Genomic DNA, 288,358 nt, shown 5'->3' with positions numbered 1-288,358 from the left:
ACATATAAATAACATCCAGACACTGAAAAACATTCATGTTCATCACACAAACATTTTCCAGTTGTGGGAATCGAACCTACGACGCAGAAAGCAGGGTCGCTGCCAACTGCGCCACTCGGCCGTCAAAATAAAAATAATAAAACAATACAAAAGTTTTACAACGCTTCCGGATCATGTTCGCCTGGTTCCTGTTGTTACGGCAACCGGTTACGATATATTGTGAAGACTGTCTGTGACTGTCTAGATATCCCAGCAAGTATTTGCTGCCGTAAGGAACAGCAGCAGTTTCGTTGCTGGAATAAATATATCATCTTCTGGTTGTATTATATACTACCCCAAAAGGTTGCCTCGTTTAACAGCGGCGTCGCCGCAGCCTCTTTGCAAAGACTGCATAGATCTGTGCCCAACAGCTTCACGTTGAACAGCCTGTTAAGACCACCGTCCCCCGTAAGCTTAAATATGCTTAGCCTCAGATGCGGTGCTTCTGTAGAATCGTTTTATTATCATTGGAGAATGGTTTCTTGCTTTGAGCTGTCTCCAACAAATGAGTGTGTGGTAGTTGCAATATGTTTTGTAATACTGGATAGAAGCAGACGTTACTTTGCGAAATTTCATGATATATTATAAAATTTAAGCTTAATTTTCTATACTACGCGAACAGTAAGCTCGTTTATTCCTCCTGAGGAGATGTTGACTTTACAATAAAAAACTTTTAAGTGGAAAATTCGCAGAATGTGTCACCTTAAATACCTTTCCTACCCCGGCTTATCTAAGCCTACGCAAGTTTTGCTCCGAAACCGGAGAATCCTCAGATGTTGACTTTACAACTAATACTTTTCATTTTCAGTTTTCGGATGGACACTTGCTGATAACCACCTAAAGGGTGCTGCGGCTTCACCGGGGGAGTAGGGCGAGCGGGAAAAAGCCCCAGAGAAGAGAAAGAGAAATGAGAAGAGCCCCAGGGCTCGACGGCATAAGGAGGGAAGTGGGAGACGTCGACCCGAGGGTGCCTCCTGCGAGGACTCGGACCTAGGCTTGGTTCGACGTTAATCTGAATGTTGGGTGAAATATTTGCCAAATGTGTCGCCTTTTATACCTTTCTTACCCCCATCTCATCTATCTAAGCTTAGTTAAGCTTAATTTTCAAAATTTTTGAAATACTGCAAATATTAAAATCTATCTCGGCTGTTACTTCTAATATACCGGAAAAACTAACATCAATATCATCTCAACCACAGGGCGACCACTGATGGCTATAGGTATTTTGAAGTGATTTCCAATGACTAAGATGTTTGCCCCTTGTATCTAAAAACACCGGATACATACATAACTACATCAACAAAACCATCTCCTTATTACTTGGAGTAAAAAGTAGTTAATATTTTTTCCATTCAATACAAAAAGTAAATATAAATGACTTGTTTACAATCAGTTTGTATACCATCTGTTTACCTTTCTCACATTTGCATGAACATAAATTGTACAATAATGATTGTATAATCTGTCTGTCTCTTTCTGGCCACCTAACAAAATATTTCCTCTCCCGTCTTTGAAATTCACACACTCCAAAGTTTTCGATTTGAATTAAAAAACACTTTACAGTAGGATCATTATCAAATTGTGGTTGCTTGTCAAATTGACCATGAGAATTATTCAAACAAGGACTTTTTTGTGGTGACGCATCGTTTGAAACTTTTTTTTTAAATAGTTAGGTACCTTATTATGAACCCTTATATATTGCATATTTTAAATTAGCAATAATTATTAATGCGAGTTTTATTAAAAATTTACTCTTTGGTAACGTTTCATTGACTTTTTTTTTCGCTTTCAAAACGCTGATAGATCAATATACGCTTTAGGTTTCGTTAAATAGTTTAAATCTCTTAAAATGAAGTCTTTTCAGAGGCTTCGGTCGAGGTTAGTTACAAGCCTACCGATAAATCGATTAAGCTTTCAGGTATGATTCCGGCCAAAGATAGTATGAAAACTTAATTTCAACCTTTCCAAATGGCCCTTGCCCGGAAGCGAACTCGGGGCCTCTGAGCAATACCACCACAAGGCGGTAACCCTACAAGTTATTGTTATATAGACCCAAACTTTTTATGGTTTACGTATTTTTTTATTATTAACTTACAAAAATGAATAACTTATACTGAATATTATGAAGAAAAGGGTTTATTTGAGCGTGCTTATTTCAGTATCTAACTACAAATCAGATTTGAATACAATGTTTGGATTTTATGAAACACCATATTACCACCCCTAGATAATCCAAGCAAAACCACATGGCATGACTAGATGATAAATATATGACTTTTTTTTTTAAATAATGGTACTATGTAAGGACTCAGAAGTAACTCCCATAGTCAATGAGGCAAGCCGAGGTAAATCACATTTAAATGCACGAACGTTTTGTCACAAGTAAATTATTTAAATTGTCACCGATACAGCGGTAAGGTAGTATGCAAATCTCATCCGCCAATCTCACTTGATGAGTGTCTAAATGAGAAATTTATTCAAAAATGCAAGTGCAGGGATTCCTCGCTTTGTCCTTTGTGGCAATTTCCGTGGGAATACTTCCAGAATACTCAAATAAAATATATTAGGAAGCATAAAAATAAATAGTTGAATATTGCAGCGCACACGCAAACTTTTAAAAGTTTTCTCACACCAAAGATTGGCCAACGAACTTAGAATACTATCCATGTCAAAATAATATTTGAAATGCGAAAGTTTGTCTGTTTATTTGTTACCTACGCACGCCACTGATATACAGTACATATACAGTGCACTTAAAATTAAAAAAAATAACATAAAAAGAAGCACACATCAAATTAAAAATAATAAAATAAACACGAAACAAGTATTAAAATAAAGAGACAGATATATCTATGAAACCTTAATGTACACAACAGTAACAAGGTAACCGAATAATGCATTTATAAACTTTTCTGTTATGTTTTTTTAATGTCGAATGAATCTAGTATAGTTATATAATATAATATTATATTATATAACAATACTAGCCGTTTTTTGTCCACTCGTGGTCGCTGCTCAATGCGCCAATCGGCCGTCTGTAGTATATTTAAAACATCTACTTTTGACAAATGTTTGTTCATCTAATTATATTTTGTCTATGCTCACCTAATGAGTGTGATAGTAACTTAATTCAAGTTATTAGTGTAATAGTAATGTAATTCCCTCCATCCGTATTTGTTTATTGTCATATCTATCCACGATCGTGCTGGCAAGGTGTTCATTCCGCGATGCGTATGTAAATTCAGTTGCATTGGATGTTATTGATGTATTCAAATTGGCAGATTATCATAAACAATCGATGATCGGAGACGTTCGGAGGCAAGACAAGTGTGTGAATGCTATTTCTAATATTTTCCCAAAGGATTTGTGTTTTATTCTAATACAATTTAGCAAATGCAATTGCAGGTGCATAGTTTTCTACAAAGGGGTTCTCATCCACACATGACAAATAACACAATAAATGAAACATAAATAATAAGTTACAATAATAATAAAAACCAAATGACCAAACTAATAAGAAAATACTATGACAAAACATATACATATAACTGCGACAATATAAAGATACTAAGTATACAAAAAAAAAAAAGTACATATATATATTGACATGAAAACATGAAACTTATGCTGAGTAAATAAAAAAAAAGCACGGTAATAAAAATTAACTCTGGTCAAGAAGACTTATCTGTAAAATTTTGTATAAAATAGAATTTAAAAATCAATGTAAATTTTATATATTTGTGACGAGAAATAAATGGCTTTTTTTATTTATTTATTTATTTATTAGTTTTCTACAGCTGCTGTATTCTACAACTGTGAATTTTCTACATTTGTTCCTGGTAACTGAAGGACTTCTCGAAATTCAAAATTTATTTATTTCAAGTAGGCCTAGTTAATAAGCACTTTTGATGCGTCAAGTCAGTCTGTTTGTAGTGACTCTACCACAGGTTCGGAAGGCATTTTCTACCGAGAAGAGCCGTCAGGAAACTTAGCAGATTGCTCTTTTTCAACTAGTCAAAAGTTTTACAGTTTACAATCTATAGAATTTTTCAATATAATGTGGTATGAAAGCGGAGTGGCCGGCTTCCAAGCAGCCTTGTCAAGAAAAGAAATTCATGAATCGTATAGTAGCCACGATGTTTTAAATGTGTTTTAATACATTGTTTAAACTCATGCAAAATTACCTAATTAAAAGACCTTTCCCAGATGATATATACCGCTAACTTATGTACATTTCGAGTAAGTCGGTCGTTTATATCTACTTTTACTTTTTTACCAAGCAATGTTTTGTCTAACAAATACTAATGAACTGAATCTGTGAGATAATCAAGTCGATTGGTTGCTTAGTAAAGGCGTAAAGTAAGTACAAACAAACACACACGACACACACACACACACACACTTTCACATCCTACTAATATTATAAATGCGAAAGTTTATGATGGATGGATGGATGGATGTATGTTAACTCTTTCACGAAAAAAATTACAGAACCAAATTGACTGAATTTTGGAATGGAGATAGATTATTCCCTGGATTTACACATAGTCTTCTCTTTATCCCGGGAAAATACACAGCTTCTGCAAGATTCGTGAAAAACCAAAAAAACCGCGTACAAACCCGCGGGCGACAGCTGTTTTATAGTATTAGTTCGTATAGTGAAATATTGTCAGACGCAGGAGAGATAAATAAACAAAAACTTTAATATTATGACCAGTATCAACAACAAAGTAATCAGAAATCAGAACACAACAACCGAAAGGCGGACCCGTGGCTGTGACGTATCAATTTAATTAAACTACACAGTTTTCAGTTTTTCGCTGTGAAACCCGGTGAAATTACCGACTTCATAGATGCAATTAATCATTGGCTACACGGACAGGCCTGAACAAAGGCGGTTACTGCAATCGCATAGGGTTGTTAACTTTGACTATAAAGGTATAAATTATTTATTTATTTACATAAATATTGAGCATTTATGTAAATAAATAAATACATAATAAATTACCTAACGACATTTAAATAGAACAAAATTTCAATATTTTAAAGAAAAAACTTAAAACCTTTGTAGTTCTGCCAACTGCGATATTTGCGGTACGATGGATGATGTCCAGCATGTACTGGTGGAATGTAGCAGATACAATTTGGAGCGACTAGATGTTATGCGGCGGTACAACATCAACAGATTTGACGTGGGTGCTCTAACGAGCCTTTTCTCTCAACAGACCACAGAAGGTTTCAGGTCTGCTGTTGAGATATTTTTGCGTAGGCAACAATAACAGATTGTATCTGTTACATTTCCGTATTCAAGTAGGTATTAATATAATAATTAAGTTTTATGTTTCCTAGTTACCTTAGGGATGATGGGGATGGCATATCCGTGCTGGATAAAAGTCCCAAATAAATAAAGATTTAAAAAAAAAAACCTTTGTAATTGACAAAATCTGAGAAATTTACCCTCAAGTTTTTGAATAATTTCTGATTGTTTTGTACGTGCCGTTGTTTGTAGTTTCAATATTACTTACATTTAAAATAAGTTGTAAATATTCTCATTGGAGTGTGGAGATTCGTAGAAGAACCAAAGTTACCGACATAGCTCAACGAGTCGCGAAGCTTAAGTGGCAATGGGCCGGGCACTAATTCGGAGAAAGGATGGACGTTGGGGTCCCAAGGTGCTGGAATGGCAGCCCCGTACTGGTAAGCGCAGCGTTGGTCGACCCCCAACGAGTTGGACAGACGACATTAAGCGCGTCGCAGGTAGCCGTTGGATCCAAGCGGCTCAGAATCGTGGAACTTGGAACTCCCTACAAAAGACCTATATCCAGCAGTGGACGTCTATCGGTTGATCTGATGATGTTGATGATGATTCTCATTGAGTGAAATTGTAATTTCTTTTGAGAAAATAATCGTCTTTAACCACATCGTCATTATCATCATATCAACCGATAGACGTTCACTGCTGGACATAAGTCTTTTGGAGGGAGTTCCAAATTCTACGGCTTTGTGCAGCTTGCGTCCATCAACTCCTTGCGACGCTCTTGAGGTCTGTAGTCTGCCCAACTCGTTGGGTTCGCCATTGGGACCACGGTCTTTGGACAATGACCATCCGTTCTCCGAGCTATGATTTGATCACATAGAGACCTACACATAAACAAATATAACTAATCTTGACCATAAGATGCAAGTTTTTAACGGAATGTTAAGTATATTCAAAAAGTCGTGAAAAAATTATCATAAAATGTTAAATGTGAGTTTAAAAGTCGTGTAACAAGGCACTATTTGTCACTACACTTATAATTTTATTTTATTATTTATATCTGTAAATTTGTATAAATATCCATACCAATATTTTAAAAGTAGCAGTGTGCCTGTTTAGTTGTTACTTATATTCGGCTCAACTGTTGCACTGATCTTAATGAATTTTGGTACTCTTATAGCTTGCGTTCTGGAGATGGATATATAAAATATATAAATATAATATATTTATCCTGGAAAGGCTGCTGGTACAAATTACCAGCAGCTTGACCACGAAGAAGTTTGCATCCTACGATATACAAAGTGTAAATTAAAACCGAAATAATACAGGCTTTAGAAGAACATTACTGTTTCTAAAACTTATCTGTGAAACCGAAAACCGAAAAGTCTCTGAGTAAAACATTGCCATAGTTTTTACTCAAAGTAGTTTTTACAGATTTATCTTGCTTTATAAAGCCGTAACATCACATGCAAAATTAAAATAATTTAACTCCTGTCACTTTATTAGGTACGCGTGACGATACGTAGGTACTATGCGCGTGTCGGTCTTTTATATACAATAGGGTTGTCATAAGTAAACACTTAGAATGTTTGAATTTGTTTGTATGGAAAAATGAATATGCTTCTATTGATTTAATATTTTTGCATGGTGATTCCTTATGAAATATACTTATGGATCCTTTAACATTATTTCGTAATTCGGTTACACAAACTGATAGTTTCAGAGATGAGCCCGTTTAATCGATATAGCTTACTCTTCAGTTTTATTATTATTCTCTATAGGTAAAAGTAAAGTAAGAAAACCGTAAACGCTTGTAAAGGTGTACAAGTCTATATTTTCTTTATTATAATATTGCAATAGAACAACAATGGTGTAATATAAAATCGTATCATTTTGGCATTCCTTGAGATGTTTCACATTTGACTAATGTATTCGATATTCAAACACAAAGCTCACCTTGACACTAACGTAGCGAATATAGTATTCATACAATATCACCAGAATATCACAATATCACGGTCACCTGTGATCTGAATCGCTTTCTCTTCTTAGTCATATAACGAGCGAAATCTCGTTTACATAGTAAGTGTATACTAACATTTTGAACGCATTGTTACATTAAAATATAAACATTAAAGATTATATATATAAAAACACAATAATTTTTTTTCAATTCTGCCGTGCTTTTTTTATCATCGCGTATTTGTCAGGTTTATCTAAAATATTTTATTCACAATACTTTTATTCTTATGCAGAATACTCGTTTTCATATGTTTATGTAGCCATTGTAGTTTGTTCTAATAAATAAAAATAAAAAAAAGTTATGGCCATAAATAATTAGATTTACCATTACTTAACCCTCAAGAATGTATAAAAACACTTTGAATGCATCAAGGTTACTATACTATTGATGAAATTCTTAATGTTATAATAATGTTTGCCTGGAAGCAAGCCGCTCCGCTTTTATCTCACACAAGATAGAACAATGATGGTTAAATTGTAAAATTATGTTGGAAAAGAGCAACTGCTGAGTTTCTAGCCGGCTTCTTCTCGGTAGAATCTGCCTTCCGAACCAGTGGTTGAGTCACTACAAACAGACATACTTGACGTTTCAAAAGTGCTTATAGAAGGCCTACTTGAAAAAACTGAATTTTGAACTTTGAATTTCTTAAATTAACATGACGTTCCTATTTGAGTATCACTCTTCAAACTACAGTCCCAGTGTACGTATACCGTGTTAACGCGTCACCCAAGCGCGTCATATTAGCGTCATATTCGATGCGTTAAATGATGTCAAGATCATACAGAATGAATCATAAGCAATTAAAATGTTTGCGTTTTAATTTTACTTAAAACAAGAATGGAGTGAAATCTTTAACCTGTTTTTTGTTTTTATTGTGACGCAAATACATTATTATCTTGTTTTCTAATGAGTGATGACAACTAAATACACGTGGTGGTAAAACAATTAATTCTTGCACGCAAATGCTCTATCATATTATCTCTGAGGTAGATTTTTTTACAGTTATAGTTGGCGGTGACCCGCCTGATGGTAACTGTAAACGATCGCTAATAATCAGAGAAAAATTTCAGTCTGTCAATTTTTACAAAAGAAAAAACCAGTGAGAAGAATCTTTTTTCTCCAAAAATAGGATTAAAATATTTCTGACAGCCCTATGATGCAAAACATTAAACAAACCTTAGCACAATAGCTTGCATCAACTTGCATCAGGGTTGGCGCGAATTAATAGCACCGAGTCAACCCTAATGAATATTGCAGCCAAATGCTAGGTGACTGATAGTTAGCTGTGGAGTATTACATTGTTATACTCTGTGGTATAATATTAGCTACTATGTTAATATCAAGCTGTGCTTTTAAGCTGATTGCATTTAACTAAGCTTACTTACTAGCTGGACTATGCTTTGTCACATTTTTATGTTCGTTGATACCAAAGGGGGGTCTCAACCCCCAAGGTTTTCCAAGTCTTTGCCTTGTGGCTAGAAGGGCTGCGTCAAGGGAAAGCTTTTATAGAAAAATGTATTACACTAGTCCGCGGTAGAATATGTGATATTCTAAATACAGTTATAACTAGTTAGGAGTCAGATACTAATTAGGGCTTTTTATCTGAATCTATTCAAATATTTGTGAGTCATAGTATACCTTGTTTTTATAAATATATATCCCTATCCCTACTTCTCTACTAATATTATAAATGCAAATGTAAGTTGGTTTGTTACGCTTTCACGCAAAAACTACTTCACCGATCCTCATGAAACTTTTTACACATATTCTTGGAAGTGTTAGAAGTAATTTAGAATACTTATCATCCCGACATTAAGCTCGGTTCCTTTGGGAGAGGGGATGAAGGTGTTTTACGATTTTACACCATAACTCCGACAAATTATAACCGATTTAAATAATTATTTTGTACTATAGAGGTTATAATATGTGTTAAATTTTGCCCAAAATTTGTTTAGATCTGAATGTGGTTGGAGATAGAGGACAGAACTCCTCAGCGTACAGCAGCAAACCCCACAATTAAGTCTTAGCGATACTGAATACTTTAATTTTTTTTACAAGTACAACTAAATTGAATGCCACATCAAAAAACAAAATCAAACGCTGACGAAGTCGCGGGCAACAGCTAGTATGTATATATAAATTAAAAAAAAAAAAAAATACTTATAAGGTTTTTTTGTACCGACAAACAGTATATGGGTATACTGCTTGATAACAAAGGGGTCATCCGGTGGTTTTGCACTTCTAACTCTGAAACCCCACGGTTTTCCAAGTCTTCGCCAAGTGGCTAGTAGGGCTGCGTCACGAGCTTTTTTTTGATGTACCGATATGCTTTTTTGCACCGAAAAGTTGCATGTGTTTACAAGGTTGCCTGTTAGCAAGCTCCGCTTTCATCTCACACAATATAGAACAATGATTGTTAAAATGATGTTGGAAAAGAGCAACTGCTGAGTTTCACTACAAACATACTTGACGTTTCAAAAAGGCCTACCTGAAATAAATGAATTTAGTTTTTTTTTTTCAAACAAGCATGAATTTACAGATAAGTGAGGTTTAAAACCAACGCCTCATGTTGATGACAGCTGATTACTGGATGTGTATTTTGTATTTTGATTTATCTGTGAATAGGTATCAAGGACGATTTCAAGTTAGCTCCTACTGAATAAGATGAGTTAAGTAATATTTGTATCCTTTTATTTCAAACAATAACCTAATAGTGATTTACTACATAGTTTATTACATAATACAAGCAAATGCCCTGCATTTATTTCAATGCATTGCTCTTGCTTAATGACTGGCTATTGTTTAATTTCACCTCCTCCACCATCCATAATATTGTTCTCGGCTTTGCGAGTTGGCTTCTAGAGCAATATTAATTATGAAGCTTTTAGCCAGCTGAAACTGTGCTACGAAAGTAAATACCCGTCATTGTATATTCATAACTAGCTTCTGTCCGCGGCTTTGCCTGCGTGGACTTTAGGGTCTAAAGCTTCGCTCGTTAACAATTTTTAATCTTACCACGGGAAGTATTTGAGAGATCGGTATTGATGTACATGTCTGACATGCATATCAAATTTCAAAGCGGTCTGCCCGCTTAGCTCGCAAACAATTTTCAATGTTCCCTCGGGAAATTTTTAAGGATTCAGGATAAATTTTTAAGGTAGCCTATATTCTTTTCCATGTCACATGTATGCTAAATTTCATCCAAATCCGTTCAGTCGTTTTTGTGTGATTGAGTAAAAAACATCTACACTTTCACAATTATAATATTAGTGGGATAATAATTCTGTACTTAAAAACTTACTACTTCATTAAGCGTTGATAGCCTAGTTTTCCCTTGGCTTCCTTTTTGGATTGACCGAGTTCGAAACCCGGTGCGCAAGTTTAACCTTTTTTAGATATAAGCGTTTTTAATTTCAGTAATTAAAATAGAACTTGTGCAGGAAAACTTCGTGATGAAACCTGCATGCCACTACAAAATATTACGACAGTAGACTATAGTAATATCATGTCTTGTATAATGTTTGATTCATTTGTGTTGTAGTTAGTATTAAATTATGTAAATCAATCTAGTTAGTGTAAGTGGCTCTGCTACTCTCTCTGCATACTCTCTCTTCTCTTCTTAGTCGCGCACTCTTGGCAGAGTAATCGTGGCTGCTGAGATGAATTCCATGGCGTTAGGCATCATTGGAACGCACGGCTTCATGCACTTTTGGCGGTTGGTAGCATAGCATAGTCGTATAGCAACCACGACTTATTAATTGGAATAGGTTTCACCGATAAAGAATATCTTAATTACTTAAAACGCACTTAACTTAGAAAAAGTTAGAGGTGCGTGCTGGGATTCGAACTCGGCCCCCGGAAAGTGAAGTCCAGCTCCTACCCACTAAGCTATCACCACTTTTTAAATACTCTATTTAATTTAAAACTTCGTGCAATAAATTTTAAAAGCACATTTCATCATGAACCTCCCTCTACAAATACGTTGGGATGTGACAAAAGTACTTTCATACAATGTATCGAAGCTCGTACAGATTTGTGTACAAAAAAAAGCAAAAAATAGCCCAATCACCCGAACACCTGCGATTGATTTCAATACACCCTTTATTGATCGATTACTGACGAACTCAATCTGATTTTAAAGTTACACTAATTTGTACTTTATCTCAATTATAGCAGAGTTCAAAATCGTTAAGTGGTTTGCTATTTGAATATAGTAGGATTTAGCCTGTGGCGAAAGGATTATAATGCAAAAACTGACTGGCATGATTAACTCGGTGCATTATTCAATTTGTGGTCGTCACGTTTGGATTTAGTGTAGACGCTTTTATTTGAAATGGCTTACAAAGGTTTTTCATTTTAGCGATAGACGAGAATTTAAACCACTTAACTACTGTTTATAGTGATTAGCTATGTCGATTTAGGATCATGATGACCACGACTTTATCAAGGGTTTGCCAAGTGCAGGCAAAAATTTAAGTATTAGAAATTAAGCTTAATTTAACAGCCGAGTGGCGCAGTGGGTTGAACGTGGGTTCGATTCCCACAACTGAAAAATGTGTGTGTGATGAACATGAATGTTTTTCAGTGTCTCGGTGTTTATCTGTGTTTATCTGTATAAGTATAACAAATTAAGTTTAATATTCATAAAATATCATGGAATCCCGCAAAGTAACGCCTGCGCCTATCCAAAAATTTTTTTTCTTTACTTTCGCTTTCGCTTGGTTGTTGGATCAAGGGTCGGATACAGAAGGCGAAAGTCCTTGAAACGGCGCGTATTGTGAGGAGGTTCCTCACTCTGGAGCCCTGACCGCTGGTTGCTTGGGCATTCTAAAGCCCCGCAAGCGGAGGATGGATGTTTTTTTTATAAATTTTTAATAGTTTTTTTTTTACAAGCATTTTTCAGGATTCGAAAAAAAATTAACATCAATAAATGATAAAGATAACAATCTGAATGAAGCGGGGATAGCGCATTGGGTAGGAGCTCGAATATCACAGGCAAGAAACTCAGTAGTTGCTCTTTTCCAACATCAACATTTGCAATCATTTTTCTATCTTGCGGGAGATGAGAGTGAGGCTGGCTGCTTCCAATCTACCTCGTCATTAAGGAATTCATCAAATGTATAGTAACCTCGCTGTACTAGATGTGTTTTTACACATTTTTAAATGTATGTATTGGTAGGTCAAGGAACCTTAGGAATCATGTTGTAAAAGCGTATACTCAACCCCACAAAGGAGTTCTGCACCTTTCGCAGACGATATGCAGATATCAATAATTTATGTCTGTTTCTGGTGAGTCGATATCAGTATTTTGATTATAAAGAGTAATATTTTGTATTGTATGGTACTTGACAGCTACTTTTATTGAAATAGACAATAGCTCTATCTACAAGCATTATTTTCCTTATTTTCCACATTTCCTCGAACAAAAGAGTACCCGCATAATGCTCGACTCGCGTGAGTGTATGACCTTCATTGCGTGCGACTTATGCACCGACAGACACATTATATCCAAGGATGCGGACCTTGCAACTGAATGCAGTATTCATCGAATATATTTTTACATTAAACATTGCATAAATGAACTAGTAACCTGAATTTTACGCATTCTCAAAGGTTAAACTACAGGTCTAGTTTACAGGTTTGTTTTAAATGAACGAAGTTTTACTCTTCTTTTTTTTAATTCCTCTACAAGTGAGCCCGTGACTGCAATCTCAACTGCAGTCTAAGACGGTAGCGGGCTAACCTGTTAGGGTGTATGGTAGTTATAACCCTAATCGGTTTCTACCTGACATCGCAACAGAACACTAAATCGCTTAGCGGCACGTCTTTGTCAAATGTGAAAATAAAGAATATAAATAAATAAATAAAAAGATACTTTCATGATATCCATCACGTTGGTATTCAACCATCCTACGCGATATCTTATATCTTTAAACGAGCAACTCTTGTATATATATAATTGGAATCTCGGAATCGGCTCCAACCATTTTCATGAAATTAAATATACAGGGATTTATGTACAGATTTCGGGGGCGATAAATCGATCTAGCTAGGATTCATTTTTCGAAAATGTAATTTTATTCGTGTTTTCCGTTAATAACCGATTTTGTGCAGACGAAGTTGCACGGCTCAGCTAGTATATATTTATAGATATACACGATACGATATATAAGATCACCTAACGTGAGAACTTGCCCTCCATTGTATGTCCTAGGATAGCGACCTCGAAGAACTACTCGCATAAAACATGTATCAGGTATGTGGTAATATGAATTTTAATATTTGTGCCTTAACGAGTACTCTACGCACGTGTTACTTTAATACGAGTACAATTGACAATATAAACTTAAACTAAAAGTTGCTGCGTCTTTGACTATGACTGCTTCGGTTTTTTTTAATACAGAGTATACTCAATATTGTTGCCACTTTTCGCTAAACCTAGGCATTGCCTAAATCGAATGCCATTTCATCAAACTTCTTTTATTTTCTTGTTCGGTGATAACTATTGGTGAACAGTTGATACATGCCTGGGAATCACCTTAGGTTAGGCGTAACCTTTTTAAGCATTGCCTTCTTAGTCGTTAGTGAAAAAGGTTACGGTCCCTATCCCTACTAATATTATAAATGTGAATGTAAGTTTGTAACGCTTTCATGCAAAAACTACTAAGCCGATCATCACGAAACTTTGTACACATATTCCTGAAGGTATTAGAAGTAATATAGGAGGCTTTTTATCCCGAAATTAAGCTCAGTTCTCACGGCAGAGGGCACGAAAGGGTTTGACGATTTTACACCAGGCTTAGCTATCCTAAATACATAAAGTGCTGCCACATTTAATAGGCACGACTCTTTCGAAAAACAAAAACAAAAGCGGACGAAGTCGCGGGCAACAGCTAGTAATAAATAAATATACTACGACAATACACACATCGCCATCTAGCCCTAAAGTAAGCGCAGCTTGTGGCTTAGATGACTGATGAATATTTTTATGAATAATATACATAGAAACTTATAATATACATATAAACACCCTGCACTGAAAAACATTCATGCTCATCACACAAACGCTTTATTTTTTACGTTTCTTCTGTATTTGTGTTTAATTTATATAAAATTTGTGTGTGCAATAATGACTTTAACAAACAAACAAACATTTTCCATTTGTAGGAATCGAACCCACGGCTTTGGACTCACAAAGCAGGGTCGCTGCAAACTGCGCCAATCGACCGTCAAATATTAGTATTGAATACCACTTTAAGCCTCGTTGGCGTGGTGGTAAAGCATGTTTGAGGATTCACAACATAAGACCTATGTCCAGTATTGGATATCCTTCGATTATTACGTTAACATATAAAATATAACAGCTGTCCATTGAGTATATCTATCATTGATTATGTCCGATCGTTATGGAAAACTGCTTCTACAACTAAAGTTACAACAATAACATTATAACTACCTAACTTAAACATAATGGTTATAGTGAGTCCCCTTTAGAGTAGATTACTTATGATTCATACCAGCTTTGTCTTTGGTTTTCGAGCAATTAGCATATATTATTGCGCCATTAGCCGAATGAGTTCACAATGAGATAATAGTTGAAGGTGTGTCAGTAAATTATGGACGTAAGTGACGTTTATGGTAATAAAATATAAGTGCGGTAGTATTTTTTTAGTTAAACGAAGTGGCTGAAAATACTTCAAAAATACCTCGTAATAAACGGCCGTTTACAGTGTGAGGTCGCCATCTTGAGACCCCAAAGTCCATCGGTTCTCCAAGCATAGTTTATTTTTATATTTATTTATTAATTATACTATGTTCTTTTGATCGATTTGTGTACACTAGTTTATGTATTAGTATGTAGTTATTGGCATGCATGTATTTTAAAATATGTACCACCAGCAATCTATTCTCCTCTTCTTTTTTTCCTAATTCAAAGGTTGCCCGGCAGAGATCGCTATTAAGCGATAAGGCCGCCTGTTGTATTACTACCTACTTCTTTCTTTATGTGTTTCTGTTTTTATTATATTTTGTATATGTTAATGTTGTGGTATACAAATATATAGTTTAATAATAAAAAGCATAATACAAGAAGATCATTGAAGAATATTATATTAGGCGAAAAATAATTACCTGCTAACTAATAAGACTACTGCAACTGTCTAAAAAACTATAAAAACACACATTTATTTCGTTACATATAAATAAATAATAGGGACGATTAACAGTAATAATAATTTATTTGCTAGAATTGTGGGTCACAATAAGTTGTTTTACAATAATTAAAATACACTCCTCCACAATCTACTGTCAACATCAGTGTGCAAATCTTTTGTGATTGTACTGAATAATATTAAAACTCATTCGAATAAAAAACGAAATGAAATTTATTAAGGAAATAATAATTATAGTCAAAGATTTCAAGTCAAAAATTAAATAAAATTTTCAATTAAATGTTCGTAAACACTGTAGTAAGTTTTATTGTTAAATATTTAAACAATAACTCTCCTAAAAGTTGTAAGCGGAATTTTTTTATGGCAGTCTGGCAGTTTATTATATAAATTATAGCCATACAATATTTTTTTTTGAAAAAGTGCTAGCCTCCTCGGCGGCACCCACAGTATATTTTGTGGTCTACCTCTCCTATTTGGGTACAGATTACTTAATGTGGGTAATATTTGGAATATATTTTTACAAATAGTAATATTTCATAAATAATAAAATACATTTTCAAAAAATCTATCTATTTGAGCTTGTGCGCTAGCTTTCCCAACCTATAGAAAAACTACTTCCTTACAAAAGCTAAGTGTAATATTTGACCCTAGAAAAATATGCGTTGATAGGTAGGGCTACTTATAAAACCAAAAATGTTCAGGTTCAAAACCAAATCAAAATTTTAAAATATCAATTTTTAATTTGCTTTTGTTTTGTGAATTTGCTTTGTCCGTTTGAGGTTTATGGATAGGTAGTTGTGAGAAGCAAAACAAAACTCATAGAAACCTAAACATCGATTAAGATAAAAGGAATATTGTAACTTTGCAAACATTATTAATCTACAGGCAATGTCATTAGCACAGATTAAAGAAGCTTTATCACATTGTTATTAACAGAGTAATGACTTAGTTACAAAGCTCCGTTTCATAATGGGGGATATTGACCGATACAGCATTTGTAATTCGAGCGCGAACTTTTAGGTACTATGTAGTTGTTTTCCGCAGCTTCGTACACTCTTCGGACTTCGGCGTCACTTTCGGGCGCTGAGTTCTAACTTTTGCCGAATGAATGAATGAATGAATGAATGAATTATTTAATGCGTATATTTGTATTGCACACCACAAAAAGTAAATAGAAAAAAAAAGAAAAGTATAACAAAACAACGTAAACAATTTGGCTGCCTTACCGCTTCATAGCGATTTCTTCCAGGCAACCAATGGCGAAGATAAAAAACAGGTACAGAAAATAGTTAGGTGGTGCATATATACATATACCCACTTTCGGTAAATCGCACATAACTTTTCTAAGTTATGTGCAATTTAGTATACTAGATAATAGATACGACTCTCCAATTTACAAGCTATATATTAAACTCCATCTAGGGCTGCCTGGAGGCAGAAATTATAATTTGTTATTATTTTGTATATTTAATATTAATATCTTACGCAAGATTTCTTAAATATAGTTCAACGGGTACATACCACGATAATATTTTGGATTTGTCGATATTTCGACCCAGTTGCATGGATCGTGGTCACGACGGGACTGCGTAGGAACGAGATGTCAGGTTTCTGGGCAGAAGCAGGCGTTGAACTATATTTCAGAAATGTTGATTAACCACAAAAATCTTAGTTTAAAATATTTAATCTCATGCAAGTTTATTGATTTAGTTTTATTATTACTGTTTTTAATTATTCTATTATGTAATAGTGTAGATGGTTCATAGTTATGAAATAAAGATCATAACTATGAAAAATGATCAAGATATTGGCGAAGTTGCTCCGAAAATAGCTAACAAACAAACCGACAATCATTTATAATGTTAATATGGAAACTGAACGCTTTGCTACGTAATATAAACAAAAGATCGAGCTTATCTCTAATGAAGGATGACGAAAGACGTGAAGTGTTCACAAATGATTTGAAATATACCAACTGTTTGCTGATGATAAAACTTTTGGGTGTGGCTTAATACAGAAGAGATAGCGGGTTACGTGGAGGCCAAAGTGACTTATCACGAGACGCGCCATTCTGAGACAACCACCTGTTATTCGGAAACTAGCAAGCACGTATACAGGTTTGACGCATTGGTTTGAGCTTCGCTTTTACCGTCAAAGTTTATAAGGTACGTAAAAAGTGTTGACAAAGCCAAGTAAAGTCTAAATGTAGGTCGTGGCATTTTCATGAAGTTATCTGCCCGAAAAGATAGCACTTATTAATAAGTTTTCACGTACAACGGACGGTCCAGGCCAAACAAGTACGGAGACAGACCCAGGCAAAGAAAAGAAAGAAAAAAGTTTTACCATTATTTGTATACAATCAAATAAGTCTCCGCAAATATCTTTAATATCTAAACTTTTTTTTATAAAAATTAACAGACCAATCAGATAGTTCAAGTGTTGATTAGTATAAAACCATGGCTTATAAACAGGATATGTAAGAAATATGTCCTACAAAGTGCCGCCATTCACCCTCCATGTGGCTTTAGACCTACGCCTCAGAGTGATGGACACATCAACCCGTACAAATAAGGTGTAACTCCCCCGGACATGTCACGAAAAGCTTTAATAAACTAAACTAGATTTGAAGTAGCCAATTCTTAACGTCTAGCGCAGTGGTTAGCGACCCTGCTTTCTGAGTCCAAGGCTTGGACGAGTAGGTGGGTTCGATTTCCGCGACTGGAAAATATTTAAGTGATGAACATTAATGTTTTTCAGTGTCTACGTGTTTATCTGTATACAATAAGAATTTATGTGTATTATTAATTTAAAAATATTTATCAGTCATCTAAGTACCCATAATACAAGCTACGCTTAAACAAGTTACGGTGTCCTAGTATATTTATTATTTTTTTATTTATATCGAAGACCCGACTTAATGATAATAATTCGATTCGACTGCCCTACACTGTGCCACTGTGTGAGAGTAGCAATCAGGCGAGTGTAGTATTGTTTATTTTTAATTATTTTTATTGTTTAAAATAATCAAAACTAACTTAGAGGTTAAAGAAAAATTGTTACTACTAATAATCTATGAATGGAAACGTCTGATATAAATGATTATTATTATTATAATCTCTCTTACAACTTGGACCAAAACCTGGTCATAGATAAGGAGTGCGGGCCGTCAAATTTTATTAAAAACTTCTTTGTATTGGTCCGTTATTACTTTATGGCGACAGGCAGCCAGTTAATATACATACGTTATGTAGAACATGTAGAAATACTTCGATAAGCAACCGCCAGTCTTTGTTCCATGAGTTTGTTGACATGTACTCGGACCTACCTGGAATTGCTTTGAATCACTTAAGTGGCATTGATAGGATGGTTTTAAGGAATCTGGATCAATATCGAATTATATGGTGTCTACGGTCGAACTACGAGAATTTGCTGTCTGTAAACCCAAAAGCATTCACTTCATACATGATTACTTAATCATCACCGTCAGTCTATCCCAAAAGTATTTGCTTTTACTATATTAGTCAATGAGCCAGCGTTTTTTTAAGGTGTAATAGCGCAGTGGGTAGGAGCTCGAATTCACTTTCGGGGAGCCGAGTTCGAATCCCAGCACCTCTAACTTTTCTATGTTATGTGCGTTTTAAGTAATTAAAAATATCACTTGCTACGACGGTGAGGGAAAACATCGTAAGGAAATCTGCATGCTTTGAGAGTTCTACATGATCTTCTCAAAGGTATGTGGAGTCCACCAATCCGCACTGGGCCAGCGTGGTGGACTACGTCCTAAACCTTCTGATTGTGGGAGGAGACCCGTTCCCGTTCCTCTACTACCACAAATACGTCTTAAATAAATACACTTAAATATACTACGACAATACACACATCGCCATCTAGCCCCAAAGTAAGCTTAGCTTGTGTTATGGGTACTAAGATAGCTGATGAATATTTTTATGAATATGATACTCATAAATACTTATAATATACAGATTAACACCCAGACACTGAGAAACATTCATGTTCACCACGCAAGCCCACCACCAGTTGTGGGAATCGAACTCACGGCCTTGGACTCAGAAAGCAGGGTCGCTGCCCATTGCGCCAGTCAGCCGTCGTCTGGTTGATTCTTTGTAATCTTGGTAGGGAATCCTTAAAATAATTATTGTACTTCTTAACAGCTGTATCTAACAACAAGTTACAGTTAAAAATTAAAGGTATATAACATTTTTATGTCCTCAACTCAGGTTTATGCTACAATATAATAAAATGAAGAGTGTATAAGTGCATACGTCAGATAGATTTACGATACAATCGATCATTACTCGTTCCAAAATAACGGTTAGTGAAACGTGACGTTCAAATTATTGCCCTATTTAACAATTTAAAGTGTCAACGCATAATAGTGTTGCCAGTTTATGGATTCGTAAATCAAAACACTCATAAATTTCCGTTAGACTCTCCTTTATTCTTGTTTGATGGGAACACGTCAGTTGCTTACAAAGTATTTTAATGTTGATTTTATTAAGATTTTTTTGTTAATAGGCCTATGTAGTCGAAAATATATACTAAAAATTACTATTGTTAACACATTTTATGCAAGTTTATTTTATTATACTCCATTTTCATTCGATATCTGGTAAATTTTAACGGAGTAGGTATATATATTAAAACTGTTTACTAAACTATTGAATACTTACCAGTGAGTGATTCTGTTACTGATATCTGGATAGGATGGTGTTTTATCTATCGCCATAAATACTTTCAGATCTTCAGTAAGTTTTGGCCGCGCATGGTTAGTTAATTGGCCCCATACGAGCTTTCATTCTAAGACCCATCACGCCGCTATTGAATGCATTTTTTTTTAAATCCGACAGGTAGTTCTAGCTATCGTTATATCGTTAGCGTTCTAGGTTTCATCCTTTTACTTTAATCCTGAAACAGGTTGTTTTACTATGGTATGGCTATGGATCTCCAATGTAAGAGCTTCCACAGCTGCAGTCGTTCTTGTACACACGCGGACACTGGTATTGTAAACGATCCTTCGGAGAGCGCATCAAGCGGGCAATCTTTTGAAAGGGTGTGAAGACAGTTTATATCATACCGTTGTTTAAGGACACTTCCAATCTTATCAGTCACTTCCCTTACAAAAGGAAGATAGGCCATACTCCTTTCAGCCTCCGAAGGGTGCCCTGGACTACGGATCCATAGACACATGGGTCACTAAATATATAAAAGCCGTTAGAGACAATGACACACAGAAGTCAGCGATATGCGGAGCATATTCTACAAGGCACCCAGCACTGAATAGAGCTACATGACTCTAAAGTTCTCTCCACCGACCATCACTATATTCCAAGACTAGTTCGTGGAGCGATTGAAATTTGGAAGCACAAAAACCTCAATCGTGAGGTTTTAAATAAGCAAGTGTGTGGAATCTAGTGGTAGAATTATGCAAATCAAGAAAGCATCGTATTGCTTCTCAATTTAAAAGCAACGTTGTCAGTGTGGTATGCCAACAGTACGTGAAATACCAACAAAAATATCACGACAGCGGTTAGTCAGATTCTGCCCGTGGCATCCAACTTGACATCTCGTACCTCCCAGTTCCACGATGAAACTGCTTTCGTCGTGGAACTGGGTCGAATTATCGACAATTTCCATGATATTTTCGTTGTTTGTACCCGTTGAACTATACATAATGATACTGCGAGCATAGCTCTCCTCAATGCCCGCTGATTCTAAACTTACATAGATAGCGAAAGAACTGTCAACATGCTAGAATCTTCCGTCCGTGAATATACACAGTTAAACAATGCATACCATTTCGAACAGAACTTGAAAATATATGAAAAAAGACTCGACTATATTGCAAAACAAAAGTTTAATATAAAATTATTAATTAATCAAAGGGGTGAAATTTAAACAATATAGAAATGAAATAGCTACTCGTGTATGATGTAACAAAATTAATTATTTTCTCTTTGTGGATCGAGTCCCAAATTAGGTGGACACGGGACACGAAGTTTTCAACGTTTTCATGAAACCATATAATTTGGCCAATTGTTTGAAATATTCAGAACTAATTGGACGATATTACATGACTGTGTGAAGTCAAATTGGTAAGGTTTTTTGGAACGCGATATTTCGTTGAAATGTATTATTAGCCTGTTTGAACTTTTCATAGAGTTAGCATATGTTTGAACGTTTGTCTTATTCAATTTAAAAATTCAAAGTTCTTAAGATTAATTAAAAAAGATAGAGTTAACTTAATATAAATATCTGAAGCCGAAAATATAAAGACAGCTTGAATCCTAGCGATGTATATAAGTTTTAAATCCGGCAATGCTTAAGAAATATCACTTGTTGTGAAGGAAAAAATCGTGAGGAAACCTGCATGCCTGCAGCTGTCCATGATTTTCTCAACGGCGCGGCGTGTGAAGTCTACCAATCCGCACTTGGCCAGCGTGTTAGACTAAGTATTAAACCCTTCCCACTCTGTGAGGAGACCCGTGCCCAGAGGTGGGCCAATAATGGGTTGATCGTGACGATGACAAAATGAAATCAAATATTCGTTTTTTTAAAATAAGAACCTCCTTTTATTGGTTCATAATAAAGGGAAACTGCAGTACAATCTAACTAATCAGCATAGATAGGTGATCTAAAGTTTCGAATGTCCGAATTAAATTTGTACTCCAGCCATCAGTACTAATGGAAGTGGCTGAATTCGATATTCTAACGAGTAAGTTCAGTATAGTGCTCCAACTTTGGCAGTTTTGGACGAACCAATTAGGGTTTATACGTTTCCTCACAATGTCTAGCTTTCCGTTATCATCAAATAACATTTGCAACTAATCGTATTTATTAGGTCTTTTAGTGCCACATATTATTACATAATATCAATTATATCACATATTTACAATCTCCGTAGCGCAGTGGTGAGCGCTGTGGTCTAATAAGCGGAGGTACAGGGTTTGATTCCCGGTGGGTAAAATTTGATAATATTGATATATTAATTTTCTCTAAACTGGAATAAAATAAAAAAGGCGGCCTTATCGCTTAGGAGCGATATAAATAAATATATATTTGTATGAAAGTCTTTCATTTTTGGAGGTAATAAGGTCTATACAGGCAAAAGGATGAATTTATTTTTATTTAAAGTCTTTATTTGTACACACAGTTAGGAAAGTAAAGGACGGATAGAGACAAACACAAAGACTGGAGTAGAATACAAAAGGCGGCCTTATCGCTTAGAAGCGATATAAATATCGATCGTTTGTATGAAAGTCTTTAATTTTTGAAATTAATAAGGTTATACATACAGGTATATTCAGTTCTTTTTTACTGCTTTTAGCTGTGCAGTTAGATTGTTTACTGGAGACGGGCGTAGGCACCGCGGAAAAAATTCTCACGGGACATCAGAAATTCCACGCAGAAGTTGTTCTCATAATAAGACTGTACACCTTCAAAATAAATCACAGGTTTGTTTACAAAAGCCACAATGATAAATATTGCTCATTTGAAAGATATTAACATCGCACCGGCCGACAGTTTCATATACTAAAATAATAAAAAGTATACCTCTTACCACTTCGTAATAAGGTTTACATTCGTGTTAAATAAAATATGTCACATGAATTTCTTGACAAGCCCATCTCTACTTTTAAATGGTCCTAATTATAATTTGAATCGTTTAGGAGTTAAATATTTTCGGCATCGAATGGGAAAAAAAAAATAGAATATTGTTTGAACTTTTGAAGACATCGTCTTGTGTTTGGTCAACGGAGCGGAAGAACAAAAATGGCGTGGAGTCGAAATATCTTTTAATTAAATACTTTTAACTTTAGACGGCCGATTGGCGCAGTGGGCCGCGCCTAATGTTAATAATCGCCGTGGGCAGTTGTTAATGTATAATATTCATAAAAATATTTATCAGTCATCTTAGTACTCATAACACAAGCTACGTTAGGTTGCGATGTGTGTATTGTCGGAGGATATTTATTTACTATATAACTTGTGTTAAACCATTTAAGTAATGTATCATGTTAAGTATTTTTGAATTCCATAAAAATTTGATCAATCGCTAGAAAACTGGTGCATTCCATTCGTCCTGCGTTCAATTCCTTGCTAGGAATGGCTAGGAGTTGGGGTTTTCTGTAAAAAAAATCAGTACCACACCATAGTTAGGAAGTAGGCATTGTTTAGCTCAGTGCTACACGTTAAGCTGTCTGTTCCGGTTGTAGTCTTAGAAGCCCGCCATCCCGTTACGAGATAGGTCTATGGTGTAGGAAATTACCCTTACTATGAAAGAGGAGGCGTGTGATCAGCAGGAGGTTAATTGGGTGAAGATAATAATGATGCTAAAAAAGGAAAGTTACCAGACCAGAATTTTAAAGTTGGCGTTGCGATTTCTATAACTAACAGATAAAAATTGTTGAAACCCAATATAACGAATTAAGGTTATATTTTAAAGTTGAAAACTTAACTACGTACAATAATTACGAATAAAAATCGCGTTCCATAAAATACTAAATGAATTTTACAAGTTAAAATGAAAATACTTATGATGTAAATACGAATACATGTAGCAGTTTGCAACATAATACTACTGTATATCGCCTAAATTTTTAATTTTTAATAACTTTAAAATAAATAAGCGATAATAGCAATATAACTTCTATAACTTTACCAATCAATCCTTTATTGGTTACTAAGCACAGTGTTCTATTTTTAAAACCAAGTCGACTAAGCAGACCTCCCCCAGTCGGATGACATCATACAAATAAAAAGTGAAAATTCTAAATTTAAAATTCTAACGCCGTCTCCACACCATCCGGCGACGAGATGAGTCACTGAGAACGGTACACGGCACGAGTAGACACCGTTCGTGAAAAAATTGTGTGTACGCACCTTATCTCTTGCATCAGATTATATACAGCGTGATCCTAGTCTAGCTTATACGAGTTATGAGTCATAGGTTTTGTTGCTAGGGGCTTATTCAGAGAGGTTTCCTAATGAAAAATAAACATTCACGTCTCGACTTTTAATTTAAAAATGCGTGGCGTTAAAGAGCCTATTTGGAAATGAAAAATACAGTATTTTTTTAAAGATAAATGATTCACAGAATGTTTGTTTTTGAATTGTAAAGGTGGATATTCTTTTATGTTTACATACCTATTAAAAGCTTTGCTAGTTTTTAACTTAGGTATAAGTTGTGACTATCATATTTATATTAAGTAATAAAACTTTTTACAGATTATATTATTAACACAAAGTAAAGGTTACTTTTTCTGTCTAATATTAAAATGATTTTTCTCCTCTTTCTCTACTTTCATTCCTACAATACTGAATACCGTGGTACTGATGAAATCTCAGCTTCTAAGAGGTTGATTGTCTCAATCAGCTTTTCTCTTGCTCTGGCTCTCTTTCTCTATTGTTATTCCTTGAATACTAAAGACCTGGTGAGATCACAGCTTCGAATAGGTAAATTATGTCTATCAGCTTCTTCCGGAGGCCATTTTGGGCATGTTATAGAATCAGCATGAGTGGAACTCGTTCAACTGGCCAACCCATCTCGTTGGTGACTGTCTCGTCTTTGGCCTTAGGTGTTGCCGTCAACTGTAATTTTTTAGACCATCATGTCTGCCATATTATGTGTCCGAAATATGAAAAGAGTGTTCACAACAACAACACAGAGAGAAAAGACGAATAGTAACGCTCAGCTGCGGCAGGAAAGATATATGTGTAAATGAAAACCGAAATAATACTTCAGAGGCTTTAGAGGTACATTATTTAATGTATCTGAGACTTATCTGTGAAACCGGAACGCTAATAGTTTTTGCTGAAAGAAATCAGATGCAGCCCTAACGCCACATGCAAAAGTAAAATCAAGTGACTCCTGTCACTATATAAGTTACATAGGATATGCGCGTGTCTGTCTTTTATCTTCAATAGGGTTGTCATAAGTAAACACAAAGATGTTTTTAAGTAGTTTGTATGGAAAAATATATATGCTTCTTTTGATTTAAAATTTTTACAGGGTTATTCCTTATGAAATACTTTATTTACCCTTCAACATTATTTTCAACATTCCGTTACACGTTGTAAATGTACTCTTGGCTGTCCAGGGTATTCTCAACATACACCACCACATCTCGAACAAGTTTATCCTTTGTCTTTCTTTCCGCCTTTGAACTCCGTCAGTACTCGAGTGTTACTCGATAGGAAAAATCAAGGCATGGGACACTTGGTGTTAATTGTTACGCCTCGATTTCTCGATATACTTACTGCCTAGCCGTGTCAAAGCACTTTTCACCATTGCTATCAGCGAACGAATGTATTTTTCATGGTAAACATCTCTTTATCTCAGGCACAAAAACCATTGTAGCATATTGGTTTTTAGTAATAAAATAAACAAAATCACCGTACATTTTTAATCACTGTAGGTTACAGGATAAAATCGAATACAAAACAGGCCATACTACAGAAGATATACTGATTACAATCTTCATCAGGATACATTGTACACATTGTCTAGACACGTCAGTATGTCTGTGCCAACTTGTAGAGGACACATCGTAAAGTGCAAGTTTATGTGACACTACAAAAACAGCCTTGATTAAAAAATCTGTGTTGATAAAATAGGAACTTCAATCGAAGAACCACATTTCATACAATATATTAGTGTGTCTCGTGTCTCGCAGTGTACCTACCTACTCACCAGTAGTTTTTTTTAAATCTAAAACTAATAATAAGGAAACTTTATCGCCAAAGTTAATTCCGTTAACTAAATACAAAATAACATTTAAATCATGTTTTCAATTTAACCAAACTTTGGATAGAAGCAGGCGTTACTTTGCGGAAATCCATAATAATATATTATGAAAATAAAGCTTAATTTGCTATACTCCACGAGCAGCAGGAGAATCTGTATGGTGTAATTTATAATTTCTTCAATCCAAAAATCTATCAAATTAAGCTTCATTTTTTTATAAGCATATTTTGACAATCAATTTCATATCGATCAGATCTTAGATATTTAGGTAGATTAAGCAGTTCATACGAAAATTTATAGTAAAGGTTAAGTCAATCGATGTATTTAAAGAAAAACTGCCCAACTTCAAAAATAAGCTACTATGCTATTTCAGTCAGATTTCGTTTGTTTAGTGCAGTAGAAAATAGGTTAATATTGTTCTCAGGTTAATATAATATATAAATATACTACGCCAATACACACATCGCCATCTAGCCCAAAAGTAAGCGTAGCTTGTGTTAGTGGTACTAAGATGACTGATGAATATTTTGTTATGAATAATATACACGAATAGTTATAACATTCAAATAAACACCCAGATTCTAAAAAACATTTATGTTCATCACACAAACATTTAGTGTGGTGGGAACCAGTAGTGGGAATCAAACCCACGGCCTTTGACTCGGCTTTTGACTCTGAAAAGCATGGTCACTGCCCACTACGCCAGTCGGCCGTCAAATAATAATCTGTTATAAAAAATAATTATCTTGTTTTTTTTCCTTTTGTATTCTTCTTTTCTTTATTACATTTTCATTTTGTGTTATTACTTCTTTTTCATTAAGCATCGACTTGAATAGTTAGATATTAAGCGTGTTGTAGCTACCTATAGATCATATTTTCATATGTCAATGTATTACATGATATTCTATTGGTGGCGCTTTGAATTGATAAATAAGTAGACAAAATAAAATCATCCCTGTTATCTTATTTAAGGTATGTAACGAAATTTCATCAGCCTATAGACATGCGCCGGCGCATGAGTCATCGATCGTCTCTCGCTACAGAGCGCTACTAAAAATATCAGTTTTGACCGACTTCTATAATTCAGTATAGAGTAAGAGTAATGAGATTCTTGCAAGATAGAAAAAATGATAGTTAAATCGCTAGAAATTTGGTGATTATGGAACAAATGCTAATGCTTTGAAAGGCATATTCTATCTATATTATATACACTATAGTAGAATCATCATCATCATCACATCAACCTTTTACCGGCCTCCTCCCACAATGAGAAGGCGTTAAGGCCGTAGACCACCTTGGCCCAGTGCGGATTGTTGGACTCCACATACCTTTGAGAACATTATGAAAAACTCTAAGGCATGCAGGTTTTCTCACGATGTTTCCCGATATTTGAATTACTCAAAACGCACATAACTTAGTAAAGTTCACAGCATCACGTCTTACAGCTTATAAGTACTCTCATATCTCTCTTAATCGTTTTTTCTCCTTCTAACTGACAATATAGTTTTGTATTCGCAAGTTGTGGCAGTCTTTAAGTGGGTCTACAATATTACATTTATATGTTTTTTCATTTTTTGTTTAGTTTTTAAGAGTTGTTGTTGTAACCTGTTGATTGTCCCTTAAATAAATAAATAAAATAAATAAATAAAATAAATAAATAAAGTTAGATGTACATGCTGTGATTCGACCTCGGCCCCCTGGAAGTTAAGTCAAGCTCCTGCCCAATGCGCTATCACCGCTTTTCATTGGTAGACTATGTCCTTCAAATTGGTGGTAGAATCACTACAAACGACCACACTTTCCGTTCCAAAATTGGTAATCTTCTCCATAGAGATCTCTAAAGAATTGAGGATAAAGAAATTTGCCTAAGTTTTTCGCTGTGCAGGTTTCACTATCATGCCGCGTAGAAACCGATTAGAGGTAGGTTTACGCCTAGTAGTTGTATAACAGGCTTGAGTACTTTTTTCATCATCATAGACAAACTTGTCATCAAATCAAAATGAAAAGTCAAAGTCAAAGTCAAAAATATCTTTATTCAAGTAGGCCCACAGGTGGCACTTTTGATGCGTACATAAGAATTACACGGTAGTGAGATGATGGCGATAACCACATTCGTAAACTTAAAACTAAAGCTACGAGGGTTCCAAACGCGTCCCGGTCTAAGAAGAAGCCCACAACAAACTTAGCCGGGTGTTTTTTTTTTTTTTTTTGTTATCGCCATCTCACAATGTAATTTTAAATTATTAGAAGAGCAACCTGGTTAGAGCAATAATTTACACCCAAGCTTTTTTATCGTTTACGTAGTCCTTTATACTATAATAGGACTTTTCTATAAGCTTACGTTTAATACAAACTTTGAACTTTTTAAGAGACATCTCCAAGATGTCAATTGGTAGTTTATTGTAGAATTGTATGCAATTTCCTTTAAACGAATTATGAATTTTATGTAACCTAGTATATTGCACTGTAAGTTTATTCTTACTTCTAATGTTTAAATTATTGCAGTCACATTTTTTCTTAAATTTAGAAATGTTTTTATGGACGTACATTAAATTTTCAAATATGTACTGACTATACACTGTCATTATTTTAAAATCTTTAAATTTATCTCTCAATGACTCTCTCGGACCCATTTTGTAGATAGAACGAACAGCCCTCTTCTGCAGCACGAAAATAGTGCTAATATCAGCAGCATTACCCCAAAGTAAAATTCCATATGACATAATGCTGTGAAAGTAACTAAAATATACCAGTCTAGCAGTTTCTACGTCGGTCATATGGCGTATCTTCTTTACCGCATAGGCAGCAGAACTAAGCCTGTTCGATAAATTATTTACATGAGGGCCCCATTGAAGTTTAGAATCTAACGTTATTCCTAGAAAAACTGTCGTATCCTCCAGTTTCAGTTCCTCATTATTAAGTAGTACAGTGGTTATCACGTGTTTAACATTAGGTAAAGTGAATTTTATACACTTGTTTTTTTTTCCGTTAAGAACCAAATTATTAGCTTCAAACCACTGTACCACTTTAGCGAGAGAGTTACGTCGTCAAAAGCTAGTTCACGTCGATTTATTTTAAAAGTCAGTGATGTATCATCGGCAAACAGAACTATCCCGTGTTTATCCTTGGCAAGGTAAGGAAGGTCATTAATGTAAATAAGGAACAGAAATGGTCCTAATATAGACCCCTGTGGGACACCTATTTTCATAACTGATCCATTAGACCGTTTTCCATTCACGTCGACTTTCTGAATTCTATCGCGTAGATAGTTACTCATTAAGTCTAGAGCTACACCCTGAATTCCATAGTGGTGTAGTTTCCTAACTAACGTTTCGTGTTGAACACAATCAAACGCCTTAGATAAGTCACAGAACACACCAAGTGCATCACGTGACTCCTCCCAGGCTTCAAATATGTTTTGTATTAGCTCAACACCTGCGTCGATTGTTGAGCGACCCCGTGTGAAACCAAATTGCTTAATATGAAGTAAATTATACTTATGAAAATGGTAAAGTAATTGATTTAAAATGAGTTTTTCAAAGATTTTACTGAAAGTGGGTAGTACGGATACTGGTCTAAAGTTAGTGGGGTCAGAAGTACTACCCGATTTAAACAATGGAACTATTTTACTAAGTTTCATTAAGTCAGGAAACACACCACAATCTATACAATTATTAAATATTAAGGCTAAATCGGGTGCAACAATATCAATTAATGATTTGACAACGTTTACGGAAATGCCCCACAGATCATTTGTTTTTTTATTAATTAATAATTTAAAGGCTTTAATAACGTCAGAGCCACTAACATGCGTGAATTTAAAAGAATGGTTACACTCAGGCACATTTTCCTTTAATAGAGAGAGAGCCATATCTGGTGAAGAGTTTAATGATTCTGTTGTGGAGACGGGAATACGGGAAAGAAAAGAGTGCAAGATGGGATGCAAAATAATTAAAGAAATCATACTCATTTTACTTATTTAAGTATTAAGTACCTATTTAGATTTGTAAAATCGCGATGTACCGGAGAAAATATTTATTTTGATAAACTTATAAAGTAAAAAGTTAACTAAATATGAAATACCATCCAAATTTTTCGTGAGGTGGCGACATTTTTTTTTCGTAAAGATTAATCTCGAAGACAAACCTTACGTTAAATCGTTCGTATCGTATATGTAGAAATATAATCGTATCTACAAGACTCGCTCACTATGGGCCTCATAAGAAGGATCAGAGTCACTCGGCGGGCAATGCTGGGGCAAAAAAAAAATATACCCAGCTAAGTCTATTGTAGATCTTAGATCAGGGCGCGTTTGGAACCCTCGTAGCTTTAGGTTTAAGTTGGCGAACGAAGTTATCACCATCCCCTTACAATTATATAAACATATATTATATATGAACGCTTCATAAGTGCCTGTGATACGGCTATATGAATAAAGAGAATTTGAATTTGAATTTTGAATTTGAGTCGCGTAGCTTAACTGGCAATGGGTGGGGTACATAGCTCAGAAAACCGATGCACGTCGGGGCCCTGAGGTGCTGGGATGACAACGTCTGTCCTGTCCAAGCGGCCCAGAACCGTGGATTTTGCAACTCTATACAAAGGACCTATGACCAGCAGTGGGCATCCTCGGAGGGTTGATATTGATACACAAGAATTGTATACCCCTAACAAATAGATTGATAGATTTTCCTTCCACCATACTTTGCATTTCATTAAACTTAAACAATGAGTAATTTCAAACTCTATTTGTTGAGCATGGGTCATAGAATCGCTTTTGACATCTAAAATCAAAGTAGAACTTCCCATATCCAATTTACTTAACTTTTGTTTATATAACAATAAGCCTGGCCGCATATTGATTTATTGTCACGTGAGCATCTAGTTGCTTTTCTTGGTTTTTAATATGCGCCGCACATTACGCCAAAATTATGTTCACTTCCACTTTAGTCACTTGTGGCCTTCTTGTTTGAACGTTTGCATTAACTTCATCTGCAAAGACGCTTTCATCGCTATTTTAGATCTTTTGGAAGAGATATCGAGAACGAGAAGAAGAATAGATATAAATGACGAGAAAAGCTGTAAATGACGGGAAGATCGAATTATGCGTGTATCAATATGTTATACACTATAACATATTGACGCACGCATAATTCGATCTTCGGGCATGATCTTCCCGTCATTTACAGCCGACTTTTGGATTCACATAAGGCTTTGTAAACAAGTATCATCTAAATTAATTTAAATGTAAAATAATATTAGTTTTTTAAAACTGTGATTTTAAATGGGAATTCTAACGCCATGATTTGACGATATAACTGTAGCGATATAGCTTAAATCTTGCGTGAAGTTTGTATTTAATACTTACATTACTAAAACAACTGTTAACCAAAACACCATGCAGTTCAAAAAAAGTAAATTGATAATAGATGCTTGCACTTTGCACCTGATACAAGTATCATCAGTGGATATTGACATACTCGTATTTATCAACTACGTGACTTAGAAGCAAATTGTAACGTTAAACAAGCTTCAGTAGCTCAAGAGATTGTCGCTGAAGTGTTGTGCGCCCAACCTAACTGCTAAGTACTAATCGTACACGACATGTGTCGCCGGCACTTGTTCAAATATTTACGGGCACTGGAGAACGTTTGTAACGTCACGATTGTGTTTGCTGTGGAAACTGAACTGTCAATTGTCGTAGAGCTATTTAATTTTAGTATCGATGTACATACTGTGTATCTTCATATAGTTAGTTGGTTGTTCGTAACGTTCCTTCTCAAAAGCGTGTGAAGTGTACCTATCCTTATTTGGCCAGCGTGATGGACTACAGCCTGAGCGCGTTTGATTCTGGTAGGAGACCCGTACCCTGGAGTAGACCGATAAAGGGTTTTGACATCATCAAATTGTGATTTAATTGCGTTAGGATGTTTAACTACGAATTATGAGTCCTCGGTTCGAATTCCAGATCAGGCCAATTTTTTAGTTATTGGGTTTTATTTATTTATTTAGAAGCTTTTCCATGGAAACAAACAGTGCTTTTACGCATAAGTATGTTTTTTTTATGACGTAACCAAGTTTTCACAACTAAGTTATACATTAACCACAAAATGCTTAGATATCAACTACCAAGTGAATATTAATAATAGATATAATTAAAAAAAAATAAGGAATTAAATAAAGAGACCTTTAGTTTTTTTTGGTCCACCAATCCGCACTGGGCCAGCGTGGTGGACTATGGCCTTAACCCCTTCTCGTTGTGGGAGGAGACCAATGCTAAATTGGTTGATATGATGATTATGATGACGAAAAAAATCTTGTGTTAAAGAATTCTTAGTACCAGAACGAAGTTAGAAAATTGCCCATCAACCCCGTGCATTGGAGAGTCCGTTTCAGTTATTAACATGAACTCACCAGAACTACAATTACGTTTGGTTTCAGAACTACAATTACGTTTCAGTTATTAACTGAATTGTAATTGTAATAACATTCGTTAGAATCCACTAACCCACAGAGGACAAGCATGGGTATATGCTCCAAAACCTTCTCTCCTGAGATAAGGTATATAGAAGTGGGAGCTTCCAGGCTGAGGGTAATGATGATAATTGTTGTGATACGACTTAATTTACTAAAGATCGCGTAAGAGACAACGCCTCTTTTTCTAGACACTGAATCATCGTACTTACACAATCACATCAACGAATTCAGTGAGTCATTTCACTAGCAAAGCGGTTACTCAATTATCAGCATATCACATTTATATCGACGTGGTAATTGATGCTTTACAAAAAAAGTAAATTATGTAATGAACATTTGTAAATCAATCACAAGTGATATTAATGATAGGTACACCTTTTTATTCAAATTGGTTCCCGTATCTCGTACTGATTACTGTGAGATAATAACGTTTGACTTGTATAGCAAAAGGCAGAGGAATGTCGAGTTAAAATTAAAATTCCTATAATTGAAATTAAAAAGAAAATAAATAAGCCTCAATTTCCAACTGTAAAACATTCATATTTGTGCTTATACATAAAAATTTTCAATCGTATATTTTAATACTTACTTAATATTAATATTATAAATGAGAAAGTAAGTTTGTTTGTACCGCTTTCACGCAAAAACTACTAAACCGATCATCATGAAAATTTGTACACATATTTCTGAAGGTATTAGAATTAATATAGTATGCTTTTTATCCCGAAATTAAGCTCAGTTCTTGTGGAAGGTGTTTGACGATTTTACACCATACCGCCGTCAAATGATAACCGATTTAAATAATTACTTTTGTACCTTAGAGGTTATAATGTCTGTTTAATTTGCCCAAATTTCGTGTTGATCTGATGAGTGTGGTTGGAGATAGAGGACAGAACCCCTCAGCGGACAGCAGCAAACCCCTCATTTAAGGCCTAGCGATACTTATATACTATAAATTTTTAGAACTACAACTAAATTGAATGCCACATCAAAAAACAAAATCAAACGCAGACGAAGTCGCGGACAACAGCTAGTACTTAATAACTTTATTCTTTATTATCTCAGTCAGTGTGTGTATGTCAAAATACTTATCTACTCGTTTTTTTTTTTTTTTTCATTTGTCAATGTTAGGTCATCGCCATTATCATACGAACCCATTATCGGCCCACTACAGGGCATGAGTCTGAGTCTCCTCCTACACTGAGGAGGGGTTAAGGCCGTAGTCCACCACGCTGGCCCAGTGCGGATTGGTGGACTTCATTGGAATTTGAGAACGTTATGGAGAACTCTCAGGCATGCTGGTTTTCTTTCACCACGCCCACGACGTTTTCTTTCACCGCTGAAGCAACGTATATTCTAATTCCTTAAAGCGCACATACTCGTAACTTAGAAAATTTAGAGGTGCGTGCTGGGATTCGAACTCGGCCCCACGAAAGTGAAGTCGAAGTCCTACTCATTGGGCTATCACCACTTCCAATGTTAGGTAAGAGACAATTGGAATGCCCATTTTTGGGCATAGGCCTCCTCCTTTAACGACTATCTCTATAGAGAGATGGTAAAGGATGAGAGGCAGAGATAGAGAGACAAATCCTCGTAATAGACTATTCAAAATCCATTTCTTTCAAGTAGACCAACTTATAAAGTTTTGAAATGCAAAGTTTGTCTGTTTGGGTGGTATACCCATTCGGAAAGCAGATTCTATTGAGAAAAAGCCGGCAAGAAACTCAGTTATTATTCTTTTCGAACATAAATATATACAATCCATTTTCTATCTTTCGAGAGATGAAAGCGGCTGACTACTTCCAAGCTAATTTATCGAGAAGAAATTCTTTAATTAATGTATATTGACAAAATTTTCTAAACTATATTCGACCTCATTTTGAAAACTATATTCAGGGAGCAATTTTATAGAACATCGAGATGAATATAGCTTCGGGACACCAGCCGCTGCCCAAGCCTTTTACCAGAACAGACCAGAGAACATTCAGAATTTATAAATTCCTAAACTGTATTCCTCATCGTTTTTATCATAAAAGTATGAGATATTTTTTGTATTGTATGAGTTCCCAAAATCACCTTCAAACAATATGTTTAATAATTTCTAAGTTCGGCTTCGTACATCCAGATTTCGCTAGTTTTGAATGGACAGCAACAACTAAAAAATTTACCAGTGTATTTATTTATTGTTTTGAAAAGTTTGTGATTTCCGTCAATTCACCTAATCTTAAGAAGGCTTTTGAGCACAAAACATCACTATTGCTATTCAAAATATTCCAGGCGTTATCTTTTATACAAAGTTATCGAATAACATGCCCTAAAAATATGTTGAAATTCTTTGTAAAACTTGTATTTAAACGTAACGTAAAAGTATTTAAATGGCACGGCTTTTCTGCATTGGTGTTATTTTTGTGTCTAACCGGGTTAAAGGGTCCGGAGTTACAGTGTAGCACAACATTGATTTGAAACGAGTTTTACAACCCCTCTGGCACAGCAGTGAGTGCTGTAGCTTTAAGTAGGAGTTCCCGGGATTGCTCCCCGGCATGAAAAATATGGGAATTTATAATTCCATAATTTTATCTGGTATAGTGGATGCCTTCGGATCTTAGACAGCATGATGCAGCCTTACATGGTAACTTACCACCAGGTGAGATTGCAGTTAACGGCTAACTCTTAGCAGAATATAGAAAAATCATCAGTTATTCATTTATCTCAACTAGTGGTTGACCCACAACAACAGTCAAATGTGATATTTCAAAGTATTATATCTCTTATGGTCTGTGGTGTGCAATAATGTGTTCGCATATGTGCATACATATACACACATAGTGGCAGTGTATAACCAGTGTTATCAAAAGACCTTGAAAATATATCGCACTGATAAACATAATAGCAACCGGATTGTAGTTCGCATCCATTTGAATGCATTAAACCAAACGTTACGATGGTATACCTAACTGCAATTATATATATACGTGTTGCTTTGTTTACAGAGTACGTAGTGTAAGGGTTTGTACCTATTCGAATGCGTCAAAAGTTAATAAAAAGTGAAAAGTTTATAACTACGATAAGTACCAAAAGAGTGTCATCTTGTGAGAATACCCAGTATTTTATATCTATACAGATAATAGGTAGGTGGTGCATATATACATATACCCGTAGAAAAATATTTAATTGCTTAAATATCATTTTATATTATATACATATAATTTTTGCTATGTCTTGTTTTCACTTTTAATTTTAAATAAAGACTTTATCTATCTATCTTTATTAAAATTCTACTGTACGTGTGTATGACACTGAACTCCTCCGAAAAGGCTTGAACGATTTGAATGATTTTTTTTGTCACCCTAGATGACCCACCCATCTAGGGTGGCACCCTAGATGGTTTAAATCATAAATCAGTTCGACAGATGGCGCTGGGGTCCGCTTGTATGCATATATATATATATATATCTTAATATATATAAATCTCTTGTCACGATGTTTGTCCGCGATGGACTCTTAAACTACTTAACCGATTTTAAATTAAATTGGCACACCGTGAGCAGTCTGGTCCAACTTAAGTGATAGGTTAGCTTAGATCTTTAATTATAGTCGCAATTTTATTTTATTGCAAATTATTTGTCTATAATGAATTGACAGTCACGTGTTATATATATATATACTTACTACTATAGTCATTTAAGTCTTAGCGATACTGAATACTTTAAAAACAAAATCAAACGCAGACGAAGTCGCGGGCAACAGCTAGTATAATATATAACAATACTTTGAAATAAATACAAATAAATAAATATGTTCTATCAATATAAATATAATTATATTTGTTTGTACGACTTGTTGTGGGTTGAAATGATGATGACGATCATCATTGATGATGGTGTATAAGACAAAAACCTCGTTATCAGATTCATACAAATGTTTGTATACCTACATGATGTAGTCGTATCGATATTAAATGTAAGACAGATTATGACATCCGTTCGTATAATCACGAAGAACCTGTGCGGTCAGTGCAATTAGCATTTAAAGACAAGCACAATCACGGTAATTGCACACCTTGAATGATTGCCTGTAAATGATACTGTGTGATGTGAATCCTAGTTATATTAAATTCTATATTTCCATCTTAGGGAATCTACACACCAAAACCCAGAGAACCTGCCAAGCCTGCTGCTTTCAGAGTCTAAGGCCGTGGGTTCCATTCCCACAGCTGGAAAATGTTTGTTTGATGAACATAATAGAACTATATATATACAACGACAATACATACATCGCAATGTAGCCCCAAAGTAAGCGTAGTTTGTGTTATGGGTGCTAAGATGACTGATGAATGTTTATATGAATAATATACGTAAATACTTATAACATGCATATAAACACCCAGACACTGAAAAACATTCTTGTTCATCACAAAAAATTTTCCAGTTGTAGGAATCGAACCCACGGCCTCGGACTCAGAAAGCAGGGTCGCTGCCCACTGCTTCAATCGGCAATTTGACGGCCGACTGGCGCGACCCTGCTTTCTGAGTCCAAGGCCGTGGGTTCGATTCCCACAACTGGAAAATGTTTGTGTGATGAGCATAAGTGTTTTTCAGTGTCTGGGTGTTTATATGTATTTTCTAAGTATTTATGTATATATAATTCATTAAAATATTCATCAGTCATCTTTAGTACCCATAACACAAGCTACGCTTACTTTGGGGCTAGGTGGCGATGTGTGTATTGTCGTAGTATATTAAAAATCGGCCGTCGAAATGAATGATTTACAGTGTTATATTCATAAAAATATTCATTAAAACATAATTGCCGTATATACCTATATATACGCACAGTGGCGTGCATAGAGGGTATGCACAGGGTATGCAGATGATATAATATGAAAAAAATCTCCAGGCAAAGTTATAAAAAAAAAAAAATAGCCTTTGTAAGAGTTATAAAAAGCCTACCCTTAAGTTTTTATAACTAGTACTGGACATTTTCTTCATTTTTTATCTTCTGCATACCCTGTGCATACCCTCTATGCACGCCACTGTATACGCAGTAAGTGCGTATAAGGAAAAAAGTAACAAAATCTGATGTGAGAGTACTTTGGATAGCAATTATTAAATATCAACGACAAGGTTTGGAATTTAACTTATGTAAACGTTTTATTTTCGGTATAAGTTAGTTTGATCATGAGTCTCAGTATCTTGCTCAATTTAAATGGCTACCAATTCGTTCCTGTCGTTCGATATTATTCTCAAACTCCGGCATACTTAACAGAGTTCACCTTTCTTGCTAGCAATGCTCACGTAAATCTTAGAGCTAATAATGACAACAACAGGTTCCTGCTAGTCGTTCATTGGCGTATAGCAATTCTTTTGATGTTGAGATGATTTTTGAATGAGCTGCCGACTGTCCTTTTTCCCATTAGATGTCATTAAACATCTTTAAATCGCGATGAAAATACTATGTCCTATCTAATATGTCGAGAAATATCTATTTCATAAGTTATATATTTGTACATATACAGACACGCTATCATATATATGATTTATCTATATATTATGTAGTATTCGTATGTAATGTATATTAATAATTGATTTTTAATAGAATGTTGCACTATCCCTTTTTGCGTACCTAATATTTCTTCATCGACCATCTGAAGTTGATCACTTCCATCGATCCCCCCCCCCCTCCGCCTTTGCGCATCTAATATATTTATTTACCTTTTGTTTTGTTTTATTTGCTTTTTTTTCTGTATGTGGAATAAAGACTTTCTATCTCTCTATCTATCTATTTTGTAATGAAAAAATATCGTTTTTGATATCATGAAAATGTTCATTGCTTGTGAGCTTTTATGTACTATCTAGAATTAAAATATGGCAAAAATATTAAAGAAAAGTTTTCCATTTATTTTAAGATACCTACCTCTAATAAAGGTAAAGAGTTTGACCGAGCATTAATAAATTTCCAGGAATATACTAACAGAACAATATCCATTTGAATAACGTAAGATCCTTTTAAAAGGTCTGATAACGACACTTATTCACGCTCATGGTCCGTAACGTGTAAATTACGAATGTCAAAACCGCACTAATAATTACAATGATTGTATACCAAAACAAAATTACATTTTCGTTTGTTATGCTCCCAATGAGTTTAAACATAGAGGTCATTTTCAGAAAATTATCATCAAACTTTGTGTACAAGTGACACGGTTTGTGGACCAAGGGAATGGAGACTGTTAATCGCATATCGCAAATGATGATCTCTTCTCGGAATTCATGTTTTCTCTGCTTGTTTTTTTGGTTTTGCTTACTTATTCTGAGTGAGGTTAAGTGAGATTCTATTTAATGTATTTAATTGAGAAAATTTAAATTCTTAGTCAAAAAAACTAATAGTTGAACTTGGTAAGGAATAGCTAGCTGGTCGTATTAAATAAAAGTAATGAAAAAAGGATGATGGAGACCTTGAAATCTTAATTGCAATTTAAACAACCTACCGGTTACCAACTTATTTCGGTGTGGGTGGAACCAGCAAAATAATTATTTATACCAACCATCTGAATGCGTGGTGCATTCAGATGGTTGGTATAAATATATACATAGCTTTTTCTCCTTAAGTAACATACAGAATAACGCCTTTATGATTCATTTACTACCGATATTATATCCAAATTAAAATGTTGACCCACTTCTGTGAGGTGACTTTAGAAAGAGAAAGTCATTATTGTTTTGTCTGATTTTATTGTTTCTTTGATTTATATTCAGATAAATAAATCACGGGCGCTTTTTTTTATCACCAAACAAACGTTCTTTTTAATTTCGAAATTTTGTGTTTAGTTTTAATAGTAGTCCAAACAACACGGCTTCTTACAAGGCTTGTAGCTGCCTTCAGAGCAAATGTAAGCTCTGACTTTCTTTGCTAACGGGCAATCTAGTCTTCCACATGGTCCATGAACATCTCTCTTGTTGACGAACTGTCCATGTTGATACTTGCCTTTAATAGTCTCCCCGTGGATAAACTGATGTTGGCTATCTCTATAGTCCATTCTATTAGGACAGTTAGTACCTCCACACGGACCCTTTGGAAAGCCCATAGCCAGTATGGCTAGCTCACTCTTAGTAAATGGCGCGACAAAGTCTTCATATACTTTATATTCTTCAACAGGCTTAATAGGTTCACGTGAAATATCAGGAGCACCAAAGAAAAAAGCTACAGGTACAACCGAATCTATTGTCGTACCCTCCCAATGCCTCACTACCTCAACGTCTTTTAATTTTAAATCATCACATAAATATTTACGTCCAGGCAATCTCTCCATTTCTGGTAAGGCAACAAAAAAACTTAAGATTTTATTACCTAAACACGATAGTCGGATGAAAAATTCAATTTCACCTGATGCTTTCAGGTCTTCCTCGCATTGCAAAGGTCTTATAAGTTGAACTGTATTCGTTATTATTTCTGATTTTGATGTATCTCTGTATTCGGCTTGGTCCATATTGACAGGATTTAAATCACCTGATCTTTGAAGACATTCGAAAAATGATTGATGCCACTCAACAATACAGAAACCTATGCAGTTCATATCCTGGTCTCTGTTCCATACAGTGACGTAAATAGGAGTTTTCTTTAGCATTTCTTCTAATTTGGAAGGTCTAGATAAGAAAATAACAGAGTTACCAACGCCGAAGTAAGGAGGTTGCGGTAACGGTTCGGATGGCAGCACAATTTTTCTTGGAGGTATACCTTTACCTTTTTTACCTTTAGGTTTAGGTGGTTTCTTTCCCTTCTTACCCGGTGGTGGAGGAGGTTCCGGTGCAACAAAGTTATCATGGGCAACGTAAAAATCAAATAACGGTAAACATAGCATTTGCAATGTGCATGTTTGCATGAACTTCAATTCTTCTTCGGATGGTGCTGGTGGTTCTTTGCCCTTTTTGCCTTTTTTTGGTTTAGGTGGCTTTTTTGCCCCTTTTTTGCCTTTTTTGGCTGCTTCTGCAGCTGCCAGAGCCTCTGCTTCCCTTTTTCTCTCTTCTGCTTCTAGCATGAGTTCATATTCATCTTTCTCTGGTGGCTCTATTTTAAGCACGATTTTTTTTACAAACACCTCAATCATAAATATTTGCTCCATGGTTTACACTGTACTAGGAATTTCAACTGTAAAAGAAAATACTCTTTGTATTTTTTGCTACATTGATGATATCAAGGCATCAAAAAAATTAATTCGCAAAGTTTAGAAACAATTGGGTATGCTCATTCAAACGTTGTATTGTGAATAAGCGATAAAAATGCGAGCTACTTTATCATCAGTCTTTTAATATCCCCGTTCTGGACACAAACTAGATGGTAGAGGGCTAACCTGTTAGGGAGGCAGATATAAGCCATACTCTTTATCGGGTTCTACGCGGTATCATACCGGAACACTGAATCGCTTGGCGTCTCTTTCGGTAGGGTTTTAGTTTAGGCCTCAGAGCCTCCCATCGGACAAAATAGACGTTAAGAAAGTCTGCAGTAAATAGATGTAACCATAATGTAATAGTGCAATAACTTGGTACATTTTATTATTTTTTGAGGCCAGCAACTTTATCTGCGTAGAATTTCTCAGATTATGAAATTTCCTCATCCCTTTTTGATACTTTAAAAGTGAAGAACTTACATTTTTTACTTTACCCAACGCTTGCATTTTCAAACACCAGGAAGTACAGTTCTACTTCTTGAATATAACTTAATAATGGCAGATCTAACCAATCTTTCTTATTATATATTACCCCCTCAGGGAAAGAATTTTAAAAAGCTTTTTCTAGAGGTATTTTGTGGTCAAAGAAGATTCTCTCAAAACTTCTACGATTAGCCATTTGGAGCGTAGGTCAGTTAGGAAAAAAGCCTTTTATAGTGATATTTTAATAAGTTCAAAGCTTATACTTACGGTGAAATATATACGTTATTTATATTCTCTTCATAAAATTCTAATCCAAATTTTTCCAGTTTAAATGGCAACATATTTCGCCTGATACTTGGCGCGTCATTGTACTTTTAATTAGACAATCAGATCATATTTTTGGAGCTCATAGCTTTAATATTAATCATATTGTAACTGAACATTTTTAAGTCAGATTGAAGTTGAAAGCTAGAGAAACAAGTAAATGTCAGAATATTTTCTTTATGGTCAAACAATTTGCGATTTTAAGGTTTACTCACTGACCACTATTCATACATGGGCTGCTACCACTTTGTTTTTGTCTCCAATTGATTGACGCAATTTTGGCAATGTAAGTTAAGTAATATAAGTGTTCAAGAAACTAAAACTTGGCCCTTAAAAGTAAAACATGAATTGCTAATACTTATAAATTCAAAATTAAAAATTCATTTATTTCAAGTAGGGCTTATATAAGCACTTTTGAAACGTCAAGTCTGTCTGTGTGTAGTGACTCTACCACCGGTTCGGAAGGCAGATTCTACCGAGAAGAAGCCGGCAAGAAACTCAGCATCTAATAGTATGTAGCATATAATAAGGAATAGCAATACAAGTTTTAGTTTTTAGGATCTTCGCGAGGCAATGACCCGGGTAATATCTATAATTTTTTCTTCTTTTTGTATAATGCGACGGCCGACTGTCACAGTGGGCAGCAACCCTACTTTCCAAGTCAAAGGCTATGGGATTGATGATCATGAATGTTTTTCAGTGTCTGGGTGTTTATTTATATATATAGTACCTATTTATGTACATATTATTCATAAAAAATACTCATCAGTCATCTTAGTACCCATAACGCAAGATATGCTTAATTTGGGGCTAGATGGCGATGTGTATTGTCGTAGTATATCTATATTTTATATTTTTTTTATAATGTATTGTTTATATATGTATGTGTAATAAAGATATTCTTAATAAATATGTTCTGAATTGAATTCATTTTATTATACCAGATGATGCCAGCGTTCTTCGAAGTTCTTCGAAGTCCGAGTTTATCACGGTTTCATACAAATATCGGTTGTTATCTTGAAATAAAAAGTAGCCTATGTTAAAATTCGTCCTTTAATTTAACTTGATGCCAAAATTGTTTTGTTTTGCCAAAGTTCCTTAGTAAAGGTAGGAGAATTTTTAGAAAATTAACAAACAAACACGCTTTTTATTTGAAATATTCATAAGAATTCTGATGCTAAAATCGGTTAGAAACCGGAATGTACCTGATAGAAACGTACGTTGTAAGTGAAATAAAAGAAAAAACTATGTAAATAAAAAAAGCTGCATTGACATGCGAAAGGTTTTTTTATAATGCACAGACCAATCACGTACAGAATCACAATAAGACGGGCGCTAAATAAAATAAAAAGACCCACTGCGTAGTTGAGTTCAAACTCGGGGTCGCGTTTACGCACGCGGGTAGCGTAGAGGGGAGGCGGGGGGAAGACAAGTCTGTTTGTCATGGATACTAGAAAACTGGATGAGAAAATCTCTCGTTTATTGTATCTCATTGAAATATCGACATGCGAAAGTTTATTGCATTGTTTCCTACTAGATGGCGTTAACAGTAACTTCAAGACATACACTATAAGATTTTTTTTTTTTAATAAATACGACAATATACACATTTAGCCCCAAAGTAAGCGTAGCTTGTGTAATGGGTGTGAAAAAAAAATATTCATCAGTCACCTTAGACTGATGAATATTTATTTTTGGAATAATATACATAAATACTTATAAAATACATATAAACACGCAGAAACTGAAAAACCATCCTCATCATGTTCATGTTCATCACACAAACATTGGACTCAGAAAGCAGGGTCGCTTCCCACTGCGCCATAGGGCCGTCAAATATCGGTATTTAGTCGGAATTCAATTTGGTCTCGTTTAGGCAAGTGGTTAGCATAGATAGAAATACGGAGAGGGGGTTTTTATAACAAATTTAGAAGAACTGGATGAAACAGAATTAATAAAAATTAATTCTTCAATAAAAAATAGTAAATGTATTAATGAATATACTTTTATTGCACACCACAAAAAGTACATACAAAGAAAATAAAAGTCTAATGGCGAAGATAAAAAACAGTAACAATTGCTCTAACCAGGTTGCTTCTTAAATATTTTCTATCGACAATTTGAGATGGTGATAACAAAAAGAACACCCGGCTAAGTTTGTTGTGGGCTTCCTCTTAGACCAGGGCGCGATTGGAACCCTCGTAGCTTTAGTTTTAAGTTTACGATTGTAGTTATCGCTATCACTACTCACTGCTATGTACACATTTTGTATATAATAACGCAACAAAAGTGCCATCTATACTTGAATGCCTATTTGAATAAAGAAATATTTGACTTTGACTTTGACTTTAAAGAAAAAAGTTAGGTGGTGCATATATACATATACCCATAAAATACATATTTCATTTCTTAAATATATACATATAGTGTATAAAAAACAATATTTGCAAACAAATAAATAAATACAATTATATATATAATATATAAAAAAAATATTATATATTGGCACTTCCAGTGAAAATTTAACCCACAGTCGCAGCGCACGAGCACAGTTTCCATCTCTTTCGCACGTTGATATTTAAATTTAGAATCGCGTGGTTCGTTATTATACGTTTTGCACAGTAGATACCCAACTAGGTGTAGCTGTGTACGTAAGCACCTACCTATCACTAAGTACCTTGCTATATTTACTTAAGCCACTTTGATATGGGTCATGAATAATTCAATAGCAAAATCTAGATTAATTTATTGATCCAGTTTTATTTATTTACTTAATTAAGTTTTTTACGATTCCATAATATTAAACGACCTGTAATGATAGCAGGTAAATTTTAATAATGTGAAGGCTTTTTTATTGATAGCAGGCATTTTTCTTTGCCATTCTTATTGACAATAGTACGGAAAACTTCTTGCGCGAGTCCGATTCGCATTTGTCTAGTCCAGTTTTTAATAATAATATCACTTGCTTTAACGGTGAGAGAAAACATCGCGAGGAAACCTGCGTGCCTGATAGTTCTCCACAACGTTTTCAAAGGACTGCGAAATCTGCCAATCCGCACTTGGTCAGTGAAAAGTAAGATGTCGGGGATTGTCCTCGGGCCGAAGCTGTAACCATAGGCTTTCTAGGCACTACATTAGCAGGTATTCCATGTTTGCCGTAGCGTCCTCTATGTTACTACTACCATCTTCGTTTGTGATCCGCACCGCTAGGATCTGGAATGCCCTTCCAGCTTCCACTTTCCCCAGTACTTACAACTTGAGTAGCTTCAAACAAAGAGTGAATAGGCATTTTCTAGGCAAGCGCGCTCCACCTTAGGCTGCATCATCGCTTGCCATCAGGTGTGATTGCAGACAAGCGGTCGTCTATAATCATAAAAAAATATATATATATATCCGCCAATCCGCCTGCATAAATGACAAATCCTCCAGTTAGGAGCGGCCTTTATAGGCTGTTGATGTTGATGATCAACAGCCCAACACCAAAAACTCCCTCTCCTGTTGTTTGATGGAAAGCTTTGGCCGTGGCTAGTTACCACCCTACCAACAAAGGCGTGCCGCTAAGCGGTTTAGTGTTCCGTCGCGATGTCTCTTGGAAACCGATTATGGGTATGGCTACCATACTCCCTGACAGGTTAGCCCGCTACCATCTTAGACTGCATCATCACCTACCAGGTGAGATTGCAGTCTAGGGCTAACTTGTAGTGGAATAAAAAAAAACTCTCGCGAAGACCGAAGTCTTCAAACATACTGTACTGACTACAACAGACTTGCCAGTAAAGTCTTACGACACTGAAACGTATTCGCTTATTATTATGAACATCATAAGAAGGCAAATGTCCGTTTTCACTAAACCTAGGCATTGCCTAAATCGAATGCCTAATGATTTAGATGTCTATAGAAAAAAGCAGTTCACCAACTTTTTGAGTGATAACTATTGGTAAAAGGTTGATATATGCCTGGAAATCTCCTTGGATTAGGCAATACTTATTAAGGCGTTGCCTTGTTCTTCGTTAATAAAAACGGGCATAAGAGTCTAAATTAAAAAAAAATATTCAAAAAAAAAAAAAAAACGATTAAAATTTAAAAGCATAATTATGAACCCTAAATTAAATTAAATTAATAATAAATTCTAGATTGATAATAATAAAACAATACGTTCTAAGCTGTGAAATGAATAACACTGAAAATCGTTGAAGATAGACAAGACAGACATCGAAACTTCTCAACGAACATCCAATATATTTTTTTTTTTCAATCGTATACATTACTAGCTTTTGCCCGCGGCTTCGCTCACGTTAAGTTCGATTTTTGATTTGGTAAATTTTAACGAGAAGGGTTTAAAAAAAAGTCTTGCTGCTAATAGAAAATATGAAAAATGTTGACCTTTTGTTTCATATAATACCTTCATACAGGACATGAAATTAAATGAAATTAAATGAAATGAAATTTATATTTGCCCGCAATCGCTTACAATTGTATACAAAAATATATCTAACATCAAGCTATGTTACATGAACAACAGTTTTTATACAATACTTACTGCTATACAGGTAAGCCTCTTGGTCCTATACCTAAAGCAAATAAGATAACACAACGTAATATAACATAATAGAATTGAACCCGAAATCATTACGTCGATCGTAATAAGAAAATGTTAGCCGATCGATGCGCGGGAGTTGTTAGCCAGAACCGGTAGCCGTGCAGCTGCGTTATAAGGCTGCGTTCATAATAACGGTAATACAGTTTGTTGATTTATTTATTTAATAGGAAGCTAAAATTGTTGTTGCCTTTATAATATCTTGCTACCAAATGCTAAAGCGACATCCTTCCACCTATTCGAAATGCCAATATGGAGCGTTGAACGAAATGTGAAGACAATAAAATTATAAAATTGTGATGGAGGTAGTTAGCAAAAGCGTATCACAGTCCACTCCTGCACTCAAGGCGTGTCCCAACGAGAAGGTTTGCCTATAACCTACTCTGGGCAGACGGGTTGATGATCGCAGCGGATGGTAGTAGTCAGTGGCGTGCATATTGGGTATGCACAGGGTATGCAGATGAAATAAAATGAAGAATAACAGTAAGAGTTATAAAGAACTTAAGGATAGGCTTTGTAAGAGTTATAAAAGGCCTAAACTTAAGTTTTTATTACTCGTACTGGAGATTTTCTTCATTTTCTATATACCCCCTATGCACGCCACTGGTAGTAGTAGCACAGAGGATGCTGCTGCCCATTCTCCGTTATATATTCCATTAGTCGTCTCGTACGACACCCGCGGTAAGTTGAGGGGTCGTGACAACTGTATTCTAGATCAGCATTTTAAACATGGTATTTTAGTAACTATTGTTACCTTATATAAAACCCAAAAAACTGTTGTTTGAAATAAACTTCTTTCACGCAGCGAGGTTCCTCTAAGGAAACTTAGAGGAACCTCTTTACAAAAGAGCTCCTTACGCAACGGACGTTTCATTCTGCAGAGAAGATAACAAGTCGAACCTCTATAAAAGTAACTCTTTGTTGTGAAACAGGCCAATAATCATAACACCAGATCCGAAACCACTAAATAAAAACCTTACACAGGTAATAAAATTAAAACCACTTACAGTTAAGTTTTATAAAAATATTGATCGTAGACAAGCCGCGCGAAATGAAAGTATAACATGCAATCATTTAAAATTTATAAACTCAGCCACTTAAAGCCAGTATGACACACTTGTAGCAGTCACTTGGAATATTTATCGCTCTGATTCACGACAAATCGAAACTGAGACCTAAATAATGAGCAAACATACCCTATTTCAACTTAATTGTGCCTTAGCGAACTTGCATACCTGAGAGTTCGCCATAATATTCTGAAGAGCGTGTGAAGGGTACCCATTCGCACTTACCCAGCTTAGTGGACTACAGCCTAAATCCTTTTGAGTGCCTTGTACTGGGCTGATAACGGTTACTGGCTCACAATAAATGTTGCTGGTGAATATGAGTGTCTTAGAACCCAACTGACATCGCTGTTTACCGACCCACTACAAGGTATGGGACTTCTCTCACAATGGTAAAGTCCACCACGCTGGCCCAGTGCGGATTCTTGGACTCCAAACACCTTTGAGAACTTCTTAGACCAGGACGCGTTTGGAACCCTCGTAGCTTTAGTTTTAAGTTTACGGATGTGGTTATTGTTATTAATGTAATTCTTATATCAAAAGTGCCACCTATGGGCCTACTTGAATAAAGATATTTTTGACTTTGACTTTGACATAAGCGCACATATTCGTAACAACGAAAAACGGTGGTGCGTGCCAGAGGTCGAACTCGGTCTCCGAGAAAGGAAAGCCGATGCTTTACCGACTTGGCTATCAGAAACAATATTTAGTAGGTTTATATTTGTATTATATTGTCTGAATGCTATTTGTGTTGTTTATATTATATTTTCATTATGAACGCTCCCTTACAAAACCATCACAAATGTATAGTTATTAGGTCCCGGTATACATTTACAACGCTCTTATAACATGGAATTACACTCTCCGCTACTTTAAGGTGTTGATTTTAAACTTTTTTTTTTATTCAGATCTATTAAATCGCTATGTTTTAATGGATTACTACCCACCAATCTGCATTAGAGTAACATGGTGGAAATAAGGTCTTAATCCCGTTCTCGTAAGATAGCCTATTAATGTTTAACTGCTGTGCCTAACAGTTAAACATTAAAAGGCTAATTGTGATGAGTATATAACAAATGGTCAAGTACAACCATATTAAAATAATACTTTTTTAACCGATGGTAATATGACTTGTATAGTGGTTAAGAAAGAAAGAAAAATATATTGCTATTTTCTATAGGAACTACAAAAAAAATATTAAAGAGAATAGAAGAAAATTATTATAATGAAAACGTGTGGATAAAACAATTATTATTTAAGAATCATCATTATCTTACCCATTATCGGCCCACTACAGAGCACGAGATACGTATTGATATTATATTTACTCATATATATATATATATATATATATATCTATTTTATATTTATGTGTATGTATGTCTATTTATTTTTGAATATAATTGCACTATCCCGCTCTCTTGCAGCTTTTCCTTCGGCCAGAGGTTGCCTGTAAGAGATAGCTAGCATCAATAAGGCCGCCTTTGCATGCCTACAATTCTTGTTCTTTTGCTTATTCTATATTTTATGTATATTTTGATGTTTGTGTGCAATAAAGTATTTCACGAGTCTCCTCTCAGAATAGGAAGAGTTTAGGTCCACCACGTTAGCCCAGTGCAGATTGGTAGACTTCAAACTCCTTTGGAGAAGTAATGAAAACTCTCAGACATGCAGGTTTTCTCGCGATGTCTTCCTTCAGCGTTAAAGCAAGAGATATTTTAATATGTTTGATATTGCTTTGAAAGTGTAGTATGTAAATGAAAAATATCAGTAAACCGTTGTTATTACCTATTTCTCGCTATATTTAATGTTTTATAAGCTTTTCATAAAGTGAAACTCAAATAAAGCAACTTTGTTTCCATACAACTATGCAATATCGCACGATATTACGTAGTTATATGAAAATGATGTTGTTGAAAATATGCTTTTCATTACTAGTTTAAATTTCCAATTTATACTAACATTACAAACTAAACTTTTGGTTTCAGCTTGAAATCGAAATGCTATCACCGCTCCTTTAAATTAGTTTAGAAAAGTTGTAAATTTCCATATTTAAATTCAAAATTCAAAATTGTTTATTCATGTAGGCCTATCGCAGGACTTATGATGCTTTTATACATATCTATATGTTTACATAATTGTAAGGGGATGGTGATTACTTCGTTCGCCAACTAAAACCTAAAGCTACGAGGGTTCCAAACGCGCCCTGGTCTAAGAAGATCCCACAAGAGACTTAGCCGGGTATTTTTTTTTGCTATCACCATCTTACAGTAACTTAATATTAAGGTAAGCAATTAGGCAATTTACACCCAAGCTTTTTTATCGTTTAAGTAATCTTTAACATTTAATAAGATTTTTCTGTATGTTTACGTTTTATATAAACTTTGAACTTGTTGAAAGACATCTCAAAGGTTTCATTCGGTAATTTATTTCCACTATTAGAGAAATCTGGGACCTCTGATACACAAGATACCTCATTGTCACCACCATGCCAATAGGGTCATATTATTATCCAAGCCACCTTCTAACGTGACTTTAATTGAAATTGATGACCCACCGTTGAAGTATAAAGCAAACTTGTTAAAAATAAACTTTTAAAAGAATGAGCGATCGCCTATTAACTCTGTATTAAGTCAAGTTTTGAAGATATAACTTTTTTTAAATATTCCCGAACGTATCATTTAATGTTATGAAACCTGTAATTTTTGTTTCCTTTATAAAAATCAACGGATTCAATAGGTGGTTTACGCAGTTTTAAAAGTTTTGATTGTTGTAAAATTTTATAAATGGGACACTTATTTTTGGGTAAGTAATTCTTTTATAAAACTTAGCCACTTATATATTTGGCTCTTGTTTATTAATTAAAGATGTACCTATTGTTTGTAGCACAAAATATGAATTACAAAAATATATATTTCACTTTCTCAAGCTGATTGTATGTACATTCAATATTTTTTTATTATTAATATACATTTAATTCCGTTATAAGTAATAATAATTACAAACTAAAATGAATATTTACAATAAATATAAGCCGTCTAACTGTTAACTTATGGGCATGGTACCCAAAATGCTGGCGCTATTGCCCCTTCGAATTGCTAGACTTAGCCGTTGGACTAAGCGCCAGCTCTTGGGTCACCAGACGTCAAGACCAATTTTTGGGACACTATGTTAATAAAATTTTTCGTGTCCGAAGACCATGGGCCCAGATTCTCAAACGCAAGCGCCGCAAAAACGTAGTCATTACAAATAACGGAGTATTTACGGCGCTTAGGCATTTGAGCAGATTTGGCAGCTGCTGCCGCTTTTTGGGACGTAAGCGGTAAGTGAAGAAACTGCTAACATATCGACGCAGGTCGCAGGTCACACGATTGTATGTTGTTTTTAAATGTTAAAAATTCAAAATTCATTTATTTCAAGTAGGCTAGTTTATAAGCACTTTTGAAAAGTCAAGTCAGTCTGTTTGTAGTGACTCTACCACCGGTTCGCAAGGCAGATTCCACCGAGAAGAAATTTGATTGATTGTTTAGATGACTCAGTTATTTCATTCAGTAAAGAAGTTCTGAAATATATTATAGATAGATTTTATTTTAATATCGGTATGGATAATTATTAGTAATATAAAAAATAATAATTATTTATTAGGTCAAAAAGGTTGCACAGAATGACAATACAACCATATTTAAAAGAACGTTTTACCTTTTTTGATAATAACAGGCTACGTTCCTGCACCGACAGCAAACTACAGGTTCCGTACAGTCGCACGAAATATTATAGTAATTCTTTTACAGCTAATTGTGTCAGACTCTGGAATTCCCTACCTGATGACATACGTCAGGCAAAATCCTTGCCTCTTTTTAAAAGTCGTTTGAAAAACTATTTTTTATGTATGTAGCGTTATAGTATGTAGTTTATTATATTTATATGTATGAACACTATATATTTTATATAATAATTATATGTTTAGTATTAGAATTTATACCATGTATGTAGTTTAGTTTGCAATATTTTTATGTAGGTAGAAATTTTTATTGCCGCACCAACCCGTTCCTTTCAATAACTACTATCGCCAAAGGTTGTCTGGGAGAGATCGCTTTAGCGATAAGACCGCCTTTGCACACCTAAACTAGTTTTTTTTTTTTTTTTTTAATTATTTCTGTAAATGTGTTTATTTGTATTTTGTTTTTGTGTGTGCAATAAAGAATTTATTATTATTATTATTATTATTACAACAGTAAAAAGAAAAAAGAATAGGATACAACATAAGAACTAAACAAATTTCACATAAATGGGTAAACACATTTGTAATGCTGAATGCACATTATATTGATATTTGCCTCATATTATTGATATCCTGTAAACCTGTTAGTTACCCCACACATTGTATCTTTTAATTACTTTTAATTATTTAAAAATAAAATGAATAACTTTGAGCTCCAATGAGAGATGGCTTCTAAAAACACCAAAGTGAAATTTAGTTTTTTCGCAAACGGCTTCACGAACCGGCTGGGGAGAATTGGGAATTTATTAATTCTGAATGTTGCTCTGGTCTAGTCTGGTGGGAGGCTTCGACCGTGGCTAGATACAACCCTACCGACAAATAACTGCCGCTAAGCAATTCAATTGAAACCGATTAGGGGTTATAAATAACCGCCATTCTCCCTAACAGGTTAGCCTGTGAGATTGCGGTCAAGGGCAAAAAAAAACCCGCTCCTTGGTTGTGTTGCTAACTTTAGGTGAACCTATTCTTACAAACGCTTAAGCTCTTAAAATAAGCCCTCAAGCAAAGACTTTTCGCCAAATTGATCTGATATGATTGAAAATATGGTACCAAATACGTTTTATGTGTTTTCTCGCATCCCATTAACGTTACGCTGATGGTAAAGTATGTTTACAATAAATCTTGGAGACGACTTAAGACATGAGTTTATTGGTTATAGCAGCTACAATTTCCTAAATTGAATCTTGAATTTATCGGTTGTACATGTATGTATTTTGACTTCTGTATAGTATTGCCGGCCGAGTGTTGCAGTGGGCAGCGACCCTGCTTTAGGAGTCCAAGGACATGGATTCGATTTCCTGAACTGGAAAATGTTTGTGTGATGAACGTAAATGTTTTTCAGTGGCTGGGTGTTTATCTGTATATAATAGGCTTTTTATTACCTACCTATAACAGAAGCTACGGTTACTTTGGAAGTTTGGGTCTAAATTGAAATTCAAATTCAAAATTCATTTATTTCAAGTAGGCCTAATATAAGCACTTTTGAAACGTCAAGTCTGTCTGTTTGTAGTGACTCTACCACCGGTTCGGAAGGCAGATTCTACCGAGAAGAAGCCGGCAAGAAACTCAGCAGTTGCTCTTTTCCAACATCAACAATTTACATTTTACATTTTAACATTCATTTTTCTATCTTGTGAGAGATGAAAGCTATAAGCGAAAGCGAACGCCAGATGGCGAAGTGTGTATTGCCTTAGTAAATTTATTTATTTTGAATTATTTATTGCCAGTTATGAATTACGGTTCAGAAACGAGGTCGCTTACTATGGGCCTCATAAGAAAGCTCAGAGTCGCTCGCCAGGCTAAGAGACTCATTGGTGACAAGGCAATAGTTAATAGACTACAAAGTTTGGAACACCATCGTAAAGTTGCCTGTCTCTTGTATTCTACAAGATATATGTCGGAGAGCTCAGGAACTATTTAATTTGGGTCCTTCTTCACTTTCCACCATCGAACTGCAAGGCGTCGTAAGGATCTGCACCGTTACGTAGTTGATGTTCCTTGGACTCGTAAAAAAAAAGCCATTTGCTTTCTCGTTCCTTATTTGCACAGTAAAGATCTGGAATGCCCGATACCTATAATATACCTTCAAATCATGAGTCTCAAGAGTCTCCTAGGCAAGCGCGCTGCATCTTAGTCCGCATCATCCCTAATTTTCGGGTGTGATTGCTATAGATTAAAACAAGGTGCTAGTATAATAAAGAGTAAACATGTTTTTGTTTGTTTGTACCAAATAGGCTCCGGATAACTGCATTTATGTAACCCCACTGTAAAAGCAGTAGACTTTTGCCTGCACGATTCATTATTTGGCGTGCTCTGAAAAAAAAATGATGACACCTACAAATTATGTAGGTACATGATTCAAGCACTCATTATAAACTAAAAAATAATATATATCATAGTTGCGTCACAATATCTTTTGTCAAAGCTTTATTAATAAACCGATTTCGATGAAAATTGATAGGTTACATACATAGCTGTCACTTTTTTCCAGATATCCCCACGAAATCGAAACTTATGGTTTAATAGATACTTTTATAGATTTTATAGGAATATAAATGGCTATACAGGTACATAAAGTTATTTTACAAGCCAATGTATGGAAATGTATTTTACTAATTGTAGTTCCATTCCATGCAGTATTTAGTATGAAAACAGTTCCGATCGCGTATAAACTATAACGTTTGGATAGGACAGCAACACGCCCCTCGGTAAAGTTGGTTAATTGACAAACGAAAGCTTATTGTCCGATAGTTTCGGCGATTTGTATAAACAGAGGTGGACGGTTTGAATAAACCAGGCTTTGTGGACTGTTACGTCGAGAAGTGATAAAGGCATGTTTATTCATTTGAGGAGTCGCTTCGTGGTTGAAATTTGTACGATGATAATAATAATAAGTTATAAATGTGAAAGTGTCTTTGTTTTCGGCTTATCCGTCCTTCGCGCCCTATAAAAGCAACCAATCAACATGATTTTTGGCACCGAGTTAATTAAAAGGACAAGAGTAACATAGGCTACTTTTCATCCCTGTTTACAATTCATTCACAATCTTCTTATCAGGAAAATACTATAATAAACGCGATCTAGTAACAACTCGAACTAACGACCTGTTTTACGTACGCACACTAAACTTTAACTGATTTTTTCTTTGAAAATACGATAAAAATGAACAACAAGCATTAAAGCTTGTCAATAGCTCCTAAATAAAAATAAAAATAAGAAAATCAGGGACTATAAACTCATTTAAAAAACAAGATAGATTTGGATAAACAAAATTGAAATAAATATGAATATTATTTTACAATAACAGTCGAATGGATGCCTTAAATTCTTATTTTTACTTGTTTTCGCTATTTTATTTTATGTATATTTTTAAATTTGTGTGCAAATTACCATTTATATATCATCATCTTATTCATCTTATTTTTCTACAAAATATAGCGTCAAAATAGTCAAACCAGTTTGTTAAAGCCTAAGAGGCAATACTAAAGCTAAAATAACGTAGAAGCTACAAATTAATTCTTCTCAAGCACTTCCGCTGGAGACTGTACCATCGCTCCAGCGCTTAATCAATAGGAAAAACACTCAGGTCCCTTTTGCATATGCAAACATTATGCCACTTGCATTATCTTCCATCTTTCAACGTTTAATTAAAAATAATCCTTAATACTATTAGTGATAAAGTTTAAATTTGTACAAATGATTTGAAGGGTTGTTCCTGGCAGTTCTAATATGTAAATATAGAAGGCATTGTCATAATTAGAAAATTAAGGAAGCTTGTCGAGTTTCCATAAAATATTGCGTTATATATATACATAGTATACAGTCATCATCAATTATTTCGATTCAGATTCATTTATCCCAAGTAGTTCTAATCTAAATAGCCGTTTGAAACGACAGATTTGCCTGATTTAGTGACTACCACCAGTTTGGTAGGCATATTTTATGTGAATTATCTTCTCAATTCTGGGTACATGACATGTACAGTGCAATTTGACCATAGCGCTGTGGTCTCTTAGTCACGAAATCGGTTCCCAGCGGGAGAAATTTTAAAATATAGAACTTCAAAATTACATGTAAACATTAGTAGGGTATATGATAATAAATGATACACAGGTCTTTCTAATAGGAGCGTGATTTAGAGCTTAAATTCCAATGAATAGTAGTAATAACAAAGGAGACTGAGGTCAAATTTTAAATTTCATAATATTATTGTTCGAAACGTGAAATGTATTTTTAGATACATTGTACAATCTTTGTTTTTAAATTGCAGCGTTTCTATTGTTTTCCCTAGCCATTATCCAAAAGATGCCTGTTCTAGTTTGCTCGGAACTAATTGGTTATGCAAAATTTGAGAACCATCCAAGTCTCCCGCAGAAAGGATGAAGATCAACGCAAACATGGCGGGAAATAATTGGGTTGAGTTGTACTTTCGTCTGGGCGACTTTTTTACACTTTTTTTTTATATTTTAGTTTGATAAATTTATTTTAAAGTTTAATTATTTAAGAATACTCTAGAACAGGTGGCGCTTTTGATTTTCGTTGGAGTTTTATACGTGAATAAGTAAGGTATAAATGAAAATAAAAGATGAATACATATCTATAGGTTTTTTTTTAGTCTTTTGTGTCCTAATGTCACATTATTCGTAAAGAAAATATTTTCGACAAGTACAACTTCTATAATATGCATACAGATTTTAATTTTTTAATTAGTAAAACAATCCACCAATCCGCACTGGGCTAGCATGGTGGACCACGGTCTTAACTCCTTATAATTGGGGGAGACGCGTGCCCGGAAGTGGGCCATTAATGGGTTGATATTATCATGATCATCATGATTACTGAAATAATAATTTTTACTGTAATTAATGTTCATCATCACATCAACCGATAGACATAGGTCTTTTGTAGGGAGTTCCAAATTCCACGGTTCTGTGCCGCTTGGATCCAGCGGCTACCTGCGACGCGCTTAATGTCGTCTGTCCATCTCGTTGGGGGTCGACCAACGCTGTACTTACCAGTTCGGGGCTGCCATTCCAGCACCACAGTAATTAATCTTAGTATAAAATAATTATAAAAGTAACCCACCCAAGCTTCCAAAACAAAAGAACAGAAATGGGTCACATTTGCCCCATGCGAAAAATAAAATCACAGCAATATTTTAAAACGTCACAATTCACGAGACATCAATTCCGCCCATCGTCGCCGATGTCCGTCGTTTCAATTTTTTTTCTCTTTTTTTCCGTTAAAAACCCATAGAGTTATAAAAATAAATGAGGCTTCGCGAACGTTGGGGCGAACACAATAGTTGGGTCATTATACTCGGTCATTTGGACCGCTAGGGGACGGGGGATAAACAACCTGAGCATTTGAGTGTTGGACTGTAAAAGCTTTGTGATTTATATTTTTTTATCTGTTGCGACTGGGACTATGTGTATCGGTAACTTTGTGTTGTGACTGTTTAATTTCACGAAGAATAAGAAACTGAACTACGAATGAATATACTTTTATCGTACACCACAAAAAGTATATAAAAAAAAGAAAAGTATAACAAAACAACGTGTACAATTTGGCGGCCTTATAGACTTAAGTCTATGTACTGGGGGTTTCTAACCTAACCTAGCTGTAATTACATCGTCATCTCATCAACCCGTTTCTACGCCAGATTGTATACGTAGTTTTGTTATACTTTTCTTTTTTAATGTAGTTTTTGTGTTATACAATAAAAGTTTATTCATTCATTTATATAGTACTAGCTGTTGCCCGCGACTTCGTCTGCGTTTGATTTTGTTTTTTGATGTGGCATTAAATTTAGTTGCAGTTCTAAAAAAGATTTAGTATCGCTAAGCCTTAAATGAGGGGTTTGCTGCCGTCCTCTGAGGAGTTCTGTCCTCTATCACCAACCACAGTCTGGGCAAAATTAAACACATATTATATACCTCTGTAGTACAAAAATAATTATTTAAATCGGTTATAATTTGTCGGAGTTATGGTGTAAAATCGTCAAACACTTTCATCCCCTCTCCCAAAGGAACCGAGCTTAATGTCGGGATAAAATGTATTCTTTATTACTTCTGATACTTCCAAAAATATGTATACAAAGTTTCATGAGGATCGGTTCAGTTGTTTTTGCGTGAAAGCGTAACAAACAAACTTACATTGACATTTATAATATTAGTAGGGATAGGGATATGGATAGGGATTGTGAAGAATTAAGTAAGGAATACACAAGTGTAACTTTACGTTGCTTGTAATCGTTTTATCTGTTGCACTTGTCCTTTATTTTTTATATTGAAGTAAAACTTCTTTAGAATCTTTGTGATTTCAAAATCGATGAAGCGAAAAAATTAGTCCATATAGACATAAACACATAAATGTATAGGACAGAGTGAGATAGAAAACATTATACATTTTTTTTACCTATTCTAGTTACCATGGCAACTAAATAATAAACCTTACATTTATCCTAATAGTTCTGATACTCAACATCCACCCCAATCTCTCGCAGGTTACTTTTCAGAAGTTAAACTTTTTAAAAATAGCACAGGTTTTTTTAACAGTTGACTTTTTCATTACTTTAATAGTTTTTCATTATATGTCCATGTGCGTAACTAAAATAGTTTCATTTAATACAATACACAACTTTTTTTTTTATTCTATAAAGCTGTATGAAGGTTAAATTGTTATTATTTGGCAAAAACAATGCGATATTGTTGGTGTTTTTAAATAAACATTCGCAACTTTGTACCCACAATCGTCTGACAAATGCTCGAATAAAAATATTCAAAATTACAGCGTGTATCGTTACATTAATTTTAACGATAAAGCCTTAAGCATTTGCACTTTTACAGGAAGGGGGGTTCTAAAAAGGCCTATTCGAGTGTGGTCGCCATAAAAATGTACAAAAATTTCTCATTCGGCTATAAAGGGAAACAGTAATTGTAATTCTTTCGGTGGAATTGTAATTTTGCGAACAATTTGACGTTAAGATGGCTTTCGGAAAATTATTCGACGCAATATGCCCGGCAGTGTTGAACTGGGTCTGAAATATGGCATTTTTGTTATAATATCTATTTATTAAAGGATTTAGAGGTAATTCTTGCACTGCTTATCTAAGATTTATATTTCTATACAAATATTGTAAATGCGTAGTTTAATAATTTGAGTAATAGTAGAACTTTTTATATATTATGAAAATTAAGCTTAATTTGCTATAAGTACTCCGCGAAAAGCAGGAGAATCTGTATGGTGTAATTTATAATTTCTTCAATCCTTATACTCCACAATAAACAGATCCTCGGCAATGTACCCTCGCAAGTTTTGCTCCGAAATCGGAGCATCCTCAGGAGATGTTAACCATAAGGCTTAGATAGATAAGGATCGGAATGGTATAAAAAACACATTTGGCGAATTTTTCACTTAACAATTATTCATTGTACCTGATCTGTAACTGATCTTACATCAAAAATTAATAAAATAGAATTTAAGGTATTAAGTTTACATGCCATTTTATGGTAGCACTAAACTGGCAACACCAACTATATAAAACTAAATCTGCAAATAAATGAATTGAATTGAATTGAATTATCTTCAATACTTTGATTTAACAGGTGCTTAGGCTACATTTATACAGTAAGCTAATTTGTTAAAGTCCAGTTAATCTTCCACCTTAAAATAAAATTAGATCCAATTAACACCGAGCGCCGTGTTCCATACATCTAACGTTAGATTATCATCGAGCAAAAAAACTAAAATAAAACGACACGGATGTAGCGCGTGTCATGTAATTAATTCATATTGCATCAATTAACAACATTACAACATTATCAAAGGTAATAGGGTAAATAAATGATGCATCTTAATACAATTGTTGCAAAGCAGAAAATACAATAAAATGACATTTTAATAATCTTCAAGTTAAAATTGTAGGTGTAAGAAACGGTGTGCGCGTAAAAGCGGTTATTATTGAAAACAATGATCGTGGGAATATTCTTGGGTAACTGTATTAGGGAAAGCAAGAAATAGAGTGTATGTATAGTGAATCATATAGTCCGTTGGCAAATATGTATGTAATGTCCCGCTTTCTTGGTAGAGTTAATTAGATAGATAAATAGGTATCTTTGTGTGTGACAGGAACCGTCTCCAAACACTTTCAAGTCAATGTACATAAACATTTCATAAAACTTCAAAATGTGTCCGTATAATGTTTATATTTAGTGTATTAAGATTATCTGTTGCTTTTTTTTTCTACGACAAGTTAGCCCTTGACTGCAATCTCACCTGGTAGGCTGGTGGTAAGTGTTGATGCACTCTAAGATGGTAGCGGGCTAAACTGTTAACGTACTCCACGTTAGTCATATCCCAGTTTCTACGCGACATCGCACCTGAACACTTAATCGCTTAGTGGCACGTCTTTGTTGGTAGGTTGGTAACTAGCTTCGGCGAAAGCCTCCGACCAGACCAGACTGCCAGAATCGAACCGAACCACCTACTTAAATTCACAGCACTTACCTTCAAAATTAAAATATCTGAATTGTACTACCACGCACACACTATATACATTTCCACAAATAATGTAAACTTGATGAAAATGCGTGATGGCATTGTATTCGCCTTTGTACCTTATTTTATAAGACCCATCCATGGAATAAGGTAATATGGGCTTCAAAAGAAGGCTCAGAGTCACTCAGCGGTCGATGGAGAGAGCTATGTTGGGAGTATCTCTACGTGATCAAAATCTAGTGGCAGGGCACATAGCTCGGAGAACAGATGGACGCTGGTGAAGAGGGTGGAATGGTGACCCCACACAGGTTAACGCAGCTTTGGTCGGTCCCTAACGAGGAGGACAGATGACATCCAACGAGTTTCCTGGAGCCGCTGGAAAAAAGTGGCACAGGACCGTGGAATTAGGAACTCCCTACAAAAGACCTATGTCAAGTAATGGACTTTAATCGGTTGAAGTGATGTTAATGACCGTATTCAATAATGTTCAATATATAATCAAAACAAACAAACTGTCTAATATGAGCTAGATCCACGCGGCATTAGACTGGAGCAAGAACACCTCTGCAAAAAACCTTGGTTCAACAGTAGCTTTTTAGCAGATGGAATGAACTTTTTATTAAGTTCAACAGTGTAAAAAAAATACGTCTAATAAATATCCACACAATCAGCAGTAATAATGCAAAATACGAGGAGAAACGATCGAATCTAAAGACAAATCAAATTACAGAAACTTTAAAAATTGTAATAAAATCAAATATTGATTATGTTTCAGTTATAAACAGTACTAAGTATCGGATAGAAGCAGGCGTTACTTTGCGGAAATCCATAATATATTATGAAAATTAAGCTTAATTTGCTATACTCCGCAAAAATAAGGAAAACCTGAATGGTGTAATTTATAATTTCTTCAATCCTTATACTGCACACCAAACAGATCTTCGGCAATGTTCCCTCTACGCACACCATACTTATTTTCCTGCTTTTCGCGGACCATAGCAAATTAAGCTTAATTTTCATAAGTTCTAAGTATTCATAGACCACCTATCAACATCCTGGGTGTAACCTCTCAAAATAATGAGATAGTTATTGATTTTTTATCTAATCTTTTATATGCGGAAGTTCGTTCATTTATCGAGAAACAATTTCCTTTACAAACATAGCTTAAGATTATCTTCATATGCAGCCTATAACTTTATTGTATAACGGAAGTCCAATGCTTAACTGTATAACATTGACCTATTGTTTTTTATCATTGAACCGTGCATTTACTGCTAATATTTTTTGTTTAGATAGCTATTAACTGTGCAGATTTGCAGTGGTTATTTCTTTTTACCTATGTGCGACTTCTTCCGTTCTATTCACTTAGATGTTTAGATTTTAACACACATTTTCACAAACATTATTATTATGTAATCTCTTATCATTACTGTAGGTTCCACCAATCAAATGTAACCCAGTATGTGTAACCCAGTGTGATACTGGGATAACTCTGTAGTCTATGATTATAAACTGAGCGTCAAAATAAGAATCCCTTTCTTTTTAAAAAATATTAAAAGACTTTTATAAACGTCAAGCCAGTCTGTTTATAATGACTCTACCACCGGTGCGGAAAGCAGATTGTACCTAGAAAAGCCGGAAGAAACTTATTTACTTAACTTACTTAAAATTGCTCGTATCAACATCATTATGCAGTTTAACAATCTTTGTTAAATGTTAAATAAAAAATAATAAAACAATATTTTTTTTTATATAAATCGTAATCGCTAAATTTATAGTATGTAATATATATGAAGCGGTGATAGTGCATTGGTTAGAAGCTCGATTTCACTTTAGGGGGGCAGAGTTCGAAACCCAGAACGGACCTCTAACTTTTTTAAGTTATGCGCGTTTTAAGTAATTGAAATATCACTTGCTTCAACGGTGAAGGAACACAGTGAGAAAACCTGAATGCCTGAGAGCTGTACATAATGTTAGCAAAGGTGTGGGGAATCCTCCAACGTGCATTGGGCAGAGTGGTGGACTTGGGCCTTAACCTCTTATACAGTTTAACAATCTTTTTTAAACTGTATTATTGTGTTACACTGTATAATGTGTACAGTTTAAGCATTTTTTTCACCCTGTGAGAGATGAGAGTGGAGCGGCCTGCTTCCAAGCAGTCTTGTCGTTAAGAAATTCATCAAACGTGTCGTAACCACGATTGATTGAACGTGTTTTAATATATGGTTTAAACTTAGGTAAAGGTAGATCTATTATTCGGGATCATAATGATATATATCATGATGCATGTTATTATATTCTTGACCATACTGCGCAGTGAAAATAGACATCTGCTAACTGAAAAATATAATTAAATAATTGCAAATTTATAATGAGATATTAACATTTAATCACCGTTTACGCAAATGACCGTCTTGAACTTCACGCTTGAATTGACTGCACGTTTGAACTTGACCCAGCTACCGATAAAAAATACGTGAATACAACAGCATCTATTGTATCCAATTGTGAACAATTATAATAATGCATTTGAATATTTCTTATTCAAATACAAATAGATCATATTTTTGCTTGATCGATTGTAGTTTGATAATTGCAAATTCATGCTTCAGATACATTATGACTTTGCGCACGCGATTCTTTAACGAAGTCGAATCGTTTTGCTTTTTTTAACTAATTCCAGTGTTAAAATATTCTGTTTTGATGAACCAACTATAAAGTATATGATTTGACGTAAATATTGCTTTATTCAAGCTCTGAATCTGCTATATGATTTCAAAATTGTTTGTTCTAACAAAAATAACGATGAGCATTTGTTTACATAAAATAATTTTCATACAGTTGTGTATTAATTTGTTAATTATGGTTTATATATTAAATATAAATAATAATTAACAAATTAGTAAAATAATATGTATTATTTATAAACAAAACAATGATCACAAATTAAGGCAAGAAAGTTAACGCCATCAGCAAATAATTTTCATAAAGTTATTATATTGGAAGCAAATAACTACAGCAGACAAGTTTCCGTGTATTCAGGACATTTTATCCATTAAAATGTTTTTTTTTTTAATCTTAAATATATATATATAAAAATGGCAAAAACATTAACGGCACGACTATGCAAAAAAATACTAAAAAAACACATCTTCGATGATCAATACAATGATTAATGTTAGGTGTACCTAAGTCAGATGTTCGTTTATGTATACCTAATTAATAATAATACACTTGTGATATCATCTCCCTCTCATTTCGTGATTCAAACCTAGTAATTGTAACACTTAATAACATTGCCAAGGTTCAGCACTTGAGGTCTTTGTCTTGGCTCTAATAAGTCTAGATTTATCCATTCTATCATTCAATTGTCTTGAAGCATTGATGAAATTATTGCTATTGGCAAACAGCTTGCAAATTGTACGCCCAGCTTCTTAGACATAGCTTATACTCGGTATTGAACCAGGTCCTGTTTAGTATTCATCTTTGTCCTAACATATTTCCAGTCCTACAACTAGAATCTGCTTGTTATTCAAAATACATAATATTTTAAGACCAATGACCATAGGTAGTAAGTACCAAGGCATTTGGATGCCGTATATATTACTAGCGGACCCCAGCGCCATCTGTCGGGCTGTTTTGTGCATCTAAACCATCCAGGGTGCCACCCAAATGCATACCAAAAAGTTCATTCAAATCGGTCCAGCCGTTTAGGAGTAGTTCAGTGAGATACACACGCACACAAGTAGTGGTATACATAATATAAGTTTCTAGAGTTTCGCTTGTTGTTGTTCGCTTTAGTTGTACATAAATCGTAATCCCTGTATTTATAGTGGGTATGTAATATATATGAAGCGGTGATAGCGCATTGGTTAGAAGCTCGACTTCACTTTCGGGGGGCTGAGTTCGAATCCCAGTACGCCTGTACGTACCGTACCGTACCTCTAACTTTTCTAAGTTATGTGCGTTTAGTTAAAATATCACTCGGTTCACTGCATGCCTGAGAGCTCTACATAATGTTAGCAAAGGTGTGTGGTATCCTCCTATCCGCACTGGGCCAGCGTGGTGGACTTCTGCCTTAATCCCTTCTGAATTATGCAGAAGACCCGTGCTCTGTTCCGGTAATGTGTTAATCTGATGATGATGATGAATATATATCCCAAAGTTTCTATTAAAATAGACCTTATAATTTATCGATTATATGTAATATTTCATGGACAGTTTGTTAAACTTAGTAATATAGTAACTCAGTTAAGTATAGGATATCTAATCATGGTAAACATTAAACAGTTTAAAATTTGAGTGGTTTGAAAAAAGTCCTAAATATAATTAATAATAATAATAAAGATACTACGACAATACACACACCGCTATCTAGTCCCAAAGTAAGCGAACCTTGTGTTATGGGTAGTAAGATAACTCATTTTTTATGAATAATATAAATAAATACTTATGATATACATATAAACACCTAGACACTGAAAAACATTCATGTTCATCACAGAAACATTTTCCAGTTGTGGGAATCGAACCCACGGCCTTGAATTCAGTAAGCAGGGTCGCTGCCCACTGCGCCAGTCGGCCGTCAATTAATTGACAGTACTTCTAAAATTTTTCTTAAACTACTATACTAAACATTCTATTCGTATCCTAAAATTGGGTTTTTCTTACTTACCTAAGCTATTTTAACCATTGAATCTGAAATAATGTTTATATAATAATTTTGAAATGAAGCTAATATCTCGCATTCTAACGGCCAGTTAATAGAACTACCAAATAAACACGCATAAAACTCCAAAAGGCTGGAAACCGCATTGAGGTTCTATAGCTTCTAAATCACCAGCACTGTAAATAGCTAAAATTAGAATTTCTTTGTTTAAAACCGAATCTCCTGCATAGTAAATCGAGTGAGCTTTAAAATCAATCACTCGAGTCAAGCGTGAATACCAACATTTTAATGTCTTATTACGACCACATTAAATCTTATGGGAACTCCCATGACATTTGAACTATTCAAATGAAGTTGACAATGATTTGAAAATTGGTTTTGGTCTTTAAGGGAATATCGGAATAGTTCAGAAGATTATCTTGCAAAAGCCCAAATGTGTAACAATGGCAAAGATTAAGTATTTTCACAGGCAAACCATTGTTTTCAAACGCTTAACAAGGCATCGCAATGTTTAGCACGGTTTTACCAGAAGCGGTGAGTTGCGGTGGGTATTATTTTATCTCCATTAGGCAATCAACGTCTAGTCATCAAAATACATTTATTGTGTCAACTGTGTGCATATAACATATAAAATAGTTCGTGCAATATTTTAAACAAACAAAATAAAGTTAAAAACCTGTCTCATAGATATCAAATGTCAAAGTTTAGAAATTAATGTGTTAGATGCGAATGTGGCATTCTCTTTAAAGCTAAACCCAAATCTAAAGATTGTTAAACCGAAAAATTATGTTGAAAAAAGCTATGTTTCTGGTTCTTCTCGGTATAATCTGCCTTTGGAACTTAGACTGACTTGCCGTTTTAAAAGTGCTTATTGGCTTACTTTAAATTTTTTTTTTTTTGAACTTTAAATAGTAATATTATAATAGTAATAACATTTACTTGGAGAGAAAAAGTTAAAATTTATCAAGATTCAAGTACTTTAAATTCAATAGAAGGTAACTTGCAACCATTCCTGAAAAGGCACGAAATATGAAAGTTTTGACGACCTCCACCTAATTCCACTACAAGTTAGCCCTTGACCGTAATCTTACTCATGGCGGTGGTAGGTGATAATGCAGTCAGAGACGTTAGCGGGCTATCATATTAAATGGCTTTATATTATGGCTTTCATATTAAACCTATACCCCGAATCGGTTTATATGTGCTATGCCGGTTGTCTAATAATCACGCCTGTTTCTAATAGCCTAACTGAACGAAAGAGATCTGTTACTTTCGTTTAATAAATCTGTTATAGAAATTTGACATTTGTTGCAATCAAATCTTACTATCTCACTATTATTATAAATGTGAATGTTTGTTACTCAATCATGCAAAATCGGCCCAAAGGATTTGGATGAAATTTGACATGCATGTAGCCTTTGACATGGAAAAGAACATAGGCTACTTTTTATCCCGATTACTCCCGACTTAAGTAGTTCCCGAGGAAAGATGAAAATTTTTTTATGAGCTAAGCCTCGGGCAGACATCTTTGAAATTAGGTATGCATGTCACCTATACTATGGAAAAGAATATGTTCTTTCTTTACCCATCTCTCAAATAGTTCCCGTGGTAGGATTAAAAATTGTTAACGAGCGAAGCCTAAGACCCAATTCAGAAGTCCATGCGGGTAGTCCATATATCAGCCCATTACCGGTCCACTACAGGGCACGGGTCTCCTCCCACAATGAGAAGGGGTTAAGACCGTAGTCCACCACGCTGGCCTAGTGCGGATTGGTGTCAGAAGCTAGTAATGATATAAAACTTACCGACTGTTGGTTTGCAACTATCAGAAAGTCACACAGTGAAAACGTAGCCTACACAGAGAAAATATAATATTTTCGCTTACTCATACTTTTTGAAAACAATAGCAGTCAAAACTTAGCCCAAAACATAAATCAGCATAAAACCATTTTTTGTAGTAGTTATATTTTGAAAAACAACACCTGTTTCGATCCAAGAACACCCTGAAACTCCTTGCCTTAAAACAAAAAACTTTAAACCAAACACCGTCCATATTGTGAAAGCAGCGTAAAATATAACAGATCCCTGTCACCCTAATGATTCTGCCTATTATCCTAAACTCGGAGTCGAACAATAAACTGGCTTTAACTGCCAATAAAATATTTAATACCGTCACGTTCCTGAAGTAGCTAGATCAATGATACCCTGTGTTTTTTGATACCTCATCTACCATTATAACTTGACCTGCCGCCTAACGTCACGGCTTGAACTGGTTTTCAATTTATGTGAAAACGCACACTCTAGACTTATTAACCCAAGCTTCATCCCGGCTGATATTATAAATTTTCAAGACCTTTTGAGCATAGTTAGTTAAAAGGACATAACTATAGGCTACTTTTTATCCCAGGCAAACAATGGGTTCCCAGGGGATTTATAAAAAAAAGGAATAAAACGCGTATGAAACCACAGCTAGCAAACCCAAGCTCTTCTTATCATAGAAGCAACTGGTCAAAGTTTGAATTGAATTAGTTCAGTTTTGTTACTCAGCTTTCTATAAAATTATCATAAGATACTTTAATACTGCGCAAAAAAAGGACTACAATTTTGTATGGATGGATGGGTGTTTGTTACTATTTCACGCAAAAACTACTTATCCAGTTTGACTAAAATTTGGGATGGAGATAGATTATACCTCCGATTATCACATAGGCTTTTTATCCTAGAACGGTTACCTTTAAACAAATAAACGCGTATGAAGACGCAGGTAACAGCTAGTTATACTAGTATGTAAACAAAATAACATAATACTGCTTTGCTTATCAAATAAAATATAAGCTGAGTTAGTTTTTGGTATAGAATAGAATAGAATAGAATAGAAAAACTTTATTGCAACACAACAAAAAAAGGAAAATACAAGGAAAACAGTAATAGTACTTAGTGCTAGGGTGCAAAGGCGGCCTTATCACTAAAAGTGATCTTTTAAAGGCAACCTGAGCGTACGAAGCCGATAAAAGAGTGGAAAATGGATGGTGCATAAAGTAAGTTACAAAAAAAACAAAAAAAAAAAGAAATGTAATATAAACTTACATGAACATACCTACTACATTTACATATTAACTACACAAATACCAACATAAATTTATATATACTATGATAGATATATGTGATATATATTTATGCTATTATAAACTTACATACTACTCAATTACATAGATAAGTAATAATTCTTTAAGCGATGTTTAAACAGGTGAATGGTTTCGGAATGACGTATTTCCCAGGGGAGCGAGTTCCACAGTGTTACAGCTTTAACAGTGAATGACTCGTTATAGCGCTGAGAGCGAGATAAGGGAATCTCAAGCTTGTTGTCATTCGCTGACCGGAGACTGACAAGATGCTGAGAGAAGGAAAAACGCATATCGGTATCTACTTTTTTTCCAGTATCGTATTGCACTCTTATTGAAGCAATTAAGAATGGAATAATTTGAGAAACTTATAAGCTTATTTTATTCCGTTCCATTTCACATTTTATGCAATGGAATAAGGAAGTTTGTTTTATATTTTTTCTAGTGAAAATAACTTTTGCTAGAATCAGCTTACCTGATATATCACCTGTCAAATTAGTCTTTATTATATTGAAAGATATTAAGGTGTGCGGAATATCTAAACCCCGTGACAGGTCAACGCTCGTGGTGTAAAAACATTGGATGTTTTTATGATACTATTTTAAATATGGCGTCTTAAACGACGCCTCGGCTTTACAATTTATGGTGACCGTAATTCTCGTTGGCTTAAGTTAAGACAATGGTTTAATTATCTTGGGTGATAACTGTATTTGCTATAAAATATCTTTAATGCTTATTTTTCATGGCATTAGATATTTTATAGATAGTATAATAATTTTAATTAGTTTTTTTTAAACCCTTTTCTATCTGCTGTTACATTTAAAAAAATGTACAGGTATTATTGTTTTCTTTTTTGATCAGTTTATGGTGAAATTAATATAATTGCAACAACTTTATCCTTCTGTTTTTGTGGCTATGTAATTATATAAAAATTCCAAAGCTTGTAAAATTATCTTATTAAAAATATTTGGAAAAGTTATTTTTAAGTAGAATGTTGAAGTCTGGCAGACATTAAAGGATGGATTTAATCAAGATTTTAGAATCTTATGGCGATCTTATTAAAATTTTACTAATTTACCTCAAGTCTATTTGGTTAGTCATAACAAGGCACCTACTTACTTAAAAGAAACCTACACAAATTTCCGCCATTTCCGTCTGTCCATCTGTCTATCCAAAAAATCTAAAAAGCTACATTTCAGAATTATTAGGCATTTTAATGACGCCAACAAAATGTAATGTGTGGAAAATTTTACTTTTTCGTCTCACCTATGGTTTGAAACACTTCAAACCATAAGTGAGACGATGATGATAGATCCACCAATATGAGTAACTAAAAATATATGACTTACTCAAAAACGAAGGTTTCTTATCCGTTGGACATCAAATGTTGTCTAGCCGACACAATGATGAACTTTTTTTTACTCCACTACATGTTAACCCTTGATTTGATGAAGTCTAAAAAGGTAACGGGCTAACCTGTTGGGCGGTATGGCAGCCGAAGCCCTCTTCAGTTTCTACGCGACATCCTACCGGAACGCTAAATCGATCAGCGGCACGTCATTGTTAAAGGTGGTAACTCGCAACGGCCAGAGCCTTCCGCCGGATCAGACTAGAGAAAAGGGAAATTATAAATTGCTAAGCTGCCCTGTCGGGAATCGAATCGGACCCAGCGCACACTTTTAATCACAGCGATCACCGCTGTGCCAAGGAGGTCGTCAAATACCCTGGAACTGTGTCTATTTTAAGACCACGGACCTTTACTCATCACGGTCAATCCATCTCGAAGTGTAACGACCTAAAAGAAAGCACAATAATTCAGAATAAGCGCCGTTAAGTGGTCTTAGCTTGACAATAACTCCTAGTTCTTTACACTTTGTTTATTGCTATAGCTTGACGTATGTGCAGTATTTTTAGCTTGATGTGTTTGAACAGCAGTTAAGGTTTAAGTGGCTTAGCCCGTGTGTCACGGAGCGTTTTGTTGGTAATATCGAGATTGGCGTTTTGAGATTCTGCAATTGTTGGTGTTTTAACCACATTAGAAATTCGTATTTTAAGTATGCCCAAAATAAAAGAACTTTTGAATCGTGTAGTCTGTCGGTTTGTTTTGACTCTACCACCGGTTTGCAGGAAAGATACAAGCCGGCAAGAAACTCACGAGTTGCTCTTCTTCAACATCAGTTTTCAATTTTTTCTATCTTCAGTAGTGGGAAAACTTTTTGTGACAGAGCTCGTCGAGATTAGTACTACTACCATGCTTATGCAAGCAGCAGCGACAAGCAGCATCGAATATTATATGTATTGATTAAAAATTCACAAATTATGAATTGACATATTAAAAAAAAATATAGGTATATATATTTTTATGTTCCATTCAAGCATGTACTACGAAGTATACAAGGATCTTACTTCTCGATTAGGCGGCCATTAAGTCGATGAATGATTGAATAGGTGCATTATTTTTGCACACTAAACAAAAGTAGAGAAAAAAAAATAAGATAACACTTTTGGGATTCGAATTGAAAGGCTTAGATGTTTCAATTAGTTTTATTTTTACGTACTCGTAACACAAGAACCCCGTAACCCATTGACATTACTTTTTAATAGACAAACTTTTAAGAGCATGGATCTGGCACTAGCTGCCTTAGATCATACACCCTTGTAATGTGTGCATTGACTTTACAAACATAAAAATAACGTATACAATTTGACGGCCTTGTCGCTACGTAGTAATCTCGTCCAAGCAACCAATGGAAAACGGGAAAAACACAAGTATAGACCTAGATGTGGGTTAAAGTCATTTATTGCAATTTCTAATGAATAAAAAACCTTAATAACCAATAGGGCGGTATCCTAATGATACCGGCATGGGAAAATCCTAAATGATTCCATAACCAAAGCTCGTTAGATTAACGATGTCACTGTAATTGAATGTACCATGCGATCAAATTATTAACAATGTCCCGTAATGGTCAAGGAACAAATGCAGTTTTTATTTATTCTCGGGAAGTATTTATAGCATAGTGGTGAGGACTTCAATCTTACGGAAGGACCGAGTTCGATCTTCGGCATGCACATTTAACTTTACGGTGTTCTTGTTCTTTTTTCTTCTTTCCCTGGGCTTGTCTCCGTACTTGGTCGGCTGGAACCTTCCGTTGTACGTAGTGCCACTGGTACGGCTCCCCGCTGGGTGACTCCAGCCAGGCCGAGCTCACACCAGAAGCTTAGCAGGCCGCCCAGGTCGCCAAGTGCTTCAGGGAGTAATGCTGGGGAGCCAAGGTATGCTGCGCCTTGCTTTACTCCTTTACATCGGAGCATTACGTGTTTCGGTGTTTCATTTGTCTTCATGCACGCTCTGCACAGAGGGCAGTCGGGTTTACCTAAAATGAAGAGATGTTTGTTTTACTGGCCATGGCACACACACACAAATACACACACACACACAAACACACACAGATCACAAATCACATACACCCACACACAAAATTAAATGCAACTTACATCTTTTACGCATATAAATAGCGTTATGGAACAGCGGTGTCTTCTGATACAGGTGTAATAGTGCTACCTCTAAAAGAAGGTTCCAAACTTACAATCTTGTTAAAACTGAAATTAATTTGTAGAAATAAACTATTACTAAGTAACTAACTAATTTTGATTAGATTTAATTTGGCAATGCCCTGTTATAATGCTTACTACCGTCCGTAGTTTATTCTTTAAGATGTTATGAGCATTTTAATAAAATATATGGCGGCCGATTGACGCGGTGGGCTTCCCCTACTTTCTGAGTCAAGGGTGTGGGTTCGATTTCCACAACTGGTAAATTATTTTGTGATGAATGAATTTTTTTCAGTGTCTGGGGGTTCTTCATAAATATATTACGCATACGCTTAGTAACTACGCATAACATAAGCTACGTTTACCTTGGGGCTGGATGGCGATGTGTGTATTGTCGTAGAATATTTAATTATTTATATATATTAAAAAAGGACTTCCTCAGATGATCTCTGTCTCTGCTTTGTTTAACAGTGTAATTACAGGCAAGTGAAGTGTAGGCGATGGTATTCCCCAACCTGGTGTAAAAAAAACTTTCTGCGACTTTTCGGTACAGTGTGGACCAAGTGTAAAAAAAACCTCATCCTTATATGAACTCTAAAAACCGGTAAAGCCGGTAACTCGACAATAACATTTGAAACAATAAAGACCGGATATAATTATTAGTTTATCGATAAATGGATTTTAGTTTTCATTGTTGCGGCTGATGAGTCATTAGCTAAATGCGAGCTCATATCCTGTCGAGAAAGCTAAGTGAGTTTCACTGTACGATCGATTGTGTTAGTTAATTTTAGTTAGTTACAGGTGTATATAAACTGTGTGATAAAGATACTGAATGTGAGATGGTGATAACAAAAAAAACAACCGGCTAAGTTTGTTGTGGGCTTCTTCTTAGGCCAGGGCGCGTTTAGAACCCTCGTAGCTTTTTTTTAAGTTGACGAATTATCGCCATCAACTCACTTCATATTTTACATGTAATGTGCGCATCAAAAGTGCCATCTATATGGCTATTTGAATAAAGAAATATTTGACTTTGACTTTGACATTGAACTAATGATTTTTTTTTCATTCTAATTCAAATTCATAATTCAATATTCATTTTATTTTATTTTAAATGTTTGTGCTGTTTATTTGTTAACATTTTTTAAGCGCTGAGCTGATCTGTAACAAAATCTCTGGAAGGAACTACCTTCTGCAACACAGTTTTTCCTACCGCAAGGGGTAGGGCATTCAAATCTTTGTAAGCAAAAATTCTCAAGCTTGAATAGATAATTATTTTTATTATTATTATTTATTTAAGCCAAATATAATACTGTTGGAACGTCAAGTCTATCTGTTTGCCTACTGTTTGTTTACTCTAGCAAGGGTTCGGAAGGCAGATTCTAACGAGAAAAAGCTGGTAAGATACTCTCAAATTCTGGTCTGTACGAAAATATTGAGATTTTTTATCAAGAAATTCTTAGTACTAGTTCGGAGGTGACTCCGAAATTGATTGTGTGACATTATTTGCTGGGATTGAAGTTGTCGTTCTATGTATATCGGAGAGCTTGTTAATCCGTCGGCGCGGTTGTACAATAATCTTTAAAGCCCACAAAATTGAATTGGAGAAGCGTGGTGGGTTTAAGCTCTACGAACGTTTAAAATCATGCTGACGATAAAGTTTTAGATTATCATCATTGTATAGACAAATACCAAAGCACCCAAAATGACATGTTGGCTTTTGGGTCTTTTGAAGGAAAAACCTTTTTCGCATTAGCCGAGAAAAGCTACCGAAAAGTGAAAACCGAATCACTTTGTAAGATATTATCGTGTGTTATTTTAGCGTACCGCTTTGTCTGTCGATCGGCACGCAAAATAAAGATTAGTGTTTATAACTCAGACTAAAGAATACAAAAAAGCACCATGCCGCTACATTACGAGCGACGTTGTATGCCCAGTGGGCATGAACTGCCATCAGTATTTTTGAATTAGATTAGCGTGCTAGTATAGTTAGCCAAATTAAAATTTATTTAAAGCTTAAAGACGTCCATACTTTCACAAGATACGCTTCAAGCGCAATTATTTTAATATATAATAATAATTTAAATTATTTGTTTATATGTGGAACTTTTTTAAAATTTCTATTAACATTAAATTGTAATGAAGTAGAATCGTTATCAAAACGTATAATTATAGAGGTTAATAACCCAGGCAGGCACTCACTCACCAAACAAACACACACACCCACACACACACACATACGTATACACGCGCGCAAACTACTATGCATACGATTATAATGTCCTTTTTTTAGTTAACTTATCTTCTTATACGTAACATGTCTATTATTTCTAATATCATAACAATTTTTTTTTGTTTGTTTACCTACCCTCGTTTTTATGTTTATTTCTTGTTATAGCAGAGCGGTGTCTTCTGACACAGGGGTAGAGGTAATATGGTAATTTTATTTACCCAAATAAACTACTTCTATTTTATTCATTCATACATCATAAGCTAGTTACATTGAGGCTTTTGTAAGTCGCCTAGTAAAAGTCTTAGTAATAAATACGTATTGAAGTAGTTGGTAAGTCTAAGCACTCTTTTATGGAAATAGCGGTATAGATCATCAATAGAATTTAATGATTCATAAAATTAAACGCAAAAACCCTTGAATTACGACGAAATCATTTTTGTAGTATCATTGATATCGGTTCGCGAACAAATAAATAACCGTTTCTATTTTTTTTCTGTATTCTTTGACCTAAAAACAAATTTTAGGATAGGTATATTATAGATAGCATTATTCGAATATGATTTTTCGACACCACCTAAATTGATATTCGCTTTCGGCTTGTTTACTTTATGGTAATAAAAGATAATGATCTGTTATCTGACGCGAACTAATGATTTCATGTATCCCGGAATTCAACCAATGTAAACTTGGCTGGTTTATTTAAAACAACTTTACAAGCGGCTCATTTGTCTACTGGTCAACATGCCTGTTTACATAAAACCAATTTTTTCTTCTTAATACTTTTCTTATTACGCACATAATCTTTTCATTACAAATATTTATTGAAAAAGAGTGTTTATGCGTGCATGGTAGTGTGTATTGTTTTCAGATTTTTCCGTAGGTAGAGTAAGTTAAGCTGCACCGCCCCGCTCTGAGATGAAAGGCTCGATCGGGTAAACTCGGGACCGCCGACAGTGTGTGTGTGGGCGAGAAAGATACAGTCAGCTGCTCTTCGCGATTGTGTCGCTCAGTTAATAATTGTCTTTGTTAATTTAATCGTTTTTATTGTTATATAATAAATTTTATCAATTATTGTGTGGTGTGTGTAGTTAGCGGTTTATCGTACTAATGTTATAAACTTATTGAAAAAACATGATAAACATACACATATAAAAATAAACAGTTATAGTTTTCACTTCTGCGGTGCACAAACTCTTCTTTTATTGATTAAATGTATGTATTATGCGTATTAAAAAAATATAAATCATTCTGAAATCCATGCTCAATATAAACCGGCGACGGCCGATTGGCGCAGTTTGCAGCCACCCGGCTTTCTGAGCCCAAGGCCGTGGGTTCGATTCCCACGACTGGAAAATGTTTGTGTGATGAGCATGAATGTTATTCAGTGTCTGGGTCTTCATACGTATATTCTAAGTATTCATATATATTATTCATAAAAAAAAATATTCATCAGTCATCTTAGTAACCATAACACAAGCTACGCTTACTTTGGGGCTAGGTGGCGATGTGTGAATTGTCTTAGTATGTATTATTTATTTATTTATTAAACTATAAATGTGGGAAATTTCATACACCTCCGTCCACGCATTTTTTGTAAAAGGGATACGAAGTTTTTGCTGCATGAATGAACTGTCATTATTTTAACTTCTTTTAATTTATCCAGACTTACCACTTACCTATTTATGATATGCTGTTACTGACTCATTTACACTTATTCTCTTACAATAGACACATCCAAAAAGATTGGTTCCAATATCACGACCTTCTAATGTTTACACAGCTGCTACTGGGTGGATTAGATTTCTTTTTTTTTTCTATTTTTTGTTCCGACACTCGGGAGTGAGACTTTTGACACCGATTTCATTATTTCCCAAGTTATTGCTGAACCCTTATGTGACTTAGTACTATATTTATAAGGTATCTTATGTAAGAAAAGCAATGTTTTGTATCGTATTGTTTCACCCAGGTTTTGGTCATTCGGTTGCGCTTAACCTTCACAAATAATACAATAAAGGTTAAAAGCTCTGTATTTTAGGAAATAAAATGTTATTTGGGCATATTTGTAAGAAATAACTACTACAATTACAAATTGATACTGAAATTTCACACAATTTTGACGTTTTATAATTTTTGACGAATTCCCTGACGCCATAGTTGGCGCGGTTTTCCCAGTCGGAAGTCATCGTGTAGAACCCTGATTGGAAATGGACCAATTTGGAAATGGTTGTTTGGAAGACATCACACGCCTTTGAGAACATTATAAAGAACTCTCAGGCTTTGGTTTAAATTCAAAGTGCAGATTTCTCCGAAAAACAAGACGTTCTTTCCAGTGATAGAACTCGGTTCCCCTAAAAGGGAGGCCATATTGCGTTGGTTACCAAAAGTTATAACTTTAACCCCACAGGCCTGTGTCCAGCTGTAGGACATTAATTAGACTTATTGTGAACGGCCTTGTAGCGTATATAAATATTATTAAAAAAACTTAAAACTTGACAAGTTTAAGTCATACTTACGTGTTGAGGGTTCTGAAAGAAGATAAAATTATATTTGCTTAAATTTATTTGAACCATCTCAAATACCTAGAATGTAAGAAGGTTAGGTTTTAGTAGCCACAGTTTACAATAATTACATGCTTTAAAAAACAACTGGCTAATGATAGTAATAAAATGCTTTACTAACACAACTATAAACATACAAATACTTAATAAAAAGGCACATAGCTCAGAAAAGTAAAAGATGGGCACCGAATATCGCCTCGGTCTCCCTGAAAAGAAGTCCACAGCTCGAACCACTGGGTATCAACTATTCATCGTGTAAGGAACCCTAAAAAGCGCCATTTGTGAAAAAAAAAACGAAAGTGCCGAACAAACGAATTCAACTTTTCGTGCTTACACAGGAATCAATACAAATGCACTTGCCAAAGCCAAAACACGTGTACACACAAAGGAGTTTAGCAAAAAAAACCTGCTAGGTAGGTCAGGAAAAAATGGAGCAATCGATCATGCCATTAAAATTTAGACTTTATTATAATGGCTTCAGGTACATTATCAGATGAAGTTTGTAAAGGATAGTTTTAAACCTACCTGATGTGCAAAGGTGGATTGGGTCTAGCGTAACTTTAAAATAGCTTGTACTAAAAGTTTGTATACGTTCCTAAACACTTCATGTTTGTTTTCCAATAAAGGTAACAGATGCGTTTGATTTGACGACCGACTGGCGCTGTGGGTAGCGACCCTGCTTTCTGAGTCCAAGGCCTTGGGTTCGAATTCCCCAACTGGAAAATATTTGTGTCATCACAGCATGAATGTTTTACAGTGTCTGGGTGTTTATCAGTATTTTATAAGTATTTACGTGTATTATATTCATACAGATATCCATCAGCTATCTTAGTACCAATCACACAAGCTATGCTTACGTTTTTGGGTTTATCCATTACATGCGTACACACGAACATACAAAGCCCGACTTACCCGAAGTTGAATCCTTTAATAAGTGTAGCTATACCGGTTCAACAAAATGGTCTCATAACAAATCAATACAAATCGAACGATTGTATCTATTACATTACAACACGAATGTCCTTCAAAAAGATTTATGTACGTACTAAGTACCAATTCGGTCGTAAAATAAACCGGTTAAGGCTAGACAAAACAAAGGAATCTCAAAGGGCCAGATCTAGGTTGATTGGACAGTCTCTTCGATCTAGATTCTGGATATTTTGTTTATGTCTATGAAGGCGTTGTTTAGGCTATAAAGTAGTTTTAGGGCTCAAATTGAAGTTTAAGTCGTAAATAGTGTTTATGGCCTACTTGATGTTTATTACAGTTATTTACATATCCTGTGGGAACCATTTTTTTTTGGGATAAAAAGTAGTTATCCTATGTTACTCTCCGTCTTTTTAACTAATTCTAAGTCATAAATCAAATCGGTTGGTTGCTTAGTTGGTAAAGTAAGGGCAAAAAAACAAACAAACCTTCGCGTATGATTTTGTCCGTCTAGGTTAACAAACCTAGGGATAAAGAGTAACTTATTTGTTAGTTAAATATGCCGATTTATTACACACATCATCATCACATCAACCGACCTACTACAGGATATTTCTTCTCACACAATGAGAAAAGTTTAGGCCGTAGTCCACCACGCTGTCCCAGTAAGGATTGGTGGACTTCACACACCTTTTATTATCACACCTCATGAAGAAAATAATAGAAATACAAGAAAAAAAGCAACATAAAAATAAAAGCAGAATACTAAAGGCGGCCTTATCGCTTAGTAGTGATCTCTGCCAGGCAACCTTTTATGAAAACATTGTGGAGAACTCTCAGGCGTACAGGTTTCCTCACGATGTTTTCCTTCACCGTTGAAGCAAGTGAAATTTTAATTACTCAAAACGAACTAACTTAGAAAAGTTAGAGGTGCGTGCTGGGATTTGAACTCGGCATTTCGAAAATAAAGTCGACTTCCTAACCATTGGACTACCACCGGTTATCACATACAAAATCGCCTAATTAGGAAATACGTATGCCCCTTTTCAACAATTATCTCTGTTTTAATGGATAACGCTTATCTGCTAATGGCTTTACCAACTAACTTATATTTTTTCATCACCTTTTTCACGAATAATCCTTATTTGTTGTAAACCTATTGCGTTGTGGAGGTTTGAGTAGGGTAAATGTTCTGTTTTAAACCGTTTAGTTAAATATGCTACTTAAAAAAAATATAATATTACAAGCTAATAAATTTACCCGCAGTGACTAAGTTGTTTTGTTGCGTTATTAGGACTTGAAGAAAGGTGTAAAAATACAAATTTGCGTTTAACCACCCTTGTTCATGTCTAGTCTTTTGGTAACTTATTGATGGTAAAAAGGAACAAACAAACACAATCTCGCATTTAAAATAATATTAGATTGGATTAATTTACAGTGAATAACAAACATAATTATTACCTGGCGTAAACATAAACGAATTAGTTAGCTATAGCTAGTACATTTGTTATACACCGAATCAACAGGTCCACTAAAAAAAAGCTAAATGTCTGACTTATTGGTGCGACAAAGTGCACCAGGCGGGCGTATAAGATAACTTTGCATTGCCGACTTGCCGTTACGATTTAACTGACTACGTCAAACTATCCATATAAAGTTATTTCATATAACCGTTCTAACAAAGTTATGATGTATTTTGTTAATAGCAAAAAAACGACGTGGAACATTAGCGTTCCGTAGGAATACAAGCCCATTTGAAGAGAGGTGCTGATTTACTTGTGCGTCGAATAATGTTAGATAATTCGTAGGCAGACCATATCTATTCATTTGTGTGAATGAATAATGATAATTGTAAATTAACAAATTTATTATTTTTAACTTCTATTTTCTTAATCTTAGGATTAAATAAAGTTTTTTCTGTTTCGTAAAGTGACTACTTTAAATCGTGCAATAACAAATAATGATTACTACATACGCCTTTAAGCAAGTTTATATATTTTTTTTTATTACAGTGTTACCAATTTATAATTTTTTGATGTTCTATCATTGGGACCTTTACCCTATTACTATAGCATCCAAGCATATGAAAAACAAACGTTTTTTTTGATACTCAGCTGTGTAGTATTTTTTCTACAACGTAAAAGGTAGAAGAAAAGATTTACTATCGGTTTTGTTTATATTTTTTCTATGCTACCCTAAAGTAACCCAAAGAGGGTATATACTGTTGCATCTACTTTCAAACTCAAAGCTGTCAGTTTTTCCCGCCTTCCGTAAATCCCGTTTTAGTTAAGTTATATTTATATTGATGTACCATTTTAATATTTTCATATATTGTATACCAAGTATTTTATTGTTTTTATATGGGCCTATTAGTTAAATGAAATAAAATAATAAATAAATAAATAAAATTTATGACGTGAAAATTTATTGAGCAGCATTGAGAGAACCTCCTCGTTATTATAGTTTGCGTATGAAAGAAATGATTTGGTTTGACTGTTTCTTCAAGATATATTGTGTTTCATTTACAATAAATATATTATACATGAAGTGCTTAATGAAAACCTAGCGGTTAAAGCTACGGCCAACGTTAGCTTTCGAGGGCACCGAGTTTTAATCCCAGCACGCACCTTTTCGGAGTCTTACGTTTTTAGTTAAAGCTAGGTTTAAGCATCTGTGCGAAATGTCCATAGTACCTAATCAAGTATACATTTAGCAGCGTCTGGAATGGTCCAGCGATGGTGGAGGAGATCAGCATTCCACTACGCCCAAAAAAGCCCGCCATTGCTTGTCTTTTTTTCGATGACACGTCTCTTTGATTTTCACACAAGACCAGCAAAGTGGCCAGCATCGCTCGTCGCACACGGAATGCGGTGTTGGTAACAATAAAAATAGCACTTGCTTTGGTCGACGAATACATCGTGAGGGATCCTGCATGCCTGAAAGCACTTCACAAAACTTTACACGCCGCAAAGTCTTCCAATCCACACTTTTGTACACACATCGCTAGCCACAAAGTAAGCTTAGCTTGTGTTATGAGTACTACGGTGACTGATGAATATTTTACGAATAATATACATAAATACTTATAATATACAGATAAACACCCTGACCTTGAAAACATTCTCGTTCATCACACAAACATTTTCCAGTTGTGGGAATCGAACCCACAGCCTAGGAGTCAAAAAGAAGTCGCTGCCCACTGCGCCAGTCGGTCGTCACACTTGCCCAGCGTGTTGGAATCCGTTCTCATACTAAGAGAAGACTTGTCATCCTCTGGCTAGTGTGCCGGTAATCGGTTGATGATTACGTTATGGCGTCCCATTCCGACTAAGTTTACGCGGCGTAATCCCAAGCCATAAGAAGCTGACTATTTACGTACTATTTTTGGTCTGGTGGGACGTTTTGGCCATTGGTAGGTACACTAAGCGATTTCGCGTTTTACGATGTCGCGTGGAAACCGATTATGGATTTAAGGATTAACAGTTAGCCCGTTACCATCTTAGGTTATCAGCAGGTGAGAATGTAATTGTGGGCTAACTCGTAGTGGAATAAAAAAATATTTTTTTTGTAATTGTAGATGCTTTATAAATAATTGTTAGTTTTCTCTTTCCATTTCCCACAGTTTTCACCACCAAGCCCAACCTAGTGTGACTCAATTTTGACGAAAGCGCATAAAAAGCTAAATGATATGCATTCGCAATAACAGGTGCCGTATGAAACTGGCAATCTCGCTTCATAACTAACACGTAGTGGATTAAGTTTGGATTCACTTGAGCTGTTAATACCGACGAAAGTGTATATTTCCATGGCAAGTTATCGCTTTATATAGAATAGAAGCAGGCGTTACTTTGCGGAAATCTATGATATATTATGAAAATTAAGCTTAATTTGCTATACTTCGCGAACAGCAGGAGAATCTGTACAGTGTAATTTATAATCACTTCAATCTTTATACTCCACATCAAACCGATGTCCACTCTCCACATAAAGTGAACACATAGGACAACGAGCATGCATATGCATTCAAACATGCGTACCATCCTACTAATATTACAAATGAGAAAGTTTTTGAGGATGAATTTATGTTGGTAAGGATAAATGTTTGTTACGCTTTAACGCCATAACGAATGAACCGATTTGCCTTAAATTTGGCAGAGACATACAATTCAGTCTAGAATAGCTCATAGGCTTCTTTTTATCCCGGAAAAGAAAACAGCTCCTACAATTTTTTCCCCATTTGTCTTTCAAAATCCGCACAACGGCGTTTTAGATTGACGTGGAAAGCCGTAGTTGAGGTTGAGGTTGAGTATGTGGCGCTGCAATTAGGTTTTTGGTTTTTTAAGATATTAAAACCGATAATAACCGATGTGATGCAGACGAAGTTGCGCGGGTCAGCTAGTTTACAATAAAAAAGCGTCATAAAAATGACAAACACCGCTCTATGTATTTCTCAATTCGTGCAATGAACTCGTGCTAGTCGCTAATCTTCCACCAGATTGCAATTTATTAACTTCATGCGCTTTGGACATGTGTCCGTGCACGCGACTACTTGTCTATTTTTGACAATACTTTAAACAAATTTGCTTTTCCTACTCGCTCATATAATTCTTGTTTATGCTCTGTGTGAACGGACAAAACTTCTTTAAATGCTCTTGTGCAAAAAACGGTTTAAAGGTTAACCAAAATCTTATGGAGGTGGAATGCGGAATAGTTTCTGTAACATTTTCCATTAGAAATCACAAATATGTTTTCACCGCCATACGCCTAAAATAATGGTTTATCTTATTTGTAAGCAGGCTATAATTACTTTATATGCTCTTAAGCAAACAACGGTTTGCTAGAATCATGTGGGATATTGCAAATTTTTGATGTTGGAAAAGAGCAAATGCTGAGTTTCTTGACGGCTTCTTTTTGGTATATCCGCCTTCCAAGTCAAAAGACTTTGAGAGACTCTCAATTCAAACAGACACACGACTTTTCAAAATTGCTTATAGAGTAGTTAAATGAAATAAATGATTAATGAGCACTTTTTAATAAGCGATTTAAAATATGCAAGATGTCGACTAGTGTTCGAAATTCGACCATAATTAATTTAAATTATTGGATTGAACTTTATAAATTTTCAGTTGTCAAAAGTTATACCTCTACGAGTATAATCACAGATTTTGCCAAAGCTACTCATTCAAGGTTAACTTAACTTTAAATACATTATAATCAAAATAATTATTAAATTAGATCGATTTATTATTACACAACTGAAACAGAGTATAAACCTATGCGTGTGTGTCAAATACATGGTAGTATGTGAAATGTTTTGTTTTATTGATCATGTTTCTAAGCATAGTAAAAAAAAATTGCATTATGCACTCAACTATTTTCGACGGCCGATTGTCTTAGTGGGCAGCGACCCTGTTTTCTGAGCACAAAGCCGTGGGTTCGATTCCCACAACTGAAAAATGTTTGTATGATGAACATGAATGTTTTCCAGTGTCTGGGTGTTTATCTGTATATTATAAGTATTTATGTACATTATTCATAAAAATATTCATCAGTCATCTTTTCCTATGGGGCTAGATGGCTATGTGTGTATTGTCGTAGTATATTTATTTTATTTTATACTCCTGCATCCGCGCAATTTTATTTAAAAAATATGTACAAATTTTTTGCTTCGAGTATTAATATATAGAAAAATTTAATAGCACCATGTTTTTAGGTTAACTATTTTTTTTATATTTTGAGAAGATAGTATAATTACTATTAGGCAAAACTATTGTAAAGTTGATTTAATTGTTGTAATTATGTTTTTGTTTCTGTTTTTATTTTTGTATTTTCTTTTTTTTTTTGTTCTTGTTTTAATCTGCTATGAATTTAATTAGTGTAATTGTTGTTAACCGGACTAATTGAATTAATATATTAATAATTAATAATAAAATTAATAAATAAATAGATTCCATTTACAATATACTAACCGTTTACAAAGTAGTTAGTAGGGACCATGTGGCATCAGGTGAGTGAATTAAAGCCTGTCAGATACACTGTAAAACGAACATTGAATGCAAATACACAAGCTGTTGATTGATTTAGATTTAATTTGGTCGAATGGTGCGGACGCGTTCTTTGTGTCTAGTGAGAGATTTTCCACCTACGTTTACTTATTCGCATGAGTAAACATAGGTGGAAATAATTTATATGGTATCAAAAGTAACATGAGCAAAGTAACATTAGCTGTACTCAAGGAAGAATTTAGAGATGGTAATTTTCGGAAACTGCCTCGTTATAAAAAAGTTCTTTCTACCGAAAACACATAATGTGTATGGAAAAAGGAATTATAAATACATATTACCCAAAATATTTGAAGATCTCCCACCCGCTTTGCAATGTTTAAATGAAAAAAAAAAAAACATATATTTTTAAGGAAATGTAAAAGACATTTTTTAGCTAACAGTGCAAAAAAATGCCACTGTTCGATTAAGATTGTCTTAATGATTTACATTAAGATTAAGTTCATACAGATATATACTTGCGAACCCGCCATTCTCCCCATAAACGCATAGTTTCTAAGGGTATGGATAATTATGTTGAAAAATATTTGTTACAATTTATTTTGAACAATAAATTAAAAAAAAAAAAAAAAAAAAGCGCGATCTAGTGATAATACCGTTTTCCAGTCTTGTAACTAGATGATACTCTTTCGATATCATATAAATCGTAGATAGCTTACACACGATGAATAAGTTACGTAGGTGGAAAATCACACTTAGTTGGCTTAGTTGTCCATAGCTCATCAAGCTCAGTTACATATACGAACCAAATTTCTAAATAATGAATCGAGCATTATCAGCGATTTATTGTAACCGATTAAAATGAACTTCACGTTTTTTTATGTTTTTGCTGATGAATTGCTGAAATTTATCATATTATGTTTTATTATAATATTGTTTATATTATAACTACTTAGCTGTCCCGGCGAACTACGTACCGCGGATATATATTTTATTTTTGATGAATGTTATATATGTATTTTAATACTTATTATCCTATTCCGGTCTAAGAGGAATCCAAAAAATCAAATATCATAAAAATTGGTCCAGCCGTTATTGAGTTATAAATGGTGTAACTAACACAACTTTCTTTTATACATATAGATTTTACTGTTAAAATAAATTTTACCCACAACTTTGTCGGTAGCTATTACACTACGTCGGAGAGGCTCTATATATATAACTATCTCTCATAGGAGATAGGGTTTAAGAGCATAGACGTGTTGTATTAATAAATAAATATACTACGACAATACACACCTCACCATCTAGATTCTAGCCCCAAAGAAAGCGTAGCTTGTGTTATTGATACAAAGCTGACTTATACATATCTGTATGAAAAATAGTTAGGTATAAATAATTACTTATAATATACATATAAACACCCAGACACTGAAAACTTTCATGTTCATGACAAAAACGTTATTCGGTTGTGGGAATCGAACCTACAGCCTTGGACTCAGAAAGCAGGGTCGCTACCCACTGCGTCAATCGGCCGTCAAACATTAGTTATGCTTAAATGTATCCACCTACTAATTAAATACTCTTAGTTTTGAACAATGCAGATACCTACTGTTCAGTTGTTCAGTTTAGTAATATGAAAAAAAAGAAAAACGTAAAGTCCTCTTTTTTCCCACAACGCGGTTGAGGATTAAAAACTATTAAAAACAGCTGAGGACCGAACAATATGTAAAACCGGGGGGAGGCAATCATTCGAAAGCTTTCCAATATCGCCGGTGAAATGGACAAGTTTTTCATTAGTTTACGTATTAACTTCATGTAAATATACGAGTAGTTACCTAGAATAATTTATGGCCAATTTATGGGAATGTTTTTCAAAAGTTTTTAATATAAATCTTAGGGTAGGTACAAAACATTTGTCAGCAATCAATCTTGATGGTAGGCACTGGAAGATGGATATTTATTCTTCTAACGGTAAAGGAAAATATCGTGAGGAAACCTGCATGCCTGAGAGTTCACCATAATGTTCACCATAATCCACAATAGAGCAATGTGGTTGACGGCCTCGCTCTTCTCATAATGGGAGGTAACCTGTCGGCGTGTTGGAAAAGCTTTATTGCTACATTCGACATTTGGGCAGGACGGAGGTTATGTGGGACTCCTCCGTCTAAAAGGGGTAAACCCAAACTAAAAACCACCACGGCCTGTGAAACTTTTTAGCTTTGTTAGACGCCCGGGGAACCCATGTTCCCTCATAACAATTGTCAGCAATCACACCTAATGGCTGTCTAAGGATTAGAAGATGGCTGTTTATTATTCTAAGGGTGAAGGAAAACATCGTGGGTGAGGGAACCTATAATGTTCTCAAAAGTGTGTGAAGTCCACTAATCCACAATTGAGCAGCGTGGTGAACTACGGCTTCTTCTTTTTATGGGAACCCCGTGTTATCTAGCGGGCAGGCAAGGGGTTGATATGTTTATGATTATTGTATTAATAATGTGTTAATGTGCAAGCAGCACTATAAAATGCACTCACTCTATTAATCCGAGCCCGTCACGCGGAAAATCGACGATACGACGAATTTATGATTATAAAAGCATTTCGAGTTTACGCACTTATAAATATTGAAAATGTTGAGTGCGCTGTAAAAACATGAGTTATGGGATTTTAAGGCTGAAGTACCTAGTTACTGAATACCTCACTTTTCGTGATAACATTAATTGGTTAAATGAAAGTTGTTAATTCGGCTAAACTTTAAAACGTATTTTTTCATTTTGTTTTATAGTTATAATTGACGGGCCAAGTGAAAAGCCCACGGGATGGTTATTGGAAAATTATCAACAGAGCAGGGCATAATGGAACGTGCAACGTGCCGTCCTGTGTCTACCTGAGGCGTGGGAGTAAAGTCTAGTCTGCCTATAATTACATCGAGAACAACGCCCTTCAGACCTGAACGCCTAAAGGTGTTTTTTAAGGCTCGCGGATGAATACCGAGGAGTTTCGGGTACTTAACTTGGTTATTAGAAAAATCTCATACCATACAATTATTTCTAAAACCTTGCAGTCGACTTCGTATTCCATGGAATTAACACAATATCTACTACCTACGAAGCAAGGAAAGTAAAGGTACGCCTGCAAATATGATATTGTATCCGCCATTTTTGTTCGCTGAAAACTGATTTAAAAATCCCATTAAAAATATCTTTTTTGGCGTTGTCAATGTTTACTCGCGTTAATGAATTTATGGCCTCCCATTATCATATAATACTCATGTTGGATTTCGGCGCACATTACAAAATGCAAACTCGACTGAATGCAAATGACGACACTCGCCGAATAATTAAAACTAGCGGACACGCGCGAGTTCGTCCGCGAATGGGTCGACTCAAAAAAATAATCGTATGTCCAATATTTTTTCTAGGTTGTGCCACACATAACATGTGTGGCGTTGTGAATATTGTAATGTGTGGCGCAATGTTAAAAAATAAATTTTTCTTTCTTTCTTTTCTTTCTTTCTTTCTTTTCTTTCTTTCTTTCTTTTCTTTCTTTCTTTCTTTTCTTTCTTTCTTTCTTTTCTTTCTTTCTTTCTTTCAATATAAATTTCATGAAAATTGTTGGAGCCGATTTCTATTTATCGATAAAACACGAATAAAATGACATTTTCTAAAAATGAATCTTAACTAGATCGATTTTTCGCTTCCGAATCCTCCTGTATACTAAATTTCATGAAAATCGTTGGAGCCAATTCCGAGATTCTAATTATATATACTCGTATATACAAGAATTGCTCGTTTAAAGATATAAGATTATATCTGACGGATTTTTTTTTTATTTAAGCAATTTAAATGTCACGTGCTTTTTACGGTGAAGGAAAACATCGTGAGGTAACCTGCATGCCTGAGAGTTCTCTATCTTCACCACGGCATATGAAGTCTACGAATCCACACTTTGTCAGCGTGGTAGACTACGGCCTGAACCTTTCTCACGCTGAAAGGAGATCCGTGCACAGTAGTGGGCCGGTAATGGGTTTGGATAATGATATTGAATAACGATTTTAAACTAAGGTTTTCCTAGTTAATTAACATTGCTTAAATAAAGTTCAACGGGTACATACCACGATAATATTTTGGGATTTGTCGATATTTCCACCCAGTTGTATGGATCGTGGTTACAACGGGACTGCGGAGGTAAGAGTTGTCAAGTTGGATGACACGGGCAGAATCTGACTTCCCTCTTTCGTGTTCTTTTTGTTTGAGTTTCTCGTGACCACAATGCATGTAACTGGGTATAATTCCCAAAATATTATCGTGGTATTTACCCATTTTTAAGAGATATTGAAAAAGTTAAAAAGTCGTAGGTATACGAAGTCCTTACTCCTTATTTATATTACAGATAGAGCGGTACGATCAATTTATAATCCCAGATCACGTTAATCATTACGTGATAACTTTAAAGAAACAGGATTACTTAATGTCGTATTTGTAAGATAGAACATTAGTTATTATAGACAAAAAGTAGATATGCAATTGACTTAGGTACTAGAAACGGTCTTAAACTATAAATAACGACTTTATATTATTGTCTCCGAAAGGTACAGAGGTCATTTATGGGGTTGAGTTTACGTTTTTTTAACTTGATTCCCAAGTTCATTTTGGACCCACCAATTCATACATTTAAACAATGGGTCAATACACATTTATTTGTAATTATTTAATAGATGATTTTTTTAGTGACAAGTTTGCTTAAAAGCACACCGCTCCGCGTCCATCCATCACATCATCATCATCATCAAATCAACCGATTGACGTCCACTGCTGGACATAGGTCTTTTGTAGGGAGTTCCAAACTCCACGATTCTGGGCCGCTTGTATCCAGCGGCTCTCCACGACTCGCTTGGTGTCGTCTGTCCACCTGGTCGACCAAAGCTGCGTTTTTTTTTTTAATTTTTTTTTATGGAGGGTTTGTTCAATTCTGAATATGCCTCCCTCATCGGAGCTACTTAAAGGATATTCATTACTGCCTACGCTACTCGTTGAACTATGTTGGTAACTAACAGTAACTAACTTTAGTTCTTTTACAGATCTCCTCATTTCTGACTTGATGACGTAGAGATTCATCTATCTCTCTCAAGACTCAATAATCATTGTAAAAATGATTATTTTGATAAAGAGTTACTGCTGAGTTTCTTGCCGACTTCTTCTCGGTAGAATCTGCTTTCGAACGCGTGGTAGAGTAACAACAAACAGACCCTACTTGATATAAATGAATTTCTTATCGATAAAATAATCAATTCAAATATTATAATAGCTATGCTGCGTTCGTCACTATCCCTCCTTTTCCCGCGGATGTGGTGGAGAACGTGGTTACCAACGACGTGATTATGGGCAAACCCCGCCGTTGCGAGAGGTGTGAGGTCTAGCAATGTACTGTTATAGGCTTTTGAGGAAATAATAATTAAACCAAAATAAAACAATGTACAAAATATTTTTTTAAGTGGTCAACATAACCTTACTTACGCTACGCAATGTCAGTGACGCGACGTCTAAGAGACAGTCGCGAAATTACAATGTATTAGTGAATACAAATGCGTTAACATGTACACAGGCTGCTTTATAACGCGTCACGAGTCTGGCGCAATACGTGACGAGCAGGAATAGGTCGTCGGTGACGCAAAACCAAAACTTTTTTCAGTTCATAATTCGCTCATCAGTTTTCACCTCAAAAATCATACCTAACCGATAGAAATGACCAGACATTGCTTTTGACATAATCCAGGACCATAATTAGACCTAAACTATTTTTGGTTTCCGTAGAAATCCGTGGCCTGAATCCGTGACGTGATTTGAATTGAAACATTAAAGGTCAAAATATCATTATTTTGACATTCAATGTAAATTAAAATTCAAGTTCAAATTAATTTATTTCAAGTAGGCTTAAAATAAGCACTTTTGAAACGTCAAGTATGTCTGTTTGTAGTGACTCTACCACCGGTTCGGAAGGCAGATACTACCGAGAAGAAGCAAGAAACTCAGCAGTTGCTCTTTACCAACATCATTTTACAATTTAACAATCATTGTTCTATATACAGCTGTTGTGGTCGTCACTTGGTTATTTTTTTTTTAAGTATCCTAGGAAAAGGTAATTACTTTGCTCTATTGCTGCTCGAAATAAAAACAAATCAACAAAATCACTGCATTTAAATTAAGATTAGGATAAGGTTTTGTCTCCCCATCCGGGGTGTAAGTGGGAGGCTAGTACCAGTCAGCCTCCCAAATTGCCATTGTCACCTGCCCGTGGTGCACCCTGCCATCTTATTGACGAGGCTCTGGTGACCGACAAGTGGCGGTATAACCACTTCGAATTGACTAGGCTGAACAAATAGCACAGACCGGTGTCGGGCAGCAGCGACGCCGGTGCGATCAGTCTAGCCCTGCGATGACCATCCCGCCTGCCCAGCGTGGTCTTTAATGGGAAGGAGAATAAAACCACAGCTCTTAGTTCCCGGCGGCCCCGCTATTCCTAGCTCTGGCAGCGGTTTTGGTAACGGTTATGGCAAGGGGTGTTAAGAATCTCCGGCAGAGAAGTAGTTGGCCTACATGATGCTACGATGTGACCAACTAACAAAAAAAAGACGAATTGATATCTCCTCCTCTTTTTGAAAGAAGTCGGTTAAAAATAAAATTTAACGTAAATACGTACTTAACGTCTACTTTAAAAGAGGCCAAACCGATTTTATTTAAGCTGCCGTGACCGCTACCGGGTTCAGTTCGATTTCATGCTCATGGATTGTACTTGATTGCCCTTTGTAAACCCATCACGGATGGTGAGATATGGGTTTTGAAGACATTTTTTGGGTTCCGTAACCAAAGGGTAAAACGGGACCCTATTACTAACTCGACTATCCGTCTGTCCAGGCTGTATTTCACAAAACGTGATAGTTAAACAATTGCAATTATCACAATTTCAAGATGTATTTCTGTTGACGCTGTAACAACAAATACTAAAATACAGAATAAAAATAATATTTAAGGGACTCCCATGCAAAAGACATGATTTTTTGGCCGTTTTTATAGGCCGTGCTTGAGTCTGACTCGCACTTGGCGGGGTTTTTTTGAAGTCACAGTCAGTCAAAATTTTATTTTGGTTTTATAGTTAATTTGAAGGTAATGTAGCCCAGTGATATTTTCTCGTTGGCTAATTTTCTTGTTGGACTACGTGTCAAAAGGTTTTGAGTTCGATTACCGGGATGGGAAATTTGGGAATTTATAATTTCTGAATTTTCTCTGGTTTGGTGGGAGGGTTCGGTAATGGCTATTTAACAAAAAAGACGTCCGCCAAGTGTTTTAGCGTACCGGTATGCGGCAAAGAAACTGACTGCCGCATGATCCGTTTCTTTAAATTGTCGTGTTAGAAATAAGCATGTTTTCCAAAAAATTGCACCTATTTGATATTTCTTTGTTTTTTACACAGGTCGTAAATAAATTAAAAATAAACACATACTCTTTGATACTTTAGGAATATTAAGTCATAACAACGTGATAACCAAAAGTCACCTCGTATAACATAACAGAAACTCGTAGCGCCATCTATCGAAGAATTTCGCTAACAACAATTACGAAGCGTACGTAGGCCCGTACTCGTAAAGCTATCTGGAGAAGAACACAATGATATCTTGCCTTATAAATTAACTAACATTTCAAAACGAATAAAATCTTAATTCTGTAACTGATTAATTTTATTATTGTAAACCTAAATTTTTTTTTAAGTTGACATATTCTAATTTTTCTTTTGCTTTAATTTGATATATTTTAAATGTTTAAATCTATTGCAATATCTAATAATAATTTCGAAAAATTTATTGCAATGCGGCGGGGCGTCATGTAAGTACATGAAGGAAATAATAAAAAATAAACTTTTTAAAGTTAAAGTCAAAATCAAAAATGTTTTGATACGATACATATGCTGTGTTTACTTTTAAGAAAACATTACACTTAAATAGAATAGTTAAAATTTTAAAAACGGTTGTATTAGTGTAAGTGTTTGTAAGTAAACCTAATAAATAAAATAAAAATAAAAAAAACATAAGACGTATTTCTTGCATGAGCTGCAGGGGCGCTTTTTAAGATTCAGCGTCATAGGCCGAACCTATAACTAAATGAAAAAAGAAAAAAAAATCAATAAAACTAGGCTTATAGAACAGACCATTTGCTACATCCACCATTTCGATACACAGCATGTCCAAACTCTTTTTTAAGCAATTAAAACATCATTTGCTTCAACGGTGAAGGAAAACATTGCGAGAAACCTGCACGTCTGAGAGTTCTCCATAATGTTCCTAAAGGTGCGTGGAGTCCACCAATCCGCACTGGGCTAGCATGGTGGACTACGACCTTAACCCTTTTTTATTGTGGGAGGAGACCCGTGCCCTGTATTGGACCGTGAATTGGTTTGATATGATATATATATATATATAAACGTGAGATTTAACTTACTTAAAACGCACATAACTTAGAAAATTTAGCAGTGCGTGTTGGGATTCGAACTCGGCCTCCCGAAAGGGAAGTCGAACTCCTGCTCAATGCGTTATCACCGTTTCTTTCTACCTTTCTTTTAAATATGTGCAGACAAGTGCTGTTTTACAACTTGCATCATATAAACGGGACGCGAAGGCTTCGCTACTGCGGTAACTGCGATCAAGTACAAACTTGCTTTGTTTCGAGGAAAGTGGAACGATGAGTAATAACAACCCAACGGTCAATAATGCACCCATGCGTTGGAATTAACACGTAAGAAATATACACGTTTACTTTTTATCTAATGTACTGTAATTTTATAAAGTGGGTAGATAATTAAACTTTTGATAACTACAAATTCATATTTGCCAGATATTTTATTAAATTGATTAGGATTTTACAAATACCCTGATAAATAAGGTATGTTTTGGGAAATATGGGATGTTTTCTGGTGTTTCTAGTGCAGTAACCTCACTAAGTGGACTTAGGGACTTTACGAATACGAACATACAATTTGTGTAAAGTCCCTGGTCTAAAGACGAGCCGACAGACAATTTGGTGTTCCGGTATAATGTCGCATAGTAATCGATGAGAAGAGCCCACTTATTTTAGACTAGGTACATCATTACTATGCGAGATTGTGGTCAAGGTCTAATTGTGTAAAATGTAGTGTAGTGTCGTACTATGACGTAGTGTAAAATGTAGTGAAAAAAAAAAAGGCTTTTTGATGCTATGGTGACATACATTTTTACATAAATAAATAAATATAAAATTAAATTAAATTTATAATTTTTAAATTTATCTCTTTAGGTTCTGTATATTGAAGAACGTCTATTTTTCATGATGCATGCAGAGTTAGCCTGTAAGTGGTGTATACAATGTAAAATTCAGAATATTACTGTTATGTTTATAATAATTTTAAGACATTGTATATAACGTTGGCTTCCTAAATAAATAAATTAAGTCTTAAAAAAAAATATATATATATACTAAGACAATGCACACATCATCATCCAGCCTGACGACTGATGACTGACGAATATTTTTATGAATAATATACAAAAATACTTCATCACCCAAACATTTTCCAAGTGCACTGGTCCCAGATAATAATTTTTGCTTCCCGTAGTACATGAGCCTTATCGCTTTGTTTAGAGATGTTACAAAATGGAGACTCAGAAAAACCTAAATAGAGATGTAATTTAAAGGCAGAGTGAGCTGTTTTACCTCCGTCTTAAAAGTTAAAGTCGCAGCAATTCCTGAAGAAGCGACGGCTATTTTTTTTTCACTCCTGATCTTCAAAAGCAGCAAATTGATTTAAAACGTTCCAGTACCACCCGGAGCATCAAGATACATCTGACCAGAGTCAGATATAATCGAATTTAAAATTTCATTGTAAACTTTTTCCTGTTCTAGATTTAATTCAGGAACGTTTTCTGCTACAACTCTTAGTTAAATAGACGGTGCCGTAAGCCTATTCAAATAATGACGATAAATGACAATAAACCTTTCATATCGGGTTGGAGAGTGGAGACCGAACTGAAGAAGTGTTTTTCCAGACATTGATATAACAATATCATCAAGTAGTATGAGACATTTGTTGTAAATAACGTCAAGTAACATTTCCACCGTCTCGTTCTACGTCTCAAATATCTCAAATATTTAACGGAGATAGGAAGTAAAATTGGTAAAAAATTTCATCCCCTTTCCCGGAGGGAACTTATTGTTTATAGGGATAGAAAGTATCCTATATGTTGACCCGGGATATCAGCTACCACTATACCAAATTTTATTTAAATCCGTGCAGTAGTTTTCACGTGATGCCCGGACGGACAGACAGACGGACAAAAATTTAATAAAAATCTGTTTTGGACTCAGTATCGATTATAAAGCTACCCACGGTCAAAATTTTCAAAATATATTAAATGTACAAAAATCTTCCAGTTACAGTTTTAAACATAAAATAAAACTTTTATTATACTCGTACTGTAATATATCAACCGATCGTTAGAAGTATACCTATTTGTTTTTTGTTTAGGTACTGTGTCTGAATTATTTTGAGATTTTGCGGACCTAGAACCCGGGACATAGTTAACTAGCTACCTTTTAAAGTATCTAGCTGCTATAATACTCCACCAAATCGTTAAATAGCAAGGTATATTTTCAACGAAAGTATATTTTTGACGTTTTTTTAAAGTAAAGTAGTTTTTATGATAGCCCGCTAAAATATTTTTCGTTACTAATTATTTTCAGCTTTGTTATATAGGACAAATTATAAAAAAAGAAGTATATAATTGGGCCTAATTTAATCTGTCTATCTCAGATGGACAGATTAAATGACTGAAGTGGAATTTCAATCCACAAATCTGTCCAAGTACCTAAACTAAAAGAATTGCTTCGCTCAGTTAATTAATAATTTAATAAGCGAATTAATAGATACTTATAATTAGTAGGAACAATTAAAATAAAGTTCCAACCATATCTGCAATATATGGTGAGTTTGATTCGTAGGTATAAGGAGAGATGACAATTATCCAAACATGAATTTTTTTTTTTATATTTTGATTCAATTGTTTTCGCTTTGTATATATTAATAAATGAAAAATTTAGATTCGAAATAAACTGTAGTTACATAATATTTAGTGAAATATGTTCACATATCTAAGTAGGAAAAATTATTTTCCTTGCTAAGATGAATTGATTATTGGAAAGATGAACTACACATTTATATTATTTTATTATTTTTGGTAACTCGTCGAAAATCGCAGAGATCCGATGCAAGCTGAAAATCATTCATGAAAAATTGTGGTTTCCCTTTTGACCTATTTTTATTGCGTGACACCAATAATTCTATGAAAACAAAAATGTATTAATCGAATCGGGCTTCCTACTTACGATCGAATCAAATGGAATAATTTCATTAAATTTACAATACTGAATTGAGTTTAACATTATTTGGTTTTATTCACTTTGTAAATAAACAAACTCTTACTAAACACTTGAGTGACACTAACATTAAAACATTCGACACAATTTCGAAATCACGCCTATTTTTATGAAAACATTAACGTCTAAAAAGGCAGTTATCAATTTTATTACCCGTATTGAGTCAGTCTAAACAAAGGTTTCCACTCGGCCCTAAACGCCTATAAACCCAAAAACACCTTCGCACAAACCGAGTGATGGCAAAACCGCGACCGTAAAACTGTTTATACGCGAACGTTCCAACTACAAACATTACCAAATTACTACGAATAAAACACACGCGTAATCTCCCGCTATCGCATCGTATCCTAAATCGCATTAAAACCAGCTTTACGTACAAGAACAAAGAGCCGTTAAAACATTACCGGTGTCACGCAAATCGTATAGTCACAGGCACAAGCTCATAGCCGAGTGAACGCTTTTCGTTTAACAACCCCGTGGACTCGAATCCTGCAACCTTACGTCATCTCACCCCATAATAAATCCGCAACGCCATTGGCCAGTTCACTTTGGCGCGCTTTCTCAGTGCCAAAATAAAAACCCACACCCCTATTGCCATCCCTCTCGTCAAAGAAGCCAACCCCAACAACAGACGGAGAAAGCGCATTTCGGCCAATGCTGTCGCCACAGTGATGTAACCAGTTTGAAATGAGACGCGTAATTTGGTGACCTGTAAGTGGAAAAGAGTCGGCGATAGCGGTGTCGCAGTTCATTGTAGTGGTAGAGTGCGAAGGGAACGTGCTACCGTGCGTTCAACTATTTATAATCAAATAGGGTGCGCCTGTGTGAGCGTATGGTTACATTATGCACCGCGCACACAAACGCGCTTCGAGGCGAGCGAGGCAATGATGTGCACGAAGTATTATCCCTTATTACACGATCTGCTTCCGCGCCGGCCACACGTACATTAGTTGTCACCCGACCTCTTTTGTCGAATGCAGAGCGAAGTGTTAGCTTGTTTACATCTAAATGCTGGAGCGATGCATAGAGCGTTATTTAGCGCTATTGTGTCATCGACCGTGCGTCGATTATCTCTGAATTGCGAGTGATTCACGGACAATGTACGCGACTGTGTTTTTGCTGAAACTTTTTGTGAACTTGTGAACTTTACGATCGGTCAAGTGATCTGGTTAGCGTAATTGAACTGTGACATATTTCTGCTCTTAGACTCAGTGTGCCATTTTCGAGTGTCAAAGTGAACTCTACACGGAGAAAAACTTAGAAATAGGCATTGAGATATTTTTTTTATGGACTTAGAAAAAATTCTTGAGAGGAAGAAAGTTTGCACAGTGATTTTTCCGACTCCGGAATATTGAATATATTCATAGCATAATAAACCATCAAAATATTGGAGTAAACAAAATTGACGGAAACGGAAAAATTTGTTTAGCTCCATAAACATAAAAAGCTGTGGGAGAGGAAACCCAAACGCGCACGAGCATTTATGCATACAAAACAAACCGCAATCTGTCCACGCTTCTTCCGTAGAAAAAGGCGTTGTGAGAGACAAAGATGGCTATAGCATTCAACTTGCCGAGTGAAAGAGAGGCAGCAGAGGAGAACTTTTCACGATTGAACCGGCTCCTCGCCGAGTTGTACGAGGTTTTATGCCACATCTTGGTATCACGGCAACCTGGCCAAGAAGCCCAGGAGAGCCGGCGAGGTGAGTGCCCTCGAGAGCCTTATATACCACCTTACCACTTAAGATGCAATTCGACCTACATCGTGAATTTGGTGATGGTTGTGGCCATCCTTAAAGTGTCTCTCGCCTCGTCCCTCTTCAATACGGTCAGATAAAAAGAAGATTGTTTTAGTTAAGTATTGTTAACGGTGATACTGCAAAGCAGATCTGGACTGTTGTTACGTATTTTTAAGTCCAATCCCTTTTTCTGTAAACTTTATTCTTTTCTCGAGATGTTGTGTCAAACTGCACTTAAATTGTAAATGGTGGTTTAAATCGAATTAAAAATGAAGGGATTTTTTCTTTTCATTTTTAATTCGGTTTCGCAAATTCTTAACACTTATCGCGCTTTTGATGAATTTTGCTTTTCGTACCGAAATTTGGGTGAAGTTCGACAAAACTCTTCTAGTATTTTATAATATGGATGATGTACTAGTATTCGAGTAATTAAGTTATAAATTTATAATTAACAATGCATTTATTATTTGATTTGAATCAATCTTTGAAATGTGTTCAACATTTATTAAAATTGAAATTTGCCAATTTCCTAGCATCGTAATTTTACTATAAATAATACTACGTGTATCCCAATATAGATATACACGTGATATATAAATAAGTATTTCAATTTAAGTTAAAGTTTCTAAAGTTGAAATCACAACGAATATTGTCATGGACCATTTTAGTGCTGTTAAGTTTTGTATTTAGTTACATTTCCATTTGATCTCTTATTTTGTTTTATCAATTTTAATTAGCCTAATTACAGTTAGTTTAATTTATTAAAATTTAGTTTCATCTAAAATGACAACTAGCATTTAGTTATAACTTTTTTTTTATGGTAAATAGCATCAATGGATCTCAAATTTTATTTTAGTTCCAAAGTTTAGTTTCGATAGTCGTATTTAGTTTTCTTAATGTGGATAATCCAATTTCGATTTGACTAGACGCCAAATATTAGTTAAATATACGAAAAAATTTATCCAAAAATAATGCATTCAACAATTGCGGTAAACTCTAAACGCATAAGCGTTAAAATTATAATTTTACCAAAATGTAAATATCAAACGACGTAATAATATTTTAATTTTTGTTAATTGAAATTTGTTCAATAGATATTGTTCTGTTTCAATAATGAAAAAATGTAAAAAAAAATGGTTTTATACTTTGTATAAAATATGTTCTTTATGACGTAGTTTAATACCTTTTATCTTGTAAATATTGCATTTAAAATTTTGTGATGTTTTTGTAAGCAATTTATTATTTACTGCCCATGTAGTTAAGTGCCGTATGTAATCGATTATGCATAAACTGGATTGTGTTAATTATGCTATGTCCCCGAAACTTTTGTGGGAAATTGTGAAATAAATTTATTATTTTTAAACACAATGAGATTTTTCATTGTTCGCCTTTACCATTTCTGTAGAATAGGTTATGTCTCCCCAACCTCAACTTCGTAAAAAGATTAATTAACTGAAATCCTTCTTTTCTTTTCGGATAGTAAATTTTTAACGATCCTTCAGTATTTAAATTTAATTTGGAATAAAGAAATCTGGGTCAGTATTATATCAAATTTATATAGGGTTCTTTATACATAATAATAATCACAAACAAGTTAAATATTAATCCTCTACCAAGAATACGTTTTCTTTCCAGTGCAGCCAATTAAAGTACCTACCTATATGCTTTTTTTTATACTATATGCTGCATATTAGCCTTAATTCTTCTCTGAAACTAGTTACGATGAAAAAAACCCGGTGTACATAATTAAGTTTTCAACTTTTATAAGTCAGGTGCGTTACACACAAGAACCACGGTCCTGCAATTCACAAGGAAGCTAAAAGTCTAAAAAAAAGTAATTATTTTTGTATAAGTTATTGTGCATACAACTTATGGGTCGATGAATAGATTTCCGATGACAAGGTAACCCATAAACCATAAGTTTAAAGAAATGACAAATATGCAACATATTTAAAAATAAATCAATCCTTAGTACACAAAGTCCCGCTACTTAGTGTAGTTTCTACAGAATAAAAAAAACAAGTCGTTGGTACCGCGGAAACAATCTGTGTAGGTACCTAGTATCTATATAAACAAATATTGCCTGTTGAGCTTTTTACCGGCTTAACATTGAATTGGCCTTTATAGGCGATGGTATATTATAGTCTTAACAGATACTCTTGTCTTGACTTATACTTTTAACAGATAGACTCGATGCTTCAAAATTAAATAAAAGTTAACCTTACTTGAGATAAATAATTTTCCTATTTTTATCATTATTGGAACGCTAACGCTTCTTGAACTGTTGCCTTATCTAAGTTCTTTGAGAAAAAATCACGTTGATAAACATTATGTAGATTTCGTATTTTTTAACATTATATTATAAATATTAAAAAGTGAAAAAAAATAAAGGGGAGGAATAATTATAATTGAGATAAGTTGTATTATAATAAATAAAATAATAATAAATAAATAAATATACTACGACAATACACACATCGCCACCTAGCCGCAAAGTAAGCGTAGCTTGTGTTATGGGTACTAAGATAGCTGATGAATATTTTTATGACTAAATACAGAAATACTTATAATATACCCAGTTGTTGGAATCGAACCCCGAATCAGAAAGCAGGTTCGCTGCCCACTGCGCCAGTCGGCCGTCTGAATATACTAGTCTTCAAGATACAAACTTTTCCGTCACAGAGTCAAAAGTCGCTTAAAAAAATAATCCAAGAGAACAAAGCTAAAGAAATATTGAAGTAGGTATATTTAAACAACACTGCGTTTATTAGTAGCACTAGCATACGTACAGAAATGGTTATAACTCATAAACAGTGTCAGGCCGTCGGTTCGTCAATCAAGCCAAAAATAAACTTGTGTTTACGTTCACTAATGTCGGTAAGGTTGAACTTGTTAAAACATGTTCGGTACAGAACAATAGGACGGAAAAAGAATTGGCTCGCTTCGATATGTTTTACGCGGTAAAACTTGTTTTTAATGGGAATCAAGTAACACATTTCGTATTTAGTATTCCAATAGTAAACAGTTCAGTTACAATTTTATAATAAAAAAGTTACAACTTAATATTTGAACTTATCAATAAAATTAAATTTTCAAAAGCTAAACAGTTGTATTTACAATTTACAAATTACAAATTAAAATTTCAACATTATCAAACAAGTTAAATTTGAATCACACAAATGAAATAAAAAACAATAAATTGTTTGGCAATTCTTGAACCGTCGATTTTTGAAGTTTATAAGTAGTTTGTACTTATTATGACAATCATTTAAATTGCAGATAAAGTATAAATGTTCTGAATGGAATAATTTGTTCTTTCATATAAACACCTTTCTACGATTGCTTAAGTGAAGCTAATACAGATGTTTTTAATACGGTATGTTAGCAATTCATAACTTTAGAGTTTTCCTTATCTCTAATTTACTTGAAAATTCACTAAAAAGTAAAGTAAGTAAACGATGTAAGTTAAAAGTGGCATTGCTTTACGATTAAACTATTTTTATTTTTATTTGCCTTGCTAACGAAAAAGTATCCTAATAACTATATACATAACAATCACGCGCGACCGTCTGAACGGATTTTGATGAAATTTGATTAATTTTGCGCAGAGCTGGGTTATAGTCTGGAACAGCAAAATATAACAATAGGCTAGTTTTGTCCTGGATTATATATGTACTGTTCACGTGTTGGCATTTTTGTTTTTCACAGAACAGGAGTTCGACATGTTTTTTGTAAAGCAATAGTTCAGCGATTAGAGAAATACATTGGCATACATATCCAAAATTCGTGGGCAATAACTGCTGTAAAATAAATAAGATTTTAATTTTTTTGAATTAACACGCTGCATGCTACTAGGTTATGTAAGCTGTTTATTATTGTTTTATAAGACCAACTGAAATAAGTTAGGAAAGTTTAATCCCACGTCCGGTTTGTATAGGTAGATATAAGCTACGCTTATATTCAAGCCACAAAACTGGTATTCTTAAAAATCAAGTTTCCACTAATGAGTTGAAAGAAAACAATGCATAATGCAACTAAACATAAAGGTTAGCGCACAAAATCGAACAAGAATAGAATAGAGCCTTAGAAACGGACAAACAACTTAAACTAGTTCAAACTCGAAACGAGATACTAAACTTGCTCTGATTCGTGCAGTCACGAACTGCGTGTAGCTCGGCCCAAGTACAGTGCACAAGCGATTGTGAAATTTTGGATAAAAGCAGGCGTAACTATGCGGAATTCCATAGCATACGAAGAACAATAATCTTAATTTGCTATACTCCGCGATTAGCAAGAGGATCTGTACAGTTCAATTTATAATTACTCTACGCATGTCACGAGTGAAAGGTGCGTAGAGAAATTATAAATTTGTTTGCGTGTACACTTCGAAAGATCTGTTTAGTACCGAGCATAAAGATTGAAGAAATTCTAAATTGCACCGTACAGATTCTTCTGCTTTTCGCGGAGTATACAAGCAAGCAAGCAAATTTATTTCATCGTTCATTGTATATCATGGAGCTATATAAAAAATTAGGATTAGATCCGGTTTACTTGGTTGGATGGTCGGATAGTAATGTATGGTGTGAATATAGTTCGGAAAGCTTCATCCAAAATGTCTCAGTCCATAGTCTTTCAACAGTGCGTATTGCTAGTTACGAGTTACGACTTATTGCTTTAAAGAATAGTAGCTAACTATGGACCTCATAAGGTCAGAATCACTTAGTGATAAAATCAGAAATGTAGACCACAGTTACTAAAAAAACAGGATGACATACAGACAGTCTTAGGGAATACTTACAAATGACCTATGCCTATCAATTGACGTCCATCGGCTAAGATGATGTATACTCGCGTGGTTTAAGTTTATTTCGTACAGCTTTTTTTGTTATCTCGGGTTAGAAAGAATCTTATATATCTACCTTCGAAATGAAAGATGTGCAAAAATTCTGTAAGATTAGTTTAACTCCAAAGCCGTAGATAGATAAGTATCGAAGGTTCTATTTAAAAAAACCCCATTGAAGTTACCATGGTGCTTTTATAGAATAAAAAGTATTTGGAGACTATTTCAAGGATGCAAGCTTTATATGTGCAAAATTTCATCAAAATCGGTTCAGTAGTTAGGCTACATACACAATACACATACATACAACATAGTTAACAGACAAACTGCAATCACTAATAATTAAACATTCAGTTTTCATGCTGCTAAGCTGAAAAGCTATAAAAGCTTATAACTTATAGCAAAACTTAGCATTGGCAATGGACTCAAAACGAGTCGACATTCGAAAGGAAAATCAATCGCGATCCAGTATCGCGAACGAAGAAATCGAAAACTGCAGCAAATTTCTCTCTATGACATTACGACCTATTCTTGTTTGAATATAAAAATATTATCTATTTTCACGTATCATATTCGTACGTCTGTAAACTATTTCTACAAATCATTATGTAAGCAATTTTTCAGTTTAATGTTCTTTTTACTTTAAAAACAATGGAACATAAATTCATAAAAAAAAACATCTCTATTCAATCCCCGACGCAAACACGTCGTGCATCGTATTTCCCGAACTATTGTACCGATTTGAATTTTCTTTTTTTTTTGTTTAAAAGTTTAAAATTAGTCGGGAATGTTTTAGCTATATTTGATGAAAATAAGTCCCAGATGGCCGCCACCACAAAATGGTGGGTACATATTTTTTCACAACTTCCTCAATATGGGTATTTAATGAAAGAGCTTGACTAGAAGAATAATGTACACTATACTGGATATCAGTGATTTTTTAAATTTAAATTTTATATGTTTAAACACTTTTTTTTTTGTGCTAGTTTCAAAAAATCCTAACTAGTAATTATTTTTTTACATTGCGACTGCTTAGAAAAATAATAATAATATTTGTATTATGCACAATTAATAATAGCACATTGGATATTGGATAGAAGCGGGCGTTACTTGACGGAAATCCATGATATATTATGAAAATTAAGCTTAATTTGCTATACTCCGCGAAAACCAGGAGAATCTTTATGGTGTAATTTATAATTTCTTCAATCCTTATATGCCACACCAAACAGATCTTCGACAATGTACCCTCTACGCTCGTTTGGCTCCGAAACTGGCGCATCCTCAGGAGATATTGACTTTAAATGATTAATTGTTAAGGTTTAACAATTATTCATTGTAAAGTCAACGTTTTCATAATAATAATAGCACTTCATCATTGTATTATTTTTTCCAGATTTATATAAATATTGACATAATTATGATAAATGCTAATTCGAACAAACTTTTGTATGGAACTGGACAATGTCGAACTTCATTATACCGCGGTATCAAAAAGCAAAGTTCATCACTGTACTGTGGGGGGTCCTTTCAATTGTTGAAACACAAGAATAATCGATTAACATTTACTGCTTTCAAACAGAATTGTAGTCGATTTTCGCTTCACTGCTTCCGACTTAAAGACCTGTGTCTTGATATGGAAAGGTAAGGATATAATGGTGGTAAGATGGAGTAAGTCACGGTTTTTTAAAGAAGGATTTCTTTACTTCAATTATAAATGGGAAAATGTGTTTGTTGGGAAGTGCTTTATTTGATCAGATTCATGGAATATTGGATAGAAGCAGGCGTTGTTTTGCGAAAATATATTATGAAAATTAAGCTTAATTTGCTATCCTCCGCGAAAAGCAGGAGAATCTGTATGGTTTTTTTTATAATTAGTTCAATCTTTATACTCCACACCAAGCAAAACTTCGGCAATGTACCCTCTACGCACGTTTCGTTTCGAAGCTTCCGAGCATCCTCAGGAGATGTACAATGAATAATTGTTAAGACGAAGTGCGTAGAGGGTATATTGCCGAAGGTCTGCTTGGTGTGGAGTATGATGTGAAGACGATTAATTAGTACACTTGCCGCATTAAAGTAAGTGTGGACAGTGCCGCGGTCAAGGCTTGTTGTCCGATAGTCCGATTACAATTAAAGTGGAAACGGGACGCTTCGTCGGGTCCAAAGATCATAATACTTTTTTGTCGAAGAATCGATTATCGAGCACTTTTGAATTATTCTTAGTCATCACAGTGCGACATCTGATGCCTTCGAAGTAGTTGTAACGAAAAAACAACTTTAATTAATCAGTAAACGAGATTTACGACAAATTAGATTTAAAACTTGACAAGAAGAGCAAGATGTAATTTAAAGAACTATACTTTTTGCTGGAAGTTCGTGATGATGGCGTATAGGTTAAGACTACGGAGGGAAGCTCTTTCGGGGGGAACGAGCTCAATCCTAGAAACACACTTTTAACTTATCGCATTAAGAAATTAAATACTACTATTCACTTCCTTTCTTGACAGTGAAGGAGAAACATTGCGTGTAAACTTGCATGCCTGAGAGTTCTCCACAATGATCTCAATGGTGTGTAAAGTCAACAAATCCACCCTTCCACAGAATGGAGGGTCGAGGTCAATTTTATTTTCAACCTCGTTTCACTATATTTTATTATAAAAATATTTGTTTTACCTTAACCAAAACCTTACAATAACAGTCAATGACAAATACATTAAACATAAAAACCACTAAGACCACTAACACCAATCAACCGAAAAGTTTTGGTTAATTCAGTGAGGTTACAGTACGTTATATTAAAAACTACACCTGTGGCAGTCTCCACATTACCTTAACTAGATGACGCCACAAAGATCCTGCTGTCCAACATCCCAACCCTCTTATAGTTACGGCTTGTTTTTACTCATCCACACCACACGAGCAGGCCTAAACATGCCTAAACAATGCCTCCTATCAGGACACACAATCAATCTCTGAACAGCGTCTTCGCCGGCGAAGACGAGGTCCCCGACTTCTGACGTCATCCGGACGTATGCTCACACCGCGGCCTTGGAGGCGTGCGGACTATCGCCGTCCGATACCCCGTCACATCAATCGTCGCCTGAGCCAAGGTTCAGCATCACTAAGGCGACCCCAGGCTGACGACCACTGCGCTTCTTCGAGATCTAGCGTTCAAACTCTTCATGGCAAAGCCCCATTCCAAGGCTCACCAACAAGCCCGAGTTAAATCATTAGAGTTAATCAGCTAAACACAAAAAAAAAATCAAAGGGATGATCCCCGGCGTGATACAAAGGGGTTACGTACTACAGAAGCCTCCCTTCATCATACAAAACACTACGGTATTTTTTACCAATAGAAAAACCACTGTTCTAAACTGCGCGACTTGTGACTGTCTTGTCTTACGGCAAGGTGAAAACGCGACGTTCAACTTGCGTCAACTGTAGCGTCCAAGTTTGCGTCTACCGTTCTACCAATCACAAGACACCCCCGTTTGAACAAGCCTTTTGATTGGTCGCGAGTTAGACGCAAATTTGCACGCTGCCGCCGACGCTTGTATTGGCATTTACTGTGACCGCCACATTACTAAAACGAGCTACGATAGTAAATCGTGTATCAAATGTCATCATGAACTAAGGACTTGCCTTATAAATTCAATTATAACCTTTGAACTAACACTTAAATTTCCCCGCCAATTATAACATGAAAACGTGCAGGAATTAAATAGCAAGTGGAACCATTGACATACTGTTAATTTTACACATAAATAACTGTAGATTAACATACTGGTTAACTTGTACTTTTGCTAACAAATCCAGAATACAGATTTACAAATATTCACACTAACTCTTATGCTTTAAGAAATAGGGACTAGAATTCAACTTAAATTACCGATTAGGTGTAGCTGATTGTTGTTTGTTTATTGCGTGGAAAGGAAATGCATTTGGGGCTAGGTTAATTATTGTATTCTATTCATATAATTGTGGTGAATTAATTTAGTATTTTGTTACTTTATATTGTATTTGCATTAAGGGGAACCAGAACATGTTTTATACTCTCTGGCAATAAGCAGGATCATGTTAAGCCCGTCTCTTTAAATCTTGCGTGCGACATGGGTTCAACACATAAATAAATAAATATACTAGGACTATACACACACCGCCATCTAGTCCAAAAGTAAGCGTAGCTTGTGTTATGGGTACTAAGATAACTGACGAATATTTTTTTATCATAAATACTTATAATATACATATAAACACCCAGACACTGAAAAACATGCATAATCCAGTAATGGGAATCGAAACCCACGGCCTTGGACTCACAAAGCAGGGTCGCTGCCCACTGCGCCAATCGGCCGTCTAACATAGAGAGTATTAATTTTATTATTACTTTAATGTAATAAATAGGCTAAATGCCCCGTTGGTCTAGTGTTTAGTGAGCTTGATTAAAACCATGAGGTACAGGGTTAGGTTCTTGGGTCATCATCATCGTCATCGATCCATTTATCGGCCCTTTTCAGGGTACGGGTCTCCTCCCACAATGGGAAGGGATTAAGGCCGTAGTCCACCTCGCTGGCCCAGAACGGATTGGTGGACTCCACACACCTTTGAGAACTTTATGGAGAACTCTCAGGCATGCAGGTTTCCTCATGATGTTTTCCTTTACCGTTTAAAGCAAGTGGTATTTAAATTGCTTAGATTAAGAACTAACGTCTTTGTCGGTAGGGTGGTAACTGGCCACTGCTGTAGCCTCCTAACAGGCCATACCAAAAAAAAATCTGGAATTGATAAATAACCACATTCGTAAACTTAAAACTAAAGCTACGAGGGTTCCAAACGCGTCCTGATCTAAGAAGAAGCCCACAACAAACTTAGCTGGGTGTTTTTTTTTTGTTATCACCATCTCACAATATCATTTTAAATTATTAGAAGAGCAACCTGGTTAGAGCAATAATTTACACCCAAGCTTTTTTATCGTTTACGTAGTCCTTTATACTATAATAGGACTTTTCTATAAGCTTACGTTTTAATACAAACTTTGAACTTTTTAAGAGACATCTCCAAGATATCAATTGGTAGTTTATTGTAGAATTGTATGCAATTTCCTTTAAACGAATTATGAATTTTATGTAACCTAGTATATTGCACTGTAAGTTTATTCTTACTTCTAATGTTTAAATTATTGCAGTCACATTTTTTCTTAAATTTAGAAATGTTTTTATGAACGTACTCGTACATTAAATTTTAAAATATGTGCTGACTCCTAATCCGTTTCCACGCGACATCGCACCGGAACAGTGAATTGCTTAGCGGCTCATCGTTGTCGTCAGGGTAGTAACTAGCCACGGCCAAAGTCTCCCACCAGACCAGAGAAAATTCAGCAATTACAAATTTCCGAATTGCCATGCCGAGAATCGAACCCAGCAAATCGAAATTCATTACGCTCACCGTTGCTCCACGGAGGTCGTCTATGAGCGCTTATCACTGCACGCACTAGGGTCGTTATCAAAGAGGAGTTTCTAACTCAACTATAGTATAAAGATACTTAAAGCCCCGTCCAAAGCCTCCCACTGGACCAGACCTGAGAAAATACAGAAATTATAAATTCCCAAATTGCCCCAGCGGGAACCGAACCCGAGACCTCCTGCTTAAATTCATTGCGCTCACCGTTGCTCCACGGAGGTCGTGTATGAGCTTATCACTGCACGCATTAGGGTCGTTATCAAGGAGGAGTTTCTAACTCGACTTTAGTATACAGTTAATTAAGGTAGACTCTTAGTACAAATGTGCTAAAATGGAGGTTTTTAAAGCACTGTATCTTTGAATTGGTGATATAATTGCACTTGAAAAAAAAAAGATTTATTTTAGACCTTAAATTATTTCATCTTGCGGGTCAAGACACGTACAATATAATTAAGTAGGAAGTCGGCCGACTGGCGCAGTGGGCAGCGACCCTGCTTTCTGAGTCCAAGACCGTGGCGTCGATTCCCACAATACTGGAAAATGTTTGTGTGATGAACATTAATGTTTGTCAGTGTCTGGATGTTTATCTTTATATTATAAGTATCTTTGTCTATCTATATATATATATATACTAGCTGTTGCCCGCGACTTCGTCTGCGTTTGATTTTGTTTTTAAAGTAAATATATCTTTCACAGTGCAGTATTAATTAAATACTGCACACTCTAACAGAAGGCTAGCATAAAGGCAATATACTTTAGTTCTTATTTTGAAACGACAATAGCGGCCATGTTAACCGTTATACAAACTTTTTTTCTAAACTAAAAACGAATAAAGCATCCATGGTCCACGAATGTATGTGAGGGGGATAATAATAAATGCCACAGGTGTGGTTCCAAACAGGTGCTCATAATTTAGTCAAGACCCTAAATAAGAGGATACTCTTATTTAGGGTTCGGGGGCAAGATGTCCGTACTTGTTTTTTTTCTGAGTTTTGCCCTTGACTCTAGTTTTATTGGGATACAGTTATATTCCCGCGGGTATCATACACGGCGACTTAGGGACTGTAACTGAGAACTGGTAGCAGCGTTCTCTACTGCGAACAGCAACCCGTCTGCCTAGCTGAACATGGGCAGGAAACCTTCAGTTGAGAGAGGTCTTTAGTCCAGTGGAGTTACATTACACTGGTTCCAATCAATTCCGTCGTCTTTAAATAACAAAATAAAGCTTCTAAAAATAACTATACCGTGCTTAAAACAATCTAAACGCTAGCAACAAAACAAAAATAAAATTTTAAAGTAAAACTTTTATTATTATTTATTGATGAAAGAGTAAAATGTTGCTGGGACTCCGCCATTTGATTTAATATTCACTATTTAATTTTATATTCTATTAAAAATTCATTAATATCACTTTCAAATTTTATAAATATATTCAACTGTTGAATTTTTATTCACTTTGCTATTCACAATTAATCCGTTTGAAAATATTGGAAATAAATATTCCTAATTGATTATGATATTTGCCACTAGCTGGCGTATAAGTCAAGAAGCGTGGAGTATATGACATATACTTACGACCAATCCAAATTATTATTTTTAAATAGCGGAAACTACACAGACGTAAGCGTTACTTCTAAACTAAAGTAGGAAAAATATGAGTTAGTTCTCCATAGTCGCTCCTAAAGAAGTTTTACTTTAAAAATAAGAAATGATAAAGTAGTGAAACCGAAAATAAATAAATAAATTTAAGTTATATTAAAAACTGTATCAGCGAACCGAATAAGCTTCAAATTACTGATCTGCCTCTATTATCATGTTCCTACTAGCATAAGAAAAGCAACCCGATTTTAATAACCCATATTTTTTTGTAGTAGTGTGGATTAAATTAAAAAAGTTATTTTTCGTTTTCTTTTTTTCTTTCCCTTTTAATAAAAAGGGAAAACTTAAGATAACGATATATGTCTGTATATTATATATTTATTACTAGCTTTTACCCGCGACTACGTCTGCAACTTCAGAATTGGGTCTAAAGCTTCGCTCGTTAACAATTTTTAATCTATTTATATTATAAACTATTTGAGAGATCGGTATAGAAAGTGTCATGTCTGACATGCGAATTTCGGGAAATACTAAGGAATCGTGATAAAAGGTAGCCTATGTTCTTTTCCATGTCATAAGCTACATGAACGCCAAATTTCATCCAAATCCGTCTAGCCGTTTTTGAGTGATTTAGTAGTAGTAACAAACATCCAAACTTTTCCATTTATGATATTAGTAGGATAAGGTTAGGTTATGTAGAATACCCCCTCAGGGACAACACCATACACTAAAAACTAGCACAGCATATCCTTCTTGTTGGCTTTTTAGACGCCCGGGGAAACTCTTGCAACCAACAACCCTAGCCCGATTACTAGGGCTCCCTGGCTATCAAGAAGGGCATCAGGACAGCGTGAACCCTCCCTTAGACAATAAAGTGGCTTGTATAGTGACGGGTATGTAGGCCTCTTATTAGAGTATATTGACTAGGATACCTACATATTAATATAATACTTATATATACTGTTATTAATTTGGGAATAAGCAATATGTCTCTTAAAAAGTCTTATTTCGAGAATCAGCTAGTCGTTCTGTATTAGACGAATTGCTCCTGGTTTCTGCCTTATTTACTTAATACTTAGCTTTTTTCGCGTCGCGTCGAGTGTTTTAAGTAAAGACGAAGTCAGTTATGTAAGAACAGTTACTAAATAATAAATTGTGGTTTTGTTGTGAGTTTTTTTTATCTTTACCAAGTGCCAGAGTCTAAGAGCACGCAGGACGCAAACTTAAACGCTGCAAAAGATGCGTATAATAAATAAACTACTTCTAGTGGTTTTGTTGTGAGTTTTTTTTATCTCCACCAAGTGCCAGAGTCTAAGAGCACATAGGATGTAAACTTAAACGCTGCAAAAGATGCGGATAATAAATAAACTACTTCTAGTGGTTTTGTTGTGAGTTTTTTTATCTCCACCAAGTGCCAGAGTCTAAGAGCAGCAGGACGCAAATTTGAACGCTGCAAAGGATACAGGTTAGACGCCACGTTGTGGCCTACGCTTTAGGAATAAGCTGTAAAATAAGCCGTCAAACTTTCTATAAACCGTGCGTGCTTTGTCGCTGCTAATAGTCGGGACTGGGCCAAATGTTAAAGTGTCAAGGCTCCGACGTGTCATAACCTTTCGTATGTCAGTGTGTCAAGACATGAGTCCTTATTGTGTAATTCTTTGTAGGAAATGTTTTTGTGTTTAGGGACTTTTAAGATCACACCTCGTTGGTTCAACTACTATTTTCAAATTCAAACCTTTATTTCGTGATTGCAGGTTGATAAAGATAAATATAATATAACTTGTTAAATGTATGGAATGAAAATTATTGCAATACCTTCATATTTCGATGACGTCTTAGTAGTTAGCATTGGTCTTTTAAGCGGAGGTTCCGGGTTCGATATCCAGGATAACAATTTACGAATTTACGATATCTGAATTTACTCTGGTCTGGTCGTCACGACTGAGGTCCCAAAGAGAATGAATACGGAGAGAAATAAATGATTTAATATATTATGAGACTTAAATTAAAAATTTAATGATGTAAGTTTATTGTTTAAATAAAATAAAGCAAAATCTAGCCCGACGAAGTCGTAATAATATATATACTTATATTATATATATAAATATATATATAATATAAGTATATATATTATCAATGGCACTGTTATATATGTCCGTAGTCTGAAAATGTAAGAACTCCGAAATTGATGTGGTGTACAAACAAAGAGTATAAATAAATAAACAAACTTTGCATAAACCAAGTAGGTAGGAATACCGTGCCATATTTCACACAACCAAATCCTAAACCAGTATTCAAGTCCTAGCAAACCTGTGTTAGAACCTGTTCCTAACAAGCTTCGCTAACTATCTTCTGAGCATATTTCGTAATACCGTTATATGCTGTCGCACTTTATTATAAGGGCTTTAGGGAATACCTCTGTACCCATTATGGGATTCTTGGCTCAGATTTATAGTACAAGAGATCTGTGAAGTTACTAACTATATTTTCTCTACTTGACTACACAGTTGAGGATTATAAAATAGAATAGAATTTCATTGTTCCCTGTTTACACATAGAAAGGCAGTTGACAAGGCCAAGAAAATCTATCATGACAGTATACCTAAGTCGTGCGTACAATAATATTATTAAATGAGTATAAAATCAATGTAGAATCAATGGCAAATAAAAAAAATATATATAACATAATTTGCATCTTGGAGACGGTGAAAGAATATATTTTATACCGGGAAAAGGTTTGAGGGATATTATTTAACCTAAAATAAAACAAGGACAGCATCGCGGGCATCAGCTAGCTAATTATTCCTTCCACATGATTCAGTGTTCTAAATAGAACCTGTATTCCTTTACATAACACAATAAGTAATAAATACATCCATGTCTTCTGCTGAAACATATTAGCTCCAGCTTCAAGTTAAGGCTTTAGATTGAGAGATACAAATATCTAATCCACTACCAGATCAACGTCCTTCCATTGCCATAAGGTTAGATCGAGGTCGAGGGCTTACTTGTTATCGAATAAAAAATGCCAACTCGTAAAGTTGATCACACACCGCTTCAACGTCGTATAAGAGCCGCATGCAATACTTAATTTGCATGGTGAATCGCGAACGCCCCGCGGCGACAGCTATACGTATGACATGACAATACACATATATAATGACAATACACATATCGCCATATAGCCCGTATCGCTACAGCGGATGTAATGGGTACTAACATGACTGATGAATATTTAGGAATAATATACATAAATGTATAACATAGATAAAAACCCAGACACTAAAAAACATTTATGTTTATCACACAAACGTTTTTCAGCTGTGGGAATTGAACCCACGGCCTTTAGACACAAAAAGCAGGTTCACTGCCCACTACACCAATTAAAGCAATTCAAAGATCACTTGGTTAAAACGGTGAAGGAAAACATGGTGAGGCAACCTGAGAGGCCCGAGACTCTCTGTAATGTTCTAAAAGTCCTGTGAAGTCAACCGATCCGTACTTGGCCAGCGTTGTAGACTACGGCCTAAACCCTTCTCATTCTGAGAGAAGATCCGAGCTCTGTAGTGGGCCGATAATCAGTTGATGATGATGATGGCGCTTGGAAGGTTCTGGAATAGCGATCCCGAAATGAATATACGAAATCAAACTTGTCTCAGGGGCCCGCTGAATAAAACTGGTATATAAGACGTTGGGATTAAATAAACCCTACATAATACAATCGCGTTGATATGATGATGATGGTGCATGGAGGAATCGTTTCTGAAATGATGTTCACTACTTATTGCGATGTTATGATGCTGTTATAATCGAGGGCGATCTACTTCGATAACCAACACGTCTGTCCAGCGTAGTCATTATGGGCAAACCCTGCTGAGAAGAACTTAGCCTATAGCCTCTCTGTTTTAACAGGCTTGGCCAACAGGACTGCTATAGGCTATAAAGGAATGCTGTATAGTCGCCTCTAGTTTATCATGCGTACTTTACGGCTCATGTAGCAGTGTGCGATGAACAAAAGTAAACACTTTAAATAATTCAACCCGTGAAGTAGGATGGTACATGTTATCACCTCATCAGATATTTATCTTAAACACCTCGGGGTGATAATTATTTTAATTAATACTCCTAATTAGACATCAACGGGTCTGCCTTCAGATAGCCATCGATTCACGTTAAACTTGTTAATCTGCATATAGCTTCTGTCCACTACTTTGTCAACCTTTATTTTGATGTTTTTTTTATCGAGTCTAAGATAGAGATAATCTGTTAGGTTCGTTACCCCCAAAAGTTTTCAACGTGACGGACGTACCGGAATGCTATATTGCGAACTTTTTTGTCAGCAGTGTAACTAGCCACGGCCGAAGCCTCTCATTAGACAAAACATGTCTGTTTAATTAATGCTATGTTATTACTGGATGAAGCTAGATAATTTTTTTAAGATGTCACTCAATAAGTTTACACGAATGCTAAAAAAGCTTGGGTTTGAAATCATCATCATCAAATTGACCCATTACTGGCCCACTACAGAGCACAGGTCTCCTTCCATAATGAGAAGGGGTTAAGGCCGTAGTCCACCACGCTGGCCCAGTGCGGATTAGTGGACTCCACACACCTTTGAGAACATTATGTTGAACTGACAGCCATGCCGGTTTCCTCACCGTTGAAGCAAGTGATATTTTAATTAATCAAAACGCACATTTAGAAAAGTTGTGCGTCCTGGGTTTCAAACTCTATCTGCTCGGCTATCACCGCTTCCATAGTCCAAACACGTACATAATTAAACTTTTGATGCCACAAGCTATATCAAATAGAGATTATTCCATATGCATCTATATAAAATTGAACAAAGACGCGCGCTCAGCTTGTCGAATATAAACATTTTAAGACGAAAGTAAAACATAAACAGAAATAAACAAACCGTAAATTAACGATCAAATAATGTTAAATAAATCGTAAAATTCGCGAATCTGTTTGATTAATATAAGTGGTCTAATTAATTTTTGAACGAGCAATAAAGTTTTTTTTTAAATAAACATGTAGGTATTATAAAATACTTAATACGCAAAATGGTTTTGCCTTTGGTATGGTTGTATCGCTTTATTCATAGCTGAACATATTTCCGAGATATGACCTGTGCTTCTTATTAGGCTATAGCGGTATTGGAATCGGGGGAATAGTTTTTGCTGGCAAACTAGAAGCATCCGGACATTGATGAAATTTGGCACTTACGAGTATGTTTTATTATATCTTATACCTAATAGTACTAAAGCTTTTTGTGACAGAGCTCGTCCTGGACAGTAATATCGCCATGATTATTTCTGCCGATTGCATTGTTGCAATGCTGTGTTCCGGTCTGAAGGGCGTGGTCGTAAAGAAAGCATATTTCATACCGTTAGGTGATCAGGGTGTAACTAGACCCTATCCAATTGTATTTAGAATTTTTTTAATTGGCATTCAAAGACACTTATAACCCCATTCGACCAGGTAGATGGCGCTGCTTTCAGTATGTTACAAAATTTGATAAAAAATCATATTTATGACGTTGGTCTAGTATATATTTTATATGTTTACTAGCTGTTGCCTGCGACTTCGTCTGCGATTGATTTTGTTTTTTGATTACATGCATTCAATTTAGTTGTAAGTCTAAAAAAATTAAAAGTATTCAGTATCGTTAAGCCTTAAATGAGGGGTTTGCTGTTGTCCGTTGGGGAGTTCTGTCCTCTATCCGCAACCACATTCAGATCTACACAAAGTTTGGGCAAAATTAAACACATAATAAAACTCTACAGTACAAAAAAATTATTTAAGTCGGTTATAATTTGTCAGAGTTATGGTGTAAAATCGCCAGACACTATCATCCCCTCTCCCAAAGGAACGGAGCTTAATGTCGGGATAAAAAGTATCCCATATTACTTCTAACACTTCCATGAATTTGTGTAAAAAGTTTCATGAGGATCGGTTCAGTAGTTTTTGCGTGAAAGCGTAACAAACAAACTTACATTAACATTTATAATATTAGTAGGGATAGGGATTAAAAAAGAACAACTGCTGAGTTTATTGGCGGCCGGTGGTAGAGTTACAAACGGACAGCGTTGGCGATTAAAAACTGTATAGAATATGCCTATTTTGAATTGTATATATTAGACCTTAACATTGCATTCCATCATGCATTACTGTATAGTCAATAGCATGCCACCTGGGAATTATAAACGTATGTAGGCATATCGTGGAAGTTTAATTTCATAAACAATAGCCCAATTCATCACATACATCAAAGCATAACGTTTAGTAGCCATTTCACTAGTTGTTCCTGTATAATACAATTATAATTGTTCATTTTATAACATTAAACAATGATACTACAAAATTGCCCTACGTGGGAAAAACAGACGCGCCTCATTGCCTGAGAAACGATTAAGTAGGTACGTTAAGGGTTCCTACACATAAATAAGAAATCCTTATAAGATTTAGAAGTACCCACGACTTTCAAAGTCTGCATTAAATCTATACTGATATAATAAATGCAAAGGCCTGAATTTTTCTTGGTCTTGTTACCTACGTTCAAAATTAGAACAGAGATTACTTGCTGCAGCAGGGCTAGCACGGGCAGAAGATAAAATTATATCCCCCGATTATATACCCTGACAGGGGGATTACATAATTAACGTGTCCACCTGCTAAAGCACGGGAACATGGAATAGGAGAAGTTTACCCCCGTTTATTATTACACATAATATATTATTTCCACTTGTGCGTCAGTGCTCTGAATGTTGATAAAGCTGTGTCAGAAGATACATTTTTATCCTTTCCCCGGGGATATAATTGTCTCCTGCCCACGCTAGCCGTGCTGGAGGACATAAAAACCCTACCCGTAGTATTGAAAAAAACAACATATTTACCTACGCACGGTTTAGCTGCTTAACCAATCTTGACAAAATTTCAAATAAAGATAGAGAGAGAATATCTGAGCCCGTATCTTAGACGTGAGTTACGTCTAAGATACGGGCTCAGATATTTTTTTCCTTCGCGGGTGTTTAAAGTCTCAAAACAATTATAAAATAGGTATATGAAGTACAAATACCACTCATTCACTGTCCACATCCGCAGTCTCACCGATTGCCTACTGGATATATTGGTTCAGCAAATTTTTATAAATCTAGTTGGAATCCAATAATTTAACGAGATACTTGCTCATCTCTAGGATGAAAGTTAACTCTGTTCCCAAATTCATGTATATCGGTGCTGAGGTCTCAGCCAAACTGAGGTGACAAATGAACAAACAGACAGACTTTCGCATTTATAATATTAGTAGGCGTGATGGTTCTAACTAGTATAACTCTAAAATCGTCTCTCCTATGAAAGACGGGGCCTGTCACAAGCAGTGGGATGCTGAGCTCAATGACATGTGTTCGTTTGATCTATATATATATATATATATATACATACATATATATATATATATATATTATATATATATATAGATCAAACCACCCACACACTTTCTCTTATATATATATATATATATATATATATATATATATATATATATATATATAAGAGAAAGTGTGTGGGAATGTTCCGTATAGGCTCCGAAACGGCTGAACCGATTTCAATGAAACTTTCAGGGAATCTCCGAATTGACCTGGCGAGTAATCCTGTAAAGTTTGGTGACGATCGGAGCACTCCTATTTTTGAACTGTCAAACTGTGAAATACAGCTTTTATTTACTATGATGATATTCTATTGTTGGGTGTACAAGGGTGTAGATAATGATCTTTACCCGCTCGAGAAGAGAAAAGAAGAGAGTGAATACGGAGAGAAATAAATGATTTAATATATGAGATTTAAATTAAAAATTTTATGATGTAAGTTTATTGTTTAAATAAAATAAAGCAAAATCTAGCCCGGCGAAGCGGGCTGGGTACGCTAGTGTCCTATAAGATGAAGAGAAATGCTCAAAAACTTCTTATAAGACGACGGTAAAATTCACTTGTGACGGGGCCCTTAGTTCTCAAATATACTCCATTATGCTCATGCTTTGTTTTATTGACAATTAAACTGAATTTCATAATGAGAGCTTTCTTGTAAATTGCTATTACTTAACTGTTATTATCATCACTTGAAATTAAACGAGATGAATTAATGTTTATTTCAAGTTAAGCATGTTTTATTGTAGCTCCACACATCTTTAAGGCCTATATTCCAAAGCCTCGATAGTGTAGTGGTTGGCATGTTCAACTTTGGGTCTGGAGTTCAGGGGTTCGATTTCCGGGTCGAGTTAAAAATTCATAGTGGATTCTTCTGCCAAAAAATTACAGTACCAGCCCTGAGTAAATATATTAGCGATACCCTCGCCTCACTGAAATATTTTTTTTATAGTTTGCTTATTCTAAAGTTTTATTGAAGATAGGCTTAAAGCGTTAAAAATTTTCTGATCTGAAGTTCTTGGGTTTGAAGCTATAGATATTGAAGCTTAATATTAATTTACTATGAGATGGTGATAACATTAAATTTAACCCGGCTAAGAGTGTTGTGGGCTCTTCTACCAGACCACGTTTGGTACCCTCGTAGGGTGGCGAACGAAGTTATCACCATCCCCTTACAATTATGTAAACATATATGTATGAAAGCTTCATAAGTGCCTGTGATCGGCCTACATGTATAAAGAGTTTTTGAATTTGAAGCGCGTGCCAAGGTATTAAAAAAAATATTCACTGGTTTGTATCAAAGATACTTAATTGTTAATTGTTGCGAAACAGTTTATACTACTGCAACAGTTATCGTGGCACCATGTTTATTGTGTCAATTCTGTACCCTTACCAATATTCTGAATAAATGAATAAATGAAATGAATAAAGAAATTCCACTTCCAAACTGGAGTTTTGGAATTCGCGATGTCCAGCCTTGTGACTAAGAGAGCTTAGTCGTCAGTCCCGGTTATTAAAACCAATATATATAATAATGCGGTGATAGCACAGTGGGTAGAAGCTCGACTAAACTTTCGGAGGGGCGAGTTCGAATCCCAGCACTGAGCAGTAACTCTTCTAAGTTATGTGCGTTTTAAGCAAAAATCACTTGCTTCTACGATGAAGGAAAACATCGTGAGGAAATCTGCACACCCATAGAGTTCTCCACAATGTTCTCAAAGGTGTGTGGATCCACCGATCCACACTGGGCTAGCGTGGTGGACTACGACCTTTCTGACTGTAAGAGCCTCGTGCCCTTTAGTGGGCCGGTAATGGGTTGATATATCGGATGATTTTGATAATAACTAGAAACAACGTGGTGGGTCAAAGTTCTCTTTCTCCAATGAGAGAGACGGCCCACTTGTGGGAACCCAATTAGTGGGCCTACCTAACCAGAGATAAACAGAGCAACACTTCGCAGGGCATGCAAGAAACACATCCTGCAAAGGGTTGTCTCTGTATCCATCAATCTAAGGCGTAGATGTGTAGCCATCATGTGCCTCTAATAACACCGGCAATAACTCCATGCAGACCAGAACACAGCAATACGACAATGTTGCTTAGCGGCAGACATGGCGGTTGTACCTCGCCGGACGAACTCTCTTACATACTCCTAAAGCTCTAATAATACTGGCATTAATAAGTTGAACGTAATTGTGACGACGATACCATTTTCATTCCCTTTTCATACCCATTTTATCCCCCATTCATACCCTATTCAATTTCTAACCGAACCCGCACAGTTAATCAAACAACCGCACCAGCTAATTCATTAACATAAATAAAAATAAAGTTAAAAATAAAAATAAAAAAGCCTTTTATTTCCTGTAACTTACATTTACATACCTAAGATAGTTTAAAGTTAGTATTTTTATTTTTCTTTTACTTAATATTTATTGTTATAAATGTTAGTTTATTACAAAAACCCCAGATTGGGTAAAGGCCTCCTCCAACGATTTCCATTTTTCTCTATCCTCCATTCATTCATTCTTTAACATAACAGAACATTAAACACTGGTCTGAGCATTGAATCGATACTGAAAAATACCTCGCAAGCCGAAACACAAAACGATGTTACATATATTGTTAAAAGCCAACTGCATTCAAAACCATTATCTAGAATGCTAAATGCTTTTGTTTACATTCCAAGAGCATCTTTATTAAAAAGTCCATCTGTAAGACAATCTTTAAGTGCATCTTTTTCATTTAAAGCGAAAGTCGTGACATGTATGGCGTTATAAAATTTCGATGGGTTTGGATAAAGGAAGGTTAAACCACTCATCAAGTGAGCTTAAGATTTCGAGAGCAATCAAAAACCAGTTCTTAATAGCAATAAATTCGGGTTAAAGCCAAAGTTTTTGTTGTTGATGAAGCTAATTTGAGTGTTGTTGCTTTGGGGTCATTTAAACAGTTCTAAATAAAGTTTTATGTTTTAATATATTCAACGTAACAGCTTTATCTTTTGCATCTTTGGTATGTATAAAGAGATAACATACCAACAGAGTTAATTATTTTGGCGAACTTTTAATTTATTTTTCTTCCGGTCCGGTAATCGGAAAAATATACACTAACTATTTTAGTCAGTACTGGAGACCTATTTAAAGCTTACACTGACAGCTCAACGCTTTTATGGCTTTAGAGGGTTCTTTGACTTTGCGGACATACGAAACAGTTATAGACTACGTTATGTATCTGATATTAATATTTTTCATATTATTCGTATAGTCCTATATCAATATTATTCATATTTTTATTTTCATTATGTATATGTTCTTCAGTATTTTTGTATATGATTGAGTATATATTAGGTTGTTATTTATATTTATCCATTATACTTTTCTTATTGGGGCAATTTAGTTTATTTATTTGTATTTTACTATTTGAATGTAGGTTTATAATTATTTTACACCACCTGTCTGTTCTTGTTCATGTCGTACTAATCCTAAGGTTGCCTGGCAGAGATCGCTACTAAGCGATAAGGCCGCCTTTTGTATTCTACTTCCTTCTTTGTATTTCTATTCTTCTTTTATTTCCCTAACTTGATAGTGCTGTACAAATAAAGTGTTAAATAAATAATAAATAAATCAATCCGTTTCGTTTTTACACTAAGTAAAGTCTGGGCATCGTTAAAGTATGCTCTTTACATTTCAGCCTGATTCTCAATGACATTGAAATCTTACTTAATATACTTAGTTCGTCATTATCAACCCATTACAGGGCACGGGTTCGAATTCAAGTGTTTTGGCCGTAATGCTGGCCAAGTGTAGAGGTAAATTCATATTCTAATTCATTTATTTCAAGTAGGCCCACTTTATAAGCACTTTTGAAACGTCAAGTATGTATGTTTGTAGTGACTCTACCACCGGTTCGGAAAGCAGATTCTACCAAGAAGAGCCAGCAAGAAACTCAGTAGTTGCTCTTTCCAACATCAAAATCTTGCGGGGATGAGAGCGAGGCTGGCTGCTTACAATCTACCTTGTCATAAAGGAATTCATCGAATGTATAGTAACCTCGCTGTATTAGATGTGTTTTAACACTTTTTTTAAATGTATGTATTGGTAGGTCAAGAATTACCTACCAAGTATACCTACTCAACCCCACAAAGGTAGACTTCACACAGCCTTCGAGAACATAACGGAGAACTTTCAGGATGATTCCAAATGTATTCCGATTGTGGAATGAAGGTAACGTTTAAATTCATTTCCTTATCAGTTACCCGTAATAAATACACAGCTTAATTTGTTTGGTGCTTTTTCTTAACACTCGTAGCATCAGTTTTTAATAAACAAGTTTATAACCATCAATAATGGAAATGTGTTTGCGAAAGCTTCATGAGATAGTGATAGGCCTAAGATTTTTTGATTGCATTTGATTTATGTTCACAGCAAAGTACTAACTCTTCAGCGTGTAAACTTAATTTTAATTGGATTCTTTATATCCAATTTAATAAGATGTTTTTTTTTTATGTTTTTCTGTTAAATATTTCCTAGGAAAATTATTCATGATGATGCATAATATGACTTCCAGAGAAAGCCACAAAAATTTCTAAATTGATTCTTAGACTTTGGCACCTCTCGCAATAAATATACTAGCAAAGCCTGGCCTGTGGTATGCAAATAATATTATTTTCGTAGAAAAAGATGGGCTCAGTTATTTTCCTCTCGTCCTTCTAAGAAACGCTGAGTCTTTTCTTGGAATCGCTTGTACCTGTTATTTATGTTCCAATTTCAATCCTTAATATCAAATTTCTGCCTGATTTATTATGGTGAATATTTTTTTTATGTTTTTATTTAGGTTTTAAGACATTTATTCTCAAAAGAAACAGTTTCACTTAATAAGAAATTAAAATTAACATAAGGAAGAGGTAATATATTATCTAATTAGTGTGATACAAAACAAAAACAAACACAAAAATACAAAAATTATTAAACAATGCTTTTTTAGCTAATTTTAAAATGATTTAAAAGATTTCTCGCAAAAAAATTCTTTGGGTAGACTATTGTATTTAATTTTGACTATTTACTATAATTTTATATTATGTTTTTTATAAATTATTATATTATTTACTATTATTGTAGATGAAATTTCTAAAATAATAGAAATATTTATAAACGAAATAATCTACGTCCCAGAACAAAACTAACTACCTAACTAACATAATATATAAAATTTAAAATTTCCTTGATACCCAAAATGCTGGCGGAGTTACAACGATCAAAGTTATTCTTAGGACACATAGATTCAACAATCCTTACTTACATTTCAATTATTGTATTTTATTATTAATAATAATCATTTGTTTATTTTCAGGTAAGTGCATTCATTCGCTGAAGCTTTAAAGGTGTTGGTGACGAAAGGTAAGTAAAAACATGCGGACAAGGCGACTAAATCTATGCACATATAAACAAAGTATACATATAGCTTATGGAAAGCGTTCGGTAACGATGACGCGGGCTCTATGTTCACCCAAAGAGTGCTTAACGCGCCTAAAGAAGTTTTCACTCCAATAATTGTTAACCTTAAAATGTTTCGAATTTACACAAAATAGGATATATATTGAAAACTATACAAGATATATTTTTATACAATCAGACATTCACTTCCAAACCGAATCATAAACACGTTCCATTAAATTAAGTCAACCATAAAGTTCAATCACTTTCCTAATCCCAGATCCATTGTAACTATATAACAAAAAAATTGACACCGTCCATTACAAACCAACACTTCCATAAAATATAATCCAATTCCAAACTTGAACTTTATGACACAGAAAATAAAGATGAAGTTTGATGGATGGAAGAGATTGATGAGCAAAGTAAATTTGTAAGATATAGCGATCCATCAAAGAAAGTTTATTAAACGTCGGATTAACTTTCTTCGTGAGCTAGAAGCGTCATATGACACGGTCAAGACACATGTTACCGGTGAGGATCTTGTGGTTTATTGCGTAACTAATAATGTAATAAACCAGAACTTTTCTTTCGAAAAATTAAACAAGTGGGTATAGAATAACATTAGATCTAAGGTACCTGCACTTCATTTGACCTAACTCGTCTTACAATGTAATCAATCTTGTCATTATTTTTTTGTGTAAAACAAATGTAAGGAGATTTTTTTTAACAATTAAAAAATTAACTTTACACTAAAACGTTAAAAAAAGATTGCTTACATTATAGGATAAGTACAAAAATAGACCGTCCGTTCGATTATCTAAAATACTACTAGGTACACTTAATATCTTATATTTTACATTGTTCAATATAAAAACAAACAAAAATAAATAAAAATTTAAACTTTATAAATAAAAAATAATTTATACGATAATTTATATTACTTACTTTTAAATCATATGAAAAATGTATGGAAACATGTGTATAGAACATTTAGGAAAATAGCAGAAAGATGTTTCTAAAGTATAATTTATAGAAGTTAAGAGTAAAAGTACAATTTGACAACCTTTATTGTTGTCTCTTGCAGACAATAAAAAAAGTAAAAAGATATTAGGTACTTTACAGAAGACCATGAAAATTATAATACATATTATATAATTATTAGAACATAGTAAACTCTATGGCAACAATATTATATTATTTTATAATAAACATATTTATTTATTCCCATCTTACATTTTTGTCATTACAGGAAAAAGTTATCCTAATACGACAATGCAGCATGTTATGTAAATAAAATGATATACTTATAAAATGAAAAAAAATAAAATAGGACAGTCTATTTTTTTTTCTTTTATAAAATGATATACTTATATGTGCATATTTTAATCCATTACTAATAATTATAATCACATAATATTATATTATGACTACAAGTTGACCGTAACAGTAAATTATATCGACCAACAACAATGTTGTTTAACGACATAAATCTACAAGAAGCGTATCACAAAAGTGCCAATTTATCTAGTAGCTATCAAAAGTGCCATTATGTATAGGGCTACGACCTTATTGCATAAGCGACAAGTAACAAAAAATAATAAATTTAGAAACATATAATGTAGCAGTCCACTACTAAAAGCGAGTTGGATAGAGAATGGTACTATTATAGGTTTGCTGCATTGTTCAACGCACAGCTTCTCGCATTGTGAAAAGTCGTGGCCCCGGGGTAAAGATCTAGATGAGTTTAAAGTAAAAACCTTCGTAGCGGATGGTACGTAACTACGTAAGATTAATTCGACATACTTCTGTTAAATGAAGCGTGGCATCCATAAGGTTTTGTGTATCAGAGCAAACTCCTTTTGCTGCTCTTATTTCTAACATCCATTACAAAGTTGTATTTTCTGTAAGAACAATCGCACCTCAATGTTTTGAGTCTTAAGTTAAAGTCATATGAGCGGTTATTGCAGACGGTTTAGTTTTAAGGGATTTTGTAACTTTGTCGAATGTATTATCAGATATTGTCTACTGGCACTCTGTGTCGAAGTTTACAAATGATTTATGATTTCGTTCCGATCCATTTTAAGTTTTATTGTGTAAATCTAACTTAGTACATTCACGTTGATAAGCTACTGTATTTATAATATACTAGCTGTTCGAAATTTAAGTAGTTATTGCAAAAAGTTTTAGACCTTAACAAATTTTTGTTTGAACACATCAATAAAATAGTTTTAAATGAAAATGTTAAAATATCATAACCTGAAACGACAAACTTAAAATATAAAATAAAGAAAAAAGTAAGAAAACTGATAACACAAAGAACGTAAAATCTTCCACAAATAATGATTTAAAAGGGTATCAATTTTTTTTTTACTAAAATGGAACAAGCAGCTGTTTATTTATGCCTGAAAGTTTAATTTTGTCCTTTGATTACTGGAGTATACGGTAGTAACCTAGTGTTAAGAGCTTTGACCTTTGCTACTCAGAATTATAAGCGTTTTTAAATGCAATTAAATATCCCTTGCTTTAACGGTGAAGGAAAACTGAGTGGGGAAACTTGGACGCTTGAGAGTTCTACATAAAGTTATCAAGGGCGTATGAAGATTATCAATATGCACTCGGCCAGTGTAGAAAACTAAGGTTTAAAACCTTTTCATTCTGGGCGAATACCATGCCATGCGCTATTTAGTGGGACATTCTTCATCAATAGCCTATAACAGTCCACTAACTAAAGGACTAAGGGCCTTTCCCAACGGGAGGGTATGTCTATAGTCACCAAGCTGGGCAGATAGTGGTATGTGGTCTGTTGGATTATTTATTTATTTAAACTCTTTATTTGTACCCCACTACACAGTTTGGAAAATAAAGGACGAATAGAGAGAAATACAAAACTGGAGTGGAATACAAAAGGCGGCCTTATCGCTTAAAAGCGATTTCTGCCAGGCAACCTTAGGATTAAATAATAAATAAATCAATAAATAAATATACTACGACAATACACCTAAACATACAAATATACATATATACTACACATCTAGCCCCAAAGTAAGCGTAGCTTATGTTATGGGTACTAAGATGACTGATGAACATTTTTATGAATAAAATACATAAATACGTAGAATATACAGATAAACACCCAGACACTGAAAAACCTTCATGCTCATCACACTAACATTTTCCTCAGTTCAGCTTATCTGGAGTTTGATTAGGACAACAAGAGCGAGAACAAATAGGTGGTTTATTATTGTTATTAAATCTACATTCAAATAACTACATACGAATACAAAAACAAAATATACATTATACACAAATAAAAAATCAAAAAATAACATGTGTGTATGTCATGTGTGTATGGCACTGAACTCCTCCTAAACGGCTGGACCGATTTGAATGAATTTTTTGGTATGCGTTTGGGTGGCACCCTGGATGGTTTACATTCACAAATAAGCCCGACAGACGGCGCTGGGGTCCGCTAGTATAATATAAAAAAATAATAAACTAATAATAAAATATAATGGCTACTAGAGTAACTTTTTAAATCCTGGACAATATTTTTGCTAATGGAAATGTTTACGCCAATTGAACATACTATGATGGTACTTATACAAAGCGCAGCTTAGAGGTACAGTACAAATATGAATGTCAAAGCTGATGAGCGAACATTATGGACTGGTTTAAATATAAAATCCTTTATCAAAGCTAATGGACGGGGCATTTGCAAATAGTCACGAGCCACAAAGGTTTCAGTGGCGGTGAGGTGACGGTCATTATCTCATTTATGACGGGATGCACCCAATGTTTGAGTTGTGCTTTTACGCACTAATGCTGCACTATCACGATTTTCGTTTGATGTGGACAAACGTAATGATTCCTGTTTGACATGCAGATAATTATATCCAACCCCAGTTTGATTTTAGTGGAATGTTAGAGCATTAATATTTGGTCTAGTAAGCATGTTCCGCAGAAGATCACGAACACTTGGGTTCAGTCTCCAGGCTAAAGAATACGCTTGGTTTTTTTTATCAAGACATTATAAGTAACAGCGGTGATTCACCTGCGAGCCTCGGATAGGTGACGTTGTCGGTCCTGCGCCTAAACGCTTCCCGTTCTTGTCGGCGCTCCTATCCCATGGGATATATAGTGAGGGAATTTTTATTGCACCTGTGTTTGCACACACAGTTTTGCAATACAATATGTAATACTTGGAAAAATCCCCCTGGAGATTGACCACCGTGTCCGAAATCGGTCAAGGAACACTTTTTGATCTGAATAGGTAGTAGGTAGGTAGAGAAAACGGATTGGTATTTACTAGGATTATCCGATATAACTAATTTAAAGTGACAACAAAAGCATTAAAAAACAAAGTAAAATCTAACCCGTTATTAATTATAAATCTAACAATAAATCTAATACAGAACCAGAAGCAAGCCTCAAAACTATAATAGTCCGAACTAAAAACAGAACAACACTGGGATAAACCATGGCACACCATAATGCGATGCCATTAAGCCCACCATATTATTATGGCGCTATTACCACTGACATTATGGCGTAATAAGTAACGATCTAACGTTTGTAAATCATCCATGGTTAAAAAGTTCTCGTCTATCTGGACCATAAATATATTGACACGTGTACTTTTTAAGTAATTTCCATGCAGTAAGATCTGTCTTCGTTTCCATTATTTTAGTATAGGTTACTCACCTACTTCTTCATATCGATAAGTGTCTATGGCTTTTTTTATGGAAGTTGAATCGGTTTTATTTTGATTTTTATACGGCTGCCTAAAAAAGGATTTTAATATTTTCAGGGCTCATCTATTATGAGATATTGTGAGTTTCTTTATTCTCCATCTTCTTCGAATGAATAAATAAGGATAGATGAGATATCGTTACATTCGATCCTTATGTTACCCCGAAGGACACTGGCTACATATATTAAGAAAAAAAATTTGCTAATAAATTATACAACTTAAAATAAAAAATTAACCGATTTCAATCATTCTCAAAGTCTAACACAGATCCTGCCTTGATGTTTATGGGAGTACCTCTGCAAAGTGTACCCTTTCAACTACAAAAGTACTTTAAAAACCGATCTGGACCGATATGAAACTTTAAATTTTAAGTTTTTTGTAGAATTCTACCCCACAAGTTTAAATGAAAGTCCTTAATTATTCAAGTTATACATATTATATAGTCTAATATATGGTATTTTGGTTTTTGGTTGCTGGAGGCACCTGCAGACGTAGGCACCGCGGGGATTTTTTTTTAATCTAAACGGTTATAAGAAATTTTACTGAAATGAAGTTGCTGGCATCCGCTAGTTTTCAATACAAATAAAATCTCCTTTTTTCTATGAACAGTGCGCATAGTTTTTATCTATTTTCTAATGAACCATAATAACACACGCGACGCTGCGCCTGCGCATCGTCATCGTGACATCCCATAATGGCGGCGATGGCACTTGATAGTGGATTGTAGAAGAAATAATTTTTATATCCAGTTAATGGATGCCTCCATGGATGACATATTGACCGGGGATTTGTAGGATAATTAGCCACTTACGGTCTACAGTGTGTTTTATTTCTTAATGTACTTGACCTAGTTAGTTGGCTGAGTTCGTTCTTTGTTGTTTTATTCGCGATATGAGTTTATTTGTTATGGTATTTTGTTACGGTACTCCCCGAGATTTAACAAAGATCAAATGTACATACAAAGTTAGGTATAAGTTATCGCGTCTATCTTTAACGCGTGAGGTCTACCAATCCGCACTTTGCCAGCGTGGTGGAATACGGCCGAAAACCTTCTCAATCTGAGAAGAGACCCGTCGCCTATAATGGGCTGGTAATGGTTTGAGGATGATGAGACATGTAACATGCGCTCTTCTAAAAGCATCCTCAGGAGAGGTTGACTTTACAATACACAACGCTACAATTAACTACCAATTGACATCTTGGAGATGTCTCTTAAAAAGTTCAAAGTTTGTATTAAACGTAAGCTTATAGAAAAGTCCTATTATAGTATAAAGGTACTACGTAAACGATAAAAAAGCTTGGCTGAAAATATTGCTCTAACCAGGTTGCTCTTCTAATAATTTAAAATGACATTGTGAGATGGTGATAAAAAAAAAAAAAAAACACCCGGCTAAGTTTGTTGTGGGCTTCTTCTTAGACCAGGTTGCGTTTGGAACCCTCGTAGCTTTAGTTTTAAGTTTACGAATGTGGTTATCGCCATCATCTCACTACCGTGTAATTCTTATGTACGCATCAAAAGTGCCACATATGGGCCTACTTGAATAAAGATATTTTTGACTTTGACTTTGAATTTGAATGTGATGCCAGATCATCAGCTAATGGTCTAGCTATCACATTCGAAGCGTTTTATTCCAATTCACACAGACCAAATTCTAAAGTGCATTCAAATTTCAATGTCAATTTCAAAATCCAATTCGTTTTCATATGACTATGTCCAACTGAAAGCGATGTTTAATAGTATTTATTTACTCAAATTTTTAGTTTTTTAGGTTTTTTTTTATATTTATTATATGTTATATGCATTTGTGTATATGACTTTTTGTATTAGTATTTAGGTATTCGTATGTATGTATTTTATATTTAGTACCAACCGCGGTTTGTTCTCCTTATTTTTCCTCATTGCCTGGCAGAGATCGCTACTAAGCGATAAGGCTGCCTTTTGTATTCTGCTTCTATTTTTATGTTTCTTTTTTCTTGTATATTTCTTTTACTTCATTTGGTATACAGATAAAGATTAATAATAATAACAGAAAATATTATAATACCACAATAATATAATATGTAAATAAAAATTTTATTTCAATACTACTTCTTCCAGTGTATTGAACTTTATGACTGTACATAATAAGTTAGTAGCTGCGCATACGCATCCTATGTTTTTCCATTGCTAGTAATAGCTAGCACGGAGTCCTTACATTTAAAACTCAATCCTATCGCTTTGTAACAGGGTGTGTTTTAGATTTTCCCACCGTTTAAGTCGATCACGTCCTACGATTCCCTTTAATGATTAGTAATAATCTCGGCTTAATTCGCCCTAATAGCTGGGTTAAGTGCTAATTCTGTGCACTATTATCACTTTAGCGCAGTTAAAATACTTTGAAAACTACATTGAATAAACTTGGCGGCAACCACGGGTTATTTAGTGAATTCCTAACAAAAAACCAAGCGCTGGTCTAGAGTGTAAGTTGAGTTATGCTAGTTCATAAGCATATGTAACAAGTATATTGTACGAATATATAACGAAGATTCTGAGGATTTTGGATTTTTAATAATTTATATGGATACCTAATAATAAGTTTAATATGATTGCTATACAAATAATATCAGATCAATATGATTTCTCTGTAAGTGAATATGAAAAATTATTCTTTGAAAGAAATAAATGATTCTTTAACCCGATATTAATAAACCGTTTTACAACCAACGATTTTTAAATATGCGAAATTATTTCTAGAAATAAAATTAAATCAAGACGCTGTGTTAAGGCCAACTCAAAGCGTCCGCGTGTTTTGAAGAATACCTGCGGTATTTTTTTTTTGTGTGGAAAAGATTTATGGCCGTCTTAAGTTCCGTCCAATAGACAGTAATAAAGATGTTGTGTGAATTGGCATAAATTTAAAAAAAAAATTAATTAATTTGGAATAACGCCGTATGCAGCGACAAAAACACTTCTAACTCACTAAATATCCAACACCGACGAAATCATGGAACCCCGCTAGGACTATACATATATCCTTCCTTCCTAATATTATAAATGTGAAAGTAAGTTTGTTTGTTACGCTTTCGCGCGAAAACTACTTTACCGATCACCATGAAACTTTGTACACGTATTCTTAGAGGTATCAGAAGTAATATAGGATACTTTTAAAAAAAAAAATTTTTACGAAAGAACAAAAAACACGAACGAACGAACGAACGAGTTGAAAATGTTTGTCGAAAATCTCATGTTTGACAATAGACGCTGCGTTCCGAAATTTTCGGCGGCGAAGCCGCAGGGAATATCTAGTATGGATATAAATCAATGATGAATGGCATAATCGACGGTCGATTGGTAGGCAGCGACGCTGCTTTCTGAGTCCAAGGCCGTGGGTTCGATTCCCACAAATGGAAAATAATTGTGTGATGAACATGAAGGTTTTTCAGTGCCTGGGTGCTTATCTATGTTTCATGAGTATTTATGTAAATTATTCATAAAAATATTCATCAGTCATCTTAGCACTCATAACACAAGCTAGCGCTGTGCGGCTAGATGGCGATGTGTTTTTTGTCATAGTATATTTATTTGTCATAGTTTTTATTTGTAATTCTTTTTAGCAAACTTATGTTAAGTAAACAAAACATCAAACTGCCCTTAAAGCCTAAAAGGAGGCGCACATAAATCATAACTCCGAAGTTAGACAGAGGCTAAATCGCCGCATTACCTAGCGCAAGTTAAACTAGCTTAACTCGGATAAACTGCATCGTAAAGCTGATGCCTACGTTGTTCAAGTTGCATTTACACCGTATTGAGCAAGTAGTAAAAATTCAAATTCAAAATTTAAAAATTTCTTTTCTATTCTAGTCTTAGTAAAGCTATTTATAAAGCATGCCTATTTTTGCCGCCTACCAGTTTTGCTGTGTTCCGATGTAAAAGTCATAGGTGCCGGTGTTTACAGACGATGCGTTTCCACCTGCCATCAGGTAGCAATCTGTTTGGTCCAGAAAATATCATTGTTACAAAAATTTTACGTGCGATAAAAGCATTTAATTATCATTTGCCTTAATGGTAAAGGAAAACATCACAAGCTAGCTACCCGTCACTGTACAAGCTTCTCTACTGTCTGAGAGGGGGTTTAAGCTGTCCCGATCCCCTCCTCTTTAGCGCGGGAGCCCCAGCACGTCTGCAAACCACCCCGGCTAGGGTAGTTGGTAGACGTCCGGGATGTTTACAATGGGTTCCCTGGGATATGCCTTGGTGGTTTTTAGTTTGGGTATACCCCCTTTAGAGGGGGGAGTCCCACATAACCTTCGTCCTGCCCACGGGTTGGAGGTAGCCAGAAAAAAAAGGTCCAAGGCACTTAATAAGCGTTTATTTTAAAAATTCATAATGTAATTCAAATGTAAATATAAATATAAATAATTATTTATTGTAGGTTATGAAAAAATTATAGTGCCAAAAATGTTATCCTTTATTTTTAGAAATAAAATGTCAATGTAATAAAGGAATGTATAGGAACCGATTTGTCTTATCTTGGAAAAATTTCGTTTTATATTTTTTTTTAATTTTCTTGGTTCCAATAACCAGAATTTTGTATTCCTTAATATTATTATTTTTGAAAGGGTTTTTATTTGTCTGAAGAAAGAAATCCTTAAAACTGCCACACGTTCCTTACTTTTTTACCAAAAAAACCTGCAACTTTATTTAAACCTTTCATAACCCATAATGACTAAGGTAAATAGTAATAATTCTTTAATTCAGTTAAAATCCATCTCAATATACACGTAAAAAAAGTAGCAAAGTATTTTAAAAGATCTCAAAAATAAGAAATGAAAACAATTAAAAAAGTACAAATAAAATATAACAAATTACCCCAAAAGAGGGTTCGTACCCGTATAACCTACTATTTACGGTTTCCGTCGCGATGCACGGCAAGGCATACAGCCATGTTACGATTCGGTTTCTGTGGCGGCCGCTAAATGGGCACATAGTGCACTTCATCTAACGAATAACCCGGCGTTTAAGTTTTGATTTATTAACCTATTGCGTATCTCGGACAACGGTAAATGGCCTGTGAGTATTGCCACAGTGATAAGCTTTTACCGCGCGTTTTTATAAACGCTGGTGCATTAGAACCAAAATTCGTAAATCATGTTAGTACCTAATAGGTTAATATGTATTAATTGTAGGGTCTGATAACAATATATAAACAAAGTATATATTATAATAATAATTAACCCTAATGTACTACTCAAATTTGGTACAGTGGTAGCTGATATCCCGGGTCAACATATAGGATACTTTTTATCCCGATAAACAATAAGTTTCCTCCGGGAAATGGGATGATTTTTTTTATCAATTTTACTTCATAGCTCTGTTAAATTTCGACCGATTTTTATAATTCTTTTTTATTTGAAAGAGTATACCATCAAGCATTTACTGTCTAATTTTAATGAAGATCTGATAACTATTGTTGGAGATAAAGGACATAACTCTTCACAGATAACAGCAAGTTGCGAGGCATAATGCATGCGTATCTTCCTACTAAATACTAATATTATAAATGCGAAAGAAATAAAATAATATAAATATAAAGTTTAATTATATACCTGCAAATTCATTTTTAAAATATTGAAATTGATCCCATCGCTTAGAAGTTGCGATGGGTATAGAATAGCACGTACGGCCGCGAATAACATAGCTTGGAAATAAAACCTACCGACCAGGTGTTCCTGGTAGGTAGCGCTGCAATTAGTTTCTAGGTTTTTTTAAGATATTAAAACAATTTGGTGCAGACGAAGTTGCGCGGGTCAGCTAGTCCATAATAATATTAAAGCCTTGTTAAGTTTACCAATCCGCACTTGGCTTGCGTGGTAGATTCCGGCCTCAACTGTTCTATAGCTGAGAGGATATCCGTGCTTTATACTGAGCTGAGTTTACGTTATCGTGACGATTACGTAAACTCGCCCAGCGGATAAAAGACAACGTAATCTCTATGTAGTCCACCTCCGCCATCCTTTATAGGATCTAATAAATAAATAGTCTACGGTAATACACACATCGCCATCTAGCCCCAAACTAGATAGTATTAGTATTAAGTGTAATGGGTACTAAGATGACTGATGAACATTTTTATGAAAAATATACATAAAAACTTTTAATATACAGATAAACACACACACACTGAAAAAAAATCATGTTCAGCACACAAACATTTTCTAGTTGTGGGAATTGAACCTCAGATCAGTCAGTCTTGGACTCAGAGAGCAGGGTGATAATTCAGTAAATAACTCTCAAAGCTCAAATAAACTAAACGCCGTCAATATGATACAGCCTTTACTCCAACTCAGAACAAGAATACCTATATAAGAAATAATTGTGCAATAGATGATTTCAAATTGCCTTAATAACAATAATATTAAGTAAGTAATATAACGCGGAAGCTGACAGTAAACCACATTTAAAAGTTAATACGTACTGATAATAATGGGATGCCATATTTTATTCATACTTAATTATCGTGTGGATAAATGTGAGACCGTGTATTGAATGACCACAAATGTAAGTGTATGAAACAAAATCTTACGACTTCGTTCGCGTTAGTATTATATTTTAAGAAACTTAAGAATTTTAAGATTCAAAATTCAAAAATTCAAAATTCATTTATTTCAAGTAGGCCTAATATAAGAACCTTTGAAACGTCACAGAGGGACTAAACGTTTCAAAAGTGCTTATATTAGGCCTACTTGAAATAAATGAATTTTGAATTTTGAATTTTGAATTTTTGAATATTTTTCAAGTCTGTCTGTGTGTAGTGTCTCTACCACCGGTTCGGAAGGCAGATTCTACCGAGAAAAAGCCGGCAAGAAACTCAGCAGTTGCTCTTTTCCAATATCAACAATTTACATTTTACATTTTAAAATTCATTTTTCTATCGCTATTATAATATGATTCCTAAGGTAATTTTGGACCTACCAATGCATAAGTTTAAAGAATGTGTTAAAACACATTTATTACAGCGAGGTTATTATACAATTGATGAGTTTCTTAATGACAAGGTTGCTTGGAAGCATCCGGCTCCGCTTTCATCTCTCACAAGATAGAAAAATGAATGTTAAAATATAAAATGTAAATTTTTGATGTTGGAAAAGAGCAACTGCTGAGTTTCTTGCCGGCTTCTTCTCAGTAGAATCTGCCTTCCGAACCGGTGGTAAAGTCACTACACACGGACAGACTTGACCTTTCAAAAGTGCTTGTATTAGGATTTTTTTTTTTTTTTTTATTTTGTGAGAGATGAAAGCGGAGCCGGATGCTTCCAAGCAATCTTGTCATTAAGCTTAAATATTTACAATAAGCTTAAATATTTATAAACTTAAATATTTACTTACGGCACAAAACTGTGGAATTTGGAACTCCCTACAAAAGACCTATGTCCAGCAGTGGCCGTCTATCGGTTGATATGAATGAATGAATGAATACACTTTTATTGTACACCACAGAGAAAATTTACAGAGATACAAATACAACAGCACAATAAGGTAGAACGTAGATACAATTTGGCGGCCTTATCGCTAAATAACGATCTCTTCCAGGCAACCAAAAGCATACAAGAAAATGCTATAAGAAATTAGTAGGTGATACAACAGACATTAGTAAATTGACATAAAATAAACATAAAACATACTACATATTAAACATAACATATGATTATGATAACATATGATTATGATAACATATGATTAAACATAACATATGATTATGATTATGATATGATGATGATGATGATGAAATATTTACACGTGCTTTACAAATCAAATCATTGATAGCCTATACAGTCTACTGCTGGTCTAAAGGACTTTTTTTATAATCACCACGGCGTGTATCGATCTTTTCGACTGCCGAGGAGGGTTTGTGCAAACTGTTTTTTTTATTTATTTTTATATAATTTATTATTAATTGATGGGCCAAGCAGACAGCCCACCTGATCATCATCATCATATCAACCCATTACCGACCCACAATTATTTTTATTTATTCATACTCTTCATTTGTACACCACGAGACAAAAAAAAGAACAAACACATGAAGAATGAAGCAGGCTACAAAAGGCGGCCTTATCGCTAAGTAGCGACAGCAAGTTTATGCGTATGACCACGGACAGTCCGTGGTTCATGCGCAACGTAGATCTCCACCGAGACCTCGATCTTCCCACCATAGCCCGGTACATGAAATTATTATCAAAGACCTACTTTGAAAATGCAGTCCGACCCCAACCCCCTAGTGGTCGAGGCGTCCACTTATACCCCCGTCCCCGACGTCGAGCCAAAGCGGCTGGGATTCGAACTCAGCCCCCCAAAAGTGGAGCCGAAGTCTTACCCACTGGGCTGCAAGCTGATAGTAAGTGGCAATAAACACCTATAAACAGAGCACTTCACAGATCATGAGAGGAACACATCCTGCAAAATGTCCGGCAGAAATAAGCATGGTAGTAGTAGGAGCTCTGTCACAAATAGCTCTACTACCACCTACTCTAACTACATTGTAACCGTATTCTGATCTACCGTCACCACATGGCATCCAAAACCCAAATAAACTCGAAACTGAAGCGTAATCATTGTAATTGAAACCATTTATAGTACGATGCCGCTACTGTTCTTAAATTACCAGAGAAATGATACGATAGATACAAAAATATAAACCTATTTCAATATTAGATTAGCTTTCAACACCGATCCGGTTACTGCGTCTGTCTGTGACCGCATAATATTATGTTTTACGCACGCCGCAAGACCGTTTGTTGGGGCAACTTTTAGTATAGTGATGCACACTACATTAAGAAAATATATCGATAATTACTACTAATATTTGTAAGAGGAGATATACTTTTAGCTGTTTTTTTTGTACACAATAGATTACAAAAATACTGGACCGTTAGCAGTAGCGTGCATAGAGGTTATTCACAGGGTATGCAGATGATATAAAATGAGGAAAATCTCTTAAAAAAAGCGCTGTGAATTCAAGTGGGAGTTGCCAGGTTCGATTCCCAGCGGATGCAATTTGGAAACTTGTAATTTCTGAATTTTCTCTGGCTTGGTTAAAGACGTGCCGCTAAGCGATTAAGTGTTCCAGTGCGATGTCGCGTGGTAAACTATTCGGGGTGTTACTACCATACTCCCTAACAGATAAGCCCACTTAGACTGCATCATCACTTACCACCAGGTGAGATTGCAGGCTTGTTGAGGGCTAACTTGAAAAAAAAATTATAAGTTTTACAGTGTCGATATGGAATATCGATATTTTTTAACGTTGATGGCCATCACTTTCAATAAATAAGAGACGATAGATTCGATCGTCGCACGCGCCAATGTGGTATCACTAGTCGTAATTCAATATTATTGTATTTATTGCTTTACCTACAGGCGAGACTGTGATGAAATATACTCTAAGTACATATGATTGGTCTAGCAGAAATCTTAGCATTTCATCATCCGTCTCACTTCACTCCTCTCAGAATAATAAAGGTTTCGGGCGTTGTTCACTACGCTGGCCAAGAGACTGGTAGACTTCACATGCCTTTGAGAACCTTATTGTTATATTATTTTGGACCTACCAATGCATAAGTTTAAAGAATGTGTTTAAACACATTTATTACAGCGAGGTTATTATACAATTGATGAATTTCTTAATGACAAGGTTGCTTGGAAGCATCCGGCTCCGCTTTCATCTCTCACAAGATAGAAAATTGAATTTTAAAATGTAAAATGTAAATTGTTGATATTGGAAAAGAGCAACTGCTGAGTTTCTTGCCGGCTTCTTCTCGGTAGAATCTGCCTTCCGAACCGGTGGTAGAGTCACTACACACAGACAGACTTGACGTTTCAAAAGTGCTTATTAGGCCTACTTGAAATAAATGTTAAACGTTCTATCTACAAAATGGGTCTGAGAGAGTCATTGAGAGATAAATTTAAAGATTTTAAAATAATGACAGTGTATAATAGTCAGTACATATTTGAAAATTTAATGTATTTTCATAAAAACATTTCTAAATTTAAGAAAAAATGTGACTGCAATAATTTAAACATTAGAAGTAAGAATAAACTTACAGTGCAATATACTAGGTTACATAAAATTCATAATTCGTTTAAAGGAAATTGCATACAATTCTACAATAAACTACCAATTGACATCTTGGAGATGTCTCTTAAAAAGTTCAAAGTTTGTATTAAACGTAAGCTTATAGAAAAGTCATATTATAGTATAAAGGACTACGTAAACGATAAAAAAGCTTGGGTGTAAATTATTGCTCTAACCAGGTTGCTCTTCTAATAATTTAAAATGACATTGTGAGATGGTGATAACAAAAAAAAAAAAACACCCTGCTAAGTTTGTTGTGGGCTTCTTCTTAGACCAGGACGCGTTTGGAACCCTCGTAGCTTTAGTTTTAAGTTTACGAATGTGGTTATCGCCATCATCTCACTACCGTGTAATTCTTATGTACGCATCAAAAGTGCCACCTATAGGCCTACTTGAATAAAGATATTTTTGACTTTGACTTTGACTTTGACTTTGAATGAATTTTGAATTTCTTATGTAGATAACCGTTAAATCAAGTGTTATACGGTCGATCGGGCAGTGGGCTGTCACCCTGCTCTCTGAATCTAAAGCCACGGGTTCGATTCCCACAACTGGAAGATATTTGTGTGCGGAACATGAATATTTCTCAGTGGCACCATCATCGACCTATTATCGGCAAACTCCAGAGCAGGGGTCTCCTCCCACATTAAGAAAGGGTTAATGCCGTAGTCCACCACGCTGGCCCAGTGCGGATTGGTGGACTCCACACACCTTTGAGAACATTATGTATATCTCTCAGGCATGCATTCATCACGATGTTCACCTTCACCGTTGAAGCAATAAATATTTTAATTACTCAAAACGTACATAACTAAGAAATGTTAGCTTGGATTCGAACTAGGCCCCCGAAAAGTGAAGTCGATCTCCTACCCAATGCGCTACCACAGCAAATCATTTACGTATATTATTCCTAAATATTTATCATTTATCTTAGTACCCATAACATAAGCTACGTCTACTTTTGGCTTATATATGAGATATTGTCTGTAATTGGTACAAATAAACTTCGAGAAGTCGGAGTCAGGGAGTATTGACTCCATTTGTAAGTAAATAAACAAGCTTGCGTTTTATTAGCATCTAATTTGACCGGATTGGTATCATCCCAATCAGGGATATTTTAAGGTCAAATTAATGCGTTATACCAAAACCTCTCTATGTCCAAACTGTAAAAACCGATGGGTTTGAGTTGATGACCACCATTCACCAGTTAGCCCCCGATTTTTTTAGATTACATTATCACTTACCACCAGGTGAAATTGCAATCAAGGTTGAACTAAAAATAATAATAAAGCTATCTATAACCTTCCTATTAAAAATAATGATAACATTCCACCACATAAAAATACTATAGCAAATTAAAATCAGAGTTCGCAAATATTTGAAATGGCAACACTTGAAACACTAATAAATTGCCCTATCTCTGTCCAATGCCCTCCTATAGAATGTCTATGGTGCTATCGGGTACGCCTTTGTTTGGTTTCCTCTGATAACGTGTGTTCAATTTACATTTTGTTTGTATTTAATTTTAAATTTAAGGCCCTGTTACACGTTAAATAATAAAAAAAAAATCAAAAACTCTAAATTCGTTTATTTCAAGTAGGCCTTTTGTAACGTCAAGTATGTATATTTTTAGTGACTCTACCACCCATTCGGAAGGCAGATTCTACCTAGAAGAAACCGGCTAGAAAATCAGCAGTTGCTCTTTTCCAACATCATTTTACAATTTAGCAATCATTGTTCTATCTAGTTTTTTTTTTATTGTGTCACAATTATATTAAAAAAAAAATAGTGACATGAAAAACATGAAACTTATGCTAAGTAAATGCACTGTAATAAACATAAATTCTGGTCAGGAAGACTTATCCGTATATTTTGTATAAAATTTAAAATCAATGTAATATTTTTATAATTGTGATGAGAAATAAATGGCTTTTTTATTTTTATTTATTGTTAAGGGAGACTATAAACAAGTATATAAATTAATGTACCTACACATTAAAACGTACATGGTTAATACACTTATTTCAGATGTTACAAATCAGTTGGTTTTTTAATTTATTTTCCGTTCCAGTCTCGTTGAACTTATTATTATACAGTGAGAGGGTAGTTTGTATACGATTTTTTGTGTCGTTTTTTTTTATCTGTACTTTTTTTGGTACTTAATACTGTATTCCATCATTCATACATTGCCAATTACAGACTTGACCAATTTTGTCACAAAACACTGATTTATGCTGATACTTCTTCCTAAAAGCAATGAGATGAGTGAGACCTCATCATGGCTCTCCCTGAGGCTAAGATTATTATCAAATCGAAGACTTTCGGATATGAATAAAATACTCGAGCCTGAACTGCAGATTTTACGCATTAGTCACGCATTATACGTAATAAATAATAAAATTACTACAATATGAAGGCTTGGCCTTAACTGAACGCAATAAAACGCAATACTATGCACTTATCAGAGAATATTACGTACCTACAAACTCGGTTGTAAAATTATCTCTTTGAATTGTATTTATTTACAATGCCCACGTTTACGTACGTTATATTTATCAATTTTAATATGTTGTAATATTTATTATTAATAATAGTTTTGTCACATGGGCAATAAAGTGGATTGTTATAGCAAATAAGTGACAACGATACTTGCAAAATTTTTGAATAATGTTATCGGAAAATGAGTCTGAAGCTGAAGTGGCAATGTATGATGATGACGACTTCTATTCCCGAGTTGCTAAAATTTCGAACACTTTTGTAAGATCGCAGGAAAAGTTGAAATTTGATTATCAACTAACATAATGTGCGTCTCATCAATAAAACCACAGGTCATATTCTATTTCTATTCTAATATGTTTTCTCTCTGAATAGAACCCTTTTGAACAAAATAAAATGATAATCCGTCTATATACGACGGTTATTCCTGAAAACATAAAGGAGAAACTTAGGACATTTTTCTTTGAAACTAAAATATATAATAACTAGCTGTAGCCCGCGACTTCATCTGCGTTTGTTTTTGTTTTTCGAAAGACATGTGGCATTCGATTTAGGTGTAATTCTACACACTTTATGTATTTAGGATAAATGACAGGTTTGCTGCCGTCCGCTGAGGAGTTGTGTCCTCTATCTCCAATCAAATTTATCAGATCTACACGAAATTTGGGCAAAAACGGACGGACATTATAAACTCTAAAGTACAAGAGTAATTATTTAAATCGGTTATCATTTGATAAATTCATTATGGTATATAATCGTCAAACACCTTCTACCCCTCTCTCAAAAGAACTGAGCTTAATTTCGGGATAAAAAGCATCCTATATTAATTCTAATACCTTCAGAAATATGTGTACAAAGTTTCATGATGATCGGTTTAGTAGTTTTTGCGTGAAAGCGTAACAAATAAATAAATAAATAAATATAAATATACTACGACAATACACACATCACCATCTAGCCCCAAAGTAAGCGTAGCTTGTGTTATGGGTACTAAGATAGCTGTTGAATATTTTTATGAATATAATACATATAAATACTTATAATATACAGATAAATACCCAGACACTGAAAAACAATCATGTTCATCACACAAACATTTTCCAGTTGTGGGAATCGAACCCACGGCCTAAGACTCAGAAAGCAGGGTAGCTGCCCACTGCGCCAGTCGGCCGTCAACAAACAAACTTACATTCACATTTTTAATATTAGTAGATAGGGATATTATAGCTGTAACGGTGAAGTGCGATATGCGGAACTGGTTTTATGAATAGTACTAGTTGCAACCCAATCATTATTTTTTAGAACTACCCTCACTCACTCAAAATATTTTGTATTTAATTTAAAAAAATACTTGCCTACTCATAATTCCGAGCGCTGAACGATGAAAGCCCGACTGGGTTTTTGCTACGCCATAATACATGTTTTATTTGAAAATATATATATTAAAAATTTAACTCGAATCGCAATTTTTTTTTTTATTAGCCTCTTATTATTGATAACTTCTGGACCCCAGACTAGGCGACCTGTATCGTGGGGTCCAGTTAATAGATTGCCAAAATTGATTGAAAGGTCCAGAAAAGAGAAATTGATGAAGGTGTCAATTTTAAATAAAGTTAATAAAGAGAATAATTGAAACAAATAAGTATGTGTCTAGTTGTAGTAGGCTACTACTTTAAAATATAAATAAAGCAACATTTAATGGCTACTAAAACATAAGTAAATAAGTACCTAAGAAGATAATAATTATTGCGATGAACAATTTTAAATTAAATCGCAATTAACTTATTTTGCGAAGTTGAGATTCATTTGTGTTGTTTTCCTGTTCGTGATTAAAATATTATAATTTAATGTTATATTTCTTTTGTGTGAATTACGTTATTAATAAATACCTATTTAAATCGTATATTTATTGATATAGTAATACTGTTAGCGTAGTTATTTTGTGCAGTGTGGTGACGGCAGATCAGAATACAGTTGTAACCAACCTCTTCTTCCCGCCAATGCCATACGAGGAGAACTGGCGTCGTGGCATCACCAACGCGTTTGCCCAGTGAGGTGATTTTTTTTTTCCACGACAATACACACATCGCCATCCAACACCAAAGTAAGCGTTAGCTTGTGTTATAGGTACTAAGATGACTGATGAATATTTTTATGAATAACTAGCGTACCCAGCCCGCTTCGCCGGGCTAGATTTTGCTTTATTTTATTTAAACAATAAACTTACGTGATTAAATTTTTAATTTAAGTCTCATAATATATGAAATCATTTATTTCTCTCCGTATTCATTCTCTTCTATTCTGCGGGTGAAGATCATTATCTACACCCATGTACACCCAACAATAGAATATCATCATAGTAAATAAAAGCTGTATTTGACAGTTTGACGTCACCAAACTTTACAGGATTACTCGCCAGGTTAATCCGGAGATTCCTTAAAAGTTTTATTGAAATCGATTCGTTTCGGAGCCTATCCAGAAAATACCCACACACTTTCTCTTTTATATATATAGATATACATAAATACTTAGAATATACGTATAAACACCCAGACACTGAAAAACATTCATGCTCATCACACAAACATTTTCCAGTAGTGGGAATCGAACCCACGGCCTTGGACTCATAAAGCAGTATCCCTACTAATATTATAAATGTCAATGTAAGTTTGTTTGTTACGCTTTCACGCAAAAACTACTTAACCGATCCTCATGAAACTTTGTACACATATTCTGGGAAGTGTTAGAAGTAATATAGGATATTTTATCCCGACATTAAGCTCGGTTCTTTTGGGAAAGGGGATGAAAGTGTTTGACGATTTTACATCATAACTCCGACAAATTATAACCGATTTAAATAATTATTTTTGTACTATAAGAGGTTATAATATGTATTTAATTTTGCCCAAACTTTGTGTTGATCTGATGAATGTGGTTGGAGATAGAGGACAGAACTACTCAGCGGACAGCAGCAAATCCCTCAGTTAAAGCTTAGCGATACGACAATAATATACTTTAAATTTTTAAGAACTAAAACTTAATTTAATGCCACATCAAAAAACAAAATCAAACGCAGACGAAGTCGCGGGCAGCAGCTAGTATAGTATATATTGAATATGGAGTTCTTTTAAGTGCGGTTCCATTGTATAAAGTACAAAACGCCAGGCCAAATGCCAGGTTGATATCAAAATAACCAATGCATGTAGATTATATTTGCGATAGTATAATATTTGCAATACCAACAACACTTGATTATATTATCAGAATCAACATTGATGGGTGGGAACAGTATTTGTTCGGGAAATATTCTGATCATATCAATAATCGATTGTCAATTCAACAAACTTCAAGAAAACTCTGTCATTTTCTTTTTGATGCGTGTTTTATTACCAGTACAGATTTTTTCGAGATTTTGTTTCATTTTTGTTATCACCATCTCACATTGCCAATTAATATTATTAGAAGAGCAACCTGGTTTATCCTTCCTGGTTATTCCTTTATACTGTTATAGGACTTTTCTGTAAGCTTACGTTTAATACAAACTTTTTTACTTTTTCTGCAAGATGTCAATGGGTAGTTTATTGTAGAATTGTATGCAATTTCCGGTTAACGAATTATGAATTATGTTAGTATAAGATATAAGTATAAGATATAGTAAGTAGGAATTAGTAATGTACGATCATATATATTTTTTGCATGCTATCTAAGGCGGATTGTTTGTCCCTATGTTTTGTGTACCTACCAACAATGTAATACCAATCTGCAAATAAACGATTTGATTTGATTTGATTTTATTTGAAGATAAAATCGTCTACAGCAGTCATACCAGTCTATATATACCGGTGTTACAAACAATCGTATAACATAGCACTAGTATATAACCACTGCAGTTCAGTTTTACGACGGCTACAATTTCACAGTCATCCCCTATTCTAGCTAAAATATACAAGTGGCTGTATTTTTATTCGTAAAAAGGATTCAGAGTAGAATGATCCTCGTATATTGCGCCTCTAAAAACCTGAGTTACGTTGAACTTAACAGAAATAAACATTATACCGAGCCACCAGGAAACTTAAGAAATGTCTAGCTTGAGGGTAACAGCTACTGTCCTTTATGATACTACAATGCACGAACTTTCAGCGGTTCTTCTGTGTCAATTAATAATAGGTGCAGGTAGGCTTACATGAATACTTTGGGTTACTTTGGGGATTAGCTTATAACACAACTTTTTTACTTATATTTAGACTAGCCGTTTCCAGCCCGCTTCGCTGGGCGAATTGAAAAAGGAAATAAATTCCATTTTATGTTTCATTTTTATTTATTTTTTTCATATTTTTATTATTCTCCTTTTTTTTATTTTTGTATGAACATAAATAGGCCCCGCGGATAGAACTGTAAGCATCTATATTGTTTAGACTTACTCAAATTCCAAATTCCATCGATTTAGCCTGTATATTTCATCCAGGTGATTTTTCTCACTAATATTCATTGTAACTTTCAATGTGCAATCATTATAACATTTCCGTGCCTTTCTTCCAAAAATTAATAATAATTGACATGAAGAAAAAAATTTGAAATGAGCATTGAAAGTTTAAGTTAAAGTCATTGCAAGTCTCATATGTGAAGTTGAAATCTGTCTAGGTTCAAGTGCGACGAATTTTCTGTTAACTAAAATTTTCTCCGTGACATCAATTTTTTATAGAAAATTAATTGTGCATGTCTTTTATGAATTCTATTGGAATAAGTAACTAAATTTCTTTTCCACATCTCATGTGCTTGGAAAATGCATTCATTTTAATCTGTTACATTTCCGCGATCCCGCAATAAAAGAATTCGTCGGTTATGTAGTCTGCAAAAGTAAACAGAATGTAAAATTCTTAGTCCGTTGATTGGATAGCTACATGTAAAGTTAAGTTTTTGAAACCTCTCAATGACTTTTTCTCCGCTGCCAAAAAGACGATTGTTGTAAGGAAATACACGAATATCCCCACCAAATTTGGAGTCTGTAGAAGTTACAGGTTAGAAATAAAAATTTTAGATTTTAACACCCACCCCCGCAATTCCTGTCGGAAGTAGACTTTATTGAAATCCAACGCCCCCGCAATCTTCTTTGGGATGGGATATCGTAAAATTTGTTCATAAATTATTTTTACATCACTTATAGAAAATTCCTACAAAATTTGGAGCTTGTAGGAGCTTTAGCTGGAAAATTAAAAATATTAATTGTTAATACCCACCCCCGCAACCCCCTGTGGGGTGAGCTATCGTAAAATTCTGTCATAGCCTATTTCTACACCTCTTACAGAAGATTCCTACCAAATTTGAAGTCTATAGGAGCTATAGTTTAAAAACGGGAATTGTTCATTGTTAACGCCCCCGCAATCCCCTTTGGGGAATGAATTTCTTAAAATCTATTCATAGTCAGCATAGAGGTCAGCCTCTACATAGCAAAAGTAATATTCCTACCAAGTTTCACGTTTTAAGTCTTATGGTTCCCGAGATTTCGTGGTGAGTGACTATATAAATGGGAATTCTTCGATTATCATCGAAATTTTTAACTTTTTATCGGGCTTTTTAAAAAATTTCTTACATACAAAACTTTCTCCTGACAATTCTGAAGATAAAAAAAAGCCCAATTGGTCCAGCCGTTCTCCACTACCGTGAGTAGATTCTTAGCTGAATGTAAAAAACCATAATCCGTTTAATACACTCTGTTGAAATCCATGAAAACAAAAGAATCAAGAGAAAATGCTTATATTTTGTTTTTATTAGCGGGATAAATGTTCATAAAAGTAAAACAGCAATAAAAAAAAGAAGGAATGTTGGAATTCAAAAAATAGATAGCCATAAACCATCTAGGAAAAATTTCGCATCGAATGGTGGTAGTTTCATGTCGATACGATCAGTGGTTTAGGCGTGATTGAGCCTCAAACGAAGACCATTTTCATTATATATATAGATAGATTTACCTTTAGTTATTACCTACATATTTTGCAAACAGTAGCTGGAAAGCTAAATAACCCATTCTGGGGGCACTGGGTGGGTTTACATATACACACACGGAGCAAAAAGTATTGAATTTTTTTTTTTTTTTTTTAATTTTATTTTATAATTATCATTATTCATTGTAATTTTTATTTTTTTATTTTGTCTTTTTAATTTTATATTTATGACATGCCATTTAAATCAATTTATAATGTAATTTAAATTTTGAATCCGATATTGTATATTGTTAATTATTTATTTTTCTTTTCCCTAATATTGTTTTTTTAAATGTATTAATATGGGCTTTGCTGAAATAAAGAGATTATATTATATTATATTGTATAACAAGAAATAAATAAAGAATAGTTGAATTTCGAATTTGAATTTGAACTCGCATTTTATCTGCCTCAACGGACTCCGCTGGTTAGTTTGCGGATGTGTGCGAGAGTGTAGCCTAGCCATCCTACATAACTACAGCTAGCTAGTAACACCGCCATGAGGATTAACTTAAAAAAAAAAACAAAAGGGCTATCTCTCAAATCTGTTATATTTTAGTCTTACTAGCTATTGGTTCATTTAGATTTCTTTTTGATTTTAAACTAGCATCTTGAACGATAATTATATTTGAACTTAACTCCGTTGCGCGTCGCTGTGTGAAAAAGAGACCATTGGCATTGATGATTTTATATTTCATCGAATCGCTCTTATCTTATGTTTTGCACCACACCCAAACTATAGTATTACACTACAATATAACATAGACTATAGTATAATCATATGAACTTTTGCAGAGAAGAGCAGAAGCGAACCTTAACCGGTTTGAAACGCTCATTATAGCTTCTATAGACGTACCAACTTTCATCTTTAACTTAGTCGGCAGCTGATTTCGCATTTTTCACCTCACCAAATTTGGGCGTATCGAAAGCTGATTTTTTATGCCCTACGATATCTAATAAGTATCAAGCTTAATTATTATTGTTACTTTTTACTACTAACATTAATTTGTGTATCATACCTTACAAGGCTCTTTGGCTTAGCAATCCGAATCAGTACAAAACCTATTTTTTTACAACTCTAGAATGTTTTGGCGGTCTAACTTTTAACAAATATGTGAATTTCAGTCCGCAAGTTGTTGATAAGTCAGTCATGACATGAAATGTAGTTATCAACATAACTACATATTTTCATATCATGACTGACAGATGTGACAGATGTACAGATGTGCCAACGAGTCAGGATCCAACCTGACTCGTTGGCACATCTGTACATGCTTTTTGCTGGAACAAAGTTGCCTCCATAGATAGTTATTGGTCATTTAGTATTCAATGTGAGCAAATTATAGTTTTAAAGATAGCGTGGAAAAGTTATTGTGGGATTGTTATGGGTCTCTGCTTTTGTTTAGGGCTATAAGGTCTGCGTAAGATAGGGTTAAGCTAAGGTAATAATTTTGACTTTGCACTTTACCTGGTCTACCCGTACCCCTAGCACAAATAGTTTTAACGCTATTAAAACTGTTTAGCGTAAACCTTAATTTGTTTTAGCCCTTACAAGTTAAGTCCTTGACTGCAATCTCACCTGGTGGAAAGTGATGATGCAGACTAAGATAGTAGCAGTCTTACCTACTAGGGGTAGGGGTATGACAGTTAAATCCGGTTTGAATTCGAATCTAATTTTTTTAACATTGCTATCTACATCTTGCACTGAGGCGCATGTAACGTTAACATTCCTTACAATACCCTCCTTTTGCGACCACCACTGGACACAACTCTTCTTTTAAAACTTAAAGCATGAACCCACCAAGCTGCATCAATACGAGGGTGATCAGCTAGATTGAGTCTTTAAATACTTTTAATGTATTATTTAAGAGAACCAGCCTTACCCACTAGGTTATAGCGGCGATAGGTGTGTTAGGTTTCGGTTTCCTTTTCGCTGGGACAGAGTTCGATCCATGGCAAGCACCTCTAACTTATTAGTTTACTTACGAGTTATGTGCAATTTTAAGTAAAACAAATAAATATCACTTGCTTTAACAGTAAAGGAAAACATCATGAAAATGCACGCCTGAGAGTTCCCCATAATGTTCTCAGGGGCGTGTGAACTGTGGAGTCTACCAATCCAATTTCAATTTCATTTTATTCAGCACAATACATAATATTACATTTAAAATACAATATTTAAAGTAATTCTTATTATATAGTGTAACAAATTTACACCCAGTTTGGGCGTAGTCATTTTTTTTTAATTAAATAATTTTATGAATTTTATAAGTAGGACATCGTATATTAGGGACCGGTTTATTTAGTTTATTATAACCGGTTTATTGAGGAAAAAAAAATTAATTACAGAATAAAAAGTATTTAAAACTAAATAAAATCTAAAACGTTCTCGAAACCACCGCAGCAAGGCACAGTTCCTAAGATGCTGGCAGCATTGCCCCTTTGTACTATGAGATATATTTTTTTAATATTTTATTAAATTCATTGTCATTTTCAGTGTTTCTAATAAAATCTGGCAGATGGTTAAATATGTTAATAGACATTGCGTATGAAGTTTTCTTGTGGAGTGCTAATTTTAAATAGGGGGTATTTAATTCATTTTTAGTTTTTTCCGGAAAACACCGTTCTTTTTTTTTCATTTTGGTGTAAAATTGTATATTATTCCGCACTAGACTAGCGTAGTGTACTACGGCCAAAATCCTTCTCAGTCTGAGAGGGAAACACGTGTCTTATAGAGGGCCTTAATGGGCCATTGATGTTGATTATGATGATGATAAGGAAACAAAGGAATATTTTAAATGCATATTTGTACTTTAACGAGTCATCACTCCATGGATTTCATGTTCAAAAGGCTACAATCTATGAGGCGTCTTTATTACCCCTCGTTCAGATTCTATCGCTTGTACCATGCCACAACAAGCATCAAGTTGATATTCAAGTTTCGTCCTTACAAAAATAAGCCGTAGGGTTCAAATTAAAATAATATGAGAATGTATCTTGTATATGCGTCTTACTATCGCTTACCCAGTACGGTATTTTATATCTACTTTGTTTCCTAGTTGAAGTAAAATCTACAATTTATCGCGCAAATTATATTTAGTACTGTTGCCTGTGACTTTTTAAAATCCTGCGCGAACCGTTAGATTTTCCGGAATAGAAAGCATCCATTATCCGGGAGTCTAATTGCAATATTTCACCATAATCGGTTTAGCTGTGAAACACCATAATCTTCAAGCAGGACGAATACCAAAGTTAATTTTTTATTCCCTTCGAGTATGTTACCCTGGTGCTTTTTCCCAGATTAAAATTACCCGCAGGTCTCTGCGACATACTTTGACTTTTTTTTTAAATCCCGCACTAGTTTTACCAGATAAAATTATCCAATATATGTCTTAAGTATTCAAATTATGTGTATAAAAAAAAATCAGTTAGACAGAGCATAGGTAGCAAAGATTTTTATTAAAACCGTCATTTTTAAAGTCGCCAGGATGGAAGTTATATTTATATGTGCTATATTTTACACCGTGATTGGGGTAGTAGTTGAGCCTAACACAGTAAGAAATAAACCTTAGATAAAATCCATGTTGCCAAATTTTATAAAAATGTGATCTGTGGTATTCTACAGAACTAAAAAAAATATTTTTTTCTTCTAAACGTTTTCCCCTGTCAGCAATCTCACCTGATATTTTTTTATTTTATTACTTTATCTATTTTATTTTAATCAAACGCCGAAGACTAATAATTTTAGAATACACATTTTATAGTAGGTGCTAAAAATAATATGATTTTTAACGGTTTGACGAGCCACTTAAAGACAAAAAGCATTAGCGACAAAATAACTAATACTAAATGTACCATTAAAATTAAAATAATGCAACTATACAATTTAAATTACAACTAACAATGAATTTAAATCATGCAGCACAAGATAAGAAAATTGAAAGTATGAGCTGCGATAATTTTAAGGCAATTCCAAATACTAATTACATTTTTTAAATAAAAAGAAAAATAAGACAATGTAATATAGACTAAGATTAAAATTAAAAACCAAAAGACCCAGATGCAACTACTATATTAGAAATTAAAAGTTAGAGCTGCCATCATTTCAAATTTCGAACGCCGACTTGATCTAAAAAGTTGGAAGAAAGCTTTCAATGTATTAAATGAAGAGGCAGTTTAAGATGGTAGCAGGCTTACTTGTTACTTGGTAATGCTATATTGAGTTTGGAGTCGAATGAAAATGTTCTTGCGATGTTAACTACGCATCGCAGCGAGGCACGTGTGACGTGACACTGCTTACCACGCCCTCCTTTTGTCTGTCACAATAGGCCATTAAAGGCCATTGGTGCAGTCTACCGGTATTGTTTTATCATTATTATTTCAAGCCATTAGTTTAAAGGCGATACGTTCTGAGTTATGAATTGTAAGACTGCAGCTGGTATGAGACTGATATTAATAATAAATAATCAATAAATACAATCCAAAATTTAGCAGATTCCAGAATAAAACAAGTAAGTAAATTCTTTATTATCAACAGGAAACATTTCGCTTCTTTACACAAGACTGCGTTAGAACTGCACGCCAGCTGCAAAATTAAGGTTTAGATGTAGTTTTTGTGCAGATGGCATCCAACTGCAATTTACGTACTCTATACATTAGGTAAACGTGTTAAATTCAGCGAGAAAATTCTATAAAAAATATATAACCCAAATATTACTTGCTGTTGATGTTTTAAGTATCCCGTTAGTATTTTCTATTCTTCCGGCATAATTCTTTGTCCATTTTCAGGATTTCAACGATCCAAATTTTGTAGACAGTCCAGCCAAAATTTGGTCCGACTATTAATTCTAGCTAACTAATAAATTTAACATATAGATATACGCAATCTTTACAAATATTATAAACGTGAAATTTTTTTTCTTTGTTTGTCCTTCCGTCACCGGATAGTAACATGATCTACTTTTTACCCCAGGAAAACAAACGGTTCGTCCGGGATTTATGAAGAACCGTATTAAACGCGGACGAAGACCGCGGGCAACGCTAGTTGTAATATATAAGTTGATTATAGTTTCCGCGGAGTCAGTAATCGAAAGCCCAAGGCACTAGGCATAATATATAGAAACTAATCCTTCAAAGACTATATTGATTGCAATGATTTTTCAAAATATCGCAAAGTCAATGGTAAATAAATGGAAGGTACGATATTAACTATGGTTAACGAATGTCTACTCAATATCGTCCGCGTAAAATATTTGTATGAGATATCGTAGTGCTCCGTTTAACCGCTTGGAGCATTGTACAATATCCAATACATGTTTTTTTCTTCGTCTTTGACTTTGACAATAAAATTGGTGTTTAAATTCAAGGAGCGGTTATAAAATTTATTCATTCATCGATTGGTGGCTCTTTTGGTGTTTGAGATATATGTCCCGTGTACTTACTTCTAAACTACTGTTCTTTTTTACAATAATATTCAATCGGATCACGCATTCTGTTATTTATTGTCTCATTACAAAATAATATTACTTAAACTTTCATCAAGACAAGTATATTACTTACTAGTCTTGATGTCACTAAAGGATTTTTTGTGAAACATTTTTAAGAATAAATCATTTTTCTTTTTGATTTTTCATTTTTCGATCGATTCAGTCTAAATAATCGCTTCAATTGTTGAATAGGCTTTACTTTCCATGATATTTTACTAAAATTAAGCTTTATTTGCTATTCCTACTCTGCGAAAAGCAGGAGGATCTATATGGCTTTGATTATTCCTCAAAAAGTCTTCTTCTTGCTTGTCAAAAGTACCAAAAGTGTCATCAACTTCGGTTTAATCGTTCAGAACATAAGTCTTAATAAACGGAAAAACAATATTCTATCGTTCAAATTATCACGATTATTATTGTAAACATAATAAGAGGATTTTGAAATCACAGAATGATAGTTAGATTTAATTTATACGTATCGTTATTGATCAACATCATCAACATTCGAATTGTCTAATTTGATTACAACCAGAATCTTATCTCAATCCAATACACATAAAACCAGTAATCAGTAAAAACCAACTATCTTTCGACACAGCGTTCAAACATTATAGTTTTAATTTTAATCCCTCGAACATAAATTATAGACCAGTCGTTAAATATCAGCTCCGAAGCTATTGCATTGACACAAAGCTGTTCTGAGCTCACAATTCTATTGACACTGTATATTATTTTTAACACACCTCTATTGCTATTCCTATAAGTGATATTTTCGTTGATTCTAAGTGTAATGATAAGATTGTGGCGTTTGTCTTTGAATTGCGCAATGGCAGGCAGCACGAGCCCATGGATGTACTATTTTGTGTTATAAACGTCTGGTGTTTGTTTTTATTGAAACACAGTAGGTACTCTGTACTAACACAGTACCACAGAGTAAGTATAGACATATAGAGGTGTCATAAAGCTGTTCACGTGAATCAATTATCCTGTAAGTAGGAGCCACATAATTAAAAATCACGGATTCCTCATACAGCTTATTGCATGCAGTGCATTGTGTCCAAATAAAGAGAAGACGCCCCGAGCACATCATAAACTTTCCCCATTTTTGTGATTTTATGGTAAACGTTTTAAACATTTGAGGTAAAATAGTTACTGTCAACTGCTAAATGGATGTACAAAAGCGACTAAACGCCTGTCCGAGTAACACTACTAAAGCGGGGTGGTTTCTAATTTCATCTACAATATTAGTCGTGTACACGGTTTCTGTACTGTATCTCTTCGTTTCTGTATTAGTTTATTTATCTTTATATTTATTAATAATATTGTTTTTTGTTTGTGTTCTGGATAGGTATTAGTACCTATTATTCTTATGTGTGTTTTAGTAATAATACTCGCCACGAATCTGATTCCTTTCTGCGTTCCTAATCTTAAGGTTTTCTGGCAGAGATCACATCTACTCGATAAGGCTGCCTTTGGTATTCCTTTTATAAGTTTCTTCTTTTCCTACCGGCGTCCTTAACTTTTGAGTACAAAAAACTATGATTATTACTATCTATGATTAAAACCTTTAAAACGTGAATAACGTGATTTTTGCATCATCATCATCATCAAATCAACCCATTAACAGCCTCCTAGCAACAAGTAGCTCCTCCCACAATGAGAAGGGGTTAAGGACGTAGTCGACCACGCTGGCCCTGTGCGGATTGGCAGGCTACACACTCCTTTAAAAACTTTATGGAGAGTTCTCAGGCATGTGGCACACGATGTTTTCCTTCACTGTTAAAGCAAATAATATTTAGTGTCAGGATTTGTACTAGGCCCTCAAAAAGTAAAGCAGAATTCCTCACCATTAGGCTGCAGAAAATTAAGAAAATCAATTAGATACTACATAAAAATATTAGCCGAGAATTATAGATAGAGTTTTCTGAGAAAAACTAAAAAGCACTTTGTAATCAGGCCACGGTTAGGGCGATGGATAGCAAGCAGGTGTTGCTATTTCGAAAATTATAATCACAACTAGCATGCGTAGGACTGACTTGATTTAGCATGGATTTAGCATTTATTACAATGATCGCATAATTCCAGTGTAAATCATGCCAAAGCCTTTTTCGGCTGGGACTGACGCGTGATTTAAATTTGTATCGCGTTTAGTAGACAATTAAAATGTATTTAAACTAATTGTTGTAGTCTAGTTTATGTACTAGGCTTCTATTCCAATATTGTATGAAAGGGCTCTTTTAGTTTGTTTACTGACCCATGGTTTTTTTTTTATACGCATTTCCCGGAAATTGACTTAAATGTAAAAAATAAATAAACAAGTTATAAAATAAATTAAAAAAGTTAGCCAATATTTTCTATGTTTGAACCTTGTGATAAGTGAAATTTGCAGGCAGTCAATTTATTAAACGTCACTGTTTTTGGCATTTATGAAAGTTATTATTTATATAATAACGGAACTTCTTTTGAGCAAAGATTTTTTAAACTGTTAAAACCTGGTTCGAGGTTTTCGAACGATATATTGTTGGACGACAGAATGGTTGCCTGGAAGAAATCACTATAAGTGATAAGGCCGCCTTTGTTACACAAATTTAAAGGACTGTTACCTTTGTTCTCTTTTATTTATTTCTGTTTTGTTCTTGTGTGCAATAAAATATTATTGATTGATAGATTGTTGTTTATGAAGTTGATACTTAGGTTTTTTTTCAATAAACATTTCAGTAACAACTAAAACGGTTACTCTATCTTTTTTTTGATAAATCCCAACTTTTAATCAAATTGTCATTATAATATTTTATTCAAAAAAATACTCCTAAAACACCATGGTTTTATAAAATAATACAAATAATTAAATTAGAAATGATATTTTTCTTTCTTATGGGTTGTTAGGACTACAGAAAACTTATGGAATATTGTTTTAGATATCAATATTAGTTATTTGCTGTCAATGGTCTTAAGTCATTCGCCATTATTATATGTAGTCCAAAACAGTGAAAACGCCGCGAACACGTCTCACCCGCGGAATGTTGCTAGTTCATAAACTTTTTCCCATTTTCCCATTTAATGGTGAACGTTTGTTTGACAATCCAAACATCGCCATCTAGCCCAAAGTAAGCGTAGCTTGTGGTATGGGTTAGAGGTAAAATAATGTATTTCGGTTTCAATATCGTAATTCTGTGAAGGGACTTAGGCGATGAAAGAAAATATCGTGAGGCCTCAGAATTCTCTATAATGTTCTCAAAGGCGGCGGTGGACTGAGGCCTAAACCCTTGTAATTTGGAAACTCGTGCCCTGTAGCAAGTGATATTTTAGTTGCTTAAATTAAAAACACAAATAACTCCGAAAACTTAAAGGTGAATTCCAGGAATCGAACTCGGTACTCCCAAAAAGGAGGCCGAAGCTCTAACCACTAAGCAATAACTGCTTCATCACAAAGTCGTTCCAAATTACGTTTACTACTAATTTTGCGTTTCCTTCAAGGTACCGAACACTTATAAGTCTTGCTCACACTTAACTGGTTTTTTATTACTTCTGTTGATAAAAGGATAAAAAGCAGTATTTTCAAGCAGCTGCATAATAACAGCGCAGCCACACCCACAGTGACAAGTGGGTGGACACGTCGCGCAGGTTGCGGGTTCGCTTCTCGGCTAGTGAATAAATTACTGGCAATTACTATCGCTGAATATTAAATATATTGTTGTTTACATTCGTAAATTATAACAGATTTCGACATGCTGTTTATTGGTTTATTATTGGAATAGCAATACGTTTATTTTATGTTGAACTAACCTTAGTTCTATATTAGTCGTCAGGGGATATAATCGGAGGATATAATTTTTGTCCCCTACCTGTGGTAGCCCTACAGCAAAGCTAGCACAGATAGGAGACAAAAATTATATCCCCCGATTGTATCCCCTGACAAGGGATATAAATAACATGTCCACAAGCACGGCTAGCATGGGCAGCCGACCATTATATCCACGGGAAAAGGATAGAAATTTATCTTCCCACAGCTTATCAACTCTCAGAGCACTACGCATAAGTGGAAATAATATCCAAATAATATATGTGTATTAATAAAAGGAGGTAAATTTCTCCTTTTTTTGAACCTTCAGTTTTACCCGGGATACAAACACAGACGACATCGAACGAGTAGCTGGAAGCAAGCGGTCCAGGACTTATATAGGTTTACAGTTGAAAATCTCTATGGTTTGAAAAACATAACATTTAGTAAAGACCTTTTACATCTTTCCACTTCTAGAAACTGTTTTTGAAGCAGCACCCTATGTTGAAATGCAATATTCCAAAATTGCATTTCAACATGGGTTGCTGCTTCAAAAATAAACCCACTGTACTATAACCACTTCAAACAACTTTAATGCCCACAAATTGAATATAAACACAGAACTCAAGTCGAATGTACATAATACTTCCTTACTTGCGTAAAAATAATAGTGAGGATTACGGAAAATTATTCATAAGCATTTCGTTCTTGACCCAAATGCGAGATTGCACGCAAAAAATGTAGAACAAGTGTGTGATTGATGTATAACCCTTATTACTTTGGAATAGAGTTTAAATTGCGATAAAAACTTCTTTTGTGTTGCACGAAGGGTTGCCAAGTCGAGGGGAAAATTTTCTGGAGTAAACAATTGTATCGTACTCTTAATAACCTCCAAAGTAAAAAGCGGGGTATAATCAGTATCACAGCTTTGCCTGTATCTCTGTGGCATAGTACCTCTCGAAAAAACCGTTTTGAGTAGCGGGGGAGAGACATCATTTTAGAGGTTTGAACCCTAATCTTTGGGTGATATTTTTACTGGGATGTACTTAGTGCGTACGCTCTTGTGACCCACGTCCAGAGGTAGCCCGTCCAGGTTGAATCGGTAGGTGCTGTGGAAGAGGTCATCATGAGGTAATTTTTTTGACGGCCGATTGGCGCAGTGGGCTTTGACCCTGCTTTCTGAGTCCAAGGCCGTGGTTTCGATTCCCACAACTGGAAAATCATTCGTAAGTATATCTAAAATTATTAGTTATTAGTTAGTTAGTTAAAGTTATTAGTCGAAAATCGTAGTATATCTATTTATAATTTTTTTTTGCCGGTTTTAATGCTTAGTCATGTAGCAGTTTCCACACTACAGAACTAGATGGCGCTACAAAAATCCTGCATCGCGCTAGCGAAGGGTTCACAAAGAATGCCTATATAATTCGTGACGATCACGATCACCCGCTCGCAGGAAGATCTTCCTATTGTTACGGTCGAGCGTATCACCATAGCTCCCGTACAGTCATAAAGTATGCAACTCCAGCAGAAATAAGACTTGTAGATGTCGCTCGCGACTTGGTCCGCATTCATTACGGTTTTTTTTGAAAATCACGCAGAAATCTTCAGCATAACCAAACACAGACGACATCAAACGAGTCGCTTAGAGCCGCTGGAAGCAAGCTGGAACTGGAAAGCATGTTGGAACTCTTTACAAAAGGCATGTGTCCAGCAGTGGACATTAATTTAAAGGAAAGATGATGATGACGACTCAAAGTCACACGACACCTATTAAGTACAAAAAACAAAATACGTAACTTATCTGGGAACCTCAAAATTGTTGGGCACTGTACCGCAATTAGTCTGGTTTTACCTGTTTTCAGACGAATCGGGTTTGTCGTTACTTCCTTTATGGAAACGGCAGGTCAATTATTGCCCTAGGTCTGGGACTCAGGACCTTGGGTAAATTTCGGTTGTTGATGATAAAACTGCAAGCAATATTATACCTTATGCTGTATTGACACTAAGATTAAAATTGGTTTGGGGTTAATGTAAGTTTGATACAAGGGCCACATAAAACCTGTTTCTTTTGATAGGGAAAATGTGTTTTTCGAATAGCACACGGCACGAAGACAATTTTAAGTTATATTAATGTTTGTGTGATGAACATGAATGTTTTTTAGTGTCTGGGTTTTTATCTGTGAATTATAAATTCTTATGGATCTTATCTTCTTCAGCGTTTTCCGAACAAATTTGTGTAGGCCTCCTTCAAAATATTAAACTTCTTCGCGACATTGATCCAATTCTTCACGACGTCCGTTTCCATGGCTTCCATTCGAGGAGACGTCCAGCCCAAGTCCTTTTATATTTTGACATGTCGTGCTACATATGCAACTTTGCTTCGATCTCAAAGCTATACATTAATTGTTTTATGCTCCCTCAGTGTCACGCTCACCAGTTTTCGCTCCACTGCCCTCTGGGCCACTTAGGATTTATTGATGATATCTCTGGTGGATACCAAGGTTTCGGCTCCGTAAGTGGGCACTGGTAGGATGCACGGGTCAAAAATCCTGGCTTTTATTTTTATCCTGTTGAGATTTTCATCTTTAAAACACGTTCCAATTTTGAGTAGGCTGCCTGCATGAGCCCTACTGTTCTGTGAATTTTATTATTTTGTTTCTCGTTGCTCATTTTGATCTCCTGTCCTAAGTAGACATATATTACCAAAACTTCAGTCAAAGTTGATTTATGTATATTATTCATAAAATCCCTATCCCTATCCCTATCCCTATCTCTACTAGTATTATAAACGTCAATGTAAGTTTGTTTGTTATGGCGCATCCACACATGCCCGGCGGCACGGCCGGCGGCATGGCCGGCGGCCGGGCCGCCGGCCATGCCGCCGGCTCATGCATCTTTTACCTGCGGCACGCGCGGCTTTTGGTGCCGGCGGCAGTTTGCTTGCGGCTTCGATACGGAGTGGTAGTGTTGTCGTATTCATTTAAATAACAAAATGACAGAATTTAACTGGGATGATAGTGCTGTACTTTTATTAATAGAAAAGTATCAAGAAAATGAACTATTGTGGAACCCAAGGCATATGGATTTCAAGAATCGCAACAAAAGAAACGATGCTGTTAGGGATATTGCTTCTGTGTTCAACATAGCATCAACAGAAATTGAGAGAAAACTGAAGAATTTATCTAGCCATTATTTTCGAGAAAAACGCCATTAGCCAGGTATCTCAAAGTAATTGCTAGTCGATCGGAAGCTGACACAGCATTTCTCCAGCGGGTGTCAGTTTTTGATATCATGGGTCCAGTTAAATTCAGTAATATTTCAAATTCTTCACTAGAGATCCTTAGAAAAGTGTTAAATTTCGAACGAATATTTCTTCGGTTTATGTCGTCCCTTCTAAAATCTTCAAGTATCGGGGACACATTAGGCCTATTTCGAAGACTTGGTCTGACCCAATATCTTCGTTTGATTTTGCGGTTCTTTTTATGAATAATGACATACAACACTACACTTGCGATACACGCAACTATATCATAGTCCAACATCTTTCGATTCTACGTACACGACTAATTTCAACGAAAGTCACAACACTACTGCGTAAATTGCAACCGCGACTGCAGGCCGCCGGTAAAGCCGGCGGCAAAGTCAGCGGCAAGGCGGTCTGAAAGTCGGCGGCAAACCCGGCGGCATAAGCCGGCGGCATGTGTGGATGCGCCATTACGCTTTCACGCAAAAACTACTTAAACGATCGTCATGAAACTTTGTACACATATTCTTGGACGTGTTAGAATAAATATAGGATCTCTTTATCCCTACATTAAGCTCCTCCAGCGGCATTAAGCGGTTCTTATGGGAGAGGAGATGAAAGTGTTTGACGATTGTACACCATGACTTCGATAATTTATAACCGATTTAAATAATTATTTTTGTACTATAGAGGAGACAAACTTTATTTAGATCTGATGAACGTGATTGGAAATAGAGGACAGAACTCCTCAGCGGACAGCAGCAAAGCCCTTATTTAAGACTTTGCGATACTGAAAACTTTAATTTTTTTTTAGAACTACAATTGAATGCCACATCAAAAAACAAAATTAAACGCGGACGAAGTCACGGGCAACAGCTAGGTAATCTTAGTTTCCTTAACACAAGCTACCCTGACATTGGGGCTAGGTGGTCGGTGTGTATTGTATTATATTTATTGTTTAATATTTCTTTCATCTTTGTCGGATTGTACCAAATTTACTTGCCGGGGATCGAAACTGTTACCTCCACCACAGCGGTCAACTCTGCGCCAGAGAGGTTGTCATGTACCAGCATTAAACTAGTAGTAAACTGGGTTGGTATAAATTACCATTTTAATGGATGTATTGTCGTACATTATTATAGGGCTAATATAGGCCAGTTAATTCCCACAGCTCGTGACTTAATCAGCGATTCCAATACGTAACCCAGACACGTCTGCGCCTAGGCCGTGTTTTAGGGCTCGGATCTAGGCAGGAACAGTGAATATCAATGCGCACCGTTACACGTCGTGACGTTGTTGTCGCGCTGTTTAACTGTTAATAGTTGCTACCTCTAACTCCTCACACCTTCCAATAGACAAATAATAATAAACTAACTTAGAATTAAGAACGAACAGAAACCGTGTACACGTCTAATATTGAAGTATCAAAACCGCTCCACTTTAGCAGAGTTTTCCGAACAGGCGGTTAGGCACTGCATTCCATTTAGCAGTTGGCAGTAATTATTTTAGGGCACAGATCTAGGCAGGACTAACGAATATCAATGCGCACCGTTACACGTCGAGACGTTGTTGTCGCGCTGTTTAACTGTTAATAGATGCTACCTCTAACTCCTCACACCTTCCAATAGGCAAATAATAAAAAAGCTAACTCAGAATTAAGAATGAACAGAAACCGTGTACACGACTAATATTGAAGTATCAAAAACCACTCCACTTCAGCAGAGTTTCCCGAACAGGCGGTAAGTGGCTGCATTCGATTTAGCAGTTGACAGTAATTATTTGACTTCTAATGTTCTAAACGCTAACCATGAAATGGGAAAAATGGGAGTAGTTTGTGAGCTAGCAGCATTCTGCGGGTGTGAAGTGCACTGTTCTTGGACACAATAAACTGCAATAATGGCTAAATGAGGGTTCTGTATCCTCTTAGTTCTGGGCTAACTAAAAATTTTTTGGAAATTTAGAATAGTTTATTATGGGGTGATGCGGAGAGATACCTCAGCTGACATAAAAAGTCAGTAACGAATGGGTATAGTAAATTTTTGCTGTCATACTTATTATTGATGTGCTACTAACTACAGTGTCTATAAATATATAGTATACAAGAGGTCCCTCGCGACGTCGTCCGCGTAAACGTCAACCTTAAAAGATAGACATACGCTGCCCCTTTTTTTAAAACTTATAAAGGGAAAAAACTTTTCTATACGTGATTCAATTGAAACTTTAACCGTTTACGCAGCGCACGTGGCGTAAGCTCTCAAAAGGGAAAAACCCCCTATTTTGATACATTCTTCATTGGTGCTATACTGCTCTTAGTATTAGCGTAATGAATTGATGATATATATACTTTATAGCCTTCGTCGATAGATGGGCTATCCAAAACTGAATTTTTTTTTCAAATCAGACTCGTTCATTCAAATCGGTCCAGTCGTTTAGGAGGAGTTCAGTGACACACACGCACAGTAGAATTATATATATAAAGATTATATAATTTTATGAATCCGCTTATGTCATAACGCTCTTAATAATGTCTCATAGTACGCGTCGTCTCGTGACTCTCAATATTCGTCCGTACATGCACAATTATTTATCAATCCACGTAATGATTGCCACTTATCGCTGGCATAGGTAATCACTAATCACTGTAGCTATTATCCTTTTAAAAATATAAGTGGGTACATTGCCTCGCTGGTTTAGTGATTGGCGTGGTCTAGTATGGATCACAAGATCTTTGATTCGGTGCGGATAGGGACCAGAATTTGTATTGGGGTTTCCTGTTAAAAAATAAAAAAAAGTGTGTGTCAGCTCCGACGTACGACTGGAGTTTACTCCTTAAGTATGATTGACGAAACATACACAAAAAGAGTTTATTTAGCTGAATAAAGATTAATACCATATGAAAGGATAAATTAAAAATCCTGTGCAATTTATTCACACGAGGCGGAAGTGTAACTTCTTAAAAGTAGCCTGCGGGAGATTGAGGTGGATGTAGAGTATCAGAACTATTAGGATAAATGTAATGTTTATTATTTAGTTTCCATGGTAACTAGAATAGGAAAAAATATATTTATGTGTTTGTTTCTTTACCTAGATAATATTCGGTTTCCTTGGTAACTTAAATAGGAAAAATAAGTTAATTAAACGAAAGCGACGTTGCATGTTTGCGCATCACAGCTAAAACGTAACGAGGTAATTCATCACTAGATTTTACTCCTCACATTTTTCCCATACCGGGCGCCTTATATATGAAAATCGATTCTTAAGGAGTAAACTCCAAAAATCTCGTTACCAGTTAGGAAATTGGCGTGCCCCAGAACGCACGCTAATTTTAGTAGTAGTACCTAGAGCTTTTTGTGACAGAGCTGGTCTGGGAAAGTACTATCGCCATGATTATTTCTGCCGCTTAGCAGCATTGTCTGGTCTGAAGGGTGCGGTTGACGGTGTAGTTACCGGGACATGAGGCTTAACACCTACGCCTCTTCTGTCTGAAGGACTACTTCCTGTCTTTGAGTGATGGAATTTGAAGCAGATTCTTTATATTTCTTTCTTTTAAATTGTATGTTAAAATCTACTTATATATATTTTGACGGCCGATTGGCGCAGTTTGCAGCGACCCTGCTTTCCGAGTACAAGGCCGTGGGTTCGATTCCCACGACTAGAAAATGTTTGTGTGATGAGCATGAATGTTTTTCAGTGTCTGGGTGTTTATATGTATATTCAAAGTATTTTATTCATAAAAATATTCATCAGGTATCTCAGTACCCATAACACGAGGTACGCTTACTTTGGGGCTAGATGGCGATGTGTGTATTGTCGTAGTATATTTATTTATTTATTATTTATTTTATGTATATTTTATATTTATATTTTACGTAAATTTATTTAAATTATATATGTATTTGTATCTTTACATTTTGGTATTTATGTATATCTATCAACACTCTTGGCATTATCCCGCTCTCTTGATGTAAGTCCTATGTACAAAGGTTGCCTGTAAGAGATTGCTTGCAGCAATAAGGCCGCCTTTGCATGTCTGTATGTTATACGTGCAATAAAGTGTTTCTTCTTCTTCTTCTCTTTTGTAGGACACAGGACGGCATGTTGCAGAACGTGCTCCTTGTATACCCTGCGAAGTGTTGCTCTGTTTATAGGCGAGGGTTTTCCACTCACAATGATCATAATTTTCATTTCCCATTTCCCAAGACCATATTACAAACATATAAGTTAAGTGTTCTGGAAATTCTTGCACCTAATACAAACCGAGTAGATACCGAGTTCAAATACAGCTGTTGGTTTTCAAAATGCGTAGGTCAGGTTACCTTCGTAAAAAAGAATTTGTAACAACAATGAGTTACTGTTAGAAGATACTTATTTTTACGCTTCACTGTGGTCTATCGATATCGACCCGTGACTTATAAGCACGCTTCACAAAGTTCCCTTTTCTTTATTTTTTGTTATTTTTTATTCCATTGTCCGTTACTTGTTTAAAAAATCGAGAAGCCATGATTAGATAATGATGCCTTTGCCATTAGACATCGGAGGCAAAAAGTGTTAGATGCGGGCGATAGGGTTGACCATGACCGATTTATTACAATTTTTTGATTTACCATTGCAGTAGAAATACTTTTCGGATGGGGACTTGCCGATAACCGGTGTAAAGGGGAGTGAGGCAAGCGCGTGAGCTCACCATGAGAAGAGCCTCAGGGCTCGGCGATATCGGGGGGGGAATGTGGGAGATGTCGACCCGAGGGTTCCTCCTGCGAGGACTCGGACCTCGGCTCGGTTCGACGTAAATCTCACTGTTGGAAATACTTTTGAGAAGAAGTTATTTATCTTGTGTTTTTGTTATTTGTGTTCCTAAAAAATGACTAGCTCTGCTGAGAGTCGCATCATCGTGTACTATTAGATTTTTCTGTATCCCTTCCTGCTATCGTGAAGTTCCTAGTGCGATATTAATTCAGGGAATAATAATAATCATTTATATGAAAAAAACATGTCAAATTATAGATGTTTAGCCCATTTAAAGGCGTGAAAATTTTAACTTAAAAATTATATAGTAAAATTCAGAATTAGTTTAATTACAATTAATTTCATTGAGGCTATATAATTACAATTATTATTTAATTAGTTATGTTTTAGTTTATGTAGCATAGTTTATTTTGTTTATGAAATGTAGCAAAATATGACAGATTTTCATATGATAACAAATTCATTATTAAATAAATTAATTAATAAAAATTCAACACGAATCATAAAAAGTATATAAAATGCATATTTAATGTAATATATTCGGTATTAATATGTCAGTTAAATTGTATGTCAAATAGTAAAATCATTATAAACTTATTAGTATAAAATTTCATATTAAGCCGCTATGCTTATATCTTTTTTTAATTAATTAATTAATATTTTTTGAATGTTTTTAGATTTTTTGATAAATATCTAGTGAACAGTGGTAAAATTCAGGTTTTGGAGGTGGGCGTAATCACTGTTACGCAGTTTCATACTTTTACAGTGATTATCGTTTCATTCATTAGTGGCTAAGATATGTTATTGTTCACAAATAAATAAATATATAAATATACTACGACTATACACACACCGCCATCTAGTCCCAAAGTAAGCGTAGCTTGTGTTATGGGTACTAACTGATGAATATTTTTATGAATAATATACATAAATACTTATAATATACATATAAACACCCAGACATTGAAAAACATTCATGTTCTTTACACAAACATTTTCCAGTTGTGGGAATCGAACCCACAGCCTTGTACTCAGAAAGCAAGGTCGCTGCCCACTGCGCCAATCGGCCGTCATAAATAAATAAATATATCTAGCTGCAGCCAGACAGTATTGTTGCAATGGTGCGTTCCGGTCAGAAGAACGTAGTCGCTGGTTTTACGTTACTGTATTCACAATGCCCCTGTTGCTTGAGGATTAAGGGTTTATGAACACAGGGTGGCACTTTGTAGTGTAGACGAGTTCCTTGCATACTTTACGAAATGTCTCTTTGTTTATAGGTTATAATATACCACTTAACACCACGTGAGTCATTTTATTGGTCAATCTTAACGAAAAAAAAAACAAATAAAATGTAATCATTTTTAGTATTACCAAGTTAGTATACATTGGGTTTGAGGATGGTTTAAAGATGGAATTTAAGGTATTGTTCTCTTTCTATCTTTATCAAATAACACAAAGGACTGTCTCAGCATTTACAGTCTCTGAATGTGCATTTTAGTTTTTTTATTTTTTATTCCACTACAAGTTAGCCCTTGACTGCAATCTCACCTGGTAGTAAGTATAAGATGGTAGCGAGCTAACCTATAAGGGAGTACGGTAGTCATACTCCCCGATCAGTTTCTACGCGAAATCGCACCGGAACACTAATTCGCTTAGCGGCACGTATTTGTCGGTAGGGTAGTAACTAGCCACGGCCAAAGTCTCCCACCAGACCAGAGAAAATTCAGCAATTACAAATTTCCGAATTGCCATGCCGGGAATCGAACCCAGGACCTCCTACTTAAATTCATTGCGCTCACCGTTGCTCCACGGAGGTCGTCTATGAGCGCTTATCACTGCACGCACTAGGGTCGTTATCAAAGAGGATTTTCTAACTCAACTATAGTATAAAGATACTTAAAGCCCCGTCCAAAGCCTCCCACTGGACCAGACCTGAGAAAATACAGAAATTATAAATTCTCAAATTGCCCCAGCGGGAACCGAACCCGAGACCTCCTGCTTAAATTCGCAGCGCTCACCGTTGCACCCGAGAGTTCGTCAAAAATAAAGGCATTTCGGTTAATATTTTAACATCGACAAGTACAATTTAGTTATATACGACGGCCGAGTGGCGCTGTGGGCAGCGACCCTGCTTTCTGGGTCCAAGGCCGTGGGTTCGATTCCCACAACTGGAAAATGTTGGTGTGATGAACGTGAATGTTTTTCAGTGTCTGGGTGTTTATCTGTATATTATAAGTATTTATGTGTATTATATTCATAAAAAAATATTCATCAGCTATCTCAGTACCCATAACACAAGCTACGCTTACTTTGGGGCTAGATGGCGATGTGTGTTTATTGTCGTAGTATATTTTTATTATTATTATTATATGGAGAGAGCTGGGGGAGGCCTACGCCAGAGTGGCGACTTCTACCACAAGTAACAACAAATAAGAATTTAAGACAAGCTATTAAATAAATGTAATAAAATAAAATATGTAATTTGTTAAAATATTTATAAATGTAATTATGCTATCTCGCTCAATAAAGACCACTATTATTAATTTATCTTCTCTAACATAGTATATTTATTTATTTATTTATAAGACTTAAATAATTGTTTTATAAATATCACCTAAAATAAACTACATAAAACTAAATAAAATCTAAAACGTCTTCGAAACCACCGCAGTTCCTAAGCTAATTCGCTGGCAACTGTCCGCTCTAGGATCACCGGTAGACTCGATAACCCTTTTCGATAGTTCTTTGAAAAGAGCAAAGATTATGTTATGTAGCTTAATTATGTGAATGAATGTAATATGTATTTCTTTATTTATTGGTAGTAGAATAAATGGCTTTTTTATTTTTATTTATTTTTTTAGTCAAATTGGTAGTGGCAGCCCTAATTGGCAGCTACCGTGCGGTTGTAAAGCAAGTCACGATTGAAGATATAGTTGATAGTGAACGTGTAGCTTAAATTATTGCTATGCATTGCCTCCGGGCTGGCTCCGAGTTGGTTTCGTATTTGATTTTAAATTGGTTTTGATTATAAATTATTTTGTTTAGTGGAACCACTGAAATATGGATAAGTGTCACTCAGTCTGTTCAAGGATTGCTAAGCAATATCAGTAGCTGTCAGAATCAATTTATCAATCTGTTCAGTTGTAAAACACTTGTTTGGTAGTTTCGTAAATTTAATCAATAATTTATTAAGTACTAACTGTTGCCCGCGACTTCGTCTACGTTAGTTGTAGTTCTAAGTATTCAATATCGCTAAGCCTTAAATGAGGGGTTTGCTGCTGTCCGCTGAGGCGTTCTGTCGTCTCTCAAATCACAGTTTGGGCAAAATTGAACACATATAATCTCTATAGTACAAAAATAATTATTTAAATCAGTTATAATTTGTTGGAGTTACGGTGTTAAATCGTCAAACACTCATGCCCACTCCCAAAGAGACCGAGCTTAATGTCGGGATAAAAAGTATCCTATATTACTTCTAAAGACACTTACAATTACTTCCAAGAATATGTGTACAAAGTTTCATGAGGATCGGTTGAGTAGTTTTTGCGTGAAAGCGTAACAAACAAACTTACATTGACATTTATAATATTAGTAGGGATTATGTATTATACCGGATATCTCCGTGAAAATAAAGAGAACCTGAACTATATAATACATCATCATCATAATGTCAACCAATCGACGTCCACTGCTGGACATAGGTCTTTTGTAGGGAGTTCCACAATACACGGTCCTGGGCCGCTTGCCGCCAGCGGTTCCTAGCGACCCGCCTGATGTCATCTTTCACCTCGTTGGGTGGATAATTAAGCTCATAATTGATCGTGGAATTCCGCCTATCTTACAAGTTAGCCCTTGACTGCAATCTCACCTGAAGGTAAGTGATGATGCAGTGTAAGACGGTAGCGGGCGAATCTGTTAGGAAGTAGTGTACCTCTAATCAGCAATCTACGTGACATCTCATAGAATAACAGAATCGCAGCACGTCTTTGTCACTAGGGTGGTAACTAGCCACGGCCAAAGCCTCTCACCAGACTAGACCAGAAAAAAATCTAAAATTAAAAATTCCCAAATTGACCCCTGCGGGGAATCAAACCCGGGACCTTCTACTTAAAATCACAGTGCTCACTGTTGCGCCAGGGAGAGGTCGTCAAATCAAATCTATCATCAGGTGATATTGACTCAACAATGAACTACATAAAGATTTTGAATTCTAACATACCTAATGTTAGATTTTTTTTTCATAATTCCTTTATTGCATAAACTGTGTACGAATAATGGTTTTAGGAGCTAAAAAGGTCTTACAGTTTGCCATTTCAGGTGTGTAATAAGAAAAAATCGTCAAACAATCAAATAAATAATTGACTTAAAAGGAAAATATCATGTAAGTGTTATAGCATAACATTGTTAGCAGTTTAACTTTTGTGCCCTTTGAACAAGATGTTTAGTGCGTAAGTTTTAATTTAAGAATTATCAAAAATAGTTACAGAGGATTCTAATGCAGGCAGTTTTCTTAGCCTTAAAGGATTAGCCTTGGGGAAATGCTGGCAGCTTTTCATACTAAGTTTTTATGAATAAAGAGCGACGATATATTTTAAGGGTTAATCTAGGGTTTATGTTACGGAAAACAGGAAAACAGAAATTCCACGCAGTTGCATAATTCAAATTCAATTCAAACATGTTTTATTCATGTAGACCTTATTAGAGGCACTTTTGAAGCGTTCATACGTTTAACATGTTACAATGTTAGTGATGGTGGTAACTGCATTCGTTAACTTAAAACTAAAGCTAGGAGGTTTCCAAAAGCGGCCTGGTCTAAAGAGCCCACAACAAACTTAGCCAGGTTTTTTTTTTGCTATCACCATCTCACAGTCTAGTTAATGTTGACCTATGAAGTAAGAGCAATTCATACCCAGACTTTTTATCATACATGTAATCCTTTATTAGTATTTTTCTATAAGCTTACGTTTTATATAAACTTTGAACTTATTGAGAAACATCTCAAGGATTCATCTGGTAATTTGTTATAAAAAGATATACACCCTTAAATGAATTACTAATTTTATGCAGCCTAGTAGACTGCAAAGGTCTTGGTAGTGTCTAATAATGCAAATTTGGGTCCAACGATTAGAGTGGCCAGCCAAGTATTGGAGAGAGTGCAGAGGTTTAAATATCTAGGCACTTGGCTGACTGAAAAATGGGACAGTGAAACAGAAATTAAAACCCGGATAGAAGTCGCCCGTAGTGCTTTTCAAAGCATGAAAAAAGTGCTCACTAGCCGCCGCCTAAACATCGCATTACGAAAACGCCTTCTACATTGTTACGTATGGCCAATACTTCTTTACGGATGCGAATCCTGGACCATCAAAGAGGATCTCAGGAAACGTCTAGAAGCATTCTAGATGTGGGCCTATCGACGCATGCTGAAAATTAGTTGGACTCAAAAGCTTACCAATGAGGAAGTCTTGCGACGAGTTGGTTGTCAGCGCGAACTTTGGAAGACCGTCAAAAAGAAAAAAGTTGCTTATCTAGGGCATGTGCTTCGGCATGATAGATACAGGCTACTGCAACTGATAATGATGGGCAAAGTTGCTGGAAAGAGACGCATCGGTCGCAAGAGGAAGTCTTGGTTGCGCAATATAAGGGAGTGGACTGGGATCGCGAGTGCCGCCCAGCTGTTTAGCCTCGCGAGAGAAAAGGAAAATTATCAAAAACTGACGGCCAACCTTCACTAGTTGGAGAGGCACCTAAAGAAGAAGAGTAAACTGCATACAAGTCTATTTCTACTTTTTTTTTTAATTCTTATATAAATATTGTTACAGTCAAATATCAGTTTAGTGTGACTCCTTTAAATCCTTTCTGATAAAGCATAATATAGCAATGGGCTGGCTGGGTGGGACGAGGTCGTGATCCGACATTTCATTGGGTCAATATGTTTATCTTGGAAGTCATGCTGTTAAAATTAGTAATAAGTACTTCTCGAAAGGCCAAACTACATAAAATAATCCTCAGTTTCTTAGTACCCCACGACTGAGACCAAATCTTAGGCTAAGAGGGGTTGGGAGTTGAGACCATCATCAAAACACAACAACAGATGGCCGACGTGCTATAATTCTTTTGGCACGTTAGGAAAAAATAATGAGAGTAAATCGCACCCTCAAAAGACCGACACCCTGAAGTTAGCTATAGTCAACGTGTCAGTTTTTCTAAAAAAAGGTTTGACACTATAAGCTTTTAATTGTCAAAGTCGGGCTCATTCCCGCGATTTCATTGATTCAATTGTACAAAAATCTCAAATTTTAATGTTGAGTAAAACTTTGTTGTCCGATAATTAGATAACTAGATAATGTTTTATAACACTTTCAATGTATTAATTACCTTATTTCTAATGTTAGTGTAATTTTTTTCTACAAACGTAGAATAAAGCTAAAAATAATTTTTTAAAAAGATTTTTATCTTGTTACGCCAAAGAAGTATAATTTCTAACGCGTGTACATACACACGTATTTTATTTCGGCGCAGTGGGCAGCGACCCTGCTTTCTGAGTCCAAGGCTGTGGGTTCGATTCCCGCAGCTGAAGAATGTTTGTGTGATGAACATGAATGTTTTTCAGTGTCTGGGTGTTTATCTGTATATTATAAGTATTTATGTGTATTATTCATAAAAATATTCATCAGTCGTCGCATCATAGGTATTTATTTATTCATTTTTTATAAAAAAAATACAATTTTTCCCTAAGTCTTATTAAAAAAGGCCTTGGCTGGGAATCGAACTTATGAACCCAATAAAAATGCGAAGCACTCCCGGCTTCTTTATTTTTCAACTGACTTAAAAAAAAGGAGGAGATTCTTAAATCGAGTGGATGTTTTTTTTGTTTTTTTCTTACGCGATTACTCCGCCAATTATAAACCGATTTTGTTTAATACGTTACACTTCAGAGATTTCCATTTTAATTTGGTGAAGATTAATTAAAATTAATCTTGCATCTTTTTTCGAAAAGCACCATATGGTCAAGTGGAACTGTTAATAAGGACCATGGATGGACACTGGAACAATACATATAATTAGTATAACTGCAATCTTACCTGGTGGGAAGTGATGATGCAGTCTTAGATGGTAGTGGGCTCAAAGTTGGGGTTACGGCTGTTATAAACGTTCAAACCCCTAATCGGTTTCTACTCGACATCGTACCGGAACGGTTTAACTCTAATCGGCCCGTCTTTGTCTGCAGGGTGGTAACCAGCCAAGGCCGAAGACCAGACACAAATGGACAGCTCAAAAAATCAAAAGTTAAAACTAAAGATTTTTTTCTTTGGTTATCAAAAGTTAAAACTAAAGATTTTTTTTCTTTGGTTATCTACAAAGTAAAACTTTTAAGCTTCCTTGAACATTAATATAGTTTCCTGGTCCGAAATAACAATACACGTGTAATGCGTACAGACAGACAATTATTAAACAAATTCTATTTCAATACGCCAGTTATACGTATCGTGTTACAGATAACATCAACAGAGAACAAACCTGGGGTTTCTTCGTCGGTTAATTAGGGACAAATTGAACGTTTAGAGCCAACGCTGTTAGGATACGATATAATTTATAAGCTTCTCGCATCAGTAGGTATATATGTAGGTGTATACAATAAAGACAATATATAAAAACAATATATAAAAGTTATTAAATAAAAGGTAGGCAAACCAACGAATTGTGCAAAACTTAAAAAAAAATATTTCTTTATTTATTTTCGGATATTATTTACTTACTTACATAAATACATTATTAATTACATTATTTACCTACAGATATTGCATATTTAGATTACACTTACGCACATTATTTACTTACGAATATTATTTAAATACGGTACCTACATTATTTAGTAACGTCTATTATTTACTAACGAATATTATTTACTTACTTACACATTATTTACTTACAAATATTATTAACTTACGTACATTATTTACTTACGTGCGTTATTTTCTAACGTATATTATTTGCTTACTTTATTTTCTAACTAACATTACAGTAAAATCATAGTATTCTACTATTCGAGCCTTTTTATTTGATACCCATATCGTGGGAGTTTTGTACAAATATGTAATCCGCCATTTTGTAGCGCGGCCATATTGGACCGATTTTCAATGTGTTCCTGGCATGCCTTGCGAAGTGTCGCGCTGTTTATAGGCGATTACCATATTACTTTTATAATAATCATTGTTTTATAAGACATGTTTTATTGAAAATACCTATACATTTTACATTAGCAGTTTTCAAGCAATTTCGGACATATAGGTAGGTGATGACTTAGACCGATTCGTCACCAACACCGGCTTCCCGTGTAGCTGGGACCTCCCGGTTTTTTCTACTTACATAGTAATACTTTTTTATACTTATTATTTTCTACTTACCATCATGCGGTCCATCTGCGTGGTCCGAAAACCATAACAATGTAAAAAATTGTAGTTAAAACCTTAAGAAACTCTTAAAGATGTGCGGTAGATATTAAAATCGCTGCCTCCGATAAGTTTCACCAACCCAATGTTGCTGTTAAAACAGACGGGCTCTTTGATACAACCCCTGGAATTTGACACCGCTTAGCGAACGCCTGGACTCGTAAAGTGAAATGATAATACAGTCTTGTGCACGCACGTTTATTATGTGATAAAACGGTTTTGGATATTCGTATATTAAGAGTATTATATAAAAGAAAATCCATACTATCCGTATGTTTATTTGGATGTGGATTATAATAAATTACGTAAGTAGGTACTAAAGATATAAACATAACGATCTATCTCCGTGAAGCAAAAACTTTTTACCCCTTTTTTACGAAAATTGCGCGGGCGCAGGGGTATGAAACTTCCCATACTTATAATGTCTTATACTCCTATATCCTACTTCCTACTATTATTACAAATGTAAAAGTGTGGTTGTTTGTGACACAATCACGCGGCTGCACGGATTTGGATGAAATTTTGCATTGCTCTAACCAGGTTGCTCTTCTCATAATTTTAAATGACATTGTGAGATGGTGATAACAAAAAAAAACACCCGGCTAAGTTTGTTGTGGGCTTCTTCTTAGACCAGGACGCGTTTGGAACCCTCGTAGCTTTAGTTTTAAGTTTACGAATTTGGTTATCGCCATCATCTCACTACCGTGTAATTCTTATGTACGCATCAAAAATGCCATCTATGGGACTACTTGATTAAAGATATTTTTGACTTTGACTTTGACATTCATGTAGCCTTTGACATGGAAATGGTCATAGGCTACCTTTTATCCCGATTCCTTAAGTACGACCCGAGGAATGATAATACATATTATATATGTTAACGAGCGAAGTCCACGCAAACGAGTTCGCGGGCAGAACCTAGTATTATAATAAAGAATGAATGCTAATATTTTATTTTTAAAATATGCATAAAACTTACATTTATTTGTTTAAAAAAGTATATTTCATACAATACCATGCATCGATTTAATATGTTATTATCGTTACCATGTATGGTGACACACACACGCATCCATAAGTTATAACTTATGGATCAAAATTTTTTTTGTCCGTATAAATACAGGCAAATTAACAGTGTAGCTTGCTTATTTGTGATTAAAGAAGACAATCCAATTTGTCAATATAACCGTGATATATTTCTATCATTTATTATTTTTCTTTTTTTTTTTAAATTATTAACAATGCTTAAGAATAAATTAAAAAACACTATTAAAAATTTATCAAAAAAAAAAATTCCACCCTCCGCTTGCGGGGCTTTTGAATGCCCAAGCAACCGCTGGTCAGGGCTCCAGAGTGAGAAAACCTCCTCACAATACGCGCCGTTTCAAGGACTACTGCCTTCTGTATCCGACCCTTGATTGACCCGACCCAACAACCAAGCGAAAGCTTCTTGAGATGTTGGTCGAAGCTTTTCGCGAGAAGACCATTGACTGAAACGACAAAAATAAATTAACATTAATTAACATTAATCAATTTCAAACCCAAAGGTAGACGCTGGATTCAAGCACAAAACCGTGGAATTCGGAACTCTCCATCTATGTCCAGCGTTGGACGTATATTGGTTGATATGATGATGATGATGAATGTTTAAACTTAGAATTTAATATGGCGACCACTAGAACCTAAACACAAGTAAAATATACAGACATATACACATTATCGACAATGAATAGTCTAACAGCTGAGTCAAACCCTTTTATTGGCACGACACATCATAGACTTAAGCTATTAATAATTAAGTACAAAATTTTTAAGTTACTCCGTATGTAAGTCTGTTTGTGTTGTTCTGGTAAATAAACAAATTCTATTCTATTCTATTCTAAATGAATTATCGTTAATTCCCCAATTAGATTGACAATTTCCCCAGTGCCTACAATATGAGTACCTTCAAATCAAGAGTGAATAAACATCTTCTAGGCAAGCGCGCTCCACCTTGGGCTGCATCATCGCTTACCATCAGGTATGATTGCAGTCAAACGCGTCTATAAATATAAAAAAAAAAAAATTAAACAATTATCTAAAGGGCGTAAGCCAGTTAAATATCCTTGAGCCTTAACGGGTTGGGATTTGAACCGACGACCTTTAGTATTATAATTTACCTGAACCATTGCACAGTTGCAGCTTCAAGTTAACATCTAAGTTGACCCCACACGAAGCATTTACCACACCGACTAAGAAATTCAAGCCAGAATTGTTTAGACTATATTTCGTATGGAATGAACCCCAAGTTAAGGGTGCGTTTACCCCAGCACGAGCGACTTGTGTAAAACACCATATTTATTTACATTGAGAAATAATGCACGTTTCAGAGGCACGTGTTCGAGTGTCATAAAAAAGTTGGAATTTGTACGCATCTGGTACGGTGGAAGCTAAGCTTTATATAGCTTAAATATTTATTACGGTTGTGTAAATAAACTTTAGCATAAATATTACTGTGAAATGTTTACTTTATACTTAGACAGATTTTTGAGTTATTTATGTAAATTTGTTGAAGGAAAATGTTCTCAAAGGCGTGTGGAGTCCACCAATCCGCATTGGGCCAGCGTGGTGGACCTACGGTCTTAACCCCTTCTATTCGTGCGAGGAGACCCGTGCTCTGTAGTGGGATGTGCTAATGATGATCATTCTAATCATCCCATTATCTTTCCACTGCTGACCAAATATGTATTTTTTATGGAACAAAGGTTTTAGAGCATAAACCCACCAACCTGCTCCTATGTGGGTTGTTGAGCTTTAATAACAATTATTATACGAAGCACGAGGATAAATACCTCCAAATTCCCAACTCCTTGTTAGTACTTAGAACTTTTAGCATTAAAATTTAATGCCTTACTTAAATCTTGGCCAGACCCTGGAATCGAATCCTACATCCCCAGTTGTAAGTGTTAACCACTAGACCACCGAAGCAGTTGCTATAAAATTTTCGCTTCTAAAGTATGGCTTATTAAAACATTTAAGTACATAAATTATATTGTATATCCTGTATGTATAGATTTGCAGAGTTACATAATTTTTTTTTAGCTCATCGATCATGTCCTGCAAGGAACACGGTGATTTACTAGTAACCATAGATACATCGCTCCGTTGCTGCGTGAAAGAAAACAAAAAGAAAAAAGTGAAAAAATATACATATTTTATGTGAATAGGGATTGTATTTTGAACTTTTCGACTCGCCACAAAGTTTCTTGCCCTAGGCAACATTACAAAGTGACCAGGAAAACATAACAATAGAGGCATTAGGCTCAGCAAATAGAGGCTTAGACCGGCAAGCTATGTAGCTTCATTACCGAAGTCGGTCGCAGGTGTTCAGTCAATTATTGTCTGTAAACCGCTGAGGTAGACATGTCAAGGGCTATCTGCACGACGTAGGTAAACTTCATCGAAGTAAGAAGACATTATATACATTAAGTATAGTAGGTACACTAAGTTTTAATAGAGGTTTTTGGAGTATTTCTGCCGCCAAACAGCATTATTGTGTTACGGCCACCATCTTCTACTGGTTGTAAGTCATGGTGCAGTCTATGTTAGGGGCTTACCTTATCGAGGTACGACAGTGGCATTGAACCATTATCCCTTATAGTTTCCTAGTCGATCTCGAATCGGAACTCGCAAGGCGGCTGTGTTGGTTAGGTAGCAGTTACGGCCAAAGCCTCCCACCAGAACCGACCGGAGAAAGTTGAGAAATTATAAATGCCAAATTCACTGCTGTGCCAGCAAGGTGCGTCAAAATGTATACGGGAGAATTGTATGCACTCTTAACTTTAGGCCTCAAATTGGCCTGATAAACTTCATTGGATGTTACATCACAACTTCCATCATCATCTACATTTAACCGATTGATGTCCACTGTTGGGCATAGGAATTTGGTTATCAACAACAGCATAAACCCATTACCGGCCCACTACAGAGCAGGGGTCTCCTCCCACAAGGAGAAGGGGTTAAGGCCGTGGTCCACCACGATGGCCCACACACCTTTTGGAACATTGTGTAGATCGCTTAGGCATGCAGGTTTCCTCACGTTGATGCAAGTGATATTTTAATTACCTAAAACGCACATAACTCAGAAAAGTTAGAGGTTCGTGCTGGGATTCAAACTCTGCCCCCCGAAAGTGAAGTCTAGCTCGTACTCATTGCGCTATCACCGCTTCACGTATATTTTAGAGTGTTCTAAAATACATGGTCCTGGGCCGCTTGTTTCCGGCGGCTCCCAGCGACTCGCTTGATGCCATTTGTCCACCCCATTGAGGGCTGACCTTAGGACCCCTACGTCCATCGGTTCTCCGAGCTATGTGCCCTGCCCATCTTTTACGGATCTCCTCATTTCTGATATAATCACGTAGAGATACTCCCAACATAGCTTCCAACGCTGAGTGACTCTTTTGCGCGTTTTCACTAACGAACAACAAGGCAATGCCTAAGTGAGTAACGCCTAATAAAAGAAGATTCACAGGCATGCAACTCATATAACTTAACTTGTCTATGGTTCTTACCGCAAGGTGTGATTTTTTGTGTTTGTATTACCATATTTTTCATTCTTTGTATGGTATAAAAAAAAAACCGAATTTATATTTTTTTCATCTGTGTCAGCAAGTGTCAGTTTATGAGTTCCCTGAACATTAAACACCGGTGAATCGGTGTAGTAGGTAACGTCGTTAGTCATCGTCTAAGATATGGTAAAACTTTTTTTTTCTTTGCGCATCACCGAAATCATTAGGCATCGGATTTAAGCGTTTCCTAGGTTTAGTGAAAACTGGCAGTAGCCTTCTTATGAGGCCCATAATAAGCGATCAAGTTTCAGATACGCAAGTCATCACTGGCAACACACACTGTTCGAAGACTTTGATCTCTAGGCATATACTTCTAATTTACTACAATCGGCTTCTCTTGGTTTTCCTAATCCTAAGGGTCCGTTCACACAGACCGGCTCGGAGAGCATCGGCCTGCTTTTTTCTTTTCACACAGACCGGGTCGTATACGCTTGGAATTGGCCGGAGCGGAGCCGCCAACTATTTCACATCGACCGGCTGGAAGAGATCTGAAAGCGGGTGCGGCTGCGCGAGCGAGAAAGAGCACGCAAGCGGAGCCGGTCGGCTCCTTTTATTACTTCACACGAAGCGCGTTCAGGCATTTTTAATGACAAAAAAGGTGCAAATGCAAAAATAAACTTTACTACAATCACTCAAAACACTGTTTCCAACGTGATAAAAATCTGCTCTCCTCTCCGAGCCGGTCTGTGTGAACGGACCCTAAGGTTGCCTGAGATCGCTACCAAGCGATAAGGCCGCCTTTTATCCCTACTTTTTAAGTTCCCTCTTGTTGTGTTCATTGCTTTTTTTTCTTTTTGTGGTGTACAAATAAAGTGTATTAATAATTAATAATAATAATAATACTTAAGGTAGCTATAGCGATAAGTAAAATAATCAATTGATAAATCGTATTACAAAAATGCGGGAAAGTCTTTGGGGACTGTCAATAGACGTGAAAAAAAGAAAATATATATATACTGTTCCGAAACGATGATCCGAGTTCCAATATATCTTTTGTTCATCCAAAATGCACTAAAGAAGTTTTAAACTAAAATAATGCTGTTTACTCGTATAAAGCAAATTTATCTAACGTCGTTAGGCGCTGTACTAATCACAGTAAACTCTTTGTTAAATCGTGACATAAATTGAATTACAAAGTAACGAAAGTGGCCCTCAAAGTTTTATGTATCTTCAATTAATTCGTTTACTAATTTTAAGTAATTTATGTTTGGTTATCTGTTTACGTTTATTTTACCTGGCTACTAAGAACCTGTCTTCACGATCCAGGATGGGAACAATACCTGTACCAAATTTCCGGAATAGTAAATATTATACAATGTCCATTTTAGCGCACGCAACATATTTTTGCACCGATTTACGTCTACGTTTAAGATCACGACAAAGGTATAATAAAAAAAAGACACAGATAATAAGTGTCTACAGGATTTGAGAAACCTGTACCTATCAAAAATGTAGTCGACCACCCTGTCTTCGTAATAAGCGCTGCGGTTTTAGACGTAGAAGATCACACGTTTGAACCCCGTCAGGGGCAATTTGGGAATTAATAACATCAGAAATTCCTCTGGTCTGGTCAGGCGGAAGGTTTCAGCCGTAGTTTCAAACACCCTACTCGCACAGACATGCTGCTAAGAGATACAGTTTCAGTACTGCGCTGTGTACAAGATGTGATAATAGTGGCGTGTTGGTACGACAAACCTAATATATATTATCAAAATATGGCAAAATATAGCAAGTTAAGCTTAATTTTGATAATATATCATGGATTTCCGCAAAGTAACGCCTGCTTCTATCCAAACGTAATATAATTGCCATGCCCCTTAACATAGCCCACTACTATTTATTCATTTTATTTATTTATTTATTCAAAGCGCCATCAATAGAATAAAATCTAACATAATCAAATCAAATATTCTTTATGTCATATTGATATATGATAATATTCTAAAGTACTAGACACACATGTGATTTAACTTCTAGATAACTACAACATGTTTAATAACTATTAAAGACGCTAAATAAAGATGGAACGATAATAATACACATATAAAAAGGAAAAAAAATAAAAATCATATACTATATTAATTTTAGAAAGAAAGAGAAATAAATAGCAATGCACTGAACAAACATATTCAGTTATTTTGAAAATGCTATTTTAGACTGCATCATCATTACACCCATGACCCAGGTGAGATTGCAGACAAGGGCTAAAGTAAAGAATAAAAAAATAAATAAAAAAACTTTGAGAAGCAGCGTTAAGCGCATTGGCCGCTAATCGCCTTATAATTCTCTGTAACCTTGTAAATTGTGACGTTAGTCGATTGCATTCGAAGCTATTAGACATTATACAGTGCGCACAATACAGACTGGATATAAACGTTGTTTTGACTCAGTCCGAATGATTTTCATTTGGAATTCATAGATTTATGATTTCTCGTAAATATTAATACTATTACTAGCGTACCCAGCCCGCTTCGCTGGGCTAGACTTTGCTTTATTTTATTTAAACAATAAACTATAATGATGAACATTAAATTTTTAATTTAATTCTCATAACATATTAAATCATTTATTTCTCTCCGTATTCATTTCTCCTATTCTCTTCTCGAGCGGGTGAAGATCATTAACTACACCCATGTACACCCAACAATAGAATATCATCATAGTAAATAAAAGCTGTATTTGACAGTTTGACAGTTCAAAAATAGTAGTGCTCCGATCGTCACCAAACTTTACAGGATTATTCGCCAGGTTAATCCGGAGATTCCCTGAAAGTTTCATTGAAATCGGTCCAGCCGTTTCGGAGCCTATTCGGAACATACCCACACACTTTCTCTTTTATAAATATAGATTATATACAACGTGTAACTAAATTACGAAATACTGTTGAAGGGTGCATAAGTATATTAAATAAGGATCACCCTGTTAAAATATTAAATAAAAAGAAGCATATTTATTTTTGTATAGAAACTAATTCAAAACATTCTAAGTGTTTACTTATGGCAACCCTATTGAAGGTAAAAGATCGACACGTGCATTGTACCTACGCTACGCGACGCGTAGTATTCAGATTTTACTTTCGCATTTGATGTTAGGGCTGTATCTGATTTCTTTCAGTAAAAACTATGGCAATGGTTTACTCAAGAACTATTAGCGTTTCGGTTTCACAGATAAGTCTCAGAGACGGTACATAATGTATCTCTCAAGCCAGTGAAGTATTATTTCGGTTTTCATTTACACGTTGTATTTACGTTTGTACCTATATTTTTGTAGTTTGTACGTAAATATAGTATGTACGAGTATGTTCATGTGAGTTTATTTAATTTTAATTTTATTTATTTTTTGATTTATTCACCATCTACTTTATACCTTTATATCGGCTTTGCTTTCTCGGGCTGCATTTTGATGTTCACTTTTACTGATAAGGCCGCCTTTGCACCCTAGCACTTATTACTACTGTTTTCTTTGTGTTTCTCCTTCTGTGTTCTGTTGCAATAAAGTTTTTTTATTCAATTCTATTATAAAGAAGTAAGATTTGACTTATGATGCGTTTTTATAAGAAGATTCTAAGAAGGATTTTAAGTATACCATGTAATGCTAGGATAACACATTTATCGATACTAGAGCAGCGTCGTATCCACACTAGGTTCTCCACATTGTGTTACACGAATGGTCTTCGTTACTTTGGTAAAATTACCCGACGCCTGCCCAGTAACCTGGATAAGCTTGTATTGGTAGGTAAGGTGGAGGGTCAAAGACCATGCAGCCGATCACCTCGTCGCTGATCTGACTAGTTCAGGTCCCTCACAAGCCTTCCTTTTGCAGTAGCTATCAAATCCGAGGATAGAACACCGATTTGTGCGGTTTTTATTTCATATTTTCACGCATGGTTAGCCCTTGTCTGTAATCTCACCTGGTGGTAATAGACCAGGGTAGAAGCCTTTAAAAATAATAAAAAGTGAAAAAAATAATAGTAGGATGCAACCCATTAGAAAAGGAGGGCAATATTATTAAAATGAAAGGAAAAATATTTTACGAGCTCCTTTTCTAATGGGTTTCATCCTACTATTATTATTTTTGGTTTTAAAAATTATCGACCCTGGTCTATAAGTGATGATGCAGTCTAAAACGGGCTAACCTGTTAAGAGATGTCGAGTAGTAACCGATAAGCAGTTTCTACGCGACATCGAACCTCAACCCTAAATCGCTTAGCGGCACGTCTTTGTCGGTAGAAAACCTATATTACCCCTTTGCGTAACAGAATTGGCACCGACTTGTCTATGTCACCGATTGTAGATAATACATCAAACCATAGACTATGATAAACAGACAAATTGTTTTCTACTTCCAGCTATTGTTTTGATCTATTAATAATAGATTGAGCTGTCTAGAACTAAATTATGCGTTCTGAATTAATAGGTATTACTAGATAGAAGGGCATTGCCCTTAATAGTTGCTGTCCTAAAAAGGGGCTAGTAATTTTGATTGTAGTTATAATTTAATGGCCATTTATGTTGAGGTCTTAAATTCTACGTATGAATAGGTGGTTAATTACTATTGTGGAATTATCTGTAGCTTTAATAAAATATTGAGGGCCTATTGGTGCAGTGGGCAGTGGCCCAGGTTTCTGAGTCCAAGGCTGTGGGTTCGATTCCCACAACTGGAAAATGTTTGTGTGTCGAACATGATTGTTTTTCAGTGTTTGGGTGTTTATCTGTATTTGTATATTTGTAAAATACAGATCTATCTATAAAACAAGCGTCGCATAATTTGGGGCTAAAGATGAATGTATTGTCGCAGTATAGGTATTTATATATTTTATATATTTATATATTTTATATATTTATATATAAGATTCGCTCGCAATCTAGGATTCGCTTTCGAATACTTGACAATCTCAATATAATGGATCTTATTTGCATTATGTTAAAGCTCTTATTTGCATTCAATTCTTAAACTCGGGATTTTGACGGAATGTTTGTAAAACCAAAATCAGAAATACAGCGTTTGCAACCCTAAAACGAGTGACATTATGTCCATTTTACTTTAACCATACAGAGTTTAATACTCGAAAACGACTCCTCGATTGCGAGCGAAAATTGATTCAGGAAAATTGAGCGAAATGTACTCAGGCAACTGATAGTGTTTATTATTCGAGGACCTCCTTGTCATAGCGGTAAGTGCTGTGGACTTATGAGTGGGAGGACTCGAGTTCGATCCTCGGAATTTATAATTTCTTTATTTTCTCTGGTCTGGTGGGAGGTTTCGGCAACCTCTGACGCGTCGGCCCGGGTAAAAAAGAACACTTAAACTTTACTATAAGCATAAATAGAACAGTATATATACTATTTTTTTTTGTTATTATTAATTGACTGACTAAGCAGATAGTTCACCTGATGTTTAGTGGAAAACTATCGTCTATAAACATGGCCACACTTCCCAAAGCGTAGGTGTTATGCCTCATGTGCCCGTAATAACACCGGCACCCACGCCCGCACCCAAAAATGCTGCTTAGCGGTAGAAATAAGCATGGCGGTAGTAGTTCTCCGGACGGGCTCTGTCACGGGTCTACTACTACTTAGTACTATTGTATGTATTTAAAATTACATAAAATTAACCTGTACGACATGTAAGTAGGTATTTGCGACAACGCTTCTGTGTAATCGCTTTGATAATTATTATAATTGCACTGGCCTCGAATGTCATTAACTTGTATAATAATATATCTTTACGACAAACTAACAGACTAAACATATGTATCTTTATATACATAGGTAGTAAACCTATGTATATAAAGATAATATGACAAATACAATTTTAAAGAAAAATTTAGCCAAGTCTAAATTTAAGAGCTGTTGAAAATCAAAGTAAATATCATATGATCATGAATCGCTGCAATACATTATGTAGAGATGCACAGCGACGCCATATTCATACATCTGTCTTATCGGGAAGACGGTGGCTTGATGCGGCTCAGACAGTCGTGCCTCAAATAGAGATTGGGACGAGCCTAAAAGGCACTGTTTAAGGAAGGCATCGGGGCGTTCTTCTTCTTTCCCGGGGCTTGTCTCCGTACTTGGTCGGCCGAAACCTTTCGTTGTACGTAGTGCCAGTGGTACGGCTCCCCGCTGGGTCACTCCAGCCAGCCGAGCTCACTTCAGAAGCTTGGCTTCGGTGCATTATTAGAAGATCCCGGAGCCTCCTAAATATGTGGGGGGTTTAGTGGTTAGGAATAACATGTTTCCTCCCCAAGAAGTCCGTAAAAAAAAGAGTGTGTGTACTTATGGACACGCGTTAAAAATTATACTTCTTTGGCGTATGGAAAAAAATAACTAAAATGCAGTAGTGATTAGCGATATATATTAAAATAAATCTAAAAGATTTTATTTAAATAAAAAAGGTTTTAATAACGTTATTATAATTATTTATTGATACTGTTTGTTCTGTTACGAAACACGTGTTCTAAATATAAAAATACTAGAATATAAAACTTGAATATAGTTATGAATTTTCATGCCTCCTAGAACTAACTTTACGATGTATAATTCAGGTGTCGGTGTGCGCGCGCATCGTAAAAATTCACTCTCATCATTCTTCTCCATCGCGCCAAAAGAAGTATAACTTCAAAAAGCTCCAAACAATCAATTGACTTCACAAAACCCAAAAACAATCTATCATTATGTTGTCTCCACGGGCATAAAATTGTTTTAACAGCGATAACGGAATTATGACTTCGTATCAAAAACTTTCCCACCGTGTAAAAATAAATCGGATTACTTCTAATTACATCACCGAAATAATATACAATCGATAACTCAAGTTCAAATACTATTCCACACGTCCACCCAATCTAAACCCAACCTTATTAAACATAGCGTAGAGTAACAAATCCTTTAAATCCATTTGGATTGTTTAATACAATAATGTTGTTACGCTCTATTAATAAGTTTGGAGGGTCGTCGTTATGCATTAAGTAGGCAAGACGTTATTTTCCACAATTAGAATCAGAAGTGGTTGTGGTATTAAAGTTTGAGTGCATAGAAACTTCCCATGCCGACTGAAATAGACAAATCGGTTTATTAGGTAGCTTTTGACAACCTCCTTAGCAAAGTGGTGAACGTGGTGGTATCATAAGTAGGAGGTTCCGGGTTCGAATTTATTTATTTAAAGCACCACCAACATAATCACAAGATATATGATAATAGCCTAAGATTTTAGATACACATATGATTCAACATATATGTAGCTGCAACATGCTTAATTTTTATTCAAGTCGACATTAAAATAAAATTCAAAATTCCTTCATAAGCCTAGTTTATAAGCACTTGTGAAAAGGCAAGTCGGTCTGTTTGACTCTACCAATAAAGGTGGAGATAGTTATTATAAAAATAGAGGAAATATATAAAATCCACGGATGTCATTGCAGGTTTCCCTAGTTTTGTATAATCATGTAGCTTATAATCATTATATTCTATTCTGTTCCGTTATGTTCCTTTCCGTTCCTTTCCGTTCCGTTCCGTTCCGTTCCGTTCCGTTCCGTTGCGTTCTGTTCTGTTCTGTTCTGTTAGATAGCCGGTATATTTTGGTTTGTTATAAAAAGTAGATTTTTATTGTTTTTCACAATATTTCATTGTACTTTTAAGTTTATTGAATATCCTTTCGAACGAAAAAGCTTCGAAAATAGATTAAGTATTACTACAATAAGAGACTAGTTACGTCGGACTGAAATTTCTCCTTCAACTGTTGTAGTTACCGTCACTTTATTTGGAAAACGTCGAATGTTTATAAAAAATTGCTAACCTAAAACGTCGCTACGGCTGAATCATCTGCAATAAGCCACATTTTAGTTTAGCAATACTCCCCAAAAACCACTACTATAAACAAATCGTTTCTTTTTTCTACACTACAATGTGTTTAAATGACAGGAGCCGCATTAAAGTTTAATATTATTTAGAATTTTAAGGATCTTAACCTAACCTAGTCGTTTAAGTATTTAGAGTAATTTTAGTTTAGATTTTTAAATTTCTTAAGTATAGTTCAACGGGTACATACCACGATAATATTTTGGATTTGTAGATATTTCGACCCAGTTGCATGGATCGTGGTCACGACGGGACTGCGTAGGTCAAAGTTTTTTTTTTTAATCTCTTTTAAAGAGATGACGTGATGTCAAGTTGGATGCCACGGGCAGAATCTGACTACCCGCTTTCGTGTTCTTTTTGTCAGTTTTTCACTAACTGTTCGACATACTACACTGACAACGTCACTTTTAAATTGAGAAGCTGTACGATGCTTTCTATTTTGATTTTTATATTGATTTTTAATGTTTCGTAAAAAGCTAAAATGATTAAATGCAATCCAAGCCAAAAAAGTCTTATAGATTAACCTAACGATATTTAAGTAATGTGCGTACAAGGCGTTATCAGAAAAATTTATTATTTAGTCTAGAAACTTCCAAATGCAGTTATTCGAAAGTGCTCCGTTAGATCTACATTTTCATAGTTTCCAGTGTTGTATGTTTATTAGTTATCAAATCGCATAGTTTCTTGGATAAAGTATCGTTGAATACAAAAACCAAGTTTCGAGATATGATCGACTAAGCGCAAAAACATAGAGAAACTATCCATATATTATCAAAATTAAGCTTAATTTGCTATAATCCGCGAAAAGCAGGAGAATATGTGTGGTGTAATTTAAAATTTCTTCAATCCTTATACTCCACACCAAACAGATCACCGAACAGTTCTTCGTCAATATATCCTCTATTGAGGGTATATTGCCGAAGATCTGTTTTCTGTCCTGCTTTTCGCGGATTATAGCAAATTAAGCTTAATTTTGATAATATATGCATAGTTTCTTTATTTTTTTGCGCTTAGTCGATCATATCTCGAAACTTGGTTTTTGTATTCAACGATACTTTAGCTTAAGGACGGCAGTACGGCCGTACCCCTTCTCATTTAGAGAGACCAGTGCGCTGTAGTGGGCCGGTAATGAGTGATATGATGATGATGACACAAAAGGATAAAAGAAAATATTACTATATTAATTTAAGAAAGAAAGAGAGAACAATATAAATGCACTAAACAAACAAAATCTGACTAGCCAAGTATTTTTAGTAGCTCACTTTTTAAATAAGGCAGTATAATTATTAAACTTTCTCTCTGTCTGGTCTGGTCTTGTCCACGAAGTCGTGCTGCTTAGCGATTTAGCGTCCCAGTACGATGTCGCGTCGAAAATCATTAAAGTTAAGGCTTATAACTGCGGTACCCCTTACAGGTTAGCCCGCTGCCATCTTGCATTGCATAATCACTTACCATCAAGTGAGATTGCAGCCAAGGTCTAACCAACGTCTTTAAGTGGGTAATTTTACATTGCATCATAAAAGCGTCTTCTAAAATCCTGTATGCACATAAAAGTGTCGATAAATAACAGTTGCACTTACCACTGTCCATTGCTCTTAACTACCTCTGGATAAACAAAGTAAGTCATAACTGAAGAATTATAGAGCTATTTCTCTTAAGCTGTATACACAATGACGGTTTAGACGTCGCGTTTGAAATTGAAACTAGCAACTGAGGGTAACGGGTTTTAAACCTTAAACTTATATATAAAACTGAAGAGTTTGTTTCTTTTTGTTTTATATAATTTTTAATTAGTGTTTTTACCTACACGGGGAGAAATTATCAATTTTTATAAATTAAAAATGCATTTAAAAAATTTCGGAACCGACAGGATTTGAACCTGCGACTCTCTGGCAATCGCGGAATGAGCGCTTTACCAATTAAGCTACGGCTCTCCTAACGTCGATGCCGAAATTAGTATATGCCTTTCACATCAGTCTTATAGCGACTGTAGCGTCATCTAGTAGGAAACGTTGCAGTTTCGATCTACTTTTTCGAAGTTTTTTTTTGTCGGTTCCGAAAATTTTTAAATGCATTTTCTTTGTTTCTTCTTCTTTGTCGTTACACTCTTGACAGAGTGGTCGTGGTCATCATGAAGCGTCTTTGAGGGCAGATGTCACATGCCCCACGAGCATACGCCACTTCTCTCGGCTGGCCGAAAGCCTGGTGCACTCGTCAAAATGACTGGTGCAGAAGGCAAGGGGAAACCACTGTCTTCCCAAGAAAGTCACCATGAAAGTACAACCAGAGAGATCACTGACGCCATGTAATCCGCCTTTCTTTGTTTACATATTTGAAAATTTAATTCAATCCATAAAAATATAACAAAATTTAAAAAGAAAATGGACTGTAACAACATAAATATTAAAAGTAAAAATAAAATCGTTGTGCAGTTTACTAGGCTACATAAAATTGCTAATACATTCAAGGGCAATTTTATATTATTTTATAATAAATTACCGAATGAAATCTTTGAGATGTCTCTCACGAAGTTCAAAGTTTATATAAAACGTAAGCTTTATTACTTAAACGATAAAAAAGCTTGGGTGTGAATTACTCTAACTACATAGCTAAATATTAATTTACTGTGAGATGGTGATAACAAAAAAAATACCCGGCTAAGTTTGTTGTGGGATCTTATTAGACCAGGGCGCGTTTGGAACCCTCGTAGCTTTAGCTTTAAGTTGGCGAACAAATTTAGCACCATCCCCTTACAATTACGTAAACATATATGTATGAACACTTTATGAGTGCCTGTGATAGGCCTACATGAATAAAGAAATTTTGAAATTGAATTTAATTTGAATTTGAAGGCTATTCAAGAATTACCAAAAATACTTTTTATTCCGGAAAAACTACCAGTTCTTCTGCATTAAAAATAAAAGTTAACTCTCTTTCTTTTATTAAACCCACGAAGTGTATGTAGTCACGAGGAATTACTAGTTCATGATATATTACAAAATCACGCAACGATCTTATCAATGAATATAATTATCAGTAAATCATAACGCAAGCATTAGTTAAAGGCTCTTCTAAATTCTTATTAAAATCAAATTCTGCGCCAATACCCTAGCATCTGCACGTACCCTAACAACTCTCATTACTTTTTATGTAACGATGGCTATTCAAGTAAATTGACATCAATATGAGTGAAGTTTGCTCCATTGTAGCTCAGTAAAGCCACCCAAGCTCCGATAGACTCCGAAACTTCTTTTTAAACACCATTAATTCCTTAAATCGTCTTTGGTTTGAACGGTTAATGCTTCTGCATGGTGGTTACGACCTCTTTAAAGAAACGAGTTGAATTTTTAATGTAATTAATTCCCTCCGATGTGGTAATTCTGACTATAAAAGCCACACTGCTATTGGAAACGATATTTGGTTCATATCGACTTGGAAATAGTTAGGGTATACCTATAATAAAACAATTTTTGGTCATAGCTGTTTATTTTAAGCGTCAAATATAAGTCATATAATCTAACAGATACCAAAGTTAAAGTCAAATATTTACTTATTAAAAGCTCTTGTTTCTAGAATAGTTTTATTTTTTAGATATGTTGAGATGTAATACAATCATTTTAAAATAATACTTAATGCCTGAAGCGGTGGTAATAGACCGACTGGAGGTATTTTTGATGCATAGGACCAAGAAATTTTCATGACAGGTGAGGTGGTGATATCTTTATTCGTAAACTAAAAACTAAAGTTACAAGGTTTCCCAACTCGCCCAGGAAAAGAAATCTAGAAACATGTTAGTAAATTTGTATAAAAATAATTCAACACCAACAAATTAATTAATTAAATATTGTTATTTTACTCCATAATATGTTTTGATTATCTGAATTTAAACTTTACTGTGCGAACAAACTAAAATTAAAAAATATAACCTTACCGTTTTATTTTATTACAATTAAAACAATTATTTAATATTAAACAATTAGTTAATGCTTAGATTTAAAATCCAGTCGTAAATTTTAATTTCAATATCAGAAAAGTCGGGATTTTAAATTCATCCGCCCAATAGATCATCAATATCCCAAATTACTACAACAGATCATTAACAACTGATTGTTTTTCGAATAAATCCTCGACGTTTGCCGTCTTAACTCAAATTACCTTTCAACAAATTCCCTTTAAGTATAATTACACCCAAATTTATTGACTGTCTCAGTAGCTTCCCAAAAAACAAAGTCAAAAAAAGACCCATTAATCCTGGCGCGTCGACTTCAGTGGTAGCATTTTGTCTTGTGACTTATTCGACTACCCTAAATTGGGGTTCCATTTGTCCCCACTTTATTAATATTCATTTAAGTTGAGAAGATTTTTAGTTGAGATTAAGTTGAGCCATTGTACTATTTTTGGGGACACTCGAATCCCATTCATCATAGAAACGTTTTGTTTTGTTGAGTGCGTTTGAAATATTGTTGTTATTAATTACTGCTGCATAATGGCTTTCGTCTTAATTATTTTGATCGCTCGACAGCTTTTAATTTTTTATGTTAACAAGCTCTTCTATTGTAACAATGCTAATACGTAATTTCTATTTCTGCTTCGCGTTGTTTTTGTTTATTTATTTTATTCTTTTTGGTTTTTTTTTCTTATTAAATATACTTACACAAGTTCTACTTTTACCGAAAGTGAATTGTTAATATTTAGGCGTTACCATAATGTTACATGAAACTTTTACAAAACTTTCACAGTTTTTAGACTTATTTCATAAATGTAGAAAAACATCAGTATAAGAATATAGCGAAAATAAATGGCTTAGCTTACGAATTTTACAAGAGATTACCAATTCAATAGCTTTGCCTACAAACAAAGCTAACCTTTGTAGACTACCTACTTGGTATTTCACTGACGAGCTTCCAGTCACGTAGACCTACGTTCAATAATATAATTTTAAACCACAATAGACACGCTACAGTATTTTTTACAGAGAGGCTTCAATGTTAACCAATTGCCAAAACTAGACTTTGGAAGACCCTCGAAGTCCTAAACTATTATTAAGATTACTAAAAACAATAAATAATAAATAAATAATAAATATACTACGACAATACACACATCGACATCTAGCCCCAAAGTAAGCGTAGCTTGTGTACTAAGATGACTGATGAATATTTTTATGAATTATATATACATGAATACTTAGAAAATACATATAAACACCCAGACACTGAAAAATACTTATTGCTCATCACACAAACATTTTCTAGTTGTGGGAATCGAACCCACGGCCTTGGACTCAGAAAGCAGGGTCGCTGCCCACTGCGCCAGTCGGCCGTCAAGTGACAAGTCAAGTCAAGTGGACAATGGAAATGAATATGTAAGATCTTTTAAACAAAATTGATCTATTAAATAAAGAAAATTTTTGTGCGATTTTGGTATTAATTGCTTTAGCATAAAGAATTCATTTTTATACTCAAGAAGTCATAATCCTGCTAATACAATATTATTAATGTTTCAAAGTCACGCAAAAACGGCTGAACGGTTTTGAATGAAATTTGGCCTATGTTCTGTTCCATGTCAAAGCCTACATGCATGGCTTTGACACGGAACAGAACATAGGCTACCTTTTATCCCGGGAAATAATAATAATAATAATAATAATCTATATGTTTATTAACCACAATAAATTACAACATAATTCACAAACGAGAAAAGAAAAAAAAACAATAATTTAGGAGTACGTTACATCGTTGCGGTCAACGGGTCACCTAGTCAGCTCTGGGCCGCAGTACCATGGCAGTAAGTCCCTGCCAAGGAATACTGCAACACAGATTTTGAGTACGTAAGAGAGTTACCGAGGAAAGATAAAACCCTTAATCCACGCGAACGAACTCGCGGGTATCAGATAGTCATTTAATAATTTGTACATTGAAACATTGGAAACTTTAAAGAATAAAAAATGCTTTAGCTGAAAATGTATGCAGAAAAGATTTTTAGTTTAAAACGAAATTAGAAAAAACTAGCTATTTACAAGAAGCTGTCAATAACGACTATTTAAGGAACAGAAAAAATGTCCAATGCCAACATGATGCATTTCTACTTCCTTCTGCCAGAGTGACAGTAACATTGATTTTCGACATCTTAATTTCAGGTCAAACGGTCCCCTAATGCTAAAGTATTTCTGTTTTTGAGAAACTCGGAATTGCTCTTGTCGTGTTACATTGAAATGCAAGGAATTTGTCAGGAGATAAACTGTCACTGGAGGAAATTTTAATTTGGTCGGAGGTTAATGGATTCCTACATTCAGAGTTTTAAATGCTGAAGTTATTTTAAGAATTACAGTTTTTTTCTTACGGTTAACATTAAAATCAGCGTATTTTTGGTTTTATTATCTTTACCTTTAAACATGTGTGGTTGCTGATATATACTTTTATGACATATACAAGTCGCATAATGTCGACTATATATATATTTTATACCATTTAAGTATAATGCGAAAATGTATTCGTTTGTTTGTTTGTTCATCATTCCTTTAATTAGCCAACCAATCAACTAGAATTTTGGTATGGAGTTACTTAAAAGGACGGAGATTAACACAGTAACTTGTAATCATAGGAAAACACACGGTTTCTACGGCAACAGCTTTATGGATGGCAATGTTTGGATATTACAATTTTATTTCCATTTCATTGTTCAATAACAAATATACGACATAATGTCCACTGTTTTAAGAGAGTTATATTCTTTGAAGGTTCCAATCGAAGACCTATGGTCTTCGAAAAAATACACACCATTCTATCTAGATATCATTCATGCCATTACAATCTCACAATGTCACTTAAACCCAAGTACTTTTATTGCATTTGGCGATATTTTAAAGAGTTATCTTGGTTTATAAACATTAATTATTTAGAACTAAGACTTTCTATTGGCGCAATGGGATATAAACTAATGGAGGTCAATAACAAAAGGTTTATAACCACATTTTATCTTGTCACAGTAACCTTTCCAGTTCGCAACTAAATATTTTACCCTTAGTACCAGGTGACACTCCTCGCAAACGACTCGATACGAAACTCGAAACTAACAGGTCGTATTACGAGTAAAACTAATGTAAAAATATTTTATTTTAAGTGATACTTTTGACGCGTGGGCCGTTGAAGGTCAACCGGGATTATAAGACTCGCGTTGACTCTTATACAGTACAGATTTCTTGCTTATAATATAATCACCGAGAAAGGAATAGTTCTTCAGCGATGTTTTTTATTCACGCCGACACGAAGATCAGGCCTACCGTCTTGACTGTTACGAGTAATTCTGGTAGTACTTTTTCATTTGCTAAAGACCTCCACTCTGTTGGAAATACACTCAATCACGGCTTGCGCAGTGATGATTTCCTTTGCCGATATAAGAATTTCGTTGTCCTCACGAGCAAATATTTGTCGTGCAAGGGTGCAAATAAAGAGTATAAATAAAAATAAATAAATAAATAGCTTCTACACCGGTCGGCATGAAATTTGTAATACCTAGATGTTTAAAATCAGTGGCGTGCACAGGGTTTTTGACCAGGGTATGCATAAAGAAGGCAGATGCCATACAATGGAATAATCCTTCGCATTAATGAGTTATACAAACATTTTAGGGTATGCAGAGCTTTTGTGCATGTATGAAGTGCACGCCACTGTTTATAATAGTGGCTCGACATTATCATAGTGCATAAAAAGCAAAAAAAGTAGTTATAGACCAAGTTTACTAAAATAAACAAGAACATCTTAAACACCATAATAAATTACTAAACTTTTCGATATTATGTTCATTATTGAATTTTTTGGTGTTTTGAGCATATAACATTATTTAAAGACCATATCTGGTTTATTCCTACACAGTGGAATGTAAAATCTTACGTATTGATTTTCATTTTACATAGTTTCCGCTAACGTCGCTGCCTGTTAATTTATCGATTAACTTAAGCTTGATACTATGAAATTTCGTACTAAGGTACGTGCTGTTCGCCAGTTTGCTAATATTTAATTTGCTTTATAAAAACTGTACTTATCAACTAATATCTCTGCATTTAACAGTAACTTGTCAAGTATAATGACTACATGAGAAAAATTACGAAAGAAACTTGTGGCTTGGGGAAAACTACACCTTTAATCTTTTTAATTACATTTACTTATGTAGCGATCAAACTTACTCAACTATTCTAGATACATGTTACGGCAAGAGAGAAAAATCTTTCGTCTTTAGTCCATACCGCACGGAAGAAGAATCATTGATTAGTTATAATAAATATCAGATAATCTACTTTATCTCAGACCACCATCTCGCACTGAAGCAGCGTAGGGTTTGAGAATTACAGAATAACAATTTTCTTATAATAATTATTTAGTATTTTAATGTCTTAAAAATTATTAATTGTAAAGTCAACATCTCCTGAGGATGCTCCGGTTTCGGAGCGAAACGTGAGTAGAGGGTACATTGCCGAATATCTGTTTGGTGTTGAGTATAAGGATTGATGAAATTATAAATTACACCACACAGATTCTCCTGCTTTTCGCGGAGTATAGCCAATTAAGCTTAATTTTTATAATATATCATGGATTTCCGCAAAGTAACGCCTGCTTCTATCTATTAATATCAGAGAAGAACAAGTACGCTAAACCCTTCTATTAAGTAAAAGAAAATCAGCGTTGCATTATTTCCTAAGTACGACAACACCTTTGACCACATTCATGATCATCATCATATGTACCCATTACACACCCAGGGCACGAGTCTCCTCTCATAATGAGAAGGGTGTAGGCCGTAGTCCACCACGCTGGCCCAATGCGGTTTGGTGGACTTCACACGCCTTTGAGAACATATGGAGAACTCTCAGACACGCAAGTTTCCTAACAATGTTTTCTTTCACTGTTGAAGCAAGAGATATTTGAATTACTTAAAACGCACATAACTTAGAAAAGTAACAGATGCGTGCTGGGATTCGTACTCTGCCCCCCGAAAGTCAAGCCGATGTCCTAACCACTAGGCTATTAGCAACCGCCCGACTTTGCTTAGTCACCGGATTAAACATGGTTGTTTTATGGACCTGCCTATAATAATGTAATTTTTATAACATTATTAAAAATAAGAGAAAAAAGACTATGCTCTCTTTCTGAAAATAGACTTTGCTGGGCATGAAAAGTACTAATTTATAACATATTTTTAAAATTATAACAAAACCAACTACTTTCTCGATAGTATCTACCTTCCAAGCCGATAGCAGAGACGAACAGACAGACTTGAATTTCTTTGAAGATTGTATGTATTTTCTAAGTATTTATGTATATATAATTCATAAAAATATTCATCAGTCATCTTAGTACCCATAACACAAGCTACGCTTACTTTGGGGCTAGATGGCGATGTGTGTATTGTCGTAGTATATTTATTTATTTATTTATTTATTTATTTATTTCTATAAGTGCTTATCGAGTAAACCTACTTTAAGTAATTAAGTTGTGAATTTGATTTATATCCCTATCCCTATATTTACTTACTTACTAATACTAATATTATAAATGTAAGTTTGTTTGTTACGCTTTCACGCAAAAACTAATTAACTGATCCTCATGAAACTTTGTACACATATTCTTGGATGTGTTAGAAGTAATATAGGATAGGAATTTTTATCCCGACATTAAGCTCGGTTCCTTTGGGAGAGGGGACGAAAGTGTTTGACGATTTTACACCATAACTCGATTTAAATAATTATTTTTGTACTATAGAGGTTATAATATGTAATTAATTTTGCCAAAACTTTGTATAGATCTGATGTATGTGGTTGGAGATAGAGGACAGAACTCCTCAGCGGACAGCAAACCCTTCATACAAGGGTTAGCGATATTGAATGCTTTAACTTTTTTTTAAACTAAAACTAAATTGAATGCCACATCAAAAAACAAAATCAATTGCAGACGAGGTCGCGGGCAACAGCTAGTTTTATCTATAAAAACAAGTCGTACCGATTCACCATAATATTGCCTTAGCCCTTCCTCATTGTGGGAGGAGACCCGTGCTCTGGAGTGACCCGGTAATGGGTTGATATGATGATGATGATGATACCCATAATATGTAAAGATATTTTATTTTAACATATATATTTCCTATTAATTCCACCGGCAGTATTTATCAAGCTTGTCTAGAAGTCTTCACTTGTGTTCACACTAACCAAGTACCATAGTAAAACGACCGAACACACAAGGTGCCATTACAATATTTGCAAAGGCCGACCTTAGTCCTTGAGGACAAAAGGTTTGTACAAAAACGTGCCTGTGGTCTAAACAAAGGTTCTGGTAACAGGCACCACGCTGTCTGCAAACTGTAAGAAAGAGTAACAGTGTTTTTAAACCAAGTTCATTTTGCTACAGAAAAATACATAATAGACAAAATAAGTAAATAAATATACTACGACAATACAAATATCGTCATCTACCCCCAAAGAGTGCGTAGCTTGTGTTATGGGTACTAAGACAGCTGATGTATATTTTTATGAATATAATACACATAAGTACTTATAATATACAGATAAACACCCAGACACTGAACAACAATCATGTTCATAACACCCAAAATTTTCCAGCTGTAGGAATCGAACCCACGGACTTGGGCTCAGAAAGCAGGGTCGCTGTCCACTGCGCCAGTCGGCAGTCAAAACTACGTCTGTAAATATTTTTTGAACTTATACTTCTTTTGGCGTTTTATAAAAATTATAACAGAGTAGTAAGTGCATTTGTTTTTAATCAGAATATTTTTTTATTAATATTATTGTATAACTATTTACTTATTCTTTAAAAGAATTGTTTTATAAATGTAACATAAAATAAACTATTTAAAACTAAATAAAATCTAAAACGTCCTCGAAACCACCGCAGCGAGGTTCCTAATATGCTGGCAGCATTGCCTCTTTGGATGGCCAAACTAATTCGTTGGATTGGATCTTGGATCACTGGTAGACTCGATAACCCTTTTCGATAATTCTTTGAAAAAAGCTCTTGCCTCCGGAATCCACGGTCCCAAAGTCTCTACTCCAAAAGGCACAAATATAATTGTATTGAATTGTAGTTTTATTTAATTTAAAAGTTTCAATTCAGTCGGTTTACAGAAAGGGGATTTATTTCTATTACCAGATATGGTCTTTAAATAATGTTATATGCTCAAAACACCAAAAAATTCAATAATGAACATAATATCGAAAAGTTGAGTTAATTTATTATGGTGTTTAAGATGTTCTTGTTTATTTTAGTAAACTTGGTCTATAACTACTTTTTTTGCTTTTTATGCACTATGTAGAGCCACTATTATAAACAGTGGCGTGCACTTCATACATGCACAAAAGCTCTGCATACCCTAAAATGTTTGTATAACTCATTAATGCGAAGGATTATTCCATTGTATGGCATCTGCCTTCTTTATGCATACCCTGGTCAAAAACCCTGTGCACGCCACTGATTTTAAACATCTAGGTATTACAAATTTCATGCCGACCGGTGTAGAAGCTATTTATTTATTTATTTTTATTTATACTCTTTATTTGCACTCTTCAAGTTGAAAAAACAGAAGAAGAATAAAATAAACAAAGACAGAAGCATAATAGAAAAGGCGGCCTTATCGCTTAGTAGAAAGCTCTGCCGGCCGACTTGCGCAGTGACAATGTTTTTTGAGTTCAAGGCCGTGGGTTTGATTTCTACAACTGGAAAATGTTTGTGTGATGAACATTAATATTTTTTAGTGTTGGGTGTTTATATGTATGTTATAAGTATTAACTTACAATATACATATAAATTTGGGGTTAGATGGCGATGTGTGTGTCGTTGTATATTTATTTATGTATCTTATCTGCCAAGCAACCTTAGGATGGGGGAACAGAAGTTACTGAAATAATCGAACTCTTAAAAGCACAACATTATTTAAATACGTAATTTTACCATAACAAATGAAAGGTAGCTTATTTTACGCCATTACCCAATAAATATTTGCAAAGGCCATGTTTAGTCCTTCAGGACAAAAGGGCTCGTGCGGCTGTGCGTGCTTTTATGCCAAACAAAGGTTCTGGTTACTGGCACCAGGCTGTCTGCAATGTGTAAGGAAATAGCAGTGACAAGTGGGTCACTTTAGTTTATAGTTACAGCCGGTTCGTTTATCTTTAAGTGCTAATTTAACACTTTAAAGTGTTCACTTATTGAACTAAATTCTATGTATATATGTATCTCTCCCAGAAGAGATCGCTTTAGCGATAAGACCACCTTTGCACACCTAAGCTAGTTTTTTTATTATTTTTCATTTGTAAATGTGTTTCTTTTTGTATTTTGTTTTTGTGTGTGCAATAAAGAATTTAATAATAACAATGTATTTATGTAAGGTATATTTAAGTGTAATCTCGATGTATCTAAGTTAGTATATTAATGTTGTTTTGGCTCTTTTTATGTATAATAAATACATTGTACACGGGCGTGAGAGTAAATCTCGAATAATAATAATAATAATAATACAACGTGTAAATGAAAGCCGAAATCGAAAAATTCAGAGGCTTTAGAGGCACATTATTTACTGGCTCTGAGACTTATCTGTGAAACCGAAACGCTGTTAGTTTTTGAGTAAACCATTGCCATAGTTTTTACTGACAGAAATCAGATACAGCCCTAACGCCACATGCAAAAGTAAAATCAAGTGGACCTGTCACTTTAATAGGTACGCGTCGCGTAGCGTAGGTACTATGCATGTGTCGGTCTTTTATCTTCAATAGGATTGTTATAAGTAAGCACTGAGAATGTATTTCTTCTTCTTTTGATTTAATATTTTTACAGGGTCCTTATGAAATATACTAATGCACCCTTCAAAAGTATTTCGTAATTCTGTTACACGATTTATTAACATATTAAACATGTGTATATACATTTTTCCAATGGGTTCATTCTCATTTTTCTCGGTAATAGCCTAGTGGGTAGGACTTCGACTTCACATCCGAGGGGGTGACTTCGAATCCCAGCACGCACCTCTAACTTTTCTAACTTGCTTCAACGGTGAAGGAAAACATCGTGAGGAAACCTTGCATGAGAGTTCTCCATAATGTTCTCAAAGGCGTGTGGAGTCCATCAATCTGCACTGGACCAGCGTAATGAACAACCGGTACCCTTGCCCTGTAGTAGACCGGTAATGATATGATGATGATGATGATTGAACAGCTTACGATAAAAATATACCAACTTCAAGGCATGGCTCTCAAAATAAGAAGGGTTTAGGCCATAGTCCACCACGCTGGCCAGTTGTGGATTGGTGGACTTCACACGCCCTTGAGAACATTATGGAGAACTCTCAGGCATGCAGGTTTCTTCACTTTCTTTAACAGTTAAAAATACAATACCATACAGTTTATAGCCCGACCCGGGATTCCAACCCCTCGTGGTCCGTAGTTGACCACTGGACCAATGAGGCAAACTATTATAATAGAAAAACATTGCAATTTATAAACATCGCAATTACGTACGTTAAATTAGACCTTTATCCAAAACCCATCAAATAATGATATAAATTGAAAAACAAAAAGTTTAATAACCAATAATGCATTATTGATGATATTTTTTTTTATACAAATGTAAACAAAACGTTGACATTCAACTCGGAGACTTGAAGACCTTGATTACTATAGCCCTGCGTCTGATGATTTGACTCCACAACGTCATACATAAACGTGTTAGTAATATTAAACTTGACCTTATTTTCTGTTTACTAAAGTTCATTATCCTTCAACGCATATAAAACAGTTAATACTACATAGTATAGCGGAATTACTAAAGTCCTACGCATGATTGTTTACCTCAGGATAACTATATCCAAAGATTGTGTAAGTTGAAATTTAACTTTATGTTCTTCGTAGCTAAGATCTGTTTCATTTGCAAAGTTAAGAAGTCATAAGACCCTATGGCTGGGTAAACACAGGTCCACATGTGGTGCTTGCGCGTATCGAAACATGTTTTTGCTGAAAATGGAAACTGGAAAATCGCTTAGCCCACTGTCCTTGGCATTACTTGATACGAGTTATATGCGTTGAGAAATTAATATATCTACGTTTATAAGACGTGTACATTGTACCTTGTGCGTTGTACTTTGTTGATGTTTACTTTTTTTATCGAGTCAAAAAGTCGCGTAGTCAATTTAATGATCTCGATATTAATTCCAATTCAAATTCAACAATGTTTTATTAATGTAGACCTTTTGACAGGCACTGATGCAGCGCTCATGCTTTCAACATAATATTATTAACAATATTGTTAGGAGTTGGTAATAACTGCATTCGTTAACTCAAAACTAAAGCTTGGACGTTTCCGAACGCGCCCTGGTCTAAGCCCACAACAAACTTAGTCGGGTTTTTAATCATAACAATATAATTTAGTCTTACTTTTTCCATTTGTGTAAAGATATAAAGTTCTTACAAATAAACGCGGTATTACGTTGGGATAGATATTAGGTGTTTTGTCACACTTCTACTGAGAGCACCTGTCAAATATCAAAGCGCGACAAAATACTGAACAGCTAGTCTTTACGCATAATACGTGTATACTAAAGCGACTCTTATAGCCCCAGGCAAATGCGCCGAGATAAGGTCCAACATATTTATATCAAAATATTAAGTTAAGATAATATAATCAAAGGCTTGGGCACTCAGATATACCAGATTTATAATACATATAAGGTTATGTGTATATAATGCAGATTTCCTAACTCCGGGCATAGAGTACTATTTTCTTGATACAAACTCTTATCTTTTTGACCCCACGTTAATCCCGCCGTATCATTAAGTCAAAAAAAAGGAAAATGAACAATGTTACTTAGCGGCAGAAATAAGCATGGCTATATTACTTTCCCGCACGAGCTCTGTCACAAAAAGATCTACTAGTAAAAAAAACGTCATTCGTAACAGCGACTCAAGAAACTAAATGTGATCCCAAAGAATAAGGTGAAGGAGGATTAAGGTTTATAATCATTTTACACCACCTGTCCGCTCTCGCTCATCTTGTCCTAATCCAAAGGTTGCCTGGCAGAGATCGCTGCCAAGCGATAAGGCCGCCTTTTGTATTCTACTTCTGTCTTTGTAATTCTATTGTTTTTTTTATTTTCCTACCTTCATAGTGGTGTACAAATAAAGAGTTAAATAATAATCATAAGGACAAGACCCTTGTTTGCACAACTACAACCTATAATACCTTGAATTACTCACAGTACGGCCTTTACATATAGCATTTGCGTTATATTATTACTGTCTGTAACCAATATCATGTACAGTATCACCTTTAACTTCATATTCAAAGAGCTTTGTGCAATACACGAACACATTGTATTAGGATTCATTCCCTGTAATTGCTAACTAACATTTGATATTGCGAGTACATTCGATGGCTCCATTTACGGACCCATCGAATTGACTGACCCGAGTGGAATTGTAATGTTGATACTAAAATTAACGGGACCTCCGACGGGCTGCGCAGGCGATGGAGTTGGCGTAAGTATTAAGATTAATGTAATGAGAATGTATAGGCCTCATAGAAGGCTCAGAGTCACACAGCGGGCGATGGAGCGGGCTATGCTCACAGTATCTCCACGTGATCAAATGTAGAGATTCGTAGAAGAACCAAAGTTACCGACAAAGCTGTAGACCCACAACGAGTTGGACAGACGACATTATGCGCGTCGCAGGTAGCCGCTGGATCCAAGCGGCACAAAACCGTGGAATTTGGATTTCCCCCCAGAGACTTATGTCCAGCAGTGGACATCTGTTTGTTGATATGATGATTTAATCCATCAGTTATTAACACAAAAAAAAAATGTTTTAATAATTGGTGGAGTCACGATCTTCGGCTGGAATGCAACAAAGCTGCTTGGTGGCAGAATAAGCATGCCTAGTGCTTCCCGGGAAAAGCTCTGTCACAAAAATACTATTAATGAATGAACGATCGTTCGTCTGGAATGAACCCAGTAAAACTTCTTGTATATATTAAAATTATCATTCGATTCCTATAATACATTTCAATTTTCGAATAAATAAATAAATAAATATACTATGACAATATCGCATCGCCATCAAGCCCCAAAGTAAGCGTGTGTTATGGGTACTAAGATGACTGATCAATATTATTATGAATAATTTACATAAATACTTATAATATACAGTGAAACACCCAGACACTGAAAAACATTCATGTTCATCACACAAACATTTTCCAGTTGTGGGAATTGAACCCACGGCCTTAGACCCAGAAAGCAGGGACGCTGCCCACTGTGCCAATCGGCCGTCAAATATATTGGTCATTTATAGATTTACTTAATGAAATAATATAACTTGAGAAAACTGAATAACGCTTATCGCTTTTTACTTAAACCATTTTGGAATACGAAACAGGCTCTCGATGCTTGCAGACTTTACGATTTGTTTACGTTTTATTTTAAATCATAATTTAACTGAATTATCGTTTTCATAACCATTATAATGGCTACCATTTGTAACGAATAACTAAGTATGCTTCAACCATTTGTATTGATAGTTTTTAATCAGAAAGTACTCCCTGAAATAAACTTACGTAGAATATTTAAAGCTTAAAGTCTTTCATGATTATCATCGTATAATCTGATTACAGGGTACGGGTCTCCTCCCATAATGAAAAAGGTGAGGCCGTAGCAGTGGCGTGCCCTTCATACATGCACAAAACCACTGCATACCCTAAAATTGAAATATAGCCCGTATAAGAGGAGGATTTTTTCCATTTTATGCAATTCTTCTGCTGTATGCACACCCTGGTAAGAAACTCAGTGCACGCCACTGGGCCGTAGTCTACCACGCAGGCCCAGTGCGGATTCGTGATAACCAAACGCCTTTGAAAACATTATGGAGAACCCTGGAATACATTATGAAGTTCAGGCTTGCAGGTTTTCTCACGACGTTTTCCTTCTATAATGGAAAACAAGGAACAAATGATGTTTTAATTACTTAAAATGCACATAACTTAGAAAAGTTATATTTGCGTTCTATATATGTATTTGCGACCCGTGCCCTATAGTGGGCCTGTAAAGGGTTGATAGTGAGATTCTTTATGAGTCTTTATTAGAATTTGCCGCATGTTCAACTACCGTTATTATACAACGTGTAACATAATTAGAAAAAGCTGTTGAAGTATATTTCCTTGTAAAAATATTAAATCAAAATAAGCATATTTATTATTCTATAAAAACTTATTCAAAACAATCTAAGGGTTTGCTTATGACAACCCTGTCGAAGATAGTGACAGGAGTCACATGATTTTTACACGCTTTTTATTAACTTCACCTGTATGTTTGTATGTTTGTTTGTAACCGACTTCTTTGGGCGCGATTTTGACCCACTTTAAACGGTCAGATTTCTTTTAAACTTTGTAGACATATCGAGGACCGATGACAATACACTAATCTGAAAAGATTATTCCAATTTTCACTATAAAAAAATAAGATTTTTTACTAATTACTACAGCGCCATCTAGACCCAAATGTAAAAAACCTATGGCGTTCGCGTACTAACAAATTTCACAGAAAACATTAAGCTACTAGATGGTAGAGGGCGATAGCTGTTACTTTTTAATGGCCTGTTTTAAATAATAATTAGAATAAATATTAGATTTGCATTTCGAGAGACGGGCACACTGAATAAAAAAAAATAAAAATTATCTATATTTTATCTCTTTAATGGTGGATGGGTTACCGATTACTTTTGCTCTAATAACAATAATAGATCAAGAAAAACTAAAAAAAAAATCGCTATTATAAATAAACTAAAAGAAATAAATTAGTTTAGTTATTTATACCAAGCTTGTTTTTTTACTTTGTTCGAACTATTGAATTATTATTTGTTTTGCATGTGATGTAGGGCTGTCTCTAATTTCCATCAATAACAACTATGGCAATGGTTGACTCAAAAACTATTAGCGTTTCGGTTTCACAGATAAGCCTCAAACCTCTAAAGTCTGTGAAGTAATATTTCGGTTTGCATTCACACATTGTATAATGAATTTTGTATGGAATACGCCTGTCAGAGCAGAGATACTTTCTGACTGGCTAAGCAAGATGAGAGCAAAAGATATTATTAAAAGTAAAAAAAAAAATGAACAAGTTACCATACACTTGTAATAAGTTAAAGGTTCAACTTCAAACATAGAGTTATAGATTTCGTTCACGTATATCAATCGGTCGATCGCCCTGCCCATAGATGGCGAAGCGGGCCCCCGCATACAAAGGAGCCGGTATGAGAAATAATACCTGTGTTTGTTTTGATCATAATATCAAACTGCTTAGTGTTAGTATGGAGGTATAATTCGCAGGGACAGCTGAAAAAACGTAATCATCAGCCGCTAGTAGTAGAGTTTACGTCTCAGGTTGATGGACACACGACGGAATTTAGCAGGACGTGTTTTTTACATGCTCTGCGAAGTGTTGCTCTGTTTCTGCGATGGTTTTCCACTAATCATCAGGTGGTATATCTACTTGGTCTGTCAATTACTAATAAAAATTGCGTGCCACCATACACGGTCCTACACCATTCTAATCCAGCAGCTTCCAGCTTATATATTTTCAAGGTCATCTCGCCAAAAGGCTGGACGTTCAACACTGCACCTCCACTCCAGAACACGTCTGCACTACACGGTGTTAGTCTGTTCTACCACAGAAATAACGTGCCAACTGCCACTTCGGCCTGCCTTTTTTTTGGGAAAGAACTTTAACTATTAATAATCTGTAGTTCTTTGCAGAAGAAAATTAGTGTTTTACTTTACCTTATTTATCTTACACTTCTGGTACGTGGCCGTCACTCCAGTCTTTATCAGCCTCGACGGCTATCGGCTTATCAACAGATATGACCTTCTCACTGCCTCTTCAACCTGCTTCCTAAATTTGCTATTAAGGTGACATAAGTTCTTCATTGTGGGAGGAGATCTGTGAACTGTAGTGGGCCGGTAATAAATTTATATGACGATGATGATGAAATTCTTCCTCAAGAGAATATAAACTACTAATAATCTGTAGTTCCTTGCTACTACGTTATTCCTGACCATAATCTACTATAATATACTATGTTATTCCTGACCGTAATTATCATATTTGTCTTTTTCTTGACCCTGTTTTACCACAGATGGGTTACTGAGCTTGAAAAGTTTAAATAGTGAACAATGAACGCCTTTTGCGTATAATTTATGTTAATGTAAGTGTTCCTGTGTGCGTTTCCTTTATTATGCAATAAAGTTGTTTAAATAAATAAATAAATGAATATAAGAATACAATAGAAAACACTGACACATACGCACATAAAGGTAAGCTATTTTATGTGTGCGATCACATATAAAATTTAAATAAATATTAACTTCACTCAGTAATAAGGTTGATTAACAATGAGAGAGGAAACGTAGAAAAAAAGTTCATTTTGACCAAAAAAACATTGTTACTAAATGCGTTAATGGGCATGCAAATCGTGATATTGAAGACCTACTTCGCATGTTCATTTAACATTTTGATATTGGCTCGAAATCTTGAATGAGGTCAAATTCGGATCGCGGTCGGTTTTAATGTTTTTTTTTTTTTGCTTTCTTACTCACTCACTTTGAGATCGTAAAAAGGAAGAAGTAATCAAAAATTTAGTTGTTTTTTTTTTAACATTATTGAGCGTAATTTTTGTTAGCTACACAAAACTCTATGGTGTATTTTTATATGTGAGTTGTCTACTTTTATCAAAAGTAGGACTTGTTCTTATTGTCATTGATATGATATTGTTTCCCAACGAAGTGCAATAAAAAATTTTTTAAGCTGTGAAGACCTATTTCATTTTTTCTTACTGTACTTGGTTAGTATAACTTTTTTTGGAAGCCAAAAAATTTTGTATTTTATTTTTCTAAACAAACATTTTAATTTTTTTTTATTTGGCAAATAAATATTCGATTATTTTGATATTGATGGTTAGCCTAATCACCTGGCGGTATATATAATTTACTACCTATTCTATCATACCGTCACACGAGGTTTGTATAAACAAAGTTTAAAAACACCTTCGTCGTCCAGGTACAGAGAACATATTCGTGAAATTCAGGTGTCAAGTACCGTAACAAGCAGCAGAGCAGGCGTCGAAAACATTCGGTACAAAAAATTAATACTCTCACAAAAACAGGCGCGCGCCAGATGTGCCTGACCTGCACAACGTTTGTGCGGTGTTGTGGTAAAGTTGCGCGCACAGTAAACATTTGTATTTTTTTCTCTTTCAGAAGTTTTTTTCAGTTCTACAATATTTGCAAAGGTTTTATTTCGCTTAGTAACAATACCGCGCAAATCAATAGAGCATAGATTTTTTATATAATTTGAAAACGGAAACATATAGCCAAAGTTTTTAATTTTTTTAATAATATACAAATTTAAGTTTAGAAAACCCCTGCCTTACAATATGGTGTACAATATTCTACTAGACAAGTGCTTACATTTGATACCCTTTTTATGGGAGTTGAGCAAAAATTTTTAATCCGCCATTAGGGTTATGGCGGCGGTCATCTTGGATTGATTTTTATTAGACATAGCTAAGAACACTCCCGACTTAACGTTTCCAAAATATAAAATAAAATCGGGTCATCCGTTCGGGAAATGCGACGAACCAGACAGACACACACACACTATTTACACGTTAAACCTATAAAACAAAATATTAAAAAAAATTAAAAATTATCAGGGTTAAAAATTATGACCAGTGTCATTCGAGTGGCACAATTCTGACTATACCTCATATCAAAATATTATGTAAATAGGTAGGTAGATACATGAAGCTTCCTTCTTACCTAACTCAATTTTTTCGTGCCGAAATTTTAGGTTGTTTAAATGTACTCTGTACTGTACTGTACTGTACTGTAAAAACCCACTTACTCTGCAATGCAGTGTACGCCATCCTTTAAATAAACAATTTAGCGCCGTTCAAATCGTCTATTTATACTGGAAATAACAGAAATAGTAAACACTTTCTGTTTACCATTCAACATTATTGTTTTGTTATGTTGCCCGGCTTTGTGCGCGCCGCAAATTGAAACTTCTGTTTGTTATTTCACAGTTATTAAAGAAAGTTTGACGGTGTACAGTACAGGTCCTCTTTTGTAGGGTTTCATTGGAATGTAGACTTTAAGGTTCAGAAAGTAAGAACTAATTTCGTGGGTTCCCTTTAATATTTTTTTTAATGTTGCTGAAAATTCAACGTTTGAATTGGTAAGGGAACAAAGAAATTTAGTTTTGTCTTTAAGAGTACAGTCAAACCTGGATAAGCGAGAGTTCAAGGGAGCACAATCTCATTCTCGCTTATAGAGGTTTCTCACTAACCCGAGTTTCTCACTAATGCAGGTACATGAGTAGCGTTTCTCTCTTATAGAGGTACGCAGCAATAACAAGACATATATTCATGCACTATGTAATTTTATTTTATTTAGAACTTATTTACATTTAAAAAAATCCGTCAATTTCGTTTGGGTTTCTGTTTTTGTATTTTGAATGTTTTTCTCTAACTAATAAATTTTGTCGAATATTGCTTGCTCGACTGTCGCTTATAGAGGTATAGATAAGAAGCAGTCTCACTTACGGAGGGCCATGAGGGAAAAACGACTCTCTCTTACAAATGTTTCTGTTTCTCGCTAATAGAGGTTTTGGGAGCTTAAAATGACGGATCCTGGCTATTTCTCTCACTTATAGAGTTTTCTCACTTTTCCAGTTCTCACTAACCCAGGTTTGACTGTATATCATGAAAGGTATTGAAGTTGCCCAGCCACGACCTTACAGTCCCCCAAATCACAGGATCGACTCTTGGCTAGGTTAACCCAAACTAACAATAATATTCTATGAAAAACAAGCTTAATTTGCTATACTTCGCGAAAATCTGTAGAATCTGGAAGGTGCAATTAATAATTTCTTCAATCCTTATACTCCACACCAAACAGATCTTCACCAATGTACCCTCTACACACGTTTCGCTCCGAAACCGGAGCATCGTCAGGAGAAATTGATTTTACAGTGAATAATTATTATCAAGTTTAAGTTAGTAAGTTATAGATTGCCGAGATCTGTTTGTTGTAGAGCATAAAGATTGGAGAAATTATTAAATTACACCGTACAGATAAATAAATAAATATACTACGACAATACACACATCGCCACCTAGCCCCAAAGTAAGCGTAGCTTGTGTTATGGGTACTAAGATGATTGGTGAATATTTTTATGAATAATATATACATAAATACTTAGAAAATACATATAAACACCCAGACACTGAAAAACACTTATTGCTCGTCACACAAACATTTTCCAGTTGTGGGAATCGAACCCACGGCCTTGGACTCAGAAAGCAGGGTTGGTTGCTGCCCACTGCGCCAGTCGGCCGTCGATGTATCCCGGCAATGGACATAAGACAATATTTATCCTGGAAAATACGGCTTAGCCGCAGTATTTAAAAAAATCATTTGTCACTAATATATGGCTTATCTTTCTGAATTTTTTCAACCATATATTTCACATCCAGATGACAGCCATAAAGAAAATAAAGGGTTCCAGTGGGATTTTACGAAATTTTAAATAAATGCAGACGAAGTCAGCAGCAACAGCCAGTTAAAGAGTATGAAGTCTACCAGTTGTCAACTTGTTGGAAAAGTTACTGAATCGGGCAACTGAGTGCGATTAGAACCCTCGTAGCTATAGTTTTAAGTTTATCCATGTAAAACCATCGTCTTTCCTCTCTACCATAAAAATTCGTATAGGTAATTGGTACATCAAAAGTGCCTATATATAGGCTTACTGACATTGGCTTCCAAGAATAATTTTCTATGTAATTTACCTATCAAAATCTCATCATCTGAGGGACTTTGAGTTAAGAAGAAAATCAAGGATAAATCTAAAAGTAGGTTATCTGCTTTATCTTATAACTCGAGAAAGGTGAAAGTTATGGAGCGCTTCCGATTTGAAGGTCAATGACATTAAATTTGAGTCCTCACGACACCTGGCATTGGTGGTTCGATTTCTATGATCTATAGAAACTAGTTCATATTAACCATTTAATTTTCTCTTGTCTGGTGGGAGGCTTTGGTCGTGGCTAGTTACCATCCTGCTGATAAAGACGTGCGGGCAAGTGATTTGGCGTTTTGACACGATGCCGCGTACAATCTGACGAATGCTTTGAGTTTAGCATGATTGCCTAACCTCAACAGGTTGGACCACTTAATTCGTAGACTGCATCGTCATTAATAAAGTTAAGCTAAGTTTGTTGTGGGCTCTTCTTAGACCAGGGCGCGTTTGGAACCCTCGTAGCTTTAGATTTAAGTTGGCGAACGAAGTTATCACCATCCCGTTACAATTATGTAAACAAATATGTATGAACGCTTCATAAGTGCCTGTGATAGGCCTACATGAATAAAGAAATTTTGAATTTGAATTTGATTTTTTTTGGATTTAAACAAGTGAGATTAAAAAATATATATGTATATACTACGACAATACTAACATCGTCATCTAGCCCCAAATTAAGCGTAGCTTGTGTTATGGGTACAAAGTTAGCTGATGAATATTTTTATGAATAATATACATAAATATTTATAATATAAATATATACACCCAGACACTGAAAAACACTCAAACTAACCGGTAGATGAATGAAAAAAAGAATTTGCATCAACAAATAAAACGATGAAACCTTTTCAACATGTAATTATAAATCGAGAAAAAAAATATTTATTTATTCTTTAAAATGATTGTTTTATAAATCTAAACTAAAATAAACTATTTTAAACTAAATAAAAACTAAAACGTCTTCGAAACCACCGCAGCGAGGCACAGTTCCTAAGATGCTGGCAGCATTGCCCCTTTGGATGGCCAAACTAATTCGTTGGCCAAGGTAACTGCCCGCTCTAGGATCACCGGCAGACTCGATAATCCTTTTCGATAATTCTTTGAAAAGAGCTCTTGCCTCCGGACCCCACCGTCCCAAAGTCTCTACTTCAAAAGGCACAAAAATGAAGCTGCTATCCAGGTTTTCATATTTACGCCTCTTGGCCTGCTCCGCACTGGTAGCAGCCGTACCCACCATTGACGAGGTGGCCTGGATATACAGCTAGGGTATCAACACAAGTGGCATTCCACACAAGTGACCTTCCAAGCCTCCAAGGTATGAGATTCATACCATCAGGTCTCTTGCCATCGCTCCGCGCCAAACCAATAGGCTCTAATAAAGCTAGTACGTGAGCGGTAGCAAGAGATCGTCGAATGATGTCGTTGATGGTGCTATGGCGAGAGAAGCGACCAGCGCTTCTTGAACAGGAGAGACCATGGTGACCATAGGTGTCAACGCTGTCACCGCAGTGGCATAGTTAATAGTTTTAACTAAGTATTTTTTTACCAATTTAAAATTATTTTTTCTTTCTTAATCTTCTTACCCAACTTCAAAACATTGGCGAAGTACTTACCTTGTGCTTAATTGGCACACATAAAAGCCATAAAAAAGAATTGAATTAACTAAAAATAAGTTCAACGGTTTAAGATATTCAAACCAAATCAAACATTATTTATTTATTATGTCTATTACAGCCATATACACACAGTTGTTTCATTATTGTATGGGTAATTGCCATACAATTTTCAATATTATGTTGTCACATTTGAAGTTTTTAATGAAATGCATTCGTTTTGCATACCGACTGCTAAGTATAACATAAAAGGCCCGCAAGCGTTTATTTTTATTGTATCCATTTTCAATAGTATTTATTTTTGTGTATAGGATACAATAAGAAAGAAAAACAGAAGAAGAGTACGCGATGTACGATTATTAGATGTACTAATAATACTAATGTTACATCTGAAGATTTTGGATTAGATTGATTATAAAGTAGAATAAACTACTAGTTTATTATAAAAAGACCTATAAAATTATCTGAAAATTCTAAATAATATGTATCTATGGAATATTTATATTCTATGGAAAACTTCGAAGTAGTTACTTAAGACAGTATAAATTAAGAATATCTCCGCAAGTACAGATTATAGCAGAAAATCGAACCCGCTAACCGCAACGTGGACAAACATACTACACAATAACATAGATCCTGCTACCGGACAAAGTTGATTGACCTCGGGCGGTCGCCGAGCGTTGCGCGGGCGCATCTCACTCGCTTTTTTGTATCACTGTGTAGAGGTGCTCTCTACCTCCTATTAGTTTGGTATTTATATTGTTAAAGTATTACCTATATCTTTAGATACCTTGCTACTAATAATAAAAGTTAATAGACAAACTTAATACAAAAGTAAATATACTTCTACTTCTTGACCCGTTTTTTTAAATTCAAATTCAAATCTTTATGATTGCAGGTTACCAAATTTGATCTTATAATAAAACATAACAAGTTACGTGCTACAATATGCCATTCTATGGCATGCAAATTATAATAACACCTTAATTATAAATTCACTAGCGGTTGCCCGCGACTTCGTCTGCGTTTGATTTAGTTTTTTTGTGTGGCATTAAATTTAGTTGTAGATCTAATAAAATTTCAAGTATTCAGAATTGCTTAGCCTTAAATGAGGGGTTTGCTGCTGTTAAAGGGCTAAATTAAACACATATTATAACCTCTATAGTACAAAAAATATTATTTAAATTGGTTATAATTTGTCGCAGTTATGGTGTAAAATCGTCAAACACTCATCCCCTCTCCCAAAGGAACCGAGCTTAATGTCGGGATAAAAAGTATCCGTTAAGTATTACTTCTAACACTTCCAAGAATATGTGTACAAAGTTTCATGAGGATCGGTTAGTTAGTTTTTGCGTGAAAGCGTAACAAACAAACTTACATTAACATTTATAATATTAGTAGGGATTTTTCCATTTTATACAAAATGTCAGAAAATTATGCTATCAAAACTGTGAAATTAAATAACAATGTCAACTTAAAATTAAATTATAAATATTTTACCAAAATATACACCTAGAAACACAATAATTAGAACCATTAATTTAACATTAACTACGTCTACTGAATAAATCTGACGAAGCTTAAGCCATTCAATTATTTTAATCTTAAATTTGAGGTTCTGCCATGTAAGTTATTTCGAGGCTATATTTTGTTTGTTACATAAAAAATAAGGAAAGCATCGTAAATGCGATGGCATCATATGGCGATTTAAAAATGGAATGGTTAGGAAGAAAGGTGAACATTTGGGATCAGAGGTGATTTTTGTAGCCAATTTAAAAAAAAACTGAATAAGCACACTCTTATAACCTAGCGGTATGAATTATACTTCACGAGCTACTCTCCTACCTATTAAGTATACATAAAATAATATTGAAATGTTGAAATGAAATGAAAATGAGGCCACAAACACCGTCTAAAAAAAAAGTCGTCTTATATTCTTAACATCCCGGACGTGTGCAAGAAATGCAATAACTCGTTTTCGGGCCTCACAGATCCGTAATCAGCAAAATGAGTTCTACATTGTCCCAATAAATAGCGAATATATTTTCTGTGGCATTGTCTTGTTAGAGAGTTTTTACATATCATACCCCTACCTACTTTGAACCTTCTTAGCCCGATTGGCGCAGTGTGCAGCGACCCTGTTTTCTGACTCCAAGGCGTTGGATCGATTCCCACAAGTGGAAAATCTCGTTTTTTAGTGTATGGTGGTTTATCTATATATTATAAGTTTTAATTCATAAAAATATTCATCAGTCATTTAAGTACCCATAACAGAAGCTACGCTTACTTTGGGGCTAGATAGCGATGTGTGTATTGTCGTAGTATATTTATTTATTTATTATATTTATTTATGAGTCCACCAATCCGCACTGGGCCAGCGGACTACGGCCTTAACCCCTTCCCATTGTGGGAGGGGACCCGTGCCGTGTAGTGGGCCGGTAATGTGTTGATAATATGATGATTATTTTTATATATAGCTATCGTAAATATGGCCGCTGTAGTATGTAGAGGTTTCTAGAATAGAATTATCTGTCTAGCCTTGGGCATCAATCGATTGAAACAACGACAAAAAGCTATGACAATACAAACAGATAATCAATGTAAATACCTGACTACCTGCCTTTTAAATGTCCCAGTCCACAGTACATACGGCACTGCGTGTAATTTGAATATTAGTTGAGTGGACACTTAAATGCATTATCACAGTAGGTAAGGTGTCATATTCAATCGCTACTTACATTTACGATCGGTGTCGTATTACGTTTTACTGTGTAGTCGCCAAATAAATTACAAAGTCCTACCAGATAACAACCTCTTTTATAGGTCGTAGGTACTTATGAAATAAAAAACCGGTCAAGTGCGAGTCGCACTCGCGTACGAGTTCCGTACCATAATCTATAAAAACGTTAAAAAAATTGGATAGAAGCAGGCGTTACTTTGAGTAAGTCCATGATATATTATGAAAATTAAGCTTAACTTGCTATACTCCTCGAAAAGCACGAGAATCTTGTTAATAATTGTTAGGTCAACATCTCCTGAGGATAACAATATCTATTTGGTGTGGAGTATAAGGATTGAAGAAATTATAAATTACACCATATAGATATATATATATATTTGACGGCCGATTGGCACAGTGGGCAGCGACCCTGCTTTCTGAGTCCAAGGCCGTGGGTTCGATTCCCACAACTGGAAAATTTTTGAGTGAAGAACATGAATTCGGTTTTTCGGTTTTATTTTAATTGAATTATTTCTTTTTATATTAATATATAAATAAATATACGACGATACACACATCGCCATCTAGTCCCAAATAGTGTTATTGGTACTAAGATAACTGATTAATAGTTTATTAAATAATATAGGTACATAAATACTTATAAGATATAGAAAAACACCCAGACACTGAAAAACATTTATGTTCATCACACGAACATTGTCCAGTTGTGAGAATCGAACCAACGGCCTTGGACTCAGAAAGCCAGGACGCTGCCCACTGCGCCAATGTTTAAATTAATTTAAATTTTAATTTTTAAAGTGAATATATAATAATCAATTGCGTTTTTGTAAAGAAGCTTTTAGGAAGCCTTTTAGGGAGTATGGTAGTTAAACCCCTAATTGGGCTCTACGCGACATTGTACTGGAACACTAAATCGCTTAGCGGCACGTTTTCGTCAGTAGGGTAACTAGCCACGGCTAAAGCATCCCACCAGAACAGACCAGAGCAAAATTCAGAAGTTATAAATTCCCAAATTGCCTGTACCTGTGGAGGTCGGTAAAAGTATCCTGTAAGCATATCCTGTAGGTAAAAAAAACCCTTTTATTCTTCTTCTTTTTTCTAGAAATTTGTTTGTTTGTTCTTTCGTTACGCCCGAACAAACCAAATAGGCTTCATTTTTGGTTCAGAGTTAGTTGAAAGGTTGAAGAGTAACATAGCGTATCCATGCAGGTTTCCTCAACATGTTCTACTTCACCGTTAAAGTAAGTGATATTTAATTGCTGAGTTAAAAAAACGCATATAGCTCCGAAAGATTAGAGATGCTCGCCGGAGACCGAACTAGGTCCCCTCGAAAGGGAAGCTTAAACCTTATGCACTAGGCTATCACCGCTTGAAAGCATAAAAATATCAAAATAAGCATGTGATTACATTTTGCTTGGACTAAATTCTAAAATCTGTATCCCATGTACATTTAAACCTCCAAAAGCGAAATGTGCTTAACAACAAAGTTACATTAGCACCAGTTTACCTCGTCAGTAGCAAATTACTCTATTTTAAGCATTCCGAGAAGCGCATCGCTCATACTGCGAGGCTGAAACAAAAAGGAGCAAACTGTCGTCAAACAATTAATCAATTTTAGTTGCGTGTCAAACCGACGCATTAGCGAGCTCATATAGCGATTAGCTTTACTTTGTTAGTATTCAGCTTAGCTCCACTATTTACATGTTAAAGAGAATTTAGTTTTTTTTTACTCTCTCTCTCTCTTTTTGTGCCCCTCCACTACTGGAGGTTGGCCGTCAGCTCAGCGAACTTCTCGCGGTCTTGCGCCAAGCGAAACAATGTTTCTACGGTTACAATATTGGTCATGTCATTTATATTTATATATATTCATCATGTTGCGCAACCATGACTTCTTCCTCCTTCAAACACATCGTTTGCCCTCTACTTTGCCCATCATTATGAGCTGGAGCAGTTGGTTCGATCATGTCTCAAAACGTGGCCCAGATTTTTTTTTATAGTTATACCTAATTGGCGGAATAAACAGATAGCCAACCTGCAAGGCTAGCAGGCAGGAGACAAAAATTATATCCCCCGATTTAATCCCCTGACGGAGGATATAATTGACATGTCCACCTAATAAAGTTCCCTGACGGGAACAGGGAATAGGAGAACTTTATTATTACACATATACTAGCTGAGCCCAGCGCCGTCTGTCGGGCTGATTTGTGAATCTAAACCATCCAGGGTGCCACCCAAACGTATACCGAAAAATTCATTCAAATCGGTCCAGCCGTCTAAGAGTCTCAGTGACATACACACGCACACAAGAAATCTATATATACATATAAAAGAAAATTGTGTTAGTTACACCATTTCACTCGAGAACGGCTGGACCAATTTTTATGATCTTTAATTTTTTGGATTCCTCTTAGACAGGAACAGGATAATAAGTATTAAAATATGATATTCAAAAAAATTAAAAAAATCCGCGGTACGTAGTTCGCCGGGACAGCTATATACAATATAAAGATTATTTGGATATTACTTTCACTTGAGCGCCAGTGCTCTGAGAGTTGATAAAGCTGTGGGAGAATATCAATTTTTATATATTATATATTATTAAATTCACACACAAAAACAAAATACAAAGAAACACATTTACAAAAATAATAAATAAAACTAGTTTAGGTGTGCAAAGGCGGTCTTATCGCTAAAGCGATTTCTCCCAGACGACCTTTGGCGATAGTAGTTTTTGTAAGGAACGGGTTGGTGCGGCAATAAAAATTTCTACCTACATAAAAATATTGCAAACTAAACTACATACATGGTATAAATTCTAATACTAAACATATAATTATTATATATAATATATATTGTTCATACATATAATTATAATAAACTACATACTATAACGCTACATAGTTTTCAAACGACTTTTAAAAAGGGGCAAGGATTTTATCCTTTCCCCAGGGAGATAATTATCCCCTGCCCATGCAAGCCGTGCAGATTGTAAGTGGAGTACCATCGCCTATGAAAAGAGCTACATTTCCCAAGGCATGCAACGACCACGTCCTGCTACATACATGAATATTTTTCAGTGTCTGGGTGTTTATCTGTATATTATAAGTATTTATGTGTATTATATTCATAAAAAAATATTCATCAGCTATCTCAGTACCCATAACACAAGCTACGCTTACTTTGGGGCTAGATGGCGATGTGTGTATTGTCGTTGTATATTTATTTATTTATTATTATTTATACAGTGGCGTGCATAGAGGGTATGCACAGATGATATAAAAAGAAGAAAATATCCAGTATGAGTCCTAAATACTTGAGGATACGCTTTTTATAACTCTTACAATGTCTGTCCCTCTATGCACGCCACTGGCAACATGCCACCATGTGTCCATAAATTCGACACTACATTATTGCTCTAACCAGGTTGCTTCTTTAATAGTTTTAAATGACATTGTGAGATGGTGATAACAAAAAAAAATAACAACCGGCTAAGTTTGTTGTGGGCTTCTTAGACCGGGCGCGTTTGGAACCCTCGTAGCTTTAGTTTTAAGTTGACGAATTTAGTTATCGCCATCAACTCACTTCTATGTCATATTTTACATGTTATGTACGCATCAAAAGTGCGATCTATGTGCCTATTTGAATAAAGAAATATTTGACTTTGACTTTGATACGTAGGTTTTAAGCATCATCATATCTCATCATCATGGTCTCCTTCCACAATGAGTTAACAACGCTAGCCCAGTGCGGATTGGTGGACTCGACATACCTTAGAGAACATTATTTAGAACTCTCAGGCATGCAGGTTTCATCACGATGCTTTCCTTCACCCTCAAAGCAAGTGATATTTTTAATTACTTAAACCGCACAGGACTTAAATAAGTTAGAAGTGCGTGCTGGGATTCAAACTCGACGCCCCGAAAGTGAAGTCGAGGTCTTACCCACTGCGCTATCACAGCTTACAAACATACAGGTGAAGCTAATAAAAAGCTAATAAAGTACATACTGATAATTGATAAATTTATAATATGAGGATTTCTGTTTACTTAGTTTAAAATACGTCCGTGGGGTTTGTATAGAAGGGCCTTTAACAACTATTCATATTCAAAACAGCAGCCAGGGTAGTGTGAAATTCGAAATCGTTTTACAAAATAATCAATTAGACTTAACACGCTGTCAACGATCTCCCGAAATGATCAAAAGAATAAATCACCTTCCATCCACGCTGTAGTCATGATACCTCTGACATAATAATATTCAAAATTTCCTCCAAAAAACTTCATTTGACTTTCGGTAGCCGGGGGTGATTTTTTTGGTTCCCATAAGTAACAGGTTACTAAATTATGCAGGTTTTTTTTTCTCGTTTTTCACTCGACTGTTGAATAATTTAACGCGTACACTGTCTATTTACGGCTGGTTACATGGCCTCTATTAGAATTTCGAAGCCTTTGGCTCAGTGGTTTAAGGACTTTTAATCGAAGAACGTGTAAGTTATCTTAGAAAGCCGCTTAATAAATTATGACCATCTTTTTTCAAGATTAAACACAGGTAGGTACCTATCTAAGTTACTTAGGTATCAAAAGGGTAATCCTTATTATAATTTATGTAGGTTACCTGCTCTTGAAAGACCCACTTCCTACCTACAAACAAATAATACAACTTACAACGATTTTGTGACCCCCATACTACAAAACACAAAAAAAAAGGAAAGGAAAATCTAACAAAAAGTGCACCGTAAATTTGGCACCGTATCCAATGATGCACAATATTATTTTTATAACAAAAAAAAGAGAAAAAAATAGCAAATTTGCTGCTCTCGAGTAAATCGCAGGTCCTAATTTACTTTACATTTTAATACAACAATAGGATTAGTAAAGGAACAGGTGGTCCGTTTTCATTATTATTACGAGACATTAGTTTACGCATAAAAGAAAAAAAAACTGTGCTTTTGGAATCAAATCGGGATACGACAATGATTGCTTTACGTCGAAATATAACGCATCTATAATTATTACTGCTATATGCAAAATTGCACTCACTGCTAATAAAAATAAAATAAAAAATCAAATGAAATCCCTTAATCACATACGACGTTTTTCTCATAAGAATAATAGAGGTCGTTGGTACTTGGGGAAGCTAAAGCACAGGTGTCCAGCGATCGGCCCGAGTGAAAAGGATAGCTATAACAAGGCTCGTAGTGTTAGAGCGGGACGCAATCAAAATAAACGTTAAACTTGTTTACAGGTTTTTTTCTTTTTCTCTCCCTAGCCTATGTTCGTGAAGATTTTTTTTTCTTTCATTTTGTTACCTCGCCTTTTTGGATTAATCTGTTGCGTTTAAACTGTATTTGAGAATACTTTTTTTAAATCAATTATTATTGCTATAGTTTTACGCGCATACCGCTGTCAGTGCTCTTGCGCAGCAGTAAGTGTTCGGGTTTGATTCCCAGTTAGAGTTATTTTGAAATTAATATTTTCTCTAGTGGTCGGTGGATTCATATTTATTGTTTAAAGAAAAATTATACTGCATATTGCCCGCGACTTCGAACGCATTTGTAACATTTATTTTTTAATTATTGCGTAAGCCGTTTGATCAATAGGTCTTAAAAGTATTATATGCCTACAGGGGTATAACTATCCTTAAGAGACAGAATGGAGAAGATAAAAAACTTTATCATAAGCCTGAACCTGAGGCTGCATTTACTACATTTGCGGGGTTTCAACACCCCAACGTCCATCATTGCCACTTCAGCTTCGCGACTCGTTGAGCTATGTCGGTAACTTTAGTTCTTCTACGGATCTCCGTACTTCTGATTTGATCTCGTAAACATACTCCTAACATAGATAGATCTTTCCATCGCTTGCTGAGTGACTCTGAGCCTTCTTATCAGGCCCATAGTCATAAAAGTACGTCTTTTGTTTAACTTATCATATATATACCAAACCGCAATCGGTTCTTTACCGAAAACAGGTATATTATGAAAATTAAGCTTAATTTCCTATACTCCGCGAACAGCAGGAGAATCTGTATGGTGTAATTTATAATTACTTAAATCCGTATACTCCACACCAAACAGATCCTAGGCAATGCACCCTCAACGCACGTTTCGCTCCGAAACCGGAGCATCCTCAGGAGATATTGACTTTACAATGAATGATTGTCGTGACAATTAGTATTATACTATACATTGCCGTGGATCTGTTTGGTGTGGAGTATACGGATAGAAGTAATTATAAATTACACCATACAGATTCTCCTGCTGTTCGCGGAGTGTAGGAAATTAAGCTTAATTTTCATAACATATTATGGATTTCCGCAAAGTAACGCCTGCTTCTATCCAATATCCGAAAATCAGGTATTAAACTCATAACCCTCTTGATTATTCCTGCCGCTAAGCCGCATTGCTGTGTTCTGGCCTGAAGGGCGTGGTTTCCACTGAATTTACAGACACGTGAGGTTAGTTACGGGCAACACCGAACACCGAAGGCAAAAGACCTAGAGGCCGGTCCCCAACAAAATGGGCAGACCAGTTGAAAAAATCAAATTCGCACCGCTTCTATAAAATCGCCAAAATGGCCTCCAACAGAAGCCGATGGAGACAGTTTACCAACGCGAAGTTGAGATCTCACCAGGACCACGACCTTCAGTGATGAAGGAACGACCAGAGAGAGAGAGAGGTCCATCTATGCTATGGTCGATTGACACATAGCGGTAATTACAAGGACGTGTTTCTTGCCCAGCGAAGGTTTTCTCTGTTTACTGGCGATCGAACGATACTATAAGAAAAGATAAGATAAAAGACTAGGTCTCAAAAAGCTCTACCACTAAATAGCAGTCATCAGAAAATGGCAGACCAATAAATAGTGCAGTGAGCGCGCAGTGAGAGACTGTTTGCAATGAACGTAGTACGTATACAAGAGATATCAAGACCTCATGCTGTTTTACTATGAGTAATGGTAGTTGTATAAACCATACGTTATTTATTTTTCGCATGACTACCGTACAGTTTTAATCGACTCCCTTGGCGCAATGGTGAGTGCTATGGTCTAAGTGAGAAGTTCCGAGTTCTAGCCCCGGCAAGGTTTATTGAGGTATGAATAGTTATTGAATTTTCTCTTGTCTAGTATCGTGGGAGGCATTGACCGTGGCTAATTACTGACTAACGAAGAAATGTCTATGTAAGGTTAGGGTTAAATAAAACTTTGACGACCTCCTTGGCGAAGCAATGAGCCCTGTTTTTATTAATTGGAGGTCCAGTGTTCGACTCCCGGCAGGGGCCAAGTAAAAATTTATAATTTTTGACTTTTCTCTAGCCTGGTCTGGTAGGAGGCTTGCGCCGCTAAGTGATATAGCGTTCCGGTACGATGTCGCGTAGAAACCGATTAGAGGTATGGGTTCAATATAACTGCCATACTCCCTAACAGGTTAGCCCGTTACCATCTAAGACTGCATCTTCAATAACCACCAGGTGAGATTGCAGTCAAGGTCTTACTTCACTTGTAGTTGAATAAAATAAAAGTGTGTGTACAATCGTTATTATTTATTATTTTCGAGTTGGTAAAGACGCTACTCTGTTATGGTACAAAATGAGCCATTTGGAAAGGAGACACGCAATTTTATTAAGAAAACCTCCACTTACATTGTATCTATGTCCATAACAAAACATGCACACAGACACGAAGTTTTGGTGTAGTTACGAGCCTGTCTACACACACAGAAGCACCGCGTAAGACCAGCAGTCGTCCAGTTTATACGTAACCGAACGGTAATAATCGTGGCATTGTTGTGTACAGATCGCAAAAAAAGTTAATACTATCTCGATAGAAATAAAAACGCAAATATAGGCTCATATTACAACAACATTTTCAGTAAAAATCTACTTAAGAACTTATACGTTTATCAAATATATCAAGTAAATTTATCAAACTCAACAAAACCTCAATGTCTATCATAAAGCAATTTGGTTACTTAAACGTCTTAACAAAAACTGTAGAAAATCAATTTTTTTATACAGTTATAAAAATAAACTGTTAAATGACTAACGACCCTATTTACTTACAATTCATATCAATTTCAGATAACAGCAACATAATAACAATTTGACGGCCGACTGGCGCAGTGGGCAGCGACCCTGCTTTCTGAGTCCAAGGCCGTGGGTTCGACTCCCACTACAGAAAAATGTTTGTGTGATGATCATGAATGATTTTCAGTGTCCGGGTGTTTTATGGATGGATTATGGAGCTATTCTAAGTATGTAATTCATAAAAATATTAATCAGTCATCTTAGTACCCATTACACAAGCTACGCTTACTTTGGGGCTAGATGGCGATGTGTGCATTGTCGAAGTATATTTATTATTTATATGTAAACAATAACATTAACTCCGATATATAGATAACATTTCATCATATGAAATAGCAGTGAATATCGTTATTTATATCGCAAATTTATGGTTTCTCTCTTTGATCGTTGATAACGTTAAAAATTACTGAGTAATTTATACCAAAGATTGTATTTTAAGCTTATAAAAATTCTTGACTTTTTCTGACCCTACCGGCTCGCCAGGTCGCGCTCGCATCTCAAACACGTGGTACAAGAAAGAGAGAAAATATAAACCCTTTAATTTATGCCACGATAGTACTTGTATCTCGAAAATAAAATATCATCTTATTCTTTTTCGGGTCACTGGCCGTAAGTGATGCCCGCTTGATACGTTGTCGATGGCTTTTTTTATCGACTTTTTTAATTGAATTTGTGTCGTTTTTATTGACGTATTTTGCGGACTTCATTCTAACTATACAGACTTTATTAGTTATTTATAGTCTAGCACGGCGCAGAGGTTGATATAAAATAAAATAGAATGACCTATCGATTTATCATTGCATGGTTTTCACGAGATTATTTACAATTGAGTACTGATGAGTATGTTTGAACCTACTAATAATATTTTTTAGGATTTTATGTAGTCTGCGTCACCATTCCTGGTTTTTGAATTACATTAATTTAGAATCTCCGCTCAAATATCGTAAGCCAATAAAATCATTCCGTTTTTTTTTAGATAGCATGATAAGCAGAAGCTGATAGCGATTTATCATGATTATTATGCCTATATTTCTTACAGAAGTTGTATGTATTCTCAAGCTAAATAATTAACATGGCTTCTTATTCTTATATTGTATCGTTACCTTATCTATATAGAGAGAAAGATGCTATTCCTGTGCAAATCAGACACGACACAAATCACAATATCGAGCTTTGTTGTTGTCCCTTAAGCTGGATGTAGCGCCTCGTTTTTGTGTTTAACCCACACGCTTTAATTAAATAAATAAATAAAAAATATACTACACACATCGCCATCTAGCACCAAAGTAAGCGTAGCTTGTGTTATGGTTACTAAGATAGCTGATGAAGTCACACAAACGCCTCATTTGTTCTATCGATATTTTCGTCGATATCGATGCAAAGGGCTGTCATCGTACAGTAGCCGCTCCGCCCACGATCTGACACACGTCACAAATCACAACGTAGAGCCTTGCTTTTGTGTTTTATGCTCGCCGTAAACCCGGGACCGGACCGCCGTCGCTCCAATAACTATTAATATTATCTGCTTGAAAATCTGTAAAACTATCTTCGAGTGCTTTCAACGTTGTTAGCTTTAGATTGCGATAGTTTTGTAATAATAACCAAGCTCATTTAAATTTAATAAAAAATGGTTGGTGTTATCCGGCGACTGTTTTGATCTTGGTGTCTTTGCTTGCGTGTTTGTTTGTATTATTAAAGACATCATTATCAACTCTTCACCGGCCCACTATAGGGCACGGGTCTCCATGCAGAAAAAAAAAATGAATTTGAATGAGAAGGGTTTAGGCCGCTGTCCACCAAGCTTGGTCACCATCAGGTGCGGATTAGAAGACTTCACACGCCTTTGAAAAAGTTATGGAGAGCTACCAGACATACAAGTTCAACGATTCAATCAAGTATTATTATACTTGATAGCTCTTACTAAAACCCCTCTTCCAAAATTATTCTGAATTGCTAAACTGATATTCATATTAACACTGATCCAATATTCACAGACTATATAATTAATAATACCTCCCACTCAATTGACCTTAATATGTGCATTATTTGCTTGACTAAAACTTTTTTTAAACTTATTTAATGTGATTTGGATATTAAATATTGTATATAAGCAAGCGTTACTTTGCTGAATTCCATGATATATTATGATAATAAAGCATCATTTGCTATACTCCGCGAAAAGCAGGAGAATCTGAATGGTGTAATTTATAATATCTTCAATCTTTTACTCGACACCAAACAGATCTTTGGCAATCTACGCACGTTTCGCTCCGACACCGAAGCATCCTCAGGAGATGTTGACTTTACAATGAATAACTGTTTAGAATAGTTCTTAACAATTATTCATTGTAAATCGTTTTTTATTTTTGGTATTTAATCTAATTCGCATGTGCCGCCTTTATAATGATTTAGTATCAAGTAATTGTAATATTGACATTTTTAAAAAAAGGATAAATATTTTTAAAAATCAAATTATTAAGCACTTTTTCACATAATCTTTAAGGAAATTATATATTTATATATTATTTTTTAAGTGTTTCCTACTTGTTTCAACATTAATTTTATCTTTACTTTTTGTTTAATTTAATTCCAAGATGTGTACACATACTTTGGGTTGTAGCTTAGAAAAAAACTTGTTATTACTTATATTCAGATCTACTTTTAGTTATTACCTGTTTTGTGTACCTAATAACAATACACAATAAACAATTTTGACAGACTAACTTACAACTGATCCTTGTCCTAGTTTATTTTGGGTGGAGAATAGGAACTGTTTTAATACATAAAGTTAGCTTATTAAATAAAGCATTCAACACAAAACACAAAGGTACATGAATGCTTTTAACACAAAGTTACATGGCTCACAATTTTAATTTTTAGTACCTCGATGAAATAAATCGCTGATTGAAGCAAACCAAAACTAATGACAAGGTTGCCTGGAAGCAAGCAGCTCCGCTTACAACTCACACGAGATAGAACAATGTTTGTTAAATTACAAAATAATGTTGGAAAATAGCAACTGCTGAGTTTTTGCCGGCTTCTTAAGACTCGGTAGAATCTGCCTTCCGAAACGGTGGTGGAGTCACTACAAACAGACATACTTGACGTTTCAAAAATGCTTATACTACCTGAAAGTGCCTACTTGAAATAAAAGAATCGAATTATTTTTTTAAATCAAAATAAAATCCAAGACCGATTTACGCGGGTGACGTCGAAAGATTATGTGATTCACTTTTTTCTCTTACCTGAACGCATAAAATCTTGCTCGTCACCGCAATGATATATTTTATTCGCCCTTAAAGTCGATAAAGTAGATGCTAAATATTTGCGGTCGAAAGCCACGGCTACCGGAATTGATGTTCCGATACGGGCCGAAAATTTTTTAGTGGCAATAAAATCACAAAATTTTGAGCACCGCGTTTGTGGCAAAAGTTGTGGGACTCAATAAATATTCTTTAAGGATACGGGCCTTGATAATTTCGGGAATGGCTCATGAATATTTTCTGGGCATTGTTATATAAAACTGATTTTTGTGAAATACAAAGTACCTATATTTATACTAAGAATAAAGCCTTATGGTTGTTTGGATATTCATTATACTGATAAATAAAAATGAAAAATAAAAAAACGTCCCAAAGTAAGCGTAGCTTGTGTTATGGGTACTAGGGTGACTGATGAATATTTTTATGAATAATTAGCTTCTACCCGCAAGTCCGTCTGCGTGGACTTCAGAATTGGGTCTAAAACCTCGCTCGCACGTGAACTATTTGAAAGATCTACACAGAAAATTCATGTCCTTTTCCATAGCCAAAATGACATGCATACCCAATTTCAAATCTCTCTGCCCGCGGCTTAGCTCGTAAACATTTTCCCTCGCGAAATACTTATGAATCGGGATAAAAGGTAGCCTATGTTCTTTTCCATGTCAAAGGCTATATTGATGCCAAATTTTATCAAAATCCGTTCAGCCGTTTTTGCGTGATTGAGTAACAAACATCTACACATTCACATTTATGTAACATATAGTAGGATACACATAAATACTTATAATATACAAATAAACACCCAGACATTGAAAAACATTTACGTTCATGACTCAAATATTTTCCAATTGTTTGAATCGAACCCACAGCCTTGGACTCAGAAAGCAGGTTCGCTGCCCTCTGCGCCAATTGGCCATCAAACCGGCCGATAAAGCTTCTAAAGAGCATATAACACTAGAAAATTGCTAGTTCCAAACAAATCGAGCTATTTATCGAAACTAATGTTTCTTTTAAATAATTAAAAAAAACATTAGTTCCCAAATATATTTTATTATTTAGCTGGACATTGAGAAATATTAGTCTGGTATGGAGAATAGAAATAATAAGACAAATTTCACGTTATAATTTCACTTCATTCGTATCAGCATACAAAATAAGATTCCCACGTAAACTCATTAGCGAATGCAGGTCACGAGTTTGGAAACAATCATGAAAAAGAAACTAAACATATCGCTTTGGCAAACAAAAACCCCTTTATAATAGGAACACGTGGTGCTCGTCCACAAAAAAGTGAAAAACAACACAACTTTAGAAAGAAACCAAGACATAGAAAGGAGAAAAAAGATAGACAGCAAGAATCTGTCAGCTTAGAAAATTTAATTTTGTGGCAATGGGGTTCATTCTCTGATATAACAGATTGCTATGTTTTTTTCCACTTTCTTATTAAAAGAAGCAGAAGAATATATTTACGGTAATTTACGTCTCGGTGTATCTTATTTACCTCCGTACTAGTTTTATTTGCCACTGGGCTTAGTTTATTTTTATTGGATCTGGAATGCCCTTCCAGCTTCCATTGTCCCTAGTGCTTACAATATGAGTACCTTCAAATCAAGAGTGAATAGGCATCTTCTAAGCAAGAGCGCTCCACCTTAGGCTGCATCATCGCTTACCATCAGGTGTGATTGCAGTCTAGCGCTCGTCAATAAACATAAAAAAATAATGACATATTGAAACGCAAGTATAGTGTATCCATCCTTTTTCTCCAACATTTACGAATAGCCATTTCCAACCCATAAAATTGGTCATTCTTCACCTGTTCTTCTCGAAATACACGCGAAAACGCGATGCTCCAGTTCGAAATGCCTAATCGCACTGTTTCTTTACACAAATAATTTGGTCTCGGAACATTTAACAAGGATATTAAATGCTGGGTTTTCCAGTATTACATCTACTGCCAGAAAGGCAAAAAATGTTTCGATTTTTATCATCATCATCATCATTTCAACCAATGGACGTCCACTGCTGGACATAGGTCTTTTAAAGGGCGTTCCAAAATACACGGTCCTGGGCCGCTTGCCTCCAGCGGCTCCCAGCGTCTCGTCTGGTGTCATCTGTCAACCTCGTTGGGGGCCGACCAACGCTGCGTTTCCGACCTACGCTGCGTTTGTATTGTATACCAATGTTATCCGATGCCTTACAGCACTTATGCTGACTTATGAAAACCTACTCCTAATCTTCTTTTTACTTTGTTAGCAGTTAATAGGTTGGTAGATCACGTTCGAATCAGTTTGCTTGCTATAACGCTTTTCTACTAGTCTTAAGACAAAATTAAAAAAAAAAAAATGGCTTGTTATCGTGATCCATCTGTTTTTTTCTCTGTATTCAGTACCAAAAAGTAAAGAAACATACGGACACAATGCTTCGAGTGTTGCCGTCACGTCAACCGTAATGGTTTTTGAGGCAATTATCATTTGAAAGAGTACGGGCGTAGTACGGTAGCTGAACGACTTTTGTTTTGTTTTACCGTTAGCCCAATGTCAAATTATAACTAATGTCCTGTCCCCCTTGGACTGTATGTCAGAGATTAAGTTATTCTGACCTGTTGTGCAATTACTACACTACTTTGCTATTGCGCTTTTAAAATAATTAAATTAAATTATTGTTAAATGGATTAATTAGGTCACCGAGGCCTAATAAATCAATTAAAGAGTATATTATTGTGTCTGTTAAATAAAGTTAAACATTTTATACATTGCGATGTTTTATTATAAAGATACTACTAGAATATAGATATTTAATAAACAACGTAAATTGCAATTGAGGTTGTTTAGCGATTATCTTTCTTAGACTTCATATTTAACCTAATATTCCATTGTTATCTCTATGTTATGTGATTTATTTATATTTTTATCGATTTTTTACTCTTGGAGTGTTGATAATCATAATAAAACTAAATGTAAATTTTTAAGCTGCATGTTTCGCTTTACCTTGTAAGTACACAATATTACAATTCCAAATATATTTCATTCTCAACACTTGCTTTGTCTGTTGCCTGGCGTCTAGAAAATCATTATTCATTGTTGTGTGCAACTACAATAATTAATAAGTTTGGTCTGAGTATTTGCATACAATGCAGCGACCGAACGCGACCGCATTTCGAAATGAACTGAGAAATCACTGACAATAATTACTTATGTAATTCAGAAAGCCACTGAATGATTGAAGACGTTTTTGTCTATCCCCTGTTTTTTCTCTTTTGGTGCAGATTTAATATTACACTTGTTCTGGACCATTGGTACTAGTTATTATGTTTATTTTTTACAAATTTAAAATGCATATAAAAATTTTCGGAACCGACAGGATTTGAACCTGCGACTCTCTGGCAACTGGCAAACTCTCGCTTTCTCCAATTAAGCTACGGCTCTCACCGACGATGCCAAAATTACAGACTAAAAACGACAAGAGATTAAAGACTGTGGCGTCATCCAGTAGGGAACGTTGCAGTTTCGATCTACTTTTTCAAAGGTCCATATTACTTCTTCTTATTCTTTGGCTTTTTGGGTTTTAGGTGTGCCATTTCGTCACGTTGTACTTTGCCAATGTCACGTAGACTTGGAAGATCCACAAAGGTGATTGTCAAAAGGTTTAACTTTTGACAAACACCTTTGTTTAACCATTATATAACTATAGCACTATATTTTTTATAAAACTTAGTATTCCCGTCCATATTACAATGAGACACGCGAAAGATGAGACACTGCTTTTTTATAATTTTTACTAATGTTAAAAACTTGGATATCTTGACGTTTTAGGCGTTTTAATCTATAAATTATCACTTGATTTAGCAGTGTAGGAAAACAGTGAGAAAACCTGCAGAGAGCACGCAGAGTCCCCCATAATTTTCGCAAAGGCATGTGGAGTCCACAAATCCGGACATAGGCTTCTAGCGTATTGGACTATGGCCTATACCCTTTTCATTGTGGGAGCAGACCCGTGCCCTGAAGTGGGCCAGTAATGGAGTTATATGATGATTATGATGATTTTTGATATTTCATTCTAATTTACACGTTTATAAACAGTCTTGACCATAAAGTCGTAATGCTATTTAATCTATTACCAAATATTTGTTCTTCGTTTCCCTTATATTTATTTTGTAACTTATAATTGTTATAGTTGTAACCTTTTGACGGCCGATTGGCGCAGTTTGCAGCGACCCTGCTTTCTGAGCCAAAGGCAACGGGATGATGTGCCTATCTAGAATTCTCCGAAGTACTAGTTAATTCTAGTGTTATATGCTCTTTAGAAGCTTTATCGGCCGGTTTGATGGCCAATTGGCGCAGAGGGCAGCGAACCTGCTTTCTGAGTCCAAGGCTGTGGGTTCGATTCCCACTACTGGAAAATGTTTGTGTGATGAGCATGAATGTTTTTCAGTGTCTTGGTGTTTATTTGTATTATTCGAAGCATTTTTTTTATATAATTCATAAAAATATTCATCAGGCATCTTAGTACCCATAACACATGCTACGCTTACTTTGGGGCTAGATGGTGATGTGTGTATTGTCGTAGTATAAAAAAAAAACCTTAAAAAACCAAAGAAAACTTAGGTAAATATCCAAATTTATTTTATTTTACTAAAAAAATTGCTTGCAACGTTTTACTTGACACCGACTTAAAAATGTTGCAGAAAATATTTATTGTTGCTTTTTATTTGTTTTACGAGGTAGCCACCTACTTAGGTTATTTATTTTTTGTCAATTTAATATATTTTTAGTTTAAATTCTTTTTTACAAGGTACTGCGTCATCACAAGAAAGTGTTATTTTGTGCGATTATATTTACAGCCTTTACTTAAAAAAGGGCGCAAGTTCGTGTTGTTAAAATCTATGAAACTTTGATCTGATCGAAGAAGCATGCAATGACCACTTTTTATACTTGTCCTTTTAAATCGTTTAGACGTAGGAAGCTTACGATCGTCGCTCGTGCGGCGAATTAATATTCAATCACTGTGATCTCTATTACCTAAGATTTAAGGCCTATCGGTGGGATGCGAATGCGCTACTATATTTCTATTTATAAGTCCAATCGTGACCAGTTGCCCGGTCGTCAACTTAATTGTTGTTAAATACTTAATCTCATCTTGTCCGCCCGTATAACTGTTCAAACCGGTTCGGGCTGCACAAATAATTATTGTGATTTAAAAACCCCACCCAGCCTTCGCTTTGAAGTTACAATTTGCGCTTTACTTGATAATAAAATGCTGAATATGATTTAGTGACAAAGGAATGTTTATTCATTTACACGACTTTTAAAAAGCCTAATAGGTAGAGTATTCAGTTAATTATTTTAAAGTAGAATTCAATGTTATAAATATTATATTCATTTAAAGGTTTATAAAGCCAAATATGGTAACATTTTAATCATTGTTAATGGCTTAAAAAACCTGCTGCGTTACTGCAAGGATTATACAATTCTTTTAAACTTTAACCAAATGAACATTTTATTTTTGTGGAATAACTTTTTTTAAATAAACATTCATAATCAGAAACTTAATCTTTGCTTCGAAATTATTTCTTATTCCAATTAGAAATAGTTTCAGTAATTTTTCAGTAATTTAATTGGAGTAATTTTGATAGAAAATTAATCCAAATAAATTATATCTATATATATATATATATATATATCTATATATATATAAAAGAAATTTCTTTTATATATATATATATATATAAAAGAAAGTTGTGTCAGTTACACTTACGCTGGTCAATTTTTATGATATTAGATTTTTTGGATTCCTCTTGGACCGGAATAATATAATAAGTATTAAAATTTAATATTCATAAAAAAAAAAAATGATCCGCAGTATAAAGTTTTGAGAAATTTAAGAGTTAGTTTTATAAAAAATGCCACAAGAACTACAAAGCAGTTTGTACATAAACACTTAAACCCCAAACCACTGGAAACCGCAAGTAGATATAAAATACATGTAAGTTTTAGGATGCTATATCTGAAATCAACTTATCAACAAAAGCTACGTAAACCTTCTTAGCAGATAATAGAAAATAAACATAAACAATTAAAATTTCAAGATAATTAGGACATTTTGAAGTCAGTGAGCGCTAGTGAGTAGAAGGTACCGGGTTCGTTTCCGGGCAGCGACCATTTGTGAATTTTTAAGCTAGTAACCACCCTACGGATAAAAACGTGCCGCTAAGCGATTTAGTGATCAAGTGAGATGTAGCGTAAAAACCGATTAGCGGTATGTTATCATACAGGTTAGCCCGCTTCCATCTTAGAATGCATCAAAGTCAAAGTCAAAGTCAAATATTTCTTTATTCAAATAGGCACATAGATGGGACTTTTGATGCGTACATTACATGTAAAATATGACATAGGAGTGAGTTGATGGCGATAAATAAATTCGTCAACTTAAAACTAAAGCTACGAGGGTTCCAAACGCGCCCTGGTCTAAGAAGAACCCACAACATAATAGGCCGGTTTTTATTAAAATCATCACTTACAACCAGGTGAGGTTGCAGTCAAGAGCTAACTTGCAGTGGAATAAAAAAAAACATCTTTATACGTGATGATTTATGAAGTACCAACTGAATTTATCCATTCATAGTCATCATCCATCCCACCCACTACAGAACACGAGTCTCCTCCCACAATGAAAATGCGTTAAGGCCGTAGTCCATCACGCTGGCCCAGTGCGAACTGGTGGACTCCACACACCTTTGAGAACATTATTTAGAACTCTCAGGCATGTTTCCCCCCGATCCTTCAAAATTCAAAATTCAAAATTAATTTATTTCAAATAGGCCTAATATAAGCACTTTTGAAACGTCAAGTCTGTCTGTTTGTAGTGATTCTACCCCCGGTTCGGAAGGCAGATTCTACCGAGAAGAAGCCGGCAAGAAACTCAGCAGTTGCTCTTTTCCAACATCAACAATTTACATTTTGCATTTTAACATTCATTTTTCTATCTTGTGAGAGCTGAAAGCGGAGCCGGATGCTTCCAAGCAACCTTGTCATTAAAAAACCTTCACCGTTGAAGCAAGTGATATTTTAATTACTTAAAAACGCACATAACGTTGAAAAGGTTAGAGGCGTGCTGGGATTCGAACTCGGCCCTCCGAATGTGAAGTCGAGCTTCTATCCAATGCGCTATCACCGCTACCATCAACACGCTTCTTTGATGGAAACAAAATATGAGAATCATCATTTCAGTTAACAATTATTTAGAAACTGGTTAATATGCACATTCAATTATCCACTTCAGGTATTTTTTTGAAGACTGCTCGAACTGCTCTCTCGGAATTCAATAACTTTGTCAATCCCTTGTCCAGTACAGGGGATGACAAAATGATTGAATTGAGAAATCATTCCGTGATTAATTCTATTCGGAGCCATTCAAGTTAATGAATCTGTGGGAATTTCTGTTAAATGTTCTGGATTGTCCAGTTTTGATTCCCTTTTAGTTTTATTCTTACTGCTTTCATTGCAACAGTGGTTTTAGTTAATATTTTATTGTAGGATTATATTAGTAATTTATTGACATAATTCTATATCCTTTTTTCTATTATTCTAAGAGTCTTAAATTTATTTCATCTGAGTTGGCATGAGATACTTATTCTTTTCAGTCATGAGTTGCCAAAGTCCGTAACTTGCTAACCACAAGTATTAATTTGGCTATAACTACATTTCTAAAATAAAATGAAATGTCTAAATCACAGAATTAAGAACATACAGAAACCGTGTACAAGACTAATATTGAAGCATCAAAAACCACTCCGCTTTAGTAGTGTTTCTCGAACAGGCGGTTAGTTACTCCACTCCATTTAGCATTTTACTGATATTATTTTACCTTTAATGTCCTAAACTTTACTACAAAATGGGGAAAATGAAAAATTTGTGAGCTAGCAACATTTTGCGAGTGTGAAGCGCGTTCACTGTTTTTGAATACAATGCACTGCATGCAATAATGGAATAAATTCTGTGGTTTAAATAGACGTTTTACGATGCACTTTTGTTAAATGTCTATTAATGTCAGTTGTCATATAAGATATTTATCCATTTAACTATACGAAGCCAAACGTTTTGTCTTAAACCCGAGCTAAATAAATAAATAAAATAAATAATTTATATACTACGACAACGCACAAATCGCCATTTAGCCCTAAAGTAAGCGTAGCTTGGGTACTGAGATGACTGATGAATATTTTTGTGAATAATATACATAAATACTTATAATATACAGAAATCCACCAGACACTGAAAAACATTCATGTTTATAACACAATGATTTTCCAGTTTTGGAAATAGAACACACGGCCTTGGACTCAGAAAGCAGGGTCGCTGCAAACTGCGCCAATCAGCCGTCCATTGAAATATATGTAAATTGAGCTTTCAATACAATGCGAATAAGATCCATTCCGCTCAGACGCTCAAGTGTTCGACAGTGTCAGCGGCACGGCGCGCTCAACCGGGTCCTTGATTAACTCTGGAAAAGAAGATATTACGGAGATTTTAATGTAGGTACTTATTACAAATCTTTACATTAATACGATGCACACTTATATTCATGGAATCATTAAAGACCTGCCTCAACACTAATTGCCACATTAAACTTAAAGTGTCTAATCTGAACATGCTCTATGGTAGAATACGCCATAGTTGACGTGGCTTATCTCCCATCGATGCTTGATTTATGGGGGTCATAAAACTGACCGTTTTATAGAGGCCAAGTGTTTAATGCCATAGCCTTGTTTATATTAAAACCAAGTGTCTATTGAAGTTCGTTTGGTTTTGTTTTGTGGATACTTTTACAATTGCTTTTATGTTGTAAGTTTGTTTATGTTAAATCACATTGATCTCATCGATTTGCGATTTCTTTATTGTTTATATGTTTGTTACGTATATATATTTTATTGCTATTTGGTAATAAAATATTTTTATGGGTTGATGATGACATAAATCATTTAACGGCCCACTATAGGACATAGGTCACCTCTCTGATATAAATATACTAATTTAGGCTGATTCGGTCATTACCTGAACCGTGTCGCGTGAAGGGAACCGACTCTGTCGTGTCATGAGTGCGGTGCACATCCACGAGGAGTGTCAGGTGGTATCCTCAGCGCCGCACTCTGGTAGCGGAAATCGGCGGGGACCTCTCGCTGCCCAGCGTTGTATTTGCCATGGTGAGCAACGAGAGGTTTTGGGAAGCCGTTGTTGACTTCTGCGAAGAAGTTATCTCGCAGAAGGTGGCCGCGGAGCGAATGCGTGATGAAGTTGTAGACGCAAATCCGCTCCGGCGTAGACGGGGTAGCGGCGGGTAGTTATTGGGCTACCTGTATCCTTACTGTCTGCGGGGGAGGGGGGTTCCACTGTCCTGATCTCCTCCTCTTTAGCGTAGTAGCCCTGGCAATCGGTTGGCAGACGTCTGATAAGTATACAACGGGTTCCCCGGACGTCTACTGCCGTGGTGGTTTGTAGTTTGGGAAAACGAGTCCCACTTAACCCTTACCTGTCCTGCCCAAAAGGACAGAGATAGCCATAAAGATTGGATAGAAGCAGGCGTTACTTTGCGGAAATCCATGATCAATTATGAAAATTAGGCTTCATCTGCTATAGTCCGCGAAAAGCAGGAGAATCTGTATGGTTTAATTTATAATTTCTTCAATCCTTATACTCCACAACACAGATCTTCGGCAATGTACCCTCTACGCACGTTTCGCTCCGAAACCGGAGCATCCTCAGGAGATGTTGATTTTATAATGAATAATTTTTGTCGGTTGCGAACATTTTGCATTTTAAATTTATAAAATTGATATATCCTCCAAGTGTAGGTAAAAACACTTATAAAAGTTATAAATAGTCCGTCTCTACATTTTAGGCCATAACTTGTAAACATTTAAATGAATTAATCGTATTTATTTGATCAATTAAGATTTTATACCTTATTATACTAGACTAGATATATAGCAAAAACAAACCCTTTTCATCACCCAACACAGCTTGCGGTACTTTCATTTGCTAATACGAGTAATTCCAATAATGAACGGTTTTAAGCCTTCCTTAGGAGAAGATAATAAGGGTTTTAAAAGACCTAGGTGTGTAATTTGTTATCATCGTGAAGTCAATAATGTATGGGCGACATTATTTATCCGAGGTTTGTTATTAGAGTTACAGATAAGAGTCTTATATATTTTTCTATCATTTTCTTTTGAAATTTTCAACAAGAAAAAAGTGTGTGCGTGAAACCTTAAAGTGCGTTTGAAGTAAAACTATAAAAGTTTTACTTCAATCGCACTTTAATTATTTATTGATGAAAGAGTAAATGACAAATCCAAATATTTTTTTTTAAACTAGCTTATACCCGCTTCTTCGTCTGCGTTTGATTTTGTTTTTTGATGTCGCGTTCAATTTAGTTGTAGCAGTTCTAAAAACATTTAATGTATTCAGTATCGCTAAGCCTTAAATGACGGGTTTGCTGCCATACACTGAGGAGTTCTGTCCTCTATCTCCAACCACATTCAGATCTACACAAAGTTTGGGCAAAATTAAACACATATACCTCTATAGTACAAAAATAATTATTTAAATCGGTTATAATTTGTCGGAGTTATGGTGTAAAATCGTCAAACACTTTCATCCCCTCTCCCAAAGGAACCGAGCTTAATGTCGGGATAAAAAGTATCCTTTATTACTTCTAACACTTCCAAAAATATGTGTACAAAGTTTTATGAGGATCGGTAAAGTAGTTTTTGCGTGAAAGCGTAACAAACAAACTAACATTGACATTTATAATATTAGTAGGGTAGGGATACGGATAGGGATAGCGGACACTGCACAGACGTCTGACGTAAGCGTTACTTCCGTTAGAAAAAAAACTGAGTTACTCCCTAGTCGCGCCTAAAGAAGTTTTACTTCAAAAACCACCACTTTGAAGTTAGGGAAATAAAAGAAAAATAGTAATACAAAGACAGAAGTAGAGTGTAAAAGGCAGCCTTATCGCTTAGTAGCGATCTCTGCCCGGCAACCTTAGGATTAGGACAAGATGAGCGATGCAAATCATCGCTCGTGTTGGAATGAAAAAAATTTAAGAACTCACTCACGATACTTTTTAAGTAGTAGAGCTGTGTGATAGAGCTCGTCCGGGGAAGTACTCATCATCATCATCATCATCACATCAACCGATAGACGTCCACTGCTGGACATAGGTCTTTTGTAGGGAGTTCCAAGTTCCACGATTTTGAGCCGCTTGGATCCAACGGCTACCTGCGACGCGCTTAATGTCGTCTGTCCACCTCGTTAGGGGTCGACCAACGCTGCGCTTACCAGTACGGGGCTGCCATTCCAGCACCTTGGGACCCCAACGTCCATCCTTTCTCCGAACTATGTGCCCGGCCCATTGCCACTTAAGCTTCGCGACTCGTTGAGCTATGTCGGTAACTTTGGTTCTTCTACGAATCTCCACATTTCTGATTCGATCGCGTAGAGATACTCCGAGCATAGCTCTCTCCATCGCCCGCTGAGTGACTCTAAGCCTTCTTCTACATGCTTGGGGAAGTACTACTACATGCTTATTTCTGCCGCCAAGCAGCAATGCTGTTTTCCTGTCTAAAGGGCAATGCTTAACACCTAAGCCTCAGGTTAATAAAGTTTTATAAACGTTTTGCATGCTCTGCGATGTGTTACTCTGTTTATAGGCGTAGTAGTAGTAGTAGTTTCCACTTGTCATCGGGTGGGTCTGTTAGGTCCATCTACTATTCCTGTAATAATAAAGTTTAAATTAGCATGTTCAATGATCGGAGCTCCTGGAATCGAATGAATGAATGAATGAATGAATGAATGAATACACTTTTATTGTACACCACATAAACATAAAAAATTAAAAGTAGAAATTTAACAAAAGGTATACAATTTGGCGGCCTTATCGCTACATAGCGATCTCTTCCAGGCAACCAAAGGCGTTAAAAACAGCTCAAGAAGAGAGGCAGGTGGTGCATTTAACTGTACTGTGTTGCAAATAAACATGCATAAACCTATATATACAAATATAATATGTACATATAACAAACTTACAATAAAATATATCGATTTCCGGGCCGGACCAAAATTCGTTAGGCATTTGGTTCCGCCATATAATTCTCAGATCCCGCGATTAAGCTCGATTAAGCATGTTAAGACGTTGATGCGAAGTTCTGAAATTATAGATATTCAAAAACTTTGAGTATGATAGTTTCTATATAACCGTCTGAAATCGTTTATTTGAATAGCAACGGGAATCAAGTATAAACATCACAGTTTTACTTATCAGAAACTGTACGCGGACGTAATTGCTGGCAACGACTAGTATAAAATAATAACGTAGTATAGCCACAGTATAAATAATATATAGTACCTACTGGCATAACGTAGGCTGTAGGTTGTAGAAACACCTGTGTTACGCATCGGATAAAAACTCGCAAGGCGACAGAGTTGTGTGGACCTACTTTGTTGCTAAAACTTTAAATTAATACATATAAACAACTAGCTGTTGCCCGCGACTTCGTCTGCGTTTGATTTTGTTTTTAAAGTATTCAGTATCGCTAAGCTTTAAATGAGTGTAGTAGTATATATTTATAACATGTGACTGCCAATTAATTATAGACAAATAATTTGCAATAAAATAAAATTGTGACTATAATTAAAGATCTAAGCTATCCTATCTCTTAAGTTGGACCAGACCGCTCACGGTGAGCCAATTTAATTTTAAATCGGTTAAGTAGTTTAGGAGTCCATCGCGGACAAACATCGTGACAGGAGATTTATATATATTAAGATTAAATTCTTCAAAAAAATAGGCATTATTTATGAAATACCTATAAAATAATTAAATATATTAGTTGCAATTAAATAGTTAAGGTAGGTATTACTTTTTTCTTTGGTGTACAATAAAAGTGTATTCATTCTTTCACTTATTAATTCATAGGTTGTAATCAATGGTTTATTTAATTTATTTATTCTTTTAAGCGGTGATAGCCCATGGATAAAGATTCGACTTTCCTCTCAAGGGGGCCGAGTTTGATCTCCGGCGAGAACCTCTAAGTTCGGAGTTAAGTTTCTAAAAGTCTGTGAAGTCCACCAATTTGCACTTGGCCAGCGTGGTGTCTACCCACCACCAAGCCCTTCCGTTTCTGAGAGGAGACCCACGCCCTGTAGTGGGCTCGTAATGAGTTGATAATAATGATGAGTACATTAGTACATATCCATTGTTATTTTAGACATCGTATACTGTTTAACTCAGTTCAAATTTTTTGAACGCGTCGTAAACTAATTTTTGTGACTATCTTGGCGATAGTATTTGTTAGTAGTTATTTGTTAGATGTGGAAGATTACACACAAGTGTTTTTTATTTATAAGAATTACATACTTATTTTGCACATACAGTACAGATACATGGATACATAAAAAGAAAAACAAGTATACAGGTGTTGCATACCAATCAATTACATTACCTGTGCTGAAAAGATTTGGAACAAGGAATACGGCAATATAATTGTTATTCGATGAATTAAAAAAAGCTATAACAATTACGAGTTTTTCCAATTATAGCAATACATATTGTATCACTCGTGCTGCAAAACAATAATAACCACAATACTTATGTAATATAATACACTCGTGTGCGGTTACTCAGCGAACCGTGTCCACTATAGAATAATCACTTGAAAACAGAACAGAGGGTCATCTGTCTCTTTCTAACGGCGACCAACCTGCACGTGTGTTAAGGACTCGAAAATAGGGATTGTTTTTTTCCGTTAATCCAGTAAAACTATTAATAACAATATTAATTATAATAACTTTTTACTTATTACTAGGCCCATAGGTGGCACTTTTGATGCGTACATAAGAATTACACGGTAGTGAGATAACGGCGATAACCACATTCGTAAACTTAAAACTCAAGCTACGAGGGTTCCAAACGCGTCCTGGTCTAAGGAGAAGCCCACAAAAAACTTAGCCGGGTGTTTTTTTTTGTTATCACCATCTCACAATGTCATTTAAAATTATTAGAAGAGCAAAATGGTTAGAGCAATAATTTACACACAAAAATTTCGTGTATGTAACATTATTTGAACCTACAGCTATGCGTTCATTAATATCTAATTCTAAGAGAGAGCTCCGATTACTTATATTTTTTGTTTAAATAGCAAAATTATACTACTTATAGGATTGGGGAACACAAAATAACAATCCTATTTAATATATATATTAAGTAATAACTGTTTATTGTAAATACAAAACACATTTACTTTATAAGTTTTACATCTTTCGTTAGCAGCTAAGTTTTCAACCTTTTATTCTCATCAACCGTTAACAGTTTCTAACCATAGACAATAATGTTGCTACTATCATAAAATACAAAGGCGAATCGCCACATACTTATTATTAAGTCTTCTTAGAAGATGCTCTGGTCTGCTCAGGCTTTGGTCTGGGCTAGTCACCACCCTCCCGACAAAGATGTGGCAAAGCGATTTAGCGTTCCGGAACGTTGTGGAGGACCTTATTAGGGGCATGGGTTTAATATAACTCATGCACTTACCACCAGGGGAGATTGCAGTCAAGGAAGTCTAACTTGTAGAGTAATAAAAAAAATGGATATAAAATATGATTGCTTATGGGTGCGGTTACACATAGTACCTCATCCACTATAGGATAGTCATTGCACTTGAGAGCGGGACAACTGATCTCCTGTCTCCCTCCCACGGCGGCCGGTCCCTGCACGTGTGTCAAGACTCATGACAAAACGGGTTTCGCCTTTGGACGGCACAAGATTTTATTAATTTGTATTTCTCTACTACTAGCTTTTTACTGAGGCTTCATTCGCACGAACTGAATATAACTTGAAATATATGTATCTGATTTAATTTCGAAATAACTGCCACTTGATTATGTTTACGATTGCTTAGCATTACATTACATGGCATACTTTGGTTTTAGAAAATAATACCGTCTGTCAGTTTGTTCTGAATCTAAGACTTTGAGAGCTAATCTTTGAAAATGGTCGAACTAATTTTCACAGAAGTTGTACAGCCAATTTACAATTACACAGTGTGATTTACTACTTTCTATTCCTAAAATAAATTTCTAAAGTTCTTCTTAACTTTTGGAGGAGAGTGCCTTGTTTTTTTTCAACACTAAATTGTATTTATAACACAGACAAAATAATATAACTATAATAGATAATAAGATAACTATAATATTGAAAAGTGACAATCGATTTAACTAGTACCGTTACTGATTATCAAACTTGTAAGTGTGGTTTTAACAATATATTTTTGACGATTTTTGTCTTTGTGTATCTATGCCACAAAATCGTTCAAACAGATAAAAGTTTAAACGAGTTTTTAGACCAAAATGCCAAAATATGACGTAGAATGAATAATAGATAGATAATATTTCTACGTATCGGTTTCTTCACATCCGACTTCGTCATCATTTTATGTTTTGCTCGGACATTTGCTATGGTAAAAATATAATGTACCTACTTATAGATTTACAGACACACCTACTGTACAAATTTATTGTAATATAAATTTCAACCTTCACAAGTTTCCTGGTACCCTGGTAGTGGTATCATCGATCTCACTGATAACAAATTGCTTCCCTTTGTTCTGTCGATGTTTTTTTTTATTTTATGCATTTGTCATAATGTCCTTTCTTTTTCTGAGAGCCTGGTAGATACTGAAGTGTTAAGCAAATTATTTAAACGTTTAATAGCAGTGAGCTTGTTCCGATAGGAACATATAATCTAGGCATCATCGAGTAATACTTATGGCGTGCTTATTTGAAAATCTTCTTTTTTTTCCACTCTGAGGTCACAGGGGTAGTTATTTGACCAATGGTTATAAATTTGTCCATTGTCCATTAGTTATTTCAAAAGGCTTTTGAGATACGTAAATTAGATTAAAAATGAGAAACAACATTTTTTTTATTGAGCTTTTTACTCCCTCTTTTACATGGTAGCTAATCAAAATACAAGATGGATGGATCTATAAATTTAACATTTTTTCTTCAATCTTATTATCCTTTAAAACTGTTTAAACTCCTTTAAAAATAACATTTACTTTTACCCGATGCGGAACTCTATGCACCTAATATTAGAAACTGATTTGCTCCGACTATATTTTTCCTTTCGCCAACCGTACGATCGCCAGAAGCTAAATGCTACTGTAGACCATTTTTTAATCAACATAATCGATTCTCGGATAGCTATTAAACATTTTGCTTTTATTTACTGCCAGTAGTTAGTTGGAGAAACTGGTTATAGAATTGCTTTGAGCTTCGGTTTTCAACTGTTTTGAAGATTTTGTTTCGGTTTTATGAGTATTTTATTATCCACTATTTTTCTTTCTTCCTGTTTCATCACTAAGTAAAAATATTTAGAATGAAGTTATAGCCATACGGAAACCAGTATGAAATAAAGATAATATTTATTGTTCATTGTAATTTATCTTTATTTCATACTGGTAGCTCTATGTCTATAATATAATTACTCTATATAAGCTAACTTCTTTTATTTAATTAATGTTTTCACTGTCACTTTCAAACAACTGAAAAAAGGAATAAGGTTCTTTATTCATATATTTTTTTTTTAGCTTTTTTAACTTAGAGGATTGCAAACAAGCCCTCTAAAAAGCGTGAATTTTTGTTAAGCAAAAAACCGATTTCTTCATAACACAAAATTAAAAGGAAATTGTTAAACACTAATATCCAAAACATTTTTAAGTCGTTGCCAAGTAAAATAAAATGAATATTACAAAGTATGTAGTTATTTTACCATTCGTTAATAACAAAATATACCAAAGAAGTTATTTAGTAATTTTTATATTTTACTTAGCACCAAATGAATTTTGCGGACAAAAATATTTCTTGCTTTTTAGTTGATATAATATTTATTACAAAAGTTGGTTTCGTTTGTCAAACTTTTTTTAGATACTAAAACAAAAAAAACTAAGTCAAGAAGTTCAAACTTCGTCCGCATTGGCTTGAAGATTAACGACCAATCTCGTAGATGCCAACAATCTTCTGATTGGCCGAAAGAAGGACGCAATATTGCAAGCGTTGGGTCGCTTTTACCTCATCAGCTCAACCACAGGACGTACTGTTACTGGACATAGGTCTTTTGTAGGGATTTCCGCTCGTAACGGTTTTGTACCTCTTGTGTCCAGCGAGTTCCTCAAACTCGTTATATAATTTACCCAGCTCATGGAGGTCTACTACTACGCTTCCCAGTGCTAGGTCACGTCTATCACGGTAGCCACAACGTCCATCGGCTGCTTTTCCAAGCTATGTGTCTTTTTCACTTCAGCTTCGAGAATCGTTGAGCTATTAATAAACAAATAAATGTACTACGATATATACATCGCCATCTCGACGTGTCTGTCCCCCACCTTTAAACATCTAACAACCGTTTCTAATCAATAAAATTTGTCAACAGATCGTCCATACTCCGAATCCGACATCGAAAGACAACCACCGCCAGTCCAACAGTGTCGCCGCTCAGCTTCATCCCCCCCACTAACATTAACCTTCGACAGCGACCTTGAAGACGACGTGTTCCTCCCAAGATCAGACCCCGGGAACGACAGGTTCTCTACCACTAACCTAGAGATATTCAGATATGGAAGGACACCTGCCGGGGTGTTATTAAGTCCAAGGAGGGAGAGGTCTTTCAACTTTTCGGTGACCAGCGAGAAGCATTGGCGGGATAAGGGAGGGACAGACGTCGCAGATGGTGTTATGGATGCTGATGTTGTAAGTACAGCTTTTTTAAATATTTTAGTTGGTGGAAAGTTTGCAATTAAATTATTAATAAAAGACGACATCAAACGAGTCGCTGGGAGACAAAAGACCTATGTCCAGCAGTGGACTTCAATAGGTTGAAGTGAAATCGAACCAAATCGATCTCGTGATCAAAGTCAAAGTCAAAAATATCTTTATTCAAGTAGGCCAATAGGTGGCACTTTTGATGCGTACATGATGTCTGTTACGCTTCATTGTTTTGCGGGGGAAGTGGATAGGTAGGGGAAATGGAAGTTATACGAGATGCTGCATTTTAGATACTATGACCTTCGTCACCGCGACGCTGATGGTAGAATCGACTGGAGATCGCGGGGACGCCCGAACCCCCCTGGGAAACTAACCGGTCGCCAATCGGCACGATGGAGGCCATCAAGGATGATATAAAATGAAGAAGTTCTCCAGTACGAGTTATAAAAAACTTAAGGATAGACATTGTAAAAGTTATAAAAAGCCTACCCTCAAGTATGTATAACTCATACTGGATAGTTTCTTAATTTTAAACCATCTGCATACCCTGTGCATACCCTCAATGCACGCCCAGTGAATTAGGCAATGCCTAAATTAGTAAAGCCTAATAAACAAATAATAGTCACCTAATAATCACCAACTCTTAGGTGATAGCTATTGGTAAACGGTTCATAAATTTCTAGGAATCTCCTTAGATTTTGGCGGCCGATTGGCGCAGTGGGCAGCGACCCTGCTTTCAGAGTCGTGGCCGTGGGTTCGGTTCCCATAACTAAAAAATGTTTGTGTGCTGAACATGAATGTTCTTCAGTGTCTGGGTGTTTATATGTATAATAAAAGTATTTATTCATTAAAATATTCATCAGTCATCTTAGTACCCATAACACAAACTACGCTTACTTTAAATTGTGAGCAGATTTTTTTTTATGGGCAAGATGCAGTGCCGGATTTACCACGTAGCAAGAGTTGCAATTGCTGCGGGCCCCCCGGGGCGCATATTTAATACCGCTCATCTCTGCCTGACTGACTGACTGACTGACTGAATGACTGACTGACTGACTGACAGACACGCACAAGCACGTAGAGGTCTAAGTGTACGCCTATAGTAATTTACTACACTATTAATTACCCACAAAATTGTAAATACGTATTGATATACCTATAGATAGCAAATACGTATTGTATTTAAGATACGTTTATACGTATTTAAGATACGTATAGAGTATTGAATTATATTTTTACCACTTTATACTTAAGAACCCATAGCATATAAAGGGCTCTTTTAAAGAAATTGCTACGGGCCCCGGGCTTGCTCAATCAGGTACTGGCAAGATGGCGATGTGTTGTAGTATATTTATTTATTTGTTATTTAACTAGACGGCGCTCCTCGGTGCCATATAAATCGTGGTAGACTTATAGGCGATCGAATAAGTCAACGTGGGCCGAAAATCTGACACTAGGCACTCTGTTTTGCACCAGTTGTGCAATACGTGCGAAAAGTAAATACACCAAACGAGGCTTTTCTAAAAACTCGTACGTGCTTAATCCTTTGTTCGCGTGAAATATGAATCATGTTTTGTTGAGTCGATGAACCGTGTATCATGCGTTGAGATACGTCTGCCTACAACTAACCTACAAGTTACAACTATATATTAATCGTCATGCTCGTAGAAGGACAGCGGATCTGGAATTATGTTTAACTTTTATAAGTGTTTTTTAATTCCATTTAAACTTAGCTCTTGACTAGATAGAGAGATAGCTCATAGAACATTGAAAAGTTAAATTGTAAACGCTGTGGCAAAGAGCAACTGAGCTTCTTGCCGGATTCTTCTCGGTAGAATCTGTCTTTCTAAAAGTTGGTAGAGTCACTACGTTTCCATAGGGTTAATAATAGGCCCACTACAGAGCACGCGACTCCTTCCACAATGAGAAGAGGTTAATGCTGTAGTCCACCACGCTGGCCCAATGCGATGTTTTCCTTCATCGTTAAAGCAATATTTTAATTACTTAAAACGCACATATCGCAGAAAAGTTAGAGGTGTGCTGGGATTGGAAAAGGCCTGCTTGAAATAAATAAATTTTTAATTTTTTTGACTGCAATGCACGACTTTTTCCGTAAGAGGTAAGCACAAAATATTTATAATTTAGCACAGTTTCTTCTTCAGAGTATGAGCGCACAGATAAAAATAATATCCAAAGAATAAAGGGGGTGTACTTCTCCTTTTCCCTGTTTCTGTTCTTTGGCAGGTGGCCATGTTAATTTTACTCCATGTCAAGAAGAAAATTATTCCAAATAAAGTAAGAAAACTTAAAGTAAAGTTAGTAATTAAAACCAAGGAGCACTTGTCTAAACTCATAAATTCACGCAAAACTTTTTAGTAGTTACATTATTAAAAAAATCTGCTAACAACTAAAATTAAAAGCAACGTAGCTTCAACAAACAATTGCTATTCGAAATGATCAGGCGTTAAGACATTAATTCTCGTGCAATACATTGATAGGATAGGGCAGTACAATAATTCCTTTAATGCCGCAGTAAAATAAAAAGAGCTGACTGAAGCGGAAATTAAATCTTTCCAATACTCACAGGTTTACGTTCGAATAAACTTTAGTGTGAGTGTTTTTGTTGTTATCATAACAAATATAGAGAAGGCTTTTTTATGTTTTGTTTTTAATGATAAGTTAAGCACATAGCTGCGATCTAAACTAACAGTCAAAACTGATGCACTCTGAGAAAGTAGCGTTAACTTAGAAGGGACTAAGTTAGCTCATAATCTTTTAAACCTTGATGTTTGTACGTACATGCGTTAATAATAATAATAATAATAATAAAACCAAACTTTGACGTCGGTACTCAGCAAAACAATTAGTCAATCACAGATTTGTTCTAAATAAAGTAAGTTACACCACCGGGGATTTTTTAATAACCGTCAATAACATCTAGATAATTAATAGGAAAACACATACCGATCACTCCGATCCGATACCGATCACCTTTTTTATGTTTCTCAAAAATACGTCAAATTGATGGAGAAACTGTGGGCGCCATGACCATCCACTGAAACTTATTAATTAAAATTATTTTAACAAGGTCAAGAATCTTTTCGTTTCACCCTTCGCATGGGAATAAATTAGAAAAAAGGAGTGAGCAACTTGGATGCAATATAGTCTTTGTTTCTGATTAAAAATTATATATTTAGAATGTATTATATAAATAGAACATCGGTAAAAATAGGCTAAAAGATGGTGAAAATCGCATAAAAATCCGTTGGGAAAAGTTTAAAGTGATAAACTCCTCACAACGATTTACTATAAACTAAGAAATTCATATTTAAGTAGGTATATGTTTAATATCAGAATAATTCCGCGCTAGCCTAGACTGAGGAAAACGGCGGAATCCTTCCCCTTATCTCGGAGAGCAGTTTTAAGTGTCCCTTTTATCATCACTGATATGTGATTATATTCGTAAAAGTCTGCCAACCCTCATTGTAGCAGGGTGGTGGTTTCAAGCTCAACATTATCTTATAAGAGTGCAGGTCAGTTCTTAGCAGTAGAATATTATTTAAGCTGATAATAAGAACAATAATGAGTATTACTGTGAATTATTTATATGCTTTCTTCATTCGCCTACTAAAATATCCAACGCGGAAGTTAACTTCAATTGTCACCGTTCCACTTATCATTCTCGCATCGTGTAGTTCTAATATTTATTCGCCCACATATGCGCGTACGCATCTTGGCACGCCGCCATTAAAATGTTTATTTCTGATCATATTCCAACTAGGACTCTGTGTCAGTGATGAAAAGCTCTGATGTTTTCAATTACCTACAGAATATTATTAAAAAGCTGTTTGCACATTCCACTAGACTAAGTGGTAGTTCCCATGTTCCTATACTAAATAATTGGTTTTGACTTGACTAACTGAAAAAAAAAATAATTAAATTCCCAAAGAGAAACACGCTTAGGAGAGGAAATGTTATAACGGTGTACCTACTGAATTGTATATAGGGATTATTAAGTATTAAATAAAAATCCAAAAATAATGTATGTAGCTTTTTGCTTCACCATTATATATTTTTGATTATCAAACATGCTATTAATAAGTCGTCTAGACAAACTATTTCTCTATTGAAGTCATTAAATGATATACTTATAGCATGGATTTAAAAGGATTAATTAGTTTGGTTGTAATTCAATTAGGTCACGGTATTTATGAAGTATGTCAGTAACTCCTATAGATATACTTTTAAACCGTTTAGTATATTGTGCAATTCTATAATAAATAATAATGATAATGATAAATATACTACCACAATACACACATCGCCATCTAGCCCCAAAGTAAGCGTAGCTTGTTTTATGGGTACTAAGATAGCTGCTGAATATTTTTTATGAATATAAAAATACTTATAACATACAGATATATATGTTACGGCGCAATTAGACCGTTATTTTTTTTTTTCTAGAAGCAGTAACCCACTTCGTCCTTATGGGATTTTCCAGATTTATTTACTAATTTAAAAAAAAATCTGTATAGCTAGAAAACTTAACTACAAACTAATTGCATACCTTATTTTGCTGTACTTTTCTTTTTTTGTGTACTTTATGTGGTGTGCACTGAAAGTATATTCATTCATTTATTCATTCATTCTGACTCTTGGGTATTCTTCCTGGTTTAGCTGAAAAAGCTTTGTATAAACCATTACAGAAACTAGTGTCACCAAAGATCTTGGTTTTAAGGTGTACATAACACCCTGACACAAAGTCATTTGGAAGTTCCGTCCAGTATTGGTCTCTTTTATCAACAACCGATCCGAAAAAAATAAGTGAAACCATGTAGATAAATTTTACTTAGTTTACCACGTGTAAATTATAATTTATCTGTGAAACCGTAACGCTAATAGTTCTTGAATGAACCACTGCCATAGTTTTTACTGAAAAAAAACGGATAAAGCCTTAAGGTCACATGCAATATAAAAATCAAGTGACTCCTATCATTTATTTAGTATATTATATAGGTACACGTCGCGTAGCGTTGGTACTATGCGCGTGTTTGTCTTTTATCTTCAATAGAGGTTAAACAACTTATTTAAACATTGCATAATATATAGGAAACACACACAGACATACTTAATTAAACATAATTATATGCAAAAGGCGGCCTTATCACTAAAAGTGATATCTTCCAGGCTTTGTAGGCTGGCAAGGTTGTCATGATTAAACACTTAGTATGTATGGAGAAATAAATATGCTACCTTTGATTTAACACCATTACAGTGTGATTCCTTATGAAATATACTCATGCACCCTTCAAAAGTATTTCGGATACACGTTGCAAAAAAATACAAAACCTCCTATTTATTGAAGCCGTCTCCATATTTTCCGACCGTCTTTGAAAGATGACTTTCACTCTCACTTTACGTTTAGAGTGAAATAAACTTATTTTAGTATTTAGTACGAAATTAATTGCCCCACAAAACATCGGGTAGGGAGGATTTACGTATTTTACGTATTATTGGATGGATTTGATGGTAGCTCGGGATTATAGTGACTCATTTCGTAGTAATGCTTAATAAAATGTTGCAGTATAATGAATTGCATTGCTTTTTTTATATTTTGTAATGAATTAAAAAGCAAGTGTGTATTGCGTGTTATTGTTTCAAAAAGAATTTTCGATAAGATAAAAACACGTAATGCCAAGCCGTTTAGCGTTCTCTTACGATGCCGCCGATAAGCAGACTAGGGGATATCATCAGCATCATCGTCAACCCCTCTTTTCTATGTTTTTTTCCTTTTGCGTCTTTTTGGTTGCCTGGAAGAAATCGCTATGTAGCGATAAGAACACCAAATTGTACTCTCTTGCGCAATGCGTACAAACTCGGAAGGTTCTGCTGAGATAATGTGTATTTCTACTATAAGGAATTGTGTGTCTTAACTCTGATTAGCTTCGACGACTGAGACTTGCGAATTCGGACTTGGTCCCATCATCGTCGAGTGCAGTCTTGGTGCTGAGGTCACCACTTTCAGATCAGAAGGTTTCGTGTTCAAATCACGTCGGGGTCCACTATACGGGAGCTATGGTGATACACTCGACCGTATCAATAGGAAGATCTTCCTCCGAGCGGGTGATCGTGCTCGGGGACCGATGTCCAGACAATTCATTTTTCGGATGGACATTTGCCGATACCCACCTGAGGGGTTGCTACGGCGTCACCGGGGAAGTGAGGCGAGCGCGAAAGCTTGCCATGAGAAGAGCCCCAGGGCTCAACGACATCGGGGGGGAGAGTGGGAGACGTCGACCCGAAGGTGCCTCCTGCGAGGACCTCGGCTCGGTTCGACGTTAATCTGACTGTTGGTGGACTTTTGGACTAATCATTGTTTAGTCCGAACGCCCCCGTGACCGTGGTAAGGATCCATGTCCGGATCACGTCAGGAATCGGGACCCTCCCAGACATTCATCTTTGGCAGTTGTATATATAGTAAATTTTTTCACCACGCTGACCAAGTTTGGATTGGTGTTGATTTTACACGCCTTTGATACTAAACTGGAGAACTCTCAGACATGTAGGTTTCCTCACGATGTTCTTTCACCGTTAAAGTAAGTGTTATTCAATTTCCTAAAAAACGCATTTAACTCTGAAAAATTAGATTCGTGTTCAAACTCGGTCTCTCTGAAAGGGAGGCCGATATATCGATAAAGAGTTTGGCTCTTTTCTACATACACAAATTTTGCCCGATAATGACCACGCTGGGCAGGCGGGTTGGTCAACGCAGGGCTAGACTGGCTTCGGGTGGCATTTTCCAGTGTTTGGGTTGTTTATCTGTATATTATAAGTATTTATGTATATTATCAAAATTAAGCTTAATTTGCTATACTCCGATCTCAGATCTTGACTTTACAATGAATAATTGTTAAGTCCAAACAATAATTATTCATTGTAAAGTCAACATCTCCTGAGGATGCTCCGGTTTCGGAGCGAAACGTGCGTAGAGGGTATATTGCTGAAGATCTGTTTGGTGTGGAGTATAAGGATTGAAGAAATTATAAATTACACCACACTGATTTTCTTGCTTTTCGCGGAGTATAGCAAATTAAGCTTAATTTTGAAAATATATCATGGATTTCCGCAAAGTAACGCCTGCTTCTATCCAATATTTATGTATATTTTTCAACAGTCGTCTTAGTACCCATAATACAAGCTACGCTTACTTTAGGACTAGATTGCGACGTGTAAACGGGGCGGCGTTTTTAAATTTTAGGGTGGTTTATCTGTATATATTTAAGTACAAATAAGTATTTATGTATTCATCAAAATATTTATCAGTCATCTTAGTACCCATAACACAAGCTAAGCTTACGCTTTGGGACTAGCTGACGATGTGTGTATTGTCGTATAACATACGTATACAATACAAAATACTGGCATAGAATTTCTGACAAACCATTACCTACTCTAAGTTGCAATATTCTCACACAATAATTCAAGTAGAAACCAAAGAATCTACAAAACTAAAGAGTTTTATTTTTTCTCCACTCAGCAGTAGTCCGCTTGTACCGTAAGTTCAAAATTTCAGCCTACTAGTACCCAAGTAAATAAAGTTGTTTTATATAAGTCCACTGGGAAAATAATTATTTCACATAGTCGCAGGCGCATACTATTTAGTTATTTAATAATGGCAGGTATCCAACAAAGGAAAATTATAAAGCTGACCTTGTATTTATTGACAGTTTCATTATGCATATAGCGTGTATGTGTGCGTGTATGTTTGTGGAGCAATAAACGCGTAAGGCCCAATACATGCCCATGCCCAACTGTCGTAACATCATTACTGCTAACGTTAATGACCGGAGGATAGGCAAACTGAAGAGAAATGGCCCTTTTATCACACTTAACTAATCCTTCGGGTCCTTGATATTTTTTTGTGCATAAGTCCTGATGATTTTTTGTTTAATTACCTAAACAAAGTTCATATAAAAACACATTAAATACTACAAATCATACAAACCGAAAGATAATTAAATAAGAAAAACAATAACAAAATACGGTAAGTTCCGAAGAGGATTGCTGATAATATAACAAAACTTTTGACATAATAAAATTTGAACAAATAAAAAAAGACAATCTAAAAATTTATATTAAGCAGTGGCGTGCACAGGATTTTGACCAGGTTATGCATAAAGAAGCAAGATGCCTGCATTTATGAGTTATAAAAAAAATTTGGGTAAGCAGAGCTTTTGCGCCTGTATGAAGTGCACGCCACTGATATTAAGTATACATTTAATATATAATTTTTTGGCTCGCTTCCCTACAGAGCCTTCATTTGTTTTTTTTTATATACCATATAATTGGCTGACCCATTAATATATTGCCGCTTGCGTTTTTTGAAACAAAATATCGAAAAGCTGTTGGTCAAAATATAGCAAAAAAACCGAGACAGTTATTAGTTTTCTAGTCTCTATTGGTTTTTTTATCTATGAGTTATGTTTCACACCACCATGTCAGTCCGAGGTTCAGGGTTCTGTCATTTCGTGGTCCCGTCAGAATAATATTCACGGCTTTACTTGGTATATACAAAGGACAACTAACTTTCTGCCTACCAAAGAGCAACACAATATATCACCGAAAATCAGCGATTTTATCTATTGTTTCCGAGAAATCAATATTCAAATACTACACAATATATTTTTCAATTTACGCAAATTAATATGCACCGGTCATACAAGCGCATTTTGTATTGTCCCATCCAAGGTCACAATGTCTCGAAGACCAAGACTCGTCAGTCCAACTTCATTGTACAAATACACCTTATTATTGTTACATACGCACACAGACTAAAACTAAAAGAAGCCGATTTCACAAAAAGAAGCCACAAGCCGATTTCACAAAAAAGAAGCCACTGTGTTGATTGTTTGCTGGATGCAAATTTTTTTTTCTCTTAATATTTTTAAACCTTGGACTTCAATCTCATCATCACCATCGTTTAAACCGATTGACGTTCACCGCTGCACAAGTCTTTTGCAGAGAGTTTCAAAATCCACGTTCCTGGGCCGCTTATTTTTAGCAGCTCCCAGGGACTCACTTGATGTCGTCTGTCCACCACGTTGGAGGTCGACCAACGCTATGTTTACCGGTGCAGTTTTGCCATTCCCGCACCTTGTGAACACACTAGAACCTTAACGGGACAAGAAACCCCTATCAAGAAAAAAAAAAGTTTTGACAGTTTTTAAAAATATCGTCACAATCCTTTGAAAAAGTATCTTATGTACATCAGCTATTCAATGTGCAAAATTTCATCAAGATCAGTTTAATGGTTGAGTCCTAAATTTGTAAAAATAAGCTTATAATCTTTCGCTTAAAAACCACCTGTATTCAAAATTTAAATCCGATCAGTCGAGTGGTTAACTTTGCGTTGATGGATCAGTCGGATAAAATATAGGCTAAATTAACGTACTTTTACAGAAATAAGCACAACTTACAATCTTTATGGTCAAACTATTGACAAATCAACAATGTTTTTTTAAAATTCATGCTCTTCATTTCCCCAAACTCACGATGTTGTCACTTTTAGGATCATGTGTCTTAGCCAGATTTCCGTCGATTATTTTCTTATAGTCTCTGAATACTATTCTTGTCTGTACTGATTCATAGTGGGAGTCCATACAAATACGTGTATACATAAAATCTGCACTGAAACGCAATAACCGTTTGCAACCATGTCTAATTGAATACCTTCCAAGTTCACGTAATGCGATCCCTGAACGCTCACTGCGATAAAGTTCTACGTTTCATTAGTAATTTTATTGTATACATTTAAAGTTTAGAGTTGTGTTGAAGTTTTGATATGTTTAAGTTACTGCTGACTATCAGCTTGTTATTGCGGAATGGCATTAGCTGTTATTGTGTTTAGATTATACAGATGGATACAGTAGCAGAGCTTTTTTATAGGTTTCCTTATTGGATACATATTACAATAGAAACTACACCAAACTAAGAATAGTCAGTCATCTCTAGAGGAAAGAAAAACAAAATCTATATTTATAAAAGAGAAAGTGGGTATGTTCCGTATAGGCGCCGAACTGGACCGATTTCAAAAAAACTTTCAGGGAATTTCCGGATTGACCTGGCGAGTAATCCTGCAAAGTTTGGTGACGATCGGAGCACTCCTATTTTTGAACTGTCAAACTGTCAAATACAGCTTTTATTTACTATGATGATATTCTATTGTTGGGTGTAGGTACATGGGTGTAGATAATGATCTTCACCCGCTCGAGAAGAGAATAGAAGAGAATGAGTACGGAGAGAAAAAATGATTTAATATAATATGAGACTTAAATAAAAATAAAAAAGTGTGTTTGTTTGTTTGTTCTTACTTTACACCTTAACAAAGCAACCAATTGACTTCATTTTCGGTATAGAGTTAGCTAAAAGCACGGAGAGAAATATAGGTTTATTTTTGGGATTTTGGTGATACCGCGTTCATCACAATTTTTACCAAAACCCCGTAACAGGACGCGGGCAACAGCTAGTGTGAAGATATCGTAACAGCCTTTAGCTGATATCGATCGGACGTCAACGTTTGGATATACTTAGAATAGAGGCTAGTCACTGGGATCCTATTCAAGATCTCGGAGAAGGTACGGCCATTGTATCCAAGGTATATTGGTTATTTTTTTCAGTTATGTTTGATGTTACTACGATGTACACCAAAGGTGACAAACACTCAGTTGACACAAAATTTACCTTGTTTCTGTGCAATGTTGCCTGTTGCCACCTGTGAAATCCATTCTTTGCATTCTGAAACACTAAGTTTCCAACTGAGTTCATGTCAACTCGGTGAGGAGATAGAAAACGCAATGTATTATAATGGTTCGGGAGCTATTTGAATTTCCACAGTGGCACACCAAATCTAGCTAAGATTTGGTGTCAACTGAGATGCAGAATTGCCCTGAAGCCCACTTTCATTTTATTGGGCCAGCCCTGAATTCTACGTTGGTTACTTTGATTCTTTAGCGAACACATTCAGCCTATTTCAAGCGGTTTTAGAAGAAGTTGTATTATTCTTTCTCCAACAAGCTGAATGATGAATAGTTATAATTAATATACTATGACAATACACACATCGTCATCTAGCCCCAAAGAAAACGAAGCTTTAGTAGTTTATAGATTTACCTACCTGTTAGTGTCCTGGTTTCGGCACCGTCAGTCATAATTGTTCTAAAAATAATAGTGACCCGGTTTTCTGTCAGCAGTTATTATTTTTGGATTTGTCATAAAATTTTGCGTTTGTCAGTAAAAGCTTTAAAGAAGTGGGTACAGGTAAAATTCTTAATAATTCATGGACATTTTCGGACAAAAGGGATACATCAAAATTAAACATCCCAAGGACACTCTCAGATATTAAAAGCGAATCGTGCAAGAGTTTTTCCACTTTTGTGTTTTGTCATCCGCCAAAATGTATTTCTCGTTTCAAGGATCACCGGAGGGTCTTTTTGTTAGCCGTGTTCTCTGGGCCCCCGTATCCGTTTCTTACTTTAATATTCATAAGTAAATTGGTGGGATGATCCGCCATGGGTCCTTGGGGATCCTTTTTATTTTTAATACTCATTTTAATACCTTTGGATACTTTTTTCGATTGTGATTTTTGACGACGTTTTGTCCGCCGTCGCCCCGCATTACGTCTTTTGAATCCGATTTTTAAAAGTGCAGTCTGATATTTTTATCGATATTATTTTCGTGGCTATGTTATTTACCATTACATTATGAGCAAATGGTTATAATTATCGAATGGTTTACTGTCCTTTTTCCATATAACATCAAAGTATCAAAACATATTTTAAAAAATCCATATCAAAAGCACCTGCAAAATAAATTGGTTTAATTTTTTGTCACATAATTTGACTATGGCAGATTTTTAATAAGCAAGAATCTACTGGTTTTTGTTTTAAGGATTTTTTTTATTTTATTGCTTCTGTTGCATCTTCGACAGTTCTCTTAAAACAACCTAATGTTTCTAAAAGCTTTTTCTGACGATTATAATTTAAAATTCTGTTAAAACAATAACACATTGGTACTTGAAATCAAATTTCAAATTTAGTTAAGTTCGTTTTGCAAAAAACAAAAACAAAAATGAATGGGTAGATCCCTTTTATATTTTTTAAAAAACGAACTGTCATTTGCGTTTGCTATATTATTTGAAGCACTACTTAGTATAGTCACAACTTGTCGTATCTATCAACTCTTCAGAACACAGCGGTCTGCAGGAAACAAAGACACAAATGAATATGTACAAGAATTCAAGATTTTGATAAAACCGTCTCAAGTCAGGTAAGCTGACTCATTTAAATATCGCCCTCGCCACCTCCAGGATAAGGGATTAAAAAGAGCACAGAATCCAACGAGACGACCACTTGAACGCGACGGAGCAATCATCCGAGACGCTGGCAAAAAATGAAAACAAGTTGCTAAAGGAAAAGGAAAAATATAAAAAAGCAAGCTCAAGAAGGGTGGAAAAGCAAATGGAGAATGATCTTGTAAAATATTAGATGGCTGAAGTGTTTGGGTTTTATGTACCTAGTGATGGGCTTTGCTGTGGTGGATTTCGTGTAATGCGACGCGGTTTGTACAGATCATGGTGACGCTTGAGAAAATTTACATACTGGGAAAACCAGCTTTGAACTAAGCTTAACTTAAACTCTTTAACTATAGAACGCTTTGTGACTGACAGACAACCTACAGCCCGAATGGTTGAACGTAGAAATTAATCGCGAGGAAACATGCACGCCTGAGATTCCTCTATAAAGTTCTCAACGGCGCGGCGTTTAGTGTCCAGAAATCCGCAGAGGGCATGGTGGAATACGGCTTAAACCCTTCTCAATGTGGATGGTATGATTATAAAAAAAACAAACCTCTCTAGATTGCTAGAACGATAGATTAAGCCAGGATTTTTAAATTAAGCGGGTTAAATGGGGGAGAAAATTTTAATTAAAATCTTATATTTTAAAGATATCTATTAAATTTGGCATTCGGACTTTTTGTTTTTTTAAATATACTGGATAAACTGAAATTTGAAAATTTGTTAGAAAGTCCTTCGTTTTCATGATATTTAACAACTACTGTCCATAAAACTTGTATTTTAACTTGAATTAGCTTAGCTTGAATGTTTGGTTTCTGGAGACGGAGAGAAATAATCAGAGAAATAATACGCAGAAAAAGTTGTCGGTAGTAAACCCAAAAGTATTTTTAACATTAAATCGGCAAAGTCGAGAGTCTTACCGTATCTAATGTGTAAAATAATTACAATTATGGTTTGAACTATCCCTAGATTTATTGCTTTCCTCAATTTTATTATCATTATCAATGTATGTATGTAAGTATTTATATGAGTTGTTCCATCGATAACGTAGCAAGAGAATTCCTTACGTAAACCTACACGGTTCCTATGATATCTTAAGTGCAGTTCTGATTTTGGTTACACTGTAATGCTCAAATGATTTGAAGATTTTTCAATATCACGATCATATCTTCATGATCATATCCAACCCATATCGGCCTACTACATGGCACGGGTGTCCTCCCACAATTAGAAGGGTTGAGGCCGTTCCACCACGCTTGCCCAGTGCGAGTTGGTGGACTCCACACGCACATTTCAAATTCTGATTTGAAAATCTTTTATGTATTTGATAGCCCAATTCTTGAGGAAAATTATTGACTGATCATGTTACGACCCTTCTGAGTCGAATAAATGGGGGAGTGATGCAACGCGGTGGGTCGTAGAAACAAAACTTGTTTAAAACAGACCAGTTTTTAAACCCCGTTTCATGTGTCTTTGTGTGTGTCTATCTGTGACATCGTAATTCCCGAACGGACGAACCGATTTTGGTTTCGTTTTCTTTGATTGATAAAGTCAAAGTCAAAGTCAAAGTCAAAAATATCTTTATTCAAGTAGGCCCGGCCCATAGGTGGCACTTTTGATGCGTACATAAGAATTACACGGTAGTGAGATGATGGCGATAACCACATTCGTAAACTAAAAACTAAAGCTGCGAACTAAAGAAGCCCACAACAAACTTAGCCGGGTGAAATTATAGCCGGGTTAATGATAGTTAATTCGTAAGTGAGTGATAGCTGTGTGAGCAAAATCGGCACAAGATAGCCGCCACAAATGAAAGTGCTTTACTAGTAGAATAATGTACACTTAATTGAAAGTTTAAATATATTTTTGTTTTCTGAAGTTATATGTCGCGGATAGCTTATACTTATTATAAACTACCAGGCGCTTATAATTCTTCGTGATCAAAATTATTAAAAGGATTTAATTTTTATCCAATTAATTATTATAAAACTTACGTTCTACAATTACCTCACCATACATCCCGATCTCTATCTTATTTATAACAACGTCACTCTGTCCGCCCGCTTGTAACTTGAGAGCCCAGTGCTTTCCTACATTTACGGGTAGGTACTGTTATACGAAATGAATGTGCACACGGTTTATTTATAATAACAGTGCGATGAGCATTTCTACGTAATTCTCTTAGTCTTACGCAATTTCACTTGCGATTATAATAATAATGTTTCATTGGGCATCTAAATAGCATTTATTTATTCTTTAGAATATTTTTTTTATTAATATAACCTAAAATAAACTATTTAAAACTAAAATAATATAAAATCTAAAACGTCTTCGAAACCACCGCAGCGAGGTACAGTTCCTAAGATGCTGGCAGCATTGCCCCTTTGGTTGGCCAAACTAATTCGTTGGCCAAGGTAGGTAACTGCCCGCTCTAGGATCACTGCACCGGTAGACTCGATAACCCTTTTCGATAGTTCTTTGAAAAGAGCTCGTGCCTCTGGACCCCACGTTCCTATTTATTTGGGCATATCCCACGGTTATTTGGGCATCTTGTTTTATATTTTTATCGGAATTGTTAACTTTTGACCTCAATAAAGCCAACCAGGATTAATTCTATCTAGTGATCACTGAAAGGTCGATATCCGTAAAATATATTAAAAAAAATGGCGCTCTACACAGTACACAAAATTCCCATATTCGAACGGATTGACTGAACGCGTTCGAAATTACTTATTAACCACTAATAAGAGGCTATTCAATTTTAAACTAATGGGTAATAGTTTAAAATTTAATAGCCTCTTATTTAATGCAAATTAGGCGAATTTAACTACAAGAGAACGGTGGTCATCTCTAAAGGGGGTCTTCACCCTCGCTTGAGAGGGGCAGAAGTACTTCTAATTAAAAAAAAATTAATTCGCATTATTTATAACAATGAATATAAATAAATAAACATACTACGACAATACACACATCGCCATCTAGCCCCAAAGTAAGCTTAGCTTGTGTTATGGGTACTAAGGTGACTGATAAATATTTTTATGAATAATATACATAAATATTAGTATTTATGTAATGTTTTTCAGTGTTTGGGTGTTTATATGTATATTCCTAAGAATATTCTTAGGAATATACATATAAACACCCAGACACTGAAAAACATTCATGCTATAAATATAATATACTATATAATAGGTACTATTAAAAGTCGTCGTCAATATGAATTTGGTAATATCGCCAGTGATTTTGATCGCCGTATGCTACGTATATCCGAAGCGGATTCGAAAAATGTGCCGTAAAAGGAAAAATTAAAAAAAAAATCTTATTGAAAAATGTTATTATACCATCCAAGAATATTTAACAGACACAATATTATAGTTTTGACATTTACAGTGATAGTATAATTTGACATGAATAATAATAGATAAGATATTTGTAATCTTGATAACAGTCTTACATTTGATTCTTATTTTAATAATGTGGATTGATTTAAGATAGTATTACTATAGTAAGTAGGAATAATTGTAAGAACATATATATTTTTTGCTTGCCATCTAAGGCGTATTGTTTGTCCTTATATTTTATCTACCAACAATGTATAACCAATCGGCAAATAAACAAATTGAATTGAACGAATTCTTGTAACCATTCAATATTTTCAGTCGTAAGCTTTGATAATTTCTTTTTTATAAGTTGTGATAGACCGGATAAAGTAGCTCCAGAAAAGTTTGGTTACGGAAACAAAAGATGATTTCCGTCACCAAAATACTAAACTGTCATCTAACAAGTACTACATTTGAATGAAAATAAGTATACACCTAAAACTATATCTCTACATAAGTGGGAGTAATGAGAGTCTCATGCAGCATCGAAAACAATGCTTTGCGCATAGCCTTTTTATACCTACGTTTGTGGATTTCGCGGGCTTTGTGTTTGACTTTTAAAACCTCTTATGAAGAAGGCTAAAAAACAAATAACGGTACAAAGTCCTTAGAGTCGATAGCAAGACCATAAGAATCAGGCTAGACGGCTGACGGTTTTAGCTGGAGGAAAAACGGATCGAAAATAAAGTAAAAATCGAGACATCCCAAGAAGAGGTCTCAAGCGAACCTTGAAGTTTTCGGTGGGAGCGTGTTACACCGAAACAAACGTCAACGAGCCAGTTAGGGAAAGGTCTCAAAATGTGTAAATGTGTAAGTATGTTCAGCAAAGTTTGATCCGTTGACACACCTTTCGTGCCTATCATGCCTAAGTAGCTTACTTATTTCATAAATCTGTGTATGTTTATTCAATCTTGATTTGCAGTATAGATATATACATAATAAATAAATAAATAAATATATTACGACAAAACAATACACACATCGTCATTTAGCCCCAAAGTAAGCGTAGCTTGTATTATGGATACTAAGGTGACTGATGAATAATTTTAAGAATAATATACATAAAATACAGATAAACATACAGGCACTGAAAAACATTCATATTCATCACAGAAACATTTTCCAGTTGTGGGAATCGAACCCACGGCCTTGGACTCAGAAAGCAGGGTCACTGCCTACTGCACCAATCGGCCGTCGATATACGAGTATATTATATCTATACTGCTAATTAAGAGCTATCTATACAGCTAGAAGTGAATCGTCGCTAGGGCAAAACTTGATGGAATATTTCATAAAATATGGTTATGTGTTATATACTCTCTGATATATGTTTTGTAGAATAACGTTATATATGTATGCTTTTTCCATCTTTATAGACATACATCGTATATCCACTTATCACTGATGAGTCTTCTAATACAAAGATCCAGTTATTAGTATTAATTTGCATGTCTAAAAAAATGTTAAATATAAATTATTAAAAAAATATTTTAAGGAGAGATTTATTTCGTTCATTTTAATAAATAAATTTACTTTGGGTTTTAGTAAACAAATTTTTCTAACGGTAGCCTGCTTTAAAAAAGTTGTTGGAAGTCCTGTCAATGATTATGTCATAAAATATTGACATAACCAATACTGCAAATCTACGCTCTTCTTCAAGTGTCCAGCGAAAACTTACCAGTTACCACAGAACTTTGCATATTCGAAGGTTAAATTGTAAAGATTAAATCGCTAGCTAAATCTAGTAGGCTCTTTATCGTTCGCGACGGTGTAATAGGCGGCCGAACCTTTGTTTTACGTCTCTCGCCATACCGTATCATTAACTCGAAGTGGATGGAGTTTTTCGACTTTTTAACGTTAATCCTTTTTTTTATTTATGAAAAAGCCGGTGTCACTGCATCTTTGAGTTTTGGAGGGTTCGCGCGAACGCTTAATATCCGCTGATTGCAGATGGCATTAATTAGAATCCTGTCAACATTTCCGTAAAGGAATTCGAGTATGTTTTGACGCCATGATTTGTTTTTGTCACTTTTATTAGATTTGTTATCCTTTATAAAGGTTGTTTGATTATATGTAAAAGTGTACAGGAATAGAAAATGTTTTCATACTGTTCGACAGTTTTTAATCTATTGGTAATGGATATTTCAGATTGTATGCTACTTTTTCTTAGAATAAGATCCTCGATATTGCGGTTAAGCCACGGTGAAAGCATCCCATAGATGACCCTTTAGAAACCTCCATTGTCGGTGCGCATTCCCATGACTGCAGGTGGCAGCGAAGGGTTGTCTACGCGCCTTAAGAATTAATTAACTTCAACTACAATAAAATTGTACTATAGTTGTGAATGATTTATGGAAGTTTTAAGTACTTGTTTTGGCGCGTTAGGGAAAAATGATGAGAGTACATTTTTACGATGCGCGCGCACACTCACAATAAACCAACACACTGAAGTTAGCTTCTTCTTCTTCTTCTTTTGATTTATGGCTTTCCGTAGTGACTGAAATTAGCTCTTCTTCTTCTTTGGGTTAATGGCTTTTTGTCTAAAGTTGGCTATAGCCACATTTTAGAATGTCAAAAAAGGTTCGACGGTGTACACTTTCAATTATCAAAGTCTTCGGGCTCATTCCGGTGATTAGATACATTGATTCAACTGTACAAAAATCTCAAGTTTAAATGTTAAGTAAAACTTGGTTGTCCAATAATGAGATAACTAGATTATTAATGCGTTATAATAATACTTTGAATATATTAAATACCTTTTTTCTATTGTTAGTGTAGTTTTTTCTACAAACGTAGAATGAGGTGAAAGATAAAATTTTTGAAAAGATTTTTCTTCATCTTGTTACGCCAAAGTTTTGTTTATGAAGTAATATGTTTGAGGTACCTTAGCTCTAACTACCACGGAGATGACGTGCCACCAAGTCAATTATTGTTCCTATACGACGCCGCACAGAAAACCCATTAGAGGTATGGGTTCTCTACTAAAAAAATGCCACTGTTCGATTAAGATTGTCTAAATGATTCACATTAAGAATAAGTTACATTTACATTTTGATTAAGTAGCATATTCATAAAGATATATACTTGCGACCCCCCATCCTCACCATAAACGCATAGTTTCTAAGGGAAAGGCTAATTATGTTGGAAAATGTTTGTTAAAATTTATTTTGAACAATTTATTTATTTATACTCTTTATTTGTACACCACTCAGAAAACCGAGAAAAAAAAAAGAACATACACATGAAAAATGAAGCAGGATACAAAAGGCGGCCTTATCGCTAAGTAGCGATCTCTGCCAGGCAACCTTAAGATTAGGAAAACTAAAAAGAAAAACGAATAGTACAATAAATTAAAAAAAAAAACTAATATGACTACTATTAAAAGGTTAAGCCTGCTTAAATCATAGGCTGCATCATCACTTATCACCAAATTAAATTAAAGTCATAGTTTAATAATGAAAAAAATCGTGTGGTGACGTCAGATTACAATACAGATGTCATCACCCCTCCTCTTGCCGCGGGTTTCATACGAGGCGACTAAGAAAATATAAAGGAGATCGGGCAGCAGCGTTCTCGGTGCTACTACTACCATGTATTGCGATCACCAACCCATCCCGATTATCGGTAAACCGACCCATTGAAGAGACCTTTATTCCAGCAGTGGACTTTTATAGCCTTGATGATGATGAAGTAAAGCCAATCTCAAAATCAAAGTAAACAGGAAGGATTTTGCGAATATAGCATTACCAGAATCTGATAAATTTTAATATCAAACGCGAGACGCCAAACCCCATAAAGCCAGAATGAATGACAAAAACTCTAATTTTTCCTTCCGATTTCATTACGATATGTTTAAAATATTACCGAGGGTTTGTAAGATGCAAGGTGAAACCCTACGGCCACGACCTGCTTTAAAAAAGCGGCCGCAGTAAGAGCGATAAGGGGGAGACAAAAAATAATTATTGTTTTTTACAGCACAGCAGAAAACCTCAACTAATTAACGGTCAAAAAGGTATTTTAAATGATTAAATTATTTATGACTCGATAAGTTTGTACCTTTTCGGCAAAGCGTACATCAGTATGTATGGCGTATGGCACTACTAATAGTCCCTGCAGTAAAGTGAAAAATTTAGATTATGTTATTATCTGTTACTATCTAGTATACCTAAATGTTTTATTAAAACTATATTTTTATGGCCTGATTTGTACACCTAATTATATTATTCCTTAATGATAAGATTGAAGAAAAGTCAGAATATGTGATGCACGGGTTTGTACAGGGACATCATCATAGTCTATAAACGTCATACTGCTGGGATCAAGTCTCCTCTGTAACTGTAAAAAGGCTGTCAAAGGATATACCCACCACTCTGCTCTAATCTGGTTAATAATGAGCCAAATATTAGAAACCTAAAATATAAAATACGGCACGGTTCTCTGAGCTTTGCTAAAAGCCGTGGCCCTGACGCGAGGAAGGTACACATTTATGTGAATACAAAGACTTTGTGGGACGATTTTTTTTTATTAAAACTGTGATTTGCTTTGATGATATTTGATTTGAGATATGAAGCGAGTCATATCTTTATTAAATTTTTATTAGAGTGTATTATCTACATTTGTAGAATTCTTTTTATTTATATTTAGGGTAGTCTGATCGAAATTCCTTTCATAGGCCTCTTTTGGCATATAAAAACTTTATTATTATAACTTTTTGATTAAAACATTAGCCATATGTAAGAGAAAGAATTTCTTGTTTTATTAAGTACCTATATACTTACGTATTTGCTTACATAAAGAATACGAAATGCACTTATAATTCTTATTAATCTTTTTTCCTAATATTGTGTAAACTAGTTTGAAAGAATCACTAAAAAACGAACTTCACCTTATGTTATATTTCGATACTTTACTGGTTTATGTTAATTTCACAATTCAAGATTGTAATATTATACTTATGAGAAACCTATATATCGCCTTTACAAATATTCGATATGTTTTTAATAACATTTTTGTTAGTCTTTAAATTTATTCCTACACTTATAATTTTAATTAATTTTTTTTTCTAATATTGTGTAAACTAGTTTGAAAGTAACACTTTAAAACTAACTTCGCTTACTTTATAGTTTCGATTCTTTACTGGTTTATATTCATCTAAAAATTCAAATTGTAATATTATGCTTGGGAAAGCTATCTAACGCTTTTACGAAATTCTATGTTTTATCTACTATTAAATTTCATATTTTTTCCTAATTCAAAGGTTGCCTGGCAGAAGTCGCTATTAAGATAAGACCGCCTCTTGTATTCTACTTCTATCTTCATGTTTCTGGTTTTATTATATTTTTGTATATGATAATGTTGTGGTATACAATAAAAAGTTAAATAATAATAATATTTGAAACGTTCTCATAGTTCATGTGCATGCTATCCAGGCGTAAGCACCTACATTTTCTAGAACCTATTTTTTAAAATAATATAATAATCAAATTTAAATTAAACTTCTTCGGTTATTTCATTATCGTAAGCACTGAATGTCGAATGGCTAGTCTGAGTCTTGTACATTCATCTGTAGTATCAAACTAAATAGTTTATTTTCAATAGTGGTTAAATAAAAACATTACTGAGCAGCACATATTATATTAAAATGTAACATAAAAGTGGAAATATGATAATACATTTATTATTTTTAAATTTAAAAAAATAAAACCGACTTCAACATACGCCCAGGAATTAAAAAGCTAAAAAAAAAATTGCTTCTTTGGGTTACATTATTGTTGATTTTTTAACAATACCTAATGTAACCAAAAGTAGCTCGGCCGATTTCTATAAAATTTAAATGGGACCACCTGGAAAATATGCTCTTTAATACAAAAAAAGAAATTTTTAAATCTTTTTTCATGGGTAACATAAATGAATATTAAAAAAACGATTACGACGAAATGAGAATCTCCTTTTTGAAGTCGGTTAAAAATATAATTATTCTAGGGTAGTTTAATACATTTGCATACGATAATGCAATTTGTATTTGAATTATACAAAACATAATTAGCACATGTAATTTGAAATCACACAATTCGCCACCCCCCACTTATCTGATGGGAAACGCGAGAAATGTAAATAAAAAAGGTGTATTCGCGAGGGAAATACACTGGTGGCGGTTTATCTTTCCTTTTTCTTACGAATTATGTCGTCTCACCAACTCCACGTCTTTACGGATTACGTGGAATTTACTTCGCGGAATTAAAAAAATACCTATTTTTTCGTGAATATTTGTATTTCTTTATGACCCGGGCACCTCTTGTTTTGGTATTTACTATATATATATATATATATATACATTTGTACCTTAATAAATGAGCATATAATTAAGGTTTCGGTACTTTAAGCAACACCGTACCCACAATTGGGAAAAAGCGTGAACGTAAGAATAGAGGGAGGTAGGAAGTGAAATTAAATAAAACGATCTATTGTTTATTGGATAGAAGCAGGCGTTACTTTGCGGAAATCCATAATATATTTTGAAAATTAAGCTTAATTTGCTATGCTTCGCGAACAGCAGGAGAATCTGTATGGTGTAATTTATAATTTCTTCAATCGGTATACTCCAAACAGACAGATCCTCGGCAATGTACCCTCTACGCACGTTTCGCTCCGAAACCGGAGCATCCTCAGGAGATGTTGACTTTACAATGAATAATTGTTAAGACACAGATTAGTCAGTACAGATTCTCCTGCTGTTCGCGGAGCATAGCAAATTAAGCTTAATTTTTATAATAATAGTGTTTAGTAGCATACCTATGCAAAAATATTCAGTTGTTCCACATAACAAAAATAAGATTATAAATAAAGGGCTCCGCCAAGCTGACGTCAGGTTTTTCGGAGGTTACTTAACGGCGTACAATACTTTTGAAATATATCCATCAGATTTTAGTAGTATTTTGATACCTGAAATAAATTGCATTCAATCTTATACACCCCTTTCATTAAAGACGTAAATTTTTTAATATATTTAATTTTTGACGACCTCCCTGGCGCAACGGTGAGCGCTGTGAATTTAAGTAGGAGGTCCCGGGTTCGATTCCCGACAATTTGGGAATTTATAATTTCTTATTTTTGGTCTTTGGCCGTGGCCACCCTACCGAAAGAAAGACGTTCCGCTAAGCGATTTAGCGTTCCGGTGCGAATTAATAGGGGTATGACTACCACACTCCCTAACTGGTTAGCCCGCTACCATCTTAGACTGCATCATCCACCAGGTGAGATTGCAGTCAAGGGCTATCTTGTAATGGAATAAAAAAAAAAAACATATGATCAGGAACGCCTACGGATTTAATCATAGCAATCTTACGGAGTATCCGATCTCTACTTATTACTAACATTACGATATGATAATATCCGCAGGCGTGTTATTATTTTTCAGGTATGAGAAGACTAATTGTTTGACTAACTGTTTTTGTTATATTTTAAATATGTTAATGTTGTGGTATACAAATAAAGAGTTTAATAATAATAATAATTCCAGATAACCCTTAGGGAACCCCTGGCTAAAGTGTTATTAGTTATCAGGTTATCTGGCTTTCATCTTAGACTGATTGATGATGAGGATAAAATATTATCCCCCGATTATATGCACTGACACGGGATTAAATTATTTACTTGCCAAAGATTGGCATTTAGAAAAAAGGAGAAGTTTACCCCCGTTTATATTACGCGTAAATTCGCGTTCGCGCGTGTTGGTAGAGTGGATAAAACCTTTGTAGAACATAAACACTTTGTACTTTCCCTTAGAAAAAATTTATCTCGACCATGCTCGCCGCAAACTTGCATAAAAAAAAAACTCACATTAACAGCAGGTTATGCAAGTAACACATAAGTAACAAATTGCTACATTTAACAACATAAGTGTTAAAAACTGTTTTACGATCCAACGCGTGATGATAAGCCGACGCACGCCGCATGCGAGTTATTGTTAATAACAACTTTATGTGCGCAACATTTGTTCTGGAAATGTATGGAGTCGCCATTTTACGCTAAACGTTTTACTTCCCATAACAGATAATGTTAGCAACAGACTAGGCACAACCATTCAGTCTTCTAAGTTCATTATTGTAAGCGATAGTAGGAAACCTATTAAGGATATGGGTTTTATTTATGTGGTTATGCCCACTAGCAGGTTATCCCGCTAATAACATCCCACCACGTGAGATTGCAGTACAGGCCTTAAATAGGCGTTAAACGTAAATTAAAAAAAATATCAACAGGCCATGAAAGTGACACATAAGTGTTAAAAATCCGCACGTGAGTTTTCGTAACAACTTTATATGGGCAACATCTGTTATAGAAATCTACGGAGTCGCCATTTTACACTTAACGTTTCATATGGGATTACTATTAGTTAACTAATTAGTTAACCCACTAGGCGTCAGTAATTAAAAAAAAACTGTGAAACACGTGTCTCTTATTTTGTAACCAAAAGTTTCATGAAAAATGCCGGTCTCTCATAAGACGCGCTAGTCTACAGATCTAACAATCGTATGTAAAATACTGTTTTTTGTTTTCTTATACGGTATACCCCATTCTTGAGGTAAGTTATAGGCTATTTACATTGACGCCAAGAATATCGGCAACGGTTGATGCGACGCGGTGGGTCGTAAAGTTTGTATGACACACATAGTAGTAAAGTTGCGAGAGCCGCTAGAGCATACATGAAATCACTGTTTTAAATAAGTTTTTTTTATTTAATATTAAATACCCGCTATACTTAATTATCTAAAAAAAATAGTTGAATGCAGGATCTACGTCATTATGACTTACCACTTAAATCCTGCATAATGTATTTTTTTTTATTATTTTCCTTGTTTATCCAATAAAATGCATTTTATATCCAGGAACCTGCCTTATTTTTAAAGTCCCCACACACGTTAAAATAAAGCTCCCCACACACTCCCCCGTTATTGTAATCCACGCAATAAAAGATATATTAAATTTAAGACTCCTTTTTTTTATAACGGAACGGAAAATGCGTTTCGTATCAGTTGTTAAAGTAAACGATGGATTTTAGAGTTTGGGAGAGTAATGGTTTTTAACCGACTTGATAAAGAGATTCTTTATTTATATCTACATACCAAATAAATCTAATAAACTAATTTAGTTAAAATTCAGTCCTTTGTAATTTCTTTCATAGGATAAGGATTTTCTCTCTTTTTCTCCCTTCTCTCCTTCTTTCTTCTCTTTCTATGCACAGTAACACAAGAATTGTGTTATTTGGGAAGGCATATCGAGAATTGGACGCTACGGATTTTAGTACTGAATTCGAAATTTGAATTTGAAAAATGCGGGTATGTTTATTAGTCAACTACAAGTTAGCCTTCAATCACAACTCAGCTGGCGGTAAGTGATAATGCAGTCTAAGCAAGTGGGCTAACCTGTCAGGGTTATGGTAAATCATAATTGGTTTTAACTTGTCTTAACGGCAAGTAGTTTTCGGTAAGCCACGGCCAAAGCCCACCAGACCAGACCAAAGAAAATCCAGACTTTATAATTTTCGAAATGGCCCCTGCTCGGAACCATGCCTCGGAAATCTTACTCATACGACACTCAGCACATAAGCTCTGGCATCAAATGTTTTTTTGAATCCAAAAACTAAGAAAACCAAATTTTCCGTCACCTTAGTTACATTGAGGAGTAAAATTTATTATACCTCAGCTAGAGAACCTCTGATGAAAGATCCGCTATAAAAATTTGACTCATGAAATCTCCCCTTATCTACGCGAAACAAAAGTATAGAAATTATAATTTTATTATTGTTTTAGAGAGGCTCGTGAATCCGCCATTTTGTTTTAGCATTCGAATTTTAAAAAGCACGAAATAAAAAGGTGCTTAAAAACGATAGAAAGTTTTTTTTATTGCCAAAACGTCGAGAAATCGGGATTGCCTGTCCTACAATAAATTTTAGATAGCAAATGCCGCTTTTACTATGAAATATCGTTAATTTTTTATGAGAGGTAATCGCTGTATCTTAGTGTTGCTAGTAAAAAAATAATAAGTATTTTTTTTATTTGCGTTTCCATTGGTTTTTTGCCTGTATTAATTAAATTCATTAACAAGGGTGTTTTTATACAACAACAAGTTAGCCCTTAACTGTAATCTCACTTGAGATAAGCGATAATACAGTCCAATATAGACGGCCGATTGGCGCAGTTTGCAGCGACCTTGCTTTCTGAGCCCAAGGTCGTGGGTTCGATTCCCACTACTGGAAAATGTTTGTGTGATGAGCATGAATGTTTTTCAGTGTCTGGGTGTTTATATATATTTTCTAAGTATTTATGTATATTATTCATAAAAATATTCATCAGGCCATACACACACCCACCCACTCATACCCATAACACAGGCTGCGTTTGCTTTGGGGCTGGATGGCGATGTGTGTATTGTCGTAGTATAGTCACTTCCGAAGCCTGGTCAAGCAAGACGAGAGAAAATTGAAAAATTATAAATTCCCAAATTGCTCCTGTCGAGGATCGAATCCTGTACCTCCATTTATGACAACACAGCACTCATCACAGCGCCAGAGAGTTCACCAAAGTGTCCAATCTCTTGATTCCGAGTCTGTGAAGTCCAATCAGGAACGACAATTTTACGTCAAGACATTCAACATTATAAACACTTGACTGCTAGACTAAAGACCTTTCCGACATTGAGGGTTTGCCCATAATCACAACGCTGGTCAGACGGGTTGTTGATCGCAGTAGATAAATAAATAAATATACTACAATAATCCACACATCGCCATCTAGACCCAAAGTAAGCGTAGCTTGTGTTATGGGAACTAAGATGACTGATGAATATTTTTATGAACAACTAGCGTACCCAGCCCGCTTCGCCGGGCTAGTTTTTGCTTTATTTTATTTAAACAACAAACTAAAGTAATAACTAATTTATTTAGAACAGTTTGAAATAAAATTATAAATATAACCTAAAATAAACTATTTAAAAACTAAATAAAATCTAAAACGTCCTCGAAACCACCGCAGCGAGGCACAGTTCCTAAGATGCTGGCAGCATTGCCCCTTTGGATGGCCAAACTAATTCGTTGGCCAAGGTAACTGCCCGCTCTAGGATCACCGGAAGATTCGATAACCCTTTACGATAATTCTTTGAAAAGGGCTCGTGCCTCCGGACCCCACGGTCCCAAAGTCTCTACTCCAAAAGGCACAAAAATGAAGCTGCTATCCAGGTTTTCATATTTACGCCTCTTGGCCTGCTCGGCACTGGAAGCAGCCGCACCTACCATTGACGAAGTGGCCTGGATGTGCGATGCAGCTAGGGTATCAACACAAGTTGCATCCCACAGAAGTGACCTTCCAAGCCTCCAAGGTATGAGCGTAAAAAAACAAACTTAAATCATTATTTTTTTAATTTAAGTCTCATAATTTATTAAATCATTTATTTCTCTCCGTATTCATTCTCTTCTATTCTCTTCTATTCTCTTCTATTCTCTTCTATTCTCTTCTCGAGCGGGTGAAGGTCATTATCTACACCCATGTAACTCAACAATAATACGTATCATCATAGTAAATAAAAGCTGTATTTGATAGTTTGACAGTTCAAAAATAGGAGTGCTCCGATCGTCACCAAACTTTACAGGATTACTCGCCAGGTCAATCCGGAGATTCCCTGAAAGTTTCATTGAAATCGGTCATGCCGTTTGGGAGCCTATACGGAACATACCCACACACTTTCTCTTTTATATATATAGATAGAAGATAGATATACATATAAACACCCAGACACTGAAAAACATTCATGTCCATCACACAAACATATTCCAGTTGTGGGAATCGAACCCACGGCCTTGGACTCGGATAGCGGGGTCGCTGCCCACTGCGCCATTCGGCTGTCAAATATAAAAACTGTACTGTTGGACTATTGGACCTTTTCCAATTTGAGGGTTTGCCAATAATCACCCCGCTGGACAGACGGATTGGTGATCGCAATAGAACCATCTATACTATACTACTACCAGGTAGTAGCGTCATAGTTGCGTCGCATGCCACTTGCGGGCAGTAGCGTGCACTGAGTTATTTACCAGGGTATGAATAAAGCAGGAATATTGCATCAAATGGCAAAAATCCTCCTCCTATACGAGTTATATATCAATTTGAGGGTAGGCAGTGCTTTTGTGTGTGTATGAAGTGCACGCCACTGCTTGAGGGAAGAGGCGAGGTGGTGTTACCTGCATTCGGACCTTCCATCACCAAACGGCACAGAAATACAACAAATGATCTACTTCAACTAATATAACGTCTTTAAAAGTCACCGGTTAAAGACGTAATAATTTACAGGTTAAATTAACCAGCAAGATATTAGGATCATAACAATATTGGTATTCTTATAATATAATTCTGCCCCACACAATTACCCAAACTCATCGCAAGTACCGGGGCGAATTCAAAATTTATGTACACCAATAAAAGTAAATCGTTAAACAAAATATCATTCGACTTGTTCGACCTCATCAAGCCACATTACAAACTTTAATTGTCAATAAACACTTTAAATGAGATGAGAACATTTAAATAAAGCTATTAATGGGTTATTTTTGAATTAATTTTGGGTTCCGTAGCTTTCTTCTTAGTCGGGTCGCTCTTGTCAGAGCGGTCGTGGTCGTCATTTAAGGGTTGTGGCACGCTTAACTATTCGTCGCCACTCCTCTCTGGCAGCTGCCTTTCTAGCACACTCGTGTAAGGGGACAGCCACTGCAGCCTTTATTTGGTCAGCCCATCTCATGGGCGATCTTCCGCGTGATCTGGTGCCCTCGATTCTTCCTTGGACAACCAGACGTTCAATGAAGTCGTTGTCTCTTCTGGATACGTGACCAAAGAACGTGAGAATACGAGCCTGTACTATGGAGGATAGACGTTGCGTGATGCCGAGTTCTTCAAGAATGGCCTTATATCCGTAGCTTTATTTTGTGTTAAATTGGTTTTATTTTATTTAAGTGTTAATTTTTCTATTTAATCTATTATGAAAATTAAGCTTAATTTGCTATACTCCGCGAACAGCAGGAGAATCTGTATGGTGTAATTTATAATTTCTTCAATCCTTATACTCCACACCAAACAGATCTACAGCAATGTGCCCTCTACGCACGTTTCGCTCCGTAACCGGAGCATCCTCAGGAGTTGTTGACTTTACAATGAATAATTGGATTTTGGCATATAAAAATTGATAAATTCCTCCAAGTGTAGGTAAAAACACTAATAAAAATTATAAAATTCTTATTCATTTAACACTAAGAGATACATTGTCCAATCGTCTTTCCAAGATAAAATTAAATAAATAAATATTAATTATACTACGACGATACACACATAGATAGCCATCTAGCAGGTAGCTATGTGTGTAGCACCTAGATTGGCGCATTGGGCAGCGACCCTGCTTTCTGAGTGCCGTGGGTTCGATTCCCACAACTGGAAAATGTTTCTGTGATGAACACAAATATTTTTAGTGTCTGGGTGTTTATATGTATATTGTATTTATGTATAATATTATGTCACCTTAGTACCCATAACACAAGCTACGCTTACTTTGGGGCTTGGTGGCGATGTGTGTATCGTCGTTGTATATTTATTATTATATTACACATAATTAAACAAAAAAAAAATCAAACCCTTTGCTGTGTTTGTAACATTCACTTAATTTCCTTTGTGAACTGAAGTGGTTGGGCGTGGAAGACGTCCAGCCCCAAACTGTCTAGAACTAACTCATTAAGCAATCTCAGTGAACAAGCCAATAGTGCTAGACTAGCCAAGGCTTTATTTATATTGGCATGTAATAGGGCAAGTCCTATAACATGGCAATACAAATAAAGTGCGTCCAGAGACAACCGTATGTCAAATGTGGTGCTTCAAATGTAGAAACGGGGACAAATTGTTCAGCTGTCATCTATTGAGGGACATCCAGTCCAGTGTTTATAATAAAGGTCAGTGAGGAACCCTAAAAATCAGGGTTGTCGTAAAATTCCCTGCACTGTCGCCGTCACTATGGAAAATACGATTTTATATCGTTTTTACTTTCGAGACGCGTGCGCATGCTAGTGACGTCATAATTTATGACAAAAAGATAGTATAAAATCCATTTTATGATGGACATAAAAACTAGAAAGGATACTGGTGCTTTATATTAACAGGGTATTTATTGTTAATTTGTTGTTACTCTTATTATTTCTTTCAATATATTTATTATTTTTCTAAGTAAATATTATTATAACGACTTTAATCTCTTATCATCATTACATGTCTTAAGCAAACTCTTCAGCTTTATATAACACTACTGTATAAAGTTGAAGAGTTTGTTCGTTTGTTTGTTTACTTGAACTCGATGATCTCACGAACGAATTACTTAAACATTTACTTAAATTTCTTTTTGTTTTTGATAACGCTGTTGTCTTTAAGAATGCGCTATTAAAACTATAAATTAATCTATCTCTCTACTATGCGATCGTGTAATAAAATATACTAATGTAAATATTTGTAGATAACAATAGAGTTTGACGACACAGAGTTCAACCAAAAAAGGTTACTATAATGGCTAAAGATAGCGTTGCACGTTGCATTCTCATAATAAAACTGATCATAACAGGGAATATATTCCAATCTATAAACAGTTTATGACAACGCTGCGATGCATTTACGATGAACGGGATCACAGTTTATTACGAGCAAGCGATTAGCCAAAATACGACTTGACCGTAAATAATCTGTGTAAAAAAAAAACATAATAAAACATGTATGCGCAAAAAATATACAAAAAAAGAATAACTCAAATTTTTATTGTGACGCGTTTATGCGTCTGACATTTTTATTCATTTTTATTTATAGTGATGCGACACGCGTCGATACGGCTCGATATTTTTTACGATCGTATTTAATTTATTTGTGCGCTCGTAAACGTCAATGTAGAGCATCAATGCTCGTTGCCTTTAGAGATTATTATTTGTTACCCACGCGGTTTTTAACGACGTTGTTACAAGATTGCTGGTCTGCTATTCCTTGTGATGACGGCACTTTACAGTTAAAGTCATAGGTTATTACTGTTCTTAACGTATGTGTTTAGACAAGCAACGCTGAAAAAGCTTGGTACAGAATACTTTTGGTTGTTACGATTCAGAATGTTGTTGTTATCATAATACTCGTGTATTCGGTATCCGCATAAAATGGTTAGATACTTTTATTTTTCAAACGTATTATAAAAAAACTCTTTAATGCAGTAAAGATTTGAACATGAAAATTTATTATTTTAGTTGGTTTGCCTATAATTCCGAAATAACTAAGTAGCTCTTAATAATCTTGTACGACTATTTCAATGGTAGGATAAATGAAACATTAATTTAATGTTTTCATGTTTGCTTTCCACTTGTCTTCAGAACACCAGAATCTATGTTTGCAAAAATGAAAATCTTAAAGAAATCCACTTAAAGTAAAAGAAATATTTTTTAGGTCAGTAAAAAAGGAAACTACTTAAGAAGAGTGTGTTTTACTGAACAACAAACTTTGCAACGGAACAAAACATATTTTAAATATTTTTTATGAAAGTTAATCTCTGTTCGCAAACTTGCCATTGTATTCCAATATGTTACCAGTTCAATCAACCAAAATGTTTTAGATCTTTAAGTCGATCGTTTGATATGACAGCCAGTTTACAAAAATAGCTATAAAGCTATTTATGAACAGTATTTCCCGTTTCACCGATTCCTATAGAATTCATAGTTTAACGGTAAAACTTCAGAATGGTTCAGATAAAATCTTCAAGTCGTCACATATTTTATTGTGAAATCAAACATCAATGTAGCATTCGACCGAGAAGAAAATAGATACTTTGTTGGCATACGAAGCTGAAAACGCACGATACCTTAGCTACTGGTACTTCTTAAAGTTACTCAAAGCCTTTTATTACATGTTAGTAAAATTGATAAATTTCTATTATAATTAATCGATTTTAGGATAACGCGTAAAACAATATCGTTCGACTTATAGTCAGATTAAAAATGAGGAAGTAGACTTACGAAGGTGTATTATCGATATGTTTGGTACAAGGAACATCACTTATATTTTTCATTTATTAAGGACTATCAATGATTTCATCATATGTTACTATTCAGTTATTAAAATTTTTTAGCGCACTGAGGAATATAAAAAGAATATTAGGTGGGTATGATATGATGTATTAAATACTATTTTATGGTACTAAGAAACTATTTTGACGACCGATTGGCGCAGTGGGCAGTGACCCTTCTTTATGAGTCCAAGGCTGTGGGTTCGATTCCCACAGCTTGAAAATGTTTGTGGAATGAACATGAATATTGTTCAACGTGTTTGTATAGTAGCCATAAAATAATAAACAGTCATCCTAGCCATAACACGAAGGCTAGATGGCGATGTGCGTATTATAGTTGTATATTTATTTATACCAAGAAAAAAAATAATTTTAGAACATCCATCGTTTTTATTTCGATATGTACATATAGTATGGACATGTTTACATGGACTTGTTTTCTACTACTGTAGGAAAATAAACGCATTCAATATAACAAAATAAGGCAAACCTTTAATTTTAATATAAATTAATGTGCCAATTTCACATAAAAACGCAAACATCAGTCTTTTCGAAAGTGGAAAGAGGTATTGCGAAATTAAATATAACTCTCATTTTGCAACTCCTTTCATAAAACCTCTTTTCTTATAACGTACACTGTAAATAACCTAACAGATTGCTTCCTTATATGTAAACTCAAAATAGACTTTAATGAAAGGAAACAGCACTTATTTTCAATCGCAGCGCATAGGTTTTTTCAAGTAGCCAGATCGGTATCGAGTGAAAATTATCCGTCGCCCCCAATCTCTTTTGAACCGATTTGTCGCGAGTCCCTTTGTTCCACTTCAAAGGTATTTTTTGCGTGCGCTTTATTATTACGCTTGCTTGCCTCGGATTTGCGATGCGATTGTTGTTTACCTATTCTAAATTTAAATATTGGAAACTAAATTACATTTTGAATTTAATTTATATCTGGAAAATAAAGGATACTTTATTTAGTAATGTATTTTTAAAACAGTGCAGTACAAACTTACTGTCTGTTTTCAAAATAATTTTACTAAACACATAACATTATAAGTAAATGTTCATAATTCTGTGTAAGTAGAAATACGCATATGATTAATTTTATTAAAGTGATTCCTTATTAATTATTATATTTTATAATTTCGTAGAAATTCTTTCTCGTCTTTTACTAGGTATTTTTAAGTTTGTAAAATTTATAATTAATTTCTTTTAAATAGGCCTATTAAAATTAAGCACGTTAGGAAAGTCAATTCTGTCTGTTTTTTGCCACTGATTCTAAAACCAGATTTTATCGAAGAGAAGCCGCTCTTTTCCAATACCAACATTTTGCAAATCTACAATCATTACTTTGTCGAGAAATGAATGCGAAACGGTTTATTGAAAGCAACCTTGTCATTATGAAATTCATCAATTTTATATTAACATTATGGGGTAGAGCTTTATTACTTACAAAAACAATATTGATATTACATTGTTTACTGCTTACTGAAATAAAACTTTGGTATTTTAGGAACATTATTAAAAATACTAAAGAAAATATAAGTGTGATAAACTGGGTAAGTATAAGAAAATCTTAAACCTAGAAGTCATTCCATGTGCACTTTTCGGGTACTGTTAAACAATGTTAATAATCACAGACTACTGAGAGCATAAACCGATGTGCCAATATAACAAAAAAAATACTCACTGTAAAATCAAAGTCATAAATATCTTTCTTTAGGTAGGCCACAAAGATGGCACTATTGATGCATTCATTACAAATGCAAACAAGGTAGTGAGATGGTGGCGATAACTATTTCCGTAGACTTAATACTAAGTTAGGAGCGTCCAAAACGCGTTCTGGTCCAAGAAGGAGCCCACATTACACTTGGCTAAGTTTAATCACAGAATTAAGAACATTCAGAAACCGTATTTACGAGATTATTTGTAAATTTTGACGTTATTTTTTATATTAGATTGGTTTCTCGAACAAACGGTTAGTCACTACATACTATTTAGCAGTTGACAGTTCAATAAATTCAAAATTCATTTATTTCAAGTAGGACTAATAAGCACTTTTTAAACGTCAAGTCTGTCTGTGTGTAGTGACTCCACCACCGGTTCGGAAGGCAGACTCTACCGTAATTATATTACCTCTAATGTTCTAAGCGAATAAAATGGAAAACTGGGAAAATATGTGACCATTTCGCGGGTGTTAAGTGAGACGTGCGTGGGAAGTTTTCACTGTTTTTGGACACAATGCACTGCATACAATAATGGCTGAATGAGGATTCCGTATGTTCTTAATTCTATGAGTTTAATTTGAGCTTCTTCTTCGTAAAATATAGGTAAAAAGACTATTATTTATTTATTTATTTATTAGTAATCCAACAGCGTTACAAATTATTTTTGTTAAGGGTTTATCTTATTACTAAAATAAGGCCAAATCTAGATTACATATATAAACTGTGAAAATAAAGCAATAGGTGCAAGTACAACATATACAAAACAATCAGTTACGATATTCACAACAGCATGAATGAGTGTGAGTGGGTGTGAGTGTGCGTAAGTGTGTGCGTGTGTGTATAAGTGTGCAAATGTTTGTGCTTGCAGTGGCGGGCACAGGGTTTTTGACCAGGGTATGCATTAAGAAGGAAGATGCCATATAATGGAAAACTCCTTCGCTTTTTTGAGTTATACAAATATTTTAGGGTAGGCAGAGCTTTTGCGTATGCATGAAGTGCACGCCACTGTGTGCTTGGGTGCGTGTGTGAGCCTTTATTAATTTATTATAGACAAATTTTATGGTGGGCACATGTTAGGCCTAATATTATTAAAAATAAAATCACCTTTCTTGTATTTAATATTTCCTTATCAATTTAATTCACGCGTAATCTAAGGAGCCTAAATAGCAATCTTATTTATATATACAATACGATTCAATTTTACGTGTTAATGAAACCACATCCAGAGATATACAAATTTATATTAAGTCGCAATGTTTGCCCCTACGGCGAATTTCCTACTCCTGAATTCTACTTTAGCATTTTTATTTACTTCCTAAAATGTATGCAAATCAGTGCGATTGATGCTAGATGTTTACGCACTCTTTTTACCTTGCTATTCCAGTATACACCCGTCCCTTTCCCTCTATCACGAAAAGTAATTTATTGTGTGTATTCAATTTGGTTAAAGAAATCAGGTATAATAAAATTATACAGATCACTGTACCGCTAAGAATGATATTGTGTAAGCGGATTTTTTTTTTCTAATTTTCGTCAACTTGGAGGGGTGTCTTTGTACTTGTGGCTTGTAATCCCCTTAAATTGGGTGCTCTGATAAACCTTTGAGTTATATTCTGCTAACATCTGCCGATCTGTTATAATTCGGTTCACTAGGATGTCATAATTGGACGATTGCAAGAATAGTATATTAAATAAATAAATATACCACGACACTACACACATCGCCATCTAGCCCCAAAGTAAGCCTAGCTTGTGTTATGGGTAATAAGATAGCGGATGAATATTTGTATGAATATAATACACACAAATACTTATAATACACAGATAAACATCCAGACACTGAAAAACATTCATGTTCATCACACAAGCATTTTCCAGTTGTGGGAATCAATCGAACTTACGGCCTTGGACTCAGAAAGCAGGATCGCATTATATTATTCTTTAAGTTAGTGCGTAATGAAGCGGTGATAGCCCAGTGGGTAGGGCTTCGTATTTACGTTAGGCGGTTCAAATTCGAATCCTACACGCAGCTCTAACTTGTTCAGATACGAGGTTTTAAGCAATTAAAGCCGCTGGAAACAAGCGGCCCAGGACCGTGGATTCTGGAACTCTCAGCAAAAGACCTATGTCCAGCATTGGACTTCAATCGGTTGAAGTGGTGATGATGATGAAGCAATTAAAATATCACTTGCTTCAACGGTGAAGGAAAACATCGTGAGGATACCTGCATGCCTGAGAGTTCTACATAATGCTCTCCAGGGTTTGTGGAGTCCACCGATCCGCACTTGGCCAGCGTGGTGGACTACAGCCTTAACCCCTTCTCATTGTGGGAGGTGACCCGTGCCCTGTAGTTGGCTGATAATGGGTTGATAGGATGATGGTGACTCTCTGGTAATGTTTTGGGTACTTTAACCTAGTCATAATAAGGTAACCAGCTTTCTGACAATGAAGACCAGTCTTCAGGGTCTGTACAGAGTAAACAGCTTCACGTTTCTGAAAAGGTACACTCACTGCGTTATTACTGTTACGACATGCAAAATTAAATTGCTTATCCACCTTAATTTTACTATCTAAGACTCGTAAAATCAGATTATTCACGGACTGAGTTCATTCTAAATGCAGACCAGAACCTATTTCTGTAATTTATACTGTTTACACAACCTAGTGTAAACAGTATAAATTACAGAAGCATTATTATCCACAAAGTGCTTTTACTGCGGGATAAAGCAATGGTGAATAACACCTTTTATTAAAGGACCCGATAGTTTATGGTGATTCTACAGTCGGTTTAACAATCGAGATTTAGATCGGGGTATTAGAATGTGTTTGTTATGCTTACGCACAAAGGTCGGTTGTAGGAATTATACTCAGCGCGATTAAGAACGTGTTATGCAAGATTATAAGTGTTGTTGCAAAATGTTCTGTAACAAAACAACCACCTTATGCTAGGGGATTAAATGAAATTAATAAACCGAACAATATTCCTCAGCCTAAGATTCCGCAAAAAAATAAGCAAAACTGTTTTAATGATACATAGAAAATCCCGTACAATATCACCCAAAATTAGTAAATAATCAAATAATCCAAAATCTATTATTATTCTATATGGCAGATATTTTTTTATAGTAATAATCGACGGAACAAGTAGATGGTCCACATGATAGTAAGTGGAAAAACATTGGCTATAAACAGAGCAACATCTCACAGGGCATGCATCATGTTGCGGCGTAGGTGTTAAGCCTCATGAGCCTGTAATAATACCAGCAACCACGCCCTTCAGACCGGAACACAGCATTGCAACAATGCTGCTTAGCGGCAGAAGTAAACATGCCGCTAAGCAGCATTGTTACGAGCTCTGTCACAAAAAGCTCAACAAAAATAAATTAATAGTGACACTAAATTTAATCAGCAATATAAAAATTTTTAATTTAATTTGATTATTAATCTCGGGTGATAACGATGGGGATGATCTGATGATGTTATCATACAAATATTTTTTTTATTTAGCTTTATTATGAAAGGAAGGAAAGGTAAGGAATTCCACGATATATTATATCATGGAATTCCGCAAAGTAACGCTTACATTTAACGATGTATTATATAATTGGATGAAGATTGGGATGTCACTATTAAATTTAGTCTGTCGTCTGAAGATTGTGGATTAGATTGATTATTAATTCAGGCGTTACAATTGAACACATTTTTAGGAGTAAAGCACTTTTTCAATTTTAGTTTTTCGGACCAACCTGTTAGAAGTATGGCAGTTATATTATAATAGCCATATCTACTTTTTACAGGTAAGCTTACCACCAGGATTGGGTAACTCATGGTTAATGTAAAAAAAACAAATAACATCGAAAAGTCAGTTGACTTCAGAAACGGATCTAAGAGTTATGTAACGGTCCACTTACATACATAAGTGTATAAAGTAAGCAATAAATTGGTATCGACTAGAATCGAATCCGGCCCCAAATACGATCGTAACACATGCGGCGTATCCACCCCTGCATAATAAAAATGCAATTCAAATTATCTTTACAATAAAACAGTCAAGTGTATCACTCACTTGAATTACCTCTCAAATCTTAGAACGTAAAGATTTTAAGCCCTACGATATCATATCGTATCGTGATATATTTTAGCTAAAATCATTTTTTAATTCATCATTCACAATCAATATCATGAAATTACACGCGAGCATAACTTGTACAGTAGTTAACAGCTAGTCCAGTTATAAGTTGTATTGTAACATTATGAATAAAGTGTTCTATTACCCAAAAAATATTATCTTTGTGATAAAATATTTAAGACAGATTTTTTTACTTTTCACATATTGACGCACGTGGAAGCATCAATACTTCAAGAAATTACAAAAATTACAATAATAATAATATGTTATAGTTTGCTTCAATAATATTTAGTATCGAATACTTTTAATATTTAATTTTTCTCTTTTCTATTCACAATAACATATTTGCAACCCAGTCGTCGGTATTAAAAGTCACCTCCTGAAACTCACGTAGTAAACTTTATGAGGGCATTGTTTTATTAATATCTATAAAAAGTACTTCCAAGTAAAGCGTTTTAGCTAGAAATTCTCTTATAGCTTTCAGTGTTTACAGTCTTTATGGACTTGCTAAGTTTATTATTCTTATAACTAGTTAAAGTTTACACTATGCAATTCAATTGGATTATGGTTTTGTTTATGAATTAATTATTTGTCTCTTTAATGTTATCTTTAGCTCTATCCATCTTAGTTTATTATGTTTTATTGGCAGTTCCTTACAATTAAATAATTTAACTAAGAATTTTCTCATGTGAACTGCATTCTATATCAAAAACCTACAATTCAAATTGTAAAATTGTTATATCTGGAAAATTATGATTATTACAATTACAAAGTTACGTTGAATTTGTCCAGCCAGTATCACTATTACAACAAACAATTTTTAAACGGTGGTTATCAGCTACAGTGCATCCGGAGTTATTAAGTTGCATTCATCACTATAATATAAATGTTAATGATTATTTTTTTCTATTTCAGACCGATGCAGCTTCTCCGGAATCGGTGTTTGATAAGGATTCAACGTCAGAAAGTTCAATATTTTCGTCAATACTGCCAGATAAATTATCTGGTTCGATTTGCACTGCTGTTTTATGCTTGGTCGGTTGGAAGCTTCTCTGCAATAAGCGGTGAAGTAAATTTTAAGTATTTGCTTGATTATTCTCACCGTTACAATGCGTACAACGATATTTAATCAACGTATTTTTATCGTACGTTTTTTTGTAAATTTTATAAACGTTATAATTAAATACCCAACTTATACATAAATATAGACAAATAAAAGTACCATGTGATGTACTTTTAGAATCTGTCACTTACGAATAATATCTCATGAAATTTTTATTAATGGAATGTTTTAATAAACGATGATTATTTTGTTTTAACATTTGTAGAAGCTGTACAAGAATTATCTAGATATAAATTATGTAAAAAAATAATTTGGAAAATCTATAAAAAAAATGTATTGATTTATTATAACTTACAAAAACCTTAATGGTCAATATGATAAATGTGCAAGACGTATCTATCTAAAATGATAATGAAATATTGTAAGCGTACTTTAAAATGTATGTAAATAGTACCTTCTTTGTAAAGATAAATTTGAACAATTAAAGTGTAAAACAATACTTGGATTAATTTCACAGCCATTGAAATATGAGCAAACATTAAATCAGTGAATTATATTTGTTAAATTACTTTAGAAAATTCTATAACTAATAAAATTACCAATAAAAATACATGAGATGAACACATGATGAAGAAGTAACTTCAGTGTAAATGTAATCTTTAAAATATTAAACGCGTAGTTTTATGATGTAGTACTTTTTTATTGATAAGACAGTTAAATGACGCACAAAATTGTATTCATTAAAAAGTTAGTAGAACACCTCATTTATATTGTCTTTAAAACTATTATATTTTATAATGTCTTGAATATTTATATTCCGCTTTTGATGTTTAAAAAAAATGAAAGCAAGAAAAACAAACAAAATCGCTTGTATCTTGTTAAGCGTTTCTAGTAATAAAATAAAAATGTTTACACGTTGATTATACAGAGGTTGATTAAAGCTTATACTTAATGTAATATAATTATTCTTTAGAATGGACCAGGTAAAGACGTTTATATAGTAACAAAACTTTAAATAAATCAGAATAACGTCTATTACCCCATAAATTGTTCCAAAGAAGAGCAGCCTAAAATTTTGTCATTGTTTGATCTCATTATATTATTTTTGTATTAAAAATGTTTTATTTTGTAATATCTAGCGTAAGAAATAGACCGTTTTTGATAAGAAGTGCCAAGTTTACAATTTCAGGAATGGTCTCATATTCAATATAAATTTTAAAAGCTTGTTCTATGATAAATATTTCTTTAAATTAAATTCGTTTACATCTCAGTTTTGCTTTATATAGTGTAAGTAATTAATTTATCAAGCCAATCAGTCTGTAATAAATTAAGATTGAAACATACTTTTAACATTTCCAGCCAATACTTATCTACGTAATGTGTAGAGTCAATTCATATATTTGTTTTATCGTAATCACTAACAAATAACTCTCGATGAGACGTGGTGTTGGTATTTTAGATTTATATTTATAGTGTGATATATATAACAACATGTCCACATTTTTTCAATAATTGTTTCATTATGTAAATTATACATTTATTCAATTAGATTTAATTTGCCAGTTTACAAAGCCATATCGGAAATCTATAATAAATAATCAAACGGTTTTTTTAGGATAACAACATGTGTATTGTATTAAAAAAATAAGAATGAGCAGACGTATTCATGCTCGTTACCGGTAAGTAAATAGCTTTTCTTAGTATAAAATATTGTAAAAAAGGTAGTAAAAGCTAGTTTCTAATTCATAAGTTGTATGAGGCTTTGTGTCTTTGAGATATAGATACAACTTCATTTTAATCTTATATTTTTTTATATTGGATTAGTATAAAATGTTTTTACCGAAAATATAACAAATAACAAATTTTAAAATGTATGCTGAAAGTTATCCATCCATAAAAAGTTGTAATTATTCTTGTTTTATTTTGAAAATAATATAAAAACAGTAAGTGTATTTTTCCAATAAATGGGAACAAAATATTTCGGGAACAAAATGTTAAGTTGTCATATAGTAGTTTTATTTAGATTTTATTTTAAGGTAAAACAAAATATACAGAAGGATGTGTTCAAATGTGATATGTATTTATTTAAGGAGTCGATTAAAATAGAAAAAAAAGAAGTTTTCCTAATGATCTCTTGGAAACTCTTGTGTGCTTATACGTATTTTTTAACCATACACTAATGAATGAAATTACCCCTTTATATTTGACATAAACATTTTTTATACACAATGTTTCTAAAAAGTTATAAAAAATTACAGCAGATGTTGTCCTGTTCTGAAAAAATAAATTGGAATCTTAGTGCTTTGGCACTTGGCGAGTATAATTGTGATTTTATCAATTTCAGCCAGCCTGATAAACAATTTCATCAAAATCAGTTTAGTAACATACATATATAAAATATATATATGTTTATATATATATATATATATACGAACTTTTAACTTTTCTGAGGAATATAAATACTTTTCACTAGTGTTTGGTTACATATCTATAAGACAAGCACAGTAAGAGTTTTGTATATAAATTAAAATTGGTATGCTTACGCTCTTTTATAAGGATTGTAGAAAAAAATCTAAATTTCCATGATAATGCTTCTTGTAATGTGCTCTTGGGGGAATATGCAATGAATCTAATTAAATATACTGTAATAAAGAAAACAATTTGATAAAAACAAATATATTTACATTTATTTTTAAACAATAAAACTATGTCGGAAAATGTGTTCATGTAACATCAATAGATAGAATTATGTGTAAGTTTTATAAAGTATGTAAATATATTTTGTAATAAATTTTGCATATTCTCCAATAGTTGCAAATTATGCTTACGCTGATAAAACTGTGTATCCTAAATATTATAATAACTCCTAATAATTCAAAACTAAGCAATATAACTGTAATTACTCATAGTGTGTAAGAATTATCTCCCTATACGAAATCTTACTTATAAGCCTTTGCACACGGCGAGATTTTTAACCTGTTTAATTAATGCATACGCTCATAAAACTAGTACCGCATTATTGACCTTAAGCTGTGATTGAATCTGAAAGTTTAGGCCCCTTTTAGGGATCAACCTCTAGCAGCTTTTCAGCATCAATGGCGCTGTAGCAAAGATTCTGCCCCTGTATTTAATAACTTATTTAACTGTTGCTAACCTAAGACAATCTGCGATGAGTTACATCCGGTGCTTAAAGGCACGAGTATGTACTTATTGTTTATAGACTACTTGGCAACCTATTAGAATAGTTATGGAATACGGAAGCTGGGCAAAAATGAGTGCATTGCATTAACGAAACCCGACTATCGTATTGTGCAAAGGCAATTTATTATTTTGATTCTTTAAATTAAAATTGTAACTTGCATAAAAAATATTTCTCGCGATATAATTTATCTCAATGCTCTCTTATGATTAATTTTAATGAACACGTTACTTAAATGTGTTGCATAAAAGGCCTGTAAATTGTAGAATAATTTAGTTCATAGTAAATTGTGTAAATTAGTTTATGATTATTACAATAATTATTATTATCCAATACCAATCGATTTTTATAATTTGTGTATTCAATTAGATTTTATATTTTTTTGAGATTAACTGCCAATTATTACGTCTGTTTTATATTCTTTATTTAAAAATAATATAATTTTTTAATAATACAGCGAGTTTTATTGAATTGTCGATGACCCCTACTCGTGCTTAGTGTAATTTGGATAAATCTGTGAATAGTCGCGGAGGTCCTTGAGTATATAGTATCCACGACGCATTATAAGTATGTAAGGGTATAAAACGAAGAAATGGAAGCTGCGTCCTCTGTGGAGTACCATCTCCAAAGATCACGAACTCGTCCGCCCAGCGTGGTCATTATGGGCAAACCCCCCCGTAGGGAGAGGCCTTTAGTCCAGCAGTCATGGATTGTTATAGGTTATCTTGACGACCGATTGGCGCAGTGGGCAGCGACCCTGCTTTCTGAGTCAAAGGCCGTGGGTTCGATTCCCATAACTGGAAAATGTTTGAGCGATGAACGTCAATGTTTTTCAGTGTCTGGATGTTTTTATGTATCATCATCATATGAAACCATTACCGGCCCAATATAGGGCAAGGATCTCCTACCACAATGAGACGGGGTTAAGCCCGTAGGCAACCACGCTGGCCCAGTGCGGATTGATGGACTCCACACACCTTTGAGAACGTTATGTAGAAGTCTCAGGCATGCAGGTTTCCTCACGATGTTTTCCTTCACCGTTGAAGCAAATGATATTATAATTACTTAAAACGCACACAACTTAAAAAAGTTGGAGGTGTTTGCTGGGATTCGAACTCGGCCCATGAAAGTGAAGTCGAGCTCCTACCCACTGGGCTACCACCGCTTCGCTCTCATGGGCTAGATGGCGATGTGTGTTTTATCATAGATACTTTTTTTATTCTATCACTTATTTATTTTCATTTTTTTTTTAATTCTTAACAATGCTTACAAAAACAAAAAACACTATTAAAAATTTATAAGAAAAAAAAACACCCTTCGCTTGCGGGGCTTTTGAATGCCCAAGCAACCGGCGGTCAGGGCTCCAGAGTGAGGAACCTCCTCACAATACGCGCCGTTTCAAGGACTACTGTTTTTTGTATCCTACCCTTGATCCAACAACCATATAATAACAATAACAACAGTATATAATAATAATAAGCTTTCGCTTTCGGAAAATTATAAAATTCCAAATTGCCCATACCGGGGATCAAACCCGGGAAGTCCCATATTAGACACCAGCACTCACTATTGCGCCACGGAGGTTCATATATATATATTACTAGTTTTTGCGTTTCGGTTTAGTTTGTAAAAAAGAGTCAAGCACAACTCGTATGAATATCTAGTGATTAATCTTATATATTTAAACGAGCAATTCTCCTCACACTTTTCAAAGTTATGTGCATTCTAAGTTATTAAAATATAATTTTCTTCAACGTTGAAGGAAAACATCGTGAGGAAACCTGCATGCCTGAGAGTTCTACATAACGTTCTCAAATGTGTGTGGAGTCCATAAATCCGCACTGGGCCAGCGTGGTTGCCTACGGCCTTAACCCCTTCTCATTGTGGTAGGAGATCCTTGCCCTATATTGGGCCGGTAATGGTTTGATATTATGATGATACATAAAAACATTGACGTTCATCGCTCAAACATTTTCCAGTTATGGGAATCGAAACCACGACCCACAATCTTCTACTTCTTTCTTTATGTTTCTGTTTTTATTATATTTTGTATATGTTAATGTTGTGGTATACAAATAAAGAGTTTAATAAATAAATATTAAAACGTGGAACTAATTGTCAAGGGTAAAAAAAAAGTTTTATTTATTGCTCAACTTAGAGTAAAAACAATTAATACGAAAACTAAGTAACTCACCTCGTCTCAAACCACCTTTTTGTGACAAGGCATAATTATTTTAATTTTTTACTTAAGTTGTGATCACAATCTTACGTATTCAGTACCTACACAACATGACAAGTTCCTTACCCCAAGTAACATTCTCACTGTTATATATATCTTTCACCTACAGCATAAAAGTGAGGTAAATAAAATTTTTAAATCTTTCCATCAAAACTTTTAACCATTTGCCATTTTTAGAACATTAAACCCAAGTTTTAGAACTCATATGTAGCTAGCACTCGCCGTCTAAGTTAAATCGTCTTTGTAATAGAAAACATTATCCGCAAAAGTTCTACTTAATGTGGTCAGTAAGTGATGTATTTCACTTTAACGTGAGTTAGATAGTTTTATGGTTTGGATGAAGAGTTCTCGAATTATAAACTGTTAAGTATCAGACATAGATCGCGCTGCACTCTTAAATTTCCATCAAACAATCTAGTTTGAAAGTTAAATGGGTATAACATCCAGTTGTCATTAAAGCACAACCACAAGAATGGTACCAAACAATACATGCTTTTTTCTCAATTTTTAAATATGGGAATTTTATTAAAACTTTTTAAACGGCATTATATTGATGGTGGCGTCAAACGAAACTTACAAAGTCTGCGGCGCGATGTTTTGAGAGATGTCAGATTGCCGTAAATGTTTGGGCAAAGGGCAGGGCTTGCGTACCCTTGTTTGAATTCACCGGCGCTAGAAAGTTTCGGTTGCCCTTTTAAAAAAATTACTTTGGTAACACGCGTGCTACCAACTAAAAAGCAAAGTGGTTTCGAAGACGTTTCAGATTTCATTTTACTACATTTTGGATTTTATTTAAAGTTTCTTGTTTATAAATATTTTAATTAATAAATAATTAATTAGGTGAATCCAATCCGCACCGAGTACGAGGTAACCAATGCAATGACGATGATGAACTTGATAATTGACAGAATTTTAAAAAATCCTGTCTAACTCGAATAATTTTCTATTAAATCGAATTTATACATAGATTTTTTTTGAAAACTCAACTTGACTCAAAGAACATATTATTATTCTCAAAATTTGAAATTTTCTGCTTGATATGTAAACTGTCTTTTAAGAAAATTAGGTTTGCTATACTCCGCAAAAAGCAGGATAATCTGTATGGTGTAATTTATAATTTCTCCAACCCAAACAGATCCTCAACTTAAACAACTTAAAGAACATATTATTATTCTCAAAATTTGAACTTTTCTGCTTGATATGTAAACTGTCTTTTAAGAAAAGGTTTGCTATACTCCGGGAAAAGCAGGAGAATCTGTATGGTGTAATTTATAATTTCTCCAACCCAAACAGATCCTCGGCAATGTAACCTCTACGCACGTTTCGCTACCTTAGGAGATGTTGAATTTTTAATGAATAATTGTGAAGTCAACATCTCCAATTCTCAACAATTATTCATTGTAAAGTCCACATATCGATTTCGTAGCGAATCGTGCGTAGAGGATGGCCGAAGATCTGTTTGGTATCTGTATAAAAATTAAAGAAATTACAAATAACACCATACAGATTCTGCTGTTTTTCTCGGAGTATAGCAAATTAAGGCTCATTTTCATAATACTCGTATACCATGGAATTCCGTAAAGTAACAAATTTCAAAAAAAAACAAAATTCATTTATTTCAAGTGGGCCAATATAAGCATTTTTGAAACCTCAAGTCTGTCTGCTTGTAGTGACTCTACCACCGGTTCGGGCGGCAGATTCTATCAAGAAGAAACTCAGCAGTTAGCTTTTTCAACAGCAACTGTTTACATTTTTATTTTAACATTCATTTTCACGACTGCTTCTATCCAATATGTAAACTGACTGTTAATTAATCAAAACATTTTATAGTTTTTTCTAGGAATCGAATCGGACGCAGTGCAAAACTGCTTTTACGTTTGTGATTCATCAAAATTTATGCGTCTCAATGATCCGCGCAGGAAAACCGATGGTATTGAAATTTCACATTATGATCGATGATCACCGAGTCTATATGCAAATGACATGCTGCGTTCCCACAAATTTGACTTTCAAATGAAACGTATTTGTGTGGTTTTTTTCCACGTAATAACTCTTACAATATTGGGAATGGTCTGTATGCAAAAAAGCTATTTGTCGGATTGTGTCGCTTCGGTTATCAGCTCAAATTTTACCGTTGAATTGGATTTTTGACGGGTGTCAATATTTTCGACGCGCCCGAAGACCGATGATGTTTTAACAACGAGCGCAATATGCTTATTTTAAAACTATTGATCAAAATATAGAATTACTTATGCATACTAATATTGTTGACAATGTTGACAATTTGAGATGGTGATAACAAAAAAAAAATAACAACCGGCTAAGTTTGTTGTGGGCTTTTTCTTAGACCAGGGCGCGTTCGGAACTCTCGTAGCTTTATTTTTAAGTTGACGAATTTATTTATCGCCATCAACACACTCCTATGTCATATTTTACATCTATGTGCCTATTTGAATAAAGAAATATTTGACTTTGACTTTGACTTTGACTATTATGGAAAGAAAATATATACTTTTTTAAATTAGTTTGTAAAATATTTGAAAGAAAAATATCTTTATAAATAAACTAACTTTTGCCCGCGGCTTCGCTCACGTCAAGTGAAATTTTTGATTTGGTAAATTTTAACTACAATGGTTTAAAAAAAAGTCTTGCTGCTAATAGAAAAATATGAGAGTAAATTACTTAAAAAATCAGAAACTTTCATTTATATGATGATAACTTTTATAATATGATTTCATCCCCTAAGGCATCAAGCTTTTGGAGTTGGAGTTTTTAAAATTTGTGAAACATGTATTTCTTTATTTTTAATCGAAAGCCTGAACTCAAAGTTTCATAGATGTAACTTGCAAAATAGATTGTTAAATGCAGGATATTATACAAAGATTTTATACAAACTATCATCCCCCGTTTAACCGTTTAAGGGTTGGAGTTTTCAAAAAATCCTTCTTAGCGGATCCGTCAAGTAGTAAGAGCTGTGCGTTGCGTCAGTCACCTTTCCCTCTAAGATATATATAGATTATGCCACACTTATAATTTGCAACACCATACGTGCTCATTAGATACTGAATGAATGATTGATTGAATGATTGAATGAATGAATGAATGAATGAATGAGTAAATGAAAGAATGAATGAATGAATGAATGAATGAATGAATGAATACACTTTTATTGAACACCACAGAGAAAATTTACAGAGATACAAATACAACAGCACAATAAGGTAGAACGTACAATTTGGCGGCCTTATCGCTAAATAGCGATCTCTTCCAGGCAACCAAAGGCATACAAGAAAATGTTAGAATGTAATAAAAAGTTTAGATAGTAGCTAATAGGTGTTTATCTATATGTTAAAAGTATTTATGTATGTATATTATACATAAAATTATTCAACAGGCATCTTAGTACCCATAACACAAGCTACGCTTACTAGACTAGATGGCGATGTGTGTATTGTCGTAGTATATTTATTATTAGCTAGATGCTGCAAGACGTTTCTATTACATTAATGACGTTTTTAGTCAAGCAGATCATGAGAATGGAGAAATCTAATTTCTAGCGAGAAAATCTCCAGTACGACTTTATTTATTTATTTATTCATAAGACACACCAGCAATTAAATGTAACTCTACATTCATAAAAAAAATTATGTGTTAGAATTACAAGTGACGTACGACGTGACTTATCGTACTACAGCTGGCTGGAATAAGTGGAGACAGCTCACAGGTGTAATGTGTGACAGAAGAATGCCCCTAAAGATCAAAGGGAAACTATACAAAAGTGCAATGCGCCCTGCCATACTGTATGGTACGGAATGCTGGGCCGCTACCAAAAAGTACAGCACAAAGTTACACACCACTGAGATGCGCATGTTACGCTGGTCAGCGGGCGTCACCCGCCTCAACAAAATCAAGAACGAGTATGTTAGAGGTAGTTATGGAATCACCCCCATCGTTCATAAATTACAGGAAAAACGATTGCGCTGGTACGGACACGTTATCAGACGACCCGCAGACCACATGGTACGAGTAGCCCTGGACATACCGACGACGAAGCGTGCGCGCGGAAGACCCCCCGCCACCTGGTTAACGACGGTCCAAAATGACCTAAAGCTAAATGACATTAACGCGGAAACTGTTAAAAACCGTCTTGAATGGAGGTAACTCACAAGGAGAGCCGACCCCAGATGATGGGAAAAGGCGCAGACAGATGATGATTAGAATTACAAGTTCAAAAATCTTAAGGATAGGCATTGTATGAGTTATAAAAAGTCTACCCTCAAGTATTTATAACTCATACTGGAGATTTTCTTCATTTTATATCATCTTTTCCTTTGACGGCCGACTGGCGCATTAGGCAGCGACCCTGCTTTCTGAGTCCATGGCCGTGGGTTGATTCCCACAACTGGAAGATGTTTGCGTGATGAACATGAATATTTTTCAAGTTCTGGGTGTTTAACTGTATTTATGTATATTATTCATAAAATATTCAACAGTCATCTTAGTACCCATAACACAAGCTACGCTTACTTTGGGGTTAGATGACGATGTGTGTATTGTGTGTTATCTGCATACCCCGTTCATACGCCACTGCGTGGTATGTACCTGTTGAACTATATTTAAAAAATCTATTCGTAGTTGTTGTATTTATAGCTGCGAATCTATAATTTGTGTCATACGTGTCTATAATTTGAATCCAATTGGACAACGCTAATCAATTTGTGATTCAGGGGCCCATCTGCGTCCTGGAAGTCAATGAGAAACAGCAATTTGCTCCCCACTGTGCTGTGATCTTTGTTTTGTGATTCCGGGGGACAAACAATAATTAGAAAATCACCTATTCTATTGTTTCCCTATCCAAGAGTTTTAACTGTTTTTATTAGAAGCAAATTCAAACTTCAAATTAAAAAACACAAAATTCAAATTCAAATTCAAAATTTCTTTATTCATGTAGACCTATCACAGGCACTTACGAAGCGTTCATACATATATGTTTACAAAATTGTAAGGGGATGATAATAATTTCGTTCGCCAACCTAAACCTAATCCTACGAGGGTTCAAAACGCTGGTCTAAGAAGAGCCCACAAAAACTTAGCTGGGTAATCTATTTTTATTATCACCATCTCACAGTAAATTAATATTAAGTTAAGAAATTAGAGCAATTTACACCCAAGCTTTTTTATCGTTTCAGTATAACATTTATAGGATTTTTCTTCAAGCTTACGTTTTATATAAATGAAGCCTAACCTCAGAAGCCGTTAAGCCTTACTAATATTATAAATGAATAAAAAATAATGTGCCTGTTTATTTGTTTGTCCTTCGAAGCAACCAATCAATTTGATTTTTGAGTTTGCTGGATTGACGGAAAGTAACGTATGGCTCTTTTTATCCCAGGAAAATAAACGATTCCGATTTGTAAAATACCAACAACAACAACGTCTATGTTACTATAATAAATGTGAATGTATGTTTGTTGTTTGTATCATAAATATGATTTTTTTTAGTGATAAAATAGGTAAGTGTGACAAATCTAGATAGTTTATTTTTTTTATTTTATGTATTTAATGT

General features: G+C 35.0%; 2 protein-coding genes across 2 annotated transcripts; one reads left to right on the top strand and one right to left on the bottom strand.

Annotated features, from left to right (window-relative positions):
- Window positions 1-39,502: 39,502 nt before the first annotated feature.
- Window positions 39,503-41,897, bottom strand: LOC120633776. Its single transcript, XM_039904123.1, has 2 exons — window positions 41,647-41,897; window positions 39,503-40,877 (listed from the first exon to the last, which is right to left on the bottom strand). Exon 2 carries the CDS (start codon window positions 40,849-40,851, stop codon window positions 39,562-39,564), a length of 1,290 nt encoding a protein of 429 aa, XP_039760057.1. The 5' UTR covers window positions 40,852-40,877; window positions 41,647-41,897; the 3' UTR covers window positions 39,503-39,561.
- Window positions 41,898-95,029: 53,132 nt separating this feature from the next.
- LOC120633770 lies at window positions 95,030-277,551 on the top strand. The gene is made up of 3 exons (XM_039904111.1): window positions 95,030-95,868; window positions 238,259-238,575; window positions 277,207-277,551. Exons 1-3 carry the CDS (start codon window positions 95,718-95,720, stop codon window positions 277,357-277,359), a joined length of 621 nt encoding a protein of 206 aa, XP_039760045.1. The 5' UTR covers window positions 95,030-95,717; the 3' UTR covers window positions 277,360-277,551.
- The last annotated feature ends 10,807 nt before the right edge of the window (window positions 277,552-288,358 follow it).

Source organism: Pararge aegeria, chromosome 22 (assembly GCF_905163445.1).
Source record: "Pararge aegeria chromosome 22, ilParAegt1.1, whole genome shotgun sequence".
NCBI classification, from domain to species: domain Eukaryota; kingdom Metazoa; phylum Arthropoda; class Insecta; order Lepidoptera; family Nymphalidae; genus Pararge; species Pararge aegeria.
Note: the sequence above shows the minus strand (reverse complement) of the source record. Positions and strands in the feature narration are given on the sequence as shown.

Coding starts and splice junctions, on each gene's coding strand:
- LOC120633776 (XM_039904123.1), bottom strand. CDS start 40,851: ATGGAGCAAATATTTATGATTGAGGTGTTTGTAAAAAAAATCGTGCTT.
- LOC120633770 (XM_039904111.1), top strand. CDS start 95,718: ATGGCTATAGCATTCAACTTGCCGAGTGAAAGAGAGGCAGCAGAGGAG. Junction 95,869..238,258: donor AGCCCAGGAGAGCCGGCGAG/GTGAGTGCCCTC, acceptor ATTTGTCAACAG/ATCGTCCATACTCCGAATCC. Junction 238,576..277,206: donor GTGTTATGGATGCTGATGTT/GTAAGTACAGCT, acceptor TTTCTATTTCAG/ACCGATGCAGCTTCTCCGGA.